At 33.9% G+C, this 288,358-nt stretch overlaps 1 protein-coding gene across 6 annotated transcripts; it reads left to right on the top strand.

Annotated features, from left to right (window-relative positions):
• The first annotated feature begins 99,440 nt into the window (after positions 1 to 99,440).
• On the top strand, positions 99,441 to 279,280 carry EPHA7 (EPH receptor A7). Of its 6 annotated transcripts, none has more exons than XM_033234640.1 (17): positions 99,441 to 99,781; positions 104,295 to 104,359; positions 107,930 to 108,599; positions 161,105 to 161,260; positions 162,485 to 162,820; positions 247,066 to 247,190; positions 249,829 to 250,012; positions 254,774 to 254,882; positions 255,562 to 255,617; positions 260,007 to 260,132; positions 261,184 to 261,369; positions 261,945 to 262,006; positions 263,429 to 263,638; positions 264,631 to 264,780; positions 272,369 to 272,562; positions 273,840 to 273,995; positions 275,760 to 279,280. In XM_033234640.1, the coding sequence occupies exons 1-17, from the start codon at positions 99,685 to 99,687 to the stop codon at positions 275,872 to 275,874; spliced, it is 2,997 nt and encodes a 998-aa protein (XP_033090531.1). In that variant the 5' UTR covers positions 99,441 to 99,684; the 3' UTR covers positions 275,875 to 279,280. The 6 variants fall into 6 exon arrangements, with proteins under 6 accessions (XP_033090531.1, XP_033090534.1, XP_033090533.1 ...); XM_033234643.1 differs by having other exon boundaries at positions 249,829 to 249,997; positions 260,019 to 260,132; positions 275,760 to 279,099; XM_033234642.1 differs by having other exon boundaries at positions 249,829 to 249,997; positions 275,760 to 279,099.
• Positions 279,281 to 288,358: the final 9,078 nt, after the last annotated feature.

Raw genomic sequence — 288,358 nt, 5'->3', positions numbered from 1 at the left:
ATCAATATATGATAGCCTTAATGACAACACTAGGCATAACTTGTCCTTATCCACTTAACTTTTATAAGAGTTGTCAAAAAAAGGGTATGATATCATCCACATCCATAATAAAAGTGGCTGGAATAAATTATAGCATGATCAAAAGCATTAATAGAAGCATGATTAAAAGCAGGCCAACAAATAAGAAAAATAACTCTGAGACCTTCTATGGTATTTAGTGTGCGTGTGGGGGGGGGAGGGTATCTCTTTCTTCACCAGATAAAAGAAAATTGTTGTGAACTTCTATGTATATACACCAATGCCTATGCTCAAGGATAGTTATATTGCCTGCCAAGCAAGCTGTCAGAGCCCCAGCGTCGGAAAGTGGTCAGCTCGCGGTAGTGGGGTGGTAGGAAGAATTGACTGGCAACAGTATAAGATTGAAAAGTAAAGTTTTATTAGATAGAAAGAAACAGACAACTTACAGAAAGGAAGAAAATTTTTGCAAACTATGCATCTGACAAAGGTCCAATATCCAACATCTATAAGGAACTTAAACAAATTTACAAGATAAAAACAAACATCCCCATAAAATAATGGCCAAAGGACATGCCCAGGCACTTCTCAAAAAAAGACATACATGCGGCCAACAGGCATATTTTTTAAAAAGCTCAACATCACTAATCATTAGAGAAATGTAAATCAAAACCACAATGAGATATCATCTCACAAAAGTCAGAATGGTTCTTATTAAAAAGTCAAAGGCCGGGCGTGGTGGCTCACGCCTGTAATCCCAGGACTTTGGGAGTCTGAGGCAGGCGGATCATGAGGTCAGGAGATGCAGACCATCCTGGCTAACATGGTGAAACCCCATCTCTACTAAAAATACAAAAAAAATTAGCCAGGCGTGGTGGTGGGCACTTGTAGTCCCAGCTGTTCGGCAGGCTGAGGCAGGAGAATGGCGTGAACCTGGGAGGCGGAGCTTTCAGTGAGCAGAGATCGTGCCACTGCACTCCAGTCTGGGTGACAGAGCAAGAGTCCGTCTCAAAACATAAATAAATAAATAAAAATAAAAATAAAAAGTCAAAAAATAGCACATGATGGTGAGGTTGTGGAGAAAAGGGAATGCTTATATACCATTGGTGGGAGTGTAAATTAATTCAGCCACTGTAGAAGACAGTGTGGCAATTCCTCAAAGACTGAAAAATAGAAATACCATTTGACCCAGCAATCTCATTACTCGATATATACCCAAAGGAATATAAATCTTACCATTATAAAGACACATGCATGCGTATGTTCATTGCAGCACTATTTGCAATAGCAAAGACATGGAATCAACACAAAGGCCCATCAGTGATAGACTGGATAAAGAAAATGTGGTACATATACACCACGGAATATTGTGTAGCCATAAAAAAAAGATCATGTCCTTTGCAGGAACATGGATAGAGCTGGAGGCCATTATCCTCAGCAAACTAACATGGGAACAGAAAACCAAATACTACAGGTTCTCACTTATAAGTGGGAGCTAAATGATGAGAACACAGGACACATGGAAGGCAACAGTACACACTCAGGCCTATCAGTGTATGGAGGGTGTGGGAGAAGGGAGAAGGGAGAAGAAAAATAGCTAAATGGATATTTAACTTAAGACCTGGGTGATGAAATAATGTGTACAACAAACCCCCATGACACACCTTTATCTATGTTACAAACCTGCATATCCTCCACATGTACCCCTCAACTTAAAAGTTAAGAAGAAAGAATGATGCAAAAAAGTGCAGCAGGAGCCTCAACAAGAGAGGACTGAGCGTTCCGCAGTGGATTTTTCCTTAGAGGTATTTGTCGATTTTAAAGTAGGAGCTTACAGGTAATTTGGACCATAGTAGCCACGTAGGTCATAATAAATGATTACATTTTGGTGCCCAGATGTCAGCAAGGGTTGTACAATGGTACAATGAGTTTCTTCAGAGATGTAAAGAAATTCTAGTTATAAATTTTGGGTAAATAAATCTAGTACCAGATGTCCACTTTAGGTAATAGGTCGATTTATTCTTAAAATGAGCTTCTCTGTTACACTAGGTTCCAAGCAGGAGAGGAGAGAAAAATACAGGGAAGAGCTATAGCAGACCTAAAATGGACCCACAACATGGGCAAAAAATAAACCATTGTTCTTTAAAGCCCCTAAAGTTTTGGGGGTCATTTGTCAACACAGAATTGCTTAATATAGCCTGACTGATACAACTATCAACTTTGAGTAATTCTAACAATAATTCATCAAAAAAGTAAAATTAACAATTTCTATCTTATAGTCTATAATTTCCGTTTTTTAATTTTTATATGGCCCTGACCTCTCACAGGAACATGGAAAAGGAAAGGCACAGGTTTTGGGGCTATGAGTTGGTATCTCTTGTTATAAAGAGTAAGTTTGCTTTCCTTGCTCTAGAGCTCAAATGTGCACAGGGCTGATTTCAAGAGCAATTCTTGACAGGTGTTCAGCAGAGTTAAGTAATAGCTCCCTTATCACCATGTACAATGGGCTACCCATGTAATAGTGCTTTCAATTTCAATATATGCCACCTCAAATGAATTCATGAGGCAGTAAGTCAGTAGTTTTCAACCTGTGCCTTCAAAATTTCATAAGAGAGGAAAGGCAGAGCAGCACATTCACTGCAGATTATCTTTCCAGGTCCAAATCAGGACCTCTACCATTCACAGACTGTCACTGTAAGAGAATATTCAGTTTCCTATCAATTTTCAACATCTTTGTAGACCTATTATAACCACCAATGCAACTGTGGGCTTCAATCTAATTTACCCACATAGGGAGTTCATTTGCAAAAAGAGAAAACAATCTACAGCCATAATGTGCTACATAATTCACATTTTTGAGATTGAAAGACAGCTTTTTTACCATAAGGTAGAAATAACAACTACAATCAGAATGGATCTCTTTAATCTGCCAATATGAAGAGTTTAATGAAAACAATGTGAACCCTATTTTATGGCTCCAAGCCTTTACCTTTTCCTAGGTACACTGGTGGCCCAAAAACACTGGACATGTATTAATGGCTATAGTGAAACCATTAGCTGAATGTGGATTTCACGGCAGGAAAGCATGAATTTGAAGAGCCTTCCTGACAGGTGTACTCATGTATTGGAGATACACAAAAGCACATCTCAACACAGGCATAGAATTAACCCCTTCCTTTTCTTTCAAGGAACCATTACTTCATCTATAGTCTTCTATAATTTTTCTTGAGGATGAGGGAATGGGAATAGTCACTTATCCTGCACCAAATTCTCAGCATTGTTTATAGAAAAATTGCCTTTGTTAGTCTAAAGAGAAAATAAACCAGGGTTCTTTCCAATTCATTCTTTCCTCTATCACATCTTTTGGTGGTCCTAGAATTAAATTAGTTGGTTGTTTAGATAAAACAAAAACAATTGGTGGTCAGATTTCCAGAGGATGATGGTAGTGAATATGTACATGCACATTGCTTGAATTAAAAGAATAACATTTGCTCATCTAGTCATTGATATTTTATCATCACAGCCATCATGTTTTCTTTTGAAAGTCGTGGAAAGGCTGGTTTTCTTATGAAGGCCTAATGTTAGTTTCTAACATACCTAAATTTGTCCATAGGTGATTTTTGGTATATCATGAGGAAATTTTGGTCGGTTGATGACACTCTCCAATATCACAGCTTATCTGGTGGTTTATCCTAATTCGGATACCCATGAACTCCTGCTTCTTTACCAGATATTTAATGTAAGAATTATTTAGTGTCAGTGTCAATAGCAAACCCAGATACCAAATATTACGTATTCCTTACTCCAGTCATGGAATTGGGTATTCTGGCAAGAATTTCATGGTGTACACATAGATACTTAAATTTTTGCATGATCCAATAGATAGCAAGAACACTGACTTTATAGTTTTTGAAATCATTACCAATTCTCCTCCAAGATGAGAACCAAAAAAGAATAATGAATTTGGCAATTACAAATTACTACAGAATTTAGAGAACAGCTGCAGTAGAGTGAGTAATCAAAGCAGAAGCTTTCACTCGAGAGTACTCTTTCTAATAATAGGAAATGTCCAACAGATTTAGAATTTTCAGGAACAGAAAAATTCGTTCCATATGCTACACAAATAATTATTGCACCATTTTCTCAAATAATTTATTGAGTGATTTAATGCTGTCATATCTTACTGTGTTTCATATTTGTTACAAATATATTAAAATGGTCAGTTTTGCATTTCAGTATGTTGACAATTAAGCAGCTTTATATAATTGAAAAAATTAGAATGTTTCAAATATCCTAATATTAGCAAGATGACTAATAACCTATTAAAATGTAGAGTTCTATGCCCCAATTCTTTGACACATATTTTCCAATATTTGTTTGTTTTCAAAATTGTTATTGTACCATTTCTCAAAACAAATAAATCACAAAAAAATCATAAACATGGAGATTCAAGTTATATGGATAAAAGAACTAATATTTTTAAAATTATGTACGTACTCACTACTATCTCTGGAATTCTACGACAAACATTTTTTTGCAAGTACTCACCTTCTCATCCTAAATATTTATATAAACAACATAGTGGTCATTCCAACTGTTTAAAACTATTTATTTTATTAAAGATGCATATTTATGCAATAGAAACAAACTTTCAATTAGTACCTTTCAAAAATAATGTCCAACCCAAGGTAGTATTTAGGTTGGTCCACTTTTAAGTACTGATGGAATTTCTGCATAAATTTTCTTAATTGTTTGATCATCACTGGAAACAAATTAGTGTGCTTTTTATTTTTCCGATAATTGTTAAGAAAATAATTTATCTCATTTTATTTAGATTACAAATAGATTATTTATAATGTATTATGCATGGTCGACAATGTACCTTCTTAAAATGATGCATATTACAAATCTTAGCTAAATTTTGTTTTTATTATCTAACAGCATGACCACTTGGGATTTTTTCCAAGCAGTTACATGCATAACTAGAGTACAAACTGCTCATATGCACACTTCTATAAATCTAAATGGAAGCATTTTTATTCTTAAACCAATTAAATTATTTTCATTAAACAGGCAAAAGAAAAAGATCTCCCTCTTTAGCAAATCACAATATAGATTAGACCATGTCCATAACACATTTTTGTAATAATCATATAATTAGTTATCGTTTAGACTATTATATCAAAGAAGGCCCAACAGGAAATAGAGAAACCATATCTGATATTTCAACACAGAAAAGTTCATATAAAGAATTAATTAATCATATACTAGAGAACTGGAAAAGTTAAAAGTAACTGAGGTAACACAGAGACAGTGCACATCTGGGGCTTGGGAATTGATGAGAGGAGGTAAGTGGAGCGCCCTACAAAGCTGGGACGCAAATCTCTGAAACAGAGACATCTCTGAGTGGTCTGGGAAAGAGCACAGAAAGTGAGCAGGGAATCAACTGCCACTGCCAGGGTGCAGGGTCCTTGCTGGGGCCATACTACCAAACCAGCAAGCAAAAAGGACATGGCAAATATTTCCGCCTCTCCAGCCTTCCGAGCTCCTTCCTGTGCCCCCAACTGATGAAGCCAATTAGGGAACAGACAACAAAAAGGTCTCCACCACAGCATCACAGTGTAGAAAGAAGAATGGGTTTGGTATTAATGAAAGGAAGAGCTCAATAACTGACACTGTTGTCTTTTTTATTGTTATTATTGTAAAATTCTCCTTAAAATCTGGATTTTGATTTCATGATATAATGTATGCTTTTAAAAATCAATTTTGATGTACGTTATCTGTACATATTTTTATCAGTCTTACTATTTTATGCTTTTGAGTAATACTAAACATTTACATAAAAAAAGAAACATTATATTTATGTCAGTTCTTTTTAACCTGTTCTCAAGCTCCCTCTGGAATTGTTCACTTGAGGGAAAGTGACAGAAGTGTTTCATATCCATGTTCACATCTGTGCGCTTCCCCATTGTGAAGGGCAAAGTGACTGGCTGGGCTGTGCATTTGTCAAGTTTGTCAAGGAGTGAGTGAGAAGTACACTTAGATGTAAGTTGCTCCTCTCTTGTCCATGAAATAATCTATTTATCTATGTGTATTGCTATCGGATGACTCATACACGCAATGATTGATTTTTCTATTAACACCATGTGCATTGGTTAAATTTCAATTAAAAGCATGATATTCAAACTTAAGTACTAATGAAAATGTTTTCTTTACCACTATTTATATGTCAGAAAAAAATAGTTATTCAAATCACTAGTGAGAATTTCTAGGAAATATAGAAGGAAAATATCTTTAGTATGAATTTATAAAAACTGTACTTATGGCATGTTATTAGGAAAGTTATTAGACTCATATTGAGAGTGGCATTTGTGGAAAACTTGAAATTTGAGACTTTCTCTTAGGTATAATTTGCTCACAAGCAACTAAAAAGCATACTAAGTAAGAAATGTTTAAATAAGGGTCTTGAGAAAAATTGCTTCCCGAGGGAAAGATCAGCTCAACTTAATTTATGTATTTCAATTTTGAAAGTTGGTGGGTTTAGCTTTTTGTAAGTGGGACCCTAAGTTAAAATTTCTAAGTAGTTTTAAAGCAGTCCATAGATCGAAGAGAATGGGTAAGAAGAAGTTCTTTGCAACTGTAGTCTACATTGATTCCATTCTATGAACACTTAAAACTTGAAGAAATTTCTATGATATTTTTCAATTTAAAATAATTTACATTTTTAATTTATACTTTTCAATTTATAAAACTTTAGGCCAGTCATGGTGGCTCACCCTTGTAATCCCAAAACTTTGGGAGGCAGTGGTGGGAGGATCGTTTGGGACCAGGAGTTCCAGACCAGGCTAGGAAACATAGCAACACACTGTCTCTACAAAAAATTTAAAAATTAGCAAGGCCCGGTGGCATGTACATACCTATAGTTCTAGATGCTTGGAAGGATGAGGTAGGAGAATTGTTTGAAGCCAGGAGTTTATGTGATTACAAAAAGCTATGATTACAGTACCACACTCCAGCCTGGGTGACAGAGCAAGATCCTGTCTCTTAAAAAATAAAACATAAAATTAATTTTTTAAAATAAAATGTTTTGACAATAAAAATATTTTATTGTAAAATATATAAAGAGAAGTTCACAAGACAAATATACAGCCCAGTGAATAACATAAAGCAATCATTTATGTTATCTCCACTAAGGTCAAAAACGTGGACACTGTCATCTATAGTAGGAAACCTCCAAGATAGACCTCAATAACACCTATCCCTTTTTTTAGAAAAATCTGTTCTAAAAAATCGAATGAAACAGAAGTAATGGGATGACCTTGTGTGATTAGGTCATAAAAACACAGTGACTTCCCTCATGGTGTTCTCTCTTGTTCTCCCTTAACTCATTCAAGCTGGGGAAGGCATCTGCAATGTCAGGAGGCAGCCTTGGAAAGATACACTCATATGTGAAATTAGAAGTGGATTATTTAGAGGCTGCCAAAACCGCATCAGTGAGTCTGGAAGAAGATATTTTAGCTCCACTGAGTCTTGAGATGACTGCCATCCAAATACCCTAATTTCAATCTCATAAAAGACCTTGAGCTACAGGTGCCCAGATTAATTGTGCCTGATTTTTGACTCATAGAAACTGATGTAATAAATATTTGTTATTTTCAGCTACTAATTTCTGGAATAATGTGTTATGCATCAATAGATAACCAATAGGCCACCACTCAAAAAAGCCCCTTTATGTCCTCTCCTGATCATTTCCCCTCTGTTCTCCTACCTCCTTAAAAGGTAACTACTATTGCTACTCCTAAGTAGTGTTTTCTCTGCTTTTGAGCTATGAATCCAACAATACAGTTGGTATTATTTTGTATCTGGCTTCTATTACTCTACATTATATTGATGAGATTCATTTTCATTAATGCATAGTTTCAGCTTCAGGCTCTTATGGGTTGTGAAAATTCTTATGTGTTGTCTCTGTTTATGTATTTCCGATTAGTATAAACCTTCAACAGAATTTCTGTACCAAAAAACACACATATCTTTAACATTGGTAAGTAATGACAAACCGTTTTCTGAAGTGGTTGTACCAATTTACACTCCCAACACCAGTGTATTGAGGTTCTCATTGTCCCATATTCTCACCAAATTTTGTTATTTCTTGTTTTAATTTTAGCCCTTCTGTCATAGGAGTAGTGATATCTCAGTGTGGATACAAATTATATCTCCCTGATGAGTAATGTGGTTGAGTGTCCTTTGACTTCACTGCAGAGCATTGCCAATTAATCTGACTTGTTGTAATTGATTTGTTGTAATCTTTTACAAATTCTGGATATAGACCCTCTTTTAGTTACATATCTGGAACTACTTCACCCATTTTGGGAGACTCCTTGTATGTTCCTCACATGGTATCTTCTGTTAATAGAGTAGTTTTTATTCTAATTTGATTCCTCCTATTTTGGGGTCTTAGAAGTTTTGTGACTAATATTACAAGTGTTTCCTTTTTCAACAGTCAAGATTATATGTCCCTATATTATCTTTTATAAACTTTATTGTACTACTTTTCATATTTAGATCTATCATCTACCAGGTCAGATTTCATTTTTACCATATGGATATATAGCTTATACAAGATAATTTATTGAAAAGAAAACCTTTGCCATACAGCGTTATGGTATTAAATGTGTCATAAATCAGGTGACTATGTATACAAGGTATGTTTCTGGAATTTTAATTCAGTTTCAATGGCCTGTATCTCTGTCCTGATGCCAATATCCCTGTCTTCATTAGTATAACAAGATGAATTCATTCTAGAGATCTGCTTCAAGGCATAGTATCTATAGTCAACAATACTGTCTTATGAACTTAAAAATTTGTTGAGTAAATCCCATGTTGAGTGTTATCTCACACACACATAAACACACACACACACACACACACAGAATACAAGAAATTTCTGGAGGTGATGGACATGTCTATTACCTTAATCATCATGACATTTTATGAGTGCATGCGTATTTGCAAATGCATCAAATTGTATACATTAAATGGGTGGTTTATCATATATCAATTATATTTCAAATAAAGCTTTGTAATAAAGCTTGAGTTTTGATACCTACTAATTTAGGTTTTCCAATTTTGTAATTTCTTTTCAACATTTAGTCCTTTGCCTTCCCATATTTATTCTTCAATCAGTTTATCAATTTCTCTTAAACAATACTCTTCAGGATTCTGGTTGAGATTGCATTGCCTTTTTAAATCAGTTGCTAGAAAAGTGACATGTTTGCAACACCTAGTCTTCCAATGCAAGACTATAGGATATTCCTGTGATTTTTAGACATTTTAATTTTTAGTCTTGTGTTTTGGCCTCCAGCTCCGTACAGCTTTAGAGTCCAGAGAACACACTGAGGACAAGACCAGTTATGTGCCTGAGCTCCCTGAAACCTCTAATTATGTCAGTCCAGTCCCATATGACCCTCACCCCACAAAAATCTCTGCTTTTCCCTCTGTCCCCTAGCAGTTTGCCTATGTATGGGCTCACTTAGTTGTCTCAGCTTTTGTCTCAATCCTAGGACCAACAAATGGCTTCAGGGATGGCTGCATATCCTTAGCTCACCTCTGAAAATTTTTCCCCTTGCTGGAATTTCACTTTATTTAGTCCTTGGAGCTTCCAGAGTTCTCTTATGCCTTTAAATAAGTGAGTGATTTTATAATTTGTCCAGTTTTTCTAGTTGTTTTGGTCTGCCTTGAAAGGTGAGGTGAAAATCAGTATTTATATTTGATTTAGGCCAGCAGCCAGAGGCACCAGCAACTGGTGATCATCTTAATTCAGTTACCTGGATTGAGATGGCTCAAAGCTAGGCTTCTATCTCTGTAATCAGGTCGGTTATTTCTTATTTCTGGATTGGCTTCTCTCCTACTGTGTAACCATTTGGAGGTCCTAATTAAAAGGATAGGGGTTTGCTAGGGGCCTTTGTCTAGCATATACTTGAATTTCTGTTCCTTGGCATTGCAAATGTATCCAATGTTCTGATCACCTTATCACTAATGGAATCCACAGATGCACCTAAACTTAGGAGACAAGTATGCCCAAATATTAGGTTTGTTTATTTTTGGGTTTCTATCTCTTCCAGGATTTAGGCCCCATAATTCTTAATGCATTGTTAAGTCTCCAGTGCCCCAGAGTCATTCTTCTATCTTTTTCCTCAGCTTGTCTTCCCAATAAGGAAACCTGATCATATTACCTAGTCAATATTTTTAAAATGCAAAATTGTAAAAAAAAATTAATAAATTATTTTCACAATAAAATGGAATAGTGTTTTGGACAAGGCAGGATAAAATAAAGTAGTCTGATTTGGTTTGGCAGCATTTCATGTCATATGTGTTGCTGTTTCAGTTTTCATGCTTTTGGCTACAGTGTCAAAGATCTCCTCTGTAAGTTCAAATATTTGTAATAAATTTTTCACTTTCAAAAAATGGTAACAAGGACACATCAAAATATAGGAGATAACCTCTATTTTAATTTTTGAGGTCCCAATTAGAGCCTTCATTTTGCTGGTCTTCTGCTAGCTTAAAAATCTACTTGAATATTTTAGTCTTGCACATGCTAACTGCTTTGCATTTATAAAACTCTCTCACAAAAATCTATAGTGTTCTCTTTAGGGACACAGTAGTATTCCCTTTTACTGTCAATAATACCTCAGTCCAGAGGACACAGTTCTATGTTTTACTGTTAAACACCAATGAACCATATGAATTTTCACACACTAGAACCAAAAAAATCAAATCCATCATCTAAATATTTGTAATTTCCTTATTATTTATGGGTATCACAATACTCTTGTTTACAATGTTTATATATCTATTTCCTATATAATTCTCACAACCTATGCATCAGCTGAAACTCCTTCAGCTCACTAGGAGATTTATCACTGCTAACTGAGTTAGCACATATTTTCAAAATATCACACATGCAACCCTGTATTACTTACCTATTGCTGTGTAACAATTTACAAAACTTAGCAGCTTAAAACAATGCACAATTATTGTCTAAATATCTTAGGCCAGGAGTCCAGGCATGGTTTAACTGGATCCTCTATTTTAGGTCCTCTTACTCTTACAGGCTGTAATTTACGTGTAATCTGGGAGACTGAGAACGAAATAGAGAAAGTCTGCTAGTAAAAGGAAAGTCATAATTTTTTGTAACCTAATAGTGGAACTGACATCCCAGCACTTTTGCCGTAGTCTATGGGTTGCAAGCAAGTTTCTAGGTTCAGCCTACATTCTTAGAGAGGGAATTACATAAGGGCTAGAATGCAAAAAGTTGACATATAGAGGGAAGAACTGACAAAAAATTCATATACAACTGGGAATTAATGCTCTACATGGTTAGTCATGTCTGATTAACCTTTCTGAAACAGATCTCTGATCATATCACTCTTCTTGCTTAAAAATAATCATCAAAGATCCCCTTGCCTATAGTTATCCACAATCAGACCCCAATCTTCATTTTCAATTTATTTTATACTTACTGCTTCTCACAAATTTCATTTTCTAGCCCATGTTGCTAGCTCAATTCATAAGGTGCTTGCTTTGCATGTTTGTTCATGTTGCTCTCTCTCATTGAGATAGTATCTCCTTCTCTGGACATAAAGAGAGAGTTTTTTCCTAGGAAAGAGAAGGGGTAGTGGAGGGCATATTATTTCTGTCTTCAAATATGGTAGGGCCAAACAAGTCACTGTGTGGAAGACTAAAAGGACAAGAATTAAGGCATAATGAAGAAATCCTGAGAGCCATCAAGGTTATCCAGTATTGAAATAAACTGCCTCAAAATATGAGTTTTTCATTTCAAAGTGTTCAAACAAATCATTTATACATGATGGGGATTAAGGGATTTATTTATGTGTTGAAAGGGAGTTAGAAGGAAGAGACTTCTAAGGTACCTTCCAATTGTTAAGATTTCATAAATCCATGAATTTATATAAGAAATCAAAACTATTCTTATGACTTGCAAAGATAAGAAAAAAATAAATGATTTACATGATAAAATTTAAAAAGAAATTAGCTTTGGTATTTTATTTTAAGCTGTGATTATTTTATATACTCAAGAATGTTCATTCTTCAATATTTTCCCTATTTATGATTCATTATTATCATAATAAACTATAGAACTACCCAACATTTCAAATTAGAAAGTAAATATATTTGTGATCAATATGCACAAAAGCAAATTTTTAATTGTTTAAGAGGAGTTATGGTGCCATTTGAAAACTCTTTTCCAATCAAGTATGTCCCTAAGAAATTCTATAAAAAGAATTCGGTCTTCATTTTCACATAATCTTTTTATCACTGTTCATTCTGTGTTTACTGATGAGGCCAATATTAAGAAAACTCTTCTTCTTGCTTTAGAAAAATTTACAGATAAAACAGCTGCCCATTCTCTTGTCACTACTTCACTGGATAAGTTGGAACAAGTGGTGCCATGAATTATGCATTGAATTATTGCATGGGTAAAGACTTCTAAAAGTATGCTTTCAGCTTTTTCAGAGATAAGATGGCTTGTGAGAGTAACCCACAACCCATCTTATCTGCTTTGTAATTCTGCTTTGGAAGAGAGATCGAGTGAATTAGTGTTATCCTTTCCTTGATAGAGCACCTGATTTAAAGTCTCTCCAGATGGTATCCAGTGGAGAACAAATTTATGGATGAAAACTGAAACACTTTTTTAAAAAAGAAAAATGTTTGATGATTGTGGCTTACTTTATCTAAACTACAAGATGACTGAGGGCAGGCATCCTGTCCAATTAGTTTTTGTTGTCTGGCTCAGTAACCATCACACTCAGACAAACTTTTAAATAAATGTTTAATGAATCAGTAATTGTGTGAATAAATACATGAGATTCAAACATGCCCCAGTGTGTGGATGGGCCTTGAAACTTTAGCTTCTGCTGAAGTGTCTGTTACTATATATCTTAGGATCATATATCACAAAAACAAGAAAACTTGAACAAGACTTAACACCATTATATGCTAACTCTTTATTGAGGAGAAATAAAATTAGGTGTAAGCCCATCTGGCCAGGCTGTTTCTGTCAAATACATAGTGTTATTCAAGGCTAAATAAGTCAGACATAGTGGATTTGACTAATAAATAAATTTGGTTCCGTAAGATGGAACTCACTTGTGTAGATGAGAAGGATGCTTCCTTTAAAAGAAATGGAAATTTCCATCTTAGGAAGAAAATTCTGGGACCTATGGAAATGGATTTTAGATTAAGGGAAGAAAATGTGTTCTACTCTTCCTGAAGCCTAGAGTAGATATACATCAGGCTTTGTGATATAGCAAGAGATTAAAAGTCCTGGCCACAAGGAAATGAGTCAGCAGTAGGACAGGAAGCAAGCCAGTAAGGGGATCTGTGACCAGTCTGCACCTGGGCAGTTGTTGAATGTAGTCACTTTGTAATATACACCTCTGCTTCCTGAAATGTTCAGTAAACTGTCATTAATATTTGCAATGTGGACTGTGCCTTGTGTTTAGAAAGAAATGAACACTTAAGTGTGCTAGTAACAATAGCCAGGGCAGTAATCAAAGGATTGGTGACCCTGGTGCTCAGGAGCAATGGAATCAGCCCAGTGGACACATGCTATGTAAGGCCAGAAAAAAAAAAAAAAAAAATCTCTGACATTTAGAGAGCAGCCATTTGTTAACCAGTTGTCTTATCTGTAAAATGGGGCGATAATACTTGTCCTTGCTTCCCTGTAGGAAAGTTATGAAATGTGAAATAATAAATGACTGTAATGTGTTTTGAACACCTAGCAAGAAACACATTATATAAGCATATGATATCATGATTACCTCCATAATAAAAAGAAAAGAAAATATTTAAAATAATAATAATATGTACATTTTAACACCTGCAGTTGCATATGAAATGTATAAGCCTTTTTATTGTTTTCTGTCTATTACATTGCACCTGCATTAAAAATGTACCCCCATGGTTCAATTTTTAAAAATACATAAAATTTAGACAGGTACTTATTCTTTTATTCACCCCATTGTGCCTAAATCTCACAGAACATATTTTAAACAATATACTACCACAAAGAGACCACTTCAATACAAATCTCAATAGTGTGGGTTAATAAAAATTACTTTTAAAGGCAAACATCTGGCACCTCATAAATATATATCACCTTTCATCAAGACTTGTTCAAACTCTCCCTATATATATTACACTTATAAGCATTATTAATTCAGCATATTGTACGATGGTTTTAGAGTAGTCCCAAAGCAGAATTACATATGTAAAATATGTGCTGCAATATCTAGGCCTGTGCAGATCATAAAGAACAAGACATTAACCACAATGCTAAATCCTTTTGATTTAATGTTTTCTGTTAGCTAGCAGGGTTGACTTTTTAAACACAGATACAAGAAAATACTATAGTTAAGCTTAAAGACAGCTATTTAGTCTATTTTTTTTCCCTCTCTTGTGACATTTAGCAAATTATTCCAGGCCTACACTTAGCTCATGTCAAAAATGTGTCTTAAGTATTTTACTCTAGTTTATTTGTACATATGAAACAAATTTTAAAAGATGATTTGCCTTTACAAGGTCTGTATCCACAACACCAAATTGATACTACATTTTTTTTCAGAGGATATTGAAAATAAAGAATATTCTGTAATGCCCTTTGGCCATTTTTCCTGCCATTAATGATCTTACTGTGAAATTTTTATTTGTTGTAGTTCAGTTTTTATTTTTCCATGGTAGTAAAGGCCAATTTTCTTGCTATGTGTTTAATAAGTACAGAAAATGTACAACCAGTTTTATTGCTATATTTCATAATGGCATATATATGTGTATATATGATATTATTATTTTGCCAGTTTAAATAGCGCTAACTCCTTTAGCTGTTCCCAAAAAGTTGGGGTTAGATACATTTCCTTGTATTTTCATATTTCTCTCTACTAATTTGAAAAATGAATACCACAAAATGAGTGCATTAAAGCTGAGGACTGTGAAGGTCTGAGGCCTGATCTGCCATAGATTAAACAGACAGTCTGCCTTATTCATATCATAAGCCTGGCATTCTATCTAAAATTTACCATTATTCATATATAGATTTAAATTCTATTGACTTCCATGCACTAGCCTATGCAGTGAAGATACAATGACAAATGAAACAGACAGCCTTCTTAGCCATATAGAACACTCCACATATAAGAGAAAATGGAAATGCATAAGTAAACAATTAAAACTTTAAAATCTTTGAAATGTATTAGATTAATACATTTGTATTGTATAAAGGTTAATACAATAAACCTTTTTTATTGTGCAATGTATTAGACAGAAAACAATAATGTTTAAGATCTCTAAGGAAAAAAATATATAAGTGGCTGTTGTCAAAAATTAAAAGGGACCTTTCTTTGAACAAGATGCTCAGATATAACCTGAGTATCTAATGCTAAATATGTAATACTGATTTCCTGATTAAATGACGAATGGAAGAAACACATCTAACTTTTATCTCACAATCATATTAAAATGAATATCTAAATATCCAAATAGAGATTATTCTGTGCTCCTATTAGAAAACATGGAAGAATAACAGTTACATACAGAAACTTCAGGACAATTTTCTACGTAAGGAGGAATCCTACTTAACAATGATTTGCACAGACCATTGCTGTCTGCATGCAAAGGAGCATCTTGCCTGGAAAATAAGGGAAGAAATTCTAAAAGAATTCACTAGTGTCAATGGGTTGAAGGTCAAATTCATTATTATAACACTAAGACAGCAATGTGTGATTTCTCTAGAGTCCTGTGAGGACCGTATTATTGTTTGCCTTAAGTGTCTAGATCCCATAGCACTTGCCCACAGCGTATCCTTGGAATTATCCCTGCTAAATAATGCCTGCCATAATAAACACAAAAAGGTGATCTTTGATGCAGAAGGAAGCTTCTTGTTGTGAAGCCTGTATAGCAGTGATATTATCTCTACAAACCACTGGTAATGAAACTCTGAACTGACAAGTTGAAACTACAAAATATGATAACCTTATCCTTCTCCCTTCATTTGAGCTTGAAAGACTCAGTCTTGAATCCTCCGAAAGGTCCCATTTCACATTAGGAAAGAATAATCTTAGAAAAATAACCGAAATTATTTGAAAGTTCAAAAAAGAGTAACTCAGATGAGCAGTCAAAATTGTTAGGCTTTCTTACAAAACCCTAAAAAAATTAGTACAAGATCAAAGTTTCTTTATAGGAGTCAAGGTAATAGCACAACTAAAAAACAGACAACCAAAGGGAAAATTTGATCCCAAGGGTATTACAAAGAGAAAAACCATATAAGCAATAAATTTAAAACCTAAATGAAGCAGAGATCAACAGAATGAAAGAGCAGGAACTAATGATCAACACCAATTTGACTGCCACTATTAGCCAACAGCCTCCTAGACACTGGGGATATAGCAATGAATAAAACAAAACCCCTTTTTTTCAAGGAGTTCTCTTTTATATTCTACTGAAGAGAGACTGCCATAAACAAAATGAACACTTGAACATCTGCTACATTAGAAGATGATAAGTGCAAGGAAACATTATACAAAAAGATAAAAGAAAAGGAACAAACATGGTGATGAGGTTATAATTTTTGACTGAGTAGTCAAGAAAGATCTCACTGAGAAGGTGACACTAGGACTTGATATTGTAGAAAGGATAGTGTGTGACTTCTGAGTCATAAAAGACATTGTAGATTCCATGTTGATTTCTTACATCACTCATTCTGGAGATCGTCAAGTATCATAGCATGAAAACACTCAACCAGTCTATGAAGTGGCAATTATGGAGAAGAAGGATATGCATGGATTAGATAAAGGCCACCCATCTAGATGTGACCCATGTATATGTGACCCATGTTGTGTCATGCATATGTGTGACATTTGTGTCATGTATATGTGGTGGCTTTTATCTAATCTATGCATATCCCTGTAAGCCTCTGAGTTTCATTTATCACAGAATATGCGCTTGCCTTCACAGAGTTTATAACAGTTTTATAGCTGTATTACTTCAAACTGTCAAACATATTATTTTCAGAGTAGTAAATTTAGCTTTAAAACTCAGATCTAACAAAGTAACACACAACACATGCATGTAAACAATAGTACAATCATGCTTTTAGGGTAATCCAAAATGCAAGGTCATGTTTTCAAAAATTGATATAAAGAATGATACTTCATAACCAACTAATGTGTATACAGGAAGGAAAGGGTGATTTCACATACATTAAAGGAAATATAAATAAATTGTCTCCTAGAAAAATGACAAAAAGATACCAATGAAAGTATCATCCTTAGAAAAGTAAATCTAGAATATTTATTCAACATGTAAAGGCCCATGATAGCCACTTGTCATACCACATTATTTTGAAAGTTCTTGTCAATTATATGCATAACAGTAGAAATAATTTGTAAAGAAAGAATTCCAGAACATCTCATTATCTACCTTAAAAATGCAAAAAAATTCAACTTAAAATCACTTTAAAAAGAACGCTTTATATGACAGCTGTAAAATACAAATACGAGGAAATCAAAAGCTTTCCTTGATACTAATGGTGTCTAAGATATCAGTCACTATAGCAACCAAGGTCTAAAATATATAAAAAATAAATTGTATAGTTGGCCCTCTGTATTTGTGGGTTCCACGTCCATGGATTCAACCAACTACATATAGAAAGTATTCAAAAACGATAAAAGAAAAATTGCATCATACTGCATATGAACATATGTTTATTTCTTGTCATTATTATTCAAACAGTGCAGTATAATAATTATTCACACAACATTTACCTTATATTAGACATTATCAGTAATCTAGAACTGATTTAAAGTATATTGGCAGGCCAGGTGCGGTGGCTCAAGCCTGTAATCCCAGCACTTTGGGAGGCCGAGACAGGTGGACCACGAGGTCAGGAGATCGAGACCCTCCTGGCTAACACGGTGAAACCCCGTCTCTACTAAAAAATACAAAAAACTAGCCGGGTGAGTTGGCGGGCGCCTGTAGTCCCAGCTACTCGGAAGGCTGAGGCAGGAGAATGGCGTAAACCCGGGAGGCAGAGCTTGCAGTGAGCTGAGATCCGGCCACTGCACTCCAGCCTGGTCGACAGAGCGAGACTCCGCCTCAAAAAATAAATAAATAAATAAATAAATAAAGTATATTGGGATGATGTGCTTAGGTTATATGCAAACAATACTCCATTTTATGTAAGGGTCTTGAGTGTCCATGGATTTTGATATTCATGGGAGTTTTGGAACTAACCTACCATAGATATCAAAGGATGACTGTTTAAGAAATATTTATGGAAAAAGTATCCTGAGCAAGATGGCCAAATAGGAACAGCTCCAGCCTCCAGCTCCCAGCACGAGTGACACAGGAGACGGGTGATTTCTGCATTTTCAAGTGAGGTACCGGGTTCATCTCACTGGGGAGTGCCTGACAATCTGTGCTGGTCAGCTGGTATAGCCTGACCAGTGAGAGCTGAAGCAGGGCAAGGCATTGCCTCACCTGGGAAGCACAAGGGGGAAGGGAATCCCTTTTCCTAGCCAAGGGAAACTGAGACACACAACACCTGGAAAATCAGGTAACTCCTACCCTAATACTGCACTTTACCAAGAGTCTTAGCAAACAGCACATCAGGATATTATATCCCACACCTGGTCTGGAGGGTCCCACACCCATGGAGCCTTCCTCATTGCTAGCATAGCAGTCTGACATATAACTGCAAGGCAGCAGTAAGGCTGAGGGAGGAGTGCCCTCCAATACTGAGGCTTAAGTAGGTAAACAAAGCCACCAGGAAGCTCGAACTGGGTGGAGCCATCACAATTCAAGGAGTCCTGCCTGCCTCTGTAGACTCCACCTCTGGAGACAGGGCATAGCTAAACAAAAAGCAGCAGAAATCTCTGCAGATATAAATGACACTGTCTGACAGCTTTGAAGAGAGCAGTGAGTCTCCCAGCATGGAGGTTGAGATCTGAGAATGGACACAATGCATGCTCAAGTGGATCTCTGACCCTTGAGTAACCTAACTGGGAGACATACCCCACAAGGTGAAGACTGACACCTCACACCTCACATGGCTGGGCACACCTCTGAGACAAAGAATCAGACAGCAACACTCGATGTTCAGCAATCTTCTATCCTCTGCAGCCTCTGCTGCTGATACCCAGGCAAACAGGGTCTGGAGTAGACCTCAAGCAAACTCCAACAGACCTGCAGCTGAGTGTCCTGACTGTTAGAAGGAAAACTAGCAAACAGAAATGATACCCACACCAAAACCCCATCACTACGTCACCATCATCAAAGACCAAAGGCAGATAAAACCACAAAGATGGGGAAAAAGCAGGGCAGAAAAGCTGGAAATTCAAAAAATAAGAGCGCATCACCCCCTCCAAAGGAACGAAGCTCATCACCAGCAATGGATCAAAGCTGGATGGAGAATGAATTTGATGGGTTGAGAGAAGAAGGCTTCGGTCAATCAAATTTCTCAGAGCTAAAGGAGGAACCACAAATCCAGTGCAAAGAAACTAAAAATCTTGAAAAAAGAATGGAAGAATGGATAACTAGAATAATCAATGCAGAGAAGGCCATAAACTAACTTACAGAGATGAAAACCATGACACGATAATTACGTGACAAATGCACAAGCTTCAGTAACCAACTCGATTAACTGGAAGAAAGAATATCAATGACTGAAGATCAAATGAATGAAATGAAGTGAGAAGAGACGTCTAGAGAAAAAAGAAGAAAAAGAAATGAAAAAAGCCTCCAAGAAATACGGGATAATGTAAAAAGACCAAATCTATGTCTGATTGGTGCCTGAAAGTGAGGGAGAAAATGGAACCAAGTTGGAAAACACTCTTCAGGATATCATTCAAGAGAATTTCCCCAACCTAGTAAGGCAGGCCAACATTCAAATTCAGGAAATACAGAGAACGCCACAAAGATACTCCTCGAGAAGAGCAACTCCAAGGCACATAATTGTCAGATACACCAAAGTTGAAATGAAGGAAAAAATGTTAAGGGCAGCCAGAGACAAAGGTCGAGTTACTCACAAAGGGAAGCCCATCAGACTAACAGCAGATCTCTCAGCAGAAACTACAAGCCAGAAGACAGGCAGGACCAATATTCAATATTCTTAAAGAAAAGAATTCTCAACCCAGAATTTCATATCCAGCCAAACTAAGTTTCATAAGTGAAGGGGAAATAAAATCCTTTACAGACAAGCAAAAGCTTAGAGATTTTGTCACCACCAGGCCTGCCCTACAAGAGACCCTAAAGGAAGCACTAAACATGAAAAGGAACAACCGGCACCAGCCATTGCAAAAACATGTCAAAATGTAACAACCATCAATGCTAGGAAGAAACTGCATCAACTAATGAGCAAAATAACCAGCTAATATCACAATGACAGAATCAAGTTCACACATAACAATATTAACCTTAAATGTAAATGGACTAAACGGTTCAATTAAAAGACACAGACTGGCAAATTGGATAAAGAGTCAAGACCCATCAGTTTGCTGTATTCAGGCGACCCATCTCACATGCAGAGACACACACAGGCTCAAAATACAGTGATGGAGGAAGATCTACCAAGCAAATGGAAAACAAAAAAAGCAAGGGTTGCAATCCTAGTCTCTGATAAAACAGACTTTGAACCATGAAAGATCAAAAGAGACAAAGGCCATTACATAATGGTAAAGGAATCAATTCAACAGGAAGAGCTAACTATCCTAAATATATATGCACCCAATACAGGAAAACCCAGATTCATAAAGCAAGTCCTTAGAGACTTACAAGGAGACTTAGACTCCCATACAATAATAATGGGAGACTTCAACACCCCATTGTCAACATTAGACAGATCAACGAGACAGAAAGTTAATAAGGATATCCAGGAATTGAACTCATCTCTGCACCAAGTGGACCTAATAGACATCTACATAACTCTCCACCCCAAATCAACAGAATATACATTCTTCTCACCACCACATCGCACTTATTCCAAAATTGACCACATAATTGGAAGTAAAGCACTCCTCAGCAAATGTAAAAAACCAGAAATGATAACAAACTGTCTCTCAGACCACAGTGCAATCAAACTAGAAATCAGGACTAAGAAACTCAATCAAAACCGCTCGACTACAGGGAAACTGAACAGCCTGCTCCTGAATGACTACTGGGTACATAACAAAATGAAGGCAGAAATAAAGATGTTCTTTGAAATCAATGAAAAAAAAGATACAACATACCATAATCTCTGGGACACATTTAAAGCAATGTGTAGAGGGAAATTTATAGGACTAAATGCCCACAAGAGAAAGCTGGGAAGATCTAAAATTGACACCCTAACATCACAATTAAAAGAACTAGAGAAGCAAGAGCAAACACATGCAAAAGCTAGCAGAAGGCAAGAAATAACTAAGATCAGAGCAGAATTGAAGGAGATAGAGACACAAAAAACCTTCCAAAAAAGAATCAGTGAATCCAGGAGCTGGTTTTTTGAAAAGATCAACGAAATTGATAGACTGCTAGCAAAACTAATAAAGAAGAAAAGAGAGAAGAATCAAATAGACACAATAAAAAGTGATAAAGGGGATATCACCACCAACCCCACAGAAATACAAACTACCATCAGAGAATACTATAAACACCTCTATGCAAATAAATTAGAAAACTTAGAAGAAATGGATAATTTCCTGGACTCTTACACTTTCCCAAGACTAAACCAGGAAGAAGTTGAATCCATGAATAGACCAATAGCAGGCTCTGAAATTGAGGCAATAATTAATAGCCTACCAACCAAAAAAGTCCAGGACCAGACGGATTCACAGCCGAATTCTACTAGAGGTACAAGGAGGAGTTGGTACCATTCCTTCTGAAACTATTCCAATCAATAGAAAAAGAGGGAATCCTCCCTAACTCATTTTATAAGGCTAACATCATCCTGATACCAAAGCCTGGAAGAGACACAACAAAAAAAGAATTTTAGATCAATATCCCTGATGAACATCGATGCAAAAATCCTCAATAAAATACTGGCAAACCGAATCCAGCAGCACATCAAAAAGCTTATCCACCATGATCAAGTGGGCTTCATCCCTGGGATGCAAGGCTGGTTCAACATATGCAAATCAATAAACATAATCCAGCATATAAACAAAACCAAAGACAAGAACCACGTGATTATCTCAATAGACGCAGAAAAGGCTTTTGACAAAATTCAACAGCCCTTCATGCTAAAAGCTCTCAATAAATTTGGTATTGATGGAATGTATCTCAAAATAATAAGAGCTACTTGTGACAAACCCACAGCCAATATCATACTGAATGGGCAAAAACTGGAAGCATTCCCTTTGAAAACTGGCACAAGACAGGGATGCCCTCTCTCACCACTCCTATTCAACATAGTGTTGGAAGTTCTGGCTAGGGCAATCAGGCAAGAGAAATAAATAAAGGGTATCCAGTAAGGAAAAGAAGTCAAATTGTTCTCACCCATATGTGGGAATTGAACAATGAGATCACTTGGACATGGGAAGGGGAACATCACACACTGGGGCCTATTGTGTGGGGGAGGGGGGAGGGATTGCACTGGGAGTTATACCTGATGTAAATGATGAGTTGATGGGTGCTGATGAGTTGATGGGTGCTGCACACCAACATGACACTTGTGTACATATGTAACAAACCTGCACATTGTGCACATGTACCCTAGAACTTAAAGCATAATAATAATAAAAAAGAAATATTTGTGGCCATGTCAAGTGACTCACACCTGTAATCCCAGCACTTTGGGAGACCAAGGTAGGAAGATTGCTTGAACCCAGAAATTTGAGATCAGCCTGGGCAGTATAATGAGATCTTATCTGAAATAAAAAAAAATCAAAAATTTAGCTGGCCATTGTGGCACATGCCCATGGTCCTAGCTACTCAGGAGACAGAGGGAGACCTTGTCTTAAAAAAAAAAAAAAAGGCCGGGCACGGTGGCTCAAGCCTGTAATCCCAGCACTTTGGGAGGCCGAGACGGGCGGATCACGAGGTCAGGAGATCGAGACCATCCTGGCTAACACAGTGAAACCCCGTCTCTACTAAAAAATACAAAAAACTAGCCGGGCGAGGTGGCGGGCGCCTGTAGTCCCAGCTACTGGGGAGGCTGAGGCAGGAGAATGGCGTAAACCCGGGAGGCGGAGCTTGCAGTGAGCTGAGATCCGGCCACTGTACTCCAGCCTGGGCGACAGAGCAAGACTCCGTCTCAAAAAAAAAAAAAAAAAAAAAAAAAAGGAAAGAAAACAAAACAATAGAAATATTTATGTAATGAGTACCACAAAATTTTACTAAGGAAGACAAATATTTTAACAGTTAAGTAAAAGGAGAGGGACATGCCAGATTTCTGGATTAAAAGAAGGGATGGTATAAATGTGTAAATTTTCCTAAAATTATCTGTAAATATCCTGAAATGTTCATCAATACATCAAAGTAATATATTTCAACCATGACAAAAATAATTCTAAGCTATGGGAAAAATAAATTGTATTAATTGTATTATCTTTGTGCCTTCTCTCCTAAAGAATGCCATGTTTGAGGGAAGCATTTGGACCATGTTACACACCTCACTGAAGAAGATATCACATATATAAATGAACAGAAAACTAGTATGTGACTGTTGTTAATGAGCTGCATATCTTGATAGGCAACATATTCCATACCATATTTTTGCAGTTCTACTAATTAGGTAATCAATGTTTCAAAATGTAATATGCATAAATATATCTTGGTACTTAGAATAACAAATAAAAAGAAGAGAATATCTCTTGACCAAATTTCAATTTCTAAGTTCATCTTTTATAAATGGAAAGTAGGACAAACACTAATCTATACTGAGGACTTCTAATTTTCTAGGTACTTTACATACATTTTGTCATTTAATCTTAACACCACCACCATGAGATAGATAAACCAACAGTTCCATGAGAAAACTGAAACTCAGAGAAATGAAACACCAGTTATTCAACTACTTATTGGTAAATTCAGTCAATCCCAAGACTTTCTGGCTCTAAATTCAGACCCCTTCAATTTGCCATTTCTTAGTGGTTTAATTGCTTTTATCTCTTATATCATTTTTTAATATTCTTATTTCAAATAGTATTATTCCTACTTTGGTCATTCTCTTTATCATGTCTGTCGATTCTCATGTTGGTTTACTTTCCATGCATTAGCAATTTTTGATTAGTTGAAATTCTGTTTATCTACAACATATCCACCTACTATCTATCTATATTTATTTATTATTTAGAAGCCCCTAGATTTGTGGAAATGCCACTTCAGACATGTCTTTGGTTGTTTTGTTTGTTTTGTTTAGTTTTCATGGAAATTTTAAGAAGTTTAATAATCCCGGCACAATTTTTATGTTGAATTCTTGGCATGTTTTTCTAAAATCATGCAGTGTATGTACTTCATCATCTTTTACTCACATTTAAGATAAACTTGGGATTTCGATTTCTCTTCAGTGACATTTCCTCTTCGAATATAGAGACCCAAGAAATATCCTTACTGCTTTTCAGAAGAAAGGGCGCAGTGAGGAGTGCTGAGTTTTATTCAGGCTCTTGCCTCCTAAAGCCCTGAGGCTATGCCATCCAACCTTGTGTGTCTTTACAAGCTTCAGAACCCACTTCTCCATCCGGGAAATGACCCCCCCCAGAATTCTATTTCCTGAGCCACCTTGGTGTCAGCCTCGATCTACTACTTTTTGACTGGTTTTGTGCTTTATTCCAAGTAAATGTGGATTAATTTTTTGTTGTTTTTAGTTCATATATCCAACTTTTTAAATGCAGCATTTCCAAATGTGTGTAAAGGGGCATTTCCTCTTATCGCCCCCTCCATATGAGCTGACATTTGACAGCCCACGCTCTTCTCATTGTTTTTACCTCCATGATCTAAGAATTGTTCCTCTCTACTCTCATCTAGTTTTCTTAAAATTCGCAAACAAATAGGCCAGGCGCCATGGCTCAAGCCTGTAATCCCAGCACTTTGGGAGGCCGAGGCGGGTGGATCACGAGGTCAGGAGATCTAGACCCTCCTGGCTAACACGGTGAAACCGCGTCTCTACTAAAAATACAAAAAACTAGCCGGGCGAGGTGGTGGGCGCCTATGGTCCCAGCTACTTGGAGGCTGAGGCGGGAGAATGGCGGGAACCCGGGAGGCGGAGCTTGCAGTGAGCCGAGATCGCGCCACTGCACTCCAGCCTGGGCGACACAGCGAAACTCCGTCTCAAAAAAAAAAAAAAAATCGCAAATATTTTCTAATCCTTTCATTTTTTTCTTACTTTTTAATTTATTTTATCTTTTCCCCCTTTCCTAGGTGCCTTCTCTTTTTTACTTATCTCCAACATCAGCCAGTCCACTCCTCCCCACTTTTCTTTCACTTTTTATGTAACTTATTATCCATTCGTGGTAAATTTTGTTTGGTTTTCCCTTGTTATACAAGGACATAAGTCACAACTGAAATATTTTTTATGTGTGCTTCATTGGTTAGCTCGGAACACTACAAAAAATGCAACCAAAATGGGGCCTAAGGGATCATATTATTATGAAAAATTAATTAAGTTAATTAACTGTAACTTGGAGTTTGAATGCACAGAACTCTTTCAGGTAATTATCACTCCTATAGGCTAGGGATTGTATTTTTAGGGGTGGGACAAAGTGTGAAGATTAAACTGAAATCAGATAATTTATGAAAAAAATCTATTTCCCATGGTAAGATCTAAATAAATATAAGCCATTTCAGCTTTAAATGTAAGATCTGTTAAACTATGCCAAGGTAGTTTTCGAGGAAAGATATTCTGTTAAAGTTAATTCTCATTCTACTTTAGAAAACTAGTTAAAACTTTCAGAAAAAAAAAAATCTTACTAATGTAGGGATCAATTCATCATTTGGAGATCACCTTGGATCAAAAACTCAGTTTGTACAATAGAACAAAAATTTAGCTCACAATTACTCTGTAGTACGTGCCAGGCACTATTCAAAGTGACTTATCTCCAATCATTTATTATTTTCTAAAAGTACTCTAAGTAATAGATCATGCTATCATTTCATTTTACATGTGAGGAAACTGAGGCACAGTCAGGTTAGGTAAGTTTTTCCAGGTCACATAGGTATTGGATTTTGGAGTTGATATTTTAAATTAAGTAAACTCACTCCAGGTATGCGGCTTTTTCAGAAAAACAAAACAAAACAAAACAAAAAAAAACACTTTTTAAAATAGTTCTTTTCTTCCTTTTTTTTTTTTTTTTTCTTAGAGCTAAAACTTTTCAATAGCTAAAATTAGGCTTTCTTAATCCTAAGTGGTAATTGGGTGAGTTTTCCTGGGGAAAAACAATTCTGAAATCCACAGTGTTTAGGAAATAATGCGATCTGAAACTGAGAGAATAATTTAAAGCTAACGCTATGTGACATATTTCAAAAAATATGAGAAAAACGACACTTTAAGAACTATAAGTCTAATAATGCAACTGCGTTAGAAGAACCATGAAATCCATGGATAATTAATATCAATCCAAGATAGAAAATAAGATTTGTCCTCATCCTATCTATAGAAATAAATGTAGATGTTAGTATACTAGTGTAAATATGTACGTGTATTTCTTAGCTCTGTTTACTGAAAAGGCCTGCAGGTAATGAGACCCAAGTAGCAATGAGCATACTCAGTGCCTCAATCTTCATTTATTAATGCTACAGTCCAACAAATAAAATGGATGCTTCTGGAGAAATGGCTAATTCCAGGGTGTTTATGTTATTCATTTGCAACATTGTTAAGCTCATTTATATTCTTTGTATTATATTTTAGGCTCTCCCACTCAAATCCTGGTTTCTTTTAATTTTTTAATTATTTCTTTAAAATAAATAATTTGGAAGGATGTTAACATTGAGAGGAGATGTTAAACAGCAATATGGTTCTACAAGTAAAAACGATACAAATAGTTATAATCATAGAACTAATACTCCTACTCATGCCGTCTACCATCACCCCCATTCTTTTCATCTCATTCCTACCCTCTTAAGTAACCAATCTCATTAGTCTCTGCTTTATCCTTCCTTAACTTCTGTTTACAAAAATGAGAAGATACATGTATATTTCCATATGCACCTACTTTCTTCAATAAAAGGTAGAAAACTATAAATATTATTTTAGACTTTGTTTCTTTTACATAACAATATATCCTGGAAATCAATCTATGTCAGTGCAAAGAGACACTTCTTACTTTTTATAGCTGCATAATATTCTATTATGTAAGTGTATCACAGTTTATTCAGTCATCCTTCCACGTATGAGCATTGAGGTTTTTCTGATATTTTGCAATAAACAATGCAGTCATGAATAATATCATCAATGTATATTTTTATATTGTTGGGGGTCTATTTTCAAGGTGATTTCATAGTAGTAAGATTGCTCACTGTAATAGGTTGAATGGTGGCCTCAAAGAAAATATGTCTATGTATTCATTTCCAGAACCTGTGAATGTTACTTTGTTTGAGAAAATAGTTTTTGCAAATACAATTAAATTAAATATCTTGAGATGGAAAAGACTATCACGAATTTTCTAGGTGGTCTCTAAATTCCAAGATAAGAACCCTTATAAGAGAAGGGCAGAGGGAGGCTTCAGATTGATATAAAAGACAGAGAAAAGAAGTCAATGTGATCACAGAGGCAAAGACTGGAGTGATGTGGCCACAAATCACAAATGCCAATAGTCTCTAGAAGCTAGAAGAGACCAAGAACTGATTCTTCCCTAGAACCTGCAGAGGGAGTGTGGTCTTGTTAATACTTTTGATTTTTTGAATTCTGGCCTCTGGAGTTGTGAGGGAATAATTTTTGTTGTTTTTAAGCCAAAAGGGTTGTACCAGATAATGTTCACACTGGTAAAGAGATTCCCTGTTCCTCAACAGCCTCACCAACATAATATATTGTCATACTTATAAATTGTTGCCAAATTTGATAGGTTCTATTGGTGTTCTTTTAATTTACATTTCTCTATGAGTGAGATTAAACACTCTTTCATATGCTTAAATGCCTTTATTCTTTCTTCTTTAAGTATCTTTCATATATTTTTCCAATATTTCTATTATGTTTTGGGCCTTTAATCCTCAGTTTTTTAAAATTTTTATTGTATATTGACAATTTATAGTTGTGTATGTTTATGGGATACAAAGAAGTGCTATAATTTTTTAATACAATGTGGAATGATTAATTTAAATAAATTCTATTAATCGGTTCAAATGTTTAACATTTTTGTGATAAGAACAATAAAATGTTATTAACTTTGCAATATTAAAATGTATAATACTCAATTATTAGCTATATTCAGCATGCTGTGCTATGGATCTCAAAAATAATCAAACTTATTCCACCTATCTAACAGAATTTATATCCTGTGACTATTATCTCCCCATTTCTCCCACCCCCTAGCTTCTGATAAATACCATTCTACTGTTTGCTTTTATGGGTTCGACTGTTTTAGATTCCACATACAAATACAAATATGTGGTATTTGTTTTTCCATGGTTTATTTTACTTAGTATGTTTTCCAATTTTACCCATATTGTCACAAATGGTGAAATTTCTTCCTTTTATAAATCTGAGTCGTACTTCACTGTGTATATGTACCACATTTTCTTTATTCATTTGTCCCTAGACAGACACAGGTTGATCTCATAATCTGGCTATTGTGAATAGTGCTGCAATGAACACCAGAGTGCAGGAATCTCTCTGACATACTGACTCCAAAGCTTTTGGGTAAATGCACAGAACTATGACTCTAATTTTTAAGGGTTCTTTATAGATTAGGACGATTTTTCTGTTGTCTATGATATATTCTGCAAATGTTGTCTTACAGTTTGTCAATTGTCTTTTGACTTTGTTTATAGTGTTTTCACCAACTTTTTTCTTTCCTCATTTTTCTGTAGTTAAATGTATCAACCTTTTAAAAAATCACCTCTGGAGATTGTTTCATGATTAGAAAGACTTTCCCTTCATCAAGTTAAAGAGAAACTCACCCAATGAATTCTAATTTTCTTCTAGTAATTATTTATTTCTACTACTTGTATGGTTTGATTTTTATACTTTTGTATCTTCTGTCTGGAGTTTTTTCTATAATTTGCACTTGACTGATACCGTTTGCTGCATTCCTATATTTTTAAAATTTCTAAATTCCCTGTTTTAGATGTGTCTTTTCTATACATCATATAGCTGAATTATGATTTTGGGATCCAAAATAAAAATATCTTCTTTTAATAGATAAGCCCATTCACATTTATTCATATGACTGAGACAGCTGGTTTCAACTGTATAATATTTAATAATTATGTACATTTTATTTTATTTGCAGTTTTTATTAAAATGTATACTTTTGCTTTTTAAAAACCTTATGTTTGTATGTCAGAAGATTTGTATTTTTATTCTAGTGATAATAATTTTTAGTTAGACCTTTATAAATGCACTTTCCTTAACCTCTTAATTTACTCTAATCTTTCTTCTTTCCTTATTTTTCCTTTTTAAGAACATTAAATTTTGAGTTTTCCACAACATCCATCAATGTGCATTAGTAGTCCACTCATTCTACTTTTGTTTTAGATCTAGAATTACAGATATTAAAATATTTATCGTCAGTCTTTTTGCTAAAGCATTGCCAGTGATACATCAGCTGAGTGAAGATTATCCTGCAGTAGATTCTTCAAAAAAAGATTATGGGTACAAAATCCCTAAGTCATTGTACGTTCACAACTGTTTTTATATAGCCTTGATATTTGAAGGACACTTTGGCTAGATATAATCTTTAATTAACTTTTTTTTTCAGTGAGTTGTTTGAAAATCTGCTCAATTTTTGTCTTGCTTTTTATGTTGTTTTTAAAAAGTCTGATGCTTGTCAAATTCTACTGACTTATAATTTATATGATCTTTTTACCTGGAAATCTTGAAGATATTTTCTTTATCTTTGAAGTGTAATATTTTACTATTATATTTCTTAAAGTTGACCATTCTGTATTAATTTTTTCAGGCACCTAACGGGCCCCTTTAATACATACATTCAACTCTTATTTAATCTGGAAACATTTTGTCTTATAGTTTTAATATTAGTTATATTTCATTGTTAACCCTTTCAGGGACATCAATTACATAAATGTCATTGTTCTTACTCTTTTTACTTCTGTTCTTATCCCATTTTTTATTTTCTTAGTTGTTATCCCTTTCTTCAGTTCCTCTATTAAATTTTCATTTTATTTTGCATTTCATCTTTTATTATTTATCTTTAAGATAATTTTGTCACTTTGGAGGCCGAGACGGGCGGATCACGAGGTCAGGAGATCGAGATCATCCTGGCTAACATGGTGAAACCCCGTCTCTACTAAAAAATACAAAAAACTAGCCGGGCGAGGTGGCGGGTGCCTGTAGTCCCAGCTACTTGAGAGGCTGAGGCAGGAGAATGGCATAAACCCGGGAGGCAGAGCTTGCAGTGAGCTGAGATCAGGCCACACACTCCAGCCCAGGCAACAGAGCGAGACTCTGTCTCAAAAAAAAAAAAAAAAAAAAAAAAAAAAAAAAAAAGATAATTTTGTCTCTTTTCTTCTCTTTCTTTCCTGGGTATAACAAATTCTATTTTTATTTCATCCTATTATTTGTCCATTTCTGGTCTTAGTTTTTAAACTTCTGATTCAAACTGATTCTCGATAACTCTAATGCTTGTTTGATTATATTTTACTTTCAAATGTTGTCTCCTTCTATGTCTATTTTTTTACAAAGAGTGAGAATGTAAAGGGGTGACTTCCAGTGTTTTAAATCTGTTATTCTTTACAATATCTCTGTATATATTTATCGCAATTTCAAGTTTTTATTTCTGTGATTTGAAATGAATAATATAATTTTGAATTCAGTGGAAGCTTCTCTCAATGTTTCAAAGTCTAGATTCTATGTTAGGACAAGAGGTTGAGTGGTGTGCCTCTGGTATTTTTTTCTAACACCTTGTATGGCCTTGAATTTTCTCTTTTGTGTATTTTCCTTCTTCAGCACAGAATTTCCGAAGTTTTCCTCTTCCTTCCCTTTTACCTTTTTCTGACCCAGAAGCTAAGCCTTTCAAAATCTGCCACTTCAAATTATGCACAATTTTAAGTTATATCCTTGTAGTCCACACTCTTATCTTTCAAAATTTTCTTTTATAATAATTTCACTGTAAGAGTGAAATTACACATTCTGGTAATGGTTTTATCTCAACCTCAGGTTATTTCTATTTCTCTCTTCTCTCTTCCTCACAGTTTTTCTCCACCTACCCTTACTCACACAGAGATGTGCATCAGGGCAACTACTGCAGTAACCAATTGCTGGGATTAGATGGTTTGTCTTTTTTTTTCTCACATTTACTTTAACATTTAGCAACCTCTGTCTTTAAGTGATACTAAGGGCAATGTGTGTGTGTGTGTGTGTGTGTGTGTGTGTGTGTGTGTGTGTATGTGTGTGTTTATTAAACTTTTAAGTTCTGTGGTACATGGGTAGAATGTGCATGTTTGTTACATAGGTATACATGCGCCATGGTGGTTTGCTGCACCCATCAACCTGTCATCTACAATAGGTATTTCTCCTAATGTTATCCCTCCCCTAACCCCCCAACCCCTGACAGGCCTCCCTGTGTCCATGTGTTCTCATTGTTCAACTCCCACTTATGAGTGAGAACACATGGTGTTTGGTTTTCTGTTCTTGCATTAGTTTGCTGAGAATGATGGTTTCCAGTCTCATCCATGTCCCTGCAAATGATACAAACTCATCCTTCTTTAGGGCTGCACAGTATTCCATGGTATATTATGTGCCACATTTTCTTTATCCAGTCTATCATTGATGGGCATTTGGGTTGGTTCCAAGTCTTTGCTATTGTGAACAATGCTGCAACGCATTGCATGTGCATGTGTCTTTATAGTAGAATTATTCATAATATTTTGGGTATATACCCAGTAACAGGATTGCTGGGTCAAATGGTATTTCTAGTTCCAGATCCTTGAGGAATTGCCACATTGTCTTCCACAATGGTTAAACTAATTTACACTCTCACCACCAGTGTAAAAGCATTCCCATTTCTCCACATCCTCTCCAGCATCTGTTGTTTCCTAGCTTTTTAATGACAACCATTCTAACTGGCATGAGATGGTATATCATTGTGGTTTTGATTTGCATTCCTCTAATGACCAGTCATGATGTGCTTTTTATCATATGTTTATTGGCTGCATAAAAGTCATCTTTTGAGAAGTGTATGTTCATGTCCTTCGCCCACTTTTTGATGGGGTTGTTTGTTTCTTTCTTGTAAATCTATTTAAGTTCTTTGTAGATTCTGGATATTAGCCCTTTGTCAGATGGATAGATTGCAAAAATTTTCTCCCATTCTTTAGGTTTCCTGTTCACTCTAACAACAGTTTCCTTTGCTGTGCAGAAGCTTTTTAATCAGATCCCATTTGTCGATTTTGGCTTTTGTTGCCTTTGCTTTTGGTGTTTTAGTCATGAAGTCTTTGCCCATGCCAATGTCCTGAATAATATTGTCTAGGTTTTCTTTTAGGGTTTTTATGTTTTTTACATCTTATATTTAAGTTTTTAATCCATTTTTAGTTAATTTTTGTACAAGGTGTAAGGAAGGGATCCAGTTTCATCTTTCTGTATATAGCTAGCCAGTTTTCCCAGCATGATTATTAAATAGGGAATCCTTTCCCTATTGCTTGTTTTTGTCAGGTTTGTCAAAGATCAGATGGTTGTAGATGTTTGGCATTATTTCTGAGGCCTCTGTTCTGTTCCATTGGTCTATATATCTGTTTTGGTACCCGTACCGTGCTGTTTTGGTTATGGTAGCCTTGTAGCATAGTTTGAAGTCACATAGTGTGATGCCTCCAACTTTGTTTTTTCTGCTTAGGATTGTCTTGGCTATACAGGCTCTTTCTTGGCTCCATATGAAATTTAAAGTGTTTTTTTTTTTTTTTTTTTTTTCCAATTCTGTGAAGAAAGTCAGTGGTAGCTTGATCGGGATAGCACTAAATCTATAAATTACTTTGGGCAGTATGGACATTTTGACAACACTGATTCTTCCTAACCATGAGCACGGAATGATTTTCCATTTGTTTATGTCCTCTCTGGTTTCCTTGAGCAGTGGTTTGTAGTTTTCCTTGAAGAAGTCCTTCCGATCCCTTGTAAGTTGTATTCCCAGGTATTTTTTTTTTTTCTCTTAGTAGCAATTGTGAATGGAATTTCACTCATGATTTGACTCTCTGTCTGTCATTGGTGTATACAAATGCTTGTGACTTTTGCACATTGATTTTGTATCCTGAGACTTTACTCAAGTCACTTATCACGTTAAAGAGATTTTCAGCTAAGACAATGGGGTTTTCTAAATATACAATCAACTCATCTGCGAACAGAGACAATTTGACTTCCTATTTTCCTACTTGAATACCTTTATTTCTTTCTCTTGTCTGATTGCCCTGGCCAGTATTTGCAATGCTATGTTGAATAGGAGTGGTGAGAGAGAGCATCCTTGTCTTGTGCCAGTTTTCAAAGGGAATGCTTCCAGTTTTTGCTTATTCAGTATGATATTGCTGTGGGTTTGTCATAAATAGCTCTTATTATTTTGAGATACTTTCCATCAATGCCTACTTTTTTGGGAGCTTTTGGCATGAAGGGCTGTTGAATTTTGTTGAAGGCCTTTTCTGCATCTATTGAGATAATCACGTGGTTTTTGTCACTGGTTCTGTTTATGTGATGGATTACATTTATTGATTTGCGTATGTTGAACCAGCCTTGCATCCCAAGAATGAAGCTAACTTGATCATGGTGGATAAGCTTTTTGATGTGCTGCTGGATTTGGTTTGCCAGTATTTTATTGAGAATTTTCATATTGATGTTCATCAGGGATGTTGTCCTGAAATTTTGTTGTTGTTGTTGTGTCTCTACCAGGTTTTGGTATCAGGATGATGTTGGCCTCATAAAATGAGTTTGGGAGAACTCCCTCATTTTCTATTGTTTGGAATAGTTTCAGAAGGAATGGTATCAGCTCCTCTTTGTACCTCTGGCAGAATTCATCTGTGAATCTGTCTGGTCCTGGTCCTGGACTTTTTCTAGTTATTTGGCTATTAACTGCTGCCTCAATTTTGGAATTTGTTAGTGGTTTATTCAGGGATTCGACTTCTTCCTGGTTTAGTCGTGGGAGGATGTATGTGTTCAGCAATTTATCCATTTCTTCTAGATTTTCTAGGTTATTTTGTAGAGGTGTTTATAGTATTCGATGACGGTAGTTTGTATTCCTGTGGGATCGGTGGTGATATCCCCTTTATCATTTTTCATTGCATCTATTTGATTCTTCTCTCTTTTCTTTTTTTTTTACTCTGGTTAATAGTATATCTATTTTCTTGAGCTTTTCAAAAAACCAGCTCCTGGATTTTTTGATTTTTTGAAGGGTTTCTCATGTCTCTCTCTCTCTCTTTCTCTCCTTCAGTTCTGTTCTGATGTTGTTATTTCTTGTCTTCTGCTAGCTTTTGAGTTTGTTTGCTCTTGCTTCTCTAGTTCTTTTAATTGTGATGTTAGGATGTTGATTTTAGATCTTTCTTGCTTTTTCTCGTGGGCATTTAGGGCTATAAATTTCCCTCTACATACTGCTTTAAATGTGTCTCAAAGATTCCAGTACATTGTGTCTTTGTTCTCATTGGTTTCAAAGAACATTTTATTTCTGCCTTCATTTAGATATTTACCCAGTAGTCCCAGGAGCAGGTTGTTCAGTTTCCATGTAGTTGTGCGGTTTTGAGTGAGTTTCTTAATCCTGAGTTCTAATTTGATAGCACTGTGGTCTGAGAGACTGTTTGTTAGGATTTCCGTTCTACTGCATTTGCTGAGGAGTGTTTTACTTTCAATTATGTGGTCAATTTTAGAATCAGTGCAGTGTGGTGCTGAGAAAAATGTATATTCTGTTGATTTGGAGTGGAGAGTTCTGTAGATGTCTATTAGGTCCGCTTGGTTCACAGCTGAGTTCAAGTCCTGGATATCCTTGTTAATTTTCTGTCTCGTTTATCTGTTTAATATTGACAGTGGGGTGTTAAAGTCTCCCACTATTATTGTGTGGGAGTCTAAATCACTTTCTCCAAGAACTTGCTTTATGAATCTTGGTGTTTTTGTATTGGTTGCATATATATTTAGGATAGTTAGCTCTTCTTGTTACATTGATCCCTTTTCCAATATGTAGTGCCCTTCTTTGTCTGTTTTGATCTTTGTTTGTTTAAAGTCTGTTTTATTAGAGACTAGGATTGCAACCTCTGCTTTTGTTTTCCATTTTCTTGGTAAATATTCCTCCATCCCTTTATTTTGAGTTTATGTGTGTCTTCGCACACAAGATACAGAACACTGGTGGGTCTTGACACATTATCCAATTTTGCCCATATGTGTTTTTTGTTTTTATTCTATTGCTCCATTTTGGTTGTTGATAAAATGTTGGGAGATGTAAACCTAGGCAACTGCCATTGTCTTGAACTACACAGATTTGCAAATAAAAATATTAAAGCATGATATGTTACCTGAAATATATATTATGATGAAAAGAATATTAAGATAAAGTCATTATCATAAATATATATTATCACAAAAAGGGTATTAAGATGAAACGATTATCACAAACATACAAACAAAACATAAATTTGTGAATATAAGGTGTTTAATCATTGTTCAGCTTTTAGCCTTATGTTGTAAATAATGTTTACTTGAACATGATATATTTATAACTGTCTTAATTTTGGACCTTGGGCTGCTCATTTTTCGTTTTACACTTGACCACCCAAATTATGCAGCAAGATCTGAGTTCTAATGAAGGTACTAACAGACTCATGGTAGTAGCTTCCATGTCTATCTTCTTCATCAACTCAAAATAACTGATAAGCTCCATCATCCCTTACTTCTTATTCACTTATTCTTTTCCAGCAAAAGTTTATTGCTGAGTTATAAATTCCATGATCTGTGAGCTATTAAAGTCTTTATTTATTGAATATCTCATTATATTTTTCCTCTTCAATTTTCTTAAGCCTGGCCATTTATCTGCAACTTAGTGAGTAGAAAAGCTATACCTTGACTTGTTAACACATTGAACTAAAATGGTATTTATTTTACCTCAGACATCTTAAATGTTTTTATTTCCTCTCTATTCAATTCACTCTTTAAATTATTACAATATACCTTTTGTTCCTTGAACCTTCATTTTCACAGTTCAACAATGATCTAATTGCCAAACTCAGCACACCTTCCCGGGTTTGTCACATTCCCCTTGACAATATATCCATTGTTGACCATTTCTTTTCTTATTTATTTATTTATTTTTTATTATACTTTAAGTTCTAGGGTACATGTGCATAACGTGCAGGTTTGTTACATATGTATACTTATGCCATGTTGGTGTGCTGCACCCATCAACTCGTCAGCACCCATCAATTCATCATTTATATTATCATGTATAACTCCCAATGAAATCCCTCCCCCCTCCCCCCTCCCCCCTCCCCGTGATAGGCCCCAGTGTGTGATGTTCCCCTTCCCGAGTCCAAGTGATCTCATTGTTCAGTTCCCACCTATGAGTGAGAACATGCGGTGTTTGGTTTTCTGTTCTTGTGATAGTTTGCTAAGAATGATGGTTTCCAGCTGCATCCATGTCCCTACAAAGGACACAAACTCATCCTTTTTTATGGCTGCATAGTATTCCATGGTGTATATGTGTCACATTTTCTTAATCCAGTCTGTCACAGATGGACATTTGGGTTGATTCCAAGTCCTTGCTATTGTGAATAGTGCCGCAATAAACATACGTATGCATGTGTATTTATAGCAGCATGATTTATAATATTTTGGGTATATACCCAGTAGTGAGATGGCTGGGTCATATGGTATATCTAGTTCTAGATCCTTGAGGAATCGCCATACTGTTTTCCATAATGGTTGAACTAGTTTACAATCCCACCAACAGTGTAAAAGTGTTCCTATTTCTCCACATCCTCTCCAACACCTGTTGTTTCCTGACTTTTTTAATGATTGCCATTCTAATTGGTGTGAGATGGTATCTCATTGTGGTTTTGATTTGCATTTCTCTGATGGCGAGTGATGATGAGCATTTTTTCATGTGTCTGTTGGCTGTATGAATGTCTTCTTTTGAGAAATGTCTGTTCATATCCTTTGCCCACTTGTTGATGGGGTTGTTTGTTTTTTTCTTGTAAATTTATTTGAGTTCTTTGTAGATTCTGGATATTAGCCCTTTGTCAGATGAGTAGATTGCAAAAATTTTCTCCCATTCTGTAGGTTGCCTGTTCACTCTGATGGTAGTTTCTTTTGCTGTGCAGAAGCTCTTTAGTTTAATTAGATCCCATTTGTCAATTTTGGCTTTTGCTGCCGTTGCTTTTGGTGTTTTAGACATGAAGACCTTGCCCATGGGAGAATTTAAAGGAAGAACATATGAGTAGTATCCAGAATCAAAAGGAGTTCTGAACTCAGAAGGTCTCACAATTCAAATACAGAAATTTGGGAACCTTTTTCTAGGTTTTTGCTATCAAAGTGATTCAGATGCAGTGACTTGTAACATTCTGTGAAGTTTCCGATCCCAGAAGGGAAGATCTGATTGAAACATCTAATAAACTAGAAATAGAGCCCTAGAGGCTGAAAAATCCCAAGTTGATGTCTATTACAAGTATTCACTGTAAGAATCAACTGCACTCCCACAAGAAATAAATATTTCTGAATTTTTACTCCATTCTGTGTGATATAGTTTACAACAGACAATCAAAACTTTGCCAGTAAGTACCCAGAGAAGAGTGGCTGAATTCAGGTAGAATCTAAAAAACAATTTCCCAGATGAGAGAAGAGTTGCAGGGAAGAAAATATACTTCAACAGTTTTTAATATCTTATAGTTATTATGAGGTAGAAAAACTCAGTGAATTTTTATATCTCCATTCAACAGAAAGGACTATCACAATGTAAAATATGTGTCCTCATATTTCAGAAGCCCAAAGTAAGAAGGAACTTTTTTCCATTACAAAGTTTTTCATTAATAATCTTAGGAGAATTTAAACACACAATAAATATTATGAGTAAATTCCATTTTTTCTCTCACCAGAAATGTTAAAATTGAAGATTAACAATTATCTATGATGTATATTCTTGAGAAACATGCTAATACTAGTTGAAATCCACAGTAAGCATTGTCAAATAATATAGTTACATAATGTTGACACTGGACTAGGTCTTAGACAATCTACTCTACTTCCGTAATTCTATAAATGAACAATGGGAACTCTATAAACTATGCGGCCACAGGGTTGGTTAGTGACAGAACCAGAACAGAAACACCACCTAGGAATGCTCCACAAACATGGAACATAGTGTAATATCTATAATGAGCAGAGGGACATAATGGGTTACAAGCAGGAACACTGGTTAATCGTAGTCCTTAATGTCAAAAGTTACTCTGACAGGCTCAAGCTATAAAGTTGGCCAGAACACTCTGCTCTTATGTGAGGAAATAGCCTAAGTTGGCATTTTTTTCTACCAAAGATAATAAAAAATGTTTACATAAGTTTTTAAATATAAAAGTAATATAAGCTAATACCAAAAAAAAAAAAAAAAAAAAAGTGCCAAATAGAGGAAAGAAAAAATCACTGAAACCTACTTCCATTTGAGTGGAAGAAATCCACTCAAATACAATTATTTTGGTCCTCTGGCTTATTTAGTTTCAACGTTTATTTCTAATATGTGTGTTTTTACATGTACATGCACACAACATATACACGTACATATGCTTTTCATATATAAAAACCTGCCCCTTTGTTTTTACTCTTCTTCTAACTATGATCACATCATCTTAAATAGTTCCTTACTTCTTTTTAAAGGAGTTACCAAAGAACAATTTTAAGAAACTAAAATCTTAACAAAGTATTTTTAAAAGAAGGTATAGAATATAATAACTTTTTTTCATATTATAACAATGCTCAGGTATATCTATGTCCATATTTAACTTAGGAAGGTTCTTTACTCACACTTAGATTTTCTAAAATTCCTTCTGGTTTTTCAAATCTACTGCTACTCAACCGCTGATAAGGATTCTAAATGATGATAATACATAGATTACATATTTTATTTTGACTTAAATATAAATGAACATTTATTCACTCATCTTTTGATGTAATAAATTTTTAAAAATTCAGCTCTACTGATTGGACAATAATATATTATTTATAAATTCTACCTTTTTTTTGAAGCAGAGTGAAAACTTAAAACACTTTTCTAAATATCTGAGTGCAAAATATTTCTAAATTTTTTTCTTTTTAAATTTGTTATTATCATTTATAGATAAAACTATGGAAATTTTTGGTGATTAGCTATTGAGTATTTTCAAACTATTTAACTTAGTTTTTATACACCAAACTCTGTTCACATTTATATTTCATTATCTTTGTATTATGGAATTATATTTTATAATTACTATTGTTATAAGCAGGTTTAATAAAAAATTCAACCGACTCTTATTAAGCATATGAGTCTTCAGTGGGAACAGAAGTGTAATGGTACACTGGACTACTGGTAATGAATCTGTGCTATGCCTTGGGCAGCATTTAGTGTCATTTGAAGAGGGACTCTGAGAGTCTGTATGTTCAGTAGAGTTTGAGTAAGAGAACTTCTACTTTATTTGGGGAAAGACAACACATTAGCATATAAACAAGTATATAAAATACAGTAGAAATCACTATGGAACCAGGTGTGAAATATATATATATATATGAGATATATATATCAGGTTTTATATATATGTATCAGTTTTTATATAATACATATCTCTCTCTCTCTCTCAATGTCTAGTAATGTAATTGACAGTATATGGTAAAAGAGTTCAGAAAGAACTTTTTAAGCATAAAGGTATTAAGAGGTAACAGTTTCTCTCTACTCCCAGCATTTCCTCCCATGTAACAGTAAATAAATTAGTGGAACACCCTATCCTGTCTGCCCCTTTACCACAACCATTCAAGGAAAATGGAAGATCTTTTTTCTTTCTCTCTTTTAACTTCAGTAGTATATATGCAAGTTTGTTACATAGGTAAATTTGCATTATAGAAATTTGTTGCACAGATTGTTTCATAATCCAGGTATTAGGCCTAGTACCCATTAGTTATTTTTCCTGATCCTTTCACTCCTCCCACCCTCTACCCTCTGATAAGTCCCAATGTGTGTTGTTCCTCTCTGTGTGTTCATGTGTTCTCATCATTTAGCTCACTGTTATAGGTGAGGACCTGCGGTATTTGGTTTTCTGTTCCTGTGTTAGTTTGCTAAGGATAATGGCCTCCAGCTCCATCTGTGTTCCTGCAAAGGACATGATCTCATTCTTTTTATGGCTACATAGTATTCCATGGCCACATTTTATTGACCCAGTCTATCACTGATGGGCATTTGGCTTGGTTCCATGGAAGACCTTTATTCATTGGAAAATTTGAGCTCAACATTTCCCTTCTTCCCTTTTGATAAACGAGCCTGCTCTCCCAAGATAAGGTTTTGCCCAAGGTGTAGAGAGATCTTGCTCCAGCCCAGAGATGTCTATGGTTTGCAATATGATGTTAAGAAGCACACTTGTTTGCAAGTGTAAGTCATAATCTTCAACCTACCCTTTATCGGTGATAAAGGTGATATTTGGGCTCTCATTTGCTTATTTACATTCTTGTTTGTTTGGTTGGTTTTGCTGGTTCAGAACTTGAGTGAAGAAGAGGGTTCTAAGGGGAGGCCCCTGCAAAGATTCCAGCAAGAGATGAAGGAAGGCTTGGTGAAGGATATGGTACTTCAAAGATATGGGGTGAGAAAAATGAAAAGTCCCTAGTACTTACCTATTTTATTGAATTGCCTGAATTGCTTTTAAGAAGTCTGTCATTCCCAATTCTTTGCTGATCCATTTTCCACTCTATTGCCACAGTAACCTTTCTTTAAAATATGACTATGACTATGTAGCTCATTTAGCTCCTTAGCACAGCATTCAGGGCCCTTTATGACTAGGGCGACTGTACATCCTATTTTGTTCAGGGAAGTACCAATTTAAACATGCTGTTTCAGTGTAATTATTTACAGTGTACCCCTTGACTCTCAAAGTGTTCCAGTTTCAATAAATTATATTGTCACTATTTATGATCTATCTGTTACCTACCCTTTCAGTCTCATCTCTTCTTACCCTCATATGTCCATCCAATAACAATCCACTCAGGAATTCCAAATAATGCATGCATATTATCTTCTCTGGCCCTTTGTCAAAGCTGCTTCTTTTAGTAGGATGTCTTTCCTCCTTTCCCTCACCTGGTAAAATCCTACTCTTTCATTGTGGCCCAGATCCAAGGCCACTGCTTCTGTTGTTTTCAATGACTCCCTCTCTACCCTTCCAAATTTGTACAGCCTCTGTGTCTGCCATTGGTACAAAATGTACTTTGAAGCTCTAAAGGGCTGGTATGTTTTGATCAATGTATCCAATGTAATTTTTGCTAAGACAGAGTATACATAATGTTAAACAGTGTCTATTGAGTGCACATTGAGCTGAGAGAGTCCTTCATTATGGTACAGAGCTGGATACAAGATGCTCTTTGGAAGAGTTAATTAGAGTTTAGCGTTAAGTGGGTGACAGGGAACAAGCTCAGGTTAAGTGTGACGTGTGAGAGTTCTCCCTGGTGAGTATATAGCAGTACTTGTTTAGATGGGCAGTACACAGTCCAAGTCCAACAGAAGCCTGTGCTAGAGAACAGTAAATCCTTTTATAGACATTGTGAGACATTGTTATACTGTGGTAGTGATTACATTGTAATTGTTGCTAACCTGTTTAGTGTTCTTTGGAGTCTTTTAATCATTTCAAGTGTGCTGTCAAAAGTTCTAGTATTCACAACTATGCTGACCAAAAAAAAAAAAAAAAAAAAAAAAGAAGAGCTACTGATACATTAAGTAAGAACATAGGCTTGTAAAAGGCATATAGAGTGAGAGTTCAACAAATGTTAACTACCCCTGCCTGGAAAATAGTTATGTACTCTACTAAGACATGGAGAGATACCATGGGAACTAATCAACTGGTGTAATTTTTTGTCTGTGGGGAAAAGTGTGCAGAAATAAAGTGAACAAAATTTGGAATAAAAGTTTCCCCTAAACAGCTTTTTCAACCATGGCAAACTGAGTCACTAACCCCAGTTCTCACAGTTTGTTTCAGGCAGCTTTGGGCACTGAGGGACTGACATAGTGGTCACATCTCTCATTAGTGTACTTCCTTGGAAATAGTTTTCTAACTTAAATGTCTTTTCATGATCTCTCTCTCTCTCGCTCTCTTATCTTTCTGTCATTTTATTTCATTTTATTATTTTTTTATTTTATTTTTTGAGACTGAGTCTCGCTCTGTCGCCCAGGCTGGAGTGCAGTGGTGAGATCTCGGCTCACTGCAAACTCTGCCTCCTGGGTTCACGCAGTTCTCCTGCCTCAGCCTCCTGAGTAGCTGGGACTACAGGCGCCCGCCACCACGACCCGGTAATTTTTTTGCATTTTTAGTAGAGACGGGGTTTCACCGTGTTAGCCAGGATGGTCTCGATCTCCTGACCTCGTGATCTGCCCGCCTTGGCCTCCCAAAGTGCTGGAATTACAGGCGTGAGCCACTGCGCCTGGCCCTTTCTGTCTTTTTAAAGAATTCCAGCTATTTACCTTTTCAAGCACTCTTTTCTGTAACAATTTTCCCAGTCAAAGCTTCTATACCCTCTGATTCACAACAGGATAGAAAATAATTTCCTATATTCTCCCTTCACTGTATTCCTCAAGCAAATATGCAACATTTTGAATGTGTTATTACAATGCTATTACTATTAATGAATGAAAAAAAAAGAATAACCTCTTTACCATACTCTGTGAAAAATTTTTAAAAATACTCCTCCATAAAGGCTAATGGATTTGGGTATACAAATAATATAAATAAATTCCATCCACTTTGGAGAAGAAAATCATTCTGAGAATATTTTACCATTTCTTCTCTGCTAGGGCTAGGGGTCAGTGGAAAGAGAAAGTTGGGAACATAACAGCTGTAGAAGTAGTAGCAGAAGGTTACTGAAAGATCAGCTTTAGAATTACTTATTCTTCTTCTATTTCATTGCTTTTGCCCAGAGAAACATTAATCTTGCCAAGCAAATTGTGATTCAGTTTTCTCATGATAGGGGTAATTATATTATCAACTTCATAGGATTGTTGTGAAAATTAAACATGATAATAAATGTAAAACACTATAAACAATTCATTCCACACGTAAGAACTCAATAATGTTAGTCTTTACTACTACCATTACTTTGTTTTTTATTATCCTTACCCTAGATGGATACTAAGGCAGAATAAAAAACTGGGTGAATAGTGTGATGAGTATGAGATGAGATACGGAGAAGACAACCCTATACTGAGACAAGAGATTGCACATAAATGGAGAAAGAAGAAAAAAATACAAAAACACTCTACCAGGAGAAAAGGGAAGACCCCATATTCATTGGTATAGGAGTATACATGTTCCGTGTTTGATTTCAGCTTGGGGGGTCAAAAGTACATTGGCTGTAATGTGGTGATAGGGCAAAAGGAGGTATTGCGGCAGGGTGGAAGTGTAATCAAAAAAGTAGGAAAGCAAGATGGTACAGAATACAGATCACAGCACATGAAGAACATTGCTGAAAAAGAGCACAGATAATTAGGCCACTTCCAAACCAAGCACCTAAGACTGAAGAAGAGAAGGTGTATGAACAAATTATTCTTCCCTGACAACAATATGGTAGCAGTGCAGGAACATCAGTGCAAAGCAGAGGAAGAGACCTTCAGGCCATTCCGGGAGATACATTGTAAAATTGAGAGAATTTATGAGTGGACAAGTATTCAGGGTTTAGCTCATGTGAAATGAATTGAACTAAAATATGAAAGAAGTATAACCCTAGTCAAAAAGAACCAAGACATTCATATTCTTTAGAAACCAATGTGATGTGTGGTCATAAAAGGATGGACTCAAGTAATTAGCTTAAGCTCCCAGAGAAGGTTTTTTAAGACAGACTGTTGCCACCCAATCAGATAGTAAAATGTTTCCAGGAACATCTTATGATTAATTAACTGGGCCTTTATTTCTTAAGAAAATGAGAAGCATCTCCTCCACATAGCTGAATGCCCAATTGACTAACTTGATTGAGGCCAAGACAGTGAACCCCCTATATATACTGAAGCATTTACGTTCATGTGGACATACTTCCTAAAGTTCCTGTCTCAGTATAAATGCTGAATAAATGTTGACTGTACCTAAGCCAGAGTACATATGCATCTTAGCCATATTTAATCCCAATATAGAACAGTGATTGATGGGCGAATTTCTAGTGCATTGGCAGGAGTAAAGATGGATATATTTTGGAGCCAAGCAGACTTCAGCATCTTTTCAAATCCCATTGAAACCTGTGTGTGCCTAGGAACCAATCTTAACACAGACAGATTTTTAGGAGGTTCTTGGAGTTTCCAAGGATGCCACAAAAAAAATAATATAGACACTGTAGTCTACACTCCCTGGGGAAAGTAAGTCAACTCTCTTACATTTGTTAAGAAAATAGTCTGAAATTGTGAGGTCTTGAAAGAGTCATCTAAATTATCTCATGTGATTGCATGAACTATTAAAATTTTATAAGTTTGGGGATAGAGGATATATTAAAATTCTTATTTGCTAAAATTAGGCTAAAGTAAGCAGGTACAAAACTTTAAATTCTTCTATAAAAATAAAATATGTATGCAATTTGTCTAACAATATATTTGGAAGAACTTTGAACTTGTGTGAAGTTTGAAAAATGAAGTTCATGGCTACCTGAGAACAAGGGCCAGCTTTATTTTATCCATCGTTGTAATGCAGCTATCAATATCTTTTCTAGTAACCTCAAGTTCTCTGAGCTCGTCTGGAATTAACTCAGGTTTCTAATGCCATTTTAACATTTTACACAGTGGTTTAATAATACAGAGTCTTCAGCTAAAAAAAATTAGAAACAGATGGTGAGAATGGACTCATTCCCGTTCCTGATGTGCACTTTATTATACTACTTTCAAAGAGTGACCTAAAGCACATTCCAAAAATGTACAGTAGGTGTGTGAATTGCATCTCTTGAGAAATGACTATTTTGTGCAGTATACCTTTAACTATTGCTATTCCTAGCTCTGTTTCATTATGTATGAGGCAACTTGAGGTAGAAAACAAAGTCAATAAATATCTGGGGATGCAAATGCCAATAAAAAAATTATAATCTATAAATTATTTTTCCTATCAAATCTTTTTTTTAATAAAAGTCTATTCCCTAATGTTTAAAAAGTGCTTTTACATCACTCAATATCAACCACAATAGGATACTTCCTAAAGTTTCCTATTCCAAAAATTAGGGACTGGTAAGATGAAAATAATACAGGTTGAGTATCTCTGATCTGAAAAATTTAAATTCAGAATGCCACAAAATCTGAAGCCTTATGAACAGCAATAGGATGCCACAAATAAAAATTTTCACACCCTACCTCATGTAACAGGTACACAAAAGTATTTAAAATGTATAAAATTACCTTCAGGCTATGTTTATAAAGTTTATATGAAAAATAAATGGATTTCGTGTTTAGACTTGGGTCTCATCCCCAAAATATTTTATTATGTATACAAATTTTCCCAAATCTGAAAAAATTCAAAATCTAAAACCCTTCTGGTCCCAAGCATTTAGGATAAAAGATACTCAACCTGTAATAGCAATAGCTAATACTAAGTGAGTAGTTGTGATGTGCCAAGCACTATTTTAAATGCTGTATATTTTCAATGCCATTTTTTGATCAAGATATCCCCAACTTTAGGAAATGAACTTTTAGGTATAAATGTATTCCCAATTCATATAAGAGAAAACAGAAACACAAAGAAATCAAGTATTTTGCCTGAGTTCCTGATGTTCATAAATAACATACTCTGTTAGATGGCAATTAATACTAACACTTAATCATTAATACTATAGGATATATTTAAAGGTACATCTACAGAGTAAAATAAATTGGCTGATATTCTAACATATTTGTTACTACACTACAGTATACTCTGGCATCTAGAAATATAGATGGGCATATGCAAATTTTATCCAAGTATACCACTGACTCAATGCACTCCCACTGTATTCTGACCAAAAAACCACCATAAAAATTGTCTTTAAAATTTGATATTCTGCTTCTTCTGTCATATCTATTTTACTGGAATAATAAACAGAGTGTGGAGGTTTAGGGAGGCAGATGCATCTTTATAGTAGTAATATCTTGCTCTAAGTACTTTGCTTGGCTATGAACACTTTACTTTGCTTGGCAAGATGGGGGAGTACTTAGACATATATGCAAAAACAATAATCCACATCTGATTCTGCACTGAAATTCCACATAGACACTGCTACAGTGATCTTGAAAGAGTGAATATCTATGTTCCTGAGTCACATATCCTTTTAGAGAGATTTAAAAATAACATTTTGTGTTTGAACAGTAAATATTTTCTTCATATAACTTATAAAATATCATACTTGCTTGAGAAATACAAGATGGATAATGAAACAACAGACCCTTACCTTTATTTTATCACATAACCAAGGATTGGCTTGCACCTCCTATGGATTTAAAATTTAGGAAGATTGCACTGACTTAGGCTTATAATTAGTTCTTGCTAACATTGTATAGTACATAAAGCAGTGGTTCTCAAATGTTAGTGTATATCAGAACTCCTGGATGGTTGTTAATAATCCTTACTGGAGAACCCACTCCCAGAGTTTCTGATTCAGTAGGCTTCAAATAAGGGTGATGTATCTGCAGCTCTAAGTTCTCAGCTGATGCTGATACTGCTAGTTGCAAGACCACACTTTGAGGACCACAGCTGAATGTGTACTACAGGAGTCTTAAAACCAAGTATCAATTATTGGAATGAACTTTTCCTATAAGTTCTAATGTCTTTGATTGTTCTCTCTTAGAAATAATTTATACTAATATGTATTAGCTGGTTGTTTTATATAAATGTATATACATTTTACCCCTTTCTTTTTTATAGAACGGTTGCCCTATAAATGCTTCTATAGGGCATTCTGGGCCCTTGAATCACAAATTTTAAAAAATAGAAATGCAAAATTTTATGAAGGAATACATCTAAATATGTAAATCATCCTTCTGCAGTACCACCATTCTTAGGTGGCAGTTTTGCTCAAACGAATAGACGTTTTTTAGTTGAGAAACTGATAATCTGTTTCAAGTTGCTCTTCTTTCTAATTAAATAATACTAGAAAGAATTATCATCTGCAGTTTTCTCAAGTATATAGAGACTGATACATATTTCTACATGATTCTTATTATTTTATTTTTTATATATTGTCATTTCTTTTAGTGGTCTTAGAGCATTCAGTAAAGATTTGCATAGCACACTTCCTCTCAGGTTTTGAGATCAACTTTCTGTTAACACTTAGATATGCCTTCTGTTCTCAAGAAGGATTATCCTATAAACGTAACCTTTTAATTAAATATATTTATTGACAAACAATGTAAACAGGAAGTACTTTAAAAACTCGACAGAAAATATTTTCTCTTTAAATACTTCATTGTGTTTTATTTTACAGCAACTCACATTTATGGCTTAATATGGAACACATTTTATAGACTGTTGGCATGTTATTGTTAATGAAACCAGTAAGATATTCTCTTTAGTCTTATAACTCTAACCATAGCTATGTTATCAAGGTACAGTATTTAACAAAATGCTTACAAACTTAAAAAAAAAAAAAAAAGTCTAACATCTGTTTCCAAAGTAACTTTGCAGTCACTAAGAGTAAAACCATATTACTATCAAGAGACACAAAAGAGGACCAGAAGAGTTGTATTTTCTCAGCTTGTTTGTATTGTGAAACAGTTAAACAAATAGCATCTCCCTTTCACGGCTCAGAATCCCAGCCAATAATACAGCTGAGGCTGAAACGATTTGAAAGGAAGCTGTGGCTTTTATTGGGATCTGGCTGGATGACGTTGCGTGGTGGAAAGCAAAAATGCTCTTGCTTTACCGCAAATACTCTACAAGGCAAGGAACTTCAGAGAGGGATGACAGCAGAAACTATTAGAAGATTAATGAGGATCCCCACAGCCTGTTCTTTTAAGGATTGCCAGGAACTCTTTCATCAAGCATATTTACAGGGGAAGTGAATCTACTGCAAAAAGTTATATATATTTATTATACATACATATATATATATATAAATGAAAGGGTTTTCCTTAAGCCTGCTTTAAGGTAAGATATCCTAAACAAAAGATTAATGGCATTTTATCAATAATGAAAGACTCAAAAGAAAAAAAAAAAAACACTAAGGGGAAAATCTATGAAAACTTCCATTGCGCATGACAATTAGGCATTTTGCTTTTCAATGCCAAACAAACTCCTGTTTTATTTTTTCCTGACAAACATAAATAAAGTAATGTAGGAGGAAAGTGAAATATATCATACAAAGAATGTGTTAATATGCATGTTAAATCACTTTAAGTCTAATTTACATGTAATATGTTGTCTTTCCACAATAGGATATAAACTTACAAGTTCATTACATAAAACTCACGAGAACAAAAAGGATTATGATGTTTTTTCAAATTTTTAAATTGCAACAAGTTTAATATTAAGTTTATATGCTGCCTATGCTGCCAATATAAAACTAATTTTTTTTTAGAAACAGACTGACCAGGTTTTAATATGTTAACGGTTTAGTGCAGAAAAATAATTTGAAATGTATCTCTCCCCTCCCTTTTTAAATGAATCCTTCTTTAAAACATGGTAATAAAGTACTCTGACTTTAAAGGTTCCCTCTGTGCAGCAGCAGGCAAAACACAAAAGTAATTTCATTTACTAAAAGGAATTGAAAATAAGATATATCACTAGAAAATAAGAAAAAAAATAAATTTATTTATGGACTTCTAGTCATTTGGAAGGTATTTCAAATACTGATTTTTTCTTCCATGTAATAAGAGAGAGTATTCTCTCACTTTAAAATTTTGAGAAATAAAGAGCTCTTCACAGTTTAAGTATTTTTGAAATTATTATACCTAGGGATTTTAGTAGATATTTGATAATTGTTTAGGATGTTAATTATCTTTCTAATGATTAACTGACCCAAATTAATAGTCTCTCCACTAGGATAAATCACTCATATTCTAGAAAAATATAACCAAACTCTTAGCATCTCTGTTTGGGTTCCCAATGGGCATTTCAAATAACAAGTTCAAAACAGAAATCTTGACTCAACAGCAGCGTCAGATCTACCCCACCCCTAAAACAGCTTCTGCTTTTAGATGTCGTCACTCACACTTGATGGTACCTTGATGATCACCCCAATAGGTAAGAGGCAAAATTGATTTGTCTCTTTAATAATATACCACATCAAATCCACCTGCATAATCTAGGGGTCATACTCCTCACATACTTCTCAAATCAGACCATTTCCATGAACACTGACCATCTTGGTCATTACCATCTTTCTCTCACCTGAAATACAATAGCCTCCTAAGCCGTTACCCAGTTTCCATCATTGGATTTCACATAACTCATTTTCCACATGCTAGTCAGGGCAAACTTTCAAAAATGTAAATCAAGTCATGTCACTCCTCGGATTAAATCTTTCCAATGGTTTCTCATTGCAGAAACTATTGGAAAGCACTCAAGGAATACCATTAAGTACTTCCAAGTAGCAGATAACAACAACAACAAAAATCTAATCTCGTTGTGTAAGCCTACAATCTACTGCTTGATTTAATCTCTGCCTGCTTTAACCATTCACTACACTTCATCCAAACAGATTTTCTTTGCTAAGCTCATTTTCTCAGATAGAACTTTTCATGTTTCTCTTAAATTCTACATATTCCTTGCCCCAGTTATTCAACAGTCTGGCCCTTTGTAATAATTCAGGCCTCAGCTCAAATGTCACCTTCTGAAACAGACCTTTATTGGCCATCTCACCTATGGCAGATCTCTCTTCCTTTCTACTCCAGCCACTTCTAATCCTATATGCCAGTGTTATTATCACAGAACTTACTACCATCTGAAAGTACGTAAACCTTTTTATTTTTTTTTTAATTTGAGACAGAATCTTGCTCTGTCACCCAGGCTGGAGTGCAGTGGCGAGATCTCGGCTCACTGCAAGCTTCGCCTCCGGGTTCACGCCATTCTCCTGCCTCAACCTCCCGAGTAGCTGGGACTAAAGGTGCCTGTCACCATGACCGGCTAATTTTTTTGTATTTGTAGTAGAGACGGGGTTTCACCGTGCTAGCCAGGATGGTCTCTATATCCTGATCTGGTGATCTTTCCACCTGGGCCTCCCAAAGTGCTGCGATTACAGGCGTGAACCACCGTGCCCAGCGTAACTCACGTACACTTTTGAAGATCCAAACAAACATACAGTAGGCTGATTCATTTGAACAGTATAGACTAATTCCAGAATTAATGTATTAATAATAGTCACTGCCTTTAATGAAGGTTACACAATTCCATTAAAGTCAATATAAAAATTTTTGAAATTTTAGAGCTCAAAAAAAATAGGGAGAGGTTTAAAATCTATTCAAGTAAGTTATGAATAGCAAAGATACACTCTATTCTTAGAAAATATTTCAGTGTCAAATGAACATGATTATGATTTGATTTGTGCAGTCTTGAATCTGTGATTACTCTAAATATTGCTTATTAATTCTTAGAATTATATTAAATATGCTAAAGCAAGATTGTTTAATATCCCTTGTGATTTACATGAGAAATAGATGTCATTTCCATTTGGCTAGCTGGGGGGGGTGGGATACGAACACAAATCAATACTAATTTACAAAACGTACTGCGCTGTTTCCAAAGGCTCAAGAATATGCATTTTTTTCCACATAGTAGTAATCCCTTCCACTTTATAGTATGAAAATCACATCACATATATAATCTCATTTGTGCCTCATAACAATCATGTGAGTTAAGCAGAGCAGTGTACTACTTCATTCCTTCATGTGAGGAAAAAAAAAAAAAAAGCTGGGGATCAAAAAGTTACATATTATGATTTTTTTCCAAATTGCACTGCTAGAGAATGAACAAGCTTACTGAATAGCCCAGCGTTTAAAATTTTATCCCAGCACTCTTTTCATTGTATCATCCACCTCTGTTAATTTTCTGACAGGTAGCACAGGAAGTAATTAAAGAACAGTGCCTTGAGCTACTGCTGCCCACAGAAGCATCATGGCACCCATGTTTCCCTGAAACAGCAGATCCAGTTCTCACTCCAAGAAGGAAGTAACTCTTTTAAACACAAGAGGCTGAAAACTCTTCGGGTATCATCAAAGTGAAAAAGAGAATGCCAATTCTACAAAGAGAAAGCAGCTGCCATTAGACACACATCTCTCAGAATCGAAGGGCAAAAAGCAGCTAGAATCCCCTCCCAGACAGCAGTTTCCAGAACATATTGAAGTGAAGCACAGCTTTCTATAGACATCAATGGATAAAGATTCAGTACTTAAAGATTCCTCATTGAAGGAAAAGAAAAAAAAAAATACACACACACAGGAAAAAGACTGAGAGCCTTGTATTACAAGGCATAAAGCTTGCTCAGGCAGATTTGAGCAAGACAAACTTGAGACAGAAAGATAAGAATCCAAATTGGACTATATCACATTGCTAAATGAATATCACAAGTCTTCTGTGAGGAGAATTTGGAAAGTGATATCAGAACCAATGTTATACTTATTTGACTATACTCTAAATTATATATAATCTTTCTTTAATTTATAGACCCAATTACTCTGGACAAATAAATCTGCTATCTTCATTAAACTGCACTGTAATGAACCTTCTCTGGATACATTTTTATGAAGATACATGGACAACACAGGTCCTATTAGAGTAAAAATTCTGAAGCCCAGATGTGATTAATTAGTAAATCCACCCTGTACCATTCTGAACGAGGTTTATTTCTGTTTGTCTTAGGCTGATTATGTCCCTCTACTAATGATCATTTCATCCCTCAAGGCCAAAATTATATATGACTGTATCCTTCCAAGTTCCCAAACTGCTTCCTTCCCTACTGTCCTGGGTCTAGGTGTGATAATAATTTGGCTGCTGCAAAGGCCTGGATTATTGAAATATCCATTGTGGCAACTACACACCTACACCTTGATAATTAGTACCTCTGTAAATAAATCATCCTAGAATTAACCTGTTTCAAGGGCCATCTGTTTCCTGTTGGAACTTTTAATAGATACAGCCCCACATGGTACCCACAGAGTATAATACTTTCAATAGTTTTTGTTATCTAGTCCTCATCACATTCATAACAGTTATCAACTAATATTTCCTGTTTTACATTAATAAAACTCAGGCTCATAGAGTATAAACAATTAATATACTGTCATATGTATAGTAGGTAATGCCAGAATTTTGATATAGTATAGTCTGAGCCAAAATCACTGATGTGTCCACCATAGTGCATTGACTCATAATTTTTTATTATATATTTTCTCACATATACATGCTTTATTTTTACAAAGATTTTTATAAAAGTACAGATGTTTTAGTGAAAAAGACTGTAGAATGATATGGTTTGGCTGTGTCCCCATCCAAATCTCATCTTGAATTGTAGCTCTGAAAATTCCCATGTGCTGTAGGAGGGACCTGGTGAGAGGTAATTGAATCATGGGGGCAGGTCTTTCCCATGCTGCTCTCAGGATAGTGAATAAATCTTACAAGATCTGATGGTTCTATAAAGGGGAGTTGCCCTGCACATGCTCTCTTGCCTGCCACCGTGTAAGACGTGCCTTTGCTTCTCCTTTACCTTTGTCATGATTGTGAGGCCTCCCAAGCTATGTGGAACTGCAAGTCCATTAAACCTCTTTCCTTTCTAAATTACCTAGTCTTGCGTAGGTCTTTATTAGCAGTTTGAGAGTGAAGTAATACATAGAGGTAACCTATCTTGACTCCTTTATAAATAAATGAGGTAAGGAAACTAGGAAATAATGTAACTTGCTCAAATTCACAAAGATATTGTCTGCCAACTTAGCATCCTACACACACTTTAACTAAAGACATATGTAGTATTCAATGACCTAGTTATGGAGAGAGGTGAAGTGACTTGCCAAAGTGACATTCTTAAAGGTAAAGACCATGATTCTTATCATTTCCAAGCACCTGTTGTAAGAGTTGTAGGGCAGTAGATACTCATAACTCTGAATACAAAGATAAAATAAATTTTTTGTTAATTTAATGTATCTATTAATTATTTAACTGACTATATTATAGATGTGATTAGAAATAACAAATCAATTTATGAAAGTAATAGTAATTTAAGGGAACATAACTGATACTTTTAAATACTATATTTCTTTTTGTTACTTTCACATTATATTTAGAGAATCACTGATCAAATGAGGAAGAATTCTGATATTTTAGATTACTTTGAGTAAACCCTTAATACTGGCTTTAAAATATTAATATTAACACAAAATTAAAAAGGGGATCCAAAATTTGACTAAGTTCATACTAAATATGAAACTAATAAAATTAGGGGAAAAACACAATAATTTCTGATAAAACTATTATAATGTGAAATGCCTTTGGAGGTTTTAACCAATCAATTAATCAAAAATAGAAATTAAGAAGTAAAAGTCTAAATATGGCAATATAAACAAACATTATTTTTCTGGATAACATGTTTTTACAGCTAGAATATTCAAAATGATCAATAGAAACACTAGTAAAATTAGTAAGAAAATTTGATAAGGTGGCTGAAAACAAAATAAACATACAAAATTGCATAGCTTTTCAGAATACCAGTCTTAAATTATTGCAAGTATAGTGGTTCCTGGGTAGCCATGGCAGATTGGTTCCAGAACCTTCTTCAGATATCAAAATCCATGAATGCTGAACTTCTTTATATAAAATGGTGTAGTATTTGTACATTGCCTACACATCTTCTCCTGTATACTTTAAATAATCTCTAGATTACTTATAATGCCTAATACAATATAAGACCATGTAAATATTTGTTATATTATATGATTTAGAGAATAATGACAAGAAAAGGGTGTCTGTACATGTTCAGTACAGACATAACCATCCATTTTTTCCAAATATTTTCTATCCTCCGTTCGTTAAATCTTTGGATACAGAACTGTTCCATTCACAGGGTTGACTGTATAATTAAATAAATACTTACATATACACACTCACACGTACATACATGCTCATACTATATACACACATACATACATAGCAATATTCAAATATGAGGCACTTAGTAAGAAAATGAATAAGAAATACATGGAATGTAAATAAAATAAGCTGCAGATTTCCTGAAAGCAATGAAGAAATATTTAAATAAATTAAAAGTTATGCAATAGTTCTATATAAGAATATGAAACATAATGCAAAATTCTTTTCAAACTACTTTAAATTTGTAATACAATTTTAATTAAAACTTTAAAGAGATCTTATGTTAATTTGAACAAAAATAATTATCAAGTTTGTGACAGACAACCAGAGATAAAACAATTTTTAGTAATTTTAGAGTAATAACAGAAGATGTGTCTAAGAGATTAAAATATTTCTAAAATGTATTATAATTCAGTGTGGAAGTTCCATAGAATAGATAAATTGAGTAGATAAAATGAATAGCCCCCAAATAGAAAATAGTTCATAAAAAGAAATACATAATAAAAATGTGGAAAACAATGAGGGAATAAGAAATTAATCAACCAATGTTCTTGAACAAGTGGTCACTAATAGAAAGACATGAATTAAGATCCTTTATGCCATATGCCAAAATTCATTATAGATTAATTAAGTTTTTAAATATAAAGGATCAAGCCATAAAAAGCTAAAAATGTATAATAAAAACTTTCTAAGTTTAAAGTAATTGTGATAAATTGTGAAGGATACAGTTTATATGCTGGGAACATAAAAAGTTAAAGCTAAATATCAAGAGTATCACAAACACTATTAAAAGATAAAGTGGAGAAGTGTTTGCAATGGAAAAAGATTTAACGACTAATGCATAGAGTTCACACAAGCCATCAAGGAAAAAAACTGATATGATAGGTAAATAAGTAAAGAATATAAGGCACAAATCATAAAAAAGGAATTTCATATAATAAATATACCAAAAAGCTGATTATCCAGAGTAATAAAAGATATTTTAATTAAATTAAATCAAAAATTCAACAAACAGATTTAGAAAGATTTTTAGAAGTTGATACTTTTAAAAGTTTGTGAAAAGAGGAAGTCTCATTCATTGATGGAAATTGTGCGTTTATGGGAAGTAATTTGAAAATATGTATTAATATACATATTTTATTCTTGGTTATCCATAACAGGGACATAATCTAAAACATAAATATTTATGCATTAAATTGTTTCATGCTGCATTAGGAAAAAAAATGCACACCTACATTACATATATGATGTGAACTATGTACAACTTGGCAGTTCATGTTAATTGATTCTTTTATAAATCAAAATATTTACAATAATTTGCACTTTCCTAATGACTAATGATGCTGAGCATCATTTTATATGCATATTTTCTGTTAGTATATATTGTTTTGTGAAATGTCCATTTAAACATTTTCCCATTTTTATTGAGTTACTTGTCTTTTTACTACTGAAGTTTTAATTTTATTTATATATTCTAAATAATAAGCATATAGTAAGGTACCACTACACATCTTTTAGAATGGCTATAATAAAGTGACTGAGTAAACTGAGTGTTAGCAGCATGTGGAAAACCTGAGACTCTCATATGCTGCTGCTGGCAAAATAGCACAACTACTTGGGGAAATAGTTTGGCATTTAAAAAAAATAATCACCATATTTTCCAGCCATACCATCCTTAGTATTTATCCAAAAGAAGCAAAAGTATACATCTGTATAAAAACTTGAACAGAAATGTTCATAGCACCTTTACTTGTAATAGCCAAAAACTGGAAATAACCCAAATGTCCCCCAACAGATGAGCAGATAAATAAATTCTGAAAAATTCACACAATATGGAACAACATACTAGACATCAAACTAGAACAAACTATTCACTAATACATGCAATGACATAGATAACTCTCAAAATAATTATGCTGAGAAAAATAGGCTAGATATTTAATTATTAATAAGCCATGCATATTCAACTATTCATATGATAAACAATTCTAGAAAATGTAATAAAATCTATAGTATTTTAAAAGTAGATGGAACTGGGGTTTGCAGGGAACATGAGAAGAGTGTGGGGAAGGGTAGAAAATAAGAATTATAAAAGGCGATGAGATCAGTTTAGGGAATGAAAGACATATTCATTATCGGGATTCTGTTGACGGGTTCACAAGTATATACTTGTGTCAAAATTAAGCCAACTGCAATTTACATATGTAAAACTTGTTATGTCAGTTATACCACAATAAAGCTGTTAAATATTTTAGAATGACAACATATGGCTTTTCATATTTAAGTGATTTTCTTTATTCTGTGATTATATTATATATGTGTGCAGACTCCTACCTTGTAGCAGTAACATGAAGCGTTGCCCTCATGGGAAAGGTTTATAGAAGGAAGTCCCAAGTGGGTCAATTAGACAGCATAGATTACCCAAAAACTTCCTCATGGAATATAGGTATAGGACGGAAGGGAGTAACAATAGGGAGGAGGTGGAGCAAAGAACAGAGAAGGAAGATATAACATAGGTTAGCTGTAGAAAATGGGTTTGGAATGGTCTAGGAGCACATGAAAGCTGAGGTCTGTAGTCCAAGGTCAGAAATTCTCCCAGGCTGGTCATGAAGACTAGAGTGTCTCATTTGAGTTTGGAGGAGAGCCTAGCAGGTTTCATTAGACCAGGGTAAGACAAATGACATATATTCTGAGCTAGGTAATGAATCAATTGATTAAATAAAGAGGAGACCTCTCAATGATACACCTTCAAAGCAAGAGAAGTTCCCATACTAGACGAGGAAACACATTGTTCACATTATGTAAAAAGGAATTTGCTGATGAATTGTAGCCAGAAAAGAAGATGTGAACACTTTCTTATCCTACTGTGTATATAAAATAATTGCTCTTTGAAAAAGTAAAATCTCAATTTAATGATAATGCTTAGGGATTAACATTTTCTTGTTAATTGAATTTTTTATTTATACAATCATTGATGACAATCATAGAATTTCACAGTTGGAAAAAGACCTTGGAGATCATTTAGTCCAACCTCATTTTATAGATTAGGCAACAGAGGACCAAGAGGTTAAGTAAATGGCCCAAGGTGGCAGTCAATTAGTGACATAATTGGGATTATTTAAGAGAAATTTAACTAGAACATGCTTTTTGTTTCAATCCCTATGATTGAAAATCTTTCTGCTCAAAATGTATTCATCTACTTAAATATTTTAATATAAAAATACAGGAACTCTGAACCTGTAAGGAGGTTGTGCTCCCAATTTCTTCTTTTACTAATTCATTTAACTAATATTTATGGAATGCCTACTATGTTCTGGGCACTGATTAAGTTCTGGGAATAAAGAAATAAAATGTACAAAGAGCTCATTTTCTAAGGGTTTGGCGGTAAGTAAATGTGATAAATGCTATGGCAGTAAGCACAAGGGCTCTAAAACCATAGCAAAGGAGTGTCTGCTGGGGTGAAAAAGAGATTGTGACAAGTATTACTTTAATATAAACAATTGATTAAAGATACACACACACTCACACACCCACACTCACACACATACACACACACAGTAAAACTATAAAGAAAAGAAAGGAAATTATTATCACAAAACTTAGTATAACAGTTTACTCTAGGACAGAAGGAATGGAGGCAATTGGCAGAAGCCCATTCAATTATATTGGTAACCATCTATTTCTTGAACTGGAAGGTCACATATATGCTTATTGCATTTTTTAGGTAGTTATATATGTTCTGTGCTTACAGGATATATTAAATAAAGAAAAATTTTAAGCAGCTGAGATGTAAAAAGTTAAAGGGAGAATGAGTGAAAATTAAAGTCCCTCTTAGTGGTAAGGGGAAGAAGAGTTTCTATAGCAGTTCTAGGGATACAGATGTAAGAAAAGGAAAATTGGAGAATTATAAATAAGTTGTGCTTGAGAATGGTGGCAGATGAAAAAGAGCTAATTTTGAGAAATATTAGGAGAAGATAAAGGCATTTCAGGGGGTTCCCTTTGGATTGGATGTCCATGGTTCTGTTAGCAAAAATAAGAGGTATGTTTCATATTTTCTGAGAATAAAGGCAAGTGGTTGTAGCCTAGGGAGAGAAAAGTTAAGGCGGTGTGGATGGGAACAGAAGTGTTCTTTAAAGCTAGAAGGGAATAAAAAAGTGTGTAACAGTCTCTAACTGATTCAGAAATTACCATCAAAGTCTATCTGAAGAGTAACAATTAATCTGAAGTTGATTATCTTATCAACTATCAATGATGAGCAGGCTGGCAGCAAAAATAGAGAGCTCAGGAAGCTTAGAATAACACAGAATGTGCTGTGGAGTTGACTGAAGAGGAAGGAAACATAGGGTATTGGCTTATGTCATACATGGGACTGGAGTGTGAGAAGTGAAGTTCTGATCAAGAAAACAAAAGAGTGGAAAAGTTGAAGCCATTTGTACCTTACTCTAAACCTGCCAGGGAAGAACAGGTATAGAGATTATGTTTAGGGTACCATAGTTAGGTTTATTGTGAGACTAACTACAAAGCGCGGTTGAAAGGGGAAGGGGTGTGGGAGGTTGTATGAGCCATGAAGAATGTACAAAGAATGTGACCAACTCAATTTGGATTCAGACAACAGTCAAAGAGGGTTTTGCAAGAGCAGGTGTTAGATCCCAGCAGGAAAGCAAGGCACAGCTATAATCTGGTTGATGGCTCAAGAAATTTAGGAAGAAAAAAAAAGTCTCTATTGAGAAACAGATTTGTAGGTGGAAAGTAAGGGCCCAATTAGTAGGTGAATGTTTAGAAGCAACACTTTTGTACAACTAGAGAGAAGCAAAAAGGAGATAGGCTAAAATGAATTGAATTATTAATTAGTCCTTGGGGGGGAACTGGATCCCATAGAGATAAGAGTAAGTTTGACTGAGAGGTCCACATTCCAGAGCCTCTGGCTAGAAGAGTAATTAAGGCTCAATGTCACCATATTTGTGTAAGCTGTTCAGTCGTTCTTTCCTAAGCAAGATGGTCTTAGACGTGGGGAACTGCCAAGGTGTATTGGATGGTTATCAGGTTCACTACCAGAGTTTAGAATAGAAGAGTAAAGAACTGAGGTACGTGCTATGAGAAAAGGCAGAATAGAAATTGTTTAGTAGAAAAGGTGTAGGAGGTGGTTAGAATTTGGGGCCAGCAGCCCATGAGATTCTCTAGTTGTGACTGATTCAGTGTGTTGGTTGTCTTCAGGTTTTCTGTTAGTTCATATCACCACCAAGATGGTCCAAAATGATTTATAGTCACCTACATTTCTTCTTGCAGACATTCATCAGAATGTTGGATCATGGGTTAATATTTTCAAAGACTTGTGTTATTCTTAGCAAACTCAAAGTGTTCCCCAAAATAGGAGCACCAGTGCTGTCAAAACTTCTTTAGTATATGAAAATATCACAAAGGAAAAACAAAACAAAGCAAAAACCCACCCTGGACTCCAGGAAGATTCAATCACTTTCACTTACAGGCCATACTTAGCAGAAAAATGACAAGCCGGAGTCACTAACCTTGAGATAGTGGAATGTGGTCAATCATTTGGGAAAGTTAAAAGTGTGTGAGTAAAATTTGTGGAACACATTTGACATGTGAAAAATGAAAGGAATAGGGTTAAGTGTAGGAAAAATATTCATATAAAATAGAGAGGTTAAATGTATATTGTCATTTAAAATTTTTTTCTCTAATAAAATGCACCTTAAAGTTACCTTTAAACTTGATGGGTTGAATCTTAATGGGTTGTGTGTGTAAAGTTAACTGCCATGTTCTTCACCATAAAGCATATTATAAGAGAAGGAACTATGTTTGGGCATCATCTGGAGGATTATTCAGGAAAATACCAATAGGGTCTTAAAATGATTTCACCTATGGACAGTCTCACAGCATAAACGCTGACTGCAAAGTTTCAGCAAAGCTTCAATATATTTGTATTTTAATACTTTGGACCAAAAACTAGAACAATGTGCTCTAGAATTTAAACATATCACTTAAGAATCCATGGTGAGTGGCTGGGTGTGGTGGCTCACGCCTATAATCCCAGCTCACTGGGAGGCCAAGGCGGGAGGATCACTTGAGGCCAGAAGTTCGAGACAAGCCTGGCCAACATGGTGAATCCCCATCTCAACTAAAACTACAATAATTAACTGGGTGTGGTGGTATGCGCTTGTAATCCCTGAGCCAGGAGAATCGCTTGAGCCAGTGAGGCATGAGCCAAGATCATGCCACTGCACTCCAGCCTGGGTGATAGTCTGTCTCAAAAAAAAAAAAAAAAAAAGAAATCCATGAGAATGGTAAAATAATTCACTATTTCATAGTTTTAAAGATTAATTAATATTTTATAATTTTATCATTTTTGGTTATATCATTAATTTTTACCTTCTAAATTATATGTAAAATATTTTTAAATTATCTAAATTGTTAATAACTTTCTGTTGATATTAAATGTTAAAAGTTTAAAATTAGGCTTTAATTGTTTCAGGCACAAAACTTTCATGAAAGCTTTTTGTAACCTTATTTACCTGAGAAATATTTTAATGTATTTTAACTTGATTTATGTTCTTGAATATAGGAATTTTTCTTAAAATATAAGTGCTATTCAACATCAGTCTACATATTTTGAACTATGGCCTGGAATATAAATACATTTTACAAAAGCATGCCATTGTTCATTTTATTCATTTTTTTTTTAAGTTAGTCTTGAACACATACTTTCTTAAGGGTGAACAAAACTTATCACTGTGAAGTAGTTGAAAAAGAAAGAAAGAAAAAGCCATTCTATTTAATTCATTTAAAATTTTGAAGAAGAATCATGGAAATAGAAGAGAATTGTATGAGTCAAGTTCGCAACAAGAAATGGATCAAATAGGATACATTCAAATCTGGATCATTCAACAAACTACTCAAATATGAGGCTATTTACACAGATGGGGGTGTAAGGGAACCACAAAGTACAGTGAAGCAGCTCTAGCTTGGTAGTAACTGTAGAGCTGCTGCCTCCTGACCTCAGGGAGAAGAGAGGGAGCACTTACTGGACTATTAGGGGGAGAGAGCCAATAGAATAAATACCAAGTTCATTCTCTTTCTGCCCACAGACTGTCCACAGGGCTACCCATTGGCCAGAAACAAAAGCCCTATTGCCACAGTTTAAGTTGTTACATTTCCTCAGATAAACAGCAGGGTAGAGAAGGAAGAGCAGAGGATCTGGAAAAACAAACCCATAATATATAGTTAAAAATGTTCCTCCTAAACTAATGTGCAATGTGTTTAATTCATAAAATTTATTGAGCAATATTACTAATTGCAACCAACAAATAGTTGGCTAAATTATTTCTAATTTCCATCATCTTTATTGACAAAGTTCACAATCTAGCTTAACACAAATCTTATCACTAAATCAAAGTTAGAAGAGATATTTTCTGGGGTTTTGTTCACACACACATACTTTTTAAAAATTAATATATTCAATAGCTAGTTTCATCATTCATTTTTTTCAATCATTAACATGCACTCCGCTAGACACTAGGGATTAAAAAAGAGGTCTCTGCTCTCCAGAAATTCATAGTGTAATGAAAGAGACAAATTTAGCAAGTAATTAGAATACAATGTAAGTGAAAAGTGGTTAAAGACCTCAGAACTGGGAAGCCTTCACAAAAAGCTAACTTTTGACCTGAGAGTAGAAGAATTATCCTGGATAAAGTAGAGAACATGTGCAAAATCAAGAAGTGAGAGGGTCTAGCATATTTCGGAAACCACAAAAAGCTAAGAATGATAGGGACAGAGTGTCAGTGAAAGTGAAAGATTCAGATGAGATGCGAAAGATGAATTAGGAACACATTGTAGGCCGGGCGCGGTGGCTCAAGCCTGTAATCCCGGCACTTTGGGAGGCCGAGACGGGCGGATCACGAGGTCGGGAGATCGAGACCATCCTGGCTAACATGGTGAAACCCCGTCTCTACTAAAAAATACAAAAAACTAGCCAGGCGCGGTGGCAGGCGCCTGTAGTCCCAGCTACTCAGGAGGCTGAGGCAGGAGAATGGCATAAACCCGAGAGGCGGAGCTTGCAGTGAGCTGAGATCCGGCCACTGCACTCCACCCTGGGCGACAGAGCGAGACTCCGTCTCAAAAAAAAAAGGAACACATTGTAAAGACTTTTTGAATACAAAAAAGTAGCTTGAATTTCGTCTTTAAGATAATAATTTTCAAACTTTTTTTCCAAGATAATACAGAAAGCAGAAAGTGAGTTGGTACCATGATAAGTCCATCAGTAACATATGAAGCAGTAATCTACTGTAAAACAAACAAACAAAACAAATAAATAAATATTAAAACGTACTTTATTGTGAAAATTAATGATAATTTTACATTTTATTAATTTGTTTGTAATAATATGAAAAAGATGTTTTGACCCATTTACAAATAAGTAAAGTGGATACTAGAGTATGCTCAGCCACAGTTATTTGGGGCATCTAAAACTTTTTTACATAATCCAAGAAAGCATGCCCTTCCCAGCAAGCTGTAAAGGCAGATTTCAAAAGTCACACGAGGCAGTGGAGAGTTAACAGGGGTATAAATGTATATATAAATATGTACAAAAGTAAATTTACCAGAAGGAAATACTTTGATCTTAGGGGGTCACCCAAATATTAGAGTCATAATAGGGACAGTGATGAGGAAAAAAAGATAACCGATTCAAGAAATGCAGCATCTAGTTTCTAAAAACTTTGGGAAAGGAAAAGTAAGAATACAAGGATGATTTCAATATTTCTATTTTGGAAAATGGTTCTCAATGGTGATACTATTGTTGAAAATCAAGAGGAAGGGTTGGAAATGAAGGTAATGATTACAGTTTCGGGACATATTGTGTGAGTTTTACAAGTACGCCATACATATAAGTAGAGTTTTCCAGAGAAATGATATAAAATTGGTCTAGAATTCCAAAACTAAAGTTTAGATGATGGGTGAAAAATTAGTCACTTTTACGATAGATGCCCCCATTTACCCTTATGTGATTATTATGCATTGCATATTTGTGTCAAAACATCTCATGTAGCCCATAAATATACACACCTATTTCATACCCACAAAAATTTAAAATAAAATTTAAAACAAAAAAGCAGCCACCTTTAAGCCAAATTTGGTCTACACGAGTATTCTGTTTAACTTGTACCATGTTAAAATAGTTTTCTGAACGAACACTGAAACATTTGGAGACTAATTTCAACTCTTCTCAAAATACTATAAGTTCAAAGAACCTCGAGCCAAAGCACCACATGACAAATATTCCACTTGCTAAGTGAGGGCTTACCCTTTAGAAGAGATTGGCAACCTCCTTTACTCCCCTACTCATTAAAGACACACAAATGCTTACCTCCATCTGACTTGGTCATTTATATTACCTGTGACCACCTGTTGATCTTTATATTTTCAGTCAAAGTTTTTATAGTTAATGAAAGCACTACCGAAGAGGAGAGGAGCAGAGTACAACAGAGAAAGAAAAAGAAGTAAGAAGAGACAAGGAGAAGAAATGGGGGGGGGGGGGGGGGGAGGGAGGAGACAAGAATATTTGCCCTGAAAAGTATTAAAGAATTTGGAAGAGAAAGGAGTGTCAGCAAAGGATTGTAAGGATTGTCAAACAAGTAAGAAAACTGAGATTATGCTGTCATGAAAGCCAAAGGAGGAGAGATTTCCAACAAAGACATGAAAAATCCCATGCAGCCAAATGGTTTGGTTCAAAGAAATGAGGAATTTTGGAGATCATGTTGTTTCAATAGGGTTCAGGTTGCAGGCAGTACAGTAAAAAGAAGGGAAAATGAGAAAAGAGCTACAAATGATTTTTTAAAAACTGCAGTGATTTTTTTGTTTTTGTTTTTGAAAAGTTTAATTCACATAACATTCTAAAAATGATTCTGAAATGTTTTACATGTAAAGGTTTGTAGAAAATCAGAAATCAATGTCCTAAATTATAAATTCTCACTTGACTTTAAATAAATTTTATCTTTAGAATGCACATATAAAATGAGAAAATGGACTGGTGAAGAGAAACATGACTCGGACTTTGTTTGAGAATGTTGTTTGAATATGAGGATAGATGAGGACTTGAAATAAACAAACTTAAGGCTGTGGTAATTTTTTGACCTGACTCTGGTTTCTCCTTATTTAGGAGAATATTAGAAAAGTTAGAGAAACTTTAGTGAAAGCATGCATTATGCCTAAGGTTTATATAAACTTATTATCTCACTCAATATTAAAGAAATTCATTTGTGGAACAGCAGTAAGTTCACTTATAGCCAATGACATATTCTGCATCCCACCTGTATCAGTCAGCCTGGTACATGAAACCAAATACAAATTCAAAAGGAGTATGTGATTGAAGAGAGTTTACAGAAGGGACTATTGAACAAAGGCTTCAACATAGTTAAAGGAAAACATAAAAGAATGGTAAAATATCCAATGACTTATAATAGTGGAAAGACGGTTCAGCCCCAGCCCTGGGTATATAAGGAGAGGAAGTATTTTGAGAACTCAGGTAAACATGTCACTGTAGAAAAGGAGCAGGACAGGATCTGTGGCCTTCAAGAGACAATAACAACAGCCAAGCTAAAGCCAGGCACTAACTGCGCTAGGAGAATAAGCAACTCAAACCCATTGTCTTCCTGATCTCTAATTTTTGGCCTTTGTTTCCCATATTCTGAGGCCAAAGAGAAGTTAAGGGAGACCAGTTGATGTGTCCGTAGAAGTTAGTCTCCCCTAGCACAGAGCAAAGTAGAGAAAGAGCAGAAAGACATCTCCCCCTCAGCAAGTTTCCAAGGCCCTACATTACAGCATCTTCTTCAAGGAACAATGAGATACATCCTCTACTCCAACACTAGTTATGTGTCATTTTCTCTCTTGCTGTTTGGAGTCTTGCACATAAGGCAGGTGCTATGGCATAGTAGTTTGTTTGTTTGCTTGTTTTTACAGCATCCAACCTCCTCTCACTTTGAAGGAACTCCCCACTGCTTATTGTCTCTGTGGGGATGTGGGAAAAGAACTCCTGCCTGTGATTGAAGGCCACTGGAAGCCAGAAAAAACTTCTTCCTGCCCTTTGACTAGTAAGGTAAGTGTCTGGACCTAAGAGCACTGAGTGAGATGTGCCCCTCCCAAGACACTAAACTTGGAAGATATAAGCAAAAGTAACGAGTTAGGATTTATTCTAGACAGAGGAAGCTGTTCTCATTTCCTTAGCAGCAGCAGCAGTAGCAGTAGCCTGCCTGGTTATCCCTGCTAAAAACACTTGTAGTGCTTCCTGTATTTTTACTACTAGGAAGTGTTCAGCTCAAACTAGCCTTCCAGCTTCTCTGCAATTACATATGTTCCAAAAATCCCCAATAAATGCGCTTGTTGGCTTCTGTTATTTGTACCCAAGGGCATCGTAACACGTATGGTTCCTAGTTGCAGCTTTGAGTTGCAAGCTGGATGACAACAGGTTCTCCCAAAGAGCAGGTGAAGTCCTTTCTTTGCTTCTGTCACCTGGATCTGTCAATTTGTCCTGTTCTCTTTATCCAGCCACTCAGTACGCTTACCTAATCCTCCCTTTGACGTGACTCTTCCTCTTCCCTTCTCCAGTTAGTTTTTGTATTTTAAAAAATATTTTTTAAATAAAAAAGCATTTTAAAATTTCAATCCTAATCTTGGGGAAGAGTTTAATGAATTAACTTAGAAGGGAATAACAGATAGAAGCTAAATAGAATAACCAACAGATTTTCAAAGGTCAGAAGCCAGCTGTTAATGGAGATATTTAGGGAATAGGAAGACTATCCTGGCAGTCTAAAAATCTAAGACTACTCTGATTACAAATCTTGATGCAAGGGAAGGCAGGAAAATAACATGTTACATGTCTCTAAGCCAACAGCACTATGCTAGCCACTTTTTGAAAAAAGTATCTCCTTTTGTTCTCATAAAAAGATAGTTTAGGCAACCGTTTCCTGTCATGGCTATTTAGTGACAGACCTGGGAATTGAACATGTAACATCTACCCTCAGTTCCAGAGATACTACCACCCTGCCTAAAAATGACAGCTACCTCTTTACAGAACGTGACACTCATATATGAATGTAAGAAAATTAGTGGCAGGAGTCTGTTCAGTGACAAACGTATAAGAAACTATATGGCACCTCAAATTTTAAGATGAATTTTTGATAGCACAAGAGGCACTTTATTAAGAAATCATGAATTTGATTGGGTTATGCTTAAAACATCTACTAGAAAACCATTTCTTAACATTACCATTTTATTTTCTATGGTATTGATGAAAAGGAAATTGCATAATTTGCTCATGTGTCAGAGGTAGTCTGCTTATTTACTGTTAATGATAATCAAAATATAGGACATGTAATAATGTTCTGGTAACACTTAAACTGATTATACTGGAAACATAATAAACAGTAACTACAGAAATTTTTAATATGCTTCTGGCTGTTGATGTATAGCCAATAGGTAAAATATTTAAATTCCAAACCACAAATGGATGTGTATTAGCTTGTATAATCAAAAGAGGAAATAAAAACACAGCTTTGATTGAGCAGTCTTTTAACATTAAATTAAAGAAAAATAACTGAAAATCATAAAAATATACTTTAATTTTGGATGTTAACTTTAGAGAATTAATATTGTTTCATGAACAAGATGGGTTTCTTTAGTGTAACTGAATTCTTTTTGGTAATCAGGTTTCATAGGTGTGACTGGAAGCAGCTGCAAAAGCAAATCAAGTTTGCTCTGAAAGAATATTAATGACATTCTGAAATTTCTTATTCCCAAGAGGAGAGTAAAACTTTAAGCTAAATACTTGAAAGAATACACATTTTACATGTTTCTTTTATTAGTTATGAGAGTTGCTTATTAATCAATGTTTAACAATGTAATTACAGCTGTTTTAGTCTCACCAGATAACACAGATTAATAAATGACCTGCAACTAGTGAAGTGTATAGAAAGGGTAATGAATTCTTTCCATCAGCACATTAATTTATTAGTAATAAACAAAGACCATGATGAATTAGGAGAATTGTAGGGTTTCTGATTATTGAAATCAAATTTCCAGATGAAAACATTTAATCATTCCGTTTTCCTTCATTTATTTCTCTTCATGTCTGATAATGGGCTGGGATTTGCCTTTCAGGGCTGCATTAAATAGTTGGTATAAAGCTCATCTCTTCTACTATTTGCAAGTTTACATTGATCCTATCCTTATTGTTATATATTAGTTTTACCTAACACTGAATGTAGTATAACTCTGATTTCAACTAATTGAATTATTTATGTTCAGAAGAGCTTCTTGTTCCAGCTCAATAAAACATTACTGCATCAGTCGCCGTTTTTTTCAAAACTGGTATTAGCTATATAGAATCCTATTTGAAAGTTTCAGCTAAATCAAAGGAAAAAGGCAAAATATATGCATATTATGATAAATATCACCAAAATATGACAATAAAGGAAAATTATCAGTCATATGAATACCCAAAAGTAACATTTAAGACTCATATTATCAACTTAAAAAATCTAGCCTCTTTTGAACTTTGGAGACATACAGTTTTTCAAATATGAATTTTTACCTGGTTGCATACATTACAATAAATATTTATTCAATAACCACCAATTTGGGGGATGAAAAATTGGGGGGGCAGCAATTGAGATCTGTATTACTAAATTAGAAATGAAATGCTGCTTTAAAAGAAAATAACTATAAGTAAGAAATACTTAAGATTTTTTAAATGTGCAAAATTTGCTTAAAATCTATATGTATTCTGTTTTAATTGTACTTTAAGATATGGATTCTGAAAGAAAGGTATACATCCCTTTAGGAAGCAGTAGGGAGAGTGAGCTGGAAGTGAGAATTTTCCAAGAAGGTAAGAATCGGAAGCAAAATAAAATTTTACACTGACTTTCTGCCCAGAATGGAAATGAGTAAAGCAAGAAAATTACTCTCTCCTGATAAGAGAGGGTAAATTATAGAATGTTTCGAACACCTAAGGGATGACACTGCCTCCTGCCTATACCCACATGTACTTGGGAATATCCTCTCTTCTTCTAGCTCTAGTCTAGCCTGATGGAACATAAAGTTTTTTCTTCATGTAAAAAGAGGCAAGTTCGCAAAGGAAGAACTACTTACGCATGATCAGTAAGTAACTTAGTATTATTTTTTTCTCTATGAAAACTTACAAAAAGGATGTTAAAAGCTTTTTAAGATAGAGAAAGTATATATATATATATATATATAATGATTTCTAATGCCAAAATTGTTCTGAATTCTTGGAAATTAAAAAAAATAGATATATATTCATTCTGAAATGGTGCTATTAAAAAAAAATGTAGGGTGCCTTTACTCTGGTGCAAATTTTTGCAAAAAAATTATTCTTACCATTTCCTGAAAGATTGTGGTGCACTGTGTCATACTGCACTGGCCCTGTTTGTAGCCTCACCTTCTGAGATGCCCATGACATTTGGACTTACTATCCTTATGTTGTGCTTCACATAAGAGTTATTTAGTCATGTAATAAAGATTCATTGACTATCTTATATTTTTATCCCTGTAGTGGCTAAAATAGTAGTTGCCACCTATAGGTACAGAAGAGTGGTAAAAATGAGCCACTTCTTTGGAGGCTCACAGAATCTACTGCCAATAGAATATCAAGCTGAAGATCAAATTCATACTGCTCTTTAACTGTTTACCCAGTTGTGGTACCTACCTCACCACAAATAGTAGGTTTAGCTTCTTGAGGAATTTGAATATCTGAGAGGGCTATGGAAACATTAGCATCAGCATAAGAACAAAATTAAAGTTAATCAGCATTTCCTGGTGTGGAGCACTTTGCATTGTAACAGAATTCTGCTGGACCAATCAAAATATGAAAGGAGGAAGGTATTTAATAAATATTTGAATAGATAAGTGAAGAGTAGTAATGACCAGTAGAGTAGGCAGTAAGAGTAGGTAAAATTATCTCAAGCACAGTCAAATGCAGCAGGCCACAGTTGTGAATAAACTGGAAAATAAATATGAGAAATAAAGCAAACCCACATTTAGGTATATCATACAGTTTGTTTATTATATCTCACTCCCTTTTTTCCTTTCATCTTTCTTCAAGATTTCTGGTCACTTTCAGACCTAGGCAGCTCTTTTTTTCTGAAAATGTTTATATTTCACTTTAAAACATAATTTAGCAAATGAAAGGTTTAAATGGAAGAAGAATTCATTCAATGGTGCATATATTAAATGTTTCTGACCACACCATTTCTACATTGTCACTACAACATGTACTAAGAAAACGGATAGTGAGACTTATGTATTTGTAGCACCCAGTTGTGATTTAATGTTTCATCATAAGAAGATATTTATAAAATGTATATCCAGAGATTGGCTAGGTCTCAGTTGAAGGGACTCAGTGAGTAGAACCTATCACTTTTCCTTAAAATGGGGTATTCTGAGGTACAAAATAAGAAGCAAGCTCAACTGGTTGGTTGATGATATGGTTTGGCTCTGTGTCCCCATCCAGATCTTATCATGAATTGTTTCTCCCACAGGTTGTGGGAGGGACCCAGTGGGAGATAAATTAATCATGGAGACAGTTTCCCCCATATTGTTCTCATGGTAATGAATCAGTCTCATGAATCTGATGGTTTGATAAGGGGAAACCCATTTCACTTGTCTCTCATTCTCTTTGCTTGCTGCCATCAATGTAAGAGTGACTTGCTACTCTTTGCTTTTACGAGGCTTCCCCAGCCACGTGGAACTGTAAGTCCAAATAAAACTCTTTCTTTTGTAAATTTCTCATGCAGCGGTGTGAAAAAGGACTAATACAGTTGACAATATGGGTCCCAAGGGAGAACACAGGAGGAGGGTCTCTCTGTCTCTCTCTCTCTCTTTCTTTCTCTCTGCTCCTTCTTCCCTCCCTCCAAAGACAGAGAGTAAATACAAGAATAACATCATCACTTTCACTGTATTATGTGATAGATGTTGTTCTAAGCACATTTGTCTCTTAATAATTACATGAGTTAGGTACAACGATTGTCTCCACTTTGTGGGTAAAACTGAGCCACAGAGTAGTTAAGTGACCTGTACACAGTCACAGAGCTGGAAAGGGAGGCTGAGAATGGAATCCTCACAGTTTGGTTCCTGTGATCAACACCAAAGCTTCTTTGCTTACATTATGAAATCCATCCCTGGTAGCAACCAGTTAGAAGCAGAGATAAATGGAGTATATTGCAGCATTCAGTCAGAGAATTGAGGGGGATGAAATAAGGTAGGTGAGAGGAAGAAGCAACTATTTAAAAATTATAGGCAAGTTACAGTTGGTCTGAGGAATTCTAGAGCTATCGTATAAAAGCTTTCAGTCATTTCTCTAAAGATTACAGTAGAGGAATTATTAACAGAAAGAAAAATATAGGATTTATAGTTATCAGGAAAGGAGAAGTTTTGGAAACAGTAAAAGGAAAATTTCTAAAGCATTTGTAGTATGAGTCTTAGAGTTTCAGAATGAATTTATAATGACATGGGAGCACACTGACTGGTGGCAATGGCCCACGGAAAGTTGGGAGTTATTGGTCCATTCTGAGAGAGCTGGCAGAAACTAGCAGGAATTTAAGAAGAAAATGTGTCAGAAGCATCAAAAGAGGTCACTGAGTAAATACAGAAACACATAGAAATTCCACTTTAATTCTAGAGAGGCTGAATTCTAGATAACCGTGGCAGAAACAATAATGCCAATGTTATTTAAACTATTCAAAACATGAACTCGTTTCAATATAATTTTTGAATGTGTCATAACCCAGAATGAACACTGTGAGCCAATTTCATTTATAACTGTAGATACGTAAATTTAAATAAAATAGTGGAGATAATAATTGTACCTAACTCTTAAAATTTTTAAGAGACCAATGTGCTTAGAACAACATCTGTCCCATAGCACAATGAAAGTGATAATGTTATTCTTGTATTTATCTTCTGTCTTTGGAGAAAGTTAAGCAGAAGAGGCAGGGGGACCCTGCTCCTGTGTTCTGCCTTGAGGACCAGAATAGATTGAGAGTAAGAAAATGAAAAAACACATATATTCCATGTAAATAGCTACTTGTAGAAAGCTGGGTTTTCTCTACTAATAATAAACAAAATAGACTCTAAGCCCAAAATTGTTACAATGATATATATATACATATAGATAGATAGATGATAGATAGATAGATAGATAGATAGATAGATAGACAGACACACACATACATATACATATATATAGTTTAAAAAGACAATTCATCAAGAAACTATGACATTTATAAATATATATTCACCAAACAAGAGAGAACCCAAAATATATGAAGCAAACATTGACAAAATTAAAGGGAGATACAAAGCGTTCTATAATAACATTTGAAGACATCATTATCCCACTGTCAACAATGTATAGAAGATCTGGCCAGAAAATCAATAAGGAAATAGATGATTTGAATAGCATTTTAAACCAACAAAATCTAACAAATATGCATAGAACACTCCACCCAACAACAACAGAATATACATTCTTCTCAAGTGCACATGGAACATTTCCTAGGATAGACCATTTTGAAGACCAAAAAAATAAATCTCAGGTTTTAAAAGATATCAATGTATCTTCTCCACCCATAGGAGAATGAAGCTAGAAATCAACTAACAGACGGAAAACTAGAAAATTCACAAATATGCCAAAATCAAAATCAAACAACATACAATACACTTAAGCAACCAGTGAGTCAAAGAAAATAGCACAAGGGAAATTAGAAGACAGATTTCAAATCATATCTTAATATTACACCTTAAGAAACCAGAAAAAGAATATCCACCTAAACTCAAAGTTAGCAGAAAGAAGGAAATAGTAAAGATTAGAGCAGAGATAAATAAAATAGAGCTAGGAAAACAGTAAAGAAATCAAGGAAGAAAAAAATAATTATTTGTAAAGATACACAAAATTGAAAAATCTTAGCTAAACTGGTTAAGGAAAAATGAAGACACAAATAACTAAAATCAGAAGTGAAAACAGCAAATTACTACTAACTTTACAGAAATAAAAAACAATGATAAGAGAATACCATGAAAAACTGTACACCAACTAATTAGATTATCTAGATGAAATGGAAAAATTTCAAGAAACGCACAAACTACCAAAATTGACTACTTAAGGATAAATAAAAAATCCGAATACATATATAATAAATAGAAATTAAATTAGTAATCAAAAACCTCCCAACAGAGAAAAGCCAAGGACCATTGCTTTACTGGTGAATCCTACCAAATATTTTTAAAAAGATTAACACAAGTCCTCAAACTTGTCCAAAAACTAAAAGAAGAGGAAACTCTTCCTAACTTACTGTATGTTACCAGCATTATCCTGATAGGAAAGCCAGACAAAGACGCTACAAGAAAGAAAACTACAGATGAATACTCCTGATAAATACTGATGTAATAATCCTCAACAAAATACTAGCAAACAGAAGTCAGCAGCACACTGAAAGAATTACATGCCATTATCAAGTAGGATTTATCTCAGGAATTCAAAGGTGGTTCAACATAAAAAAAAAATAAATAAATATAATACACCAAACTAATAAAACAAAAAATTAAAAAAAATAGCATTTCTTGATACAAACACTGAGAAATCTAGAAAGAGAAGAGAATATCCTCAACAAAATAAAGAACTTTTATGAAAAAAACCTAAGTAACATCACAACCACGGGGAAAGACAGAAAAATGAAGGTGAAATACAAGGATGCCCACTTTTCCTATTGCCATTCAACAGTGTACTGGCTGGCAGTTTTAGCCAGAGCAATTAGGCAAAAAAAAAAAAAAAAAAAAAAGAGAGAGAGAGAGAGATAAAATACATCAAAAATTGGGAAGAAAAAATATCTTTATTTAAAAATAACATAAATCTATATATAGAAAATTCCAAAGTATACATACACACAAATCAAATTGAAAAAAAAAAAAAAAAAACAAAACTGGAGCTAAGAAATAAACTCAGCAAAATTGCAGAATACAAGATTAACATACCAAACTCAGCTTCTACTTCTATATACCAGCAATAGTAGTTTGAAAGGTTTTTGAAATCAATTTGATGTATAACAGCATCCAACAGAATAAACTACCTATGAATAAATAGATTTAATCAAGTAGGTGAAAGCCTTCACGAAAACGCAAAATTTTTCTAAAAGGAATTAAATACCTAAATAAATGAAAAGGCACCTTGTTTTCATAGATGGAAAGAATAATATTGCTAAGAGGCAATATTATCCAAAGAGATCTAGACCTTCAATGCAATCTCTATCAAAATTCCAATGGCCTTTTTTTTTTTTTTAGACATTGAAAAGTTTATTTTAGGCCGGGCGCGGTGGCTCAAGCCTGTAATCCCAGCACTTTGGGAGGCCGAGACGGGCGGATCACGAGGTCAGGAGATCGAGACCATCCTGGCTAACACGGTGAAACCCCGTCTCTACTAAAAAATATAAAAAATTAGCCGGGCGAGGTGGCGGGCGCCTGTAGTCCCAGCTACTCGGGAGGCTGAGGCAGGAGAATGGCGTGAACCCGGGAGGCGGAGCTTGCAGTGAGCTGAGATCCGGCCACAGCACTCTAGCCTGGGCGACAGAGCGAGACTCCGTCTCAAAAAAAAAAAAAAAAAAAAAGAAAAGTTTATTTTAAATTCATTTGGAATTACAATTCCAAATTGGAGCCCTGAATGATTAAAATAGTATTGAAAACAAAGACAAAGTTGGAGGACCAACACTTCCTGATTTCAAAACCTACTATATCTACAGTAATCAAGAGTGTAGCACTCTCATGAGAATAGACATCTACACTAATGGAATTGAACTGAAAGTTCAAAAATAAACCCATATATCTATGGTCAATTAATTTTCAGTAAGGATGCCAATACTATTTATTGGAGAAAGAATAGTCTAGGACATCCACATGCAAAAGAATAGTGCTAGGATAACTGGATATTCATATGCAAAAAAATAAATCTGGACCTCTATATTACACCACATACGAAATGACTCAAAATAGATCAATGATCTATTTCTATGAAAGCTAAAACCATAAAATTTCAGAAGAAGACATAGTGGTATATCTTTATGACCTTAAATTTAGCAGTGAATAATTAGATATGACATCAAAACATGTGCAACCAAATAAAAAACAGATCTGAATTGGACTTCCTAAAAGTTAAAAACTGTTCTACGTCAAAGGACATTATCAAGCAAGTGAAAAGAAAACCTGCAGAACAGACAAAATATTTTCAAACTATATATCTGATAAGGGATTAATATTAAGAAGAAGAAGAAAAAATAACTTCTACAAGTCAACAACAAAAAAATCAAACACTCAATCTCCAAAAAATGGGCAAAGGACTTTAATAAACGTTTCTCCAAGAAGATATGCAAATGACCAACAAGCACATGAAAAGATAGTCAATATCAGTAGTCATTAGGGAAATGCAAATCAAACTCACAATGAGCTATCACTTCACACTCTCTAGGATGACAATAAAAAAAACATTTTGGCAAACATGTGGAGGAATTAAAACTCTTATACATTGCGTGTGGGAAAGTAAAATGGATCATGCACTATGGAAAAGTTTGGCAATTCCTCAAAAAGTTAAATATAGAATACCATGCAACCGAACAAATCCAAATCCATTCAATATATGCCAAAGAGAAATGGAAACAGGTACTCAAATAAATATACATATATGCATGTTCATAGCAGCACTGTTCATAATAGCTAAAAGGTGAAAACAACTCAAATGTCCATCAATATATGAATGGATAAATTTGGTATACAATAAGATTTTAGTTATCTATAACAAAGAATGAATTGAATATTTATACATGTTACGACTTGGATGAACCTTGAAAACATTATGCAAGGTGAAAGAAGCCAGTCACAATCACTACATATTGCATAATTTCACTCATGTGGAATAACCAGAATAGGTAAAATCCATAGATACAGAAAGCAGATTGGTGGTTGCCAGCCAGTAGGAGGACGGGAAAGTGATAATGAGTAGTAATTACTTCATAAGTTTCACTTGGGGTGATGAGAATGTTTTGAAATTTGATAAAGGTGATGGTTAAGCAACATTGTGAATATACTAAATGTCACTAAATTATTCACTTAAAATGGCCAGTTCTATGTCATGTGAATTTCACCTCCAAGCAAGCAATCAAAGAAACAGAAAAAAAAAAAATAATAATAAACCATAGCCAAATAGGGCTCATTCCAGAAAGGATGATCAAGATCAGTTCATCTACTTAAGTAACAAATCTATATAATTACTATCTTAGTCAATCAGGCTCCTATAACAAAAATACCATAAATTGGGTGGCTTATATATATATATATTCATATATTACTAATAAGTATATATTTATGAATAAGTAATATTAATGAAAATTCTAAAATAATAAAACTAGAAGAAAACAACTTCACTTTGATGAATTTTGATAACAGATATTTATCAAAAACTTACTATTATGGTGAATGGTGAAATATTAAAATCATTTCACAAGTCAAGAACAAGAATACCTGTACCAACTATTGTGATTGAAAATTATTTTGGAAAGTTTAGTTAATGAAATCAGATATAACAATTAATTTTTTAATACTGGAAGAATAAAAAATTCTATTTGTATACTATATGAATATGTACCCAGAAAAATCCAAGAATTAAAAATAAAATTTAGTTAAGTTGGGTGGATACCTAATAAACATGAAAAGTCTCATTGATAATTCCCAATAACAAGTTAATAGGACTGAAAAATAAATGTTCCAATTACAATTTAAAAATTATAAAATACAAGGAATAAGTTTTTAAAAATAGTACCTCTGTGAGAGAAATTGTATTATTATTGAAAATAACAACAACAACAACAACAACAAAAAACAAGACCTGAACAATTAGAGGAATAGATGTTTTTCTCTTGGTAAGAATATTTCATATTATTTTTATTAACTTAATGCAAGTCCAATCGGATTTCCCACACAATTTTTAAGGTTAAATACTTCAATATTTATATTGAATAATAGCCTATGAAGAGCTAGCAAAACTAAGAAAGAATATAATGAGTAGAAAAAAGATATTTAAAAAATACTAGTTTTCCTAAATACCAAACTTCTTACCATAAAACTTTTGTAATAAAGTATAGTTTGGGCATGGGAAATGAAAAATCAGTGACACAGAACAGATAATTCAAAAGTAGATCAGTATATATAATGACTCACAACACTAGGTAGCTATGTAAGCAGTTATAAACCCAAGAAAAAGAAGAAATGTGTGTGTGTGTGTGTGTGTGTGTGTGTGTGTGTAGAAGATCTGTGTTCTGAAAGATACAGTTGGAAGGAAGGAGGATACTGACTCCATCTCTCAATGCTGAGGTATGTGGTGCCGAAAACATTCAGTTTCAGGAGAGATATCCTCTGGGGACTATCCCTTAAGGTGCCAAGGTAGGAAAACTCTCATAGAGAGGTTGAGGAACTTACTCACCATGTGCCACCAATATTAGCAGGGTAACAGTGGAAAGCATCAGGAGTAGTACAGAGAAGAGAAGATATGAGGAAACAGTTGGGTCAGGGACAAGCAAGAAGAATGAGAGAATTAATAAAATTGAATGAATGAAATAAAGATGGAACTCACCATATGCAAAGTTAATTTTGAATTCATTCAGTGTTTAAATTTAGAGACAATTTTTAGAACGGTTCATATTTATGGAAATGAACAGATCCTGTTGATACATTACATGAGAAAACAAGTTACAGATTCAGACGTTATGATTGTTTTAAGCAATTTTGTAAACTAGGGAAATGATCGTATTTCAACAGGATGGATAAAGCTGTAGTTAGATACATACCAAAATGTTAACATGTTTATATGGGATCAAACCGGGAAATGAGAAGTAATGAAGACGGTAGTAGGAAATTATCAATTTTTCTTTATATATTGGTACATTATTTAACTAGTTATAGTGAATTCATGTTACTTTTATATTATTTGAAAATGCATTTACAAGAAAATAAAATAATACATTGTAAATCCTTCTAAAATAGAAGTGTAGCTTAAGAAATGTAACAGTAGAAGATTGAGACGGAGGGGAAACCATTAGAAATCTGAACTGGGAGGAAAAAGGAAAGCATTTATTAGGCCTAAGCCAAAAATTGGAACATAGGACATTCTCCCACTTGAAGGCACCAATGCAATTTAGATAAATTTATAGTACCAATATCTCAGGAGATTTAGGCAGAATGGTACATATCAACCCAGTGTCCATTCCACGGAAGCATTCAGAGACTGAGGCTCCTCAGTCCTACCACAGAAAAACTGAGTTACAGAATGGCAAATATCTGTAACTGGCTCCAAGCAAGAGGTAAGAGAGAGTGAGGCACTCGGAAGGAATTGTTGGAATTGAGGTAGAACTTGGGCCCACTCATCAAATTGTCCTACAAATCAATTAGGCTAGTAAGTAGTCCATAGTAATAACAATATTTACTATTAATAATTTGACAGAAGACTGCTTACTTGTTAGACTTTTTGCTGACTGATAACTTTTGTAAAATTTGTTTAAAGACTGCAATGCACTGTGTTAAGTGAGTTATGTACACAATTTCATACTGAATCTCTGGGAGACACCTATTTTCATCTCTGTTACAGATGATAAACCAATACTCAACAACTAGAGGATACCTGCCCAAAATCATAAAGCAAATATGAATGTGGACTGGGGTTTAATTATAGATATGCATGCCTATGTCATTACATATCATAAAAAATACACCCCAGCGTAAGACTGTAATTGACATTTTAATAGTGCTCCCTGAATAGTATTTATTTCCAAGATACATGCCTAAAACTAAGATATTGACTTAAAGAAATCACATTCAATTAGCAAACAGGTGCCATAGATTCTTTCCATTCATACAATTTTTCTAATAGTATGATCTTAGAACTTAGGCAGGCCTGAGATATTGAAGGTATAATTATTGAAAACTTTTAAGGAAAATTGATGAAAGTGAATGATTACAAAGATTAGATAAATAATTATCAACTTTTATGTCATGCCAACATGGAGAATAGAGACAGTGCCCAAAAAATGTAATGAAGTATTTGAGGTTATGTGATGATACAATCAGAAAAAAAGGTATACCTGAGGAAGAGACAAAAAGAGAGCTGTCATATGAAAACTTTTTATTCGAGAAAACATCAAACACACTACCAAAATATTTATACCAAAACCCATAAATCCTGCTGGGGACATGACATTAAAACAGTACTAGTTTCTCCGGATTTCTCATAAAGTATACATGGCAGATCATGGGTTGATTTAATCATTTCTTTTCTCACAAGTAAACGTCTCTTTGTCTTTGAAAGACAAGACATATTTACAACATTTGCAACTTTATTTTTCTGCCCAACTGAAGACATATTTACAACATCTGCAACTTTATTTTTCTGCCCAACTGAGTTGAGATAAAGATATTAAAAATGACTCATACACTGTGAGATCAGCGATATGTACAGAGAAACTGTTTATGGGCAGCTCTTTGGGTATAAAGAAAAGTTTAACCATTATAAATACATGAAATGTGTTTCTCTGCTCAACATATATATATATGTGTGTGTGTGTGTATGTACACACACATTATATATATATATATATATATATATATATATATATATATATATGAGATATTGGTACTACAAATTTATCTAAATTGTGTTGGTGCCTTCGAGTGGGAGAATGTCCTATGTTCCAATTTTTGACATAAGCCTAATAGATGCTTTCTTTTTTCCTCTTGGTTCACATATATACACATACATATGTGTGTGTGTATATATATACCACACCCACATGCACGTGTGTGCGCGCGCGCACACACACACACACAAAAATGTACATTACTTCTACCAAGTTTATCACATATGTCTGTAATAAACTAAAGGATCTTGGTCCATCAAGCTCTGACAGGGAACCCTATTAGGAACTACAGCCTTGGGCATTTCCTTTTAAGATGTTCTCGTTGAAAGGAACTTCAACCTTGTCATGGAAGATACAAAGGGAGTTTGTCAGTGGTATTTGGCCATCCTTCACCTCAAGAAGGGCTTAGTTAGGACCTAGGAATTGGGCTTAATGAAATTTAAAATAACAATATGTGTTCACTTTTGTACTTGCTTTTCTTGTAGTGGGTTATATTTTGTCCTTTTTTTTGTTTTAAATAATAAAGTTAATAGTTAATATTAACTTTAATAGGTTTAAATACTAATGTATATCTTAAAATTATATATTTTACGAACATTAAATCCATTATATATTTTTTAATTATGCTTTAAGTTCTGGGGTACATGTGCAGAATGTGCATGTTTGTTACACTTGTATACATGTGCCATGGTAGTTTGCTGCACCCATCAACTCATCACCAAAATTAGATATTTATCCTAATGTTATCCCTCCCTTAGCCTCCCACCCCCCAAAATGCCCCAGTGTGTGATGTTCCCCACCCTATGTCCATGTGTTCTCATCGTTCAGCTCGCACTTATGAGTGAGAATATGCTGTGTTTTGTTTTCTGTTCTTGTGATAATTTGCTGAGAATGATGGTTTCCAGCTTCATCCATGTCCCTGCAAGGGACATGAACTCATCCTTTTCATGGCTGCATAGTATTCCATGGTGTATATGTGCCACATTTTTTTTTATCCAGTCTATTATTGATGGATATTTGGGTTGGTTCCAAGTCTTTGTTACTGTGAATAGTGCTGCAATAAATATACATGTGCGTGTGTCTTTGTAGTAGAATGATTTATAATATATACCCAGTAATGGGATTGCAGGGTAAAATGGTATTTCTAGTTCTAGATCCTTGAGGAATCGCCACACTCTCTTTCACAATGGTTGAACGAATTTACACTCTCACCAACAGTGTAAAACCGTTCATATTTCTCCATATCCTCTTCAGCATCTGTTGTTTTCTGACTTTTTAATGATCACCATTCTTTTTTTTTTTTTTTTTTTTTTGAGACGGAGTCTCGCTCTGTCACCCAGGCTGGAGTGCAGTGGCCAGATCTCAGCTCACTGCAAGCTCCGCCTCCCGGGTTCACGCCATTCTCCTGCCTCAGCCTCCCGAGTAGCTGGGACTACAGGCTCCGCCACCTCGCCCGGCTAGTTTTTTGTATTTTTAGTAGAGACGGGGTTTCACCGTGTTAGCCAGGATGGTCTCGATCTCCTGACCTCGTGATCCGCCCGTCTCGGCCTCCCAAAGTGCTGGGATTACAGGCTAATGATCACCATTCTTACTGGTGTGTGATGCTATCTCATTTTGGTTTTGATTTGCATTTCTCTAATGACCAGCGATGATAAGCATTTTTTCATATGTCTGTTGACTTCACAAACGTCTTCTTTTGAGAAGGGTCTGTTCATATTATTTCTCCACTTTTTGATGAGGTTGTTTTTTTCTTGTAAATTTGTTTAAGTTCTTTGTAGATTCTGGATATTAGCCCTTTCTCAGATGGATAGATTGCAAAAATTTTTTCCCATTCTGTAGGTTGACTGTTCACTCTGATGATAGTTTCTTTTGATGTGCAGAAGCTCTTTAGTTTAATTACATCCCATTTATCATTTTGGCTTTTGTTGCCATTGCTTTTGGTGTTTTAGTATATCCCAGGTTTTCCTCTAGGATTTTTATGGGCCTAGGTCTTAAATTTAAGTATTTGATCCATATTAAGTTGATTTTTGCATAAGGTGAAGGAAGGGGTCCAGTTTTAGTTTTCTGCATATGGCTAGCCAGTTTTCCCAACAACATTTATTAAATTAGGAATCTTTTCCCCATTGCTTGTTTGTGTAACGTTTGTGAAAGATCAGATGGTTGTAGGTGTGTGATGTTATTTCTGAGGTCTCTGTTCTATTCCATTGGTCTATTGATCTGTTTTGGTACCAGTACCAGGCTGTTTTGGTTACTGTGGCTTTGTAGTGTAGTTTGAAGTGAGGTAACAGGATGCCTCCATGTTTGTTCTTCTTGCCCAGGATTATCTTGGCTATGCAGGCTCTTTTTTGGTTCCATATGAAGTTTAAAGTAGTTTTATTTCCAATTCTGTGAAGAAACTTAGTGGTAACTTGATGGGGATAGCATTAAATCTATAAATTACTTAGGGCAGTATGGCCATTTTCACAATATTGATTCTTTGTATCCATGAGCATGGAATGTTTTTCCATTTGTTTGTATCCTATTTCCTTCAGCAGTTGTTTGTAGTTATCCTTGAAGAGGTCCTTCACATCCCTTGTAAGTTATATTCCTAGATATTTTATTCTCTTAGTTGCAGTTGTGAATGGGAGTTCACTCATCATTTGGCTCTCTGTTTGTCTGTTATTGGTATATAGGAATGCTTGTGATTTTTGCACATTGATTTTGTATCCTGAGACTTTGCTCAAATTGCTTATCAGCTTAAGGAGACTTTGAGCTGAGAAGATGGGATTTTCTATATATACAATCATCTCCTTCGATCTCATTATTCAAGATTTGACATGCATATCGCATCCTTAAAAAGGACTTTGCCTACACCTTGATTTAAATTAGCCTTCTAATCAACTGTATCATATTGCCAACATTTACTAGTCCTCAAATACTTATTCTCTGACCCCATATTATTTTTATTTGCTCACGATGTCTCCCTCATGCAGAATATATACTCCATGAAGCCAAATATGAGTTGTTCATTGCTACATCCTCAGTATCTACAACTAAATCTTGCTCAACAAAGAACGAAGAAGAGAAGATTGAAATGAAAATGAAGAGGAAGAGGAAAAGAGGGAAGGAGAAGTGGAGAAGAAAGTGAGGAAATGTGTTTATTTACCTGAACTTCAATCCAGACTACTTGAATGAGTCAAACCCAAGATGAGTTAGTAAATTTGAACCCTGAAGCACTGGAAATATACTTCTTCATTACTTGTAGAATGCACCAGAATGGGGATGTTAATGCCTGGGGAAACATTAACCTCACAAAGTTTGCAGTGACTTCAGACTTTCATGGAAAATGGTGTTGGAGCAATTGGAGTATTCCAAAAAGAAAATAAAAAAAGAAGAAAGAAACTGTACCTAACCCTCATGACTATAAGAAAAATAAACCCAAAATAAATAAATCACAGAGTTAAATGTAAACAGTGCTAATACCAAACTTTTAGTACAAAAATAAAATAAAATAAAATAAGAGAAAGTCCTTAGTACATAGGGTAAGCAAGGAGTTTTTACATTTATCAACAAAAGTACAATCCACACACACACACACACACAACACACTTGAAAAATTGGGTTTCCCCAAAACTAAGAAAGTTTTTTTCCTGTGAAAGACCTTGTGAAGAGGATGAAAAGCTACAGACTTTTACATTCTGTTCGGCAATGTACGAGCTATCTAGTTTCTCTCTATCATTGCCAGGATTTGATGTTATCACAATTTTTAAATTTTAGCCATCATTTAGGTGTGTAGTGATTTATAACTGTAGTTTTAATTTACATTTTGCTAATAGATAATGATGATGAATATTTTCTCATGTGATTACTTGCCATCTGTACATCCTCTTTGGTGAAATGTCTCTTCACATCTTTCACCATTATCCAATGGGATTTTTGGAGCTTTTTTACTGTTGAGTTTTGAAAGTCCTTTAAATATTCTAGATGCATTATAAAATGGAGCAGCTCCTTTGAAAAAGAGTATAGAAGTCTCAGTATTTTGCAAAATTGAACTTTTGCTTACATATGACCCAGAAATTATACTACTGGGCAGTATTCCAGAGAAATTAAAACATAATCATACAAAAACCTGTATATGAACATTCACAGCAACTTTATTTGTAATAGCCCAAACTTGGAAACAATCCAACATTCTTCAATGAATGAACAGGCAAATAAACTGTAGTATACTCAGACAATGGAATACTACTTATAAATAAAGAATGAACTATAGATACACTCAACAACTTGGATGAACCTCAGGAATACCATGCTGACTGAAAACAGCCAATCTCAAAATGTCACTTACTTCATGATTTGTAAAACATTCTTCACAAAACAAAATGAGAGACATGGAAAATACATTAGTGGTTGCCAGACATTGGGAAAGTTGGGGAGAGGATGTGGGTGTGACAATAAAGGGGTAGCATGTGAGAATTTTGAGGTGATGAAACAATTCTGTATGTTGATCATGGAGTGGCTACATTAATCTAAACATGGAAAGTATACTGACTGGTTTAGTCCATTTTATGTTGCTTAGAATACTTGAAATTGGATAATTTATAAAGAAAATGAATTTATTTCTTACAGTTATGGAGGCTGTGAAGTCCAAGGTTGAGGGGTTGTATCTGGTGAGAGCCTTCTTGTTGGTAGGAAATTCCTGTGGCATTCCAAGATGGCACATGGCATCACATGGCAAGAGGGTTAAGGATGCTAATGTGCTAGCTCAGCTTTCCTTTTCTTTTCTCATAAAGAAACCAGTTCCCTTCCTATGATAGCTCATTAATCTATTAACCTATTAATTGGTAAATCCATTCATAGGACAGAGCCCTAATGATCCCATCACTTCTTAAGGGTCTGACCTCTTAATATTGTTACATTGGGCATTAAGTTTCCATATGAATTTTGGAGGGAACATTCAAACCATAGCACTGTCCAATAGAGTAGCAATTAGCCAGATGCTGCTATTGAGCACATGGAATGTGGCTAGTGCTACATGTTAAAAGTATAACATCTTTGATATATTAGATTAAATAAAACATATCACTAAAATGTGTTTCACTTACTTTTATTTTTAACATGGCTACTATAAAATTTAAAATTACATATATAGCTCACATTATGTGTTTATTGAACAGTATCACTCTACAGCAATTATTCCAGCTCTGAGTATACAGTAGAATTACCCAAGGTGCTTAAAAATGTAGTAGTATCTACACTCACCTCCTATTAAATATATAAAATTGTTGATAATGAAGCCCTGTCTTTATTATCAAGGATATTATCAAGGATAATTTTTAAACACTTCCTAGAAAATTTTATTATGCTACTAGGTTTCAGAATCACTGATCCAACATAGTTCTTAATTTTCGGGGGCCTGGATTCTCTCAACAATTGGATTTGGGAAATCCTCCCCCAGAAAAATGCATATTTGCACAAGATTTGCATAGAATTTCAAGGTATTTTTAACAAACCCCTATTCCAAGGTTTTTACATTAATTCACTTTAAGTCACTTGGGTTGCACAAAATTTTGTATTTATGTCCTTAGTTATACACCCTTATTATCACAGCTCATTTTCAAGTAGGAATGTAGGGCTAGGGTGAACTGCCCATCTTGATACTGCTAGAGATTATTCTTTTTATTTACTTAGCATGTATAATGAGAACTTACCCTGCTTAATTCTGCCTATTTCCCTAATAATTATCTGCTGTGTTTTAATATTTATAGCTCTCTTTAAAAATGAATATACATCCTCTGATATATTTTTCCTCTTCTGAATTTTATATATTAACTATTCTAATACTCCTCAAAGATTTTAATTGTTATTACTAATGGCACTGCCAAAAAATCTTGCCTCCAGATAATCTAAACTGCAGAAAATGTCCTTGTAGAATGTTTCTCTAGAAATAACCTTAAAAATCTAATTATAAAACACATGGTCAAGGTAATTGAAAACTATTCATTAATTTATTCAACAACTAAGTACTTAGTATATATTTAAGCACTGCTCTAGGCACCAAGAAAGGAGAATTTAAAAACTCCCTATCCTCATGAGCTCTAAATTCTAGTTTGGAGAGACATTAAATGAGTTATAAGTTAATATATGATATATTGAGTGATGGTAAGATCTGTGGAAAACCATAATGCAGATAGAGAAGACTAAAAAAAAAAAAAAAAAAATTTGTGAGAAGAGACAATTTAGTGGATCTGAGGGAAGTAAAAGAATGTTCCACGCAAATGTGGACAGGAATTATACTTCTGGCAGAGGGAATTCAAATGTCCTGAGGCAGAAGCATGCCTGACCTCTTAGAAGAGCTGGAAGCCAGTGTGATGAGAAAAGGTAAGAAAACGAGAGAGAGCCAGAGTGAGGGTCACAGTTTGGTGAGACTGTGTGAGTTGTTAATGAGATGGGAACCACTGGAGAGTTTCCAGGGCCAGAGTAATATATTATGATATGTATCTTTCTAGGATTACTCTAGCTGGACAGGCACTGTTACAGTCAGAGGTCCCAGTTCACATGCTAATCCAAAATCTAAGAGACAAGTAATGTATGTTAAATTTAAATGCTGTGTTTTGCACCTAAATTTGTAAGTTACAAATATATAGAGTGTCTTAGTCCATTTTCTGATGCCATAACAGAATCCCAGAGACTGGGTAATATATTTATAATAAAAGTTTGTTTGGCTCATGGTTCTGGATGTTTGGAAGTCCAAGAGCATGGCACTGGCATCTGGCAAGGGGCTTCATACTGCATCATGCCATGGCAGAAGGCAGAAGGGCAAGCAAATGTGTGAGACAGAAAGAAGAAATCAGGCAGAACTCATCCTTTGATCAGGAGCCTAATTCCAAGAAAACTAACCTGGTCCCACAATAATGGTATTAATCCATTCATGAGGTCAGACCTCTCATGATGTCATCACCTCTTAAAGGTCCTGCCTCTTTTTCTTCAGAGACGGAGTTTCACTCCTTTTTTTTTTCTGAGACGGAGTTTCACTCTTGTTGCCCAGGCTGGCGTGGCAACAACGTCAGCTCACTGAAACTTCTGCCTTCTGGGTTCAAGCGATTTTCCTGCCTCAGCCTCCCAGGTAGCTGGAATTACAGTTGCCTGCCACCACACCCAGCTAATTTTTATGTTTTTAAGAGACAGGGTTTTGCCGTGTTGTCCAGGCTGGTCTTGAACTCCTGACTTCAGGTGATCTGCCTGCCTCAGGCTCCCAAAGTGCTGGGATTGCAGTCATGAGCAACCATGCCTGGCCAGTCCCACCTCTTAATACACCATAATGGCAATTAAATTCCAACATGAATTTTGGAGGGGACATTCAAACCCTAGCATAGGGAGTAAATGTTTTGAAGTTTTATCAATTAAAAAAGAATCTTTATAAACACATTTGATGGAATAGGGTTTTAAATGTCGTATTTTCCCCCTTATACAAAAGCAAGTAAATAAATATTCCAGATTCCTGACTATCATGGTTTCTTTTGCAATAAAATTTCCTCAAAAACTCAGTAGGATCTTGCACACATACTGTCATCCGCTGGATTTATGACCAAAGCACCACTGTAGCGCAATGCAAAAGAGTGAGTCTTTCAAAGAAATTATGCTAGGTTCATTGGACATATCTATGGGAAAAAAATGAATCTTGACCTCTACTTCATACCACATACAAAGATTAATTTTACATGCGTTACAGATCCAAATATGAAAGAACACGCAATAAAGATTTTGAGGAAAACATAAGAAAATACCTTTTTTGGCTTGGATTAGGCAAAGATTTCTTGAGCAGTACACCATAATTACTAATCAGAGAAGAAAACAGTAATAAATTGGATTACAGTAAACTTAATATCTATCAAAAGATACCATTAACACAGTGAAAAGACAAATTGCAAAGTGTGGCAAAATACATATATCTGAAAAATGGTGCATATCTAGATATAAAGAACTCTTATAGTTTATGAAAAAAATAGATGACTCAGATAAAAAGGCAAAAATTTTGAACAGATTCTTCCCAAATGATGATATCCAAATGGCGCATGAACATATACATATACATACATATGCAACTCTGTGAACCAGCATTTCAACTTCTAAGAATACATCCAATAAAATGCACATATATGGTGTATTGCTTTGGGCTTCTTTCACCATAGATTCATTTCACCATAGATTCACTGATGCAAATAATAGAGCTTAATTTCTCACAGTTCTAGGGGGTAGGAAGTCTGAGATCAAGGTGCTGTCATGGTTGGATTATGGTGAGGGCTCATTTCCTGCTTTGCGGATGGCCATCTTCTAGCTGTATCCTCGCATGGCAGAGATCATCTCTCCTGTCTCTTCTCATAAGAGCATTAAATCCATCCATCTGGATTCCATGCTCATGACCTAATTACCTGCAAAGATCCCACTTCCAAATAGTATTGTGTTGGGACTTAGGCTTCAACACTGAATTATTGGAGGGCACAAACATTCAGTCTTAGCATATGGTCATCAAATTAGAATTCTAGAACATATTTATAATTTTCAAGAGCAAGGAATTATTAAATATATATGAACAGTAGAATAAACAAATCAATTTGGTTTATTCTTGCAATGGAATTCTATAAAACTATGAAAATAGAGGAAACCACAACTACATGCACTATGCTCAATAACATGGACATATCTCTCAACTGGTTAAGCAACTACACCAGACACAAATTGCATAATGACAGATTCAGTTCACATAAACCACACAAAATGGAAAAAAACATTTTTATTATAAAGAGATTAAGACTTGACAAGAGGGGGGATTTCTGGAAGTTGTTAATGCTCTGTTTCAAAATTCTGCTACTGGTTACACAAGTGTATTCACTTTGCAAAAATCAATCAAGCTGTATGCTTATAAGAAGTACATTTTCCTTTTGAGAAATGTCTGTTCATATCCTTTGCCCACTTTTTGATGGGGTTGTTTTTTTCTTGTAAATTTGTTTGAGTTCTTTGTAGGTTCTGGATACTAGCCCTTTGTCTGATGAGTAGATTGCAAAAATTTTCTCCCATTCTGTGGGTTGCCTGTTCACTCTGATGGTAGTTTCTTTTGCTGTGCAGAAGCTCTTTAGTTTAATTAGTTTAATTAATTAGATTAATTTTAGTTTAATTAATTAGATCCCATTTGTCAATTTTTGTTTTTGTTGCCGTTGCTTTTGGTGTTTTAGACATGAAGTCCTTGCCCATGCCTATGTCCTGAATGGTATTACCTAGGTTTTCTTCTAAGGTTTTTATGGTATTAGGTCTAACATTTAAGTCTCTAATCCATCTTGAATTACTTTTCGTATAAGGAGTAAGGAAAGGATCCAGTTTCAGCTTCCTACTTATGGCTAGCCAATTTTCCCAACACCATTTATTAAATACGGAATTCCTTCCCCATTTCCTGTTTTTCTCAGGTTTGTCAAAGATCATATGGCTGTAGATGTGTGGTATTATTTCTGAGGACTCTGTTCTGTTCCATTGGTCTATATCTCTGTTTTGGTACCAGTACCATGCTGTTTTGGTTATTGTAGCCTTGTAGTATAGTTTGAAGTCAGGTAGCATGATGCCTCCAGCTTTGTTCTTTTGACTTAGGATTGTCTTGGCAATGCGGGCTCTTTTTTGGTTCCATATGAACTTTAAAGCAGTTTTTTCCAATTCTGTGAAGAAACTCATTGGTAGCTTGATGGGGATGGCACTGAATCTATAAAATACCTTGGGCAGTATGGCCATTTTCATGATATTGATTCTTCCTATCCATGAGCATGGTATGTTCTTCCATTTGTTTGTGTCCTCTTTTATTTCACTGAGCAGTGGTTTGTAGTTCTCCTTGAAGAGGTGCTTTACATCCCTTGTAAGTTGGATTCCTAGGTATTTTATTCTCTTTGAAGCAATTGTGAATGGAAGTTCATTCCTGATTTGGCTCTCTGCTTGACCGTTACTGGTGTATAAAAATGCTTGTGATTTTTGCACATTAATTTTGTATCCTGAGACTTTGCTGAAGTTGCTTATCAGCTTAAGGAGATTTTGGGCTGAGACAATGAAGACATTCATACAACCAACAGACATATGAAAAAATGCTCATCATCACTGGCCACCAGAGAAATGCAAATCAAAACCACAATGAGATACCATCTCCCACCAGTTAGAATGGCGATCATTAAAAAGTCAGGAAACAACAGGTGCTGGAGAGGATGTGGAGAAATAGGAACACTTTTACACTGTTGGTGGGATTGTAAACTAGTTCAACCATTATGGAAAACAGTATGGCGATTCCTCAAGGATCCAGAACTAGAGGTACCATATGATCCAGCCATCCCATTACTGGGCATATACCCAAAGGATTATAAATCATGATGCTATAAAGACACATGCACACGTATGTTTATTGAGGCACTATTCACAGTAGCAAAGACTTGGAATCAACCCAAATGTCCATCTGTGACAGACTGGATTAAGAAAATGTGGCACATATACACCATGGAATACTATGCAGCCATAAAAAAGGATGAGTTCGTGTCCTTTGTAGGGACATGGATGCAGCTGGAAACCATCATTCTCAGCAAACTATCGCAAGAACAGAAAACCAAACACCACATGTTCTCACTCATAGGTGGGAACTGAACAATGAGATCACTTGGACTCGGGAAGGGGAACATCACACACCAGGGCCTATCATGGGAAGGGGGGAGGGGGGAGGGATTGCATTGGGAGTTTTACCTGATGTAGATGACGAGTTGATGGGTGCTGACGAGTTGATGGGTGCAGCACACCAACATGGCACAAGTATACATATGTAACAAACCTGCACGTTATGCACATGTACCCTAGAAGTTAAAGTATAATAATAATAAAAGAAAAAAGAAAAAAAAGTACATTTTCCTTTTATGCATTACTCTTCAATAAATATTATTTAAATTCTAAATGATAATGGTGCCTCTTACCATTTAGAAATATTAATGGACTTTGTTGCTCAAAGTCTTGAAATCTTGTAAGATTTGGAAGTTGAAAGTTAAGCCACAGCTACTGCCTTTCTTTTGGCTTTTATATTCTGGCGAGAAAGACCATGGAAATGTCTTGTGTGTTTGGCAGCAGTCTTCTACTGACTTTTCTTCAGCTTCCTGGTTGGTGGGAACAGTGACAGCAATGGTAGCTGAGGGGGTAATTGTTCTTGTTTTCAGCTTCCTGATTCCAGAATCGCTGCTCCAGAGACGCATTCTGAAACTCGTTCCACAGGTGGTTTCAAGTGCCGAAGTGTCAGTGTTGAAGAGTTCTGCACTGATCTGGTGATCATTCCTGGAGGACCAGTCGAAAGTCAGTTTCTTCAGTCTCATGGGTGCCAGCCCCTAAAATGGTCCCAATGATCCTGAATCCAAGTACTCAAGTCCTTGTATATCATTCTCCTCTTGAGTGTGGACAAGACCTAGTGACTGGCTTGCAATGGGCAGAAAAGTCTAGGTATCACTTCTGAGATGAACTTACAAAAAGATGGTGACGTTTATCTTTCTTGTGCCTTTCTGACTGTCTTTTCCTTGTGGTCCTGGCTCTGGATGTAAACAAACTGCTAAGTTGTGGGTAACCATATGAAGGGGTCTGTGTTGCAAGGAACTGACATTCAGTTTGCAGACAGTAAGAAATGAGATTGCCACTGTTATGCTAAGTGATCTTGGAAGTGGGTCTTCTGATACCTAACAACAGTCACTTGTGTTTTAGGAAACAAATCCTCCCCTTCAACTTTGAGATTATCACAGTGCAGACTGAGATCTTAATTGTGACTTTGTGGAAGACCCTGAGCCAGAGGACTCGGCCAAGTTGATTGGATTCCTGACCCACAAAAACTATGGTTTTCTTAAGCCTCTGACTTTTGGGCTAATTTGTTATGCAGTTATGTATAACTAGTACAATAACGTTCAAAAAATTTTGTGAGCAGCTAATTTTCCAAGTTAAATTTATTCAGCTTAAAATGCCTAGGGTAGTGTCTCATCAATAAAGTGTAACCTTTATACTACCCATTGCACCCTCTACATATTATCTTGCTCCCTGAGATTTCCTTTCCTCTATTCCCCTTTGGTGGACCACCTATTATTGGCAACTCAAGGTCAATCTACAATGTCAGTCCCTAACAGGATGCTCTCCAGTCTGATTTATTGCTCTGAATATATCTATCAGATATCTACCTATCTCAATTAAAAGGCAGTATCTGTTAATTGTGTCTTCTGCCATATACTAAAATAAGTATTTCTTGAGGACCACAAGGGAGAACATTTCATAGTCATTTTTGCATGCCAGTACCTAGCGAAAACCTAGAGAGCAAAATGTATTTCTGAAGTGTGATGAGTGAAGGAAAATAAAGAATAAAGGAGGGAAGAAGCAAAGAATGGAAAAAGAGAAGAAAAAATAACTACCTCTAAAACCAGTCATTTTTCAAATACAATATGGTAACAACATGATGCCCCAAAATCTGAATGAATTCTTCAGTGCCTCATCATGTAGCAGAGAATATATCGCAGGCTAAATGTTGCAGAATGGGATAAAATGAAAGCGGTCAGGGCCGGAATAGGATATACTAGGTTTGCTAAGGGAAATGCTTGGATCTTTAGGTGATGGATGTAGCCTAGAAAAGCAAGTTGTATATTGTTCAATAAATATTTTGACAGGGAGACTGATACTATCTGCAAATGGTTGACATCAGACAGGTTCAGAAAAACATAGTAGTGGTTATCTAAAAGGTGGAGGAAAAGTCAGGCATTGACGAGCAGTTCACATCCAGGCAGATGGCAGTTGTCCACATCAAGATGATATATCAGTAACTAACAAGGCCTAAGGCATAAGGCCAGGTTCTGGACAAGGATCCCATTAGAGGGATGGGGAAGTGGAAAGTTTACCTATGGAACATACACTGTCGTTCTTAAGAGATTTGAATACCAATTTTAGAAAAACAGACATAGACTTTAATTCAAAAATGAAACAATGGTCCCCTGAATATTTAATTCGTAATCTTTGAATGTTGTCTTCCTAAGGCTAGGCTTAGTTTGAATAGAGACTAAGATGGCTTCTACTGGGTGCAGAGAAATATGCAAAATCTATGCAACACATAGACGTTGGAAATGATAGATATGTGTATTTGAATAGGAAAATATTTCTGGATCTATGTTTATGATAAATCAGACACCATTAAAGAAATACATTTTAACTATTTACTTTAGCATTGAGATAAATGCCTTATAATGGCAAGCCTTGAAAATTTTACATTTTGAATTACAAGTATTACTAGAGAATACATTTCAGATTAATCTATAAAGCATAAAAAATGCAAAATTACACATTTTGTACAATGGTACACAAAATACACTTAGTCAAATTTTAACTATAACTTTAAAGATATATTCATAATATAGCTCTAGCAGCACAATTTATATAAAATTCATATTTTCATTCTCTGATCAAAAAATTGATCTATTTAAGTCTTAACCTTAATTAAAAATTAAAATGGCTAAATGTAGAGCATTTGTTTTAAATATTCATCATATTTTAAGATATTTGACCAGGCAGAACTCTAACATGGATTCTAGTATGTTACTACTTTCCTTTCCTTTTCATTCAGTATCATTCTCTTCCCTGTTTTATAGCCTTCCAAGCAAGTATAACTGATTGGGCCAGAGCTGCCAGTTCTCTAAAATGGACACAACTACCATTTATCTAAAATGTGATGATCCACTGGACTTTCTCTAAAGTACCTAAGAATATGCATGTAATTATTGTACTGCATTTCATTAAAACTTAGAAAGTAATTGTTCCCTCAAAAGTTTAAATCAAAGGTATATGCAAATACATTATAATTTGTTAAAATAAAGACAAAGATATGATAGTATAGAAAAATTAATTTCAAGTTGAGATCTTAAAGAACTCTCATAAGGGATCTTGTCCTTCCTTACTGAAATGCAGGATAATTTCTCTTTTCTCTGTACTTGTGAGGTAGATAAAGTAGGTTTTGTCTTTTATGGTTATCATCTATCTTTAAATGAAGGAACTTTCTGCCAGAATTTTCATGTTTTTAAGTTTCACAGACTTCGCCACCGAAGCCTGCTTGTTAAAAGGCTGCTGAAAGAGTGACTATCAGATATTAAAATACTTAATTAAACTGAGATTGACCTCAGTCATTTCATCAATCTAAAATCAAATAGAGAATGTGCCAGGTTAATTCTGTAGCTTATCTACGCCAATGCGCCTATGAAACTAAACAATGATAATAATAACCTCATAAAATCTGAGATGATGTAAAATTTTTATGAAATTTTCTATCTGATATGAGTGCAGGGAGGGGAAAAGAAAACAACTTTAGACAAGTCAGATGATAAAAATCCTTACTGTGTATTGAATTTTATTTCAGTTTATGGTCAATAGTGCAATTACAAAGATATCATCACTGTTGAAATCAACACAGAAAAACTGAATGGTTACCTACTTCTCTAAGTATATGATATTCTCCCTGTTTTCAAAAAGAAACATGAGTCACAAAGTCATCATGATGGGTGTTAGGTCTTTTGTGTATTGGGTTATTATTTATTCATCTGCATATGTCCCTAGTGCCTTTTTATATTTAATAAATACATGAAATGCCTACTTTTGATAGAGGTTTTGGTCACCATTCTCTTTCTGGAATCTTATGACAGTCAGATTGTGAATCTTTAATCAGTTTTTTCCACATTATCAAGAAGAAATACAGTCACTTATCTTTTTTAAGTTTGCTTGTCCAAATGGGCAAATTTAGCATCTCCCTTTTGAGGGCTTCTGCTCTCCTTAATTCCTCCTGAGAATCTCTAGGCATATACTCAGTCCAAAGGGATTATATTTTGTCCAGATGATTATAATGTTCAGTGCACTACTGACTTTAGTTACATCACTGTCATACTGTATATCTTATAAAAATTGGCTGTATTTAGTATGATATCTTGTTATATAGATCCCTCCATGCTATAATGTTACTTCACCTTTGAGCTAAAATGGCACAGCTCTTTTAGTTCATACTTGCGTAATCAGCATAAATACCATAGCTAGGTTGCTGGGTTCCAAGGCCTTTGAGTTTCAGCAAATGTCTTCACCCAGTAAATTTTAAGCTTAATTCTGTTTCCCTCACACTGAGCACTTCTTTGTGATACTTGGGCTCATTTCTTTCTCAGTCAGAACCATTCCAATCTTTCAGAGCTTCTAATACTGTTAAAACTAAAATGGGATAGGTTTTGGATCCTCTCCTCCCAGGAAGGTCCTTGTCTCTTATACAAACGTGCCTTTTCTTCAAAGAGAACAACTGCATGTCAAGTCTAGAGGTATTATAAGATATCACTTCTGGTATGTATAGAATTTTATCCTTCCTCCATAGAATGTCCACAGCTTTACAATTTCACAACTAGGGGGCACTACTCCTGCATTTCTTTCTCTAAAACAGAAATTTCACATTGTTACGATACATAGAAACTCCTTATTTTTTAGACCTCTTCTTAGGCCTTTTTGAGATTAGTCAGGCAAGTTTTGACAGAATTTCATTTTTAGTATTAACCACGGCAGAAGACTAGGATGAGGTGTGGTGTCTAAAATACTCCTCAGCCTAGAAAGTTCTCTGGGAACTTCAGAGGATCCTTAAAATCTCTGGACTGTCAAGTCCCAGAGCATACTTCATCCCAGCCTGGCCCTGTTCTTTGGGTAAAAGACTAAGATAAGCGGGAACAGACTAAGGAAGAGTATATCTAAGGTCTCTCTGGAAACTCACAATTCTTAGGTTTAGTTAAAAAAACAAAAACAAAAACAAAACTGGAGTGAGTTTTTCCATAGTATAATTCACCTTCTAAAGTGCCTTTGAGAGCCTATTTATTTAACTTGGCCTCTATGGACTAAAATAGGTCATAGGACATCTCACAAATTTTTATGAAGGCATTTTGTAGGCTGGCATAGGTACCCAGAGAGAAAGAAACTTTAATCAATGAGACAAATATTATATATTCATAATATATATGTATATAGACATGCACAAATACACATACATACAATTTCACAATTAACTCATCTTTACCTTGTACAGGGTGGACTTGATTGTCCAGGACACCCAGAGGTCCTGTTGCCCCCTGGTGGTTGCTGAATTGTCACAGATCTTGATACCTAAAAATCCTTTGGGTGAAGAGCTTAAAAATTGCAACATGAGAAACCATGGAAGCATGTAGAAGTAATTTGAATAATTTAAGCCAGTTCATCCTATCAGTCCTGGTGATTTATGGCAAAATGAACTAGAAGTAATGGAATAAAAGAGCCTCCCCATGCAAAATCAAGTTTGAAAAAAAAAAAAAAAATCCACTAAGAGCCCTGAACATGTGCTACTTGATTTCAAGTATAAAGTGCTACATTTTCTCAGCTACATTTTGTTATTTTAATATGATTTTTAAAAAGAGCAATTTGACTGAATACTTTTTAATATTTTAAGTGATTAGAAAATTTCAGTGGTACCTCAGCAATAATATTCAAGTAGACTCATAATTTAGATATAAATTATATTTTTATTTGTTAAACTGTCTCAAATTAACTTGGAAATTGTACTTAAAGAATTATAATTGTAATCTTCTGAACTTTAGTCATTTATCTGACCTCATAAAAGTGTGTGAAATTTTACAAAAGCACAAAATACATTCTTGACCTATGATTTAATTTCTGACCTCTGACTTTCTATACTTTCAGCTAAATCTGAGCTTAGAAAAATTAGTAATTAATATGTTTTAATGAGCTTAGCTTATGCACATTTTTACATTAAACCACAAATAAACATTTTATATACACGACATAAATAATGCTAACGTAAATATGTAAATGATTTTCCTACACAGTGTATATTTTGACTGTTTATATTTTGAAATCACAGGACCCAATTTTCTATAATATCTATTAACTGAGACATAATGCTTCTTTTCTGTTTATAATCAATTTCTTCTGCACAGTACCTTTTCTAATTCAGTTTAAATTACCCTTTTTCTGTGATGAACTTGCATTTTCACATTTGCCAGCTGTGAATGCATATTGATGGTAAGTACAAAAGTAGTGGGTACAGAAACAGCCCTTTGATCTCATTGTTGTTGTTGTTAACTATTTAGTTTGACAGTCTTGGATTTGTAACATACTGAAATCTCCAACCGTTCCTTTGCCCTCGAATGGCCTGAATACTAGACAAACACAGTATATCCTTTTCTTTTATTTGAAAATTCATAGAACTTATTCCCTGAAGTCATTATAATTTACTCCTATTTCTCTCTTAAAATCAGATAATATTTCCCAGAGGTAAACAGTGAGGCAAATATTAGTATTGTAACAAGTTAAAACAAAATAGCAGATGTATCCTCATTTGGAATGTGTGTCTTGAATTTGTACATTTTCCTACATGTCCAGTGATGTGATTATTGGTAATTATACAAATAAAATAATACAAAGTGCATTAAAATTGGGTATATGTCCTTTGTATCTGAAGACAGGCATTTTTCATCTTTCCACTATACATTTATTATAGATGTTTCAACAGAGGGGATATAAAATTGAAATATTAAGGTCTTAGTCTCTGTTTCCATTTACTTAAAATTCACTAAATACATGTGGACGACACTATCAACTTAATTGTACAATGAATGCATAAAAATTTAAAACTAGTTTTCAGAATTATTGCTTTGGCTCACAAGTGTTGGTCTCATACACTATTTGGTATTGCTCAGGAAGACAAGTTTCTTTTGAAATCACTTTAAATCCAAACACATCACATTATTAAAAATAATTGTTCTAGAAATAATATGCTTAAATCATAGAAATGAAGCTAAAATAAACTGTAATGGTGTGAGGAAGTTCACCATTAAATGTTATTTTAAAATGAGAAAGTTTTTATACTGATTATTTTTATGTCAGTGACTTCATGTACAAATAGGTCTATATGCTTTATCATTAGTCAAATACATTCATGTAAATTTATATATTAAACATATACTGTATGCTGAACACTGTCTTCTTGACTGTCATTTATTTTTATTTAAATGCTCCGAATTCTTTGTCAATACATCTAAATACTACAAAAGAAAGAAGAGAAGGTTGAAAAACCTAAAAATGAGTATCATGGTGCAGCTATGCAGGGAGAACTGTCAGCAGCCTGGCACATGTGCATTTAATGTGAAGCTTCTTGTCTCTAAAAATGAGAGTAAAGCTACACATGCCCCTGTGTCTGACAGAGAGAAGGGACACAAAAGAGGACTCACTATACCACCTACACTCATCAGAGGAGTAAAGGATGTTACTTCTTTGGTTTCCTGGTTTTAATGGAAAAGTATTTGTATTCACATCACTGAGTATTAGTCATTCAATAGATGAAAGGAATACTTTAAACTTTAAAGGCTACCTTGGTGTCACTTTAAAAAGTGGGGATGAGACCCTGGGGAAAGTGCTGAAATTCTGGAGAATTCATTTTAACTATTAGAAGTGGTTTAATATTTGTGAGATTGTAGTTCTGTGAGTTCTAAAGACTAAGTGCGGGAATTGATGTTTTTAACTCTCATGTTTTAGTTTACAAGTTTCATCCTTAAATCATCTATTACCGTAAATAAAGCTTCACCTCCTCTATACCAACTGTGTTCTCCCCACATTTTTTGTCTCTTTCTAAGGATAATCTATTTACATTTTCTATGCATCCTTTAAGGGGCACTTAAGATGCTTTTTGATACACTTTCTAAAATATTAAATAGGCATAATGGCTAGGAATACGTAACATTTAAGAAATGTTTCAGAAACTACAGAATCAAAGAGGGTTAAGGAACAAATTTCATCTCTCTCTTCCATGTTATTTTATTAGTCAAATAAAAACTACAGTAGACAATTTAACATAAAATACTAATAAATATCTGGGGGCTGTCATCTTTGAGAAGTCTCTACTATAAACACCAGAAACAACTCAATTTACTTTATATTTCCACATAGAAAGTTTGGAAAAAGTTTGGAGTCTTATGTGAGATCAAACCTTGTATCTATCATAAATAAAAGGAAATCATAAATGAGAAATATTTTAAAAGGAAGAAATATAGGACAAAAAAAGAAATTCATCTTAAACATGTGATCAAGCTACTCTGTGTGACCTTTGAAATTGAAGATTTGGCAATTAAAATTTTAAAGTTCTTCCTCTTATTACCTACCTCTTGAACACAGTGTCCAAAACTGCCTAATGGAAAACAGATTTCTCTACGCAGCCTTCCTTGCTGTTCGGATTGAATGAATTCAACTGGAGATATTGGTTATGACTTTTTTTATTCTTAGTTTCTCTTGGAAAGATAAGCATTTAATAATTCCCGAAAATGGTAAATACTTGCGAAGAGAAAGGTCTTACTTTATGAATTTAATACGTAGTGGCACTCTTTAAAATTATGTGTAATTTATGCAGCGAAATGGAATACTATCAAAGAGGAGACAATCCAAGGAAAACCTTAGAAAATGATAAACGCGTTAAAAAACGATACGCAACCGTCAGAAGGTTCTCTCCTAATGTCCCACTTCGCTCAACAAACTATGGTGAAAAGATAGGGCGGAGGTGAAGGGTCGCTTAAAACAAAAGACTTCCTTTCCCACTCCCTTTTCCTCTGTTTCTTTTGCCAGAGCTTGTTGCAAACTCTTGGAACACTGTTTAAACATAATACATTTGGTTACTTTTATTCTTGCAGGGATTGTGGTGGGTGGTACCCAAAGCTGACTGCTCTTGGAGTAACAGAAAAAGAGAAGTAGAAACTTTTCAAAAAGGCAAAAAACAAGAAGGTTACTATGCCCGCGGAGGTTCTAACAACAAAAAAGTAAAAGACACTTTACTTAAAGGTACAGCTCATTTCACTGTCCGGGCTCCGTGCTTGGTAGCTGAGAGAAGGCTTGCCTCGCCTCTGGTTTCTAAAAGATCGCGCGGAGTACAGCTCTAGAAAACTGTAAGTTGGGAGCGTTATTCTCGGATTTATTCTGCTTTGCGAAAGCTGCGGTTGCTAAAAGCAGAGCGTCCACAGCAGCACACAACTCTGCTGCCATCCTCGTTCTCCTCCTAACATCTAGCGCGAGCTCAGAACCTGGAGGGAATCCTGGACCAGCAACCTGACTCCGCTCGGCACCGATTGGCTCCTGCCTCGGACCCCGCCCCCGAGGCCGGGGCGGTCATTTCACCAGGACCCGCCCCTTGGCCCTGGGAATCGCCTCCTGGCAGGCCGGCTGTGCCTGCCACTCAGCCCGAGTGGCGGAGGCTCTCGGCTCGGAGCCCCGCCCCCTCCCCCCTAATTGATATTATTGGAGTGTGGAGCAAGCGGCCGGTCTGCAGTCGGAGACTTGCAGGCAGCAAACACGGTGCGAGGGAACAGGAGTGGGGGGGGGAAATAAAAAAAGCTAAACGTGGAGCAGCCGATCGGGGACCGAGAAGGGGAATCGATGCAAGGAGCACAATAAAACAAAAGCTACTTCGGAACAAACAGCATTTAAAAATCCACGACTCAAGATAACTGAAACCTAAAATAAAACCTGCTCATGCACCATGGTTTTTCAAACTCGGTACCCTTCATGGATTATTTTATGCTACATCTGGCTGCTCCGCTTTGCACACACGGGGGAGGCGCAGGCTGCGAAGGAAGGTAAGGTGATGGGAAAGCAAAGTTTGTTCCGACTTATTTATTTAGCTGTCTACCTGCACAAGCCAGCTCGTCCGCGGCGCCGCCGGCCGCGCCTCCGGCGCCGGGCGACCCTCCCCGCCGGCTCCCCGCCCCCTCACCGCTGGGGCCGCTCCTGGCGGACCAGCGAGCAGGAGCGGCCCCAGCGAGCGAGAGCCAGGGCTGCTCCGAGCCGCCTGCAGCCCTGTGCCCGGGGCCGTCCATCGGACGGGTGCGGGAATTCTGGCGCGAGCAGTCTGGAGGGCGTGAGCAGCAACGGGGGTGGGGTGGGGTTGGAGGAACGGCCGGCGAGCTTATTTCTTAGTACCTCAGGCGGGTCACATCTCTCTCTAGCTCTATCTTCATTCTCTCCTTATTCGCCTTCTGTGGGAGCTGCGGCCAGAGTTAGGTTGGAGACTGGGAAGTGCAGCCCCTACCGTCTCCGCCAGCCCGCCGGCGAGTGGCGGGAGCCCGGAGCCTTCCCAGAGGGACCGAGACTTCGGTGAGCTCGGAAAGCTCGGGTTACTAATGAAGTGCTCACTGCGTCGGAGGCGGCGGCGCGGTCCTGCGGTTGGCGCTCGGCCGCCAGCGCGGAACAATAACGCCGCGGAGGTGAAGCGCGGCGTGCGGCGCGCGATCCGCGGGCCTGGGATGTCTCCATTCAGCGCGCGCTGCGCGTCAGGCCCAGCGGTGGTGGGGGCAGCTGCAGTCCAGCGGGCTTGGTCGGGCGGTGGAGGCAGGGGGCGGGCTGGAGCTGTGCAATTTGTAAGGAGATGCCGCTTGGGCGACTCCAAGTCCCCAATTATTTGCCCGGTAGTCCAGCAATTGAGAAATCCGAATGGCCAAACCTTGCCAAAGACCTAAACCCTGAGGGTTGGTTCTGGTAGGAGAAGGCAGGTTTTATTTGGCAAGCTATTATAGATAAGCCTGTATATGTTATGTTTTCCTTCTCCTTTGAACCTTTGACAGAAGGTAAAATACCTTTCGGTGCCTGTAGTTGGAGCTGGGGAAAAATAAACCCTAGCAATGGAAGTCTCTTGCTTTTGAGCAGTGTCACAATCCCACCCTGAACTCCCCCTCATCCCGTCGTCCCTGGTCTTTCAAACTGTGTATGTAAGTTTCATTTTTCGATCTCTTAAAAGCAGAAGAGAAATAATTACTTATTCCTGATATGCAGAGGGAGAGGAATCTGTTTTCAAATTTAGGTCATGGTGGTTATCGGGCGGGGGGTTGGGGGGCTTACATGTAGGTCCTTGATTCATCTATTTCTGAAAACTTAGTGCGGCTTTTCTTTATTCTCATCGTGCAACCCTCTTAGTTCACTCAAGCCCCCCTCCAGCCCGGCGCCACATTCTAGTCCTTCATTCATCCTGACCTTCTGACCCCACTTTCCACATCTGCAACCTGTATAGATGCTGAACCCATTCAGAGAACCCCGTGCCTCCAAGCTGGCGATTACGTGTTTGCAGATGGACGGACATCTGCTAGAAAGGCACACTCATCCCCTCCAAAACCACATTTCTACTCCCCTGACGTTAGCGATCAGAAACCTTCAGACCTGGCATCCTGTGATTCCTCTGGAATAGCGGACCAGAGGAAAAGTTTTCACCGCCGCGGCGAAGCCCCGCGCGCGAACACACGCAGACTCGGGCTGGAGTTGGGACTATAAATAACTGCATCACTAGGGGGAGAGGTTCCTGCAGCCAGAATGTCTGGTTCGCTTTGCTCTTCTGGGTACAAGCTACGTGAAGAGGATTCTGATTCTAGGAGCCTGAATTCTTTAGATGCAGAAGTGATATATATAAAAGGCGCGGGGGCGGTGGGAGGGAGGGTGGTGATCGGTGGCTGGTGGGCGGCGAGTTCGCCCGGCTTCTAGGCGGCGACGCTTCCAGGGCGCAGCGGCGACCGAGAGCTGGCGTTCTAGGAGCCCACTAGCCCCGAGGCGGCCCGCAGTACCCAAGGGCTAGCGCTGGGAACCGCTTGGAGCAGGTGCCCGGCCTCCTGGGGCATTTGGGGGTGACTAGAGGAAGATAAGAAACCCCCTTCCCTCACTTTCCTTGTGCACGTTCTCTCGGGTAGGTCAGTTATCATCGCTACAGGGAGCGCGTGTCAGACTGACGCTTGGAGGCAAAGTGCAGCTGCTACTTTTTCTCTGCGTAAAAGCCGCCGCCGCCGGCTCTTCCTGAGAGGAGATGCTTCCCGAAAGCCACTCTCCTCTTCCCGACTCCTTCCCGAGCGAGGGCGCCACCGGCTCCCTGGAGTGCCCAGGTCTGGCAGAGGCGTAATGGATGCTTGGCGCGGCTGGCGCGCCAGTCTGGCAGTCCCTGCCCCGCCCCTCCGACGGCCCCGCCCCAGCCCCGGGACGCCAGCCTTTGCCCACGCGGTCCTTGCCTGTGTCAGCCAGGGCGCGCCCCAATCTAGCCCCTCTCCCATCACCTTTCGGCCCTCACAGCGGGGCGCAGAGTCCCGGAGTCCCAGGCCTGGTCCCCAGCGTCCGGGTGAGCCGAGGGACTGACTGCACCTTCGCGGGCGCAAAGGGAGGTTGGCACTCTGCTCCGAGCGGGAAGGGAAACGCGGTCTCTTGAGGGTTTAACCAGAGAGCCCACCGAGCAGAAGAGAGACGCACTGATCACTTGAGAGCAGCTTCTGATTAAACCTTCTCGGGCCGGTTTCTGTTTTGTTTTAATTTGTTAGTTTGTTTCTCTCTTAACTTGTTGGCCATCACTGCTCTCTGCTTAGGTCCTTAGCTTCCACCCCCAGGCTGAGCTGAGGGGTTGCAGAATGGCAATAAACGGTAATCTCGCAATGTTTATTTCACACTCGGAAATGACCCAAGAAGGTCACTTGGTTTTAAAATCCTGTTGTCTATATTCAGCACACAAGAAAAATAAAATAAAAATAAAGAAAGCATCTCAAAAAGAGTAGAGTACCTGGCCACCCACATTGTTTCCTTGTGCTTCATCTGTATTGTTGAGGATAAAAATAAACTTTAAAAATTACTTTTTATATAAATTCGCTAGTCCAACGATTTATCGATGTTACAAGTTGAAATACAAATTGGTATTTTAAAAGTGTCGTGTGTGTGTTTCTCATTTGAAAGGGAGTCAAATGTTTCTGATCAAGTTTTTTTTTTCTTTTTTTCCTGTCAAAGTCTCCCTGAGAGTCTTAAGTGTAAAACACTAAACAAAGAAACAAACAAACAAAAAATCCTAGTGTCTCTATATCTGTTTTCATTTACAGTTAGTAATCTTGACTAGTGTGAAGGAATTAAACACATAATCAACTGTTCCTTTAAACACATAATCAATTGTTCCTTTGTTTTCTTATCGTAACAGATTTTTCTTGTCTTTCAAATGCATATTTTTATCCCTAGTGATTGGGTTGTATAATTATTAAACGTTCATATAAGCATGTATTTTAAGTCAAAATTTTAACATTTTGCTGAGACTGATGTTAAGCTTATTGACATACTTAAAATATATTGAGTATTATTTCTGAACAAATTGATGCATTTGTCAAAATGGTGTAGAGTCAGATAAATATTTTTAAAGTGTAAAAACTCATGTAACTCTGAAACCAGTTTGACCAAAAGAGTGAGTGCTTTAGAAGAAATTGTCCAAAAAAGAAATAAAATGTATCAAATAGAAATATTATGTGTATTAATATATGACATTCTAATGCATTCTCATATTGATAGTATCAGGAGCATTTATACCACTTTATATTACATATTAAATTAATTGCATTATGCTTTTTGATAGCATAAAAGTGAAATACAACTGTTTAGAAGTCAAGTCAGAGTTTATACCATTTTAAGAATTAGCTATCACTTTGAAAATTTAGAAATTAAAGAAAAAAAATGCCGAAAAAACTGATGTTTGACTAACCTGAATAAAAATCTTGCAAATAATAGGCAATTTAGTTTTCTGATAACATTGCTTAACATAGTTTTAACATTTCTGTATTCATTTTAGCTTAAGAAAAGACACTGTATGTGAAAATATTTTTTTAAAAGATAAACTCCAATTATCAAAAGACAATAGAAAATACTGCTGGCAGAATGTTACAAATTAATGACTGGATCAAGAGTAATGTAGGAATTATACCTTATTATGTTCGTATGTTCATTATATTTGATAAAGTTCTAACAGCTCAATGGTTTACAAAACTCTAATATATAGTTACTGTAGAATTAATATACCACATATAAAATTTCTACCCTCACTTTTATTCTAATATTGCGGTTTAAGATTTATTTTAATATTGTAATTAAAGAATAGCAAATATAATATTGGTGTCTTAGTATCTTTTTTCCTTTAAGGAAGTGGAATATTCATGTATCAGGAGGGTGTTCATATCATTCATTTACATAAATAACTACATATCTTAAGTCATAAAATGATAGTCATATAAAAAGATTCACCTTAAAAATGTTTACATGTGTACTTTGTGCTTAAGTGTTTCATGTAACATCTGGAAATACAACTTTCTTTTTCAGTACTACTGCTGGATTCTAAAGCACAACAAACAGAGTTGGAGTGGATTTCCTCTCCACCCAATGGGGTAAGTTTTTTTCATCATAAAATATCACTATTTATTTTTAAAACTAAGAAAAAAAACGTTTCCCTTCCCTCCAGGGTAATTATTCACATATTTCATGTATAAACTGTTCAATTCCAAATATCTTGTCCAGTATTATGTTGTATTTATAATGAGACATTGAGTACTCTGATTAGAGAAGGTATACTTAGAACTTAGGGAAATGGAAAAAACAAAACCTCATAACCATAGTCTTTTGAGTTCTTATTGTGTGGAATAATACCTCAGGGTCCAGGCTATAAATGCTAACTAATTACAGCGAACATTCCTTCCACAAACTCACTTAAACCTCTTTAGTTGCTTTATATTTCTAGTATAATCACCATGTCAGTGGTATATAATTCTTTAAAACAGTAAGTAATCAATCTATTTTCCTCTTTTTAAAACAGTTCTGGCATCATTCAAAATGTACTTTGAAATATAACTAAAAACATACTATGTTCAACATTTTGGTGTACAATTTGCTGTAACATACTATATAGATTCTCCAAATTTATATTATGTACTATCCGCTGTTATTTAGCAGAAATTATGGCAAAACCTGCACATATTACAATAAAAATCTGCAACAGATATGAGTGACAATTGTCCAATAATAATCTACCGAAATATTAGTAAATCTTTAAAAATACTAACAATTATTTTTCATCTGTAAATACAGCTCAGTATCCGTGTCTTCAGGTGTTATTTTTAATTGTGAGAGAGGGCACATTCTTTATTACTTATCGAGGAAGAGGGCTCTGAGAAAGGAGAAGATACCCTATTGCTATTTAAGTTTATCTTTGGCACCTTAAAAAAAATCTGAAGTCAAAAGCGTGTGGAGTATAAGTTATGATATAAAAACTGTAGCATATTTTGCAAGGAGAATAATGAAAGTTTGAAAGAGATTGTTGAGATCATGAAATCAACATGTCAGGAACTGAAAGTTTAAGAATGTAAAATATGAACAAAACAAATCTATTTAAAATACAGTTTTCATTAAATTTAATTTTTAAGAGATTTCTTTCTTGCATATTGTGGTTATCTGTATTGGTTATGATAAATTATCAACAAATGACAACCATTTTACAGATTAAATGTAAAAATTCCATGAATTGGAGGTATGAATATAATACCTTTCTTGAGAGAAGTGGTTTCTGTGAGTAAAATAATATACGTTATAGACAGCCATTCATGATAAAAAATGAAACACCTTTCTTGCCAATGACAGATGTAGCCCATTTTCTACCATCCATCAATTAAAACAAATAGAGATAGAGGATGGTTTTATCTCTGAGGAGAAGTAAACTGATATATGATTGTAGTATTTCATCCATGTAATATACAAAATGACAAATTGTGACTGTCAATGTTATCTTGGACTCAAATGGGCATTTTATCAGTCCAAATTATCTTAACAGTTAACCCTACATATCTGTAGGCATCAACATGTAATATTAGAAAACAATTGATCGACGATATTTTCTGTATTTGTGCAATAGATTAGTTCACATGTGACTAAATACCTAACTGTAAAGAAAATGTTTCTGAGACATAAGTTTTGAGAAAACATTTCTATAAACATACTATAAAAATGCAGTGTCTGAATGAAGACATTTTTCCCAGTGGCATCATTTGTGGAAATGTTCATAATGTCTTAGAAAGTGAGATAATAAAACAATAGTTGTGTTAAATGAATTTATGTAGTCTCAATGTTTGTAATCTACATCATAGTTTTCCTGAAGCATTCTCCTCTGGAATAAAATTTTAAGTAAAAATAAAAATTAGTTGGGTTTCACGGGTAATAAAATTGATTTTTCTTACACAGAATAAAAGAATAAATTTGTTCTTGAAGTTAGATAAAGAATTCTTGGGATATATTCTTTTAAAATATCTTTGGTTTCTTCAAATTGGGGAGTTGTTCAAAAGGAACACATTTATCTTTGGAGCTTTTGATTTTTTGGTATATATCATTACTAGTTTTATTTCTTTTTGTAATTTCAGTCTAATGAAGAGACTGAAATCTACCCATCCAAATGGATGCATTTGGTTATATTTGGCTGATTGCCATTCAGACTGTAGGCAGCTAACTGAAACAAAGGGAAGATATGCACACTGTTAACTAGTCACAAATGCCAGCTGAACTGAGTAAAAACTGAACATTAAAATGGGTTCTTTACTACATTTGAGTACCTTTCATCATATTAGGCTGTGTGTAACAAAATCATACCAAATATGTAACATCACCAAAGAAATTTCTGAATTGTATTATATTGATAATTTATCAATCTTGTTAATTTTCTAAGGACTAGTTTTAAAAGTATACGTTAATGTTGTACAGAACATTTAAATAAATCAATACTCAAATCAGGTATTTTAAATAAAACTATTTACCACATGATTTTTATTTTCTCATCTTCTTTTCTTGAAACAATAGTTTAAATATTGTATGCTATGCAACTTTGGACTTGAACACAAATGTTTTGCATTTGGCATTTTTAATTGGGGAAATTAATACTAACAGATGACAATTTCATTATTAAGACATCATAAATACAAAGTGGGAAATTTTTTAATAATTGTAAGAAAAAACATATACTACTATTCATTTAGGCTTTTAAGGCTCCTAGGTGAAATGCTTTTATTGATTAATGAGCGGCAGAGAATATTATATATGGTTTAATAGTTTGAAATTGTTGCAAATTCTGACAAATGCACTTTTTTTCCTTTTATGAGAAAATATTTAATATAGATTTGTTTGTAGTGTACATTATATCAACATATAAATGGACATTTTTAAACATCTGATATTTTTCCTGTCAGAAAGTGACTAAATATGATCCAGCATGCAGATTTGCTGTGTATATTTGATTGTCTATTGAAAGCAATTTATTTATAAAAATGAATCATACTCTTATAACTACTTATTTATAGTTATGTGGCTTTGTGTACAATATTATATATAACACTGGAATAAATAAATAGCTCTGTAAAATGTTACTTGCTTACATCTCATTTTGAAAAGATTGTAAAATATTCCAAATTATAAATATCAACATGTTGTTGAATACTTTTACATTTCAGAGTACTGTTGGCATTTTCTTCTTCATGTTTTTAAGTACTCTGTAATCGTAAGTAAGATATGGACACTTAAAATGTCAACTGAGTTATCAAAAATCCTGCCAGGCATCCATATGTATATACTTTCACTGGTAATTTAAATAATTGTGAGCTTTAGTCTATAAAAATTATAATCTCAATGAAGAATGTAAACATAAGCAAAGATGTAAAAATAAAAACACTAATATACTCCCAAAAAGATATTAAACAAAATGAAATATTTATTGTATGTATACACAAAGCAAGCAGCGTAAGTATGTTCCACCACCAGGATGAAGCAGAACCTGGAATCCTGCATTCTCTGGATTATAGTTTTGCCAGGATAAGAATCAACCTAACTTTTTCGAAGATCCTTGTTTGTGAAGTACTTGCACTTTCAAAAGCAGAATGTTATTTTTTGCTGAATGCCTGATGAACTTTTTTCAACTTTTGCAGTGGGAAGAAATTAGTGGTTTGGATGAGAACTATACCCCGATACGAACATACCAGGTGTGCCAAGTCATGGAGCCCAACCAAAACAACTGGCTGCGGACTAACTGGATTTCTAAAGGCAATGCACAAAGGATTTTTGTAGAATTGAAATTCACCCTGAGGGATTGTAACAGTCTTCCTGGAGTACTGGGAACTTGCAAGGAAACATTTAATTTGTACTATTATGAAACAGACTATGACACTGGCAGGAATATAAGAGAAAATCTCTATGTAAAAATAGACACCATTGCTGCAGATGAAAGTTTTACCCAAGGTGACCTTGGTGAAAGAAAGATGAAGCTTAACACTGAGGTGAGAGAGATTGGACCTTTGTCCAAAAAGGGATTCTATCTTGCCTTTCAGGATGTAGGGGCTTGCATAGCTTTGGTTTCTGTCAAAGTATACTACAAGAAGTGCTGGTCCATTATTGAGAACTTAGCTATCTTTCCAGATACAGTGACTGGTTCAGAATTTTCCTCTTTAGTCGAGGTTCGAGGGACATGTGTCAGCAGTGCAGAGGAAGAGGCGGAAAACTCCCCCAGGATGCACTGCAGTGCAGAAGGAGAATGGTTAGTGCCCATTGGAAAATGTATCTGCAAAGCGGGCTACCAGCAAAAAGGGGATACTTGTGAACGTAAGTAATATGTCCTATTAAAACTCTACTTTGTCTTTTTACATTTCAATATCATACATTTTAAACATTAATAGTTACTTGAATAAGTGAATCTGCTCTGTACCAGAAGCGCGTTTCTACTGTTCTTAAACAAAGTCACCGTTGAACTTAGTGATTGCCCTACGGTAGCATCTGCACTAAGTGTATATAATCAATATGGGTGATAAAGATATTTGTTACTAAAATTTAATGTGTCCTATGCTTAATATGGAAGTCAATAGTTGCACGTTGGGCTATGGAGTTTAGAGAGGAGTCTGGGTAGTTGAATTTGTAGCCTGGCAAGACTGAGGTGACATTTAGCAGGATTTAATGAGATGCCATTCCTCCTATTTTTAAACCCATATTGTCTGGGCCCTTGAGTAGCAGTAAATAGGAGGTTAAGAAGGCTATGAATAAGAGCTCTAGTGACAGGCGGGGCGTAAACGAATACATTTATAAACTTTTAGATTTATCTTATATAAATACTATAACTTTGATACAAAATTTTCAAATTTCACTTACTAAATCTCTGTGGTTACTTCTGCGAAAGGTGTGATTTTTATTTTTGGACTAAATACAAAAATGACCACATTTTTGTGGCAGTGGGCCAAAGTAAAGTTTTAGTTATTATAGTACATCAATTGCATGTTTTGAAACAATCACATATGAATTAGTAAACCTTTTTCTTTGTTTTATAAAATCATTTTTTTCTCTTTCCTAGCATTATGTGGCTAAATATTTAAAAATATGTCATGTGGGCCTTCAAGATTGATAGATATTGTTTCTAGGTTTCATGAAAATAAATTATAAAGTTACATTACTAGTGTATCTTTTTAACTTATGATATATAAAACATAATACATTAAAAATAACACTTATATCTATATATATATATTTTACCCCAAAGCCAGAAGCACAGGCTTTATACTTACAGTTCTTAGTTGAGCTAAAGGGGACCACTGATAATAATAGCTATTATAACTAACTTTTATTGATAACTTAGTATGTGCAGACATTCCTCCATTTCCTTTACATACACAAGCTTATTTAAAAAGGTGGATATCATTATCATTTCTATTTTATACAATAAAAAAATAGAGGCTATCAAGATATCCAGTTACATTAGTAATATTTGTCTAAGCTTACCTTCAAACTTGGGACGTTCTGACTTTAGAGCCTAGGCAACAATATTGCCCTAGTTTCAATCACAAAGCAAGGAGAATCCTAGGAAATAGGATTTATGGCTCATAGTGTTTAGGTGCCTCATATACATATGTAAATTGGATTACTTCCCCATAAAATTCTCATTCTAGTAGAATATTTTTAAAATTAAATATTTTTTAAAAAATTTAGACCTGTACTATACAGTACTGTACCCAGCAGCCACATGTGGCTCTTAAGGTTTTGAAAAGTGACTATTCTAAATTGAGATGTGCTGTAAGTATAAGTTACACACTGGATTTCAAAGCCGTACTGCAAAAAAAAAAAAAAAAAAAAAAAAAAAAAAAGTAACATATGTCTTTAACCATTTTTAAGTGTTGATTACATGTTGAAATAATCATATTTTAGATAAACAGGGCTAGAGGATAATATTAAAATTAATTTCAGCTGTTTCTTTTACTCTTTTTTAGTGTGGCTAGAAATATTAAAATTACCTTTGTGGCTCACTTTATATTTGTACTGGATATAGTTTTCAAACAGAGTAACTGAGCAAATATCTTTTTCTGTCCTATTCAAAGAGTTAAATACTTCATGTGGCTGGCTGCTAAGCATGTAAAGTGCCTATGGCTCTGCACTCAATTATCATCTTCACCAGAGGTGACATTGTGAAGTGAACTCTGAGCAAAACAAATGGAGATGATACAGGTTCAGGTCCCATAGGCCAGTTTAGCAGTCTCCTTTTATGTCCCTGAAGGAGTCAAGCCTGTCTCCCATTGTCCTCTTTCCCTTTCCCTCACTGGCAGTATTTCTAATTGAGTAGAAAATCCTGCAGTTTCCATATATGTGGAAATCAGAAACTGATGAAGATTTATCCCTGCTTGTAGGCAAAATGCTATTCCACTGGGTAAGTATAGAAATATTCTCAGTGATGAACTGATCAATTCAATGAAAGGCAGTGTTCCTATTGACAAGAGGTTAACAGTTACTTGAAAGTGATGGTGGATTCAGCAGTAACTGTTACAAAAAGTTTTAGGAACATTATTGCACTTTAGCTGTGAAAGCAGTTTCAATATTATGCAGATCTTGATTGATAGGAAGGAACTTAAACTTTCACACAATTAAAATGTGAAAAATAACAAAGCAGAAATACGTATAAAGGTACACAGTTAAATTTATATGAGAAAAGATAGGAAATAACATTAAAGGCCCTGTGTTTTAAAGGTTTTAAAGACGATTACAGGTTTTTGTGGCTGTTGTTTCACTTTTTGCAATTTAACTCATTTATTTGTTAAGAAAATGTGGTTTCCGCATTTATTCGTAAGAAAATGTGAACAGGAGCTGCTCGAGTTTTATGCTTCTAATTATAGAATTTAGTAACAAAAGCAGTCTTAAACCACAGTAAGTAGACATATTTATCATGAGAAATAAACCTCAATTTATTTCAAATGAAAAAAATCATCTCATTAAACATGGTACTATAAAATTACTTACATTTGTCAAATTTAATTGGAAGAATTGAAACATTTTACTACCAAAATTATTGTTACCTGTAAACTGTGCCAAGGTATTTAAAAATAAAATAAAATTACTCCACTATCACCTTCATTAATTCTGCCTCTGAATACTTGAAATTAGGTGTTAATATTGTAGTAACAGTTCATTAAAAAATAAAAAAAACATGGTTAAAGGAGGCAAGATGCCGCCTTACGGTTTAACCGAAAGAATATGTGTGCGTTGTTATAAGTCAAGTAAATTGCTCATGACATAACTTTCTTAATTTTTATCCTTGGTAATGTTGACAAAGGAATTAAATACCTTCTTCTTAACCATGGAACTATGTTCATTTGCAAAAACACTTCCCTCCTTGGCATAATTCCAATGCATTGCTGCAAGAGTACTTGCCTCTGGAATCACTCCAGGCTTGCCTTTATAGTATTCTTCCTGTTTCCTTTCAATAATCCTGTTAAGAGTTTGAAAACAAATTCCAGTCCCATATTGAGGAAAACTAATGTGTTTGGGAGAGGATGCTAGTGAGTCCCTAGCCAAATGAGAGTGGCTAGCCACTTAAAGGCAAGTTTATCTGGGCACATTTTGAAGTAGCAGCCTATTGTGATGTTTGCTGGAAGACAATATGAAATGTGAATTACTCTAAAAAACTGATGGTTGGTTCGAACAGTTGATGTAAAAGCTTCTCTTCATGACTGAAAAAATAGCTCAATTTTGAAAATCAAATGCTTCTCAAGTCTACTAATATGTGGAGAACTTTTGTCCAATTCTTAAACATAGTATTTTTATGAAGACATCTCTTTATATTGATTTAAGAATTTATAATTTCATTTAGTATACTTTTATTGTCATTTTTTAAATTTACAAGTTACATAACAACTTTGCAAACTAGTCAATATATTTTCTTAGATTAAACGTTACAGTTATTTTAAAAATTGAGAGATCCTGTTATATTTTACATATGTAAATATTTTGGGAAGACTAATAAAATAAATCTACGGAAATATATTTCAATTTTGTAACTTTGGTACAATTTTATTCCATTTAGAAAGTAGAATAGTACTTGTCAAAGTGTGGATCTGGATATTATAACTTGGATTTGCATAGGGAGTTTGCAGTTTATATTGAACAGTCACATTCAGTTTCTCATTTAAACCTCACCACATAACTAAGATGTGGAAAGTATTATTATTTTTCTCTCTCTTTCAACATATGAAGAAACTGAAGCTCAGAGATATTAATAAGTAACAAAATTGTGTAAGAATGCAAAAATCCTGTTTACCAATTCAAGTCTTTTTTCCCCACTCCACTACGTCCCTAAAATTTGTTCTGGACTTTATCCAGTAGATTTTAGTTACTAAAAAACTAATAAAACTTTATTCTATGTAGGGTGACCATATGCCCGATATGCCTGGGATAATTGTTTTTTTTAATTAACACTGCTTCTTTTTGCTTTGAAAAGTGTTTTTTCTGATTTGGATGATAATCTTACTTGCAAAAAATTCTTCTCATTTGGAAGTAAAAAATTCAAAGACATAAGATTTACATGCACATATATCAGAATATAGAAATGTGATTTACTTACATTACTTATATTGCTTAATTTAAATTTTTTGAAAGCAAATAAGTAAAATTTTTCTTTCTCATGATTTCATGTAAAGGGGAATTCAAGTAATCATACATTTATAATTTTTATAAGAAATTTTACTGATAGCAGTTTTTTAATAGTTTCTATTAATGTTAAGAGGTCTATCATTATTTTAATAATATATAATTTATGAACATATGTATAATTTAATAAATGAAACAATACATTCAATTTTATAGCATTAGCAATATTTAAACTCTGTTTCTTGATCAACGTTTTTGAAAACTACTTAATTTTTACAGACAAGTAGCATGTAATTTGTACCATGAAATTTTCGTAACAAATGAGTCTTTATATAGTATTTATAATCATGTGTGTGTGTGTGTATATATATATATATATATATACACACACAGAAATGTAGGAAACACCAGTGGGTTAATAGCTCAGATGCTAGAGTCAGTTTCAAAATGCTGCTTTCACAACTTACTAGGAGCATAAAGTAGGACAATCTCTCTAAACCTTAATTTCTTTAAGTATAAAATGGGGCTAATAAAAATAGTACCTCCCTCATAGGGTTCTTGTGAGAATTGAATGAAGTAATGTATGTACAAACCCTAAAAATAGTATGTGGGACATAGCAAATAATCAATGAATGCTTATTATTAATAATACAACAAGGAATTTGCTAAGTAAAGAAACCTCATGGTGATGAACAAATGAACATATATCTCACAGGCCACAAATAGTTAAATATCCTTTAATCAAGTAATTTCACACTTGTTAATTTATCTAAGAAGGCATTTCATTAAAAACAAAAAATCTTTTACGTAATCCTTTTTTTCTACTAGCAGTGTATGTAATTTTAATTATTGAAAATAACCCAAATGTCCAAAGTTAAGGCATATCACCTTGATTGAACTTAGTCTATAAAATATCAATGATGCTATAAAGGAATTTTGAATTTGTATTAATAATTTTGAATGAAAAAACAAATTCGTATAAAATGATGTTTAGAATTATGCAAAATATACATAGGAAAAAGAATAGATGATAGGCTAACAATGAATGTATCCATGTAGTGGGATTGTGGGTGATGTTTTGTTCTGTCTATAATTCAAAACATCTTGAACATTAACTTTTATTTTTATACACTATAATTTTAAGTTCTAAGTAACCAGATAGCTTATATAAAGACAACTTGAATTATATCTTCAAAATGTGGGTTTTTACATTAAGTTGGTTTCTGTATAACAGGGCTCAGGTACTACAGGAGTAAGTGGGCAAGTATGGTTTAAATTATATAAAAGGTAGAAGATATTAATAGAAGGCATTCAATAAATACAGCTCATAGATTTTGTTCGTTTTTAATTGTTAATAGATACCAAGTCCTATTTTAAGTACTTGCATGTGTTAAGTAATTTAACCTTAAAGGGAGGTGTTATTAATGTAGTCTAATAGAATGAGACTATTATTACCAAGTTTAAAAGAGAAAAAATACTCTTACTGTAAAAAGTCTCTCTCTCTCTCTCTAAACATGTATATATATGGTTATATATCTTATATAAGTTTTTATGTGTATAAATTCATGAATAAAAACAATGTAAGGAAACTGAAGCATAGTGATGGTGGGTTAAGTACTTATAATCACAGAGTGGTAAATTGTTGGTTAATCAAGCTAGTCCGGCTTCAGAATCCTTATTCCTAACCAATACCCTGGATCATGTCTTTATAGAGGAACATTTTATCTATTGCAAAGTCTTTTATGAACACAAACTTTTTTTAGAACATCTTGAAAGGTGATACAAATCTGAACATTTTCTTTCATTTATCATAATTACAAAATACATGTCTCTACCTTTCCTAACATCCTAAGTATTTCACTTGCTTTGTCATTCTCTTTTTGATTGCAGTTCTTTCTTTAGATGGTCATCAGATTGTATTTTGTAAAACACAACATGGTATCATTATTCAGAAAGCTTCAGGCTTTTAATTACCTAGAAAAATTATCTGTTATTTACACTGACATTTTAATTTCCTCATCTTCACCTTATCTTCTTTTCTAACTTTCAGTCACATTTTTATCACAGTTGAAGCCTCTGCTCCCTCTGTCTGCTACTGTTCTTTCACTCTACCTTAAGCATGCCCATAGATATTTCTACAATGTCTCATTATTTAACATTTGGCTTCAACTAAAAAGAAAAAAATTAACAATTATGTCTCTCACAAGTTTCTATTATATCTTAATTATATACATTCTTGAAGAGGCTTCTCTAGCTTCTTTTTCAATTCTGATGTTGGTTACTGGCAGTACTTTTCTCCTTGTTCTTAGTCTATCTTGTTTTTTCCTATGTAGGTGCCATTTCTTTTCTTATGGTCTCCCTGTTGTAGAAATTCTGCCTTTCCTTACAATATCAAATTAAATACCACGTATACCCTGTTAGGTGATCTCTTCTTTATCTTTTTTTTTTTTTTTTTTTTTTTAAGAGTTGAGTGTTGCCGTGTTGCCCGGGTTGGAGTACAGTGGCTATTCACAGGCACAATCATAGTAGATCATAGCACACTACAGCCTGGCACTCCTGGGCTCAAGTGACCCTCTCTGCCTCCACCTCCCAAGTAGTTGGGACTACAAGCACCTGCCATTATGCCTGATTTCTTTTGAATACTTATGCTTTGCCCTTTCCCTAGGGAAATCATTGCATGCTATTTTATTTTATTCATTGTGTTTTCCTCTTAAAGATTCTATTTTTTTAAACAGCTAAACCTTGTGATTTTTTTAACCTACACACCATGATACCTAGCAGTGTCTTACACCACCTTAGCCTTCCAGTAAATATTTATAAGGTTTCTTAAAGATTTACTCATAAACTACCCAATGCCAAAGCAAATATTTTTTTCTCTGAATTCATTTAATTCAATGAATTTAAATTAATTTCAAAGCAATTAATTTAATTTCTTGTATATGGCTAGTCTATATGAGTAGTCTTAAACTTTGTGAGGATGGGAATACTTAACTACATTTCATTTTCCTCATAGCAAATAACAGGATAAAATGCTAATAATTAGCAAACATAAACAGGACTCTCTTCTGGATTTGAGGAATTTATTTGTGTGAAGATAATATAACAGTTATTTATTGTCACATTCTCATTCTCTCTTACTGTCCTTATGTTTCTTTTCAATTTCTCCCTTTCCCTCCTCTGAGGAAACAAAAGGCGTTTCACCCTTGTTGTCATTATTTATGTCTTAAAAAACAGAGATCTAAGAGCCTGATAACATTTTCTATATTAAGAAGTTCTTGAAGTGTGTTTATATTTATATTATATGGGAAAGCAACTTTTGTTATAAAATTATATTGTTTTGCTTCCAAATTATATGTTGTAAATATTAGTTTGGATTGCAAAGCAAAAAATAACAGAAAGAAACAAAACATGATAATTATCCCTAAGCTAATATTACCATATTGTCTCTATAAGTGGGAAATTACATAAATTCCATATTATGTCAAAATGTTATTTTTCCTCTTTAGGTTATACCTACACATATTACCTTTACAATTTTTTTACACCCTTCATTAAATGATTCATATTTAGAAACTAAAATGCTTGTTTTAAGCTATTTTTGGATAGGTAACATACACAGATCTGGAACAAATGTCATCCATGTGACACAGTTCCACAGTATATTTTCCCAGGTACAACTATTGTTAGTAGTTTCTTGTGTACTTTGCAAAGTAAAGTAATTTTTAAAGAAAGTTTTTAAAGAAAGTAATTGCTCTTACTTTCTTTAAAAACATGGGGAAATACCATTTTGATGCTTAAAATTAGAATCATGTCACAATTTCCAATTAGAACATTGTACGTTTTAGTTGAAATTATACTTATTTTTACCCATATTTAATAATCTTTGTTCTCACAATGCATTTAACATGGTACTTATTCAGTAAATAAAGAAGGATAGAAAGAACTGATGAAAGGGGGAAGAGTGTAAGGAAATATGGAAGGAAATAGGAAATTAATGTGTCTGATTTAGTTTTCTGTGGTTTGTTAGTTTAGTGTGACTTCAGAGTGTTTCTAATTAACCTAGCATTGGGATGTATATGGTCAGTCTTTTAAAAATTTCTAGTGGAAGTTTAAATTGGCATCAGTTTCTGGCAGACAGTGTTATAATACAAATCAATTATGCCTTAAAATTTTGCATTTGATTTGATTTTTCTGTGTAATTTGTAGCTATTTTCTCTAAGATAATCACTAATCTATGAAATATTCATGATGTTATTTTCTGACATTAGTTATTTTGTAGAAATAATATTTTCATGGGAGAATTTTGACACAGCAATATATTCGGTATTTTTCTCTATGTCCATAGAAATATGATACATGAATACCAGAGGAAAGATTTCAGAAAATCTTTTTGTTTCAATTTTCCTCACATTTAAATAACTTTAAATTACCTCATCCCCTGCGAAATATCTCACATATTTAGTTTTATGGATGCTTGTCTTCATTAGGATATTCATGTAAGTTTAGCATGTGAAAAGTAGAAGGTCACATGCACATACAAGTTTTTATTTTTTAATCTGGTAGTAAAATAACTCAATTTAGAATTTGGTTCAAATTAATGAGTTATAAATGTTATTTTTTGTTTTCTACCCATGTTACACACTTTGTCTAAAGTTATAGAATCTGAAGGTATGTGTTGCAATATTAATCTCGAATGGTAGCATTTCCCAGGAAACCAAAGTGATACATCAGCTGAAACAAATGTGCATTATTTTTCTTACATTCTGTGATTTTGTTAAGAGTTATGGAAGGGTTATTATTTAATTTACTTTGTTTAGTGTCGATGAATGACGTAAGTACAAAGAAACCCAGGGAAAATGCACTCTGGGGTGTAATAGTTTGGACGTTTTTTAATGGTTATATTTTTTATGGATTTCGATTTTTTTTTCATGTTCTTTAGTCATTTAAGTTATTTACTGCTGATGATTATGTTATCTCTTCCTCCTAATGTATTAAAAAATCAGGGGGCTTTGAAAGGACACATACTGTGTTTAATATTTTGTTTCACGTGTCACGCCGTTAATACCTAGTTTAGCCCCTGGACTGTGGTGGTGGTAGCCTCAGACTTACTCTGAACCCATTAACACTGAGTTACAACTTTGTATAGAAAACCTAGATCTGGAGAAGAGATCACTGTGATGCTTTTATGAATAAAGCATAATATCAATCTGATACAATATTAACTACATATCATACATTTATCATTTTTAAGTTGAATGATTCAACAATCTATTACATTAGTATAACCTAGTCTACTTTTTAAGAAATCATTCTTGGTAGGTGCAGCGGCTGATGCCTGTAATCCCAGCAGTTTGGGAGGCTGAGGTAAGAGGATTGCTTGAGGTCAGAAGTTTGAGAACAGCCTGAGCAACATGGTGAGACCCCAGCTCTGCAAAAATTGGAATAGTCAGTCAGGCATAGTGGTGTGTGTCTGTAGTCTTAGCTACTCAGGAGGCTGAGGTGGGAGGATCACTCAAACCCAGGAGGTTGAGGTCACAGTGAGCAGTGAGTGATGATGGTACCACTGCACCCCCGCCAGGCTGACGGTTAGACCTTGTTTCTAAACCAAACAAGCAAAAAAGAAGGGCGGGAATCATTCTTTCTAAAAGACAGTTGGACTAGGAAAGGGATTAGGGTGGGACAGGGATTAGGATAGGTGTGGAGGGATAGAATACATCTAAAAAACAATTATATATGTGGAGTTGCTTGATAAAAGCTTATTCTGAGAAAAATAAATGAAAGATTAGTACATTCACTGTACAATTCTATATTTCCAGTGATTTATATGTTCCCTGTTTATTTTAATAGTAGTTCACTATCGTTATTTGCTAAACTAGTTCTGATATAGAAAATAATATCAAATGGCATTAGCTTAATGACATTAAACTAATATATAGGTTAAATAAGCCTAATGGATTTTTAAAATGTTTCATAATATATTCTACATTCATCCCAGTAAAATAAGTGACTAATATTATATAATGTCCCTATTTTAGTTGACATTTTCCTATAAAGTACTTTTATCCTTGAAGAGAGATGTGTGGTAGGATATGCCCCTCACCCACTCAAATATGATACACTCTTTATAACACAAATGTTCTTTGGGCATTCTTATACTCCTTTAGGGCATAATCTATTTCAAGACAATTAATATTATAAATTCTTCAAGTTTGAGTGTGCCTTAAAGATCATCAAGAATAAATTAGAGGGTTTTTTTAGTCTTTTTATTTTTAAATAAATGGGACAACTAAAGTCCTCATTTGTACTTCTAACAGTTCATTAATGACAGATTCAAAAGTAAGTCACATCTTACTCTTTTCAGTTTCCTTTCTCCTTTGACAGTACACACGTATAATACATATACACACACATAACCACAGATATCCAAAAGCACGCATATATAAATATGCGCACACACACACACACACACACACACACACAGCCGACAAGAAGGAAAAACATAAGTCAACATAGTGGAGCAAGAAAACAAAATATCTTTTTGAATCATGTTTAGATTTCCAAATTTCTATGCATTAATTCCTTAATTTGGGGGTACTGGATAGTTAAGATTTTTTTCTCTATGGAAATTTCAGTTCACAATTAAAAAGAGGCTGAAAGTTCCTGTAAATATTATTGAATTATTTCATATTTTAAAAATAATAAAATAAAGCTACTTCAGTAACATCTTTAAATATTGCTTCACAAAACAACAAAGGTATAAACAGACTTTATTTTCAAGTAGATATTCAGGTTTTCTTATCATATGAAATACCTGAAGGCTATTTATGTCTGGGAAGAGAAGAGAAAGTAATCTTCACTTTTTATATACCTCTAAATTTCTATGGTATTTTAGAACAAAAGAACACAAATTTTAGCAATTAGTGATTAGGAAATGTGTTTTAAAATGAGAACAGTGGGCACCTCTTGCATGATCAGAAACTGAAGATTTGCACAGGAGCAGAAGTTTTGCTACTTTACCATGTGATTTCTGACCAGATCTCCTCTGAGAAACTTTTAAACTTTAGCCTCTCTGCCCTTGCAAGGGTAAAGGGGCAATCATCCTTCTGCAAAATCTATTTCTCAAAGCTGACTTTTAAAATTAACACGTTAAGCTTAGACATTCAGGCTGTGAGCTAGAACTGGGAAAACATGTAGCTCCAGAGTCATGTTGAGACAGTGCTTTAGTTTGCAAAATAAACCTGATGGGAAATTTTAAAGTTCACTATTTAGCACATGTTCTTTACTGTGTCTAATGTTTATTCTACACAAACATTACATACAGGAGAACTGTGTTTTTCAGAGCCGAACGTAACAATTGGATCATTTCCCTTCTTTGTAAATTTTTCTAATGAGACAATTACTACTCCAAATTCAAACAGCTCACTTGTTGATTTTCAAGATTATTTACTAGGCCATCACTGTGTATGTATTCATCCTCTAATATGCCTCATCCTTCATTATAATAAAGTGTATGTTCTTTTCAATCTCTGTTCCATCTGATTTCTTTTTTTTCCTTCTGCATCTTCTATTATAGTGTTTTAGACACTGGCATTAGATTTTCATTTATCTTTGAGAAAATTCTACACTATTCCTTTAATGGAAAGATAAATAGTAATTTCAAAATAAAAATTACAAATCATACTGTATGGCAAATTTTCATAATTTGAAGTCTGGCCTCTTTTATAGAGCTAAGAAAATAAATCACACTTTGATAAATGCTGAAGGTCATAGTCCCTTTTGTAACATTTGGACGGTGACTTGAATAATTCCAGAATTGCCACTGTCAGTCAATACCATAAAGGAACTCGATCAAGATGTTTATAAGAGTACCTAATCAGTTAAAGTTCTTAATCTTTATTTTTTTCTAAAAGCTGAAGTAGTTCTATTATGGTGTGCTTCAATTTGAGAAAGAGAAATGGAGACCAATAACAAATAAGAATATAAAAATAATATAAAGAAATAGTTTTTGCTGCCAGGAAGACAGATTAAGGGTGAAGAGGTAAGAGGGAACAAGGTTAGAATGCTGACACAACTTGTTCTGATCTTTAGTTTTTAAGGATTTTCTGTTATTTTATACCCTGTTGCAGAGACAACAAACTACATGTTAGATCTGTAAAAGAGCGTACATATTCAGGAACCTGTGAATACAACTCATTTAAGCTTATATGTTACAAGCTGGGACAAGGTTGTCTAGAAAAACAAAAGACTGATACATACCAGAGTTCACATTAAGCACACTTTTTGCAGCCACTTTCTTTTTCTTCCTTTTATAAAAACAACTTCCTAATGTATAATATGAAAGAAAATAACAAAACCAAGTCTGCTTTTGAATATAGGGTAATTTACACAGAAAACAATATACATACATTATATTCATATAAACCTAAAGGGCATGGTTATTATTCATTAATGTCAGTAGATAACTGAGTGTCACTTGCCAGTCAGACTGGAATCCGATGGAATGTTGACATCGATTGATGGACATATGAGAATATTCATAGGTAGACTGCTTAGGTCAGTTGAATACATAACACTATACTGGACCCAACTTTGTGGGGGATAAATCTTGCCATTTTTCTTTATTCTTAGAAAACATTGCATATTCTTCAGAATTCAAATAATTCTTAAGATTAATTTAGAGTTTTAGAAGCATATTTATCAAATAAGAGTAATGACTGATTTGATTTAAAGAAAAACTGGGTTCCTGGTGCTTCTGGCTCCCATATCAGAGGAAGAATTTTGATTTTGTTCTCTCTGTTTTATAGAAAGAAAATTCTAAATAAAAATTGATAATTGCTTTTCATATACATATTTGAAATTATTGAAACTTTTCTTGAAAAAATACTATTTACTTGAGAGAATAAAAATTGAGCATCATGGATGCACAACCTGTATGACATTAAAAATAGAAGGAAACTGTGTTCTTGTAAGTGTTGGTATTGTATTTTTTTAATGTGCTTCTCCACCTTAATAAGCATACTTATTTTAAAGATTGCAGTTAATGATATGTCTAGAACAAAGTTTTTGGCTGAAAAGATTTTCATTAATAGTTTTTTTAACTATAATTTGATAATGTTCTCAATTTTAATGAAAACAGTAACACTAAAAATAATATTCAGAATATTCAGAATATTTGAATTAAGCTCATTAATAGATTCTATTTCAGAATCATATAATATCATATATTTTTCTCTACAGTCTAACAAAAGGGTTAACATGGTTAGAATTAGTAATTCTTATCTTCTGTTTTAGTGAAATCTTTTATTTTTAATTTATCCATTTGTACTGGGGATTGTGATATTTATATTTATGTTGCATACATTTATTGTCTAACTCTGAAATTCCAGATGTGCAAATATATTAAGTTATATTTTGTATGCAATAATTATGATAGCTATGTATTGTAGTATTTTAGAGCTGAGTTACAAATCTGCATGTTTCATAATAGTCATTTATCCTAAAATGTGTTACATGTAAATCTACTTGTAAAAACATTTTATCATTTTAGCATATGCGTTTTTGAAAAGTGGAATTTGAGGTTATGTAATTTCTTTCACATTCAAGTATCAATAACAATTCTTGAACATATTAAAAGAGCTCACAATCAGGATCTCAAGCAGCATGTAATTTATTATATTGTTACAGTATCTTTGTTAGGTATTAAATATTTTTATATGCTTTAAGTCAGGGTAGGATCTATATCACAGCTTCAGCCACTAGTAAAAGGAAAATATATTTCTGAAAATGATGTAGAATTTTTTTTCAGGTATGCACATTTTAAAATATGGTTGTCAATAACTTTATATAAAATGACTAGAAAAGTACATTTTTTTTCTACCTACTGAATAGTTCTGTATAATTGTTGTTTACACATTAGTCATCAAAATGGCATGAGATTTTGATTTTTCACCTAGAAATATGCTATGAGATTATCCAAGGTTAATTTCGACAGATAAATGACATACCACTTTCATTAAAATGACATTGGGAAACTGAGATAAATAGGTTAGCATTTTCTGTGCTGACGTGATGTTTGCCTGTCTGATTGCATCCTTTCCAATAGACAGCAGAGACACAATTACAAAAAAAGACATCTGTGCCAAGGTTTAGCTAGCCAAAAAGGGCACGCTCTTGTGTTTAAAAAGGTAGAGAATCTAATCGATGAAAACGTCTGGACCTGTTAGCACCAATAAAACTGAAGGCCACTGGGAAGCTCAGAGAGGGTCTTTGTTGTAGAGATAGAAGGAGACCCAAACTATGACACTTTCAGAGGAGAAGGGTCAGCAAGGAAGATCATCCATCTTCTTCAGTGGCAGCTTTCTGTCAGATTCTAACCCTGTTCAGTGGAGGAACTAAGCCTCTTCTGTTGACACCAACCGATTCTCAGCCAAGTGTAAATGAAGCTAATATTCACTGACCTTATGCATAGCAAATGAAGCCCTATGTGTCATTTGAGAAATAATGTTATCTGACACTTCAAAAAGTGAGTGATGGACAGATGTGTGTGTGTGTGTGCATGTGTGTGTGTGTGTGTGTATAATACATAAAGATATAGCCTTATCCACTTTATATTTTTAGTTGACTTTCACAATAACCACAGTTTTACCATTTTAACAGAAATTTAAGTTTGTATTATTTTCGTTTACATGTCTTGACATTTTACATGCAGAGCTTGACTGTGCTGCAGAACAGGCTCATTTGGCTTTCTTCTGTCTCTAAATGCAATGCCTAGTTACAGAAAGAGAAGATTCAGTTTCTGCTAATAAAAGCTGTACATTTCCAAGACAATTCTGAATTACTAGTTCACACTCAAAACATAATGAAGGAATATATACATCTTTCACATTACTAAAACATGTATTGGTCTTGTTAGAGATAAAGTCAAAAAGGCTTTTTCTTTAACCATTTTTAAAGCATTGTCTAAAATCTCCTTTTTCGTTAGTAAGTCTGTTAAAATCTAATAGTCTTTCTTAGTCTTTAAATCAAGATTTTCATGTTTTGCTTAATAAGAATTATATTTTAAATTGCATTTTATGCATTTCTCATTTGGAAGGATTTTCCATATACTGTAAAAAATTTCTCACAAAAAATAAAGTTTAAAATATACCAGTAATAAGAAAAATGCTGTATATCAAAAATATTATTTACTGTATTTTATAAGTAAAATATTAATATTAACAAAAATGAGAAATAGTTGTGATGAAACTTAAATAATTTTAAAGAAAGTATGGAAATTAAGGATTTGGGGAAAAGGTAGGTTAAAGCACAGCATTGGATTTTCTGAGTTTCATGGAAGGTGATTATCTGACATAGTAGATTTCCTGAGACTCACCAGGACGGATCTGCATCTCATTGACATCAATCATGTTTGAACTGAAAATAAACAGTTGTAAAATTTTTGGAATCTGTGGATTGATTTTTGTTCACCTCATCAGTCTTGTTTATTTGTACTTATTAAAGAAGTGAACTTGTTTTTTGTTCTACCAAACTTAAAAAGACAGCATCTCATCAGTGAGATATTCTCTTCTTAGTTCTTTTTTGACAAGTAACGAAAATCAGATGAGATTGTACATAGTTTCCTCCTGGCATTGTTCCTGAACCTAATCATACATACACTAAACATGTGTTTAGTCAATTCTTCTTATTTTCCTCCCACATTTTTGTTAATCTAAGCACCTTTCTAAGTAAAATGGTGCTCAAAGACCACAGAGAAATTATCTGTGTTGATAGTAACTTCACTGAGTTCTGACTTTTCTCTCTCACTCATCAACTGTTTATCCTCAATAGGATTTAGTTATGATATATATAAAAGGCACGTATTTGAGTTGTAGCTTTGTTTATAAATTATATGCAGTATCTGCACATACAGCTACTAAATTCAGCCAATGAAGCCATTATTTTTGAAGTAATACCATAACAAAGAATAACATAAGGAGTTTTGTTGTTGTTAGTAGTGGTAATGGTGGTTGAGGTGGTGGATTAAATTGAGCTAATTTTCAAATCTTTAGAATTACAATAGTTTGTCTAAAAAGTCAAGATAAATCGGATGGACACAATTACATGCAAACACATACACTCAGAAATGACAAGAGCCTCTTATTATGGAGATAATTTTGTGTAAGTGATCTACACAGTCTAGTTTAACTCTCTTCATAAAAATTTATGAAAAAGCTGTCTGGAGTACAGATATAATTTTTTGTGCATTTTTTACATTAATTTGTGATTTTTTTTTTTTTTTCCCAGAAACCTCATTCAAAGAGTTTCCATAAAAGAGGGGAAATATATGATTTGGCTAAAAGGCAATGGATTTGGCTTCATGGAATCACTGGTTAATGGATTTAGCCAGGTGTTTGAATCTAAATTGAAAGGGCCAATTGTACTTTATGATCTGCAGAAGTCATATTAGATTAGTAACACTGAGGTTTAGAAACCAAAGTGGCATTTCATGCTGCTGTCAAGTAAGTTTCTACCCCTTTGCCCTGGGAGCTTAGAGATTTCAGTCTAGTTCAGTCCTCCCAGTCCAATATAGGATTTAAAAAAATATGTTAAACAGCATATTTGGAGTCATAAAGTCTTCTGTTAACTTTCCAAGGTTATTCTTTATTGAATCGTTTGAACCAGTGATATCATCTCATTGGACCTCTTAGTTTAATCTTAAAGGCATTATTTTTGGATGGAAACTTCTAAGACTAAAAGGGTACTAAATATATTTCATATCCTAATATAACAATCATTGATCGAACTACATCACTCAAGATTATTTAGGTACTATATTCACATATGATACTGATTTATATTTCAGATATTTATTAGCCAAACAATTCCTAAAGTCACTGGGATTCCTAGGTTCTGGTCAGAAAGCTATCGTAGCTGAGGGCTATGGTTTGAGTCAAAGATGCCAATAGAAGGTTATTAAAGATGCCTAAACAATTCACACCACTTCAACATGAATTGTGATTTGTTAAAACAAGTCTTAAAAAGAGTTTCAGAAATCTTTAAAGACAGTCAGACTGTAGAATTGAAGCACCCTTATTCAAAGTTGATTGCAGTTACAGCCTCATATTATTATTCAATGAAATGAGATTTTTTTCTAAACTAGTATTAGTTTCATGATCCTGTGAAAAATAAGATATTGCTATAATTTATTTAATAAATACGTTTATGTAAATGTTAGTTATTCCCAATAATTTCTGTTTCTATTCATATTCAAATAAATATTGAAAGATATTTAAGAAAATTGATTTTTGATTTTATTTTTTATGTTTTTATAAAGCCCTCATCTGAAAAATATATCAAAATAGACATTATGCTTATTGCTTTTAAATAATAAATGTTGTTTTATTTTATAATGGATAGGTTTGACATGCATACATTTTTCAATATGAAAGAAATTATTTTGCATTCAAGCCATTAAAATCAACCTGTTCTTTGGTAACAATTTTCTATGCTGTGTTCAAGTAGCAAAATGTTACTTTGTATTTTTAAGGAATTACTTGTAGAAAAATAAGGTAAACGGATAGTATGCAGTTTTAAATGTATTTTTTTTCTGTTTAAAAATATGTTTAAAAATTTGATATGTTTTTTATCATATAATCAGTTACAGAATCATCAGATGAATAGTGACATCTGTAACTGAGAGCCATGGAATTTGCTGTTTTCTTTTTTCTTTTATGTCAATCTGGTGGGAAAAATAAAACAGTAGTTCCTATACCTGGTTTGCCATTTCCCACCTTTTCCTATTGAGGCAACCAGGCAAAAGCTGTCAGGACGACTGAAAAGGTAACCATCCGTTTAATGGCATGGTTGATTTTGCTCCTGATTCTTACTGTGCTGTGGGGGTCAAGGACATCTGAAGAGGCTTGACCTGTGTTTCCTGTCAGAAAAAATGTGTGATTTTCACTTCTATGCCTACAGATCTCTGGAGTTATGTGTATATTGGAGTTTACTCTGCCCTGCTTTGTCAGCATAGCTGTGGCTTTCTTCGGCAGTTGTGAAAGAATCCTGAGATGGAAAGAATTGGGTGTAAAAATTGTGTTCTTCTGTAGAGCAGGAGAGTGTACTGTATAATCTTTTACAAATTTAGATTGTACCATATGATTTAAAAAATTTAGATTATGCCATTTTATTTAAGGAAATTGAGTCTAACGCTGTCTGATATGCTCCAAAGAATTAACACTATAATGAGTTAAAAACCAACTACAACTCAGATTTTATATTTTTAGTTTTTTGTTTAATCTCATAAACCATGAAGAGTTTAACTTTTATTCTATTTTTAAGTAGTTGGAAGGTAAATTAGGAAGCAATAGGTTAGAAAGTGGAATATTTTTTACTGTTGTCTGTGTCTTTTAGCTAGTTAACTAATTAACTAACCAGCTTCCCCTTCCTCTATTTCTCCCGCTCACCCTTCCACCTTTCCATCTGTCATTTGTATTCATAAGCGTTCATAAACATATAGATATATTCATAAATATATAGATAATTTTCTCAGGTCAAGAAGTTCTGAAGTAAATCCTTTTCTTAACTGTATCTTTTCTTTGTGACTGGAGGAATAGTTTTTGAGTTTTGCATGTTCAGTCTCCTTGCCTTAGGTCCTTCTCTCTCCTTTTCTGTGGAAGCATCAACGTCCACATGAGAAGAGGTTATGTTCACACACTAGAACAATTTGTTCTTGGTAATACCGTATAATTGTGTTTCAAAATTTGAATACTGGGGAGTATTTTCCAGTTTTCTTTTCCTCTCTTGCCAGTTGTCTCTTTTGGTTTGTTTCTTAGATGGTGATATAATATTAGTAGTTTCTCAAGTAAAGATGCCACAGAAGTTTCCATTTCCACTTTTATTCCTATAATGACCTCTCCTGCTCCCACGGTATAGTTCCATCTTTCAGCACCTCCATGAATCTCTGGAGAGGTAACACCTGGTAGAAAATTCTAAATGGATTGTACTTTTCAGAGTACACTTACAACAAGGCTACAAGGATTATTAGACTATATTTGAATACTTGTTGACAATTTAAATTATTACCAAAATTTAATGCATTTTAATGAGGAAAAATGATGAAACTGACAGGAATATAATATATTGGGGGATTAGGAATTCTGCAGTGCTTCATGAAGAGTAGAAGATCAAACACTACAAAAATATTGGCATTAACGAGAATTCACTTCTAGAAAGACTGTTGGGGAAAATGTTTGGAATATAAAACCAATTCAATTTAGTTCAATAAACATTTCTTGAGTGCTTTTTGCTACAGATTAACTATGATAAATTTTGGAGAGAGAGATAAACCTGCACGAGTTTGTAGACTGCCAAAAATACTTAAAACTAATAATCCAGCAATGCATTTTCATCTCCATTTGAGAAATTAAATTTTCTTTTATTTCCTTTTAAAATGCCAAAGTAACAGGAAAATAGAAAGAATAGTATAATGAATACCCTAATGGTCTTCAGACTCTCTAATTGTTAAAATTTTTCCACATTTATATCCCCACTCCCCCCAGCCCTGTGCGTGTATACACTTTTTTTTTTTGTCCTGGCTGAACCATTTGAAAGTAAGTTATAGACATCATGACAGTTAATGCCTAAAGACTCTAGCATATGTTGTCAAAATGAAGATGTTCTCTTCCATAGACACAATGCCATATTTAAAATCCAGGAAATTTAATATTTATTTTAAAATTTATCTTAACATGTAGTTTCCATGTAGTTAATATGCCAGTTTCTGACCTGCCTCAAACTGCCTTTTTTATAGATGATTTTATTTTTTCAACTCATGATTCAGTTAAGGATTTCATTTTGTCTTGTTGACATAATTTTTTTCTTCTCTTCTAATTTGAAACTTTCATTCACCTTTTTTTTCACTTTACTGATTTTTTTTTTTTTTTTGAGAATCCAGACCAGTTACCTCTTAGAATATTCCACATTCTAGATTTTCTAATTTCTTTAAATATTAGATTCAAGTTGAATTTGGGGGCAGGGATACAATATAGTTCATGTGGTTTACTTTCCGTTGCGTGACATCATTCTGCTTTGTCTCCTTATTTCCGATGCTAAAGTTTAATGATTTGGTTGAACCAGAACCCTGTATTATATATTTACTAGTTTCAGTGATACTTGGGGACACAGAAAATTTTCAGTTCCCTGACAATCTTTTACAAACTGCTTTATCATTAATTGATGATGTCAACTAGAATCATTTGTTACATTGACAGTTACAAACTGTTCATTTTCTATATTTTATTACTTCTATATTTATTGTTTTATTCTGTAAGAAAGTTTTTTCTTTCTCTAGTCCCAACTTCTTGTTGTTATTGTTGAATAGTGCTGTGGACTCAGATTCCAATATCATTTTTTAAAGAAAACTCTCATCTTTTTAATTTCTAGTTGAAGAAGGGTGAAATTAAATACTCATTTACTTTTATAGCAGTTCATAATATTTAGAATTGAACTTATAGCTAAGTAATTCCAACCTTTGTTCTATTTTTACTTGCTTATTTTTCCTCTGACAGGAATTTAATGATACTTTACTTTTATGCATCTTTTGTAATGAGCAAATAAGTATTCCATTTTCAGGAGACTTTTTGAGACATATTTCTGATTAAATTGACAGCATAACCCTATCAAATTAAGTAAATATCAAGAATATTTCTTCCAGACAAGAGATAGACAGTGGTGCCAGCCCAGAATCCACCACGTGATTAGCTATGTGAAAGGGAAAGCTATTTAATCTCTGAAGACCTTTGTCTCCTACTTTGAAAGTGGGAAATATTAGCAGTATCTATTTTAAGAGGTTGTGTGAGGAACAAATGGTCTAATATACACAAAGTACTAGCACATAGAAAATGGGAAATAGATATGTGTAAAAATGAGATGATGCTTGTGAAGCATTTAACATACTTCTAACTCATGGTAAGATATCAATAAATGTTAGTTGTAATTGTTATTCTAAGAATTGCTTTCTGGGTTTGTATTTTGGTAAATGTGGCTGGAAACAATCCAGAAATCTTATTGATTCTCTCTCCAAATGTCTCCCAAATCTGTTCTGTCAATTTCTGTACATCCTACTGCACTATTTGGGTTTCAGTCTGTGTCTTATCTATCTTACAGAGTATCAGTAGCTACCCAATTTAGTTGTGTGCATTTGATCTTGCTCCCCTTCATTATTTTTTCTACTCACTCTCCAGAGCCATTTTTTAAATTCCAAATTCAATCATGTTATGATTTTCTTTAAAATATATCTTTTCCTCCCATCGTTTGTAAGATCTTTCTTAATATTTAATCAAACTCCTTTTTTACTTACCTTTGCTTATCTTTTTATATATCACCTAATAACACTGAATAAGTATCCTAAATGTTTTATTTCCCCCTGTGATTATAATATATTGTAATTTTCTGCCTAGATTGTTATCTCTTTACGGAAGATTCTTCTAAGCTTATCACCCTTCACTCTTCTCCCCATTTCCTTCTGAACAAGCTCGTCGTTAATGCTGGTCAGAGAGGTTTTCAATATGTACCCACTTTACTGTAATGTGCCCCATTAGATTATAGGTTACTACAAAATAATAGCATTTCTTTATATCCTTCTCATTTAGCACCCTGCTTAACTTACCTAATCAGTAATCAGTAAATAGAAGAGGAATGATTACACATATAAATGAAGTCATTTAATTAACTTCTGTAAAGCAGGCACCACAGATTATACGTCCTTATCCAAAACGCAGTGAAGCACCAACAAGTGATTTTGATGATGGTAATATTGATAATAATAGGGATTCTCTTCCAGGGCAAAAAAATGCCTTTTGACTTTTGAAAAGATGTCAACTTAAATGTCCAAGAATAGGGGATTAAGACTATTATGAATATCCTTATGGTGAAATGTCACTGAAACTCTTAAATTATGTCATTAAATTATATTTGCTTTCATGGAAAAATGTTAACGATATTAGACTAAGGAAAAAAGAAGCGCACAAAGTAATGTGATATATATTTTTAGGAAAAGACTGGAGGAATATGCAAGATAATGTTCATGTGAGTCATCTTTGCATGGTGGACTATTTGGATTACTCTATGTTCTTTGTATTTTCCTCATGGATCATGAATTGCTATATGTACATGTATATATCTCTGTGTGTATATCTACATCTATCTATCTATCTATCATCTATCTATCTATCTATCTATCTATCTATCTATCTATCTATCTAATATGGTCTGGCTTTGTGTCCCACACCAAATCTCATCTTGAATTGTAATCCACAACTATTGGGGGAGGGACCTCATGCAAGGTGATTAGATCATGGAGGTGATTACCCCATGCTGTTTTTGTGATAGTGAGTGAGTTCTCATGAGATCTGATGGTTTTATAAGGTATTTTCACCATTCACTCTGCAATTCCCTCTCCTGCTACCGTGTGAAGAAGGATGTGTTTGTTTCTCCTTCCTCCATGATCGTAAATTTACTGAGGCCTCCCCAGCCATGCATAACTGTAAGTCAATTAAACCTCTTTCCTGTATAAATTACTCAGTTTGGGGTATTTCTTCATAGCAGTGTGAAAACGGACTAAAACAGTCAATTGATATCAGGTAGTGGGGTGCTGCTATAAGTATACCTGAAAATGTGGAAGCAACTTAGGGAATAGGTACAGGCAGAGGTTTGAACAATCTGGAGAACTCAGAAGACAGGATGATGTGGGAAAGTTTGGAACTTCCTAGAGACTTGTTGAATGACTTTGACCAAAATGCCAGTAATGATGACAATGAAGTCCATTCTGAGGTGGTCTCAGAAGGAGATGAGGACATTCTTCGGAATTGGAGCAAAGTTGACTTTTGCTATACTTTAGCAAAGAGACTGGTGGCATTTTGCTCCTGCCCTAGAGACTGGTGGAACTTTGAACTTGGGAGAGATGATTTAAGGTATCTGGCAGAAGAAATTTCTAAGTAAAAAAGCATATGAGAGGAAGCAAAGCATGCAAGTTTGGAAAATTTGCAGCCTAATGATGTGGTAGAAAAGAAAAAAACATTTTTTGTGGGGAGAAATTCAATCTGGCTGCAGAAATTTGCATAAGTAATAAGGAGCCAAATGTTAGTTGCCAAGATAATGGGGAAAATGTTTCCAGGGTATGTCAGCGACCTTCATAGCATCCCTTGACATCACAGGCCCAGAGGCCTAGGAGGAAAAAACAATTTTGTGGGCCAGGTCCAGGGCCCCCCTGCTGTGTGCAGCCTAGGTACTTGGTGCCCTGCATCCCAACCCCTCCATCCATGGCTCACAGGGGCCAAGGTACAACTCAGGCCATAGCTTTGGAGGGTGCAAGCCCCAAGTCTTGGCAACTTTCATGTGGTATTGGTCCTGCAGGTGCACAGATGTCAAGAAGTGAGATTTGGGAACCTCCTCTTAAACTTCAGATGATGCATGGAAACACCCAGATGTCCAGGCAGAAGTTTGCTGCAGGTGTGGAGCCCCATGGAGAACCTCTGCTAGGGTAGTGTGGAAGGGAAAAGTGGATTGTAACTCCCACGTAGACTCCCCGCTGGGGCAATGCCTAGTGGAACTGGGAGAAGAGGACCACTGTTATTCATACCCCAGAATGCAAGATCCGTCAACAGCTTGCACTGTGCACCTGGAAAAGCCACAGGCACTCAATGCTAACTCATGAAAGCAGCCAGAATGGGGAGCCCCTGTCTTGCATCAGCATGACCTGAATGTGAGACATAGAGTCAAAAGAGATCATTTTTGAACTTTAAGGCTTTTTGACTACCCTATTGGATTTTGGACCTGCATGGGGCCTGTAGCTTCTTTGTTTTGTCCAGTTTCTTCCATTTGGAATGGGTTTATTAACCCAATGCCTGTACCCTCATTATATCTAAAAAATAACTAACTTGCATTTGATTTTACAGGCTCATAGTCAGAAGGGACTTGCCTTGTTTCAGATGAGACTTTGGACTTGGAATTTTGAGTTAAAGCTGGAATGAGTTAAGTCTTTCGGGAACTGTTGGGAAGGCATAATTGTGTTGTGAAATTTGAGAAAGATGAAATTTGGGAGGGGCCCATGGTGGAATGATGTGGCCTGACTCTGTGTCCTCAGCCACATTTCATCTTGAATTGTAATCTTTATGTGTTGGGAGTGGTCCACCCCCGCCCATGCTGTTCTCATGATAGTGAGTGAGTTCTTACAAGAGTTGGTGGTTTTATAAGGGGTTTCCTCGACTCCACTCTGCACTTCTCTTTCCTGCTGCTATGTGAAGAAGGACATGTTTGCTTCCTCTTCCACTATGATTATAAGTTTCCTAAGACCTCCCCAGTTATGCAGAACTGAGTGAATTAAACCTCTTTCCTTTATAAATATCCCAGTCTTATGTATTTCTTCACAGTAGCGTGAAAGTAGACTAATTATCTAACTATCTGTCTATCTATCTATCTATCTATCTATTCTATCCATCCATTCACACATTACCATCTCTATGTATATCTAATCTATTTACATATAATTTTACAAAGAAAAAGGCTCATAGGCTCATGGGTATAGAACAAGATAAAATTACCCATCATTGTCTCATTCTTCAGTCTCATTAATATGTGGGGTGCAATTACTTTTTTTGGTTGTTGTTAAAGAAAAAATATGAGATACCATTATAATTAATAAATATAGGGTTTTTTATTTTCAAGAATATTCCAGTATAAATTTAAAATCTGGACCAATTTAATTAATATACTACTATAAATGTAGAAGGAAAACAAGTTTGTGGGAGTTAAAAGTATGAAGTGTTTGATTTTTATTATTCCTTTCCGACTGCTAGATGACACAGAGGTGGATTATTTAAACACACTGTATTACATAATATGTAAATGTCTCTCTATTAATATATATTTATATGCATACACATATATATTTTTCTCTTCTATTAATATATTAGTAGTTCTTGAAATACCACTGTTACTAATAAACCATTATACATTTGCAATCAGTTGCATTGTATTGTGGGAATGAATTTCATTTATAGAACAACCTGCAAATGGGTAGCATGAGTTTTAATAGGTTTTATATATTAATTCCCCAAAAGTAAATGTGCCATTTTATGTAAGGATGAAATTGTTATATAATAGTAGATTAATCCCCAAAAGGAAACCAAATTAATTACATAACTAATAAGAGGAAGTGAATACATTGCTAGAATCTTCTTCAATGGCATATTACATTTTGCCATATCCTTTCTATTACACACATATTTGTGTTTGTAGTGCAACCAGTTTTTGATCGTCTGTTATTTCATATTCCAAATCTATGGGTTTCTTCCTTCCATTGAGAATATAGTAATATAGTTTTTTACCTTAATGCTATTTGGTGGGTTTGTTTTAAGAAATTAACACTAATTTTCATGCTAAATTATAGGAGATATTTTAAGAAGACAAATCATTCAATAATGAGTTACAATATAAGTCAGAAGTTAATTGTAATTAAAGTGAAGGAATAAATTTCAATGAGGGAACAAATAAGGTCTTTCAGGAGATAATATGTACATTGAAGTTTAGACAAATGTGAGATCCTGTCAGGGCACTTCTAGGCACAGTGAGTGTGATGAACAAAAGTGGGTGACATATGAAATTTCAGCTCTTATTTGATGATCAGATATCTGGGACTTGAGTGAGAAGGATTATAGTGATAAAGCTAGGAAAGTAGAAAAATTGGATTAAGTTCTGGAGGGCTTTCTGTGTTGTACCAAATAATTTGTACTACTCTTTGTAGTTATGAAGCAATGGCCAAGAATTCTTAAGGAGGGCATAATAATTAAATTTTGGCTGTAGTAATAACTTTAACTTCCCTTAAAGGGAAGTTAAAGTTATTACTGAATACTGAACTAGATATGGGAGAGACTGAAGGCAACAACTTCTTTTGGAAAAATTTTAGGCAAAGACTCTGAGCTAAGATCCTGTTGCTGAAAATGGGAGAGAAGGAAGGGGGATGTGTTAGGGACACATTATGGAGGTAGAACTAGTGCTTAGTAAAACAATAACATATATTAAGGGCAACACATGACATTAGATTTTTGAGTTTATTTTTAACTATTCTTTTTAAGCCAAATTCACTTCAGCCAAACTAACTTGGTCAGTAATTTTAATATTTTCGAGTGTGCTTGTTTTACTTTCCTAATACTAATTTTCATCCATCTCCTCATAAAAGTTCTATATATTATGTATCCTTCAAAAACTCATGTTGGCCAAGCATGGTGACTTATCTCTGTAATACCAGCACTTTGTGGGGCTGAGGCAGGAGGATCCCTTGAAGCTAGGAGTTTGAGATCAGCCTGGGCAGCAAAGCAAGACCCTGTCTACAAAAAATTAACCAACACACTGACAATCTTGTAGCCTCAGCTGCTGTGAAAGCTGAAGTGGGCAGATTGCTTGAGCCCAGGAGTTCGAGGCTACAGTTAGCTATGATGGTACTACTGCAGTCAACTGGATGACAACAAGACGTTCTCTAAAAAAAAAAAAAAAAAAAAAAGTAAAACCTCAACTATTATTCCTCCAGGAAGCTCTCTCTGATTTTTATGGTCAAAACTAATATCTCCTTTCTTAGAAGTCCCGGAATATTTTATTTTTACATTTTTATGACAAATAAGTTATTGCCTCAGATATTACATTTTGGTGGTGTAATTTAATGTAATCCTAAGTGCAAGACCTTAGAATTACATTTTGTTGGTGAAGGCAAGAGCTTCAGGACCAGCGTTTACCACTTATCAGTTGTGACCTTGGGCGAGCTACTTAATCTCACATAACTTTAAGTTTCCTCATGTTAAACTGAGGAACCATGATAAAATCTATGCATTGAGTGACATCCAAGATTATTATTAACATTAAATTGTACACACACACACACACACACACTACAGAGTTATGTCTTTGGAACAAAATAAGTGCTTGGTAAGTGTTAATTTAATTATTGGGTGCCATGAGAGTTTATGTTTAAATTATTTAGAATATTTAACGCAGTGGGGAATGGAGATTTCCTTTTAAATGATGGGTCCATCAAATTAAGCTCTCTTAACATCAGGCTCTTAAAACAGATAAAGACTTGTTGATTGGGTTCAGTGGACAAAGAAACAGAAGTAGTTTCAAATACTCACTTTCCCTAAAATCTCCTTGGTCAGTCAGAAAATCAAATAGTTTTTCTTAGAATCAATGTGGCTCTGGATAGTGACTGTGTGTGATGGTAGTGCTACCTCTTGAACACGACTTGGGTATGTTGGGACCTTTTCATGGATATTTTTAGAAAGATTAGTGGTAAAAACAGCTGGAAAGACAAGTTAGATTAAATCCTGGTGGGAGACTTTTTCATGGAAACCCACATGGAGCAAGTAGGATCTCATTGTATCGCTTAAACAGTGGTGAGGGAAAAAACCTCATTCAATAAACTGGGGACTGAGTGGCAAGGTGGGGAAATGGCTGGAATAAGAATAGAGAGGTGTCATGAAGAAAGAAGAGAAATGACCAAGCAAACTTGTTAGCAGAGTGAATAAAAGTTTATTTTTAAATTATTTATATTGTCTATAGCAGGGGTCCCCAACCCTCACCTGCAGACAGGTAGTGGTTGCTGGCCTGTTATGCACTGAGCTACACAGCAGGATGTGCGGGGTGGGCAGGTGCATTATCACCTGAGCTCCTTTTCCTGTCAGATCATCAGCATTACATTCTCATAGGAGTACGAACCTTATTGTGAACTGTGCATGTGAGAGACCTAGGTTACATACTTTTTTTTTTTTTTTTTTTTTTTTTTTGAGGCGGAGTCTCGCTCTGTCGCCCGGACTGGAGTGCAGTGGCCAGATCTCAGCTCACTGCAAGCTCCGCCTCCCGGATTTACGCCATTCTCCTGCCTCAGCCTCCCGAGTAGCTGGGACTACAGGCACCCGCCACCTCGCCCGGCTAGTTTTTGTATTTTTAGTAGAGACGGGGTTTCACCGTGTTAGCCAGGATGGTCTTGATCTCCTGACCTCGTGATCCGCCCATCTCGGCCTCCCAAAGTGCTGGGATTACAGGCTTGAGCCACCGCGCCCGGCCAGGTTACATACTTTTAATGAGATTCTAACTAATGCCTGATGATCTGAAGTAGAACAGTTTCATACTGCAAACATCACTTCTACCCAACTCCCACCCTCGCCCCCATTTGTGGAAAAATTGTCTACCATGAAACCAGTCCCTGGTACCAAAAAGGTCGGGTACCACTTGTCTGCATAATAAGAGCTCTACCTTGTTTTGGAGGCTTTATAATGTGAGATAACAATATTGAGATGTTAGTTTTAAGGAATTTTTCTATCCAAAGTTTTCTAAGCTTATTGGATTGATATAATGTGTACAGTTTACTTTAGAATAAGTTCTTTTTATGTAATTCTTAGTGGTATTTGGAGCAATGTTTGTGAACACACTTGGAGAAATGATCATCTAGGCGTAGAAAGCTGGATTAAAGTGGAACAGGAACAAGATACAAGGCTGAGATCAAAGTGAGGAATTTCAGAATTTGTGACGGGAAATGAAAAATTTGATTGCTGATGATGACTTAAGTATGGCTGTGCTTGTTGACAAATGGAAATGCCATCAATTTCTCTTTCCAAAAGACTGAGCAGAGGAATTGGGATGAGAGGATCACAGGTATCAGAAAAAAAAAAAAAAAAGAAAAAAGAAAAAATCTTTGTCACAGAATTCCAGAATGTAATTGTCTTTTCTCCTAACTTTTTAGTTTATTTGTTCCAACAACCATTGACATAAAGCTTATAAACTTTTTAATTTGTGATTAATTAAATTTGTGACTAATTTGCTGTTTCTTAATTATCCATTTGTTAGAATTAAAGGTACATGTGTTAATTATGATACTGAAAGTAGTAGCTTATTTGGTCTATAGAATAACTAAAAAAATCCTAGTTTGTAAGGGCCGTATTTTAAGTGAAAAAGATTTTCTAAAATATAAACCTTTAGTCTGTTTCAGATAATGTAATAAAACACAATATGATCTTTTAGGGGGATATTACATTAGATCATATTTGGGTTCCCCACAATTTCTTCAGTCCTGGAATTATGAAAATCAGATAGGTATCACTTAATTATACAGTAACTTAAAATAATAACTTATTGTTTATTTTCCTTTCAGGTGAAAACTTACTGCATTAAAGTTTCTCAATTTGTAATTGTGTTGTTAAGGACAGATGTGCATGGAGCACTGAAAACAGATAAATTTTAAAATGGCAAATGTAAATTCTTTGAAATAAATATACCCAATAACTGATAACGTTCAAAAACTATATATATATATAGTGTCTAAAGAGGACTTTATTATTTTTACAGAAGGTATCTCTGAAAATATTCAGGAGGCATTGCTTAATGGCAGCTTAAACAAGTGAAAAGCAAATGGAAAACAGGCAGTCACCGTCTGCAGAGCTTTTAATAGTTTGGTGAAAAATTAAGGACCACCTGCCATGTTGAATTTTATGAGTGATGCAGAGGTACTTGCCAATACATTCATGAATAAGTGAAAAAACAGGTTTTTTTTTTTTTTTTTTTTTTTTCTAAGTAACACAAACCTTCAAATGCAGTTAATAAAAGACAAGGCTCTTCTTTACTGGGTGGAAAGTTATCTGCTATATAGAAAGGCCTATTGAATGAAACATTTGTCCTCAAATTCCTTTTAATCTACTGTGAGGTTCTGCATGTTACCTCACTTGGAATAATGTGCCAATTTTGTAAGGATAAAGAGAATTTTATCCTTTTTTCATTCCCTTAGCTTTTTGATGCAGCATTTCCTTGAATTTCACAGTACCTGCCTGTTTTTAGCAGCTCTAATTTCAGACTATCGCTTTCCTGGACTAATGTGTAAAAACTGATATTCTCATCTTTTTGATGGAGAATATTCACGAAATGCAATCCCAGTGAGAATGCCACTTACTAATGGGTACTTCTTTCTCCAGACATCCTAAAAAATTGTGTTTCAACTCTTTATACCTCTTGTTCTTTACAAAAAATGGATTAAAATGCCTGGTACCATGGTGGAATGTTTTAGGGTCGCATATTGCTTTTGTATTATATACTGTAAGTGGTTATTGTTCACATTTCATGCCTTTAACAGTTTGACTTAAACTATATTTTCGTTTCCCTGTACCAAACTGTTTGTCTTGTGGCAGTTTAGAACTGAAGTGCAGGAATTATGAGAGTTTTTATTGGATTTGAGGTGTTTGGTCTTTACTCTTTGCTTTTCTAAGATAATTGGGCACTGCTTCTACAGATTGAAAAGGGTTAAATGGATTAATAATAGATTTTTTAAAGATGTTACTGGAGAATGAAATCTGTTTTGTCACTGAGGCAAGAAACCCAGATTCTTCATACTAAATCAGGGTGCTTTAGTTCTAGTATGGAGAAATGTTAAAAACAAAGAAACAAAATCATTTCACAGTTTTAAACTTGTTTTTGAGAAGATTGATACTGGGAAATATATTGATTCTAACTCCTAAAAGCATTGGTAGAGGAGCTTCAAGGCAAAAAATTTCACAAAATCTCTAAGTTTCAGAACTTGGGTGTATGTCTAGGTTATTGTTTGGTGTATGCCTGCTGTATGTCTAGGTGTATGTCTTTAGTTATTATATTTAGAATGAATTTTATTAATGGACTCATCACTATAACTTCAAGAACTTGTTTATTTCTCTTTATTGTTATTTTAGTGATTAAGGTGACATTAATTCTACTATTATTACTAGCTCTTTTTTCACTCTTGAAAGGTTCCTGGTTTGATTGTATAATCGCTGGTCATATAAAGCTTTTGGCTTTCTTTTTCTACATGTTTTATGTTTCCAAAACAATCACATTTCTAGGTGTGTTCTTGCATATTTTAGCTTTTTAAATATAAAAAGTTATTGTTACATATCATATCCCAAGTTAAATTGATCTTCATGTAACTGATAATTACATTCCCTAAAAAAAGTTATTATAATGCTCTAAAGTTATTAAACTGTGACTCAAATATTCATATTTCATAATAGCAAAATGACCAACTATAACTTTTGGAGCCAAATCTAGAGATGAAAATGTAAAGCATTTTGTAGAATTATTTGTCAAATTTAATTAAATGGGAAGAAAAATTATGTTTTGGAGGAAGAAGCAATTCAAATTTTTAATTTTTCTTTCTACCTACTGGAATTAACATTCAATTAGAGTAAGCCTGTATTAAAGCAAATTTTATTTTATAGTTCATTACATATTTATGTTCTGATCAAAGCGCCAACTATCCCATGTGTAACAATTTTTACTTGAATAATGCTAACGTATTTGTTTTTCCTGTATTACTTATATTAACATAAATACTTGTTTATAATTTTATTCATTTCAGCCATATTAAATATATGTTTGTTTTTCATCTCTATATCTATGTGGAATAGCTAGTGAATAAATGTATACATTTATGAAATGATTAGAAAATTGTACTTGACATTGTACAGTACACACCAAATAACACAAGACTTTGCTAGAAGTTTAGAAGCAGAATCCAGAATCTAGAATTCTAAATCCTGAAGCAGCATAATTTACTAGAAACAGAAATGGATTCAGAAATGAATGACTGGATTCTAAGCCTATTTTTACTACCTAGTCATATTTCAAAAGTTGGTAAGTTACTTATTCTCTCTGAGACTCCACTTTTGTAATCTGTCTAATGTGGGAATTTGTCTTGCCTATCTCATATGATGCTTGAGGACTCTTCTTGCAATTGTAAATCAAAATGCATTTTAAGTTCTAATGTTTTAAAATGGAATCTGCTGGTGCATTCTGGATAATTGAAAAGTACAAGAGTAGAGACGAGGGAATATGTTAAACGTCTCTTGATTTCCCTTATCAAAGATTTTTCTCAATGTCCAATTCCCGCTAAACTAATTGATGTGTACTGCCTCAGTCTGCTGTCGTCTTCTTACCTGTCATCTTGCATTACCACTGAAGCCCTCCTGTTATTTTTGCTGCCTCTTGCTAATTCATCATGGCTAGAGTAATCTTTCCAAATGCAAGTCTTATTGTAACACTGTCTTTTAAAAATCCTTTAATAGCTTTCTTTTCCTCTTAGGTAAAACAACATCTTACCTCCTTTCCCTGTCTCTTTTTCCAGCTCTGACCTTCGCTTCTCTTCCACTTGTATTTGGCACTTCAGCCACTTTGACGTTGCCTCCAAGGCACCATGATCATTGCCTTGGATGTGCCATGATCTTTTTCCTCTCTACTATTTATTTGCCTATGAATTGTCTCTTTCCAGTCTCTTGAATATCTCTTACTTTTTCTACATGTTTCAGTTATACCAAAGACACCAACTGTCCATGTTTTCTACAGTGATCTCCTTTCATAACACCTAATGCTTTATTAGAATAGTTTCATTTATCATTGGCTTTCTACAAACTGAGAGGTCTATGAGGGCAGGAACTGGTGTCTGTTTTCCTTCCTAGAAGGGGTCTGGTTCTTAGCATAATAAGAACATAAGATGTGCCCAGAATATTTGTTGAATGAGTTAGCAAATGACTGAAACAAATCAGGAATGTAGGATCGTAAATGAGGTGAGGTATGATAATGATTTGACACACAGAGTTACGGTAATGAGAGTGTCAAAAGAATAACAAACAGGAATTGATTACCTTGATATGAGAGGTAGAAGAAAGTAGAAACTTTTAAGTTTTCTGCTGTTAAAGAAATGACAAATTTGGAGGGAAAGTTTCTTCTGGTTTTCCTTTTGAAATTTGAAATAGGGATACTGATATAAGAGAAGGGATGGTGGAAATAACAATGGTTCTGTCAACTTAAATCTATGTAGCACATTTTTTTTTTTTTTAAGTTTTTCAAACTTTTTTTCTTATTTCACAGAATTATTTCAAAGTTACTTTCCAAGCAAATCATCTAGGGAACTTTGAAGAAAACCTAATATTTTAAAGGATGAAACTAACTTTTCTAATGAAATTATATTTTTTTGTTTAAATATTAAAAAAAAAAAACTAGCAATAACCATTATTTATTTTGTTTAGTTAGGATGGGCTCTATTACAAGGAGATACCTGGAGCCTAGAAGTAAAACTGATACCTGTTTGTATTAAAGCAGAATTTCTCAACAGTAACACTATTGACATTTTGTACAGGATCATTCTTTGTTCTGGAAGGCATATAGGATGTTTAGCAGCATGCTTGATGTCTACCTACTAAATACTAGTAACAGACCTCCTCCACACCCAGTTATGATCAAGAAAAATGTCTGCAGATAATGGCAAATGTTTCCTACAGGGCAGAATCACCTTCATTTGAAAACTATTGCACTGGAGAGTTAGAAATTAGATTACATAGATAAGAAAATTTGTAAAGTGTTGTAATTCTCATGTAAATTTTTTATGGATCTTTTATTTCCTCACGGTGGTTATATGTAAAATGTAAAGCATCAAGGTGATTACTTTCAGATACTTCAGGAATGTGGAACTGCTAGGGATGCAATGCTGCTTGTCTCAGGAAACATAGACACCCGAGGAATAGAGTAGGTGATGAGAACTTAAGAAAAGAAAGACAATTAATTTATGTTTTAAGGGTCTTCCTCAAAGATGGAAGGAGAAAGCACCTGAGTCTGCCCAAATCTTTAACTTGAAGCCCAGGGCTGAAGAGTTGAAGAGCTCTTATATTTCCTCAAATGTGGGGCCTTCATTTGAGTATGCATTTATGCATACAACGTACTTTATTTTTGTTCAAATACATTGATATGCAAGACATTAAATGTTACCTTATAAGGGAAGGACACGATTTTCCAGACAGTCAGCTATATGTATTTCTGTAGTTGGAAGAAGAATCTTCTGTTTCTGTTCTCATATATTATGAGGATCAGATATGTTCTCAAAGAATTCATATCAGTCATTTGGTGGCAGACTTTCAGTGCTGAATTGGTTTATGAAAATGGGCCAGGCGTGGTGGCTTATCCCTGTAATTCCAGCACTTTGAGAGGCCAAGACAGGTGGATCAGTTGACCCCAGGAATTAGAGACCAACCTGAGCAATACAGCAAGACCTTGTCTCTGCAAATAATATTAAAAATTAGTTCAGTGTGGTGACTCATGCCTATGGTCCCAGCTACTCAGGAGGCTGAGGTGGGAGAATCACCTGAGCCTCAGCAGTTGAGGCTACAGTGAATAGTGATCATACCACTGCGCTCCTCCTGGGTGGCAGAGTGAGATCCTGTCTCAAAAAAAGAAAAAGAAAATGAAACCACACACACAAAATATGTGTTCCCTGATAATTACTGGTGACAGTATAGCAGTGTGCCCTCTCTCTTCCTCTCTTGATTATTTTCATACTCATTAATGATGAGATGACCATCCCCCACTTTCTTCTGTCTATCTTCTACCATGTCCACATGGCATAGATTTTTTATAATGAATTTTCTGTGGACTCACTGGCTGGGATAAATAACAGTGGAAGAAACTCTAAACTATTTTCCTTCTGTGATCATGAATGAGGAAAATGGGAGCTTTTGTTTTTCTTAGATGTCTTTAGAAAAAAAAAAATATCAGATTCTTCAGATTAGGTGGGAAGCAGATTAATAGCAAATTGTGTAGAGACACATCAATGTTTAGGGTAGCAAAGGAAAACCACGAAATGACTTCAAATGTAAGTTGTGTTTTCACGGAACTCTATTCTTTTTTTTTCTTTGCTGTTTTGATTGTGAATTTTTTATCTATACTATCTGCCTATTAGGAGTTTTTTTTTTTTTTTTTTTTAATTGAGCCTTTCAAATCTTGAAGGTTTTTTTGTTTGTTTTTTGAGACAAGGTCTCTCTGTTGCCCAGACTGGAGTGCAGTGTCGTGATCTCGGCTCACTGTAACTTCTGTGTCCCAGGCCTAAGTGATCCTCCTGCATCAGCCTCTTGAGTAGCTGGAACTACAGGCACATGCCATCTCACTATTTTTCTTATTTATTTATTTATTTTTTTGTAGAAAGAGAGTTTCACTATGTTGCCTGGGCTTGTCTCCAAGTCCTGAGTTCAAGCCATCTGCCCACCTTGGCCTCCGAAAGTGCTGCGATTACAAGTGTGAGCCACCATGCCTGGCCTCTCTGAGTTTTTATCAGTCTTTCTAATGTTGTTGTTGTTTGGTTTTACATTTCAAGTTACACATATTGGAACATGAGTTTGGCATACTTAGAGTTGTACTTCTACCAAAATAACATGCTAGACAGAGTAAGATCAGTAACAGAAGGAAAACAGGCTTATTTTCAAATGAAGATTTTTAAATAATATTATTTTAAAGGTTCCAGTATACATTGTTTCCTTAATTGTTGAAACTATTAAAGGAATTTCTAAGTTGAAACTTTCAGACATTTAGCTACATCGTTTATATAATGAGGCAGTTAAACAAGTTGTTTGCAAAAACGTTAAAAACTCTTCAGAAATTTTTGCATGTTGTGGAGGAAGCAATATTATCTTTTTAAAAATGATATTCTTTACTATAAAAAAAATTAACTGATACGTGTAAATTACTTACTGTGTGCCAGACACTCTTACATGTTCTTAATTTAATCCTCATAGTGATCCTATTAGGAAAGTGTCACTATTATTCCTGTATTACAGATGAGGAAACCAAGGCAGTTTCCTATTGGTGGTCTAATGATGGTTCTAGCACTTGAACTCAGGAGTTGAACTCAAGGTGTTTGGCTCCATAGCCAGCAGTCTGAAGGACTAGTCTCCACTGTTCTTTAATTTTTTTTCTTAACCATCAATATGCATTCACAGATACAAGTTTCTTCTATTTTGGCAAATAAAATTACAATGATTATAAATATACGTAAAACACCAACATATTTGGCAGTGTCAAAGATTCGCTAGTAAGGCATGACACTTCAAAGGAAGACTTACAAGGATTACACTGTGACATATAAAGGTAATATATTTGACACTTCTACATTTAGTTAGAAAAATATGATCTTGCGAAGTTTTAGTGAGGGTATCATGCACTTGGCATGAGATAGATAGATAATAGAGAGATAGAAACATAGAGTATTTGTCTATGTATATAAATTCATATCTCTATTATTTTCTGTAGTGCTGAAACAGAGGAATGGGAAGACAGATGAGGGACTCAGTTATCTAACCCAGAGGTCAGATATGGCTTCACTAAGGAGGTGATGTGTTTCAGAAATTTAGCAAATATAACTGTAATGACTCTTTTCAGGAAATTAGCACTACATAGTGTACTCCTTGATAGAACTATCTCTGTATTTGACCTGAATATTTTTTTACAAGCTCTGGATAGATACCTTTAGTGTGACTCCATATTATTTTGAGGCTCTCTGTTGGTTAGGAATTTAATATTCTGCTATATTCTTAATAATTCTTCTGACATGTTATACATTTTTATTTATTTATTGTTATACTTTATTTCTCTGAAAATTAATTGATGTATTTATGAAACATGAGGTATACTGTGAAAGGCTTTATTCCTTTATGTGCTAGTATGATATGTCAAATGAGCTTTGAAGTGAATTTTTTTTTACCTTTTGTAAAGCATGCAGCAATATACTAATCCATTAGTAAATGGCACACTTATGTTAAGCTTGTGATTATTCAAAAGAGAATACACCAGAAAAAAAAAAAGAAGAGTGACAAATAGAGCATAAACCTTTGTCATTCTACAGAAATAACTCTGGAGATGTTGGTGAATCCTGAGAGCTAACAATACTACTAATCTTGATACCATCATCTAAGCTCTCTAATTAAACTGTCTCACATAATACTATGTGATAATCCTATATGGTAAACAGCTGGCAAATCCATGAAATATCAGATTCCAGAGAATCAAGAGTAGAAGTTAATGGCAAGAGTGAGAACCTATTCCATACAGTTTTCACAAATGATATTGAATATAAGAAGTGCAGTGTAAAAGTACGAAATTACATGCAAGTTTCCCTGACCTGCCCTATGGAATTCACCATTTCTAAGAAGTCAGAGCTTCTGTTTTATACTTGACTCAAGTCATTTTTTCACATAACCAAATTATTGAACAATTACTTTACACAGAACATTTAGATTTTAAGAACAGGTCAAGAATTATTGTTCTCGGAGATTTCTGTTAACTTTGTAATTTTCCCTTTTGATATTGAAGCAATAAAGTAGAATTTGTGATTATATTAATAAAATTAAATAGAAAAACTAGTGATTTCTAGTTGTTAATTCCAAAGATATATTACTATAATTATTGACTATATGTCGAAATAAAAATATATCTTGTTATATAATCATGTATCACAATTAAATATTTGAATAGAAAATGTATGTATTTTAATCCAGATAACTATTTTGATGATTGTTGAAGACATATGCACTCTAAATTGTGAGAGTGTATACCATAATTCAGAAGAAAGTACTACATTTTCAGAATTCTCCGTTTCCTTTTAGTATAATTTTATTTAAAGGGGTAGTGGAAGAAGTAATTTCCTAAAAAAATAATGAAATAATGATAGAGATATTAAGGCGAAGCCAATGTATGAACTTAACTATTATATTTTTCATGTGAAAAGTGGAATGTTTAACCATATTGCATAGCACTTAGGCTGTTATAGCTGCAAGCACAATGTTTTAGAGTTAGCCACTCAACACATTTCATCAACAAACAGAAAACTATTTAAAAGTTTGGACAACCTATGCCATTTGAGTCCATAACTTAGAAGGAAAATTTATAAAGCAAAGATGTAATGGAAATAACAAGCAAAAAGCAATGCTTCTCATCTTGCTAAAAATTGTTTTCTCTAAATTCTAATTTTATGAAATATTGTATAGCATTCAACACTAATATAGGATAAGAGTAGGATTTCAGCCTGGGAAAATCAAAAACCTTAAAACCTCATTGACTCTATATCTAGGCATTATCTTTTAACATCTGTAGCATGAGAAGATTACTTTCTAGCCTCTTATTTAAACAGCTGCTAACTTAAACTGCAAAATAATCATGTTGAAAAAATGGCAAAAAGAATAGTCATACTCTTACAAGGTTGTAACTCCCCTTTTTGCAATTGCTGTTATTTGACAAGTATTACCCCCCTTGTTTTGCTGTGCCATAGGTAGTATGCTCATTATGGTGAAATGAAATGAAAGCATAAAGGAAATGTTCAAGCATCAGATATCTCCTTTATCATTGGTGTTCATCCACTGACAAATGTTTATTTTACAAGTTCTTATACAATGCTTGATTATTCCTAAGTAATATAAAAATAAATCATTCACCCCTTAGCTTTTAGATATTTTGTTTATTCAGATGCATGTAAAACTAGTTTTCTTATCAGTCTTTTGTTGAACATTTATCCAAAAGGGTAATTTAACTTAAATGTTGAAAAAAATATCGATTCTAAAAATATTGTCTGATCCATTCCACCTGGTATCCATCTGTGACAGTATGTCTTCACAATCTGTCATCTGCTTTTATCCTGTATGTTCTTAACCACTTCATTTGGGTACAATCTTTGAACTGATTTTTTCCCTTCCTTATTTCTGGTGTTCTGATTAGTATAAATTGACATTTTCAAATCTTTAGTCAGGTTTGGGGATGATTTATACTAATTAGTTAGGAAGATGTAATGTACCATCAGCTCTCTACACATACTCGTTTATAGCATCATTAATATAGAGATAGAATCAATCATTATATTCTAGTTTTTCATTTTCTTTGTAAGAATTTTCAGTGTATTTTTATTTGGAAATGTACACATTTACTTTATCATCATTTCCTATGAGAAAACAGTATTTCATTTCTAAATTTCTAAATTATTTCAGATTGAAATATATGCACATGTAGGTGTTGAGTCTAATACTTTGTAGCGCTTGTCATTACAGTTGCCTGTCAGTATCAAGGGGGGATGGGTTACAGGATCCCCTTGGATACCAGCATCCACAGATGCTTAAGTCCCTTATATAAAATGGCATACATAGTATTTGCCATTATTGTATACAAATGTAGTATTTTATACAAATATGTATATTTATTTACAAATATGTATACATATTTGTATAAACTATGCACATCCTTTTCTATACTGTAAATAATCTCTAGATTACTTATAATATCTAATACAATGTAAATTATAGGCATGTAGTTGTTATATTGTGTTGTTTTTAAAATTTCCTTTTTTATTGTTGTATTATTTTTTGTTATTTTTCCCCAAGTATTTATTATCCATGGTTGGTTTAATCCGTGGATGTAGAACCAGTGGATACAGAGAACTGACTGTGCTTTTTCTGAGTTCACTTTTAATATTAAGGTACTTTACAGTTTTGCCTGGTTTATAACTTGAAAAAAGTAAAGTAGTATATATACATATAAATAAGCTTTCACCTTTAGTTTTGTCGTGCCCCTCCATAGGTCATAGATCAAATGAATTAATATATCTCAGAGACATATGAAATGTAATGGGAAACCAAATGTACAGAAGGGTGTGTGAATATATTTGTGTATTTATGCTCATAATGAAAGAAAACAAAAGATGTAATATCCCATTGTTTTTAAATTAGTTTTTTTGCTTACGCTACAATTGTTTAAAGATTTAAAAGAGAGCCAGTAAGAAATAAATTGAAATTATTTTTCATAAGAAAGAATCAGTGATATTTCTGTTTTCCAATAGAAATGTTAATTATTAGAATTTATTTTAATAGTGGCCTGTCTAGTTCCAAATTACCAACAGAAATGAATGTTATTGTATGGCAACTCTCAGTAACCTAAAACTAGAATATCACTTTTTTTGAATTTGGATAGGTCTTGTATTTAAAGAAAAACAGTTTTTAAATAATCCAGAGCAGGAATAAAACTATTATTCTTTAAATTTTTGTCTTGGAAGCAACCCTGAAATTATAGTTTTGTTATAATTTATAATTCTCAGCGTAGTTGTTTTCCTTCTCTTGGACCTTTTCTCTCCTGTGTTCAGAGAAGATATTCAATTATATGCTCCTAAAATGCTTTTAATCTCATTTGTATACTTTTTCTTGTTACTGTGTTAAGGATGCTTACAGAATCATGTTAAAATCATTTAAAGTATTTATCTAAATATGGCTGTGCAGTTGTCTCCCTGTGCAGCATAACAAGGAGACTTAAAGACTGAAAGCCCGTGAAGTATCTTTTTGTAACCAAGGCTTCACTGCACATCAGTCCTGTTGTTCCATTACTATGAAAAATTTACTAAGTGGTGTCAGTGAATTAACCTTTGGTAAGTGGGATGGTGTCACCAGATGCATAATGCTGGAGGATGAATAAAATTCATTCATTCTTCCATTCAGTAAACATAGATTAACCTCCTGCTATGTGCTGGACATTGTGCTAGGCTTTGGGAATCCATGGATACATATATTATAATCTCTGAACCTGAGGGGTTCATAATGAGTTAGGGGACACATGCATAAAGAAATAATTATGGCAGTGTGAATGTCATAATGATGGTATGTTGTATTGAGTGAAACTGTTCTCCTAAGTAGCTTAAGAGGTCAGAAAATATGGAGGAGGTAAAGCATTTAACTGATTCATGAAGAAGGGATGTTATTCTTTTAAAAGGAATGAAAGTATGTAGGGTTATTCCTTACATATGTAGCTACTTTTTCTGCAGAGTTTGTTTTAAAAAACAATTAAATGATATTCTGCTAGTGGTTACGTTGTCTTTTTGCAAAATTCTATGGATGCAAAGTTAATAGGATATGGATAGAGAGAGCTGTGGCAAATTATTTGTTTGGGTGTGGAGGTAAAAATCAGCAATTAATTAACTGGTTTTCTATTATGAAGGAGTAGAAAGTATGAAAATACGGTCAGAATTCTTACTAGCTTATTTCTAAAAATTCTATATATCTTGCGTGTGTGTGTGTGTGTGTGTGTGGTGTGTGTGTGTGTGAGACCTTTTCTTTTCCTTCTCCTTTTTTTTTTTTTTGCCAGAGCTCAACAACATTTTTAGAAGGATTTATTCTGCTTGTTATTTTCTTTTATTTCTAAGAATTAAGGATTGAGTGAATATACTCATTGTCCTGATGCATCCATTTAATACGTCATGCTTCAGGGTAAACTGATTTCTTTATGATCTCCAGAAAATTTTCCACTGACATAAAAGAAATGATTATTTACCTCCACACATGTTCAAACTGCCTTAAAGGGCTTTAGGGTTATTTGCTTCACAAGACTTAGTATTGATCCACATTTTATAACTGACTGAATAAGGAAACAGAGTCTTCAACCAAATAGCCAGAAAGATTGCTTTAACTGACAATTTTGCTTTAATAATTTTTTAAATTATGGCAGAAAACTGGTAGTGAAAAGCCCATGTGTTGGACTGCTGTGCATAGAAGTACAGGTCTTTATTTTAGGAAATTAAGATGAAATTAATTATCTTCTTTTTAGCTATGGATTTTTCAAGGCTTTTTCCACAAATATGTAGATTTAAATATATCATGGGAGAAAAATTAATTATTGACAAGCCACTCACAAGATAGTCTAATTTTAATCCTTTGAATTGGACTAAAGTTGCAATTTTTATGAACTTGAAGTAACTTGACCTTATAGAATATTCTGATATCGCCAGATCCTTCATTAGCCTCATTGAAAATCAAGCCAATAACTGCCACAGATAGCTCTCCAGTTTATATATAATTGGTCAATAATGTGTCCCTACACACTTCCTGCGTGTCTAACTGTGCTGAGTAGTTTTCTCATTTCACATTGATGAAATGCTACAGCTTTGGCAGGAAAGGTGACTTTAGAGTTTATAGTCACCTCTGAAATAGGAGATAATTGGGCATGCTGTAAAAGGTACAAATTAAGGTACAATATTTATAATTTATAGAAGTAATTTACTATTAAATATCAGAAATTTAATTAGCTTAAGCTCATAATCAACTGATTATCCATACCGTTTGAAGCTAGTGGTCAAAAGGATAATGTGGTGTTTAGAGATCATCATTATTTGCCTTTTTAGCTGATATACCTTTTTGGTCCATTGCCTGCCTGACACGGTAATAGGTACATAGTATGCAAATAGTAATTATTTGGTAGAGGAATGAATACTGGCCTATATTTGGTTAATAATTAATTTGTATTTCCTATTTGCTTACACATTTGGTAAAGTGGTTCAGAGGTTGTCTGGGGTACTACAGTGGTATCAAAACTTTGCTTGGAAATTGACATTGTAAAATAGTCACAGTAGTTAACTATTTATTCAGTGCTTAGTCTTTTCCAGGCAGCATACTAAGTTCTTCACATGAACTATGCACTGCAATTCATAACAATCTTATAAGATAGTCTTATTATTATTTTCTCTATTTTATATATGGGAAAACTGAACTCAGAACTTGAGCAAATTTGTAAAGGCCACACAGCGAATGCATACTAGGAGAGCAGCCAGTCTTATAATTGATATAAAGGGCAAGTCATCCTGCCTGGTTAGGATCATTGAAGTCAGGCCTTATACAGTGAGACTGACAGTGTCTATCATTCAAACTATGAATTTTATCTTTTGATAAATGTGTTAAAAATGATTATGTAACAGCAAATGTAATGATACTTAAAAAGAGGAATTATCACTCATATTTTTTAACATAGAGCCTACACTCTCTGATCTTTCTCAGTATGTTTTCATAATGAGAATGAATAATAAAACTGATGTGCAAAATGTTTGGTACTGTAGTAAATATAATAGAACGATTTGAAAATAAACTTGGCAGTGGCATAAATGCTATTGAAAATTGTGCCTCCTGTCTGAAATCTTCCAAACACTAATTGTGAGGTAAGAACTCTCCTAATTGTTGCCTCTTGTTCATAAAGGCGTGTCCTCAAAGAAGATTTTTAGTAGAATAAAATAGTGCTGTGTCACAAATAAGCCATACTTTTAAGTTCCTACGAGTAAATAATATAATGTTTGAGTTGATGAAGCTAACTTCCCCTAATTTAAGTATTTTTAGTCCTTGGGAGCCCCAGAATAATACTGTTTTGTCACAGACTTGAATTAGAACTAAAAGTACTTTATTTTAGTACTTTTCCTTTCCAGTTACTAGATCCTGAGATTGCATAGTTCATTTTTTTTTTTTTTAATCTATAGGGTGAACTCTCAGAGAAAACCTATGAGGACATTATTGAGTGACATCCAGAAGGGTTTGCATTTCATTTTGAATCTTTCCTTTTTTGCACAAGTTGATTCTTTTTAGTAATTTACATGACTTAAAAATTCTATTTCTGGATACGTATCTGCATGAACCAAAATGAATGTGCACATCTTCGGAAATACAGACAGGGTTCAGCAACAATGGCACGGTGAAAGCTAGAGGTAAACCGGTAGGCAGACGGATCTCTGACAAGAATCAGGCACCCTCAGGGGTGCCATGCAGATGCAGGACAGGCCTTGTAGAACCCGTTTTTTAACACTTTTGCTTGTGAAGGCATCTCTGAAAGACTAAGTGGGTGAACTCTGTGTTTCTATATGGCATATTTGTAGGGGTGGTTAGGCTGATGATGGTAGAAAAGAACTTTTTTTTTTTTTTTTTTTTTTTTTTTTTTTTTTTTTTTTTTGAGGCTCAGTCTCTCTCTGTCACCCAGGCTGGAGTGCAGTGGCGCGATCTCGCGATCTGGGCTCACTGCGAGCTCCGCCTCCCGGGTTCACGCCATTCTCCTACCTCAGCCTCCCGAGTATCTGGGACTACAGGCGACCGCCACCATGCCCAGCTAATTTTTTTGTATTTTTAGTAGAGACGGGGTTTCACCATGTTAGCCAGGATGGTCTTGATCTCCTGACCTCGTGATCCGCCAGCCTTGGCCTCCCAAAGTGCTGGGATTACAGGCGTGAGCCACCGCGCCTGACTGGAAACATACATTTTTTAAAGATAGCATTTCAATTAAAACAATTGGAAGATAGTTTAACAGCTAGATATTTGATTACTGTGTTATTGTTATAAACAATCATTTGCAGATAGAAATATAAAAAATAAGTACCATGTCTATAGCACTTTAGAGTTAACAACGAAATAAGGAAGTAGAAGACTAATGTGAGTGACTTTGTCCCAATTGTGTGCAGTAAATGGTGGAGTGGATTTGAACACAGATCCTTTGAATGAAAATCTGAATCTCTTTCACTGTATCATAGTACCTCTTCAACATAGGCTCATATTTATAAAGTAGAAAACATAACAAGACAAAAGAATCATAGAACATTCTAACGACTTTTTTTCTCTTTTTTATCATTTGAGTAATGATGTCAGAATTATAGTGATCATTTGGTGAAATAAAGAGTCCAGACCTCAACTAGATTCTTAACATATTCTGAAAATTTAAGTAAAGATGTGTTTACATAATGCTTTGCTTCATTTCATTTTACATTCTAAACTTTAAAAACAAAACTTTTTAAAGATTCTTATTTTACATGTTTTTCTTTCCTACTATATGGTAGTAAGAAAACATCAAATAATCAATTAAATAACACAAATTAATAACAAACACACACACACGTAAAATGCCTTGAAATGAGTTTTTCTTGTTAGTTTTAAAAATCCCCGTGTTATCATCAAGCACTTAAGTACCTGTTATGAAAACATTTATATTCTGCATGGTATCTTTTCTAAACTCTTGCATGTTAGTTCCAGGGTGATAGAGATGGTGTTTCACAAACCATAATATACTCATTACATCATGTTGTTTTTATCCTCCCTGCCCGCTGTTCATTCTCAACATGAAAAATCATAGCATATTAGTGACAGGAGGTCTGTATTTTAGGCAGACTTTTTAAATTATTCCCACTGAGGTACAGTCAATAGGATTAAAATACAGATTCTGGATCTGTCCATCCCAGATGAGGTCAGTTCTTTGAGCGGTGGGAGTACTATTTCTATAAGCTGTGCTTTCCTGTTTGCCTTATAGAAACATAAATACTAATATAACACAAATATTTGAAAGCTCCTATGGAAACAGACTGACGTTGCCTGAATTAAGATAAATATTCATCTGCAATAAATAAAATAACAGCATTCATTAGAATTCTTAACTACGTTTGTATGTAGATTTTACAATAATGTTAAAGCCCAGAAAGTTTCAATTACGGAACAATCTACTTATAGTTCATAATTAATAAACTCTTTGCAGCTGCATAACTGTGGCCGGAAACATCTGCAAAGCCTTATATTTTACACACAGACATACATAATTCCTACAGAAAAAGTTCAATTGTGCTTAAAATCACAGGTCTGGAAATGGAGTAAGACCTGAGGAAGCTGAGTCAAGTTGTATTCAGTTAACTCATGGGGGAGAAGTGGAGAGATGGGAGAAGGAAACCAGCCCTCATCTGGCAAAGTGATGTAGGTGAAAAATAAGAATGTTTAATATCTACTCAGAAATTCAATCACAAATATTTGTATAAAATATATCAAAAATCTCTCCTAAATGTAAGCTTGGTTTTTGCAAGACTATTTTTAAGTGATAAAATTATTATTCCTGAGATAAAAGATAAGCTATTATTTATGAAACTCAAAAACTACATACTAAATTAACAAATAGATTTAAAAAATATCTTGATAGTAGATTTCTAATAGTCTTAAAAGCAATCCATAGGTAATTTCTTTTTTTAGTTTTTAATTTTTGTGAGTACACAGTAGTTGTACATAGGTAATTTCTTTTATCTAAATGCAACTTTATAACATTTGATGCATATAGAGTATATATGTTAGAAAAATAAACTAATATAAGCAAATAAAATTTACTCGTTTTTTTTTTTTAATATTTGCCTATTTAAATGTTCAGATTTGAGGATACATTACTGATGGTTTTTTGTTTTTTTGTTTTTTTTTTTTTTTTTTCTGAGGCAGAGTCTCGCTCTGTCGCCCGGACTGGAGTGCGGTGGCCAGATCTCAGCTCACTGCAAGCTCCGCCTCCCGGGTTTACGCCATTCTCCTGCCTCAGCCTCCCGAGTAGCTGGGACTACAGGCGCCCGCCACCTCGCCCGGCTCGTTTTTGTATTTTTAGTAGAGATGGGGTTTCACCGTGTTAGCCAGGATGGTCTCGATCTCCTGACCTCGTGATCCGCCCATCTCGGCCTCCCAAAGTGCTGGGATTACAGGCTTGAGCCACCGCGCCCGGCTGTTTTTTTTTTTTTTTTTTGAGACGGAGTTTCTCTCTTGTCACCTAAGCCCCACTCTTCATGGAGTGCAGTGGCGCCATCTCGACTCACTGCAGCCTCCGCCTCCCAGGTTCAAGTGATTCTCCTGTTTCAGCCTCCCCAGTAGCTGGGGTTACAGGTGCCTGCCATCACGCCTGGCTAATGTTTGTATTTTTAGTAGAGACAGGATTTCTTCGTGTTGGCCAGGGTGGTCTCAAACTCCTGACCTCAGGTGATCTGCCCACCTTGGCCTCCTGAAGTGCTGGGATTACAGGCATGAGCCACTGTGCCCGGCCCTGATGGATTTTATAATAAGACCTTTATTAAGATATAATTCACATATCATAAAATTCCCCCATTAGAATGTACAATATATGGATTTTTGTTATAGTTACAGAGTTGTACAGCTATCACTACAAATCATTTTTAGAACATTGTAATTAACCCAAATATAAATCTTATATCTATCAACAATCAAATGCCATTTTTGCTTAGCACCCCATCCCCTGAAAACTACTAATCTGTTTTCTGCATCTATCGATTTGCCTATTTAGGATATTTTATGTAAATTGAATCATACAATATGTAGCCTTTTATGACTGGATTCTCTTATTTAGCATGTTTTAAAGATTCATCCATATTGTACTATGTGTCTGTATTTAACTCCTTTGAATTGGTGGATTATATTCCATTGATTTAATTCATTCAGTAGTTGATGGACATTAGATTGTTTCCACTTTTTGGCTACTATGAATAATTCCACTATGAACATTAATGTACAGGTTTTTGTGTGCATGTATGTTTTCATTTATCTTGAGTATAAGTAACAATGCTTATTCTTTTGAGAAACTGGTAGTCTTTTTGAAAGTGGCTGCACACATTTCCACAAGCAGTGTAGGAGGGTTCTAATTCCTCCATATGTTCATCAATACTTGCTATCTTTTTGGTTATAGCCATCCTACTGGATGTGTGATTTTGATTTGCATTTTCCTAATGGTTAATGATGTTGAACATCTTTTGAAGTTTTCAGTAGCCATTTGCACATCATTTTTTATGTGTTTATTACTCATTTGTATAGCTTTCATGGAGAAACATCAATTCAGATTCCTTGCCTATTTTTGATTGGCTTACTGATAGATTTTAGTTTTTGCATTTTTAAAAAATTCTTGATAATATCTAATTTTACCTCCTCGGTGCTTTAGGGGAGATATTTTATTATCATGTATTCTTTAGAGACTTTGATAGTCCAAGAAAATACCTGGAACCTCCAGGATGTTGGTTCTGAACACCTGTAAAACTTTTTTAAAATATAGAAATGTCTAAGCCCTAATAATGATTCAATTATTGTGATAGAGTCAAGACATTGGTGTCCTATCAAAGCTTTCCTAATGTGCATCCATGGAGGATAGCCAAGCAAGATATGGATTATCAGTGCCTTAATGTTCAGGATGGTGCAAAGTATGTCTAAGATAAAAGTTAGTGCTTAAGACTTCCAAAAAATGAGTCCATTAAGGATCAGGAAATCTTTTTTGGCTGTAAAAGAACTCTAGAAGTAGGTGGATTTTCTAACAACAAGATTGTGGGAAGGGGGATCCTTAGAAATATAATCAGGTAAGATTTCTCCCAAGCATGCACCTATAGGTCATAAACCTAAAGAACTGGACCAAGTATGGGTATCTGCACCCCCATTCAAGAACAAGATACATTCCATTACTATCTAATTGCTTAAGCTAAAGAGGCATGGAAATGTATGGCTTTTGGATGGCCTTTAGGATTGTTCATTTACAGTTGTTATACGAGTACCCCGATTGGTCCACTGACTGCATAATGGAAGTATAGATTCAGAGGCCTGGCATCCCATTGCTTAAACAAAACATCTATTCAAGACAACTGTGGAATATGTGATTGTTAGGAGAATTTAATGGAGAATCAGCATAGAAGGTTTTGGTATCAACTCCCTTGTATGTTTAAATATATTTGATTTCAGAATTTTGGTACTTTTTTATTCTTAAATAATTAATTTATAAATGGGAAACCTGATTGCCTTTCATGTTCTTTGTTAAAAATTTTGAATTACAAATATTATTTAAATAAGTTTTGTGGGGTAATATATTAAATGATTGAGATTAAATATAATAAACTATATTTATTTCATAATAGTAAATAATATAGCAGATCTTATGATTTAATGTGTTATAATATAATTTAGTAGATATATTGCAGTAAATAATATTATTATTCTGGTATATAGAAGTTTCATATATGTTCTAGATTTCCTATTTCTTTGATGGTTATGGTTTTGCATTTAAAGAACAGATAAGCAAAAACTTGCTTAACATATGAAATCTGACAAGATTACAGGTTTTAACTCTAGGATAATGAGCTTATTTTATTCATTAAGGCCCTAAGGACTAAAAGAACAGTCAAAAGAATCAGTCCTAGGCCTTCATGATATCATGGAAAAATACTGTTATTAAAATAAGAGGTGAAATATTCTTTTTACAAAAGTAATTAAATATTTAAAACAAATTTTATGTGTATCCCTAATTTTTATAAATATAGTGAAACTACTTTTAAAACAATGTTCAGTTAGAAAAGCAAAAACATTAAAAGACACAGTTACAATGCTATATTTCTTAAGGTAACTAACTTTATCCTAGAGCACATACTATATAAAAGAGCACATGCTATATCAATTAAAGTTTGCTTTGAGTTTACGTGCTATTGAACAAATTGAGAAATAAAGCAGAGGAAAAATGTGTAAAACTGCTGTTGCACAACTCCTAGAATGTTATTGTTGTATACTTCATAATTATGTATGAAGGGAATTTATCTCTAAGGTTTCAGAAGGCATTTACCTCTGAAGACTTTACTCGTAGTTTCCAGAAAACCAGCTGCATTTAGAGAGAGGAGAAATTGCCTCGATTTTCACACAGCTTTTCTGGGAGTAGTTGGTGAGCTCATCTAACTTTTCTGTATGTGTGTATCTCTCAGATATGCCACTTTACCCTGCTTTATCTCACTGAGTATTTCACTGTAGGTATTTTGTGTAGTTATCTTATCACAATTTCTAATTTTAAGAGCATCTGTTACTGCTTTCCCAATCTTTTTCCACCCAGTAGATCACTGTTATCCTAAGAGGTACCGCTTTTGTTTTTGCATGTTCTTGGCTTTACTCTCAACACCATTGCTCCAACGCTTTTGTACTTACTTTTAATCACTCTAAATTGGTAGTTTCCTTTGAGATCAAATGAAAACTCTCTCACTTCAACTTATTATTTTCAATAGTAACTGAGCTGAGACAAAATATTACTTCAAAGAAAAAATGTTAAGACTTTTATGATCACATTTTTCCGGTATTGCCTTTATCTATTTAATGATAGTCATACATATATTCCATAATTGTGCAGGTATCATCAGTGTCAAAATTCATAGTGAAATTGAGAATATCAGTTTAATATCTCTTCTTAAGGTATGCTAGGATATTATTTCATAGCTTTCTAAGTTAAAGTAATAGCTTTCAATTAGTAAAAATATATAATAAAAATAATAAGGATCCATTGAAAATTAAGTTTTAGGGTAGCTAAAGCCCGTGTGTCCCATTACATAAGTGTCAAACTTTGGCTCATTTAACAGTAAATGATGATGGTAGAATAGCGTAAGGCTGAGTGACAGTAGTCCTGTGTTTTAAATCCAGTTTTATTCTAAACAGAATTATTTGAAGAACTCAGGTTACTTTTGCTTTAAATCTGTTTTCCCATCTGCTAAAAGGGTAACAAAATTCAATGTAATTGGAAAGTTAAGTGATAAGAGTTTGAAATTTCTCTGCATTAGGTATCATATAGATTCTTGAAATCATGTAAGTTAAGCCAGGATTGCACCTCATTTGTGGGAAAAGGGGAATCAGCCTTTATTTAGAGGCTTTTATTTGCAACAGGAGAATGAGAATTCTGAGAAATTCCACTAGTAGACATCATTTTGGAAATGTTAAATCATGTTGCCATTGTCCCCCCATAACCTCCTTGCCCTGTAAAACAGTAAACATACACACGATGTCATCAAAAACTTGTCAGCACACACCTCTTCTTGGTCTGTATGTCTACTTTAGTTGTTTGTTTTAATTCTCCAGGCCTTGATGTCTCAGACAGAGAGTTGTGAGTAAAGCATTGCCTTCTATGTTTTATGGAATGTTGTCTCTGATCTTTGAATTGCAAATAAATCATAAAGCAAGATACAGTGAATATTTTTAAAAAGAAGAATTTCCATCCCAGAAGTCTAAGCTAAACCCTTTATCCTTTCTGTTAACCATATTTTTTAATGTGACAAGATCATATCTTTAGGAACATTTTAAGGTTTTATATTTTTGTTATAATATTTAGTAATCAATATCATTGTTCTCTGTGTGCCTTATATTTGTAATAATTGCTATTGAAAACAAGTGAAGATGCATTATGCTTCTTTGCCTAATGTTTTTGTAACTGCTTTCCTCTTGTATTAATTGAGAAGCCAACTAAAGACAACATAGTCAACTGGCTTCTGAGGGCAATAGTGGGTCATAAATTTACAATGAGATGGTTTTAGCCCTGTATAACTCTATCTATCTATCTATCTATCTATCTATCTATCTATCTGTCTATTAATCAATGGATCTATGTTCACAACATAACATACCTTTAAATTGAGTCTTTAAATTATATAAAATACCTATCTTGTTAATGTAAATCTACTTTCTTGATGCCCCCTAAATTATTTTGAGCTCCCAAATATATCGAAATTGTGCAATAAAAATCAGCATTTGAACAGAAGTTAAGGGATGACTCAACCGTTTTCTGGAAACTATGACATCTCAGTATGTTAGGATTATTCCTGCTTTCCATGTCCCCCAGAGTGAAAAACGTAGTTAATTTTCTGCACAATACCCAAGTAGAGAATATTAAACGAACTTTCAGCCAGTAAATTAAATGCTACATTTTTATTTATGTTAAATTTTCCCTAACTTTTGTTCACAGATATAATTTTCTTTTTGCTAAATATGAAGGTTACTAAAATTTAATAAATATGAAGAATAGATGGAATTTCTTCAATATATAATATTAATAAAAATTATTGAAATAATGAAAAAATAACTTGCTAAATTTTCATTGAAGATAAATATAAATATATGAAATGTCCAGTGATATTAAATGGTACACTGTTACTGGATTTAATTACAGACTCTAAATGAATAAGAGCAACTTCATTAAGAGGTGACAGAAATGCTCTCTGTCCATCTCTGTTCATTGCTGAGAACAGTTGCTGTGTTAGTGTGATTGCACCCTAACCCTCTCTCAGCAGAGGACAAACAGGGCCATAATCTACTTGCCGTTGATGGCTTTCCCCTTGTTTCTGGTGGTGCAGCCATCTCCTATTCATAGGATTTCATTATTGTTAGTAACAAAGAAGTTCACTTAGTGGAAAGCAACCTGCCTTATAACTTAAATTGGTTGAAATTATATCTTGGAGTTTCCTGAAAATTTGGGAAAATATAGTTCTATCATTTTTCAGGTGAAAAATTTTACATAGTTATTATTTCTAGTCTGATAATTAAAGTTGCATTAATATTTTTCAACATGAACCAAATCAACATGTCAAAAGTTAGTTTAAAGCTATATTATATTAAGAAAACATAACTTGAAGTGTTCTAATGCAGACCAACAAACAAGTTAATTACGTTGAAATCAAAGTTAGATTTGAATTATATATCAGAATTAAATGTTCTAAGGTTTTGTCTAAATAAACTATGCCTGTATTCAGTTTTCTCCTGTAGACTTTGGCCTGATGCCAACTGCAGGTGCAAGTTTGCTGTATCATTTTGTTTCTATTATTTTGTTTTATAATGAACTATCATAACATTTGGCTACTGAAATACCCTAAAATGAATATTTTATCATAAAGAGCTTGTTTTTCATACATCAAATTTAATATTTGATTCATTGCTAAGTAATACAATTTTTCTTTAAAGATCGATTTGCTCTCATGTCTCAATTTTTGTTTTCTTTTGCATACCCAGCCTGTGGCCGTGGGTTCTACAAGTCTTCCTCTCAAGATCTTCAGTGCTCTCGTTGTCCAACTCACAGTTTTTCTGATAAAGAGGGCTCCTCCAGATGTGAATGTGAAGATGGGTATTACAGGGCTCCATCTGACCCACCGTACGTTGCATGCACAAGTGAGTTGTACTATGAAAGTAAAGAAGGACTTTCCAATCCCTTCTACTCATTTGTACTGTTGTAACATCAATGAAACAGATACTGAATTTGTGATACATTCTTAATTATACTTAAATATTAAAATTATTTTAAAATATTAAGATACGAAAATATTTTTTTCATAAGCAGATAGGTTTAGTAATATAAATATATCTTACATCAACTTTGGTGTTATTTCTATGTCTGCAAAATTGAGATGCATTTTAATAACATTTTTCACATGTATCTCATAAGAATCATAAGCAAAATTAAAAGTTGTTAGGGTCGGCCAGACAGAGTGGCTCATGCCTGTAATCTGAGCACTTTGGGAGGCCAAGGCGGGTGGATCACAATCACCTGAGGTCAGGAGTTCGAGACCAGCCTGGCCAACGTAGTGAAACCCTGTCTCTACCAAAAATGCAAAAATTAACTGGATGTGGTGGCTCCCACTTGTAATCCCAGCTACTCAGAAGGCTGAAGCAGGAGAATCACTTGAACCTGGGAGGCGGAGGTTGCAGTGAGTCGAGATTGTGCCACTACACTCCAGCCTGGACAATAAGAATGAAACCTGGTCTCAAAATAAATAAATAAATAAGTTACTAGGGTCTTGCATGAATATTAAATGTTATTAAAAAGTAATGTCTTCAGAATTAAAATTCCATTACCAAATACAGCAGATCTCACTAAATAGAGCAAACCTCACATCTTGGTTCTTCAATTAGTGAATATTTGAGAGACCCAAATCCAAAGCCAATCTCAGACATTGCTATAAATTATTCTTGAGTACATTAAAATGTATAAATGTATTCCCCGTTATATGGTTAAAAGGAGAACTATTTTTAAACTACTGCACAGCTGTTTTTTTTAGGTGCATTAACTGTACTCTTTTAATTGCTTGGAAGAAAAATAGCTAAAGACTGTGGCAAAAGTACAAAGACAGTTGTTATCCTGTTTTCATTTTGACGTATTAAAAGGAAAATAAATAAAGCCTCTTGCCAAGTGAATTCAAGGAAGCTTTTATACAGCTTCTCTAGTAAAGGTAATGAAATGTTTATGTGAAAGAAAGCATTTCAACTCGTTTTCTCTTCAGTAATTGAGCCACTAAGCTTAATGCCTCACACGGATCCTTTTGTTCTTTTTGTTTGCATGTTTTTTTTTGTTGGTTTTTCTGTTTTTGCTTATTTATTTATTCTTGGTTTCCCAAGGGCCTCCATCTGCACCACAGAACCTGATTTTCAACATCAACCAAACCACAGTAAGTTTGGAATGGAGTCCTCCTGCAGACAATGGAGGAAGAAACGATGTGACCTACAGAATATTGTGTAAGCGGTGCAGTTGGGAGCAAGGCGAATGTGTTCCCTGTGGGAGTAACATTGGATACATGCCCCAGCAGACTGGATTAGAGGATAACTATGTCACTGTCATGGACCTGCTAGCCCACGCTAATTATACTTTTGAAGTTGAAGCTGTAAATGGAGTTTCTGACTTAAGCCGATCCCAGAGGCTCTTTGCAGCTGTCAGTATCACCACTGGTCAAGCAGGTATGTTTTCTGCTTATCTTCACTGAATGGAATAATGTGACTACCTAAATAAGGTGTCTTGCTTGAATATTTAGTTAGTTTCTCTACACAGAGCTTGATTCTTCCAGCTTGTTGATTATTTACAGCTTTAACTTTTCCTGTTGCTTGTTATACCATTAGTGTACTCATTAACATCTTCAGAGATCTGGCAGGAGAAATAAAAGGAGATAAAATTGGCCGGATGTAGTGCCTCACACCTGTATTCCCAGCATTTGGGGAGGCCGAGGCAGGCAGATCACGAGGTCAGCAGTTCGAGACCAGCCTGGGCAACAAGAAACCCCATCTCTGCTGAAAATACAAAAATTAGCCAGGCATGGTGGCACACGCCTGTAGTCCCAGCTACTTGAGAGGCTGAGGCAGGAGAATCACTTGAACCTGGGAGGCAGAAGTTGCAGTGAGCCAAGATCACGCCACTGCACTCCAGCCCAGGTGACAGAGCAAGACTCTTTCTCCAAAAAAAAAAAAAAAAGAGAGATAAAATTGTAAACCCTTAAGACTGCTATAAAACAAATAACTTCACTGAAAGATCTAGAGGAGCAGAGTGAAAATATTGGTCAAAATGAAGTAAAGGATATGTTCACACTTTTACCTTTTTGTTTGGTATGCTCATGATCACAAACTACATGATAATTAGGAATAATGAAAGAGTTGGCTTCATTGTCTCACATAATGTTACCCAATTTTTTACTACGTAGACTATGATCTTTGTAATATATGACAAGTCTGCATTTTAATATGCATGAGGGAATTTTAAGTTCATCAGTAGATTTGTGATCATATTAATTTCCATTTTTATATTAGAATAAATGGCAGATTTCATGAGGATTTCAGAAGAAATGGCATAACCATGATAATTGTGAACTTGTAGCTTAGCCTAAAAGCAGTCTTCACTTATTTTCTTGCTGGCACTTGAAATGCCCTCCTTAAGTTATTCCTTGTTGTGCTTAGATATGTTTTGGAAAATACAAATTGGAGACATTCCAAACCTTTAGAAAAAACTTACTGCTGAAGGAAATCTCAGAAATTAGGGGCTTTCTCAGTCTTTTGAAAAATTCTTATTGCTGAAGATAGATGCTGTGTAGTAAATACAACAAAGTGCTATGTTATCAGCAATATTAAAATCGGGCCTTCACTAGAGTAGTGTGTTGTGTGAACAATGTAATAAGCTAATAACAAGGTCCTCTTGGTCTTTGGCTGGCTGTCTAAAAGCAACCAGTATTATCCCAAATTCCTGGGATAATAATCTATTACTCATTTTAGTCTATATTCACAGACTATTCTTCATTTCCATGCCAATTTTAACCAACTGTTACCTATTTAAATTATATCTACATAATGAAAACTATGTATATGATCTCAGGCTTACCATTTTGAACAGATTAGTGGGTTTTTATTCTAAAGGTTTCATTCTGATGCTTATTTCAAAGGCTGTTTCAATCAGATCTCCTATTTAAGAGCAGATATTGGAGGGTAAAACATAGAAATGTAAATATTTGATAATTAGACAAAAAGTAACTGATTTAGCTAATTACCTGGACTTCCCTATTTTATTTTGGACTTACTTCTTTTATTAGCAATGTTTATACTATTTTTTTTTTAATGCTGTTGTCATTAGATAGTTCCACTTGTGTTGTTTTATATATAAATTTGTCTCATAGCTTTGCAGTGAGTGGATTTGAAATGTTTTAGGTTTATGATTTTTGACATAAGAACTATCTTTTGGAAGCATTAATAGAAACTTAGTTCTACTAAGTTAGAATGACATTCTTTTATTCCTGCTAATATCAAGAAGTGACATTTTTATTTCTGAATATAACCAGGAGATGCTGAACTGATACCAGAAATAGTGTTTGCCAAATTGGCCACTTTGGGGATGTCTTTTCGTGTTCCTAAAATGTCTATTGTTTGATTTTTCAAGTTAATACTATACAGGCTAAATATATTATCAAATTTCTGTAAATATTTCTGGAATCAAATATTTCACAGATGTTGTGTAAAATGGCTTTGGATATTGATTCCCTTCTGGTTAAGAACAAACTAGGTTGGCTGGAGGGGTTTTTTTTGTTTTTGTTTGTTTGTTTGTTTGTTTGTTTTGCTTTATTTGTGGATGAAGTTGATTTAAATGTACAATAAATATATTGATATATTATGATGGTTATACAAGCCTGTAAATGTACTAAAATACTTAATCATATATTAAAATGAGTACATTTTATGATATTTAAATTACACCTCAATAAAAAGAAAAAATGATAAAAACCATACCTATAAGTTTATTAAATAACATAAACATAAATAAAGGTTAAAAAACTAGATTTGCACTTTTATATTAAAATACTAATTCATGATTGCCTAGTCTACATCTCAAATGCTAAAACTCATGAATTTACAGTTAGCTTTTTCTAACAGAGGAAATTCGGAATGTATTGGTGATTATTGTTCTTTTGCATGAGTATACTCAGTTCCCTCCATTACCATATTTTTGTTCTTCCTAAAGGGGAGTGATTTGAAACTTGGTCTGAGTTCAAAACTATCCAAGGAACCCTGTAAAACCCTTGAAATTATCATTCTCCATTAAACGAATAGCATCCTTTCCAACCTAGTTTATGCTGAAATCACTTCAACAATGAATTTAAGTCTGTATTTCTGGTTGGTTATCTTTCTCCTCAGCAATCCACTGATGCCTAGCATAAAAGAGTTTATTAAGAGAATTTCATGTTTCTGGGAAAGCGTAGAGAGTCAGAATAACAAATAATCAGCCAGTGCTTCAAAGATAGTGTGTGTATTTTGTAATTCCTTTTCTGTTAAGTTTTGAGTTTGGAGCACAAGACCCTATACCAGTGTTTGTGTGAGTAGAAGTGTATTGAACATCTTTTGCTCACAGGAAGAATAGGCCCATTGATATTAAGGGCCCTGAGTTCTAGTTTCTAGTCTGCCACTAGGAGGTATATACATTTTGGGTCGATCACTAAAGCTCCGCATGAAAAAGGAAAAATCGGGATAAAATAATATCTACTTTCCTGTATTATCGTGTTAAGTGAGATGATATTAAAGAAAACTAAACTCATACATTGCCATAAAAATGCCAATACAGTGAATAGCAAAATGAATGCCAATTAGTCCTCTTTTTATGTGACTCTCTGGGAACCTGTCAAGGCAAAATGCACCAATTTCTTTATCTGTAGAAGCATGAGGGAAAATAATTTGAGTGCAGAATTGGCAGCTAACGTATTATAACGTTGGAAGAAGGAGAAATTAATTTTGTTTGGCCTGTAAAAAATATGACTATTATCTAGTTATCAATTATCTTATGATTGAGGTTCTTGTGTAAACCAATGATTTTACCTTTAAGATAGACTTGTATTGAAAAAGCATGATATTTTAATGTTCATATTTATACAAGTTTTATATTTACTTGTCATGAACATGCCATACACAAGCTGGCTGAACCATACATTTTTGTTCCTGTCATTTTGTTAGTAATTATATTGACCTATTAAGGCTGAAGTCACAAAGATCGAGTTACATACAATGGAGATATTTTTTAAAATATAGAAGTAGAGAAAAAATATATGTATTTAATCTATGACATTGTGACCCTTATTCTTCCTTATATTTCAATGTTCTCTTTAAAAAATGCCTTTTTTAACCTTTTATATTAAGTTCAGTGGTACAAGTCCAGGTTGTGTTATGGGAATTTGTTGTATAGATTATTGTGTCACCCAGGTGTTAAGCCTACTGCCCGTTCATTATTTTTCCTAATCCTCTCCCTCCAGCCACCTTCCACCCCCAGTAGGCCCCAGTGTGTGTTGTTCCTTTCTGTGTGTCCCTGTGTTCTCATCATTTAGCCACCACTTATAAGGGAGAACATGTGGTATTTGGTTTTCTCTTCCTGTGTTAGTTTGCTGAGGATAATGGCCACTCACTCCATCCATGTCACTGCAAAGGACATGATCTTGTTCTTTTTTGTGGCTGCATAGTATTCCATAGTTTCCCATTCTTAAGCACTATTTAAGTGCTGCTTTTTAATATTAGTTTGGCCAACTGGACTAAGTACCTAGTGCATGTCAAGCACTATGGGGGATGCTAAGAATAAGAAGGTAAGGAATGGCTCTCTTCTTAAATATCTAACAATATAACACTTTATTATAATGTTGTAGAACAACATTGGGAACAAAATACAAAAACCCTGAAGAAAGAATGATTCATTCAGAGAATAAACAAAAGCCCTTACAAAAATGAGTCAGTCAATCCAGAGTTTCAGAATGGATGTGCTTTTGCCAGATATAAAAGTAAGAGTATAAAAGTAAATCCTATTCTAGGCCCAGAAGAATACTACCCCTTTTCTCTAATCAGAACATGGTAATTGCCACTATCTTCCTTCCTGAAACTAAGTTATGGTAGCACAGAAATAGTATGCAGAAGTATGAAAGTTAATAAAAACAGATCACTCGAAAAATGCTGTTTCTTTCTTTAATACTTCATTCACTCTGGGATTATTTAAGCAATTATAATATGTGGTCTCTCCTCAAAGGGACATAGATGACTTAGCAATTATCCTTCAAGTCAGTAACTGTGTCATGTTTATCTGTGTCACCACCATCAAATACAGTCTCTTCTGCATACTAGCTGTACAAAAAGTGTTGTGGAATTAAGGCCAATGCGAAAACTAGAAAAATTAAATCATTATCCAAGAGTGAAACCATTAAGGTATTAATAGAAAAGACATATTATTTAATATTAGATGACATAATTACGATTTTAGACAAGTTACTTCACCTCTTTATACTAGAATTTTCTCCTCAAGTGGTACACTATCTGACTCGACATATTGTAAAAATTGAGCTAATAGCTTAATTCCAGGTACGTTAATTACAATAAAAAGGTGTGTTATCATACTGAAACAATTATAATAATAAGAGCAATAATTTAAAAATTACTATTTATTGAATACTTACTATGTTCCTGGTACTTTTTGAAATGTAAAATATGCATGAAAAGAGTGTCAAAGTTGAGTCACCTATCTTTTTTGGCCTCGTATCGTCCCCATAGGCAACTGAGAGATTTGGAATATAAGATCTCTCAGAGCTCCTCATATATTCATAACTAAATAAACAAAGTAATAACTCAATATACAGTACAAACATATCACTATGCTACACTATTCACTGCACACTATTAATAGCTGAGTGATAGTGTACATATACTACAGTTTTTAATGAGAGTGATAACTATTATAATGCTCTGGAAAGCATCGGGAAGGAATTGGGATGAAAACTGAAACCTCTTGAAAGAGGTTAGGGATAGTTTCTCAAGTTGGGCCCCCCAGGCTGAAGCAAATACTTATATGGAGATTAGCATACACAACTTTTATTAGGAAAAATGTTTGGGATCAATACCATCAGAAAGAAGGGAAGCAAGCAGGGCCCAGCAGAGCAGGGCTGAGTTGTGATGGGGTCTCATTGGAATCCTCAGCCAACTCCATGGGGAGTGCTCTAACTGTAATGAACCCTCAGTCTGTCCCTAGGTGACAGTTTTATACGTCTATGTTGTCCAGACATTGGTTGCAGTTTTTCCTAGGAAGGAGTGAGGTGTTTTCAGAAAGGAAATTCTAAGTGAGGCAGGGAACTGAGGCCCGTTTTCTGGCAAAGATCTCGGCAGCTCGGCAAATAATTTCTTCAGTCCTTTTGTAAGGAGAATGTGGGTGGCCCATTACAACATCCATTATAGAGAGTTAAATTATGCAAAAGAATCAGAGGGGCAGCATTCAGAGTGTGATTATGGAATATTGATATGAACTGGATGAACAAAGATTTGTGGGAAAGATTACTGGGGAATTTTTATTTTTAGGAAAATAATCTTTTCTGATAGACAGGAGGGAAACCTGAGTGTTTTTGAACAGACAAGTAACATGATTGACCCTGGTTTAACTTAAACTTTTGTGATCTTCCACAGGACATTTCACGTATTACATATAGTAGTTTGTTAAAAAAAAAAAAAAAAATCCTGCCTAGTCTTAATTACTGTGGAAAAAACATACAAAAAATACAGTTTCCGAAAATATGAGAAAACTTTAAAGAATCTGCCGTTATGGTGTGGAGACATCTTAATTATCTTCAAAGGTCTCTTTAGAATCTCTCAAACAGAACTGTATTCTTTCCCCATCATGAGTTTTGTTATGCTTGGATAAATGATTTATATGACACGCACACAGATTGTACTAAAATTTGAACTAAATTTGTGGAGTTGTTAAGACAAGAACTGATATCATTTTAAAAGTAAAATTTCGAGAGTTCAAATGACTTTACAAAGGTCACACAGTAAATTATATAGTGATGACCCAAATGATTGCAATCAAATACACTTCTTACCTCAAAATTATTAAGTGTTTATGCAGTCTTATCATAGAGTGCTATCTTTAAAAATGTAGCTCCATAATCCATTACACGAGAATTTGCAGATTGGTTTAATGGCCAGTGATAAGAGCTGTTAAGTGAAAAGGAGACCTACTAAGAAGTGTTATTTCCTGAGAATATTAACAATGTAATCTTTGTGGGATAGCATTGCTAAATATAGCATTTGCCTTCTCATTACTGTTTTATTATCCTTCTTCAAGAAACTTTAAAAATAGCCCTGCATATTTTAAATTGACTGACTTTCCTGTGGTTTTCAATGCCCAGATCTAATTTCTCAGTCAAAATAAAGATTTGCTTCAGTATTCCCTTTACTTTGATTTGTAATGTTTATATGATGTACCGGATGAAATATAACCTGAGTCATGTGATATAACATTACACATAAGCAAAATTATTCCCAAAAAAGACAAAACCAACAATCATTTTCTGTATTTGTCAGAAATAGCTTCACTCACATGAAATCATGTGACTCAATTGTGACTGTTTTCTCGTAAATTAGTGTAGATTGTCTCTTTTCAATGATTTAATGGACACACATCAAGTTATATGTCTTTAAATAAGTAAATCAATTCCATTAAATTTGTATATTTTTATGCTTGTTAGGAATGTATAAGATTGATTTATATTTTAAAGGAACATGACATTGAGAAAATATATTTTCTTATTTTAGAACATTTACTTATTATATAAAGTAATATTAAACACAGCATTCTCCACAGGGTGAAACAAGACATAATTGTTTTATCACTAGGTTAAAAATATATAAATGAAAAAAAAACAGGAACCATTTTGTAGAGATAGTGTTATTGTTATTAAAACGTACATTCATATGCACACCTATGCCACCTGCAGCAGAAAATCAATCGAATAAATTTCCTTTAACAGTAAACTGTTCAAAATATGCGTTTCTGTTATATTTAGACATTTTATAAACCTGAGGTACCCAAAAGTGCAGGATTTAGTCATTCTAATTCATGCTGCAGGGCATGACATTTTAGTAATTCATATGCTTTGCTTAAACAAGGAGCAACTTTAGACTGTTAGTGAAATTTATTTAATATTTAAGTATTTTTGTGACATAAATATGAAAACATAGATATATTTACATTTTTATTTAGTGGTTGTAAGTTATGAAAACATACAAAAAGGATCATATTTTAGATACTACTTTAATAAAATTTTAATTAGGTAATGTACTACCATGTTGACATTAATACTAATAACCAGGATTTATGTAGTGCTTAGTATAAAATATGTTGATTCCTTTACATGTAAAGACCCATATGTTTGCACAGTATCTTCACATTCTGAATTTATTATGTAAGTTTAAGAGAAAATTGCATGTTTCTGTGATATGGTCTTATACTAATTGCATCATATATTTGTAACATTCTTCACATATTAGTTGTGAAAAGTTTATCTTTCCTCTTAGGCTTCATGTTATATGAAAATGGTTGTACCTTTGATCATACTCTCTAGCCCCATCAACGTATTGGGCCAAGGTAGATGGTTAATAAATATTTGTTGGCTGAATGCATACATTCTTTGTATACCATAATATGGAAAGAAAATTTCTTAGACTAGGTTGTTAAAGAAGACAGTAATTTAATTCAAATGACATAATGTTATTTAAATTATGCAATGAGTACATAAGTTAATAACTTCAAGTATAGTCATTTTGCAATTTGGTCCTAAAACTGTAAATATATTTAAAATCTTAAACTGTTTATAGCCATAATGTAGTATTTAAGCAGAAGTTTTAAATGAAAGCTTAACCTTCTTATAAAATAATAAAGGTACAAATAAACCTTAACTTAGAAAACTTTTGTAATGCTTCATATTTTGAAAGCTTGTTGAAAATATAATTAATTTATATCTTTTATATAACATTGAATATGTAGAAGCACAGAGATCAGGATTAGAATGCTTTCATTATTACCTAGGAACATAATATCAGCTTTTCATACATTATTTTACTATTTTTTATAGTTTGATATATTTAGGTTTTAATATTTTTTTTTTTTGTTTTTTTTTGGTTTTGTGACAGCTTTAAGGCTACAGCACATCACTGTGCCATGACTATTCTCAATTAAAACATACATAAGGAAATGCCTCTAAGTAACCTGTGTTCTCATCCCCACACCTTAACCTTGCCACGTCAACTCCCTGATCTCCAGTCCCAGTATCTTTCTGAGTTGTCAAATCTGTCCTTTTCTGATATCGTTAATATTTGTAATGAAATAGGCTTATGTTGAGGTTATGATGACAAGTTGATCTGCATACTGTTTAATGAACATGCTTTTAGGAGACACTTGAAAAAATCCTAGTATAGGGTGTTTTAAGTTACTTCTCATATTTCAAATTTAATGCTTCTTTATCTTTTCTTAAGTTCTTTGCTCTTTGAAGTGCTACTTTGTAAATAATGATGTTTACATACCTGGGAAGCAAGAGTTCATTTTTGACAATAACCAGTTATTCTACTGTGATGGAATTGTGTCCTCCCAAAATTCCTATGCTGAAGCCCTAACCCCCAGTGTGACTGTATACTCTCCTCCATACACACTGAGAAAGGCCATGTGAGCACATAGAAAGAAGATGGTCATCCACAAGCCAGAAAGAGAGGCTTCAGCAGAAACTGAAATCTGTTGGACCTTGATTTGGGACTTCTAATCCTCACAACTGTGAGAAAACAAATTTCCGCTTAAGCCCCTCAGTCTGTGGCATTTTCTTATAGCAACGAATGCAGACTAATACTCCTCCCTGAGATAATTTAATTCCATCCAATTATTTTAAAGAAAAGTCTTCATTCTCCATATGTATGAGGACAGCTAAGGCATGTAAAATTGTATTTATGGGGCAAGAAATGACAGTTGTAGAAATTTTATGCATTTCTATGATTTTTTCCCTCAAAAAAACACGAAACTTGTTTAGTACAGTACCTTTGTAAGTAACAGAAAATGACCAGTAATAATGTTTTCTTTTCAATGTCCAAGTCAGGTTTTTATTTTTTAACAGAGCCAGTTAATCATCTAATAAATTTTAGAAGCTGATGCATTGATGGTAACAGAACACCCAATATAAAATTTATTATAAATTTTGTTCCTTAGTTTTGAAGCTTGGGTAAGTTTGTCAAATTCTTGGCAATTTTAACCTAACAATTTCTACATGATTAAGAAGTCAGTATCATTTCAGGATTATCGTAGGAGAAAGTGTTTATAGCTCTATATTTTGGAGATATAAATTTGTAATTTGCTAAATTTAAGCATCCTCTTCAAAAAATATGACTTCCCATTAGGATCATTATCCTGGAATATTCCATAATGATGGAATTATATAGGGTAATTCTTATTACATGTATTGCCCTTAATAGAGGATCCTTTATTTTGCAACTGTGAGTTTATGGGGTAGACATTGTAAGTAAGCTGAATATTCATCTACTAAAATAATATTTACAAATAAATAGCCACTTTACCGTTAGAGTAAAGAAGTTTGTTCAAGTGATATATGGAAAATCTGTTTTAAGTAAAATGTGACTAACTAGACCACATGCTCTTTACTTTTAGGGGAAAAATACCAAAAGCAAGTTAACAGGAGGGACTTAAATAAAATATGCAAAGTTTTTCAGGGCATAACCTTAGGTAAATATATATTGAATTCAATCTCTTTTTCTGGAGGTACTAAACAATTATAAATCATAAAAAATAATGAATATGTTATATTATAGTAATACCATGTCAAGAATACAAACTAACACATTTGTAATAGGTTTCCAATATACATTGACTAAAGAAGTGTTTTTGGTTAATATTTCCTTGACTGAAACCAGTTACCTGATTTGCTTGATTCTATTGTACAAACAGGTTTTGTTCTATGAGTCATGTGTTAGTTTTTATGTAGGTAGCTATCCTGCCCATTTCTCTAAGTGTTATTGAAGAGGTAGCATTGTGGAGACAGATACAGTTTCAGAAAAATTTCATTTAAGAGCAAGAAATCAATAAGCTGCATTTCACAGAATGAAAAGCCAATTGATAGTAATTTCATACATTATTCATGTAAAGACAAAGACACATAATATGAATTGGTAATAGTGATGACGACAGTAGTAAAAACATGGGTCCATTAATTTTAAGTACTGTTTAGGTTTTCCCCCAGTCCCAATTCCTATGCACTGCCACTGTCAATCATATACACAATTTTCAGCCCTGGATCAGCTAAGGGGCATAGCCTTGAAAGCTATTAAATATAGGTGAAAGATAGGAGATTGTCTTTAAATTTGGACAAGGATTTAGTTGTTGTTCTGTTTTCAGTACAAGTGTTCAGAGGGAGTAAATGTTGATTATTTTATCCCTTGCTTCGTTGGTGATGAATTGAAGCAAATTTGATCCAGACAAGCAATCTGGTGGAATGATGCAGAGCCATCCAAAAAAAATCTGTACTAATCCACCAATGCAGTAAATTAGAGCTACAAGGAAAAGGCATTGATCCACAAGAATCATTAACAGTTTTAACCAACTGATCCAAGTAATAGGGTAAAGGAGAGAACACTATCAAGATCTTGTTTTTCAGATCTGTCAATTTCAACTGCTAAAGCATGATTGTTACGTGTTTGAATTTTAACTGTTTTTATGACTTTGGTTCCCTTTGTACTAGTGTAAGCAATGAATAAGGATCAATTAAGAGGTAAGAACTCTGGGAAAAAATTACGCAAATTTCCTGCACTTAGTTTACAAATAGGTCAATCACAAAGCAAGAAATAATTGCTGCAACCTAACAAATTTAGTCAGGGACAAGGCAGAGCAGATGATGTATGTTCTGTGACAAAATACGTGGCAGAGATGTACATACAGATGTGTAGCTACTTGCTTTGTTTAAGACACAAGGATTACAGAGGAAGATTTGTGAAAAACAATTAGCATAGCTTTAAAGCATGCAGTTCTTAATTATCGAAAGCATGTTGACATCAGATAGTGTCTTAATTTTTAATATTTTGTCATTAACTTCAGCATATAGAAAGATACAGAACGTTGTCTGAGCATAGCATTCATAATGGAAATTGTATATGATGATAAAAACAAAACTGGTTAAGCCATATCACTGTTGCATTATTCAAATACTGCTAATACACTTAAACTCAACACCCTTAACTCTAGTTACGTCAGACTATACCACTGTGAGCTGATGTATTTATGTGTATAGACATGTATAGATAATAATAAATATATGTTCTTTAACCTCATATATTTTATGAGTACATGTATATTCCTAAGAGAATGGGCATTAGAATGGTGGTAGGGCTTAAATGTTATAGATTTAGGAATCTTATGCCTATAAATGGTGAGTTAATGAGTGGCCTTTCCTCGGAAGAGGAGTGGAGCTATAATTTAAAAGTGTGACAAAAAGTTTTGAGAAAACAAATAAGAATTGGAAGAATCTCAGAAGCACGTGACAAAAACCAAAGAGGGGTGGCCAGGCCAGTTGAATAAGAGGGCTGTCACAATTATCAGAGGAAGGGACATTTTCTCATTAAGTTGATCATAGAATCAAGTGTCACAGGAGGTCAATAGAATGAAGACACAAGAAAGTCTACTGGATTTGAAAATTTGGAACCATGAGAAACAGTTTTTGCTGATAACTTGAGGTAGAAAAATATCATAATCACATTTTTACCATGGTCAAAAGCAAAGCCTGACACTATGCATACGTAGTAGAGTATTCAGCTCAATGATGGCTGAATTTAATTGTAATAGATTACTTTATGCTGATTTCATACAACATTTATCAGACTGGTAAAGACTTTAAGACAGAGGAATGAGTCTGAATTACATTTGGAAAAAAGTACTGCCTTTGTTAGTTTCTAATACATTATCATAACCTTGTTTTCTCCTTGTTTTGACATCTCATCCTATTTTCTCACATCCCTGACATCACCAAGAACCCAAATATAGCCTCACATAAATTTCATTGTTGAGAACCTGATAATCTCAGAAATAAAGGTCATAAAAGGAAAGATGTTAATTCTACAAAGATAAACTATGCATTTATAACTATCTCTCATCTAATATAGTATCATTAATATTAAATGCTATAAAATCAAATGACTGTTTACACATCTAATACAGAGACTGTGCTATGATAGATAGATGATAGATGATAGATAGATAAATAAACATGTATCTTTTCTTCTTTCTCCAGTAGATTTTAAAGTATATGTTCCATATCATGTACTTGCCAATATAAAAAGTATAACCACCTAAAAATTTGGAAATTTTATTTTTGCTATGTGCAGTATTTGTTAATACTGATAAATGTTTTATTTTTGGACACATTTCCTTTATCTTTGAAAATTATATAAACAAAGAACAGAAAGCCATTATCTTATTTCAACAAACATTGGATGTTAATATAATTTGTAAGTGACTTCTGGTACACCTGCTGCATTAAACACTGGTGTTATGTTTGAAAATACACCAGCTGACCTCCTTTAGACTGCTGCCTGCCTACTTTGATGTTTCATTATTTGCTTCAATCCAAGGATGAAATGGATGAAAGGATCTTAATTATAGTGTCCTGGTGACTCTTTTTTCAGACCATTTTTCTGGACAAGCATCAGCTAATCTGACAAATCATGAACAGTTTACTTTATAGTTTGGCTAGGATTAAGTTACTAACTGGAACCTGCAGGGAACGCAAAAAGCAATGTCTCCTGATAAAATGCGCTGGGTGTTTGCTATGCCTGTTTCAATTTTAATTCATAACCTTTAGGAATGAAGAACTATACACAGATAATTCTCTGACAGATACATTTTTATACACTTAAATTTATAGCGCTTCAAACACAAACCCTGTGTATCCAATTTACATATCTAAAATCTACATCATGTGTTTGATTTTGAATTTGTTTTATTTCTGGAGTTTTCACTGTGTAAAAAGAGTTACTTTGTAATTTTTTTATTTAATACAGTTTTAGAAATATTTCTTTCTTAGAACTAGGTTAAAACATCTGCAGTTATCCTTTTAATTGCATGTAAGTGATTATACAAATTTGATTATGTTTTAATTTGAAGTATTTTTATGTGATCCTGGGACACATAGATTATTGAAGGAATTTGAGTTCAAATTTTGGATGTTTTTCAAGTTTCAATTAAAAAGTATAAAGTTTTGGAGAAGTCAGATGACTATTTGAGGGTTCATAATAACTGTTGTAGATAAGTATTATTCAAAGTTTTCCAAAGAACAAAAAGTATTCAACCTTTATGCTTAGGTTATTATTATTTCTTCTAATAGTAATTGATTTTTTTGTGAATTTCATATGCTATCTGCTGGATGACACGATTTTCTTGTTCAGCATAAAGTTTGTTCTTGCAGACAATATGTGTTTTCTCTACACATATCAGTAAAGACGTGTTCATTAGTTAGAATAGGCAAATGAATAACATGTAAAGCCATAGTTTCTAATAACTGCCATTTAATTGGACATTTTTTCATCTTTCTTCTCTTAGATGCATGATAAACTTATATAAGTAACTCAATATAGAAGTTAGATTTAGTATCCTTCTGGGTAACTAAAATTACCCTGCCATCCTTATAAAACAGTATTTTTTATTGTTCTTACACTGTAAACAAATGTATTGGCAATAAAGAATTAACAGCACATCCAGGAAGACTTTATTTAATAATTACATTGTAAAATACTTCTTGTGCCATTCTATTTATCTAATTTATAACTCTATTTGATTATTCCAGCATGCCTTTATCTGTAACAGTTGCACCCTAGGGACTAGTCAACTTATTAATTCATCACTTGTCTTTTTTTACGGTTACAATCCCCATTATAGTATGAGCATAGAGTGATACTCTCTTCTGAAAGCTGCCAGCCAACTGGTTCCAGTCTAGGTGACCTTTTGTTTGTAACCATGGTCCTAATGGTTTTTCTATTGGCTTCTGTTTCTAATAGATTACATTACAATCTATTTTTTTTGTCTTATGGTATCATGATGAGGATAGGACAGCAAGAGTGAATTCTACACCTGCAATTACAGAGTTTTAAAAAGAGGAAAGACTTGCTTCAAGTTAACCTGTAGGCTTTAAAAAAAAAAAATGCCTTTTGATTTATCTGTCACCTGATCCATCAGCAATGAATAATTTTCATGGAAGGTGCACTTTAATTACATTCCCATTTGACTTGCATTATCAAGCCCTATCTAGGTAATTAATCTCACCAAGTATCCAATTTCGGCCTTTATTGCTGGCAGGCAGACCTTCAGAATTATGTGTGCTTGAATGGGTCTTGGGCCTTTTTCACCAGGCAGACCCTGAAAGAGATCTGAGGCCTTCCAAATCTTCAAAGTATGCCTATGAATTTTTTTCTCTTAGATATTGTGAATAAATTAAATTATATTTGGCATCACAAATATACTTCCATAATCAAAGAAACCTGTAGATTATTGTAATCATGAAAATGATATTAAAATTGAGTCACCTTTCACTTCTGGGTGTAACCAATCTGCATGTCATTTTGTATGTAGAGGACCTGTGCTGAATTATTAACTGTAGCTAACATTTGTATCAGTTTGCTGGTGTAAGTTTGCAAAAGCTACCTCCTAAACTTCAGTATATTGGTTTAGTTCAGGATTTAAGGTTTATATGTATTGAAGTGAGTTGGGGTTAAAGATGGTTAGATAAAATTAGAAACATTTACAATAAGCCTTGTATTTTAAATTCAGTTACATGCTCTCTTTTCTACAACTTCATTTATTCTGAATTAATAGATTCCTCACTTTTTATATTTCCCTATCTTGATTTTCATAATTTTTATCTCAATTTCTGACACTGATTAATGTCAAAGGTCAGTGATCCTAACAACTTAGTTTATACACACACATACACACATATAAACACACTCAGAGTAATTTTGAAATATAAAATTCGCCTTTCTCTTGTAGTCTTATTTTATGATCTTGTGCAAAAATGCATAAATGTTTTATGATTTGTATATTTAGAAATTATGATTACTGTATATGTACTATTTTGATTATCTGAGAATATTTCAAGAAACCCTGGGGGTTCTCTGAAAATCGAATTAAAATATAGAGTAGATGGATTGGCTGTCTGTTTGAAAGTGATCTAAATATCTGACATTATTTTAAGCTGTAGATTGTCTGATTTGCAGAAGAGAAGGCAGTCCAATCTTTAATAGACTAAATAGGTTATAATGCTTGCACAGCAAGAATTTTGGAAAATTTGGACTGATGATACTAGGAAAAAGGGTGAGTACTTTTCCATTTCCACTGTCACTTCTATACAAGTAAGGCCATGAATCTCTGCTTCTTGCCCTGAGTTCTCTCACAAACTACTACCTGTATCTTCACAAGGCCACAGATTGTGATTGCATTTATAAGTGTTCCACTATCAAAACCAACTTTACACAGCTAACTTTGTTGTTTTTTTCTCTTAATGAATAACTTTCATTTGACCTTTTGATTTTTACAAAAATAATTGAAGACATTTTAATGTAACATATAGTATGGATTTCTGAAACATTTAACATTTATTTGTAAAAACCACATGGAACTTTCTATCCAAGTATTAGTTTCCCTTGTCATTTAGAAATAAATCTTCAATTTTTAAAAAGTAGTTTAATTACAATTATATGTAGGAACATTTTACTATGAGTTGATTATCTGTTATTTGTAATGCTTGGGACCGGAAGTGTTTCCCATTTTGAATTTTTTTGGAGTTTTGGAATATTTGTATTACACTTACTGGTTGAGCATTCCCAGTCTAAAAGTACAAAATCCAAAATGATCCGGTGAGCATTTCCTTTGAGCATCATGTCAGTGCTCAAAATTGTTTTAAACTTTGGAGCATTTTGGATTTTAAATTTTCAGATCAGGTATTCTAAACCTGTACCCATAATATTTCTAGAACGAAGATGTGATAATTTAACAATGTTTTCATTAGATACTTTCATGATAATTGTTTACAAACCACACAGTAGGTTAAATCAGAATTTAAATTGGTCAGGAAGATTCATTACTGAATGATTTACTATTGTGAATTCTGTAGTAAAGTTTATATATGCACATACACATATACACACATATACATGCACACTAGATATGTATATATTCTGTTGTGTGAATATATATGAATTCATATTTTACATTTTTAAATAAATTGTTTTGTTTATATAGTATTAACATATACTTTCCCTAATATCAGACATATATAGCTAAACAAAGAGTTTATGGCTTATTAACATCTGTCCCTATCTTTAGTTCCCTTTTGAACCTAGAAATCATGAGAATTTATATTTCTCAGTAATTGTTGTAATTGTTATGGTTCCCTGTAACACCATTTTAAATCGGAATATGGCAAATATAATTAATCTAATGTATATAGATAAAGAAAGAGATTACTTGTACATTGTATAGTAAGTAAATAGGATTTGGTTTAGTATTTAGGAATGATTTGTTAACCAGAAACATTCCCCAAAGTTATTTTACTTTTCTTTTATATATTCTTTAGACATATGTTTTTTCAATGTATTGACATGTCAAAAATGTGTATTGCCTGGTCTGTTTACATAATCAATAAATACATCGAGCCCAGTGGATTATTTTTCTATATCAAAATAAAATCAGTTTCTATGTAATAATGCATCTAGAGAAAAATAGACATAAAAGACATATCCGAGAAATTGGGCACTGGATTTAGAATCAAAATATTTGAATCCCAGGTTGAACAAGTTGTTTTTTGACCTTGGGCAAGTAATGCAATCTCTCTATCTTATTAGTTAATCTCAGCATTATGTGAAGCAATACATGAAAAAATGTTTTATAAAATAAAAACCTCATGCAGTTATGAGTTAGTGGTGTTGATGTAGTAGAATTGAATTCTGTGCTATAAATTTAACTGTGACAAAGTGGAGTTTTGGAAAAAGTAACAAAATAATGCTGATTATTATACAAGATTAATGTCGTCTTCACTCTCACAATATGTAACCCCCTCAATAACCAGGACTACAAAAGAATAATAAAATGTCGACTATTCTTTAAACAAGTAATGTTGACATTTTTAAAAACCAATCTCTCAGCAAAGTTTTAGCAATTAATGAGCTGTATTAGATATAATCAGTTTCTAAAAAATGAACTTTGAATTCTGAAGACACTGTCTCCCAATAAATTAAAAACTTATTTTTATTGCCAGTTTTTGTATTATATGTTTTTAAAAAATGATGCTAAGTGTTCATGTAAAATTTTATTCCTGTACACTTTGAGAAATCATTATTTGATAAAATGTTGGTACCCTACGGTATTATATGTGTGCATATATTTATATAAAATTGAATATTTATTTAATTTAACATAAAATTGATTAATTTAACATAAAATTTGATTTATCTGTATACATAGATACAGATAAAGCTATAAGGAGAGATGTATAATATAGAGATATATAGAGATATGTAATATGTATTATAACTTATAATACATATGATTTTCTTCTCTATCAAACTATAGGACCTCTTCCATCATTGCAGCCAATTTATATCGGGTTTTGAGGGTTAGATAGCATAACTTTGGAAGACAATTATTTTATAGGAGGAACATTGAAAAGATTCTAAAGATCAACTCTCTGTAGCTGTTTTAAGTTTTTAAGATATATTTTCTATCCTACCTCCATTAAACAAGTAAGCGAATACAAAATAACCATTTTATTGTTTTGATTACTATTTAATATTCAGGTATAATTGAGAACTTTGAGGAAATTTTAAACGTTTGTGGACATCTATTTTTGAAATTTAAGCCCATTTATAGCCAAACTGGGCAAAGAAAAACATGATTTATTGGAATACTGATTTGGAAAGAGAGTTGAATTTCAATGGTTCAGAGGTCGCATAGGAATCACAAGCAGAATATCACCTTTTATAACTTTGTAGGAGCTTCCAGGGCACCTGAAAGTCGTTCTCTTATTTAATATATTTGATGGTTTTAAGCTATTGAATACACACACACTAACACATACACCCTGCTTAGACTATTTCAAACTATTTCAAAATATTAAATTTAAAAAGCAAGAAGTAGGAAGCTGGGGAATGTAAAACACAAGAAAAGAGAGAAGAGAGAAGCATGTGATTTTCACAAGTACAGCAGTCCCAGACTTTCGTTAACCCCAGAAAATTGTTGTTTCTTTTACATCTACTCTCATGGGCTGTTGGTGGGGATTTGGGGGCAACATGATGACATTCTTAGGCTTCCTGTTCAAGACTTTTATACTGTTTGATGAGTTATCTCCCTTTTGTTCTCTCCCTCCCAGTGCTGTTTCTTCCCTCCCTCCCTTTCTTTCTCTCCTTCCCTCTTTTCGTCACCTCCCTCCATCCTCACTCCATTTCTTCCTTCCTGTTTGTTTTGGTGATAAGGAACTAGGTGCAGAGGAAAAAGCATGCTACAATATGAGATCATTATTCCAGTGTCACAAGAGTCATATAAACGGTGCACAAAGAGCAAGTTGTTCCCTGAGAATTCATTTCTTTGCCTCCAGGATGCTGCTGCTTTTTCCATCCTTTGATACTTACTTCTCTTTCTGAGGTGTATCTAACTTGAGAGCTCCCGGTTTGAGATCAGTAGTAAGAACAACAGGCTTGTCTGTGATACTCTACTGTTTGATATAGAAAAATATTGGAATATTTTCTTTTCCTGCCAGCTCTGTATGAGAGAAATCTCTCAATTATCTACTGAATACATTTCAACAAATCTGAATAAGTTTCTTTTAAAGTAGTTGTTTGAGGCCCTTTGAAAACAGATTTTCTTTCCTTTGACATTTACACATTCTTGTAAACAAAGTACAGCACAATACCAAAAATGATTTTATGTTTATACAAGTAGCTTTTTTTCTAAGGGTAGAATTGGTCAAAAAACTATCCACAGAAAATTAGGTCTCATTTCTAATCTATATTCCAGAGAATAAAAATAGTCTTTTGTTATAGCCTTGTTCAATCAGTGTGTAAAGACATTCACTTACTAAAAGAACTTGTGATTCTGACCTTTTGGAAATGGTGTGCGGTCACTGGAACCTTGCTTTTGATCACTGGTAATCTTTGACATTATTGAGCAACCTTATCCTTGTGGATCTTTCTTCTGTGTTCTGGGTCAGTCTCCCATGGGAGAAAAGTGGAACTTTGAATTGCGGATTTGAAAACACAGAAGCAATACACTCTTCTGTTGTTTAAGGTATTTTCTGTGAAGATTCTCACTGTACTGACTATGCGTTCAACCAAACACAGTAAAACAAAACCAGCAGCCACTTTTAATTACTCATTGATACTTAATTTTTATATCTTTTTCCTAACTACTTCGAACTGCCACCCCTATACAGGGCAAACAAAAGGAATAGGTTGACTGATATAAGCTTCCTTGTTTTTCCTTTTTTTTTAATCAAAATAATACTTTGTACGCTATCCAATTTATATTACTCTACAGATCCTTCAAATTTATGATAAAATTGTTAAGTTGGAAGAAGGATGCCATTCAAACAAGAGTTTACTCTTGGTTACTTGAGCAATGGCTGCTATTGGAACTGGTATTGGGAATGAGCTATTCACTTCTGTTCTTAAAACTGTAAAAGGGACGGCAGGGCAGGGTGACTTATGACTGTAATCCCAGCACTTTGGGAGGCCACGGTGGGCAGATCACAAGGTCAGGAGATCAAGACCATCCTGCCTAACACAGTGAAACCCCATCTCTACTAAAAATACAAAAAAGTAGCTGGGCGTGGTGGCATGTGCCTGTAGTCCCAGCCACTCTGGAGGCTGAGGCAGGAGAATTGCTTGAAACCAGGAGGCAGAGGTTGCAGTGAGCCAAGATCATGCCACTGCACTCCAGCCTGGGCAACAGAGCCAGCCTCTGTCTCAAAACAACAACAAGAAAAGTGTAAAAGGCTTTGAACAGTTGTACATTTGACTGCCAACTACACTTGCAAAGTGAAATACACATGAAATCCAAGCAATTTGTAACATGAAATATGAATAGAATCTGAAACTTTCATGTATACCTTGCATTTGCCTCGTTTTCTGATGCTAAACTCATTGAAGAGGTTGTGAGAAATATTTTATTGGGCAACCTCAAAATATAAAGTTATGTGATGATTGTGTATTACTTTTCTTTCTTGTATTAAAATACTTTTATTCTAGTAGTAGTATAGTATTAGGCTTGAAAGTTTTGGTGCTCAGTATACTACATGAACTGTTTTTTTAAACACTACTTTAAATAGGCTTTTTAAGGTACATCAATTATAATGAAACATTTTCCAATATGTTCTGGGTACCAAGTATAGTACTTGTGCCTCTTTTGTAGGTTATAGCAAGAAAGATGCATTATATGTCTCCCATATACTGTATACATGTTCAGATCTCTGTGCAGCCATTTCTGGAGTATATCAAGACGTGAAATAGGGAATTTAACTATGATTAGAATTTTAATAATCTCTATTGCTAAATAGAAAATTTTCCATTTCTCTATTTAAATTTTCACAAAATACAGAGGAAAAAATATAATTTATGGTTATTTATACCACAGTATGAAACTAATAAAGATTCAAAGAGTATAGTTTCCATGTCTCTATTTTAATTGTTATAGGTAGATAGGCATGGGATTAAAAAAAACAAACAGAAAAAAAAACTGTGGCTGATTATTACTGGTTAGTGTATGGGTCTAACAGGTTATTCCTTTTTGCTCTTATTTTCCCCCTACTATTCTACATCTTTGCTGGTGGTCTCCTTCATAAAACACAGGTGCTTTTAAAAAATATAATTATTTCACTTTTTAAAAAATATTTCCTTATGATACAGAGAACTTTAACAAATCCTTTGGTATTATAATATAAATACCAGTGAAACTGTAAAATTTGAAATATAATTATTGTCCCAGGTTTGGTCGGGGCAAAACGGTTACATTACAACCCTAGACAGATAATGTTTCACATGTGTTGATGATTATGCTTTACATTAGACGGAATGTCTCATTTCGTTCTAAAACTGAAAATAGAAATAGAAGAATTTTTATAATATTTCTTGAATATCCCCCATTTTTGGAAGCAGAAAAAGTAAGACTGGATTTATGTAAAATATATTGAAGGATGCATTCTCACCTGTTAACACTTAATTGACCCTCTAGGAATCAAACTTGCAAGAGTTTTGTGAGGAATGTGTTATTATTCCGAATGCTGAGAGAAGTTAAACAAATTGCCGAAGGTGATAAAGCCCATACACTTGCTGGGTGAGACAGCCCCTGAGGTTATATGGGTCTGTGGCCTGTCCTGTTGTTTTCTGGGTTATTTATTTCTTCCTGTCCTTGATTTTCACACTTGCGTTGTCCTATTTCTGGAAAAAAATCAATTATAATAAACATGTGATTCATACTAATACTGGAAAATGTTAAGATATGAGCTACACATCACAATCTATACTAGTTTTGGATTAAGTTTAAAGGTGAAACATGCAAATATATTCATGGTTATCAGAGAATGAAATGGATTTGCATCACATGTTTAACCTTGATATTTGTGGATTTGAGTCAGAATATCCTAGTTATAATGCATGGAAAAGCTGTGGGGATACAGTTTTCTATGCATAGTAGCAGAAATGCTAACATCGTAATGTGCTTCTTTGGATATATTTTTTTCTACATTATACATTAAGTTTATTCTCTAGTAGCTGGAAAGTGTTTTAGATTGTCAGTGTTGTATATACTGGTTAGAGAATTATCTTTAGAAATATAAAATTAGTTTAAGTTCCTTATAGATTCTGGCTATTAGATTTTTGTTGGATGCATAATTTGCAAGTATTTACTCCCATTCTGTAGGTTGTCTATTTACTGTCTTGATAGTTTATTTTGCTGTGCACAAGCTCTTTAGTTTAATTACCTCCCATTTGTCAATTTTTTTGTTGCAGTTGCTTTAGGCATCTTCATCATGAAATCTTTACCAGGGCCTATGTCTGGAATGGTATTTCTTAGGTTATCTTCCAGTGTTTTATAGTTTTAAGTTTTACATTTAAGTCTTTAATCCATATTGAGTTTATTTCTGTATGTGGTGTAAAGAGGGGGTCCAGCTTCAATCTTCTGCTAGTCAGTTATTTGAGCACCATTTATTGACTAGATAGTTCATTCCCCACTGTTTGTTTTTGTTGACTTTGTCAACGATCAGATGGCTATAGGTGTGCAGCTTTATTTCTGGGCTCTCTATTCTGTCTACCTTTGTACCAATACCATGCTTTTTTGGTTACTGTAGCATTGTAATATAGTTTAAAGTCTGGTAACATGATGCCTAGAATTGTCCTGACTAATTCAGCTCTTTTTTGGTTCATATGAATTTTGAAATAGTATTATCTAATTATGTGAAGAATATCATTGGTAGTTTGATAGGAATAACACTGAATCTGTAAATTGCTTTGAGCAGTATGGCCATTTAAACAATATTGATTTTTTTCCTATCAATGCACATGGGATGTTTTTCTGTTTGTTTGTACCATCTCTGATTTCTTTCAGCAGTGTTTAGTAATTCTCATTGTACAGCTCTTTCACCTGCCTGGTTTGCAGTATTAAAAAATCCTATTACAAAATGGGCAAAGGACACGAAGAGATGCTTTTCAAAAGAGAACATGCAAGTGGCCAACAAACACATAAAAAATGCTCAACATCACTAATCATTAGAGTAATGCAAATCAGAACTGCGATGAGATCTCACAACAGTTAGGATGGCATTATTAAAAAGTCAAAAAATAACATATGCTGGTGAGGTTTTGGAGAAAAGGGAACACTTATACACTGCTGGTGGGAATGTAAATTAGTTCAGCCTTTGTGGAAAATAGTGTGGTGATTTCACAATGAACTTAAAACAGAACTACCATTTGATCCAGCAATTCCATTATTGTATATATACCTAAAGGAATATAAATTATTCTGCCATAAAGAGACATGCATACAAATGTTCATCACAGCACAATTTACATGGAATCAACCTAAATGCCTATCAGTGTTGGAGACTGCATGGAGAAAATGTGGTGCATAAACACCATGGAATACTACATAGCTTTAAAAAAGAATGAGATCATGTTCTTTGAAGCATCATGGATGGAGCTGGAGGCCATAATCCTAAACAAATTAATGTAGGAAAAGAAAAACAAATGGTTCATGTTCTCACTTACAAGTGGAAGCTGAACACTGAGTACAGAGAGACACAAAGAAGGGAATGACAGATATCAGGACTACTTGAGGGTGGAGTTTCAGAGGAGGGAGAGGATCAGAAAAAATACCTATCAGAGATACTATGCTTATTACCTGGATAATGAAACAAACATGACCCAAAATTTACCTATAAGACACCTGCACATGTACCCCTGAATCTAAAATAAAAGTTTAAAAAGATATAAAATTAACACAAAAAGAATTAAGACATTGATTACTCTTATTTTGATGAATTTGAGCCAGTATTTTTTATGTTTAAGTTAATACCCTGCACAAATTAATTGCTTTAGATCTGCTGTATCACATTGTTGATCATATCAGTTTATTTGAAATTCAAAAATATTCTAAATCATATTTTTTACCTAATTGTATTGAAATTTTAAGGCACTTTCTGAAATAGCTCTTGCTTTTGTCTTCAGAATTTGAGATATGTTAATACAATGTTCACAATAAACAATTCTAATGTTTATATAAACTTGCTTGCTTTTGTCATGCACATATGTATTACAAGATAGCACAAAAATTAAATTTAACATTATAATTGAGTTCCTATAAATTGCATATAAAAATATATAAGCCACTTAGCAAGGAGAGAGATGGAATTTGTAATTTAAGTACATATCAGATAAAAGATTACAAATATACAAAGCTCATGTTCTGTAGATAACTGTTCATTATTTATAGTGCGTACCAGAAATATAGTTTGCTGGAGTTGGGGTGAAAACAGTTATGCTTACCATTATTATACTTATTTTATTTTATAAACATTTTTCTAAAATTATTAATTTTCTCAAGGCTTTTTTTTTTTTTCTGCTTGCTTTATTCAGTTCTACTTCTCACCTTCCACCAGGTCCACTGAGCTCCACTATACTACACTTAATCTTAGCCATGACGCTGACAAGCAGTTGAGCTTCACTGTAAATATACTTTGAAACAAATTCTGTGAGAATATTTTTAAACAAGTGTTATTATTAAAAGTCTTTTCAAAAGTCAAGTACCAGTTTCCTGTGATCTCGGTGAACAACAAAAAAGTCAAGCACCTAACAATGTCAGGTGTGTAGTAGTTGCATAATATATATTTTGTTGAGAAAATAGATTAATATATTATTTCTATTGAACTGAACTGTGTGAGGCAATGTAGCATGTTGTCTATGTTTGCCTTAAAGCAGAGTTATATAATGAAAGCCTATTCATTCAGCCTTTGCTTGTGGATGCTATGAAAAGATAAAATGACATAGTGGTTTACAATAGTAGCTGAAAAATAGAAAGTACATATCTTTGAAGAAATAATTAATCGATAAACTAAACAAGGCATAATGTGGTTGAACTGCTATTTGCCACACATATACAAATCACATGGGGAAATTATTGGATGAGAAAGCAACATTGCTTCAATTGTTTGTATAGTTCATGTAAAGTAATAATTTGTCCTTAGTTATTCAGATGATTTCCTTAACTCTCCATGATCATTTCTTTGAAAAAATGTTTATGTGTATACATGAAATAAATTTAGTATGCATTTTAAATGAAATCTCTATTTCTAAATAAGTTATAAATGAAAAAATAAGACTCATGTCTGGGTTTGATTTTTAAAAGCTCTGGAATTTTTTTGTATTTTTCTGCTAAATATGTAATCTGCATATTTCAGGAAGGCATGTATTCAGTAGTTGCAGAATTTGGAAACGGATTAAAGGTGAAGAAAACTGAGAAAAGACCTTTGTGTTTAGCAAGAAAGATATTGAAAACCTTAAAAAAGAAAACACGATTTTATTATAGTGGTGTGACTATACATGTGGAAAGTAAAACTAAGGAGAATTGTTTAGGCCATATCTGTTTACTTATTTCCTTAAAATACAGTGATATCCTTCATTTGTAGTATTGTAATGTATATTTTTGTTGCCAAAATTATAACTAAACTTTTACAGATTTACTGCATTTCCATGTTGCTAATTTTACAATTCAGCATCTGCAATACTTTTCCCCAAATAGCCATTAGATTATCAAAATGTTTGACATATACGCCCACTCTTGACTGTGAACCTAAATAGACAGATCATCTAATGAAAAGCCAGTTAAGAAATGTTCAATATTGTGGGTAGGTGGGCATGTTCTCCATACAACAAAGTCCTAAGATCAGTTATAGAATAAGGAGTTAATAAATGCTTTACACCTTTTGAGATGCCTTCTTAGCTGATAGTCAAGCTAACATAAAAAAGAGAAAAGTAAATGTTTTGCCCTTGGAGAAAATGCTGTTGATTGGCTTGGATAAAGAGCAACTTTCAGAAAGGAAATCAGCATATTGAAGAGCTATCTGCACCTCTATGTTTATTGTAGCATTATTCACAATAGCCAAGATATGACATCAACCTAAGTGTCGATCAACAGGTCAACAGATTTTTTTAATGTGGTACATATATACACAATGGAATACTATTCAGCCATAAAAAAGAAAGAAATCTGGTCATTTGTAGCAGTATTATTGAGCCTGGAGGATATTATGTTAAGTGAAATAAGTCAGGTACAGAAATACAAATACTACTACATGTTCTCACTTATATGTAAGAGCTAAAAACTTTGATTTAATAGAAGCAGATAGTAAAATAGTGGTTACTGAGAAGGTTGGAGAGAGAGGAAGATAGAGGTTGGTTCATATATACAAAACTAGAGCTATATAGGAGAAATAAGCTATGGTGTTCTTTAGTACTGTGGTGTGATATAGTTAACAATAATTTATTTTATATCTTCAAATAGCTAGAAGAGAGGATTCTGAATGTTCCCAGCACAAAGAAATGATAATAACAAATGTTTGAGGTAATGGATATGCTAATCAACCTAATTTCATCATTACATGTTGTATACTTGTATCAAAATATTACTATGTACCTCATAAATATGTAAAATTATTATGTGTCAATTAAAAAGAGTCACTTTCATCCTTTGATTACCATTTTGTGTACTGTTTGAAAACAATTTAATTGTTAATGTTTAACATTGTATAACAAGAATTATTTCAACTTCCTTAGTTATCTCCTTCCTTCATTCCACTGACTGAAATTTTTCTCAATTCCTCCCAAATATAGTTTATCTTCTAACTAGTGTAAAAGGATAAACCTGCTTATACTTTAGGTGAGAGTTTACATTGCTAATAATTTAATTAATATTCTTGTTCAGTATCTTCTGCTCCAAGAATGAGTCTTTGTTTTTTTGTTTTTTAAATTTCTTCAGCTGATGAGTGTGATGGAAAGAAGATGGGCTCTGAAGCAAGAGACCTGGTTTCGCTTTCCATTTCTGCCACAGTCTCCTTGTATAAAGTAGAACATACATATAACAAAAGTATTTATACAAAATATAATCAAAAATATTTGAGACAGTAAGATTATTTGAGAAAATCAATGAAGTTACTAAGTTTATTTAGTCAGTCATACTCTATAATGGCTGAAATGTATTCTTTAAGAGATGTCTCCTTTTAAAAAAAAAAAGTATACAAAGAATAGCTGTGTTGGAAAAGTATTTGAAAAATCAAATATGTCAGGATTCATACACATTTCATGGCATAGCACTCACGTTCTTTATTAGGTGTGAAGTAAAATTCTTGAAACAGCTCTTGGACCATATGCTGTTGCTAGTTAGCATGTCTAAAAATGATAATTGTATTTTTATATTTACATTAATATTGCTTATAATCTGGCTTAGATATTAATTAACAAAAGCTTTTAACCTTTCTATTTGAAATAAATAATGATTAGCAATTAAACATTTCAATTACTTCTGATTGTAAAAGTATGATAAGTGTTTAGTGGCCAGTGTCTCATTCAGAACTTGTAGGTCATGCTGTGCAGTTACTTATCTTTGCTGTGTATTACTTATATTATTACAATGCAGATCTGAAAAAAGAGTATTTTCATTTAGTCTGACACTAAAATATACAATTCTTAAAGGAAACAAAAGTTAAAAGTTATTGGTAATGAAAAAATAACCTTACATTACTTTATTCACTTTAGTTCCCTGAGGAGTTAGTTATTAGTGTGTACATGATATTGTTAAAGTTATTTTTAATACTAAAAGATGAATATGGATTTTTATAATGCAGTTTTGGTTAATTCATTCTACAAAATGTGACCTTGACTTGCTGTTTTTCTCTTCCTTCCTTAATAATGTTATCTTTAAATTAGAACATAGTACTTTTCATATTTGGTTTATTATATTGTATAATCAAAGTATTATTTCGCCCATGTAGTCTTTTAAGGAGACCATGCCATTTTCTATTCCTCTTTCTCCTTACTATTTAAGACATGTGCTTAGAGGGAGCACACTGATGATGGGAATTCGCTAGTGAGGATATATTATTACCCAGATTGAGTAGTGCCCCTTTGATGCATTAAAATTGCCATGACTCAGGAACCAATGTCCTAGGAGAGATCTTGGTATCCAAGATAATAAAGTCAGGTAAGAAAGACCAGATTACCTCTCTTTTAGGTGAGGAAAGATGATTAAAGTATGACTTATGATGCACTTTACAGAAGTGTGGATTCCATCATGCTAAAACACTTCCCAGCTGACTAATACTTGAAAATTCACCAGTGAAATTGTTTTCCCTTAAAACTCTCATATATTGTTGTATCATTCGAATATATTTATTCAGCATTTCACACGTTTCATACATTAGATGCTGGGAAAAGCTATAGACAAAAAAAGAAATCTCTGTCCTTAAAAAGTTTCTAGTAGAAGTGGGGTGCAAGTAGAACAGACAGAAATATACTAAATGTGTAACATATAAAAACTTAGATTATGTTGTCCAAACAAAATACATAGGAAAGCCATGAATGGAGTGTCAAGGGATTGCAGTTGTTAAAAATTGCCAGGAAAGGCTTTATTGGGATGACGTTTGAATAAAGGCCTGAGTGAGATATGAAAGCAAAGCCAAACGGAGGAAGAGTGTTCTGGACAGAGAGAACAGCCTGTGCAGGTCCCAAGGAAAAAGCATGTTTAGCATGTTTGGTGGGAGAGATGAGTGTATCTGGTGTGAAGGGAGAAAGGATGAGAGTAGAAGAAATGAAAGTCGGGTGTTAACAGAGTTGCAAGGACACACTATGTTAGACCTTGCAAGTCATTATAAACCACTGGCTTTAGATGAAGATGGGAAGCCATTGGGGGGGGTGGATTTAAGCAGAAGAATGACATGAATATACTTTCATTAACAATCTCTCTGCTGTGTTAAGAATAAGTAAGGGGGTTCTAGGTTATGAGCAAGAGATTAGGAGGCTATTGAAGTAATCTAGAAGGTGGCTTTCACTAGGTGGCAATGGAATGGTAGGGAGTAGTGAATTCTGAATACGTTTTGAATATAGAGTCAACAAGATTAGCACATTGAATGTGGAATATGACAGAAAGACAGTGACCAAGGGTGGCCTTGAGTATTTTTAACCTGTGTAACTTTTGAAAAGATAAAATAACTAATAAATCTAGACAGAAAAATTTGTGGGAGAGACAGGTTTGAAGAAGTTTAGGAACTCAGTTTCTGTCATGCTATGTTTAAGATGCTATAGTTGCGTCTAGTTTATCTGTGATATTGGGGTTAATTATGTAAATCTGGAGCTTTCAGCATTGACATGGAATTTAAAGTCATGAACTAAATGAGATAAAAGGAAGTGAGTATAAATAGAATAAAAAGCAGGGTTGAGGTGTGAGTGCCAGGGCACTGGATGATGAAGAACAATCAGGAAAAGTGACAGAGAATGAATGACCATTGAGATAATAGAAAAAATTCAATTTGATGCTGAGAAAGCAAAGAAAGTTATTTCAAGGAGAAGGCAATGATCTGTCCCAAATGTTGATAGCTCTGCAAGGTGAGGAGTGAGAACTGAACTTTGGATATAATCAGTTCAGTATGAGTCTAGTGGCCATCAGAACATCTCATATGTCTTAGACTGCATTGATTTATAGAGTAAAGGTGGCTGATACTCAGCTCTGCTCGGCACATTCACTTCCAACTGGGAATATTGTGCCCAATTCTAGATAGCACAGGTTAACAGTCATACAAATATATTTTTAAATGATGGGAAACATGAGGTAACTCACAATCATGTAAGATGGATACCAATTGAAAGAATGGGTTTGGCTAAGTTGGAGAAAACTAAGAAGATACAACAGTAAAAATTTGCAGCTTTATATCTTAGAAAGTTATTTCCTATATTCAGTTACTATATGTCTTTCTGTTGTTTCTGCCCACTCGTTGATGTATTTAATAAATATTAAGCACCTGTCATGAGTCATTCTGCTAACCACTGGATATGTGGTAGTCTGAAACAAAGACAAGATTCCTGTGTTCACAGAATAGATTCTGTGAAAGATTTTAGTCCAAACACGTCATATGCTATGATGGGATACCAGGATCTATTCCTGCATTAGCAAGAAACTCACTTGCTAAACACAATGAAGAGGAGAGACCTTACCTTTAAGTTTCAGTGAACAAATAATTTCTTAGTTGTTTTTTTTTTTTTTTTTGAGACGGAGTCTCGCTCTGTCGCCCGGGCTGGAGTGCAGTGGCCGGATCTCAGCTCACTGCAAGCTCCGCCTCCCGGGCTTACGCCATTCTCCTGCCTCAGCCTCCCAAGTAGCTGGGACTACAGGCGCCAGCCACCTCGCCCGGCTAGCTTTTTTTTTTGTATTTTTTAGTAGAGACAGGGTTTCACCGTGTTAGCCAGGATGGTCTCGAACTCCTGACCTCGTGATCCGCCCGTCTCGGCCTCCCAAAGTGCTGGGATTACAGGCTTGAGCGACCGCGCCCGGCCAATTTCTTAGTTTTAAAACTTGCTTCTACTTATAATTTTCAGTGAAACTGGAAATCTTCACATAGAGACAAGTTTAGGTCACTTGCTAGTCAACCTTTCTCCTAAGTTCTGCTTATGCCATTCATTAGATATTTAACAGTTAACACAGGAAACTCTTCATATATTTTATATAAATGGAGCATTCATTTAAAATCACTCTTTAATATGTTTTAGATGGCATCGAATGTTGTACAGTGTTTTATTGAAATGTGGGTTGTGATTTTACTCATTTGTTGAATACTTATTGAATGCTTACTGTATGCCAGGTAATTTGCTGAGGGCTGGATATTCAGTGGTGACTTGAACATAGCCTCTCGTGGAACTTAGACTATAGGGAGAGATACATTTTAATCTCTTTCCTTTTTACTTCCCACTAATACCACGGCATAATTTCTTCAGTGTTCTTATGAGATTTTCATTACATAAATCTTAGACTATGAATAGAATTGTCTGCTGTATAGCTAATGTTTGGTGAGCATAGCAGGCAGTTTATAAATCTAGAGTTATTATTCTTGACTCTTTGTTAGATCTCATTGATGGCAAAGAGAGGATGTTATGTCTTTTTTTTTTAAGTAAGCCTGGGCATCAGCACTACATCCTTCTTAAGCCAGCAGAGCAAACAGATAATTATTTAATATCCTGTGTTTGATGATAACCATTTTTTCTTGGCAAATGTTCGAATTAAGCAAGTTTTCTTTATTGAAATTTCCAAAATACAAAGTCCTTCTTTTTAGCCACTTAGATACATGCAGATACTTCAAAGTGTGTCTGAGTAAATATAAAATATTAAGTATACCAGTAGATTCATAACAGTTTTTTACTGCAGTTAACCTTGGTTAAATGTACACCTATTTTCAATACCAAGAAAAGTGATAGTTCATTTGGTTGGAATTTTTAAAATGTCTTTCATTTATCATATCTATTATTTTTACCTTGATTCTCTTGATAGATATATTTTGGTAAGTTTAGGAGTAGATGTAGAGGGTGGGAAGGAGTGGAGTATAGTTGGATGATAGATCCTAAATTTTACTATTTTAAACAAAGCTTACAATTACAGAAAATTGTAGACAATTGATCATAGGAGATACTTATTTTAGGTCAGGTACCCATCACTGGTTTGACCTGTATTATCAGTAGCTAAATAGGCCTGGCTTTTGTTTGGATACAGAGGCATGTATTGCTTTAGAAGGACTTGATGATGAACTCCTCACTTAAATAATTTTACTTATTATAAAAGAATAAGTGATATAATGCTGAAGTTTCTATAATATAAAAAACACCTAGAACCAATTGTTTCTGAATTCCATTGATAGTGTCCTTTGAATTTAGGGTTAAAATTGAGCTATAGCTTATTTTATAACAACTATTTCCCTATATGCATATATTATTCCTGGCAATTCTAAATATTTCCTCAGCTGGTAGAATCTTCACTCTGTCTCTGTCTGTACACTCACTCTCTCTCATTCTCCTCCCATGCACCCTCATTTTTTATACTACATAACCCCAGTATTAGAAAGGGTATGTTCACTGGAAAAAAAAAATGCCTTTTTTCAGGATTGTTATTAATAAGTACAAAATAAAATAGTGGCTGAAAAATCTATCAATAAAAGGCTTGCACATATCCCTTCTGCCCTCTACAATATGAACCTCTTTTGCTTCTACTCCTACTATGAACACACAGAAACATTTTACTCAGCTTGTTGGCCAAGGCCTTGGTTTGTAAAAAATTATGACGTTCTCAATGCTTTTATGTTTGTTTGCCTAGGTGACAAATAGTGAAGATTTGTCTTTCTCTGTATATGTGTTGAAGGCACCCTTAATACCCTCTTTTCTTGATTTTATGTTTCTGCAATCTCAAAGAATGGAATGCCCCTATTTGCCCTGGCACACTTACACACATATTTTTTTAGAGTGTGGCAACCGATGTTATTTAAGAGGTAGGATACACATGTTGAGAGAGTCTAGTTTCCTTCTTTCGGTCTTACCCTATTGTGCACTTACATGTTATATGAGTTCTGTGACCCCATTTTTGCCTTAAGGCCAATCCTGATTATTACTGTATTTCATGCCTTTCATCTGCCGTTGGGTTTACAAAAATCTAATAAAGGTTTATAGATGACTTCCCCAAGCTAGAAAATCTAATGGCACTGATGTTTATGAAATGCTCCGTAGCCCCACCAAGGATCAATGTTATTTTCAGATAGAAACTTTTTAAAATTACCTGAGATTTTCTTTGCCACTCTTGTATAATCAGAACCCAATTAAAAAGATTCTGATGAATATTATGAGGATGTAATTAGAGGCAAATTTTATGTTTGTTCTAATATACTCATATGTTGGTAAAGGAAGTTATCCCCGTACAAACTTAATGCAGATTTTTAAAAAATCAGTCTATCCATTAACATTAATTTTGCAGTATTTTTCTAAGGAAACACATCAAAAGACAGTAGCAATACTTCTGCCTTAGGCGAAAAATCTCAAAAATATTTGTTGTGCTCAAAAGAGTCTGTCTGCCCCTTCATAGATGGTTTAAGATAACTTTTGGCAACAGAAAGCAGACCACTGATAATACTTGGAGGTAGTTTTGTATTCATGATTTAATACATGTGAAATATGTAATGGAGGGACTCCTGGAGTGAAGATTTTAATATTTCAGTTGTAGATAACTCTCTTTGAAAACATAGCTTTTTATACAGATTTGGTGTGAAAATGTTTAGTTGAGCAGATGGAGATCCAGCTGGTAGAATATATGTTTGTCAGGGTATCTGGCATTTAGCTACATCCAAAAATGATATCAAACTGAAAGATGCTAAAGAGCAGCACTGTGTGAAAGCCAGTATGATCAGTTAGGGGTAGAGTCCTTTAATTTTGGATTTCCTAACCTTGTAGAAATACATTTTAATCCAGATGGAATTTTTAATTTTAAAAATAAAATCTGAGAAAATGTAAATAAAATTGTCAAACATCTGCCTTTCCAAAATCTTGATTACAGTAGGCCAGGAAAAACATTCTACTTTGTGTGTTAAAATTTAGTGCCTAATGAATAGTATATATTTGTACATGTACAATAAACATGCACATTTCCCAGAACTTTCTATTCTATATATTTGATATCATTATTTTGGTTTCTTGAACTAAACTGTAAGAAGTGGTGGATGATAATTCAATAGAATATTAAGAGAAAGAAGGAAAGAATTTGTAGAAGAATGACAAGAGTCCTAAATGTACTCAAAAATGTTTTACCCCATTGGATTCCAGTATTTAAGTCTCCACTGAGGTGGATAAAAGGCCAGCTTCGTAAGGAATCATGTGTTTACTCCTAAATTTTAGAGCCTATACATTTAGTTGATTAATACAATCTGCTTATTTCTTTCATAAAGAAATGAATATTTAGAAATAAATTATTTTGTTAAAATGCTTAAATATGTATACTCAAAAAATTCTATATTATGCATTTGAAGTTGTTTATTTTAATTTAAAGCAATTAGGCAAAACCAAAAAGTTTTTGCATCTTATTTTTTGTTTGGTTTCCCCTTTGGATACCGTATTAATAAAACCTTCATTCAAACTTTTAAATTAAGTCCACTGAAAATGCCCAACTTGATTAACTGTTATCCTATATGGCCCTCAAAAAGTGATAATTGACATATTCATTCATAGTGCTAGTAAAACACACACACACACGTAAAGCACAGGTGGGGGACAGAATGTTCCCTGAATCTGTAGAACTGCTTATCATAGTGAGTAAAAATATCTAGAGGTGACTTTTGGAAGGCTTCCCTTAGGGATGTATTTGAATCACTAAATCCAAAGAGAATATTTAACCCTTATTTGATACAATGACTTCATGAAAATGGGTCCTAATTTTGAAGGTGTAATCAGAGTTAGATAGTCACTAGTATGCCTCTCTAATTCAGTCATTGATATAACCTGAGCTGCGTGCACTGCTTTAAAATATTCCCCTACCAAAAACTAAAGCTGGGAAAAGCATGTTCCTTACGAGCATGATTTAGTAAATCCAGACTTAGAAATTAATTAATGAAGAGTGTGCCTCTGCAAAACTCCAGTATATTTATCAGAAAAGCACCCCTCTATGAAATAATAAAGATTTCGGCCTTCCTGGGGAGCTTTATATTTTATAAAACAAGACACACACAAAAAAGGAATCGCTTGCAGTAGATTATAAGAGATACAAAATTTCCCTGTAAGTTTCTGTTGTAATATTTCTTCCTACATTTTAAAAAGAATAGTAATTAATGCTATAGTTTTTCTTCAAATTCCATCTTAAACTTTACTTGTTTTATATCACCTTCCTACAGTGTAAATTATATATAGTATACATTACAGATATATGATAAAGAAATTACATACAGTGTAAATTTTATACATCTGTATCTACATGTTTGCATTATGTTTATAAAATATGTGCATGTATGCATCTGTATAGTGTGAAAGCCTGTGTGCTTAACTTGTGACATGTTGAGCCTTGTATTGTTTTTTACATTCATTATTCATTCATTAATTCAATGAATCTTCATAGTGCTCTATAATGTAACTAGTATTAGTGTCCTCATTATAATTATGAAGAAATTAATGTATAAAGAGTTTGAATAAGCCTAAGGTTGTACAGTGGCGGTAATCAAACCCCAAATTGTGCTCTTAATCAAAATGTCATATGGCTTTTGTTAATTTTCTAACATTTCTAAAAGCCAACATTAATCTCAAAAAGAGATAGTTTGGACATTTACTTGAGTAAGTGACCAGTTAGTTTAACAAATTCCTGTAGAACTGATCAATGAATGTTGAGTTGTGTAGACCACAGGGACCTGAAGAGGGATTATCTCCTTTATAAGCAGTAGTCACTTCCCTGTTCTTGCTGAAGATGCATAAGTGCCCAGTGGGGCCAGAAATGTCAATTCCAGAAGTCAAGTCAGAAATCTAGATTTGTCAGTGAAATTTCAGATATTATAATTTGTATCTTGTAATTAAACTTAATAAACAAAAAGGACCTTAACGGTGTCGAACAAAACAAATATAGAGAGAGGAAGTAAGAAGAGCACTAATTAGTGAGCTCAGTCATATCCAGACATTGCAGGTTGAGTTCCAAGGATAAACAAACTCTGAGACAGAGATACATATGCAGGAAGTTTATTGGGGAATGCTCCTGGGATCAATAACTCACCTATTGTGATTGATATATACATAATCAACAAATAATATATTACTGTTGCCTACGATTTGATTCTTGTATTCTCAAATTACTATGTTCTCACAGTTGATATTAGGTGCTTGTTACAATGCAAATACTGAGACCCACACTCAGGAAGTATTGATTCTGTAGACAAACTTGGTGGAGAACAGTTATATACATTTTTACAAATATGCAGGTAATTCTAATGATTTTAATACATATGCCACAAATTGAGATATACTGATTTAAAAGAGACGTATATAAATAAGAATTTATATATTTTCTCGAGGGTATGAATTATATATTGTAAATCTTTTATAAGCCCTCATGTAAGACGTGATAAATAATTTGAATTTACTGCTATTCTATTTAACAATTATTACATGATACAAAATATACACAAATTATCTTGTAAACTATGTAACATTTTATAAGTGAAATTATATTTCAATGAGTCAAAATTATTTTTGAAAATTTCTGACTTGGTAAGCTCCTACAATCCCATATTTCAACATTTTAATGCTGCCTCAGGACTTGGCTAATTGTGTTGGGCCATCTTGTCTCTAAAGCATTAAATACTAGCAAAGCTGTGTAAGCTTTAAATATAATTTTGCAAATTATATTTTCCCACTAATGCTTATGAAATTTCATATGTTATCAAAATTGCAATAAATTTCTTTATTATAAAATATGTTTCCCTTAGCTTTAATTGCACCTCTGACCTGTGTCTAATAGCATCTTTTAAAACCATGAAAGAGAATATTAAGCATTATACTTCTGTAGAACCTGTTTTTTCTAGCTACATTCTTAAGTATATTTAGTAAATATGAAAGGGAATTGTTTTTCTCCCAAGTGAAGTAAAATTGCACTACAAATCATTTTCTGCTAATGACTGTATTCTTTTAAAATAGCAAAGCGTATTTGGTCTCTAATCACTTTGCCTAGCATTGTAATATAATGTTAATTTTAAAGAGTTCTCTTTTGGAATGAAAGAACTAATATACTGAATCTTTATTCGAAATTTACTTATATATTAAAATGCTTTGCTAAGCTTTTGTTAAATCTGCAGAATATTCCAACACACTGAACCTTCTTAATATTAAAATATGACATTTATTAAAGCACTTCTGAGTAAAATAAAACTAGGCATGAAAATGTAATATCAGATACAATTTCTACAGTTTCACAAGGAGGTCAGCTAATCAATGAAATGGATCAGTGATTTCTCCTCCTTAAATGAGCAGCCCATTAATACTAGCACACAATACTTGCTAGACATTTCACCACTGAGTCACATCTTTAATTATCTATCATACTTTCTGATTATAATATTTTATCCAATTTATCCCTAAATATCTAGTAAATGTGTACTAGTAAGAGGGAGCCTCAGCATAGAATATTTTTCAGCTTACCACATAAATTGAAACAAATACATAAAATCAACTTTTATTGCTATATAGATATTATTTTTCATGTGAATTTATAATTGCAGTTATCAATTACTAAACAAAGAGTATATTTGATTATGAATATATGTAATCTTTCAGCAAATCTTACTGAATCTACCTTCCAAATATTTGTAAAACATATATATGGAATATGACCACTTTCTTCACTTCCACGGCTGTGTAGCCCCTAGCATTTCCTATCTGGGTTACTGCAAAACTTCCTAATAGGTCTCCGTTGTTCTATACTTGACTCTACATCCAGTTCTCAATCACAGCAGTTAAATCCTTTTTAAAGCATAGACCATTTTGTTCCTCTGCTCGGAAAGCTGCTGTGACTCCACATCTCACTCAGAGCAAGAGTAGAAGTCTGCCAGGTTTTATGTGATCTGCTTCCTATCTCACCTCCTCAGCGCCTCTGGTCTCATCTACCACTAAACCCCTCACTCATGCATTCCAGCCACGCTAGTCTGTTTATTAATCCTTAACACACACCAGAAGTGTTCCTATCTTTGGGCCTTTGTTCTAGCTGTTCCCACTCCCTTAAAATTATCTACCCCTGGATATCTGTTTGGCTACCAAACTGATCTCCATCAAATCATTGTTCAAACTCTGCATGCTCAATGACAGTGTGCAAACAACCTTACTTAATGTAACAACTTGTAACTTCTCAACATTTCTGACCCCCTAACCCCACTCTTTTATTTTTTTCTTTCTAGAGTACTTCACAACTTCCACACTGTACAGTTTCTTTAGTTGTTAACTCTATTGTCCATCTTTTTTGGGGGAAAATATGTGTTTTACTAAGATAGAGATGTTTATTTTCCTTGATTTTACTTCCTAAACACTTACAAGAGTGGTGTGAACATACGAGGCCCTTAATAAATATTTGTTAAAATAGAATTGAAATAAATTCTAGTTTGTGACATTAGCAGGAAGATAAATTATTAAATGCATATGATTTTTATTTAAGAATTGGAATCTAAATTTAAGTGACAGCAATGGTTCAGAGGTTGAATTGCCAGAAAAATTCATTGTTATTTTTCAGAAAACACCACTATTTTTCTTTTCCTTTCAACCACAGCTAGTTTCCTGATTCCAGAATTTGGGGTAACTTTAAAATTAAGAAAACAATTTTTTTTTTTTTTTTTTGAGACGGAGTCTCGCTCTGTCACCCAGGCTGGAGTGCTGTGGCCGGATCTCAGCTCACTGCAAGCTCCGCCTCCCGGGTTCACGCCATTCTCCTGCCTCAGCCTCCCGAGTAGCTGGGACTACAGGCGCCGCCACGTCGCCCGGCTAGTTTTTTGTAGTTTTTAGTAGAGACGGGGTTTCACCGTGTTAGCCAGGATGGTCTCGATCTCCTGACCTCGTGATCCGCCCGAAGCTGACAAATAATTGCTGCTTTCTTCTAAAGCTTTGTTATTTTTTCATAAAAACTACATGAAGTTCTAATAATGAGTCTCATTATGGTTTCATTGCCAAAATGGTCGTGTCATAGACAGTAAAGCAAAAACAAACAAACAAAAAACAAAGTGATATAGTACTTTTATCTCTACTGTTTCTTAAGAGCAGTTGTCTTTAAAAACTAAGCAGAAAATGTAATTTTAAGATTGAGGTCATTTTTTAAATTAAATATATTCACCTTTGTTAAAAATGCATAATATATTGCATTACCTGTCTTTTTCTCATTTCTCATGAAAACTACGTCAATAAATTTTTCTTATCTGCAAAACTGCACTTAGATACAATGAATTAGGGAACTTGTTGGCTTCAGAATGCCTGGTTCCAAGTAGCTTCTGTCTGTGCATATCTTTCACTTTCTCACCAAGCAGATGGCAGCATAGTGGCAAGTTATGGAGACATGCAGGCCAATTTGTTCTGCCATGCACTAAAAACTGTGCTAGAATTTGTGGGCAAAATAAAAGCAAGAGAAAGAAACTAACACTTTTTGAGAGCCATATTATATACCAAGCTCTGTGTTGGTGTTTTCATATACACTATTTTATTCAAGAAATTCTTGAATAAAAATTCTTGAAAAAAAGCAAGAGAGATATATTAACACACAGGAATACAGTATGTCTTATAAGTACATTTTTTCTTTTTAGAAGGGTAATGCCATAATTGGATTAGTCATTTGAACTTTATGCAGTATAATATTTCTATCAAAAAGAAATGGTAGGACTTTCCAGATACAGTAAATGATTATGAAGAAGGTATTGAGGTGAGAATGAGAGTTATGATTACTGGATGGCTGACCTGAAGGAGGATGAAGAGTTCCAGCTCGTATGTAACCTCATTAGATAAGCTGCTTTATCACTTTCTAGCTAATGACTCTCCAAGGGGTTCGTAAGCCAGCTGTGATGGCAGCAGGAGTCAGTTTCACATATTGTAGGTGCTAGACACAGCCAAGGATTTCTGCCTTTATAACAGCTGAAGGGGTTGGAGGTGGGTTGGTTTGATATGGAGGGAGGACACAACTTAACTATGTTTTAATTCAGGCAAAATGGGTTCTGCTCAAGCAGTTAATATCTAAACTTGTGATTATGTATAATTCTGTGACCAAGTTTAAATGCAGCTTAAGACTAGATCTTTATATGCCAAGGCCTCATTAAAAAAAAAAATTAACAATTAATTCCTTTGCTAATGTTAAAATTGAATAACCTGAAAAATGTGTCTGAGAATTAACCGTGGCTATAATTCGTATGTAAAAATACCAAGGCCATCACAAAACTGGGTCCTATAGAAGTGTGTTGCCCCAATTTAGTACCTTTACTTGTTGAAGAACTGTTTTTTCTCAGCTAGCTTCTACTGCCTTTTATACCATGCATTTCTAGGACTGACTCCCACCTGTTATGTATGGGAAATGTGAATTCATTTTCACATTAGCTTATTTAAGACATAATTAAAATAGTAAATCGTCTTTAAAATCCCTATAGTAAATTCCAAAGCCAGAAAATTGTGGGGTTTCTGCAGGAATATTTTATATCTACCTAGGCAAACATACCACTTACACACTAGAGAATAAAGCCCTCAAGAGCATCTGCCTGTAAGTTTGCTTGCATCCTAGACGAAAGAAAGAATAAGGACAGAAGAGAGGAAATCCAAAATGTTGAACATGTTATTATATGTTTAGGAAAGAGCAGCCGGGGAGAAATGACCCCCATAAGCACAGCAGGTAGTTTTACTAAATGTATAAACTGAAATTACTATGTTCCATCTTAGGACTGTAGTTTAGTTTTCCTCTTGTCAAGGCTAATTATTATTTTCCAACTTGCTTCTAAATGTTTTCAATATTTGTTTGTATTGCTATCTCACTTGTATAGTTAGAAGCCAAGCATATAGGGAATGTATTCAGAGAATCTAATAATGAATACTATTCATTTACATATTGCGGAAATTCAATATCAACAGGACATTCTTGAAAATATATAATCTTTCTGAAATATAATCAGACATAGTAAACAATTTTGCCTTAAGTTTACTTAGTCATTTTACTAGTTAGTATAGAAAGTAATTTCTTTGCACAATTGATATTTTATACGTAAATAATTTATTGCATATCAGATAAGCAGTTTGCATCTGATAGGTAGATACTCAGAAGAGTATATATTGCTTTAAAAAGATAGACGTTTTCACAGAAATAGTGTTACACACAATCTAGAAATTCTATAATTACAGTATGTAATATAATACAAACACTATTAGAACAGTAGCTTTCCAAGTCTCTGAAAATATCTGTAACCTCACAGGGAAAACTCCTAAATATTTTCAGGTTGATTATACAGGTAAATTCTGATGTTATAAGCTAATTGACATATTCAGTTCAACAAAATGAAAAACTTAAAAGGATATATTTTTAAACATTGTTAGGAAGTTAGAAAGGGGGTGTTATGCAACTATTCTTAACCATAGATAATCTCCTACATATACACTGTTAAATGTGAGAATTTTTAGAAATCACTCCTTCCTGCTTTACCAGTTGTGCTTTGAGGGAGTAAATTATACTCATTCTTAGGATCTGTTAGCTTCACTGTTATTATTATAAGTACGGCAGTGCAGGCCCTTCCTATGTTAGCACAACTATATCATTTGCTTTCTTTCCAATAATATGTTCTCATTGTACCCTCTTATCACTTGCAAAAACATAGGAGCTTAGCTGAGCCATTTCTTTAACTTAGAGGAACTTTAATTTCTACAACAGGAACAACGAAATCAACTTTTTCCCATCTATCAAAAGTATAGTTTAGGGTGCACACTCCAGTGGGTCTAGTCCTACAACTAGGTTCTTATAATAAAACATAAACTGTGGATCCCTAAAGAGAGGATCAAACACTGAGAGTGAATTTTTAGTACTTTTAGCATCAGTGAAATAACACACTAAGGAAGATTAAATAGTTTCATAGGCCATAAAATTGATAAGACAGAACACAGTACTTCTTAGGTAAAAAGTTGAAGAAGAAAAGATCAGCAGAGAGTGAATCTGTTGATCTTAGAGTTGAGTGATGAGCACTTTGAAAAATACGCAACAGAAGCCAAATCACTTATTCATCCACAAGAGTAACACTAATGTTACAGAGATTTTTCAAATAGAAAAAAGTAGACTTAGCCATTGGTTTCCATCACTTATTCATCCATAAGAGTAACACTAATGTTACAGAGATTTTTCAAATACAAAAAAGTAGACTTAACCATTGGTTTCCATAACCAGAGATAACAGCTGAAATCAGAGTAAGCTGTTATATAAAGGGGGATGAAGTTTCTGTCATTTAGATTGTTACGTATTAAGTATTTTCTTTTTAAATTTGTCATAGATTTGCATGATTTGGGACCTTTGAAGACAAAGACCACACAACTGCTGCATATTCTTATAATTATGCTCCTTATTCTATGACTTAGTTTACATCTTTGAGATATGTGACACATAGCTTGGAAGAAATTACCCTACTTTGTTGTTAAGTGTGAATACCTAAGTGATACATATTTTAATCAGAGATTTAAACCCAATGAAAGCATCTAATATTCTGGGTTATCAGATTTTGATAATATATATTTACTTATTAATCCCTTAATACATTTTATTTAAGAAAATTATATTGTTAGTCTCAATGTTAATTTTCAAGTTTTTAATGTATAAATATCATACTGACTTAACATTTTTAAAGTTTGCAAGGATCATTAAAATATTTATTCAATAACTATAATATCTAATAAAATTCATAGTTCAATTCCAGACAATTATCAGTTAAATATCTAAGTTCAGTTTTCTTGAGTAAACATTTGATTTTTTTATATTCCCACAAATTGGTTGTATTCTTCAAATCACGCCTACTAATATGGCTTTCATATTTGGTCATCATTATAGGTCCAGTTTGTAAGGTGGTCTTGTTGTTCTTGGTTGAACGAAGAGCTCTGCAGATGGTCAGTAGATGTATGCTTTACTTAAGGATTGTGAGGCAAGTTAAAACAGATATGGAGGTTGGGCCTGTCAGTGAAAGGGTCAGCCTCTTTGCAGTCAAATATGTTTATGCTACTTTGTTAAATACTCATCCAAGCCTGAGATTCTTCATCTCTGCAGTTGTAATCACAATAGTAATAAGGATGATTACTATGGTAGTTAAATAATACATAAATAATTAATGTTAGACAATATAATAAGAGCTGTGGTAATGGGTGTATTATATAGGATTTTTGCCATATAACACTTCTTAGAAGGAAAAAAAAAAAACTATTTAGCCAAACTGAAACTTCTTGACATTTATTTTCTGATGTAATTTATTTAGCATATGGTATTTTAAAAAACCCAAACTATTTTAGCTTTTTTTTTCCCAGTAGAAGGAATATTTCCTATGGATATATTTACCACAGGAAAAAGTAAACATAATAATATTGTTTTAATATGACTATTTTTTAAAATATTCTAAATAGCCTAAACTGCATGTTGAGACAGCTATTGTTAAGTAGAACTAATACCTTATAAAAACATAACAATTGAAATAAATGGATGAAGAGAAGGATAAGGAAGTTAATGAAACAGAAAAATATAGGAGAAAAGACTGTGGACTATAAAACATAGAAGAATTGAAAGTGAGAAGAAAGATGAAATGAGTAAAATTATAAAATATACCACAGGAGTAGAAAAGATAAAAGGAGGAAAGAGAAGAGAAACATCATCTTTAAACTCATTATCCCTAATGAATTTGCTACCATCTTGTATCTGTCTACCAGTTAGTGCTAGGCCATGCTACTGTTGCCGCAGATTTTTCTCCTTCCTAGCCTAAGACCGCCTTCCTTAGTCTGGTCCTATTTCTTAATCATCACCTCATTGCAGGGTAAAGAAACTTCTGCTTGAGTCTTTATATTGCTTGTGCCGTATCTTTTAAGAAAACTTAACCTTAATGATTAATACTTATTTACTTTTATTTTTTAAAATCTGAAATCATATGAAAATACATTGGGTCTAATTTAACAATCTTAATTTTTTTATTTAGTAATTGTTTAAAAAATAGAATGTATTTTGTTCTGCTTAGTTATCCATATTTAATTTTGTTTATATCTTTTTATACCAAATAAGGATATTTTACTATATGAGATTCTTTTAAAACATTTGTTGTTTCTGCCTATAAAAGCAGTAAGTGTTTCCTGAAGAAAATGGGAAACTCAGATATGCACAATAGAAAAACAAGAAAGAAAATAATCACCAGCTATTAAAATTTTCCCAACTTTTCATCTGTGGTATATATTCCATCATATATGCTACTTTTTCCTCAATACCACATAGTATCCTTTTCTCACGAAATGAAATCTTTTTTGAAAACATTACCACCACTGTTTTTATAATATTAACATTTGAAGATTATTCAGGTTGTCTCCAATTCTCTACTACTACAGACATACCTGGTTTGATTCTGTTTTGCAGATATTGCATTTTTTACGAATTGAATGCTGTGGCAGTCCTGCATTAAGCTAGTCTATCAGCATCACTTTTCCAACAACATGTGCTTACATTGTGTCTCTGTGTTACATTGTATTTTATATTTTTTATTATTATTATGCCTTTCATGGTGATCTGTGATCAGAAATCTTTGATGTTACTATTGTAATTGTTTGGGAGCACCATAAGCCATGCCTGTACAAGACTATAACATAGCAAACTTAATTGATAAATGCTGTGTGTGTTCCGACTGCCCCACCAACTATTTCCTTATCTCACTCCCTCTCCTTGGGCTTTCCTATTCCTTGAGACAGAACAATAATGAAATTAAGCCATTTAGTAACTCTAAAGTAACTTCTAAGTGTTCAAGTGCAAGAATGAGTTGCAGGTGTCTCACTTTAAATGAAAAGCTAGAAATAATTAAATTCAGTGAGAAAGGCATGTGGAAAGCTGAAGACCGAAAGCTAGACCTCTTGCACCATACCATTAGCCAAGTCGTGTATTCAAAGGAAAAGTTCTTGAAAGAAATGAAAAGTGCTACTCCAGTGAATACACGGTTGATAAGAAAGTGAAACAGCCTTATTGCTGATATGGAGAAAGTTTTAGTGGTGTAAGTTTAAGATCAAACCAGCCATAACATTTTCTTAGTCCAAAACCTAATCAACAGCACAGGCATAGCTCTCTTCAAGTCAATAAGGGCTAAGAGAGATGAGGAATCTCAGAAGGCAAGTTAGATGCTAGCAAAGGTAGGTTCATGAGAGTTAAAAAAAGGAGCCATCTCCATAACATGAAAGTGCAAGATGAAGCAAGTGTTGATATAGAAACTACAGCCAGCTATATAAAAGGTCTAGCTAAGATAATTGATGAAGGTGACTACTCTAAAGAACAAATTTTCAGTATAGATGAAACAGCCTTATATTGGAAAATGATGCCATCTAGAACTTGGTATCTAGAAAGGAGAAGTCATTGTCTGGATTCAGAGATTCAAAGGAGAGGCTGACTTTCTTTTTAAGGGCTAAAGCACCTGCTGAATTGAAGTTGGAAATTCTGCTCATTTAACATCCAGAAATCTTAGGGGCCTTAAATTATGTTAAATTTACTCTGTGTTCCATTAGTGGATCAATGAAACCTTGATAACAGCACATATGTTTACAGCATGGCTTACTGAATGTTTTAAGCCCACTGTTGAGACCTACTGCTTAGTGGGGAAAAATGCCTTTTAAAATATTACTGCTGATTGGCAATGTACCTGGTCACCCAAGGGCTCCGATGGAGATAGAGGAGATTAATATTATTTTAATATCATTGTCATGCCTGCTAAAACGATATTTATTCTGCACCCCATAGATCAAAGAATAATTTCACCTTTCAGGTCTTTTCTAAGAAACACATTTCCTAAGGCTATAGCTGCGGTAGATAGTGATTCCTTTGATAGATCTGTGCAGAGTAAATTGAAAACTTTTCTGGAAGGGATTCACCATTTGGTATGCCATTAAAGGCATTCATGATTCATGGGAGGAGGTCAAATTTTCTACATCAATAGGAGTTGGAAGAAGTTAATTCCAACCCTTGTGGATGATGGTGAGGGGTTCAAGACTTCAGTGGAAGAATTAACTGCAGATGTGGTGAAAATTGCAAGAGAACTAGATTAGAAGTGGATGCCGAAGATGTCACTGAATTACCACAATCTCAAGATAAAACTGCAATGAATGAGGAGCTGCTTCTTATGGATGGGCAAAGAAAGTGGTTTCTTGAGAAGAAATATAGTCTTCATGAAGATAATTTGAATATTGTTGAAATGACAAAGAAGGACTTCGAATATTACTTATATAAACTTAGCTGATAAAGCAGTGGCAAGGTTTGAGAAGGTTGACTTTAATTTTGAAAGAATGTCTACTGTGGGTAAATTGTTATCAACCAGCATCACAGGCCGGGCTCACACCTGTAATCCTAGCACTTTGGGAGCCTGAAGCTGTTGGATCATGTCAGCCAGGAGTTCAAGACCAACCTGAGTAACATCGTGAGATTTTACCATCTGTGTAACAACAACAAAAAAAAGTAGCCGAGCACCATGCACATGCCTGTAGTCCCAACTACTTGGGAGACTGAGGTGGGAGGATCACTTGAACCCAAGAGGTCAAGATTGCAGTGAGCTGTGATCACATCACTGTAGGGAGACACTCAAAAAACAAAACAAAAAAAACATAACATCACGTGCTACAGAGAAATATTTCACAAAAGGAAGAGTCAACTGATGCAGCGAACATCACTGTTGTTTTAAGAAATTATGACAGCCACCCTGACTTTCAGCTACTACCTGATCATCCAGGTAGCCATCAACATCAAGGCAAGCCCCCAATCAGCAAAAAGATTATGACTCACTGAAGGTGCAGAGGATCCTTAGCAGTTTTTAGTAATGAAGTATTTTTTAGTTAAGATTTTAGACATAATGCTGTTGCCACTTAATGGACTACAGTATAATGTAAACATAACTTTTATATGTATTGGGAAACCAAAACATTCATGTGACTCACCTTATTGAAATATTTGCCTTATTGCAATGGTCTGGAACTAAATCTGCAATATGACTGTATTGATAATCCCTTCCTATATTTTTTCCTTTCTTTTTTTTTTTTTTTTTTTTTTTTTTTGGTAAAGACTGGCTCTTGCTGTGTTGCCCAGGTTAGAGTGCAGTGGCAGTCCCTCTACCTCAGCCTCCCAAGTAGTTGGAACCCCAGGTACACACCACCATACCCAGCCGTATTTATTAAAGATATATTTTTTGCAACATTGGCATCTATTTAGGATACATTTAGAGAAGCTGAATTACCTAGTCAGAGACTTGGTGTTTATTGTTAAATAGCTTTACAAAGGGGATATCTCACTGTACAATGCATCTAATAGTATAGGAGAGAACCTTCTATAAGGTTTTTTGTTTTGTTTTGTTTTGTTTTTTTGAGACGGAGTCTCTCTGTCGCCAGGCTGGAGTGCAGTGGCACAATCTCGGCTCACTGCAGCCTCCACCACCCGGGTTCAAGCAATTTTCTGCCTCAGCCTCCTGAGTAGCTGGGATTATAGGCTCCCGGCACCACACCTGGCTAACTTTTATATTTTTAGTAGAGACACGATTTCACCATCTTGGCCAGGCTGGTCTTGAAATCCTGACCTCGTTATCCACCCAAATTGGCCTCCCAAAGTGCTAGGATTACAGGTATGAGCCACCACTACCGGCCTTTGTTTTATTTTTTAAGTTTTGTGAAACTATAAAGTGAAACATTGTGTAAAAACATTGATGTCATTTATTTGGGGGATTTTTCCATTGCTTATTTTTATTTAATTTTCAATGCTTATCACAATAAAACTGAAAAATCACTTGTAGGGGGTGGCAGTACAACCTTCTCCATTGAAGTCATAACCAAAGTTTATATGAACTTGACTCATGGCATAGGCCAAGTAATTTATTCCAAAATCTTTTAGCACCATGAAAATTAAGTTAATTTAAATAATTCATTTTTATTGAAGACTGTTCAAAAACATACCTCTTTTTAGTCTTATTCTTTTAAAATGTACTTGCTAGATGCCTGATAAAGCAATTAAACTGTCAAGGAATTAAGGACTGTGAACCAAATATAAAATGACTAAAGTGATTAAAATCCACCTCTTAAAAATTAATTCTCCATGCTTCTGATCTCACTTTCTTTATTTGCCATTTTAAAAAGTCAAAAGTAAAAAATGTTATTTTCTGATATTAGAGCATTAACAGAACACTTAACAATATTGTTCATTTAATTGTGCAACTACTCATGGCCTTTAACATCAGAAGTTGTGTTAATGCTTTTACTTGCTAGTCCCTGTGAACGTTCATTTTGTTCTTCACATATGTTGATCTCAAGTAAAATATTTTATCATAAAATATTTTATAATGGTATAACATTTGGATGGGTATGAATTTATTTCTCATATAATTATCTTGAATTATATAAATTATATAGGATCACAGTTTATCAAATTCAAAAAATAGATTTATTTCAATAGCATATGTAATAAATATATTTTAATTAGCCTTATTGAGCAACAGATACTTTTTGCAGTATTTAATTAAAAGTGAAAATTTCTTTCTTTTTTTTTTTTTTTTGAGACGGAGTCTTGCTCTGTGGCCCGGGCTGGAGTGCAGTGGCCGGATCTCAGCTCACTGCAAGCTCCGCCTCCCGGGTTTATGCCATTCTCCTGCTTCAGCCTCCCCAGTAGCTGGGACTACAGGCGCCCGTCACCTCGCCCAGCTAGTTTTTTTTTTTTTTTTTTTATTTTTTAGTAGAGACGGGGTTTCACCGTGTTAGCCAGGATGGTCTCGATCTCCTGACCTCGTGATCCGCCCGTCTCGGCCTCCAAAAGTGCTGGGATTACAGGCTTGAGCCACCACGCCTGGCCTAAAAGTGAAAATTTCTTTATGTCATTATTTTATATCAAGTTTAGACTTTCAATTATGATTGTGTTAAGTGCTAAAACAAATTTGTGCCCAGAAATATTTTAGAACTTAGATGATTACAATAATTTCTTCATATCAGCATTTCATATGGCAAAATATATGTATAGAACATTTTGAAAGTAGCCTTCATAACATGAAGAATTTCAGAAATAGTCTTATATGCTGCTTTTCAAAGAAAAGACAGCTCTGAAATATATTTGTTAAAAGATGTTTGAGGCTGGGTGTGGTGACTCACGCCTGTAATCCCAGCACTTTGGGAGGCTGAGGCAGGCAAATCACCTGAGGTCAGGAGTTTGAGGCCAGCCCCACTAACATGGTGAAACCCTGTCTCTACTAAATAAAAAAAAAAAAAAAAAAATAGCTGGGCATGGTGACACATGCCTGTAATCCCAGCTACTCAGGAGGCTGAGATAGGAGAATCGCTTGAACCCGGGAGGCAGAGGTTGCAGTGAGCGGAGATCACACCGTTGCTTTCCAGCCTGGGTGACACAGCAAGACTCTGTCAAAAAAAAAAAAAAAAAAAAAAAAAGTTTGAATTATTTGTAAGTAATTGTCAAACTAGCCGGGGCTTTTAAAATCTACACATAGGTATGCAACTAGCTATCTTAACTATATAGCTGAACACTTATGTGTAGAGGTTAGAGCCCTAATCTAAAAAACATTAGGAATGATACCTTTAAAAATACCTTTAAGGCGGGGCGCGGTGGCTCACACCTGTAATCCCAACACTTTGGGAGGCTGAGACGGGCGGATCACCAGGTCAGGAGATCGAGACCATCCTGTCTAACATGATGAAACCCCGTCTCTACTAAAAATGCAAAAATTAGCCGGGCGTGGTGGCGGGCGCCTGTAGTCCCAGCTACACGGGAGGCTGAGGCAGGAGAATGGCGTAAACCCGGGAGGTGGAGCTTGCAGTGAGCTGAGATCACACCACTGCATTCCAGCCTGGGCAACAGAGCGAGACTCTAGCTCAAAAAATAAAAATAAATAATAATGATAACAATAATAATAATACCACCTTTGAAAATGTGGTATTTATATAGGACTGGGAAATGTTGAACCTACATTTATCTGCTGTGGATTCACTTAGTATGTTAGTATATTCCTAACTAGCTATTAACTCTTAACTATGTAATTGAATATCTATGTGTAGATTTTAAAAACCCAACTAGTTTGACAATTATTTGTATATAATTCAAACATCGCTTAGCAAATAAATTTCAGAGATGTCTTTTCTTTGAAAGTAAACACATAAATAAGATGTTGTTTCCTTTCTGTGTACATCTCAGAAAGGGATATACTAACATACTAAGTGAATCTTAGAGCAGAGAAATCTAGTTCCAACATTTCCCAGTCCTACATACACACCACATTTTTAAAGGTATCATTCCTGATAGCTTTTAGATCAAGCTCTAAAATAAATAAATAAAGCAGTGCTTCTAATTGTAACAGCAAAAATAATAAGGTCTATTTTCCTTTGGTATATTGAAATCTATTCTACAGTAGCCAGAGCAGGTGTTGAAAAGCCTGTGTACTCCAGTCATCAAACCACAGAGAAAAAATCCTAGTATCCTGAGCAAGAGGGGATGCTGACAGTTAGAGCCTGAGACAGTTTGAATTATCATGTAAGCATGTCACTCAAGAGTGATTAAACCTCAAAAGATTAAAAATGGCCAACATCTCATGAGATACAAAGAATATACTTTCTGTTTGGACAGTGTCAGTTTTCGGTGACTGATACAGTTACTCTGGTGCTGTTAGTTTATTCTGCACACTAGCATTTCTCCCAGCCTACACCCTGCACCAGGAACACTGCAACTCAGGATCATATTCTCTCTTTATTCTGATAGTGATGACATCTGAACAAAAATGCACAAACACATATTCATCGGAAAAAAGTCTTGATATTTGAGAACTAAGTAGATGTTGTTTACTACTTTCACTATTTTTGAGTAACCATAGAAGTTAACTCTCATTATTACTAAATCTTCCTGATTTCTCCCAAGCTCAACGTATGGATGAGTAGTAGCACTCTCCTCAGAATGAAGAAGACAGTACAAGTTGATCCACTCATTAGGGAATTAGAACATAAGCTTAATGATTGGTCTATATGAATATGTAATATATATGCATACATATTTTACCACATTTATTTTTTCCACTGTCTACTAACTACTTGATCTGAATGTCATAAGATTTAATCTGTATTAGTCAGCCTAAGGGGATTGCAAATAAACTTGGCTCAAAATTGCATAGTTTACAGTGTAAAGCTTAGAAATTATTTTTTAGTTTTCATTGAATAGATTCAGTGCTTAGAAACTGACTATTTTGGGAAGAAAAAAGTGCGATAACATCCTTCTTGTTATTTTCCACAATACCCAGTCTTTAAAGGATTGTGGAAATGGTCTAGCCCAAAGTAAGCTGGAAATCACCACACAGGGCTTATTCAATATCTGTTATCAGTGTCAGAACAACTTTTATCTAAATACATCAAAGCTTTCTTATCTTTCATTTATTTCTGTTAAATGATGTGGACCCTCTCTTTTAACTAGAATTTTGTATTTATGTTTGCTATCATGGTGATTTTTTTTTTTCTTTTTGGTACCACATATTGTCACATTGGTTGATTTTATTAAAAAATGCAGGGTATCTAACATTTGGTTGATGCACTAATTGGTATCATTATTTAAGTATTATTCTTAAAGAGATGCAGTTTAGATGGGTTTGATAATTTATGGACTGAATTTATTTTTATTAGCAGTTATGTTTAAGTCCTGTATTCAAATATTATATTATAATTATACTTCTTTTATGCAATAGTATTCTATTATAATTTAATGGCGATATGAGCAATTCTAAATGTGTCAATCCATTATGATATTTTCTACTAAAATTAATTATAATTGCTACTAAAGGAAACAATTTATTTGATCCATCTTCATAAAGATAGTTTTTTTCTCCTTCTAGAGGGAATTGATTTATTTCATATGATGACCAAAACTAAGCATTCTTACAATAGGTAATAATTCGGTTCAAATTTTAGCATAGTGAAAATAAAACTGAGGGATGATTGTCTAATGCCTTGGAAAGTTAATGAGATTATTTATATAAGATATGTATTATTTACATATTTCATGATAAATATTGATCTGAACTGCACATGGGATTTAGTTTAGAAATCAGGAAAAATGAAAGCAACTGACTTAAACTGAACATTTTGTTAAACATTAGAATTCGTTTTACATTAAAATTTATGTTTAGTTCAGTAAAACATAGCTCACATGAAATATTACCTAGCTTTAGGTCTTTGTTTTACTCCAAGACTTTGGTTTTGTCATTTTTAAGTTCATCATATTGTGCCATGCACACACATTTGTGGGGTTGGCTAGTTCAGTAGAAATTATTTGCTTTAATTAATCCATTTGGATATTTAAGAAATATATTCCTAAAACTTTTTAGTACTTTGTGCAAACATGATTCTTGGCAAATTTCCTGAGGACATTTTTTTACGTTTTCACTCCAACAGAAGCTAACATTATAGTGCCCTTATCCTATTAAGTGAGATAAAATGTAAACTTCTCAATATATTCTCTGACATATCAACAAAATAAAAAGTCATTCAACTGGGATTTCTGAGAGACTTTATAAAAGCAGATAAATATTGTAGGCTGCTTACAAAATTCTGCAGTCAAATTATATTTTAAAAAATCCTTCTAGAGTTAGAGACATGTTTGGACTAATTTAGTTCAAGTAAGTATGCTTCTTGCATAAATAGTGATTTTCACACTAGCCTTTTTAATGTAAAAATATTAACAAGTATTTCTGCTTTTTAGACCAAAGTAAAGTATATTCTGATATTTTACTATGATATCCATTGTATAGACTGATTTATTTTAAAGCCAGGAGTTTCTAGGTAAATATTGAGTATCTCTTAATGAGAATAATAGTGACTGTATTAAATACTATTATATCTGTGTGAACATGCAGGATATATGACAACAAAGAGAAAACTTAATTTATTTTTTGTTTTCTTCTGACAGATAAATTTGCAAAGGTGGCTCTAGTAGAGGTATTGACAATAGCAAACGAAAAAATCTATTCCCATAGGTAATGAAATAAATTAATTACTTATGGTTTTCATTTACTAGGTAGTTTAGTTTGTATTATTTTCACAGTAACCTCAATATGTCTAATAAGTCTAAATAAACATTAAATTTTATTGAAGAATGAAAAGAAAAGCCACTCTCGGAATCACTAATTGTTGGTCCCTTAATTGTATGTATTTTTCTTATTTGGTTACCAGGAAATATTTATTTCTCACATAGGCTCTTTAGGTTGGAATTGCCTGAGTGACTTTTAATGTTTATAGAGGAAATGTAGGAGGAATTATTTCTTTTAAAAAATTATTTATAACCCCTATAAGAATTCATAGTATTATTAAGAAATTTTAATTCACTGAATTCTGGACAGCAGAACTCCTTCAGTCTCTTACATTATTTTTGGAATTTTACTTTCATAATTTCTCCTTTCACTAATACCATCTTTTACTTTTATTTTGATCTTTTACTGTTCACCCTGCTTAATCAAATCTTTCCCCATCCTATAAGGTCTAACTCAGGCTTTCCTTCCATGAGCACTGTCAGCTGTGCATTGATTCAACTACACACATATAGTTTGTACCAGGAAGTAATAGGGAAGCTATAGAAATAGTTGTGGGCCAAACACACACACACACACACACACACGCACACATAAAAAGTGCTAATATAAAAGCTTATAAAGCTTACATTCTAGTGAGGTGGGGCCGACAGCAAAATTAATAATCTGCATTATATTTTAGAAGGTGATAAACAGCAATGGAAGTAGAAATGGAGTGGTGAGGCAGGGGTTGATTGACAATTTTAAGTAACAATAAGAGGGTGATATTTCATAATGTAGAAGAGGAAAGGAAGCAAACCATGTACATATCTAAGGAAAGAATCTTCCAAACAGAATACCATCTGTGAGCCATGAGACTGAAGTATGTCTGTTCAGTTCTGGTAATGGTAAGGAAACCAATGTTGAAAAAGCAGGATAAAGAGAGTAGGCAGTGAATTCATGTAACTACTCTCAGGACTTGGGCTCTTGTACTGAGGCAAGTGAGAAGCCACTGGAGAATTTCAGCAGAGGAGTGACATAATCTAACTCTGGGATGAAAGAATTCTCCTCCTATAAAACAATGGCCTTCATTAAGGCAATCATTTTTATCTAACTTCCTGGACTGACTTCTTACTTTCCTAACCTGATTATATGCTCCTTTTAGTCAAGGGCATGAGATATAATCAATCTTTTTATATTCCCTGCAGCATCTAGAATAAAGTAGGTGGTGTAGTGGCACTCAGTAGAGAATTATTGATTTGGTTTGGGAGGCTAGAGCGGAACAGATAAAATAAGCATTGCTTCCAGCATTGGCAGCTCCAGAAATCTTTTCTGCACAACTCTGTTAGTTTACCTTGTAAATACAAACAGTCCAATAGAAGCTGCCTTCCTGTCTTCAATCTAGAACTGAGAATAAATCACAAATCATCAAGTGCATCTGTATTGTCTTTCAAAATCTGAGCAAGTATACAAATTTAGTAATTACTCATAACAGCCAATCCATTCTAGAATGCCCACTTTTCCTTTACACTTTGTTTTAGCAGATCCTGTGATTTAGTCAGAGAAATGTCCAATGTCCTCTGCATTTGAGTGCAGTGAAGTCTGTCTTTAACAACAGATGCAAAATCACCTTTCTCCTATTCATTTCTCAGACAGTTTTGTCTTGCAGCATGTGAGAAGCATATTAAGTGCTAGTCAGGTAGTAGAAGAAAGGTTTCCGCAGATAATGCTTGGCAATTCAATCAAAGAAAAATCGGGGAAAAATTCATGGAAAAAGGTGGCTTATAGACGATAGGTGGAGTTCCTGTGGACATTCACAGAATAAAGAGCATTCCCTTGCTTTCCTTTCTCATACTTCAGAAACATAACTTCACCTATCATTTTTATAACATCATAAATCTCCTATCTACTGATGAAATTACATTTAAAACCTCCAGTAAAAGCTTAATTAATTTAATTTTAAAACATAGAGCAGATACTTTGCTAGTCCATATGATCACGTGTATGCCTTTGTCTTCATTTATTTCCATGTTGTTTCTTAGAAATGAATATATGGTAAGATGTACTGCTTAAGGTAATATGTATGCAGATCTAAAAATGCAGCCATCAACAAACATTCCCGCCACTACATCCAGCTTGATTTTTTGTCTCTTTAGTACTTCTTACTATTAATAGAGCATATATTTTATATATTTGTCTTATTTTCTATCTAGCCCCTTCCCACCCCTATTAGAATGTAAGCTGCTTGGACTCTTCTGGAAAAAGATTGAAACTGGCAAACACAGAAGTAAGGAGGTAGGTTAGCAAGCTATGAGAGGGTACAATGCTGTCTTTTAATGTAGTGAAAAATGCTTAATACTGGCTGTATTTTGAATATTGAGCCAGCAGGATTTGGTGTAATAGACAGAGGGGTGTTCAGTATAACTTCACATTTTCTGGTCTGAGCAAATGTAAAGATGAAGTTTCCACTGAGACAGCACTAATTGTGAGCAAAGTAGGATCACGGGCAAACATCAGCAGTTAGGTTTTGCAAGTGCTCAGTGACAGGCAACTGTTTTATGCCTACATAGTATATGGCCTTGTGCTTCCTGATCCATTCTTCGTGATTCCCTTGCTCTACGTGTATGGCAGGTCTTTTCCCCTGCAGGTAGTTTCCCAGGCTACCTTGTCAGCTAACTTTTGACAGCATGTGGATCCTATTAAGAGCTGGCTAGAGCTTGGAAGGCAGAAGAAGGCAAAAAGGAGAGTATTTCTCCCTTTTTACTGTGCTTTAAGTATGGTTTCCATCAGCAGCTGTTTCCCTTCCATGACTCCAGGTCCCTCCATGCAGTTCCGGTTTGTCCTCATTTATTCCTGTCCAGTGACTCTGCCTTCTCCTTTTCCCCCTCCAGTGAAAGGATAGCAAAAACATCTCCTCTTGCCTGAGGCTTGTCAGCTCTTCTAACATCTGTATAAACAACTTCATAAATTAAATTATCTCCGTTTCAAGTATATGTTGCTGTTCTTGCATCCAGATTTATATAATTTATAAGTACAGATAAAAAGTAGAGCAGTCTTCATCTCAGAGAATTATATGTGTCAATGCAGTTGAAGAAGTCTAACAGTCCAGGTACCAGAGGGAGTGAGGTGAGAATGATAGGAAGTAATAGAGAGTGCCACCCTGGAAATTGTTAGGTATAAAAAGAGTAATGATGAGGTCTAGGCTATGCCATTGGAGGGGACGGTTGACGTATTTGGAGACAGGAACACTGAAGAACGAGAGGTCAAAGAACCCAGGAGTCATAGTTCAGTAAGAATTATTTACCTGGATATTGATAAGTGAAAATGTCAGTGAGCTAGGAGCTGAAATCTTCAAGTAGTGAGAAGGACTGACCTGGAGTCTGTGAATAGCAACAGCTTAGAGGGACAGAAGTCACATAATCAGTTGACATAAGCATTATAGCTACGCGATTTTATATGGAAGTGAAAAAGTAGTAAGACTTTCAAGGTTATGGAAGAGAATAGCAAGGAGAATTACCCACTTTCAGGCCCAGTGATAGGGAGGGTGGAAGAACAACCAACCCTACTTAAGAGGGGTTCCAGAGAAGCTATGTGCGCTCAAAAGTAATCAAGATTCTGTGTGGCTGTTAGAACAAGAGAGGATAGGGAATGTTGAAGAAGATGGTAAGGATTTTGCTGATAACTAAGGATAGAGTAAGGCATGTGGTTATATTGTTGTGGATACAGATTTGTGTGGAGATGATAATTCAGATGTCGAGCAATGACTTGGGAGTTCTGGGTAGTTGTAGTAACTGATGTATCAAGGACAAAAGACATGGAGGGATTATTCTAGATTGTCTTTGACAAAGATTGCATTCACTATGCTGTAAATATAGGGAGCAAGGGAGAGGCAAGGGTTTTTCCAGGATTACATAGAACTTTGGCTTCTCTGTCATCACTTTTGCTGATGTGGAGATGACGGACAGTTATAATTATTGGGAATTACTGATAATGTTGACATTTTTGCTAGAGTATATGACTTGAAGTGGTTTTTATTTGTCTGTAAAACAATCAATATTAAAATTATTATATAAACATTTATAAAATATTTAACAACTTTGTTTTGAATGGATTTATACAGATATTACCCTTCGCATATTGTCTACGTCTCCCAAATTGTAAGATCAGTTTTTTACAGCAGAAAATATATTTTAAATTTCTTGTTTATTTCAAAATAGCTGGAAGAGAAGAACTATCATGTTTCCAACACAAAAATATTTTAGGTGATGGATATCTATCTCAATTACTCTTATTTGATCATTACACATTTTATACTTGTATCAAAATATTACATGTAACCTCAAAATATGTGCAACTATGAGATCTCAATTAAAAATAAGAAACTTAAAAGAAAATACATTTTTAGACCAGAGTAGATAATATATTTATTGTGGCCAGATATTTAAATTTTGAGGGTCACTTCATCACCTGTATGAGAGATACAGTCATGTACTACATAATGACATTTTGGTCAAGGACAGACCACATACGCAACAGTTGGCCCATAAGATTATAATACCATATGTTTACTCTGTTTACATGTGTTTAGATATACAGATACTTACCGTTATATTACAATTGCCTACAGTATTCAGTACAGTAACATACTATGCAGGTTTGTAACCTTGAAGTGATAGGCCCCATAGCCTAGGTGTGTAGTAGGCTGTCCTATCTAGGACTGTGTAAGTATACTCAATGATGTTTGCATAATTATGAAATCACTGAATGATGCATTATTCAGAATGTATTCCCATCGTTAAGCAGTGCATGACTGTATATTCATTTCATGCAATGGAACAAATTAAGAGACTTTAAAAAACAAGTTAAACAATATTCCCCTTATGTTATCTAACATATCTAAATACATTTGAAATATTTATTGAATGCATTATTAAAATATCAAGGTCAATTGGGAGAGTTTTCACAGTTATTTGGGTTATAGCTTTAAAAATTACAGATTAAGTATTAGCAAAATTTGACTAACCATCGAGGACTCTTCATTATTGTATTCATGTATAATTCTTTTTTAAAAATTATACATGTCCAGAAATTCATAAAATTCCAAAAAATTGTAAGAAAATAAAAAGTGTCCTAAATCTTATTGCATGTATTTCTTACATTTCTCTAGGTGTGTTCTGTATGACTCTTTCTATGCCTGTATTTTTATATCTGTTGTTAATTATTTTTGATAAAGTTTAGATAATACTGAATATGTTGTCTTATTTTCATTCAACAAAATCATCAGCATGTTGCCACAAATGTTTCTAGCTATTATCTGAATGCATGGTTTCAACTATCACTGGATCCTATTCTACGATTGTAATACTATTATTTTAATCACCTATATTTAGGAAGTTGTTACTGGTGCTTCTCATGTGAGAAACAATCTGTGTTTAAATCACTATACCTACCTTTTTTTAAAACTTTCGGTTCAGGGTACATGTGCAGGTTTGTTATATAGATAAACTCGTGTGTGACAGGGATTTGCTGTACAGATTATTTCATCACCCAGGTACTAAGCCTACTACCCAGTAGTTATTTTTTCTGGTTCTCTTCCTCTTCCCACCATCCATCTTCAAGTAGGTTCCAGAGTCTTCCATTCCCCTCTTTGTGTCTGTCAGTTCCCATTCTTTAGCTCCCACTTACAAGTGAGAACATGTAGTATTCACCTTTCTGTTCCTCTGCTACTTTGCTAAGAATAATGTCCTCCAGCTCCATCCAAGTTCCTGCAAAAGATGTGATCTCATTCTTTTTTATGGCTGCATAGTATTCCGTGGTGTATAGTACCACATTTTCTCTATCCAGTCTTTCATTGATGGGCATTTAGTTTGATTCCGTATCGTTGCTATTGTGAATAGTGCTGCAGCGGACATTTGTCTTTATGGTAGAATGATTTATACTCCTCTGGGTATATACCTGGTAATGAGATTGTTGGGTCGAATGGTAGTTCTGTTTTTAGCTCTTTGAGGAATCACTACACTGCTTTCCACAATGGTTGAACTAATTTATACTCCTACCAACAGGGTATAAATGTTCGTTTTTTTTTCTGCAACCTTGCCAGCATCTTTTATTTTTTGTCTCTTTAAATAATAGCTAATCTGACTGGTATGAGATGGTATCTCATTGTAGTTTTGATTTGCGTCTCTCTAATGATCATTGATATTGAGCTTTTTTTTCATAAGCTTGTTAGCCACATGTATGTCTTTTGAAAAACATCTGTTCATTTCCTGTGCCCACTTTTCAAGGTTTTTTTTTTCTTGTAAATTTATTTAAGTTCCTTATGAATGCTGGGTATTCCACTAATAAAGCAGAAAAGAGAGAAGATCCAAATAAACACAATTACAAATCACTATACCTATCTTTGATTTTTTTCAATAATCAATTTTCAGAAATAGACTTGTTTAGCTACAAAGTGTTGGAATTTTATTGTAGATAGCCAAACTGACCTCCAGAAATAATGAACTGCTAAGAGCCCTTACCGAAACTCAGCATTGTCTTTTGGTTTTCAATCTTTGCCAATGTGATAGGTAAAATAGTTTCTCATTTAAAAAGGGATTACTACTTGGTTTAAGGCTTAGTATTTTTCATATCCTTATTGGCAGTGTATGTAAGTATGTATCAGTGTTTCGTTAGGTCTCTTTTCCAATTTAAAAATTAGGATGCTCTACTATTCATCAAATATGGGTGTGAACTCTCTTGCATATATCAGTTCATATATATATATAATATAAACATGATGAGTTGCCATTTAATTTTATATGTGCTACTCTTTGCATTTTTATGAGTCTTTTGCTTAATGGTTTATGGCTCTGATATCATATTTTGAAAGCTTTATCCATAACAAAGTAGGAAAATATTTATTTATGTGTTCATCTTTTGTTAATTGGCTTAAATTTTATGTTAAAATTTATTTTATCAAGATTTTGTTTTGAGTACAATGTGAAGGTATTTCTGACTGTCGGCTCCCACTAATCTATTCAATAATGTTGATACCTTTATTATAAAACACATCCTTCCCACAGTATTTTGAAAGACTAATATTTTTTTTCCAAGGCCAGGTAGAGACTAAAGCCTGTATCTAGACTTTCTGGTCTTATTTAATTCTTTATTATTTATTTTGTGGCTAATATGACATTGTTTTACTGATCATAGATTATCTATTTCATGGATATTGATATACCAAACATGTCTTTGAAAGAATCTCTGAAATGATACATAATTAAAGCTAAAGTTTGTTGCATCAAGGGCTACTTTTATTTCTACCCAAACCAAGGATAATTCCATCTCTAATCAATGGGTAATTACATATAAAATTTTATAATGGAAATAAGGGCTAACTCAGGTATTTTGGAGAGAGATATATGCTGAAGTAGAAACTTCAGTGGCTTGAAAAGCAATTAGCTCAAGCCTTTGTAGTATGTCTTGGTGCAGACTTGAAGATATAGTATATATGGACCTCAATTACTGAGTTCCTGTTTTTAGTAAATAGCTGCCCTGTAGGTCACTAAGTGCTATTGCTGACAAGGTTGTGTATGAGAAAGGTTTTATTTTAGTAACCAGTGGCAACTGGCACTTATAAAGAAACTTTCCATTTCTCAAAATTATTCTTTGGTTCAGAACGGCTATACAGAATTGCAGGCACCTCAGGGATAGTAGAACTAAACCAATTATAAACCAAGGACTAAATGAGACATCAAAGAAAATAAGTTTTTAAGTAGAGACAGAAAACCAAAACTTATTCTTATGGAATGTGGTTTGATGTCTTTATGACTATATTGACCAAAATAACTTTGGTTTAAAATATGCTTTACTTAAGATCCAAACACAATAACATGCAAATAAGTAAATTCATTTTCCTCAGAAAGAAAAATAAGCTATGCCTAGTTCATGTAGAGTCTACACTATAGTTGTCAGCTTTAATGCTACAGGTTTGGTGATCTTGGGAAAGTTACTTAAATTATTTTAACCTGTATTTTCCCTGTAAAATGATGAAAATGCCTTCTGTGAAGACAGGTTTTAGGATTAAATTAGTTAATTATATAGAGTGCCTTTCTCAGTCTGCACTATGCAGTAGTTGAGAAATGAATGGTGACCAATGAAAAAGCATGATTATATTTTTTTATTTTTTAGATAAATTCTGTTTTATATATTTAAGTTATACAATATGATGTTGTGGGATACATTTAGATAATAAAATGATTACTATAGTGAAGCAAATTGACATAGCCATCATTTCATACAGTGACCTGTTTGTTTGGTTTTGTGACAAAACCAGGTAAAATCTACTCATTTAGCAGGAATCCAAACACAGTATAATTTTGTTAACTATTCTCATGTTGTATATTCGAATTTTATGAAGTTGCCAATGTGGTAGGCAAAATAATTTCTCGTTTAAAAAGTAATTACTACTTGGTTTAAGGCTTAGTATTTTTCATATCCTTATTGTCAGTTTATGTAAGTATGTATCAGTGTCTGCTCTTTTCTAGCCTGTGAGCTGCATCATGCCATTTCCTCCTCAACCCCTTCTTATTCCTGGTAACCATTATTTTATTCACTATCTCTGTGTATTTGACTTTTTCTTAGATTCTACATGTAAATAAGATTATGCAGTATTTTTCTTTATGTGCCTGGCTTATTTCTCTTAGCATGATGTCCTCTAGGTTCATCTATGTGGTGGCAAATTGCAGTATCCCCTTGTTTTGTTTAAGGCTGAATAATATTCCATTGTGTATGTGTATATATATATATTTATATATGTAGTTTATCCAGTCATCAACGTATACTTAGGTTATTTCCTTGACTTAACTGTTGTAAATAATGTTTCAATAATAAGGGAGTATAAATATTTTTACAAGGTGGTAATTTCATTCCCTTTGGGTATAATCCCAGAAGAGGGATTTCTGGGTCATATGGTATATCTGATTTTTAGTTCTCTAGGAACCTCCATATTGTTTTCCATAATGGCTGCGGTGAAGTGTGTTCCCACTAAAGTGAAACAAGTGTTCCTCTGAGGAACATTTCATCTGTTGTAAAAACCAACAGATAAAAATCTATAAAGGGTCATGTAATATGCAAGGTTTTATATAGAAAACTACAAAACATTTTCAAATGGCATTAAGAAGGCCTCAAAATACAGAAAGGCATAAAATATTTATTGCTTAGAAGTATTAGTATTTTAATTATATAAAGCCTCCTTAAATTAATTTATTAATTAAATATGAGTATTGTACAACTTCCAATAGAAAGTGGTATGTTTGTGTATATCTGCTGAATTAAATGGAAGATCAAAAATGGCTAGGAATACCTAAAATTATTTTGAGGAAAAAGTTATGGGTATGTATTATAAAGCCATGAAATTCAGAAAATACATTGTCAGCCTAAAGATAAGTAGCATAAATAGGACAGAAATCTCAAACAATGGAAAGATAGATAACAGAGGTGACAAAAATAGATAGTACATGATAAATAAAATCAGTTCCATAGAGTAAGGACAATTATGTAGGGAAAATAAATGAACACTTTCAAAGAAAATATAGACTGTCTTAATGACCTTTGATTAGAGAAGGAATTCCAGAAAACCCAATCCATAAAGAAAATCTTGATAAAATTGACTATAAAAATAAAAATATAAGACACACAGTGCAAGAAAATGTCATATATATTTGTGATATGTATTTAAGTATAATTAGATATTTAAAGAAATACCTAGTATATATTTATTTAAAAAGAAAACCACAGAACACTAAGACAGAGACAAACAATCTAATCAAATGTGTGAAACTGAAGGAAAAAGAATGTCTAGTAAATACACAAAATTACAGAAACTACCAACATGGAGAGCAATGAAAAATTACTTAAAACATAATTAAGAAGTATAAAATATTAACTAAAATATAACAGCATATTAAAGGTCACCCCAAACACACACAAAAAATGGAAAATTTCATAGATTTCTGGTTGAACTGCAGATATGTAAATCTGATTAGAAGTAATGTAGCAATATTTAATCAAACTGAAAATTATCTTACTACTGAAAATCTAGTGTACACATTCACAAAAAGTTCAAAATGGTTGATCTCTCTCTCTCTCCCCATTCTGCCTCCTTGTTGCTCTCTCCCTTCCTCCTTTCCTCTTTCTCTTTATCTCTTTCTCTCTCTCCCTTTTCTTCTTCCCCCCTAACCCCTCAGTTTCAAAAAGTAAATGTATGATTTGGAAATTTTTCTCAGGAAAAGTCAACGCAAAACTTTTCAATATTAATATCTGAGAAGACCGTTAAACAAGCCAATCTGGTTTTAACATAACTGTTGCACATTTCAGATAAATTCAGTAAAATATATACAAGCAAAGAAAAAGTACTGATTTTATTCTACTTTCTATAGCCCTCCAACATTTTGACTTATCAATGCCATGTGTGAATCTATATCTATCAATGTATGCATTGAAAAAGTTGGCTTTAAGCTGAGCATGTAAAAATAATAAACAGAGGTATATTAGTTAATTTTGAGAGCTGGCAAGTTATAATTAATACAACCATAGTTTCCTATGTTATACATATTATACTTATATATTCTTTGAAATAAGCAACATTTAACTGCCAATTTATGACATTGTTCTATTTGCTAAAAAGAAAAACTAGACATATAGACTATTGTTTCTTCTTAAAAAATGTGTTAAGGAACATTCCCCTTAATAAAAATCAAGGTAGTTACCCATCAAAAAATATATTTCTCCAGTAAATATTCTTCCTCAGGTTTAGTGTATCAGTAGTTATATATAAATCAGCTTTTTCAAACATCAGAATAGACATTTTAAGCATAATTGTCATGGGACTTAAATTTAGACTACCTCGTCACATCGTCCCTGATACACTGCCCATTTAAGGGCAAGGAGAATCCTTATTACATGAAAAAGAATTGATTTTTGTATATTCCATTCAGAATCCATAGTTAAAACCCAGGCTATGTTGTCATCTTCACATTCAAAATCATAGTGTATTAAGACTTTTTCCACAGCTAACATCCTTGAGGTTGACATCTTCTTGTGACTGAGTAGATAGCAGCAAGAAATTCAATTACAGCAAGCCAGCTCTGTCATTGCACCTGTCTGGTTGCACGGGAAATGATTTGTAAATTGGGCTTTATCTTTCCCGTCCCATAAATCTCCTGTCCATAATTGACACTTGTCAGCATAGATGAATAGTGGGAGAAAGAAAGCAGAAAGTAAATGAGTAGCCCACCTGGGAAAAATGATGTCTTGTTGCCTTTGGGAGTCATTTACAAACAGCAGTACCTGCAGGCCAGTTTTTATCCACAAGCAGGTTGCAAACATTTTACTATTGAAAAATACAATGCCAGGGCTGAATCATAACAAAGACAAGACAAAGGAACCGTAATTAACACATAACATTTTTTCAGAGAATATAAACGTGTCTTCCAAGGAAATTGAAGCTTTTCCTTACTATTTGTGATGCTCACTTATTGCTGCTGCACATTTGTAAGTATCGGGTTAGCATCTGACCTGTCAAAATGCATTCATGAAGCAAGCATTTTGCTTGTCTTGGGAGTTGATATTGTCACTTGTTACACAACTCAACATCGGTTCAAAGTTGTTTGATACCAGTGTCGACAGATTGGTTTTAAAAAGACATAAGAATGACGATATTTTCTTTCAAATGTCAAAGAAAGAAACAGGGGATTTCATAACGATGATCTTGGGAGCAAGCACTAACCATAAAAACATGACAGGTAAACCTTCATATCTAATTTTTCTAAATGTCTTATTTGACTTCACATTCCTTTCTGAAGCTTATCGCATATTACAAAATATTTGTATTTTAAAACCAAAGGAAAATATTTCAGAATTCATTAATAATCTTTTAATACTAAACTACCTAAATATTCTGAAACATAATTCTTAAATTATCACTAAAATTTAATGTTTTAAATTTTAAAAATACCTAAATAAGATGAAATGATAGATTGAATATTTTGCAAACTAAATTATGAATAACAAATATATATATATATATATATATGGGTTTACATAGTCTTTTCTACATATTACCTGATTTTTAATAATCGAATTCTCAAATGTGTATAATTTTGTCAATATTTTAAAAAAATCTTTAACTTAATATTAGAAAAAAGAATTTATCATTATTTTTGAATTGTACAAGGCCTCAAACTATTTCTCATCTCCATAATTTACTAGTATCTTCTAACTTAACATCTTTCTTACCCTCTTTGCTCCCACAGATCAGCATGAATGTAAAGAGTTTATACCTTCTCCAAAATGAGCAAAAACGATTAGAAATGGAGCACTTGACAGGAGCATAGATTTATCTTGAACACCTCTTATCACCTGTAGTTCAATGGGTTGTTTGCCTTTGTCTCTAGTATTTACAGAAGTTGTAAACATTATGTTATATTTATACTACAAAATGAAAAGTTATCTGATGATGTTAAGTTACTTCTCTGTAGGTTATTGTTAATGTAAAGTAACGTATTTATTTATTACCTACTTTCATATGCTGAGCTTGTAAAAATAGTTGGAAATCTCTTGGATATTGATCTAAAGCAATAGGTATTAATAGCATAATACAGTAGTACTCCATAACCTTTTATCTGCGTCAGCTTTGTCATGTGGCAACTTAACTGAATAACACCCCCCGCAAAAACACGACTTTTCAATACAAATAAGAGTGCTGCATTTCTACCTGTCTTTTCTTAAGTCATCAGTTTTCCAATAACAACTATATCTGCTATTGTTATTCTAATTGGTATCAAAAGTTTGGACAGAGGTATTTAAAATATTAGGGTAAAATTAAAATATTAGATAGCATTGAAAATAGAGATGTGAATACTTTTGTATTTATGATTGCATTTACCAAATCATGTTCCCCATTGATATGCAAAATAAAAAGAAGTGATAAAAAAACTAATAAGTAATAAAAAATAACTAATAACTAACAAGGGGAAGGAGAGCGTTTAGCAACTTGGACAAAATGACATAACTAATAAGTGACAGAGCTGGGATTGTGCCTTTTCTTGCATGACTTCAAATCTTGTGAAGGAGTGTAGGGAGTGTCTTCAGTAATATACTTTCTGTTTACTGTAATTAACTATGCATGCTTATGAGACAGTACCCAATCATATGTTATTGTTTAATTCCAAGTATAGGAAGTAAAATTTATGTTGATTTGAAAATATTTTTCTAACTTTGAGATAGAATGGAATTATATTCCATGTGTGTTACATACCTTGAATATTTTGACATATATGTATATGTGGCTAAGGGTTCTTTTGCACCTTATCTGAGGAGTAATGTACAGTTTTACAAACAAATCATTGGGAAGCAACTAACAAATAGTTTTTGGTTTTTATACCCATAACCTGGTAATCTGGTTCCAGAAAAGTATTTTTTGTCTGTTGTTTAGTGATGGAAGATTAATCAATTTTGCAGCTTTTGTCAAATATTGTATTTGCCTGTGTGATTAGATGCTTAAGGATAATTCTCTTTGGTCTTTGACTTAAAAAAAAAAAAACTATAAAAGCCTTAGAACTCTGTTAAATTCAAAAGTTCTTATTTTAGAAGATTGCATAAGGAACCTCGCATTCAAAATAAATTTTTAGTAAGTAGAAACTGTAGAGAGTATGCCTTTTATTTCTCATTGATATGTAGGACTTTATAGACAAAATATGTTACACAATTGCTTTTTTTTGCCATCCAAGACAGTTTAGGACAGAAATCAGGGATGTAGTCATAAGGGGATTTTCAGAGATGGATACTACTGAACAAATTTTATTACTATCAAAATATAAAATTTACTCATTTTAAAGAAAAATTCAGTATTTCTTGGTGAGTGATTTGCAAATATTAAGTGAACATCTACAGAGTAGTGTTTGCAACATAAACTATTGGGATATATTTCAATGCTATATTCATTGTTTGCAGCTGTATTTTTTGTTTGTTTTATGACGATGTTGAAATGCAGAATCCGATTTATATTAACTATTAGATATAATTGCCTTTTAATGAATCATTTATGTGACTTTTTTGTGGGCCTCAAATCTTAAAATGCTAGAACACTGGGCATTTGGAGGCACCTCACTATTGTTTAGTGAGAAGTCCTGTAATGGAAGGTATTCGTACCCTGCGTTGCTTCACATCTCAGGAAGCAAACATTGCTGCCAAGTCTTGGTTATAGTTTGTATATAATCTAATGGTTTAAGCAAAAGAGATCTAAAGCTGAGTAATTAACCTAAATCTAAAATTAAAGGAGAGAGAAAGGAAAGAAGGGAGAAATTATTTCTATTTCAGAGGAGAATTTTAGATAATTGAAAGTTACCAGACTTCTAGGGACTAATTCCAGTCTCTCTGAATTAGACCTGGCAAATTGCTAAGAGTTGAAGAAAATTCCAATGTCATTTTGTATGTATTACCTGTCATTGAATGGAGAGCTGAAGCCTTATCAATCTTGTACAATTATTGTATATAGAATTCATTTTTAGAGAATGTGAGCCAATACAATTTCCATGACTGTGTTATATTAAATGAGAAATATTTTCAAGAAGGTACAAGTCATTTGTTACATAATAGTTTTCTGTAGTTATCATATTATGGAATTCACTAGTCAGAGAATTACCAAAATATGTTTGTCATAAATTGCTTTTGACTATAAATATGAAGACATTTTTATATTAAAATCATTACATATGTGTATATTTATGCACATATACATATATGACAAGTTTAAAAGGAAACTCTTGGCTTAGATACTATAAATAAAGAACTATAAGCATTTTGCTACATGGAAAATTACAATAAATATTAAGAAGATGAGTGTTGTGTATAAAATAGAGTGTGTATCAGTTTAGACAAAAATTGTTCTTTAATAGTTTGTTATATTTTGCTTTTCCATCCAAAACGGTTTTAAGACCAAGGGAATATATAAACTAAAATCCTTCACCGTGATGACCATTCAAATGAAAATGCAGGGCATTGACACTATCATTTTGATGGGCTTTGTTTTATTAGTGTGTTATATATAACCAACGATTTTATATGTCCTATTCAATCTCCAAATTCCTGTTTAGTCATGCAGACAAAGTGTAATGAGATAACTTGGTTGCATTTGTTTAAAATAAGGTAAACCCTGAGATTACTTTCAGCAAAATTATTCTACATACTTTTTTTTTGAGATGGAGTCTCGCACTGTCACCCAGGCTCCAGTGCAGTGAGCGATCTCGGCTCACTACAAGCTCCGCCTCCCGAGTTCAAGCCATTCTCTTGCCTCAATCTCCCCAGTAGTTGGGAGTTGGGACTACAGGCACGCGCCACCACGCCCGGCTAAATTTGTGTGTGTGTGTTTTTAGTAGAGACGGGGTTTCACCATGTTAGCCAGGATCTACATACTTTTAAAAGCTATCAATTCATAAGCTATGAATTAATAGTTTTAATTAACTGTTACCAAAATTTATCTTAGTGATATATTAAAAATTATCAAAAAAATTATTGTTGACTTTCAAGTTGTTATTCTAACATATATGGTATCACTAATTTGCTTCTCTTTCTCTCATTTGAGAGTTAATGACGTTTCCCTCTTAGAGAATTGCAATATACTAGTTTTTTCCCTCTTAGAGAATTGCGATGTACTAATATACGTTTCCCTCTTAGAGAATTGCAATTGCAAGCACTAGTTAAAAATATAAAGTCTGATCTTGAGGTGTGTGTACAATATTACAAAGTTGTATAAGATATTTTAGTACTTTAATTTGAGCAAATAAATAACCTAGAACCTATATGGGGGGGAAAAAAGCTTCCTGTCCAAGAGGGAAATTTTGGATAATTGATAGTTGTTATTCATTCATTTAAACAGAATTTAATATACGTCTAAAGTTGCATGCTGTGATAAATAATGGAAACATATTGGTTAGCAAAACCAAATGTGGGCCCCCCACCACTTTATAGTACTTACAGTCTAGTGGGGAAAACAAATAGTCATCAAATAATCATACAAACACATGCCAGTTTTCAACTGTAAAGTGTTACGAAAAGATACTTCCTAATTCCACGAGAACACATAAGAGATGGATTATACTCAGAGAAGTTAGGAAAGTCACTTAAGAAAAGAACAGTCAGAATGATATCTTAACTGGGTGTGAAAAGGAGCTGGGCACAGCCAAGCAACAGAAAAGAGTATAAGGTGCACAAAATGAGGGGAGATTTATGCATGGTGAGGCTGGAAAAATACATGGAACTCAGACAGTACATGGTAATGATTTTGTTTCTTATTCTAAAAGTCATGCAAAACGAAGTATTTTAAACAGCTTTTATTAGATATAATTTGCATATGATAAAATTCACCCAGTTCAAATGTATAATTCAGTGATTTTAATAAATTTACTGGGTTGTGCAAGCATCACCACAATCCAATATTAGAACATTTCCATTACCCCATAAGATCCCTTCTGCCCATTTACATTTATTCCCATTCTCACCGCTAGACCTAGGCAACTACGAAACTGCTTTGTGTCTGTCTAAAATTGTCTTTTCTAGACATTTCATATAAGTAGGATCATATAATGTAGTTCTGATACATCTGGCTTCTTTCACCTAGCCTAATTTTTTGAGGTACTTCTGTGTTGTACTATATATAATACAATACAAATCCATTTGTATTGAGCAATTCTATTTATTTGTATGTATTCCACCTTATTTGTTCACTAGTTTATGAATCTTTAGTTTGTTTCTACTTTGGAGCTATATGAATAATATTGCTGTGAACATGCACATTTAAATCTTTGTGTGGACCTATGTTTTCATTTATTGCGGGTAGATTACTAAGAGTGGAATTGCTAGGTCATATGGTAACTTTATATTTAACTCTTAAAAAAAAAAAAACTACTTTTACATAGTGACTGCACCACTTTGCACTTCTACCAACAACATATAAAGAATTCTATTCTTTTCACATTCTTGCCAACACTTGTTATTATCTAGATTTTTAAAAATTATAGTCATTCTATTTGGGTGTCAAGTGATATCTTACTGTGGGTTTAATTTGTATTTCCCTAATGACCAACGATGAACATCTTTTCATATGGCCTTGAAGAAATTCGACTGTTGCTTGAGTAGAAGGGGCTTGCAAAGGAAACAAGTGGGAGCTAAATGATGAGAACACATGGACACACAGAGGGAACAACACACACTGGGGCCTTTCAGAGGGTGGAGGTTGGGAGGAGGGAGAGGATCAGGAAAAATAACTAATGGGTACTAGGCTTAATACCTGAGTGACGAAATAATCTGCACAACAAACCCCCATGACACAACTTTACCTATATAACAAACCTGCTCATGTACCCTTGAACTAAAAATAAAAGTTAAAAAAAAAGAATCAGCCAGATGGGAGAAAAATTAGAAGAGAATGTGCCACAAAAGCCAAGGAGTAAAGGACAAGAGATATAACATATTCATGCTACTGAGAATCCAGGAAAGGCAGAGATTGAGAAAAGCACTTCAGTGTAGGTAATCTTATCAATCGCTCATTTAATGGAATGAGAGGGACTGAAGCCAGACTAAAGAAGGTTGAAACGTGAAAGGAGTTGAGAAATGGAGAAAAATAATATGGACAATTTTTTTTTTTTTTATATTTGGCTATACAGTGAAGAAAAGAGATTCCCCAGCAGACAGAAAGGGTTATAGGCTTGAGAAACAATTTTATTTTCGTGGGTGAGTTTACACAAAATCTTTCAGGAAGAATCCAGTAGACAGGAAGACACTGGTTTATATAAAAGAGAGAAGGTAATTTGTAGTGTCACACCATTATTCATTTATTTAGCATATACTAAGTGCCAAAAATATGCATGGTAGAGTATTCCTTGATAGTACTGTGAATCAATTTGAGACTTTTTCAAATAAATATTTCTCAATTATAAAATAGCAAAATTAAATGTTATTGAAAGTCTTTTAAAAAGTACTATATTGGCCGGGCGCAGTGGCTCAAGCTTGTAATCCCAGCACTTTGGGAGGCCGAGACGGGTGGATCACGAGGTCAGGAGATCGAGACCATCCTGGCTAACACTGTGAAACCCCGTTTCTACTAAAAAACACAAAAAAACTAGCCGGGCGAAGTAGCGGGCGCCTGTAGTCCCAGCTACTCGGGAGGCTGAGGCAGGAGAATGGCGTAAACCCGGGAGGCGGAGCTTGCAGTGAGCTGAGATCCGGCCACTGCTCTCCAACCTGGGCGACAGAGCGAGACTCCATCTCAAAAAAAAAAAAAAAAAAAGTGCTATATTCATGCTAATTAACATGTTATACATGCCATCTAGTAAATGACTTCTCTCACTGGAAATATGTTTAAATCACCTGATGTGACTGCTTCTGACACAACCTATTGCCCTGTTCAGAGTCTCTACAGCTGTCTGGTCCTGCAGGGAAAAGCCTCACCTGAAAACTCCCAGATACAAGCAAAAAATATTTTTCTCACCTGCTACCTTTTAAACCTGACAAATGAAGATTTAATGCTATCATATATGGTCTTCCAAGCCCTAGTTTAAAAACTACTATTTTTATCCATGATCTGGTGCCTTCACTTAGGAAATCTGAATCAATTTGTTTGGTTCTTTCTGTTCTATATTCAGAAAAGAAATTAATTGTGGAGGAGGGATAATCAAGTTAAGTGTGTGATCTCCCTCTCCTCTGCTATTGGGATGATGAAGGTGACAGACACTGCTAGTTTTGTCCCTAATATCTTCTTTCTTCTTATTTACCATATTTTTTTAGTGCAGTAGTACAGCCAGATTCTATTTTTAAAATCCATTTCCCAGCCTAGGGAATGAGATGCAAACAGAAGATTTCCAGAGCTTGCGGGAAACTGTGGCTTTCCGAACTGAAGTGCTGAGCATTCGCACTGCCTTTTCCTTCTCCACGCCTGCAATATAGATGTCATAGGTGTCGCAGCAGCAGCCAAGAGGGAAGGGCCATGAGAATCATCTGTACAGCCTTGAACAAATGAATAATACATAGTAGATGCCCATCTGTAGAATACATTTGTTTGTGTGTAGGGTGTGTGTGTGTGTGTGCGTGTGTAAGGGAAAACAACAATCAAATTACTAGTTTTTTTAGTTTTCTTACTTGCAGCCAAACAGACGCTAACTCAGACAAAGGCAAACTTTTTCTGAAAAGGGCCAGGTAATAAATATTTCACGTTCTGTAGGTCATGTTTTCTGTGTTAGAATTTCTCAGCACTCACATTTTAGCACAGAAGCAGCCAGAGGGAATATGTAAAAATAAGTGCGCTGTGATCCAATGAAACTGTATTTACAAAACAGGTGGCTAGCCAGATATGGCCCATGGGCCACAGACCCCAGCTCTAACTGAAAAAAGATGAAAGTCAGTACATAATCTACTTTATATTTATGTTCTATTTTATATTTATGTTTTTAGTTTTTGAGTTTGTTATTTCTTGCTGGCTGGAGACTATTTAGGAATAAAGCCTGAACTTCATATGTGGCAAGAGAAGGAGAGAGGCAGACAACAAGCAAAAGTTTCTGTCCTTGGCTAAGATGTATCAGAATATGGGGAGAATTTAGGGAGATCTTAATTCCTGTAATTGAAGCAACCGCATCAGTAGTAATAGCAAACACATTTTATTCATTGTCTTGGTTTTCCTCTTTTGCATAGTAACTAATATTAAAACAGAATTGTTTTCAATTCCTTATCTGTGCAAATTTACAATAGTTTAAGAACCTTCTGGATCAAATATATGTTTGTTGGCTGGCCTAGCAATCTGCTATTTGTGCTATTATGTCTGTGTTAAACAAACTCAAAATTACAAACAACGAAATTACAAATTAACTTTTGGAACCAAATTTGTTCATAAATCGGTAACTCTCACTCTGTATAACTATTCATTATAAGCCAGATCTTCCCAGTGCATAAAAGTGATTCTTGGGTATTAATTAGTTGTGTTAATTTTCTCTTGGTAATAAAATATTATATAGTGAATTAATGCTGCTTTGTAAAACAACTTTAAAAGACAAGTTGCAAAGCTAATCAAAATGTATTTAGCAGAAAATACTAAACTTAAATGCTTAGTTTGTAGCAGATTCTTGCAATAAAGTAGTAAATCTTGACTAATATTGAGAACTTACTGTTAAGCAATATGAATTTCTTAAGTTTATGCACTTTTGAGATAAAATGTATTCAGAGTACCTGGAGCAATTGAGATAACTTTTTTAATTGTACATTTTTAAAAATTATACTTTAAGTTCTGGGATACATGTGCAGAATGTGCAGGTTTGTTACAAAGGTATACACATGCCATGGTGGTTTGCTGTACCCATCAACCCATCATCTACATTAGGTATTTCTCCTAATGCTATCCCTCCCCTAGCCTCCCACCCCCAACAGGCCCTGGTGTGTGATGTTCACCTCCCTGTGTCCATGTGCTCTCATTGTTCAACTCCCACTTATGAGTGAGAACATGAGGTGTTTCTTTTCTGTTCTTGTGTTAGTTTTCTGAGAATGATGGTTTCCAGTGTCATCCATGTCCCTGCAAAGGACATGAACCTATCCTTTTTTATGGCTTCATAGTATTCCATGGTGTATATATACCACATTTTCTTTATCCTGTCTATCATTGATGTTGATGGGCATTTGGGTTGGTTCCATGACTTTGGTATTGTGGACAGCGCCACAATAGAAATGCGTGTGCATGTGTCTTTATAAATGAGATAGTATTAAGTCTTGGGCCACTTGCATTTTCCTTCCATATCACTTCTGTCTCCCCCTGCTCCTGCTCCTCTTTCTTATTCTTATTCTTCCTCCTTTCTTTCCTGTTTCTTTTCTTCTTCCCCTTCTAGGGTAATCCACTTTACAGATCATCACTCTGAGGAACACCGGAATGATGAGTTTGAAAAAAATAAATAAATGAACAAAGCCACTAACAAGGAAGAATTCTGCAAAAACTAACATTGTTAAATCATGTTTAAGAAAGTCAATTGGTATTTGATACATGCGGGTTTTAGGATTAGAAAAAATACAGTCAAAAACAATCCATACTATATAGGAGGAAAAAAGGAGAGAAAGAAAATAAAAAGATAGAATAAAATAGAAAAAAATATGGTACTGATAGCAGCCAAAATATAATGAAATTGGTCATTCGCTTCAGCCATTATTGAGAACTTTGGGATGGAGTAAATTAATGGTATAGTATGGAGCTATCAAACATTTTCGCTGTATATATTATGTTTTGTATTTTATCAGCTTAAATGAATATCACTTTATGAATAGATGTACCTTCAATTATATTTTATGTAATATAGTGATTTTCAAAACTTTTAAATGTATTTATAGTAATTTGTAGATGCATATTATATATCTTTATTTTCCTTTATCCATATGCACATACACATGTGAAACAAAGGTTTTATGAAACTATATTACTATCTGCAATGAACTCAATTTTTATTCTAATTTATTTTTAAAAACTTTGGTTGTAATCCATTCATTGTGTTCACAATAATGAAAAATGCGGGTGTGATGGAAAAGTATTTGAGAAATTATAAACACAGTGTAGTCACCTATTAAGCACAAAGTTAGTGTTCGTAATGCAAGTTTTATTTAAATGGATAAATAGGATTTATTATGAATGGGTATGATTAACAGAATGTAAAATATCTGCCTTTAGGACAAATCTCATATTCCCTTTTTCTTCAATTTCCTTCTCATGGACCCTGTTCTTAAACAAATTATATGTTGTTTAATACATTATTTACTGTTTCTTAAAAGTAAACCAAATCTGTGAATTTCCAGAGTATTATTATGTCCATGGCAATGTTATAAACATTATGTACATATTTTGAAAAGGAACTAATAAGTTTACTTAAGCACATAGTGACATATATAAATATATGTAAAATTGTATGTGTTACATAAAATTATTTGTACATTTTGTGAAATATATAATAAATAAATTTACCTTATGTAAATGAAGGATTACACTGATGTGCATGTTGTAAGGAAATACAGTTATAGTACATCAAATTTAAAATAATTTACCTGTGTAATAGAGAAATCCATATTGTAGAATTTAAATATAGCTATGAAAATTTAAAGATATCCAGAGCTTGGCATTTAGACTAAGTTATTATGTCAAAAATTGTCAACTGGTATTATAATATTTTTGCGATTGGAATACTATATATTTCTCTCTTTATTTAAAAAAAAGTTCTGAGGTCAAAGAAAATGTGCACAACTGAAAATGTTACTCTGATGACCTGCAAGGGAGGTCATTAACTAATGTGTGTGTGTGTGCGCGTGTGTGTGTGTGTGTATAGACATATATACACATATTCTACTTAAAGGTTTATTGTTAAAGGAGTCTAGTTGTGGGCCATAGCTGTCCCATACTTCCTGATAAATCATTTCTATGATTATTCCGTCATTAAAGCTAAGCCACAGTTATGTAGTTGACCTTATAAAGTACTCTTTGGCTACAAATTCATGGAAAATTAGAGATGGAGCCAGTTTACTGACTGTAAAAGTACGAAAGTAGTTTAAAACAAATAATTCAAAATATTAGTTTCCTCACCAATCAAAATAGAAATTACTTAATCTGTGTATTTCTCCTTCTCAATATATTTTATAACAATTTGAAAAGAGTGTGTGTTGTTGGTCTTCATCTCATTTTGGTAGTTATTCATTTTCTTACAATGATATATCCCTTCTAAGTGACTTCACACTGATGATGTACTTTTCTAGCTAGTTCATGCATATAAAACAGAGTATACATTATACAAATGGATTATTTACTGAAATGGCTATTTTATAAAACTTACCAATGTAAGATTTCAAAATCTAACATTGCCAGCATTTATTATGGAGAGTGCTAGTATCCCCTCTTAGAATAGCAATTTATGTTCCTGCCAAAGATTTAAAGGAATTATTCTCAATCTCAGCTGTCCATCAGCTTTATCTAGGGAGTTTTTGAAAAATACGTAGGCCTGAATCTGATATTAGAATCAGAGTATTCTGGAAGGTGTTCCAGGTATCAGTAATTTTAATACAAACAAAGTCAGCATAGAATAATAATACATTTTTTGGGGAATTCTTACCATGTGCTAGGAATGATTTTAAGTCTTTAACATTTATTTATATATTTAATTTCCATAACAATTCTATCTGTGATGTAAGTATTCTGATTATCCTTATTTTAAAGCTGAGAAAACTGAGACACAGAGAGGTTCAATTTTCTGCTCAAGATCACACAGCAAATAAGCCATGGGCTAGCGCTCTGGCCCACGCTCTTCATTCCTATGCTCTACTGCTTCTCTAAGTTTTCTACATTTAAGGAGCATCAGAATAGCTGAGGAGATAGACAGGTGTAACATAATTGAATGACACGTTGTGTAGCCACTCTTAACAACAGAAAACAAAATCTGTATTAGGTGAAGCAGAGGAAGAATGATTCAAGGAGTTGTTGCTTATTGGTTGAGGCCACTAGACAGAAAAACATGTGTCCAATCTTGAAACTGAGTTTGTTATTATCTAATTGATACAAAGTTATCACTTGCAGATTATAGATATAATGATAGATATAATGCCAAAAGTATTGATAAGCTGTTTAAGTGCATGGCTATATACCAATCAAATGCTGAATTACAAATAGGGTTGACAACAGGGAAATATTCTGTGTGTTTTGCTCTTTAATGCCTCCAAGGAATATGTTGGCACTTGATTTATATTTCATGTATGTTACGATATTTAGTTTTGCATTTAGATTGTTTGTGCTCATTCCCGTTCTAACTTGTTTTCTGGATTTAAATCTGGAAGGTAGAAACTGAGACATCATCATCTTTACAATTCGTACAACTCCTTATACTATAATCAGTCATGAGAAATTATATGTTGAAGGTATGAGCGAAAGGAGTTTTCATCCGAAATCTGTAAAACTATTATAGTAATCTTACCTTTTGGGCATTTTCGTGTTACAGTGAAGGGTATTTAAGACTAATGCTAGCGTACTTTTAAAAGTCACTCTTACTCAAAATGCCAGCATATGACAGATAAGTAGTTAGCACCAGAAAGAAAATGATCAAGGAAGCTGCAAAGAAAAAGAAATGCTTCTTTCATCAAGAAATCTTACTAAGAAAAAAATGTCAGCTGAGCTACAAACAAGTGCTTACTGATGTAGTTGATGTACATCTGACACAAGTTCCTCTCACACACCAACAACTTGCAGCTGCGTTTTGAGTAGCCAGCCTGCACTTTGAGTGGCACTGCTCTGGAATATTTTAAATAATAATAACTAAATAAAGTGTTCATTTCTTTTCTAAAGCAAAACCTCTAAAGGAGTTTTCACAATGGCCACATTTTGCCTATTCAGTCCATGTAATTTTGCCTACCTCTTTTCACCTGTGGGCACTAGACCACTTTGAAATATTTTACTCTCCTTATAGGATTAACTAATTAGATACCAGTTTGCCAGCAGTTTCATTGGATCATAATGAGTAAGAAAAAGAGGTGGGAAAGGACCATGCTTATTGATAAGTGTCTGGTCAAATAAATCATGGTGCATATGTATAATGGAATACAACAGAGCTGATAAAAGAGTGATGCAGATCTATGTGTGTTAAATGATATGTTATAAAATACAGCATAAATCCAAACATACCATTCATGTAATAAATGCACATGTTTGTGTTAACCTAGATGATTTCTGGAAGGATATCAAGTAAATTGCTAAGAGTGGTTGCTTCAGCGAGAAGTACCCTAGTTACATGGGGACAGGTTGGGAGGGAGTGTCAATGTTCACGCTTTAGTATTTTTGAATTTTGTAGCATATACACGCATTTTCCATTTAAAAAAATCTCTACTCCGCTTAATCTCTTCTAGTGTCTGCAGCTTCTGAGACTGCTACTGCCTACTAAGCAGATCCCTATGGGTCTTTTGATACTTATATTCTCAAAACCTAATGTCGTGGCACATCATTGATTCTCAATAAATATTAAATGAATGAATGACTGCTTAGCTTTCCTCTTGCTAGTTTCTGCTCTCAGGAAGTGTCGGAGCCTAGAATTTTGCAGTATAGTTGAAAACTACTTGGGAATTAGGGCTTAAAAGCATGGATTAAATAAAAATATGCCTCTTTCTGAGATGATGCTACTTAATTTTTAATGCTCAACTTCTTCACACACATACACACACACACACACACACACACAGAGCAAGAAAAACAGTATTTACCTCATAGGGCTTTAGAAGGAAAGAAATCTATCTCTCTGTCTCTCTGTCTAATGTTGCAAATTCTAAGGAACTATAAAAATCCACAATGCCTTGCATATAGTAAATGCCAAACAAGTATTTGTTGAATAGAACTAAACCAGTAAAAAGACAGTATTACTTGTTGATTGAAAAGATAGATAGCATGTGTCTTACTATCAGGAACTCCTTAACCATTCTCAAGTGTCATGTTAGGTCATTATTGAGCTATTCCTTTGTAAGACTGGTATCAATAGGACAGCCAGTTCGGGGAATTTGCCTAATTTTTACCTACTGTGTTCAAAATTTTGTATTTTTTACATTAAGAGAAATTCTATTAAAATTAAAATGTATGAAGAGTTACACATTAACCTTTCAACAGTTGACATTTTAGTCAGTACTTTAGCAGATATTAGGAGGAGTCCTAGTATGTGTTTAGCATCAAAGACCAACGGTAGCTCTTCTCCACAACTGGATGCCCCTTATAGCCTTTTACTTATAGGTTTTCATGAGAAGTGCTAACTTATATAATAATTAGTTAAATGTCCAAACAATTGGTTGCCAATTATCTGGTGATTAGAAAAAGAAAACTTTATTCTCAAGAAGATGTATTGTCAGATCATTTTTACAATCGCTGCTTTAAAGAACAGAATTGTTCCTGGTTGATCAGATTGTACAGGTGACTTTTGTAGTTCTTATTTTGCATTTTATTACTCTACTGAAGATATATTGATTTATAACTCACATGTATACCTGACTGGGGCCCCTATGCAGGATGCTTTTATTTTCCTACTTTTTCAGCTCAACATCATATTTTTTTTAAGAACTTTCAAACTTTACTTCTTAGTCAAGTTGTCTTTTTAGTAACTGTTCCTTGAATTTATTTAGAAATTCATTCTGTTATATATCTTATTATATTGTACATTTTACATTTTGAAAATCATTATCCTAATTGGTATGTTAAGTAGATAGCAATGCAAATAACATAATTTAATTTTGAAAAAACATCATTCCTCTTCCACCAATTTTTTCAAACACTTGCTATAGAATGAAAATTTATGTTGGTTTTAACTACAGATCATGCTTCTTTCCAGTCAAAGATAATTTGACAGACATCTGTCACAAAAGAATAGCTCATAATTGCTACAGGTTCAATTACCCTTAGTTCCTGTACTTACTTTTTTAGCTAAAATTGTGTATCTATCATTCTTAATATTATTAGTGCCCCTGTTTTTCCACAGCCAAGAAATTGAAATTTTGTGAAATTATGTGTTTAGCATTTTATACATATATCTGCATGCCCTAGAAACAGAATTACTATGTTACATGATACACTGCACTGCATGTATAACTATGGCCAAGTATTTCATTATTTAAGCACATTTGTATGTATTTTTATGTTTTTCCTATAGTGCAAAAATGAACACCTGTGGGGAAGAGTGAAAAAGCTAAAAGTTGAGTATTTTAAAATACTAGGCTCATAATAACACATACATTTGTTATTTCGAGGATTGCTAAAAATGAATTTCTTACTGATAATGTACAATAGCAAAAGTGTTCCATGAAAGAGCATCATTCTACTATTATCAGGTTTTCCTTTGACTGTATTCCAAAGATGTCTTTATTTTTCCTTTTTGTATTTACCTAATGGATTTCTAACAAATTTCAGTGGATTTAAAAACTTGATATATTTGATGAAAGGTCATTTTGTGCTTCTTGACCCATCTTACCTTATTGTATGGTTTAAAAATACAGATATATTTTTCCGTCTCATTCTTTGTTTAAATTCAGTTAGAAACATGTAAGTGTAGAAAAAATGAATGGTATAAATAACTGACTTTGTAAATCCAAAATGCAATTCATTATCTTGGTTAAGTTCTTTTCTATGAAACATTGTATTTTGGGTCTTAAGGTCAATATTCCTTGATTCCATGCTGTTTCAACATACAATTTAATATCACATTATTTAAATATGAAATCACTAGCCTATTTTCATAATTTCATAAAAATTTCAGTATGTCTGATTTTTTTCTTACTATGTGTATTCATTTTCTATCGCTGCCATAACATTACCACAAACACTGAACAATTTAAAACACTCATTTATTATCTCATAGTTCTGTAGGTCACAAGTCTGGGCACAGCAAGGTTCAACTACTAGCCTCACAGGCTGAAATCAAGTTATCAGCTGGTCTTGGCTCTTACTTGAAAACTCTGGGGAAGGTCTACTTCCAAGCTCATTCCTGTTGTTGGAAGAATTCAAATTCTTTGCTCTGATAGGACTGAATTATTGATTTCTGTGCCGGTCAGTCAGGGCCAGTTTGATCCTAAAAGCTGCCCCATATCTTTTCATGTTTCTCTGAGGTCCCCTCCCGCAATGTCAAGTTGGTTCCTCCCACAGTTGAAATTTGCCTGACTTCCGCAGCATCTCTGTTTGCTCTTAAGGGCTCATATGACTAGATAGTGCCCACTGGGAAGAATCCAGGATAATCTCTTCATTTTAAGGTCTGTAACCTTAATAACATTTGCAGTACCCTTTTTGCCATGGAATTTACATATTTACCTGTTTCAGAGATTAGGGTATAGACATCTTTGTGGGGTCACTCTGCCTACTATTCTGTGCTTTAAAATTGTATTTTTCCCTACTTCATGCTAAGAAATTTTCATTTACAAATAGTTAAACTTAACAGGTTGGCAGGGGGTAGAGGGAGGCAGTACGTAGACCTTATGAATAAATTCCATTCTGTAATTTAAATACGTATTTTGTAATTGGATTTTAGTTGGAAATTGATTAAGATCAAAGATCACATATGAGTGCTTGATACTCAAAATCTGTAAAATGCTGATTGGTTCAGGTCTGTACATAAACCCGCCATTCTTGTTACTGATTATTTTTCAATTTAAAGCCTTATACTAACAAACCCATTCCACAAATTTACTTTTCTGCCTGTCATTAGACTTTTGCTTTACTCTTTCATCAAATTTATCAATTTTGTTTTTATGCTGTTGAGATTTACCACTTTGAATTCTGGAAACAAATTTTGAATTTCCTAAGGTCTTCTGTCATTGTCATCTGTGAAAATTCCAAATACAGTTAATAATTTGCTTCATGGCTTAGTCTATTTTATATTTTATTTATTTGTAATATCTTGTATCCCTGATAAGACTTGAAGATCTTTAAGGGCAAAGGAAGTTCCATCTTTCAGTTGAATTTAATTTTTATATTTGAATATTTCTAGAAACTCTAGTAAAAATGAATATGTTAATTTTTTGTTAGAAATCCTACTAAAAATGTATGTCAAAAAGCTGTTTTATATACAGTATTTATCTACATCTTTCAATTCCGGAACTTCATTATTTTTGTTGATTACTATTTACTATCTTCACATAATTCCAATTACAACATATCTAATTTCATTTTGATAAGTGTAAAAATTGTAATTTAAATGTTATAACACCGAATTGGTTCTTAAAGCATGTAATTAATTTATATATTCATCTGTATATTGTCATTTGTGTATTTCATTTGTATAGTTCATTTGTATATTATTTTCTTTTAAGAAATGAACTTTAGACGGTAGCTAATTGAATATTTTGATGTAAGAGTGAGTACATTCTTAGTGAGATTGTTACAATATCATTAATTTAGTAAATCAAATATATTATCCATAGAAATCATTGTTTTAAGATTAACATACCTTATGCCACTTTAATTTTACTTTAACATATAACTCTATCTGAAAATAATTACCTTGTCAGATTCTAACTAGGCTAGAGATGTTTTTGTTTATAAGCTGTATATCCTGTGAGTTGTGTACCCTTTATACCTAAGGTATTGAAGCTCGGGGAACATATAATCACGTTTTCTGTACCAAATGTTGTATTTGAAGGACATAAGACAGAGAGAGATTTTTCCTGTCATGCAGTTTATCCATTCTCAAGGGCCATGTGCTAGTGCTTCCGTTTCTGACCCTCTTAAAATGTGTGACTTGATATAGTATCAGCAAGGGATACAAGAAAAAAAGAAAGAAATATAGAAGAATTCAGGAGTATATTCACTTACAGATATGGCTCCTGTGCAAAAGGGAAAATACGTTGAGGCATACTTCACTGTCAGCACTGTGCTATGAATTTCAAAATATTATATATTTCAAGTATTTTTAGCAGCTTTTCTTTTTCAGTCTCCAATTGCTGTGATTTTGTAGGTAAAAATTATTTTCCAGAGTGAAATAATGAATGTAATTTTAGTGTATAACTTGCAAAAATCATCTCATTTTATATTTAGATCTTGTTTCAATGTATCAGAAACTTAGGGTAGATTTATAACCCAAATCTTTTCCGTAACTTGAAGAATTCAGAGTCTCCTGCCTCTTTTATCATACCAAGCAAAGTGATAGTTAGGGATAGAAACTAAGCAAAATGTCTTAGTGTTTGACTTATACTGAAAATCACAGTAGGCTATAAGTGTTATTTGAAAGAAACCTAGAGATTTACACATACGATCTCTCTAATCTATTTCTAACTAACTTATTTTCAAATGGCACACATAAATTGTAAACCCTGATCAGAAACCAGCAGCACTCCTGGGTAACTCAGTGTGTTAACGATTGCAGTATACTCACCTGTGCTGCTGTCTATTGTTTTTACTAGTTAAAATGTAAATTTTTGGAATGATTTTTTAAAGTAAGTTATACTATTAGAGATTATTTGTCAAGTAGAATCTCATGTCACAATTAGTTGGAGTTGGATTCCTAAGGCCATGGCCTAAGGAAGCAGCCTCTTGAATGTTGCAGTCTGCTGAGTTATGCTAAGCATGTTCTGGGTACAGAGACATGTCACTTTAGAGATAAGTTCTTGTTTACTGCATATGTTCAGGTTTCAAAAGTTGTGACAAAAATAAGATTTCTTATTAGAAATTAGCTTCATTGAAAACATATCAGAAATGCATTTAGACTGTAAACAGTTTGTTGAGTACTTCAGCTACATCGCCTTCAAGGGAAAGTTGTCCCACTTAAACTGCCCTCGTTACGCTTTTGTTAGTAATCTGGGAGGAAATGAGAGTCATGCATCTTCCATGTCCTTCCTTCAAAATTGCCAAGCCGGAAAGAAGTGAAAAATGTGTTTTATAGACATTGATACAAGAAAATATTAAGTAGAAGAAACAAAATAAAGCCAAAGGGATAAACATCCGAAGGTTGCTTAAACGGCTTGGTCCATATAATTGCTTTTCTGTCAGCGGGATTATTAACAATTTCAGACATCTGAAAATTAAATTAACAGCCTGAAAATATTTTACAGAATGAGATAGAGCATGATACATGAAACATAATGACCCCACTGAAATTCAGCCAAGCCAGAGCAGCTACTCATTTAGACAGAGTAGACAACTAGTTAATCATCACTGAGCAAATTAGACAGAGCAAATTAGTTTGCTACATTCCACAGACTTAGCTACCAAAAAGAGTATATGTCACTAATTAGAATGAAAGAACTCTAAGCATATTATTATCTGAATAGAAAGAGAAAGCAAGATTGTAGCTTTGAATTGCTCCTTTGAAAGCTTGAAACCTAGGTTACGTAGGTATAAATTACACATGCAAGAGTCCATGTGTATGTATGTGGGTTCATGCACGTATTTTAAGTAGCAGGCAGCCTTTGCATTTTCTTGCATCTTGACCTAATAAAGTCTAAAGATGTTTTCCAAAGTTGTTTAGAATTCTTTGGGAGTATACACACACCAAGTGAAACATGAGAACATTTTTAAAAATATGATCCCTTTCACTGAAGATCAAAGTAGCCATTTCATACACTTTTTCTTGCATAATATTAAATTATTTTTTCTTTTAAAAGTGTATTGCTGTTGCATGTGAAATAAATATTTGGACTTAGTTTATCACTGGAGATTAATCTGAAATCATATTTTCTAGCCTTAATTAGCATTCATTTGCTTAATTGTCATTCTCAGCCCCATCATTTCCATTTTTCACTAACTTGAACAATGCTATCTTCTGCTGTTTGCACTTTAATTTAAATTTCTATTAAGGTTTATGAACAGTAATAAGGTCCTGTTTGAATATTCATTAGCTTCTGAATTGTGAGCTATGAAAAGGTGCTTTCTTTTACCTTAATGAAACTGGCACAGCATGGGACTGATCAGTTGTGACATTTGATTTGAGGCATCCAGTGAATTTTCTCATTGTTTATTGACACATCTTGTCCAAACAGCTCCCTCGCAAGTGAGCGGAGTAATGAAGGAGAGAGTGCTGCAGCGGAGTGTCGAGCTTTCCTGGCAGGAACCAGAGCATCCCAATGGAGTCATCACAGAATATGAAATCAAGTATTACGAGAAAGTAAGTGCTAAGAGCAACTGAAATGTACAATGTGCTGTGTGTCTCATGTCATCCTACTGTATTGTAGACTAAAGTTGGTCATTATGTCAACCATTTGGAGCTACTTCAAACTTCATAGTTAATTTTAGCCATTTATAATAACTATCTCTGTGAATCTCTGGCTCATTACTCTAACTGTGATTTCTGTGTATTAAGTTTCTGTGTTACACAAGTGAAAGTGTCCCATTTGTAGCATATATATTTATTTATATATTCAATTTTTGATATCATAATAATTAGATGTAGGATATTTTTGTGTCACAGAAACCACACAGCCCAATGCATTTTGAAAAATATTTTCTTTAGTATGTCTGTTTGGGACCTTAATGATTTGTTTAATTTATGTGGTTTCAGTGATGATAATGACCTCAAATAGTTTAGTAATTTGAAATAATATTTTGTATAATAAAGATGTAGTTCTTCAGACTTACAAATCAGATGATGCTATTTCACTCCTTTAAATTCCTCCTGAAGTTTATTTTATATATGTTTTAATAATCATGTATGGTACTTATTTACACCTCTCCTTCCAGGAAAAATAGTGTGGCTAAAACCCAAGTGCTGCCTTTTTAATCTCCCTATAATGATTAAATTTTAGTAACTAGTGATATATCTGAGTATATGAGTGTATTTATTTCTGTTTCATTTGGAAAGAGAGAGAAAAATGTTTATATGAACCATGTTCAGAGATTATGATTTAAAACTCCACCTCACAGAAAGACTTGGTGCAAGGTTTGAAACGTGGAAACCATTGCTATTACAAACAGTAATAATAATAAGTGTTACTATTTTTAGCTTACCTGAGTTACCTGAAGTGCTATAATACACATGATCATTTTAGCTGTTTAGACAATACAATTAGAAAATTGGGAGCTTAAAGCTTTGAGAAAACTTTAGGGATAAGTTGATATGACTAAATAAATTGAAATGTATATAGTACATTGGCAATAGATAACTTTGTTTTTTTGAAAAAAAATTAGTTTAAAATATGATTTTGTTTTAATGTTCAGATTAAGTTTAAAATATTTTTGCTTGTTACTTACATTATGAATTCATGACTTCATTGCTAAGGTTGCATTTTATATGCTTCATTTCTCATCCCACCAAATGTGTTTTAGAGGGGATAATTGTTTTTAATGCTGGTTTTGGTATATCTGGTTTCCCATGAGAGCTAACAGTTATAGTCCCTGCTGAAATTGCATCAAATTTCAAAAGCAATGAAACAAATAGGTGGTAAGAGTAAAGTTTCTCACAATATAAATCTGAAATATTTTGCAAATGTTTTCTCTAGAATAAATCTGTTCAAATCATGTTTTTTGGCCTTAGAGAAAAAGTATCTACGTTCACTAAATTTGCATATTAGGCAACTAAAAGACAATAATAGCATTGTATTGTATTATATTGTAATGTATATGTACACATGCGTGATGTTCGTGTCACCTGAGTTATGCCTAGGTCTTTCGTTTGCAATAAGTATATGCAATACAAACTATCATTTTTATAAATGATTGTAATGAGGACAATCACGGATCAGTTTGAGTAAATCAGGCTTAAGTATATATTTATTTACACTTTTGCAAATCTCACTGTGAAGGCAAATCGAACAACTAGATAGACATTTTAAGATTTCAATGAAGAATTTCATTGCCAGATAAAGTTGAACACATAAATTTATTATAGACCAAGTAAGAACTCTCTAAAATTGTATATTTTGAAGTATAACTTTTACAGCTTTTATTCATAAATAGCTTTTGAGAATCATATCAAGGAAGATTTAAATTTTTATTTATTTAAATATTGTTTTGATGGAGTTTTTATATGCTTGAGTTTTTACATTTATTTCCTTCTTAATCTTATTATATATGCACATAAAATGTGTTTGATGATAGGATAAAAATTGTTAATAAACATATAACTATTATTTTAGTAAACTCTACATCAGTTTTTATATCTGAAATATGAAAAAAAGAAATAAATCATGTTTAAAATATTCTCAAGCCATAAATCATATATATTTAAATTTTAATATTTATAATTTTACTTTAAAAATATTTCATTAAATACTGTTTTGCAGAAGTAGTTTATTCTGTGAGAATTCAGGGTTGTTTTTAAAAAATTGGTATGTCAATATAGTGGTAGTGTTAACTGAATTTCTTGATTTAATAACTTTCTGGATTTTTAGCATCTAGCTTTTTTTCTTGCTGAATAACTTTCAAAAAAACTTAAGAGAACTACATTATGATTTGATGACTTCTACTAAACTGTAGATTATACAGGTATACCCACTCTTTGACCAGTAGGATATTTTATTATATTATGGCTAACTAGTTCTTGTCATGTATTACCTATGCGAAAGTTAAAAATATCATAAATGTTTTAAGTAAATTATTTCTCCCCTAAATATATATATAACAAAGGCATGTGTTTCACATTTTCATTTTATATTACTTTAGAAGTGACTTAATGTTATAATATTCCACAAAGTACAATGTAGCCTCTATAAAAGCAATGGAGCAAATTGAATTAAATTGAAACAGTTGACTGTCAAATTGTCTGGTTGCAATCACAATTAAATATTTCCTCTAAATATTGTTTCTAGGATCAAAGGGAACGGACCTACTCAACAGTAAAAACCAAGTCTACTTCAGCCTCCATTAATAATCTGAAACCAGGAACAGTGTATGTTTTCCAGATTCGGGCTTTTACTGCTGCTGGTTATGGAAACTACAGTCCCAGACTTGATGTTGCTACACTAGAGGAAGCTACAGGTAAAATGTTTGAAGGTAATTATGCCTTTGGTTTGGATTCTTACTCTCAATAACTCCAGCATATATTAATATTTTTTTCAATATTGGGGTGATCATTTGCATCATCATATATGTGTACATATATATATGTACTTTGTAAAAGTTCATAATTTAACATTTGCTGTTTTGTTTAGCAATTTTGAACCTTGTGATTTAAATAAGCTTCTTTAACGCATACTGGATTTATTTTTTGAAAAAGGTGAAATTAGAAACAGAAGCAGGACTGATTCAATTTGTGTATTGACACAAGATGTTTTTGATGACCTCAAAACAATCTTATTCTAAGTGTGTCCATCAAAGCGGCTACTTCACAGAAACCCACAAATGAAGCCAGAATGTGTAGTGAGGTGAACAAGAGAAAGATGGTATCTAAGGACCTGTATTCATTTAAGTGACTTACCCTTTAGCAATGATTTAAAAAATGAGAGTTCAGGAAAGTCTTAGAACTTATATTTATTTTTATTTTTGACATTTTTCATTTATGTTATGGGATATTTCATGCATACTAAAGAATATATTTAAAGTATATATGAAATATAAGGGAGATAATTAAATGCATATCCCTATAACCACTCATCTTAAAAATAGAATATAGCTAATATCTTTGAAGCCCCTTTATCATTTTGTTCATGTTTTATAATGCAACAAGATTATAGTAAAATTGCATCTATATATATAGTGTATAAGAAGTAAGCAGATGTATCTTGGGATATGTGTCCCCATTTGCTGTCAGAGTGCAAGTTCAGAACACCCTGAATACCACTGCTGTTGCTCCTCAACAGAGCCGATGTCTCAGTTTGTGTTTCTATATTTTAGGGTTTTGATTCCTCCTGATGTTACTGCTCAGGCACATGGATTTCCCAGCTGTTATCTCCTCTCCTTGCCAATCCAGCATTCCTCCAAAATTCTAATCAAAATTGAGTTGGAAAATGTTATATGACTTTTCTCAATTAAAATATTTTAAACAAATTAAATTAATATAAGTTTGATTAAAGAATTATGTTGGCTTTAAAGAAAGAATTGTATAGATATTTAAAAGGTAGAGTAAATTGATAAATATCCTTTGCATTAACTAATGTTTGTTAAGTTTGGTAACAGTATTATTCTTCCACATATTTTGTTACATTTTAAAATAAATCTGTAACTCTCGTAGGCACAAATAATAAAAATGTGTGTTGAAATCATTTTGACATATAAATCATTCACATAGAATGGTAAACGTAAAGGCATCAGTTTAAAAATTTGCTACATAATTTGATTTGGTGAACTTAATGCCATTTTTTATGATTATTATTTTTAAATAGATTATATAAGATCAAGAATCAGCATATCAAAGTTTAGTGTCCCCCAAAACATTAAAGCATTTTAAGTTAAGATTTCAATATTTAAATATTTGAGTGGTTAGTGTTAAAATGTGCTCTAGTAGTTTTCAACTCAGATCTGTATCATAGTATCAGCCTGTAAATTCAAATATAAAAAAATACTTCAAATTATGGTTTCTTTCATCTTTTAATAAATAGTTTAAACTTAAAATGTCAGGTATCTCACATTTACCTAATCATTCCTTATTATTTAAAAACACTTTTAGATTTCAAAAGATTCAAGATGAATTTATGCCTTTTCCTGACTTTGTAAATTGAGAATATTAAACCAAACTATCATTTAATGAGTGCTGAGATTCATAGATACTATTTTTATTATTTAAAAAAAGAAGTAACCAAGATTCAGAGATTATAAAGTAGTGGAATCTGAACGATCACATGAAATGTATGTTAAGAATGGATTTTTGCAGTAGAATTTGGTGATTTTTACTATCAATATATTCTCTCCCAGTGGAATGTAAACTTGATGAGAAGAATCCATATCCTTTTCCTTGCTGTTGTCTTGCCAGTGCCTACTATGGTGTCAGGCACAGAAGGCACTCAGTAAATTAGCAATAAATGAATACTTCACACTGATCAGCATAGAATGAATTACTAATATCACTCAGTGCCAGCAGAGAGCTGCCTAGTTTCAAATCTCTCTGCTCTGCCATGTCCGGTTATAGGAGTTTGGATGAGCTGGGTCTCTGTACCTTAATTTCTAGTATAGTAGTCCTCAATTCACAAAATATTCTGAGGATTAAGTTAATATATACAAAGTGTCAAGAGGAGTCCCTCTCATGTAAAGTCTCCAATGTCAGCTCTTATCAAACACAGCCTTTCTCAAAATTTTCCATCCCAGGAGCCCTTTTACTATTAAAAAATGTTGAGGGTATCAAAAAATGCTTTATATTGGTTATATCAATTAATATTCACCAAATTAGAAATTAAAATGGAAACTTTAAAAACACAAGAACACACTAACACATTTTATTAGCCATCAGAGTCATGGTATTATCTTGTCATATACCTTCTGAAAATCTTAACTGCATTTGTAAGCAAATGAGAGTAAAAAAGGCAAATAACATCTTCATATTATATGAAAACTATTTTGAACTTACAGACTCTATGAAAAGTTATTGAGGATTCTCAGGGTTTTCCAGATTACTCTTTGTGAACCAGTGAGTCAGCGTAAGTTACTATGCTAAGAATTAAGGAGACACAGAAACACGCAGTTCATGATCTTTATTGAAACTTCAGTGAAAGAGGGGCAGGTACAGAGATTCTGGCCACACAATTAAGCGCTGATGGAATGCATGGTCCAGTGATATCACCATGTCAGGGAGCAGTGACTCCCTGTGTCAGAAAGCAGGTCAGAAGATAAGATGCAGTCTAAAAGAAGTCACTTGAGCACTGTTTGTAAAGAGAAGTTTGACAGTCTCTTCCATTGCACATACATCCTAAAATCCCCTTCTCTACAGTATCCTATCTACTTTTTTGAGTTTTTAAACCATGATATTCTATTTATAGCCTTTGCAAATTATTTTTAATATGTATTGCCCGTGAAATAGATGAAAATATTGACCTTAATGTCAACTGTGGAAAGATTAAAGTATGACCCTGACAATATACAAAAATGTGTAAATAAATATGCACAAATTCTGATTCATCATTCACCTGAGTTCACTTTTCTCATTAGAGTTCTGTTTCTGAAGCTAAGGGAAAAACTGAGCCTAAGACAAGCAGAGAATTAAGCCCATGGGACACGTTGAATGGAAAGAATTTCATAACATATGTACATAATTTTTTCTTCCTCATGACTGGAACTACTCCATTCTTTTACTTTCTTAAAATGTATAGAAAAAAGACTAAAAACAGAAAATAAACAAATTTTTAAAGTACTTGAAGTCATCTTTTCTCTGTTGTGTGATAATAGGCTGTAATTCAGAAATTAGTGTTTGAAAGTTGTTTTCCTTTTTTTTTTTTTTTAACCTTTTTAAGTTCCCTCAGGGAGCAATTCAGCAGGTGATAAATTAGAGAATGTGTATAATCTTCTTTGTTCAGAAAGTATCTATTAGACCAGAGCTGTTTTTACTGTTTTTCAACACAGGAGCTATCTCTTGTTAGCATAGGTATACGAAATTAAGAGATAATTTGTCAAAAGGAGACAGACAAATAAACTAGAGAAAGGCCAATCTAAAAAAAACTTTATACTTCCTGTTGAAGATGTGTTTTGCCTTCATATGAATTACTACTCTAGAGATCTAGTCCCTTGCCATCAACAAGAAGGAAAGGTAGTTTCCATCCTGCCTTAAATTAAGGATTGCAGCTGTTGATTGTTTCAGAATTAGTAAATTATATGAGTTTGACATTATGTATTTTATGATATTTGCAACTGGATCATTTATTGAAATATTCATTTTCATTGTTTCATATGTCTTAAATGGTTTTATAAAGTCCGTATTGCTACTGAAAATACAAAACTGGGAAAATATGACAAATGTGAGTCACCATATAAATAAAATTTCACTAGCTTGGAAAAATGGAAGTGATAAGTGCAAAAATTCTATATCAGAGAGTGTTTTAAAAGACATGCAAACACGTATGTGTTCCCAAAGAGACTGTCAGAAAGGTTCGGCTGAGTTTGCCTTAATGAGCATAGAAGAAGTATTTATTATTGTACAAGAAGTGTCTGCAGTTAGGTAATGATAGTGTTCTGTTAAAAAGTACTTGCAGAAAGTTTTCTCTTTCTAAAATAGGCTAGCTATTTTTGTAATCTTAAATATGAAACGAGTTTACTACATACTTCATGAAAATTAACACAGATAATACGGCTCATCTTTTTCCTGAATTATAGTGGACTATAATTTCATAATGTTTAACTATGATTACACTATGCTTTCTATTTTAACTGATGATATGAGAGATAAAGCATTTAATGTGTATTAAAGTACTTTAAAAAATACATGAGGTATGTATTTTGGTTCTGATTTCACATACCAGAAAAAAAGACACAAAGGGATCAAAATCAAACGCCTTGCTGAGGAACAATAGGGATTTAATAGCACTAGCAGATCAGATGTGTCTATCTCTTGATGTATAACTAAGCTTTCTACAACTAAGCAGGAATATAGTCATTCAGTGAGCATTTATACATTCTTTTATAGCTGATAAATGGAAAATATGTGAAAGTATTGTCCTTACCAGTTCTTTGAAAGGCAGAAATAAACATTTATTTAAATTTACTTTGTTACAAAATAATGCAGTTATTTAAAATTAGAGTGAATTACATAGAAAAGATATCTCTAATTTTATTTAACCTTTCAAGTTCTTGCATGGTGTCAAGTATTTCTGAGCCTATTTCCTCTGTTTACAGCTACAGCTGTCTCCAGTGAACAGAATCCTGTCATTATCATTGCTGTGGTTGCTGTGGCTGGGACCATCATTTTGGTGTTCATGGTCTTTGGCTTCATCATTGGGAGAAGGTAGAATACCAAGTTGTTCTAATCTCTAACATTAAAACATATTGCTTTTTAAGAATTATGTCAGCCTATTATTAGCGTAGTCGAATTTTAAATAGTAAATGCAAACATTCTTTGATACAAAACAATAAAGATCAATAACATGTCATTCCTTCAGGATCAAAATGGAATGAGTTTGATCACTGCCTTTAGTTTAGGGGGAATGAGTGTATTATAGTTTTTATTGTGTGAATTTTTATTTCTTATTTTCAGAGTTAAGTTTTCGTAATAAATACAGAATATACCTGGGGAAGTATTTACTCTTTTAGTTATTAAATGTTTGTGGAAACCATCTAAAATGTGTTTTCTTCCAGAAAGAAATACAAGTAAACATTCACTTGTGAATATTTGTGACTCATGAATATTTTTGTGAATTGAACCTTGTGGATTCAAATCATATTGAATTTTGTATATTCAATCTAAATGTATTTTTTTAAATGTTCCTTTTACACTTTCTCACACAAAAAGTTTGTTTTCTGTGCATTTTAATCTTGTGAATTGCTATATTATTACTAAATGGATTCATAACTATGAACAGTAAATTTAACTCTAGTAGGTTGATGAGTAACTAAGGTGCATTGTAATGAAATTTAAATATAAAAAGTAAAATCACTAAGATTGTCACAAATTTGCTTTCTTCCAGGCACTGTGGTTATAGCAAAGCTGACCAAGAAGGGGATGAAGAGCTTTACTTTCATTGTAAGTGTTTGGCTTTTCTTTACGATGATGTACCCCTATTAATAGAAAAATCTGGTTATTAGCATTGCCATTAACAAAGTCCTCATGCATCATGCTTGAAATTATACCATGAGCTCAAAATGTTGCTTTAAAGCATTTGAATAAGATGTTTAGAATTAAAATCATGTGATATGAATTTGAAAAAATAAAATATATTCAGAAATGCCATATAACTGCAGGATATTCAGCTGCTTTTACATCACAATGTTTCCTTTTGCAAACTTTGCCCAAGTGTTTCTTACCATCCTAATAATAATACACTAAAGGTTGCATGTGCCCATTCGCTAGCTACGGAATGTCATTTCAGGTTGCAAGGATAGGCCCTCTTTTAATCCAATGAGTGGTGCTACCACAAAAGGCTAAATTAAGGAGCCTCTTTCTCTTCAGCTACTATAAATTACCTATCACTGATAGATATTTCACAGAACATAAATAGTATAATAATAAGATTCATGCCTCTGATGTTTTCCTATGGATTTGAGTTAGCTTATTCTTAAAAGTTCATTTTAGAAATCATACTTAGAAGAAAGCTTAGTGACCCAAATAAAATAGATGCCTATCTGCATTAATCTTATTCTTGTTGCAATGAGAAAGGCATGTGAAAATGCGAGCACTGAGAGTAAATGTTATTACTTTATGTGGGCAAAATCAAAACTTAACCATCAAATTACTTCAGTTCTGATAATTAATGATGTTCTTACCCAAACCCATTTTCCCCATTTATAATCCTTGAGAATATTAAAAACCAATTTTATTATTATTTTGAATTACCTATAATCTTTGGCAAATGTTCTCATGTGTAGATAAATTTCCCTTGACATAAGAATTGTATCTTTTGTGTTATTTATTAGATTCTTATGTCAGTATCTGTGAAGATGCTGTCCTATACCCATCCTAAAGTCATAAGAATAGCAAAGCCTCCATCAAGAAATTTCTAATACATTTTAGATTTTCTTTGTGATTCTTTTTTTTGAAAAAAAAAAGAAAGAAAAGAAAGAAAAACCTCAAATGACAATGTGTGGTTTAAATACACAAATTGTAAATGCTCCTATCATTCCTAAATTTTCTCAATGTGTTTGCATTTTTGAACCAACAGTTACCTTTAGTTTTCAAAATAGAAGTGGTTTTACGTAACACAAATCCAAATTGAATAAGAAATTACCTTGAATCTCAACCACTGATAGCAGGAAGGGCATGTGGGGTAGTACGGTTTACTACAAATGGAAGTTGAAGGTATGCCCAGGAGTGGCTTTATTATAAAGTGTAATATTCAAGGCCTCTTACTTTCACAGGCCTTTTTTAGGCCATGGGAGTGCTGTAGCAAATTTGTGTATATAATCAGGTATTCTTTCCCCTAAAGACAGTATCCCAAATTGTATATGGGTTAAGCCTCAAAAAACTTAAATATACCCCTGATTATGACTGAATGTGTGTGTTTCTATACCCCACTTGGGATTATTTGATATGCCTCCAATGTCAGAACTTCCTTTTGCTAATCTGGCATTAATTTTCCTGCGACAAGCCTCAGTGAAGAGAGCAGCACAGGTAGTTTATAGCTAGAGGAAATAGAGAAAAAAGTGGACGCTACCTTTTTTTTGTTTCTATTTAATGACATGGGAGAATGTTTTTAACACTTCCCCAGACGGGAAGGAGCAGATCAAAACTTGACTTTCTAAATTTTATTTCTAGTGTAGAATGTATATAGAAGAGCAACATAAGACTGTAGTTCTGGGAATCCCTGGTCCTGCCCATATGTGAATAATTTAATGGCACAATTATTTAATATGACCATAATCAGTCACTTTTCTTTTATTTGTTGAGCATATTTGAAATATCCCCAAATGATCACATATACCAGTTTATTTGCTTTTAACTTGCAGTTTAATGCAGAAGGTCAGTTGAAACATGACTTATCCAAAATTTGTTGTATAGCCTTATGCTTAATTGTCATAAGTCAGTTTTAATATGTTTATGCCATTCACTTTTTTCACATTTCACATCCAGTTTGTAATTAGAAAATATATAATTGCATGCTTTACTTGCTAATATATACAAGATAAGCTTGCTGTATATAAAGTTTTAACCTTTAGAGAAAACTAGCAATGGTGGTTTTAAGATGTTTAACTTTCATGAGAAATCGAAATAATATTTTAAAATACAAAAGTTCATACTCAAGTTGGGATAAACCAGAATATTCAGAAATAATGTCAATATTTTCCTTATTTTAAAACATTCATTTCTTAAATGAATAATGAAAAAAAGTGCACTTACCATATCCTATCCTGGTGAATTCTTAATATTTTGAATCACCCCTTTTCCAAGGATATGTTTTCTTGTTGTTTGATTAAAACCAGGTATTTTATTTGAAATTATGATTACTTAATATACAAAGTATAATACTGTGGTAACCAGTTGTTTACAAGTTGGTGTCTTTTTATTCCTCTATTTAGTTCATGGACAATTTTCCCAGTTGCTAAAACACCAGACTGAATTTTTATAGAAACTTGAAAGCAACCATTTAACTAGCTTTTAGAGCACTGAATTTAATAGAATGTCCAGTCACTTGTATCAGGCACCCTCAACTCTCCATGCCCCCAAGTGCTACATTTAAATATATAAACACAATGGAGGAATTTAGTGAAGCAATTCCGATTTACATTTTGTTTCCTCCTACCATTTCTTCTAACAATGTCTTCAAATCCAAGCTGGGCAGTATTTCATGTTTTTATGCCAAAATAGCTCTGGCCTGTCAAAATGTTTTATGACAGCTTGAATAAAGAACCGTCAGAGACCGTTTGAGACGCGGAAGGTTACCTCCAATCTAGCTCCCTTATCAAAACAAAATTTTAAAACAATGAAAGAAAGAGAGAATAAAAAGGGAGAAGATGGCTCATTCTCCATCTGCCTGCCAATCTAGGAGGTTAACCTATTGTTTTCTTCCCTTCTCTCTTTTTCTCTTCCCCCTTTCCCTATACTCCTTCTTCTCTCTTTTCTCCTTCTATCCCCTCTCTCTTTTCTTCTCGTGTTGTTTTTTTTTTTTTTCATGTTCAGCTTTAGTAACAAATGAGCATCTGTCAGTTTTATAAACTGCAACAATAATTGTTTCAGACAATCAATTTTGGATAAACAATCAACTACAGCAGAATAAATCAAGATTTTTAAATCCCATTTTCCTTTATACATTTTGCTTCTTTTTGTTATGTGTTTATTTTTAAAATATAATTTTAATGTGATGACATAAGCACAGTTAGGCTGCAGTGTAATATATAAAGAAATATATTGTTCTCCAAATAGTAAGATTTGATGAAAAGATTGTTCAGTGGCTTTGTTAAAACAATAAAGTTTTTTTGAGGATATAATGTAATTTTTATTGCATTAATATAACCAAATATATGCCTATCTATCTTATCTTTGTCTTTTACCAAATAGATTTGGAATACATTATTGTAATTGAATTTTATTTAAAGTTGACATAGTATTATCTGTTACCTGCATGCTTCTGGGTGCATTTTAAGAAGATTTTAACTTTTAAGATTATTCTATGTTGTTTGCATTTTGACTACCTTTTGTGAGGCATATTGGCTACCTCCTCAGCAGTTAAGATCTTCCAGAGCCTTATAATTGAAAGTTCATATAAACCATTCCTCTTTCAAATCGCTGTCATACTTGGTTAACAGATCCCAGGAATATTGTAAATTTTCTACTTTACTCTGCACTTTGTATATCTGGCCTCTATTGCCCTTGAAGGTGAAGATGAAACTGTCTTTAGAAGATATCTCTTTGATTCTGTGATAGAAGTCCCTCACATCTTGTATTAATTTTATGTATATGTCAACGGTGGTTGGTCTTTAAAAAAATAAATCAAAAGAATAAGTAAGATGTCTAAATGTTTTTAATATTGCTGTCAGTGTAGTAGGCTACCTGTAAATGAAATGTCTTCTTTTCCCAGTGTATTAATTTGATTGATTGACTGACTGGTAGTTTTACAAATGTGTTTCCAAGTCCATTACAAACTTCAATATGGCTTGAACTATGCCATGATAGCAGTGAATTTAATTAAACCTCCAGTCTGATAGGCATGTCAGAAATTTTGGTGAATGTCTTTTGTTGATTTACTGGAAAAGCAATTCAGTTAGCAACCTATGAGCTGGATCCTATGTTACCTATAGAAGCTTGCAGATAATACCTATACGCCAGCAGACTGAAGTAGTCTGTTAAAACTGCTGTGAATCAGGTGATGTGGAAGCAAGTTCACTGTTCCAAGGAGCACTCTGCATAATGAAATTCCTGGGCTGACTGCACAATAAGGGCTTTGCTTCATCACAGTCATGCTTTCTTACATCATTACAGTTAAATTTCCAGGCACCAAAACCTACATTGACCCTGAAACCTATGAGGACCCAAATAGAGCTGTCCATCAATTCGCCAAGGAGCTAGATGCCTCCTGTATTAAAATTGAGCGTGTGATTGGTGCAGGTAAGGCTATTGTAGCTTCCTTGTTCAGCTGTTCCATTTAGCCAAGATCGAAAGTCATACATCATAATGACAGGCAAATAATTATTCCTCAAGTATAGAACTTTTGCATTCACCTGAACTGTTGGAAGCAGTGAGGCTGTACTTGTTTATGAAATCTTACGAAAAAATGTGAAAAACTAGCATGTGGCACGAAGAATCCATATATTTTTGTTTTCTGTTGGATTTTTAAGATATTCTTCTATTACAAGCTACTTTATAATAGCTCTGGCCTGCCATTTAAGAAATGAATTTGTATTTTTAAAAGGTCAGAAATTTCCAGAATTTTGCTGCACATTTCCTTTTACTTGATTTACTGTCTTCTTATAAAACTTTCATTTTTATCTTTTTTCTTGTATTTGTAGGTATTAGCCATTGTAATTTAAATTCATGTAGAAAATTAATGTGTATGAATTAAAGGGAATATTTTCTATTTGTATGTATTTTTATAGTGTACATTTCTGACTCTAATTCCTTTAAATCCAGTGGACATAGTGCATATAAATTCCAGATTTTAAATATTTAATAAATATTTTCTTCTCAAAAGGAATTGCAACGTTTAGAATTTACTGTGTCCTCATGCTTTAGTAGGTAGTCTAGGTTATATACTAATACAATATATGAAAAATAATTTTAAATGTATAATAGCAAAATTCAAATCTGAATGTTGACTCTGAGTGTTGGTTAATTCAATTGAAAAATAGTAGCCTGTTTAACAGACAGTTTAGGAAAGCATAACTTTTATGAAGGAGCTCTGAACTGTGTCTTCAAGTTTTAATTTCATTTATGCCATTATTTTCATAAACAACTTTTGTGTCTAGAAAATAGCCTCCCCTTTATATGGGAATGTATTCTGTGTAACTTACAGGGCTTTACCAAGTATTTTTGAAACTATTTTAAAATGCTTTAAAATAATTTACTATAAGTTAAAGAAAAATAATTAAATGCATTTACTCTTAAAAGAAAAGTACAATATTTAGAAAATAAAATATGCCTGCTTGTTCTGTTACTTCAGGAGAATTTGGTGAAGTCTGCAGTGGCCGTTTGAAACTTCCAGGGAAAAGAGACGTTGCAGTAGCCATAAAAACCCTGAAAGTTGGTTACACAGAAAAACAAAGGAGAGACTTTTTATGTGAAGCAAGCATCATGGGGCAGTTTGACCACCCAAATGTTGTCCATTTGGAAGGGGTTGTTACAAGAGGTAGATATTGGTTATATCTTTATTTTATCAAACAAACCGAGTGTCAGAAATTAGTATTATTATGTACGTAATAAAAGAAATTATGAAATATGTTGCATAGTCTAAATGAATGAATTTTCTTGGTATGTAACTAATCAAAAAATTCTTCCTTTATGTTATCACCTCAAGGGGAAAAAAAAGCAGAAAAAAATGAATGCAAGATTAGAGTTGAAGAATAACTGATAGATGGAATGACTGATAAATATTTTTATTTCTCTTCAAGAGACATAATAATTATACAATATAGTCTTTACATTTTACATAAAGTATAATTTTCTCTGAGTTTTACTCACAAAGCAGGAGTCAGAAGAACACAATGACTTTTATTCATATGTTTTAATTTTATGAATCATGACCATGTTCCAAGCAGACATATAATGACTTTTTGAGCTTAGCAGCAACACTAAAAGAAATACTCATACTTCACACACTCACTCTTTCAAAAGAGCACCATGTGTTTTATTGGGGGATGAGAAAGGAAATAACCCTGCAGTTCAGGTTGCAACTTCTGAAACTTTTTTTTTTTTTAATTTTAGGGAAACCAGTCATGATTGTAATAGAGTTCATGGAAAATGGAGCCCTCGATGCATTTCTCAGGGTAAGTACCAAAGCAATCCACTTATTCTAAATATACTATGCTTGCTACCAATATAATTTTATGAACTTTTTTTGTGATGTAAAATGAGAACCTTGTAAAATAGTAAGAAGTTAGAAAATTGTCTTTGAAAATCAGATTAATAATCAGAGTTCAAGACTAGATTAAACTAGAATATTTTGAGCATTTAAGTGATACAATGTGGTCACAAAGTTATTTCCGTTAATATTATTACCTGAGATATGGAGGATGCCTGAAGCCCTGTAATTTGAATTCATGTTATAAAACAGCATGTACAATTGTAAATGAAATATAGAGATAATATGGAAAAGACTAAAAGGTGAGATAACCATTCTGTGTTGATACTTTGATCACAACTCTGCTCTGTAGAACCATTTCTATTTTATTGTTAGGTGAACACCAAGCATAAAATATATGATTATTAACATTATTTTTCAAATTAATGATGTGTGATTTATTTGTAAATGACATATAAATCAAAAATATATAAACATAGATATTTTTACTCTTAGAGGCTTTTTAACTAAGAATATTAACATGTGAACATTTTTCCAAATGGCAAAGAAAAAAATAATCTAAAGAAAAAGAGAACATGTAAAGTTATTTAATATGATCTAGAATCATATTTAACTCAGACGTATAAACAGTCATAGGATTTAGAGAAACTTTTATTGCTGCATCATCATGATATAAGAATCAATTAGAAAATTCATCTACTCAGACTAGCATACTTCATCCAGAATATTTATATTCAGCTGGAGTAATTTTTTGGTTAAAATGGGTTAGAAGTGGCCGGTCTGGTTGCAAACAGTTCTCAATCCCATTTGCTAGTACATCTGTCCTAGAGAATCCTGGTTACGAGTAACGCTCCTATCAGTAGCATAACTAAGAAAAAATTAAATGAAAAAAAACTCAGCCACTACAATCACTTTCTACATTTTAGTTTCTCTTCATTTTGACTCAAATATTTCCCCTTTCTCATTTTTACCATTTAGAGGAAAATAAACCTTATTATATGTATATTAACTTCTTTATTTACTTTTATATTATTTAGACTTTTTGGCATGTGGGGAAAACACTTAGCTAATTGGGGTAATTTTTTAGATATTCTATTTCCAAACTTAAAAATTAGCATATACTTTTAGACTTGTGCAATCTCAAACTGTTAGTTCATATTAAAATATCAAATTAATATAAATAACGAAATGATTACCAAAATTATTTGGCTATCAGCTAAATTAGCATGTTATGCTTTTTTCCACAGGTATCCATATTATATAAAAAATTAATTAACAATTCCTGTTATAGAATAGCAAATTACTAGCATGCAGATATTTTTCATGGTGATTTTTGTCCCTTTTAAAGTATGCAATTAACTGGGCTTTTATTTTTGTCTTCCTGCAGAAACATGATGGGCAATTTACAGTCATTCAGTTAGTAGGAATGCTGAGAGGAATTGCTGCTGGAATGAGATATTTGGCTGATATGGGATATGTTCACAGGGACCTTGCAGCTCGCAATATTCTTGTCAACAGCAATCTTGTTTGTAAAGTGTCAGATTTTGGCCTGTCCCGAGTTATAGAGGATGATCCAGAAGCTGTCTATACAACTACTGTAAGAAAAAGTCATTTACTGCATTTTTTCATATTCTTAAGATTTTTCTACCATGAAAGCAGGACCTAATAATGTAAAACTAAATAGGAAAAATGAAGCAAATTGAGCTAAGCATTTTGAGGTTGCTTTTTTTTTTTGTTTTTTGTTTTTCTGGAAAAATCATTGTTTGTACAGTATATATATAAGCTAAGAAGGAAAGTGTTGATAACATGACTACCTTATATTGAGAGAGTCATAGAATATAGTTATATAGAAAAACATCTAGTTACTAGCACTCATATTTATAAAAAACTATAATCACATTTTAAATAAAAATTTAAAAGAATATTAACTATGCTAATCCTTATAACTTTTGTAAGATTAGAAAAAAAGAAAATATGTGAGAGTTTATTTAAATTATCCATATTTTATTTCATTTTCATAGTAACTTTGCCTAGTTTGTCTTTGTTGTGACTGTTGTTGTTGTCCGGGCTGGAGTGCAATGACGCAGTCTTGGCTCACTGCAGCCTCCACCTCTCGGGTTCAAGCAATGCTCCTGCCTCAGCCTTCTGAGTAGCTAGGATAACAGGTGCCCACCACCACACATGGATAATTTTCTCGTATTTTTAGTAGAGACGGGGTTTCACCATGTTTGCCAGGCTCATCTCGAACTCCTGGCCTCAGGTGATCCACCCACTTCAGTCTCCCAAAGTGCTGAGATTACAGGTGTGAGCCACAGCGCCCAGCCTGTCATTGTTTGTTCAATATACTCTTGCCCTAACACCACACAAAGCTCCATCAGTTGAGTTGCCATGTAAACTTGAAATGATGAAACTTGTAATGGGATTCTAAAAATCAGATTAAGAACTTTAAATACACATAGAGATTCAAGATGGGTAGACCTGATGCTGCTGAACTACCAACCAAAAATCCACATATGTATTTATGGTATTGCCATAAATAATAGATAAGTTATTATACATATTTTAAATGTTCCTTTCTTTTTATAATAGGGTGGAAAAATTCCAGTAAGGTGGACAGCACCCGAAGCCATCCAGTACCGGAAATTCACATCAGCCAGTGATGTATGGAGCTATGGAATAGTCATGTGGGAAGTTATGTCTTATGGAGAAAGACCTTATTGGGACATGTCAAATCAAGATGTAGGTGTTACATTCATTTAAACAAAAAGGATTGAATACATTAATAGCCACTATTACTGGAACATGTAGGTAAAGGCTCATTAAGAACACACATTTAAATAATTATAAAAATACAGTTTTCCACAATTACTACCACACTAATTACCATAAATTAGTGGCTCTACTAATTTTATCATTTTGGCTTTCATTTTGAATAATGTCTTTCTCTTTTTATAATATAAATTCTATGGACACAAAATAGAAGCTTACTAATGATATTTCTTCCTTAATAAAGATAATGTTTCCACACTTGCACAGCTGGAGTGGGAGCATCACATGAGTAAAAGAATCATCTGTGAAGAGGAGGGAAGGAAGTTTGGTTGTGCTTTGTTTTGTCTTTGAAGCTTATATTTTTCTTTTAGTGTTCTAAGAAAATTCATTTAAATTATCTACTGTTGATCAGTGTAACTAAGTTTTAGTTTCATGCGACAATCTAGATTTTATGATCACTATTAGTAAATGTTTCATAGTGATATTTTAGAATGTAATCACAATAAGAATATCCTTGGAAATTCCTTTTAAAAGTATATTTATTAAATGTGTATCCCCTGCTGCCATGAGGATATGCTAGAACATAAAGCATACTGTTATCCGTTGAGAAGAGAAACTGATGGTGGTCCATGTGAGGGTACATATCTCACACCAAGAGACCATTTATTAAACAATATAGCAAAAGTGCAAAAAAAAAGTTGCTTTTATTAGGTTGAGTTTGATAAAATGGCCATTTTGTAGGCCAAGAGCACTTATAGTTCAACCTATTGAAATATGAGTGAAATTTAGATAGATGTAGAGCCAGTATGAAATGTAGCATGATATCCAGGATTGTACTAGAAAATGGAGGATACCTTGGTTCAGAGCTGATGAGCCATTCCCTAAGGAAGCACACTGGAAAGTTGAGAGGTTAAGGTTTAGAGGTGTATGAAGACCAATCAAATGGACTCACTTTTCTATAACAGACATGCAGTACACTTGTGGTAATTAGAAATGAAGATGTAGGTTTAGACAGATTGATGAAGGAGTTTTCGAAGGAGTCTGGAAATTATACTAATCCAAATTCTTGGAGTATGAAGTAAAAAAATAAGTAATGCTTAAGGAAAATCGACATCGCCATTTAGAACAAGGATGTGACTAGCAAACTGGTTTGGAGTAAAGCTTGAGGTATTATAAACATAAATAGCAATAGAAGCTGACTACTACAGTTACATTTGAGTTATTTTTTTAAAGAGATCATGCAAATTGTTATATTAAATCAATAACTTTGATTTGAACTTTAGAATCAAGTTGCTATGGGTCTTAAAACTTACAGTAGTTATTTTTAGACGACTAACATTTAGACTGTTTTATATGTTGTTGGTAAGGTTATTTTTGATACTTTCCCTACAAACTTTTGCATTAACTGAGAAGTTCCCAGTCTGAAAAGAGGATGGTTGTAAATTAGTTAAATCTGTTGATATTTTGAATTGGAAGATGACATAAAACTTTTTCATTTGCTTTTAGTTTTTTGTTGTTGTTGTTGTTTTGTTTTTCAAAGATAAAAGTCTAAATGGCAAGTCTGTTTGGCAGAGGCAAAGTTGTTAATATTTGACAGGTCTCAGTGTCAAAGATTTCATGGACTGTCAAAATGTGGACAAACAAATCCTTAGGGCAGAGAAAGAGAAATATTTACATTCCCTAGACACTTGGTGGAGTTTCATTTCTTGTGACACCTTCCTTCTGTACTGGATTCAAACATAAAGGGACTGACAGGACTGACAAATTCAGAGTTCACTTAACTTCCAAAAATAAATAATGAAAATGGTTAAGAAGAAACAAATTAATATCTCCAATTTTAAATTTTAAAATGTGTTAAGTATTGTTTTTTGTTTTTCTTAAAAATGAACATCATGAATATAGCCTTAATATATGAAGGATTAATAAATATTTTATTAGTCAAATGACATAATTCTATCTATTGTGCAGTTTAGTTCTAACCTAAATTATTTGGCACATTCTTTTATGTTTTTATTTAGAAGGTCTAAAATAGTTAATAAATTTGGACACAGGTTTGTTTAGCAGTGAGAGATAACCTAGATAGGTCAGTGTGTACAGTGAAATTGATATTCATATTCCTCTTATTATATAATAGTCATTATTTTATCATTATGTCAGTAGAGTGCTATTTGAACAATTATATGTTTATTTTCAATATGCAAATGGAGAAAAATTGGATAATTTAGGATAATGATTTCCATTCTGGGATAAACTTTCCTAGATAAAAGCTTTTTTAGTAGGAAGCTGTGGTAGGAGTTCATGGAGAGACTTAGATCTATGAACCCCTGATACATGTGGAAACTGCTCTGTATGTGTGAATATATTATTTTTTTTCTGGGAAGCTTGCCTTCGTCAGATTTTTGGATGTATTCATTGCTTTTTAGTTAGCCTAGATGGATTTATTAAGTGAACCGATTCACTTTACGTTATTAAAATTTAGTTGCTAGGAATTTGTCAGGGATTTTAGAAAGCCCTCTCATTTTAAATGCCTCAGATTTTAAAAGATTTTTTACAAGACACAAGAAAACAAGATGTGCAGTGATGGTTACATTTCTAAGCAAGTCCACACAGTTCCAGGCTGAATGCTGGATAAGGTGAGGTTTTTGTAACCTGAAGAGACACAAAAGGGTGGTGTAGAAGCTAATGAGTGAGAAAGTTCTGGACTATCTGGACAGTGTGTGTAACTCTGGACAAGGCAATGAATAAGAAAAACCTAGGGAAAACTAATATAAGTATACATGACCAGACTCATACTCAAATAGATTATCCCTTAGTTAACCCTTGAATGGGTACTCATTTGTATTTTCATGTGTCTGTTATTTTCTTAAGTTTTAACTACATTGGAAACAGTCAGATTCAGTTACTTGCAATTAAAACCGAGAGATGAAGCTTTCCAAATAAATTTCCAACTTTTATTCTTCTAAAAAATCTGCAGACATTTAGCTCTTTCTATTAATGACTTTTCAAAGAAAAATCTTCATGTATGTAAATGTCAAATATAAGAAATATTGTGGAAATTGAAAATATCATTTTGGTTTTCACAGCAGCTATCTTTTCATTGAATTTATATCTTGATTCATCCAAATCAAATTATTACCCTCAAGTTATGAAATTTTGAAGTTTTTTACTATATAGATTTTACTTTTCCTAGTATTTTTCTTACATTCGTATTTTAATGTATTGTAATATAAGAAAAAATACTACTAGCATAAAAAGAATAAAATCTATATAGTAAATTAATTATCTTAATACTTAACATAACTCAAAAGTATTTTTAAAAAAGAATGTAAGAAAGTATTTTTTTCTTATATAAAGCTAAGCCAGTAAATTGTTAATTTTCCTAGTAGGTAGATATTAGGATGTTAAAAAATTTAAGCTTTTGTAAAGATATGAGACATAAAGATAATTCCTTAAAGCCATGTATGAAAGGTCATTTAAGAGCTTTGAAAATAGAATATACTCATAAGTAAATGTATTCTCAGCTAAATTGTGATACCTAATTTTTCATTTTAAAAGTCACCACTGATTTATGACTTTATTATTTTTTCGTGTTAAGATAGAAGCAAAATTATGATGTTGTTTTATGTGAAACTTTGCCATAATCTCATAAGTGAAGTCCAACATATTTAATTGCATAAAATGTGGGTCATGTTACTGTGAGGTTAATGAAATAGAAAATGAGTATTGAGCAGAGGACAGAAGCCAATCATGTCCATATGCCATTTTGAGTTATTACAGGCTCATTGATGGGGTCTTATTGTGTTCCTTTTTCTCTTAATTACAATGGTCATACTGTAATAATATGGAAACACTTCTCAGTAAGTAACTTTTGTTTTTATTTCTAAGTATTGCTTTACAGCATTTGTCAAAGAAGTGGTCCTTGTTGTGTCCCAGAGGTCTTTTTTAAAGTTACATTTACCCAAATCACTTCTGGTTCCTCTGGGAACTATTTAGATATAGAATTGGTTATGAATGAATTTTATTAGAATACTAAGGCAAATACAAGGAGTTTCTAGTAATTTCACACGAATATGTTTGAGATGAATTCAGTGAACCAATTACATAATCCTCTAAGAAGTGGAGGGTCAGCCATCTTACCTCTATGCATTGTTTTTCCAAGAATATCTAACTATTTGAAGAATGTACCTATTTTTTAATTGGAAAAATAAAGCCATTCTTAACAGCAAGGACTCTGGTCAGATAGCCTATGTCAAATTCTGTCTTTTCTACTAACAGCTACCTGATATTGAGTGGCCCTCTCTCTCTTTTTCCTGTGTGCCACACATTCTTTATCTCTTGAATCAGTGTAATAATGATACTTAAACCTCATAAGGTTTTTGTAAGAATCAAATAAGATAATTCAAGTTTAAAACCATGCCAATCATATAATCAGCATTTAATATATATTAACAATGATTATTAATTGCATCTTTAACAGAGAAATTGTTTTACTGCCAGGCTAATAAATGAAAACTACAGAACCTCAAGGTTCAGATTTTCCCTAAATTAGCTCCTATTGGCTGGTTTTGTTTCAAAGGATGTATCTTGGATAATGCCAAACTGCTGTATAAGGGGGAAGAGTTCCCAGCAAGTACCTTAAGTGTTCATGTCCATAGGGATGTGACTATGAATGAGATTATTAAAGTCCCAATATCTCTTATTTTAAATGTTATATCTTCTTGCTATCCTTTATGAATGTGTAAACCACTATATCTTTGAATATAACTAGGAGTTTCGCTTTGAAGTGAGATCAGTGTTGTTTCTCTGCAATAACAAAAGGAATCATTAAATTTCCGTAATGCAGTAGGACAACTACAGAGGTTCATTAACTAATTTTTTAAATAATCATTTAAAGGTTCTATGTTCAGTGCTGCAAAGACTTAAGAATATATTGTGTTGAAAGCTAAAGAATCAATAATTTTAAGTGTTCTTTTGAAAGCTTGGAGTGCTATTGAAAAGTATTATGTCAAGAGGGCATGATAAGATTTAGATTTACATTTTAAAACATTACTTGGAGGGAAAGAAAAAAAAGGAAAGATCACTCAACTTACATTGTTCCTTTCAGGACACCTGAAGATAAGCTGTAAGCAGGGAAATAGGTTAGGAGGTGGTGGGAAATAATGAGGACTGAATTAATGTTATGAGCATTAGAATGCAGTCATGTCAAATCAGAAATAGACTGCACGTGTTTAAATAGAAGCAGCCTCATATACAAAAAGCCACTCATTTTTCAAAAGTAAATTACTTTTACTTTTATTCACATTTTTTAACATAGCATTTTTGAATCCAAGTACAGTGCTATTACTGGAATGTTTTGCAAAACCACTTGAAATTCTTAGCATTTAAAATGGTTTTTTAAAAATGTAATTTCTCCTATACTTATATATTTGTGATCTTTGCAGAGTTACCATTTGTATGTATTTGTTTGATGTATAGCTTTTAAAAGTGATATTTTAGAGGAATGTTTACAGTGATATGCAACATTTGTAATTACGGGATCATAAAAGGACATTTTTAAGTTCTGTCATGTGACCTCCATTGCATTTAGCACCAACACTGATTAAGGTCACTTAAGACCAAGGTGTTTTCTCCATAATTATTGTTCAAAATAAAATACTTAAAGAAACACCTCAGTGTGAAACTAAAGACTTAACTATGAGATAATTACTCCATCACTTCAGGGAGATGTATATATAGAGAGAGAGATATATAAATGTAGATATAAATATGGAAAAATACTTTTTCTAGTATTTGAGCATATATTGTATTTGGGAAGTAGAAAATCATCAGAAAGTGGTGACTAATTGTGTATATAAGAGGATGTGAGGCAGGAAGATCAGGATGTGGGGCCCTGGAGTTCAAGGCTGCAGTGAGCTGTGATCGTGCCACTGCACTCCAGCCTGGATGACAGAGCAAGACTCTGTTTTCTTCTTTTTTTAAAAAAAAAAAAAGAGAGAGAGAGAGAATGAAAGAATCTGGGGCAGTCTGCAGCTTTCTGACTGGGACTGGAAGTGCTGTTAATTGAAATAGTAAAAGATTGGGAAGAAAGGTGGTAAATTCAGTTTTAATTATATAGAGTGGAGGTACCTATGAACAATTCAGATGAAGAGTTTAATAAGCTGATAGAAATACAACCTAGCGATTAGGAGAGAGTTTGGTCTTAAATTTTATACTTATGTGAATTTTCAAAAGTCATTATAACTAAGTCCATCTATTTACTTTTTAAACTTAATTAGAGATTTGTCTTAAAGAAAAACGTAGACTTTTTCCCCCCTTATACAAAAGAATTTTTTTTTTCAAGCATTGTTGATGCAGGTACTGTGCTCATTATATCCTATCCTACCACCTTTTGTATTTTAAGGTGCTATTTTTGAATGTCAGCATGCATCTTAAGGATGTGTTCCCCTAAAAATATTAAGGCCATCAACATTTCTTAAAGCCAGCTTTTTGTTTGCCTACTTTTGGCCTTATTTTCTTTGAAAATTCAATTTTTTTTTTTTCCTCAGAGGGTCATTTTCTGTTTTATTTCTACCATTATATCAATCAGTGTCAAAGGATTTGTTCTTCCCCCTAAAATACTATTTTAGTGTTCTCCAAGCCCTTCTTATTTCTGCTGTTTGTCTTCTTGTTCTCTTCCCTTTGCCACTCAGATTTGGAACATTTTCAAATTTTTAAGATTTATTTTTGCCTTTCATATAAATGAAAAACCCAAATCTGAATGATAGTTTTTCTGATTGCCACATACAAATGTTTATAAGGGCGTATTTCTCATTAATACTCAAAGCTTCATATAAACAGTTTTTTAGGCTGTTATTAGATATAAATAGGCAGTGGTATGCTGATAAAAATTAAAAATAAAAACCAGCTTTCTGACTGGGAAAGCCCTGATTTGTAGACTTTCCCTATTTACTACTGTAACCCTTCCCCCACGCTTATTTCAGTCTGCCAGCGTGAGGTAAGGGAACTTGGAGTAAGGAAGGGATGCAGTTGCCACTCATAAACCAGTACAACCTCGCTCCAGCACACTACTGTCTTATAACACTAACAATAAGCTTCATATTATTTAAAAGACTCATGTGCTTGGTAATAACATTCATATTATTTTGATACTCTGTTTAAAAGTGAATCATTCTGGCTCATTCTGGGTAACTCAAATTCTTTTTACAACTTGCAGAATTTTTAAATGTATGGGCACATACGTATACTCACAATTATATACAAGTAAGATAGTTCCATAACATGTTCCCTTTTGAAAGCCTCTGGGATGATGTTAAAAACGTTTCCATCTATTGCACCCTGGATGAACTTAATTGCTGCTCCCTATTGCTGAATTAACTAGGAAATTTCATCATATCCTGCACTTCACGCACTCCTTAATAACTTGCTTAGTATTCATGGAAATTTGGGGGAAAAAGTAAGTCTTTTGTGTAGCATTGTGCCTCATTCTTATCTGGATAAATCATTTTGCCTACCGAGAAATCTGTTTTATTATAATTTGTAATGTCCTTTTGGCTATTAGGTTATAAAAGCAATAGAAGAAGGTTATCGTTTACCAGCACCCATGGACTGCCCAGCTGGCCTTCACCAGCTAATGTTGGATTGTTGGCAAAAGGAGCGTGCTGAAAGGCCAAAATTTGAACAGATAGTTGGAATTCTAGACAAAATGATTCGAAACCCAAATAGTCTGAAAACTCCCCTGGGAACTTGTAGTAGGTAAGAAATGCCTAAGAGAATGGAATTTGGGAGAAATTAAAATAGTCACATAAACCATTCATTTCCTCAACCCCACCACAATCGCAAATTGACTTTTGTGTTGAAGTATAAATTCATATTAAATATATTATATTTACAGGAGTTTATTTTTTCTTTTCAGTTAAGCTTACCTTAATTGGTGTTTAAAGAGAATCTATTAATTGTTATTGTATTTGTTTAAAGTTATAAGTATTACTAGCTGCTTTTATCAAAAAAACTTTATAAACTGAATTTTTGTGATATGATAGTTCATATTTTCAGATCAATATTTTTATTATTACATGGGTTTTTATTACTGTTGTTCTTGTTTTTTGTTATATTCATAGTACCTACTTGTTTTGCTTCAAGTCATTTAATAAATTATTCAATGATGTTAAAGTTTATAAAAGAAATTCAGGCTGGGCACGGTGGCTCATGCTTGTAATCCCAGCACTTTGGGAGGCCGAGGCAGGTGGATCACGAGGTCAGGAGTTCGAGACCAGCCTGGCCAACACAGTGAAAGCCCGTCTCTACTAAAAATACAAAAACTAGTTGGGCGTGGTGTCGGGCACCTGTAATCCCAGCTACTCAGGAGGCTGAGGCAGGAGAATCGCTTGAACCCAGGAGGCAGACGTGGCAGTGAGCTGAGATCGCACCACTGCACTCCAGCTTGGGTGACAGACTGATACTCTGTCTCAAGAAAAAAAAAAAAAAGAAATTCAATACATGATTAAAGAGGTGTACTCATTAAAAAGAGTCCATTCATCCTTTGCATTAGGCTTGCTTGATTGTAATGCATATTAGTAGTTATTCAGCCTCAGACGCCAGGTAAGATTGATGCTCTGGTTTACATTGATAGTAAGGCACCTGTGGAGGTGCACAATATCTCTGCAGCACCCTTGTGGCCTGAACAGGTTAGAACACAGCCATATGTGCATCATTTACTCCCAATTACTTTTGGAAGGAGCAAATGAACAATTATTTACTGATTCCAAATATTGTTGGCTGTACTTTTAAAAACATATGGGAGACAAATCCGGGTGGTCATCACATCTAAATAGAATATAAATTTAGGAGTTCGTAGTCACTGGCCTCCTGGATGCTTTAGGTTTTTATTAGCATATCGATGTATTTTTTTATTATATACACCAGTTAAAACATCTAATTTTATTCTTTATACCTTAATTTTATATGGGTCAAGACATTCTTTCTTTGGTAGTTCATGATAATATTCGCTTTTCTGTTTCATTTTTATCTAGGCCAATAAGCCCTCTTCTGGATCAAAACACTCCTGATTTCACTACCTTTTGTTCAGTTGGAGAATGGCTACAAGCTATTAAGATGGAAAGATATAAAGATAACTTCACAGCAGCTGGCTACAATTCCCTTGAATCAGTAGCCAGGATGACTATTGAGTAAGCTTAAACTCTTAAAATTATATTTAAGGGTTTATTAGGTACAGTCTGCACTTTATACATTAGGTTATCTTCTTTATGTTAAAAGAATTTGAATCCCAAAATCAAGGAAAAAAAGTATTTCTTTAACAAGTTCTTACTGTGTACCAGGCATTGTGCTAAATAGACCTTTAACACATTACTTTTTTAACCTTCACAACAATAATTGTATTAAGCCTATAGTTTTATACCTATTTCGTTGCCAACAAGGCTAAAGTTCAGAAAATTTAAATATTTCCCCTAAACCAACTTAACTAGTAAGTAGTAACTAATATGACTCCATAGCTGGTTTCTAAACACCATCCATTGAGGCTTCCTCTGTAGTTAACCTCTGTATTATTTAGATCCCTATTCACTGGGGAAACTTTCTCCATTGCAAAGGAGGATTTCTTTCACCATGCTTTTGTTGAACTTAAATAATCTCAAAACTTTATACTCAATGCTGAAATGCATTAGAACGTCCAATATGATTATTTCTGAAGAGATCAAAAGCTTAATTCAGTTAACCATAGCTTAAAAGTAAGAGTTTAACTTACTTTTTGGAAGATGTGTGATTGATCGATTCCTTTTTTTTAACCTGAAAAAAATGACCTGATAAAACAACTTTTAAAATTGCTATGAACTTGAAGTTAAAAGAACTCACTTTTCCTGTCTGGCTCCATCACTAATTATGGGGTCCCGGACAATCTAAAAATCTCTAAACCTCAGTTGACTTGGCTGCAGCATGACTTTCATGGGTGACATAGTTCCTCTCAGTCAATGTGTTTGAAAATGGAAAACAATATTCAAGGTTCCATTTGTGGGATTCTGTCTATCTACTGTCATCGTTTTTCCAACGAGATGAAGACCAGCAATCAAATATTATTTTCTGGCATATGCCAGGAAATGTCATGTACATGAATTTAAATGTGTGCATGCTATTTGGTTCAGTTTTCTTATAGTCACTATGTGGGCATTTTTACACTTGGGTCCCCAAAGCAATCTGTACCCCTGAAAAACCATGTTTCTCTATCACTGCCATGAAAAACTACAGTGCTATAGTTTTGCAATATTTTAGCTGCTTGTAAAGACATAAGCTCAATGTATCTGGCTATTAGAAAAGGCAAGAAAACACAAACAGATACAATTCTTAATTCAAATTTAAGCTATTAAACAGAGATGTACATTTTTAAAGATAGTTTTTATGACATATAATGAAATGATTGAACTGACTGGGGAGTAAGTATATAACCAATAACATGCTCAGAATTACCACATGTTAATTAAATCCAGTATAAAATTTTACATGGTCATTGATGATTTCCAATTTTTCTTCTAGATCCCACCAACTATTTTCATTATACTATATCCAGCTTTTTCCAGTTAGAAATTTCTAAATCCCAATGAGGTTCAAGAAGACAACATTTCAAATAATATTCCCTAACCTTCCCTCAAGTTAATAATAGCTTTAAGACTTTAATAATTTCTTACGTAAAATTTCAAATCACTTTAAAAATGAATTGAGAGTAAATTGAGAGCCTGAGCAGTTAGGTTTTTACGAAGGAGAATGTTGATGTAAGTTTTACTATTCTGATCTGATACAGGGGTGTGATCATAATACCCAAGAACACTAAGATAAGATCTATTTGGCTAAAATAACATATTTAATTAAACAGTTGATGACAGTTTCGTGCCACACTTACTCTTTGTAAGGTACCTAATGAAAACTACATTTGTCTTTTTCAGGGATGTGATGAGTTTAGGGATCACACTGGTTGGCCATCAAAAGAAAATCATGAGCAGCATTCAGACTATGAGAGCACAAATGCTACATTTACATGGAACTGGCATTCAAGTGTGATAATGCATTTCTCCCTTTTAAGGGAGATTACAGACTGCAAGAGAACAGTACTGGCCTTCAGTATATGCATAGAATGCTGCTAGAAGACAGTTGATGTCCTGGGTCCTTCCAACAGTGAAGAGAAGATTTAAGAAGCACCTATAGACTTGAACTCCTAAGTGCCACCAGAATATATAAAAAGGGAATTTAGGATCCACCATCGGTGGCCAGGAAAATAGCAGTGACAATAAACAAAGTACTACCTGAAAAACATCCAAACACCTTGAGCTCTCTAACCTCCTTTTTGTCTTATAGACTTTTTAAAATGTACATAAAGAATTTAAGAAAGAATATATTTGTCAAATAAAATCATGATCTTATTGTTAAAATCAATGAAATATTTTCCTTAAATATGTGATTTCAGACTATTCCTTTTTAAAATCATTTGTGTTTATTCTTCATAAGGACTTTGTTTTAGAAAGTTGTTTATAGCTTTGGACCTTTTTAGTGTTAAATCTGTAACACATTACTACACTGGGTACCTTTGAAAGAATCTCAGATTTCAAAAGAAATAGCGTGATTGAAGATACATCTCTGTCAGAACATTGGTATCCTTTTTGTGCCATTTTATTCTGTTTAATCAGTGCAGTTTTGATATTGTTTGCTAATTGGCAGGTAGTCAAGAAAATGCAAGTTGCCAAGAGCTCTGATATTTTTTAAAAAGAAATTTTTTGTAAAGATCAGACAACATACTATCTTTTCAATGAAAAAAGCAATAATGATCCATACATACTATAAGGCACTTTTAGCAGATTGTTTATAGAGTGATTTTACTAGAAAGAATTTAATAAACTCGAATTTTAGGTTTATGAGTATATTAAAAAAATGAGGCGCTTCATCTGAAGAATGTTGGTGAAGGCAAGTCTCTGAAAGCAGAACTATCCAGTGTTATCTAAAATTTAATCTGAGCACATCAAGATTTTTTCAGTCTCGTGACATTAGGAAATTTAGGATAAATAGTTGACATATATTTTATATCCTCTTCTGTTGAATGCAGTCCAAACATGAAAGGAAATAATTGTTTTATATTATAACTCTGAAGCATGATAAAGGGGCAGTTCACAATTTTCACCATTTAAACACAAATTTGCTGCACAGAATATCACCATTGCAGTTCAAAACAAAACAAAACAAAAAGTCTTTTGTTTGTGAACACTGATGCAAGAAACTTGTTAAATGAAAGGACTCCTTACCCTAGAAGGAAGAGGTGAATGATCTGGCTTGTTTTTAAAGCTTTATTTATTAAACCATATTATTTGATTACTGTGTTAGAATTTCATAAGCAATAATTAAATGTGTCTTTATAGATATTACAGGAATGTATACATATTGTGAGTAATGCTTTCAAAAGTTATGAAAATCATGAACTACCCCAGAATTGAACTGTTGTACTTCCAAAGAGAATTGGGCTGTTTATAATGATTTTAATAGAGAAAGATCCCAGGGATCGGTCATAATTGGTCTTGTTTGATAATGTGGGCATCCACAAACAAACAAATAACAGAAACAAAATCTGTAAATGTTCCTTTGTAAAACTTGTAAATTTTATTTATACTGTCTTGTTTTGTACACACATTTCTCTGTAGTGGGCTCTGAATACATTGAAAATGCACTATATTTTTCTATTTTACTTGCAGAGCATCACAAAAGAACAGGTATTTTCAGTGCTACATAATGTGTTTTCCCACATTTAGGACCAAAGATGGCTACAGAAAAACTCAAATGGATTGCTTCCCAAACCCCTCCCCACCCTTTTTTTTGTTTGTTTTAAATCACTGTACAGTGTTATTTGATACTTTAATTTATTTTTTGATTGACTAGAAAAATCATTTTAATTTCACTAAAATGTTTTTTGTCCCTAAGAAAAATTAATCTGTAAAAATAATTTTAATTAGCATAATACAGTCACCTAGACACTTCCATTTGTAATCTTTGTAATAGACTGTAAATATATTTTTGGAACTATAACACAATGTGCTTGAGGGTTATTTTTCAGTGTCTGCAGTGTATACAAGTGTTTATACTAAGTACAGCACTTTACAATTCTAATCAGTAGCATTGGCCTTTGTGAGAATGAGTGAAAGAGTTTGAGTGAGTGTTCTTAATTCCTTTTGGATTCTAGACTCACTAATAATGAAGTTCTTTTCTTGTTCATAGCTTAAGGTGCTTATTTTTTCTATTAAAATTAAATTAACAAAAAGCCATTCTAGAAATAGAAGACATAGTATGGTACACGCAAACGGTGTCTTTCCTGCTTTTTTCTAGCACTAGATTTATAGTTGAGTAGTCTTTCTTGAGTAGAAGGGCAGAATAAAAGTTTTTTTGAGTTTTTATCAAAAATAACTTTTTCCTTCAGCAATATACCTCATCTGCCTTAAATTTTTTACAGCTCTTTACAGGGAAAGGGGAGAAGGGATGGGAAAGACACACAGCACAATAGGAAGTGTATGATTACATCACTATCTCGTTTGTAAGTTTCTTTTCCTAATCAACATTATGATTTTGAAATACATGTATGTGAAACAAATATTAAGAGAAAAAGAACATTGTAATGCTGATTGTAATACTCTCTTCCAGAAAGAGATGAGATAGTATAACAATAAGAATGTACAACTTGCACCTTGAAATCTTTTTTTTTGTTAATAAATTAGTGCTCAGGGGAGGAAAAGTAGGAAAGTGAACGTCAAAAATAGAATTCCAGAATTATAAAAATGCAAAAGGAAATGGCCTCCTTGCTTTAACAGAGCCACCTTTTTTAGAACGCTGTCCTCACACTTGACCTGTGTTTTGCATTCAGTACCGAAATAAAAGTAACTTGTTCTACATCTGAATCTAACATTTTCTCAGCAATTGATCTGGGCCTTGTTTACTAGAACTGGTGGTTTATGCTTCTCAGAGCACTATTAGTTGAATCATATTGTATACTTATGTAATCTACATTAGCTAGTACTGTTTAGGACTATATTTTAATTGCTCTTCTTATCCGTGTTTTTAAGACAATTAAAGTGGTGTAATTCACCTCTCTTTTTTATTTAGGTAATGCTGATATTCTCCCTTTTGTTTCTTGAGTAGCCTAGAACTATGCTACTCACTGATGTGCATGTTCAAATAAATTACTGATGTGTATTTTTTTGCTCTATGTGGAGAAATCATGGGGAACTCGGGGCGAGATGTGCTTTTTGTTGGTTGAATTTGTCCCTCCTTGCCTAAGAAATACTACAGGGGTCATCCTTTTATAAGAACAAACTGCTTTTGAACAGTGTCTTCAATGTATCAAGCACAAATAACTCTTTCTTCAACACGAATCATAAGTCTCTTTTTACCAGCTTAAAATAATAAACAAGTCTATTAGACAATGTAAAGAAAATCCTGTCTCCAATCATTGGTGGATTCCTTTATATCCCTTACACGTTCTTTATTTTCCTATGTAATATTACAAGAAGAGATAAAGTTTTATTGAAATAGTTGAGTGGACCAATCAGAGTATGAAGAAAAATGAATATTCATTGCTTCCTTTTAATCTCTTGCACACTAACAATTCCACTCTAATTATTACAGAATAACAAGATCATATCTTCAAAGAGCCATACTGCCAAACAGTTACAATCTTTCTTGCTCCTTCCTGAAACTACTGCATGATACTAACAATAATATTTGCATGAGAAAGGAAATATTTTGTCGCTGGACGTTCACATATATTTTAAACATTTGATAGATTAAGTTAGATGGGTTTTTTTTTTGTTTGTTTTTTTGCATTCAGGTTACTAAATAATTCTAACGTTAAATCCAAAACAAAAGGAAAAAGTGATAAATCTGGTTGAATGGTTGAGTTGTTTAACATAGAAAGTGACTCAGTGATCATTATAACTGGCACCTGAAATGAAAACCAAGCACTCCCTATTTTAAAACACCACCCTCTTAAATTCCCCAAAAATGAGAATAATAGGCAAATGTCAGATGAGGTGCTATTGCTAGCTGTCATATTTGTAGCGCTGAGGCTCATGCTACATTGAACTGAAATTCAAAGATAATCTTGAAATCCTGGCCTGTCCCTGCCCAATTCTCATATGCATTAACAAAATGCTGCTCAAAGATGTAAAACAATAGCCAACATTCTTCTTAAGTTTATACAGTGATAATTATATATCCTGGAACACTGAGGAAGATTCCAGAAATTATAAAATTATCTCTAAAATGTTAGGTTTATAACTGGTACAAAAATACACTATCAAAAGCCATTATTAAAATACAAAAGTTCCATAACTAAATAAAAGTTATATTTAAACATTTATGGTAATCATCAGTAACAAGGTTTTTGTTGAAGCACTTATCTCCTACTTTTACCCTTTGTTGTATATTGTTAGCTGCAATGAAAAGTCAATGTCAATTTTGAAGAAAGCTACTAAAAGAAACACACAAATCAAAGAGATTATCTAAATCCTAAATGCAAAAACTATAACTACAGATAGTAAAATGATAAAGACAACATGGTGACTGGCAACTTTTCAAGCTGTGGAGCAGCGTCATCTTGGCCTTGTGTTGGTGTCCCTGCAGTATCCCACACACTCCTACCAGCTGTTCTTACTCCTCTGTCTAGTGCATCTCAGCATAGCTCAAAGAATATGGGCAGGAGAATAAAATATTTCAATAGGAATGCTTCTGAGAACCTCATTAGAGTTAAGTGCTGTAAGGGGGTGGATTTTTTTTTTAAGTTCAATGATGGAATGTAATTAAATCTGTAATTAAAACAATAAAAGACCTCTTCTGACTGACCTTGAGGTTAAAATAAATGTAATTAATTGATCCAATTTAATTGGACCTATTGCACAAAGTTTAGTAAGTAGTGACGCACTAGCCAACTGTTTTGTAGATATGGAACAGTAGTAGGAATTTATAAATTTGATAATCTGGCAACAAAAACAAGTGAGGTATTGTCTATTCTAAACCTCCATTAATGGCAAATAAAGCTCCATCGGATATAACCTGTACCTTGTATTTCATTATTTTAAATGTCCTAGTTATCTACTGCTGAACATTATTTTTATCTTCCTCTTGAAATTTAAATTAGATATATTTGTAGATTTTATATGTAACTAAAGAAGGTACAATATGTTTTTCAATGTCTGGTTAATCATAGATCTTACTTGAAGACACTCAGAGGAAAAAAAAATGAGCAAATTTGTTTTAAGTAGAATGGTTTTAGGTTAGCAAAGGACAAACACTCTGTTCAAGTCTCACCATTTCACATAACTGGAACTAAATAAAATGAATGACTAGACAACAAACAATATGAAAACAAATAGAAAATGTTAAATTGCATATGCAGAGCATGTTGAAATAAATCATAGGGTTTTTAAAACATCAGTTCATAGAAATGAAGCAAACAATCTAAGAACACCTTTAAAATGTGACATGAATTTGCAGATGCTTATTACACTGATAGCACAGACTCCACAGCAAATTACAACAGAAATTTCTGAGTTTAACTTGATATTCTTCTGTCAATTTGCTAGAAATATGCACTGTTTACATTAAAAAACAGACAGAATATGAGACTAAAATGTATTCCTTCCAGATGACAGACACCCATGCCTTTCTTCATTCCTGACATTTGCAGGAGTGCTTTCAGGGATCTACTGGGCTGTAGATCTGCATTATAATTCTTTGTTTTAACTTAGATCCTAACCAGTTACACACTGAGCTCCACATGAATTCACCAGGACCCAACTTAACAGGAACTACAGGAACCTGACACTGCAAACAGTCACGCTTAGTTTTACCTGAGAAATGAATGTGGGTTAATGCTCGAGTTACTGCTATTATTGTGATGGTTCCTCTCATAATAAAGGAGTCCCTGTTCGGTTAGTTTTGTTGTGGAGCCAGCAGAACAAGGTGCAATTAAATCCCTTCTGCTCTGCTTACAAAGCAAGATCAGCAAACACTAAATACAATCCTTCGTATTTTGAAGAGGAGTAAGTAATACTGTATAGAAATTTATATAGAAAAGGCAGAGATGAATTACATAAAATCTTGAAAGTCAAGTAGGAGAAATTGAGTTTAACAGGAGAGGCACCACAAAGCTATTGGCAATTTTGGCCAGAAAAAAAAGATATGGTGGAAATGAAGTTTAAGGCAATGGTGTCTGAAATACAGATTAAGTTAACTACTGACTGTTTCTGGATCAGATCAATAGATTATATGCTCCTTGATTTATGATGGGGTTACGTCCCCATAAACCTATTGTAAGTTGAAAATATTCTAAGTGGAAAGTGCATTTGATGCCAGCAACACAGCAGAGGGTCCCCAACTTAGTTTTTCCACTTCAGTATGGGTTATCAGAACATAATCTTATCCTAAGGGGAGGAACTCCTTAGAATTTAGGATGAGGTTATGGCCTCCACTGAATGCAAATGGCTTTCACACCATTGTCAACTCCACAAATCATAAGTGAAACTATTCTAAATTGGAAACAGGCTGCACTTCCATGCTCCCATTCTTTTGCTATCCAGCTTCACATTCCCTCCCACGTTTCTTTTTCTTTCTTTTAACTGTTTTTTGTTTTGTTTTGTTTTCTTAGAAAGAATCTCACTCTATGTCACCCAGGCTGGAGTACAGTGGTGCCATCTCGGCTCACTGCAACTTCCACCTCCTGCACTCAAGCAATTCTATTGCCTCAACCTCCTGAGTAGCTGGGGTTACAGGCATATGCCACCACGCCCAGCTAATTTTTGTATTTTTAGTAGAGACAAGGTTTCACCATGTTGGCCAGGCTGCTCTCGAACTCCTGACCTCAGGTGATCCACCCGCCTCCGTCTCCCAAAGTGCTGGGATTACAGGCATGAGCCACCATGCCAGGCCTCCCTCCCACATTTCTAAATGGGAGAAATCCCCCTCTCCAAGATATAACTCAGAAGTTATTTCCTGCAAGTCTTCCCTGACACTAGGGACCCAGAATTAATTCTCTTCAGCGCTTTGCTTACACTGCTGGTGCTACTATTATCCTACCTTGTTCTGTCAGATTATTTGTGTGCGACTCTCCAACTAGATCAAGTGCTCTTGGAGGGCAGAAGCCAACTGGAAATCTTTGTTTTATGTCCTTAGGGACTTAGCAGTTTCTGGCACTCAGTAGACACTGTATAAATATTTTAGAATCCTTGAAGTGTAAATTAATTCAAATTGTTTTCTTCTTAAAAGGTAGCGAGAATCAGGTGCTCTGAAGGATGCACAAAGTGCAGGAAAGGTGGTGGGAAAACGGGTGTTGAGGGAGAAAACTAATTTCAGAGCATGGATGGATGCTTCTGTGATGGACTGGGGAAGCGGGAACACCCCGAGGGGCTGAGAGGAGGAGCAGAGGTGTGAACCTGCGAGAGAAAGGAGGGTGGAATGAGCTGATTAGTAAACAAGACCAGGGTGTACCAAATAGCAGCACCTTCCAGATATTGAAAAAGAATAGGCGGCATCAACGGCTGCAAATAGCAAGGCCAGATCAAATAATTTGAAATCAAGTGGAGGAAATTGGACTTGATGAGAGAAACAACAAAGGATTATTTACCAATATCTCATTTGATGAGGGAGACACATGGTAAGAATGTTTCTGAAGAAACAGTAATATGCAAAAGTATGTGAAATGTTATTTTGACCACTTTAAAATTTAGACAAGATGAAGACGAATATTTTTTTCTTCTTCCATAATGGAAAAAAAAAAAAAAAAAACCCTCATTCTATCTCCCAAACTCAAGTTATCAGTAATTCTATAGTTAAGTAAAAATATAATGAAATAGAATGTTGTTGGTCAGCCTGTAAGTCTGCTTAGCGTTTATATCATGAAAAAGGTAGCATGGGGTTGTGGGGTAACTGCAGAAAGTTTGAAGCTAGACTTTGTGGGATTTATTCTTGTTACTACATTTGTAACACAGGGAAAATAACTTCATTTCTCCATATCCTTCTTCTTGTCTCTAAAATGGGCAAAAATACTACTTACTTTAAGAGTTGTTAAATTTGTTAATTGATACTCAGAAAGTATTTATAATAACATAGAGTGAGGAAATACATGTTAAGTCTTCTTATTGCTTTGAGTATTACTTTTGTCTGCATTTCTATCTCTTTAGCAAACATTTATAAATTCATTGCTGTGAATTCTGAACAACTAATTCACAAATGAATTTTAGAATTTAAATTATGTTTTTGTTCCAAATTCTTCCTTATCCTTTACTCAGTTTTTGTTTTGTTTTGTTTTGTCTTTTAATCATCATTAATCGCATCTCTCAGTACACAGAGAGTCAAACTTCATTCATCTGGTGGTAAACAGTTGCTCCCCATATCCAGCTGATTTTGGCTTTTCAGTATCCCTCGAATCTATCACCATTCCACAGTCACTGACCTAAATTAAGTTTTCATTATCTCTCACCTAGATTAATGTCACATTTTCCAAACCTGTTTCTCTACCTCTATCTAATCCTTTTTACTTATGACCCTCTGAGTAAATTCTTTAACACTTACCATGCTATTGTCTAGTTTAAAATACTTTGATGGCCCCTCACAAATCAGAGATTCACGCCCAATTACGTAATATAGCATCCGGAATTGGGACCCTGCCCATGCATGATCTTCAACCATTCTCCTCTCTTACCCATGATTCTACTGGACTGAACTACTGGTGTCTCCTGCAGCATAGATCTTTTACATTTCCTTGTAATTGTGAGTTATCTAAGGGGGATAAGCAAATGTATTTTACTCTTTTTAGTATATACTGAGCCCAACACAGTGCCCAAAACAGAATTAACAGCTAGGATGGTTTCTATTCCTATCCCCTAATGCAAGAATATGTAATTATCACTAAAACAATTCTTATATTTGGAACATTCTACTGAACAAAAAAAAATTTTAATTTGAGGAAAAACACACAATTCCTACTCAATTTATAGTTGATTTCACCATGTTATTTTTCTTCACTTTCTCATTTCTCCTTCAATGACTCGAATGTGCCTCTGGAAGCTATAAAAGGAAACATTGTTTTGTTAATAAACATTGCACTTTAGGTACAATAGAAAGTTGTAACTATTGCATGCTAATTTATATTTTCTTTCTTCTGAATATGTATTTTAAATTTTATCTTTCATTGCTATTGTTGGAGCAGTGTTGGGGAGATTTCTGCATGACTTTATTCTGCCATCTTGTCAAGAAGTTAGAAAACCCCTAATTTCCCATTACCAAATTATATAATATTTTACATTTTTTCTCTGTCAATTATGCTGCCTTACAGATAGGGAGTAGCATTTTTGTTCGACTCACACTTGTATTCTAAAGCCTGGAACAATGACTGGCACCTTATAGATTCCTATAGGTATGCATTGAATGATTGACAGTCACATGATGCTCCAAGCCAGCAACTCTCTGATACTCTAGCAGTAGATCCAAACCTAGTACAAGAAGGCTATTCTCTAGAACTGAGAATTTTAGTCACTCTTGTCCTCCTGAAGTGTCTCTTTTCAATGATACAAAAGATTTCCAGATGCTGCACTGTGCCATTTTTCACTTATTCCTCATCTTCACTTGACATCATCATTCCAAAATACCAATATTAAGAAAATATGGCCACTGCTATAACATCTATATATTTCTTCTCCCCATCATTTTCTAAATAATAAAGCTAAATGTTTTATGTATTTTCCCAGCCTTGTAGCCAATTCTCTCCTTTGGCAAAATGTCTATATGGCCTTAACACAATGCAATGTCATACTCACTGTTTAGCTCATTCTCTTGAGTTTAATATTCTTAAAATGCACACCTCTGTGCTTTATCATTTATTCATTAATGTATGCTGAGTTAAATAAGCTCAACATGTGCTGCTATAATTCTCAATCTACCCTGATTTTCTGCTCCCAAAGCAGCAGCAGACACTCCTATCTGCCATGTATTTGGAAAGATGGCCAAAGAGGTGTGCATCTACTGTCTTATACATTCAATGTGCTAATGATAAGAACCAAAATCTGTTCCTAGTACTTGCATTTATTGACATAATTTTAGTACCATTTAGGAGTAAATAGATCTTCATGTTTCCTACTTGCTTGTTTTTATAGAGTTAACTTTCCATTATATTATTGCAGAGTGTCTTTCTGCATGAGCTATGGCCATGTAGTTATTATAATGAATCTTCAGGTTTGTATGCTTACTCAGCACAGTATACAGGCTGAATAAACACTGCCTTACTCATGGTAGATGTATAATCAATGATTTTGACTGAATAAACAATTCTGTAGCTGCCTTTGAGGCTAAAACATATAATACATTTCAAGTGCAACTGAAATAGAATCTTTCACTTACATAATACTGTCTCAATTTTGACTATTAGTTATACTATCATCATGCATAAATTCATATAAATTTGATATGAAAGAAGAATCTTCACAATTAGCCTAAATACAGTCAAGACAGAAAAAAAAAAGTTAAAAGGTTTCAAAATTAGAAGACTTCAATAGTAGATGTGTTAGTCCTGGCTCAACCATTTACTGATTCCTTGACATTGGGGGGAACAATTTAACTATAAAACTCAGTTTCTTTATCCATCAGATTGGAGATATCTGTCTTGACTTATTTTTCTCCAGTGACTTTAAGAAAACTACATAAAATTAGACAATAGCACTTAAAATAATATAAAGCAAATTAAAAATAACATGATGATGATTTTATCTCTTTGGAAAAAAAGTATCTTTGCCAAATCCATTCTTACATGTTTCAGCTTAGCCAGATAAATCCCAATATATGTGTGTAAGAAAATATATTGATGCTTTCTTATTTGTAATGATTTTTGTATATTTTATTGGTATCTAGGATGGTATTTTCTAACTTACTCGTGGCTTCTCAACCTTCATGACTTGGATGTTATGTAGTCCAAGAATTTCCCTCTAGACACTGTTTTGCTTTTCCTTCAATGGCTTCCACGCAAGCACAGGCTCCGCGTTCAAGTTTTTTTTTTTTTTTTTTTTTTTTTTTGTAGCTTCTAAAGCTTCTAGAGATCTTGAAATATGTAATCTGCAAGGTCTCTTAATGCCATAAACACTAGAGTCATGTTCTCTGTCCTCCAAACTTCGTACCATTTATCTACCCTTACCGCCTACCTGGACTTTCTTGGCCATGATGAATTCTGTGTGCTGGTCCCTAGGTTACAGGAGGTGGGTGTTACTCAGTACTTGTGTAAGCTGCCTGGATATAACAACTGTATTTTTGCATGAATAAATGATGTTTGCTTATTCACTAATGCTCCAGGGTATGGTAAATTTTGATTCCTCTATTTTAATTTTGTTTATATGCTTATCTAATTATGCTTGTTTGGTTTAGCACTGCACAGACATGTTAGGTAATGCTATTATCAATGGTTTGCTCATCTTGAAATATCAGCCACAGGACTAGAGCAGAACAACTAGAGTTGAAGCAACATGCCTGAGGTTTGGTCAACACTGTTTTTTTTTTTTTTTTTTTTTTAGATTTTCTTTTTTTTTTTTTTTTTATTATACTTTAAGTTCTAGGGTACATGTGCATGACGTTTATATCATGTATAACTCCCCAATGCAATCCCTCCCTCCTCCCCCCCCCATGATAGGCCCCAGTGTGTGATGTTCCCCTTCCCGAGTCCAAGTGATCTCATTGTTCAGTTCCCACCTATGAGTGAGAACATGCGGTGTTTGGTTTCTCTTCTTGTGATAGTTTGCTAAGAATGATGGTTTCCAGCTGCATCCATGTCCCTACAAAGGACGCAAACTCATCCTTTTTGATGGCTGCATAGTATTCCATGGTGTATATGTGCCACATTTTCTTAATCCAGTCTGTCACAGATGGACATTTGGGTTGATTCCAAGTCTTTGCTATTGTGAATAGTGCCGCAATAAACAAACGTGTGCATGTGTCTTTGTAGTAGAGTAATTTATAATCCTTGGGTATATACCCAGTAGTGGGATGGCTGGGTCATATGGTACATCTAGTTCTAGATCCTTGAGGAATCGCCATACTGTTTTCCATAATGGTTGAACTAGTTTACAATCCCACCAACAGTGTAAAAGTGTTCCTATTTCTCCACATCCTCTCCAACACCTGTTGTTTCCTGACTTCTTAATGATTGCCATTCTAACTGGTGTGAGATGGTATCTCATTGTGGTTTTGATTTGCATTTCTCTGATGGCCAGTGATGATGAGCATTTTTTCATGTGTCTGTTGGCTGTATGGATGTCTTCTTTTGAGAAATGTCTGTTCATATCCTTTCCCCACTTTTTGATGGGGTTGTTTGCTTTTTTCTTGTATATTTGTTTGAGTTCTTGGTAGATTCTGGATATTAGCCCTTTGTCAGATGAGTAGGTTGCAAAAATTTTTTCCCATTCTGTAGGTTGCCTGTTCACTCTGATGGTAGTTTCTTTGGCTGTGCAAAAGCTCTTTAGTTTAATTAGATCCCATG

The sequence above is a fragment of the Trachypithecus francoisi genome, unplaced genomic scaffold (assembly GCF_009764315.1).
Source record: "Trachypithecus francoisi isolate TF-2019V2 unplaced genomic scaffold, Tfra_2.0 Lachesis_group15, whole genome shotgun sequence".
NCBI lineage: Eukaryota > Metazoa > Chordata > Mammalia > Primates > Cercopithecidae > Trachypithecus > Trachypithecus francoisi.
Note: the sequence above shows the minus strand (reverse complement) of the source record. Positions and strands in the feature narration are given on the sequence as shown.

Coding starts and splice junctions, on each gene's coding strand:
- EPHA7 (XM_033234640.1), top strand. CDS start 99,685: ATGGTTTTTCAAACTCGGTACCCTTCATGGATTATTTTATGCTACATC. Junction 161,261..162,484: donor ACCGTACGTTGCATGCACAA/GTGAGTTGTACT, acceptor TGGTTTCCCAAG/GGCCTCCATCTGCACCACAG. Junction 255,618..260,006: donor TGAAGAGCTTTACTTTCATT/GTAAGTGTTTGG, acceptor ACATCATTACAG/TTAAATTTCCAGGCACCAAA.